We start from the raw sequence: 288,358 nt of genomic DNA, 5'->3' as shown, positions 1-288,358 counted from the left end.
CCACATGCCGCGGATAGGCTGGGCCCCGTGAGCCATGGCCGCGGAGCCTGCGCGTCCGGAGCCTGTGCTCCGCGACGGGAGAGGCCGCGGCGGTGAGACGCCCGCGTACCGCAAAAAAAAAAAAAAAAAACCAGAGAGAACTAAAGTCCACATAGGTTTGACGACTTGCCCAAGATCACAGAGGCAGGTTGTTGTCAGCAAGAAAGAGGCAGGTGGTGGATGCTTGCAGTATCTGCTACACCAGAACCCCCTGCCAGCATGCTCAGTGTCCCTGACAGCCTGAGTCTGTGGGGACCCCGGGGGCTCTGGGGTGGGCAAGCCCTCTGGGCAGTCCTTCTAGCTGTGAGCAGTAGCCTCTGAGCTCCTCGGAGAGTGGCCCTAGCAGCGTGGGTGTGGGGAGGCAGTGGCAGGAATGGGAATGAGAAAAATGAGTGCCATCTATCACAGGAAGTCCCCTGCCTAAAATGCTCCACCGGTTGGCTGGCTACATCAGTAGCTGCTGCAAATCAGCCAGGCACAAGGTGGAGAAGGGGCCGGAGGAGCTGCAGGGGGGTTTATGTTGCAGGTGCCCTGGGACCCTGGCATCCAACTAAGGCGATAGAGAGCGCGGGTGCAGGGAGGCGGCCGGGCTGAAGGGGCAGCCCCAGGCTGGGTCGCAAATCTGTCTTCACCCATGCTGGAATCTGTCCTTCTGCACCGATGTGCCCTTCCAGCTGTGTATCTGAGACAGCTGCGTGAGGCTTGCGCTAAGGACACGTGAATGTGCTGTTAACTAGACCGGCAGCATTATCTTGAAATAGTTAGTATGGAAAAGTTTGATGGGTTTGAAATCCTTTGCCTTATCACAAGAAATTTCCATAAGAGCTGTTAAAGTCTTTAAAGATAATTTTAACTGCTGTAAAACTTTGAAGGGTGGTAAAAACACTTTTCAATTTTTTATCTGCTGGTTGGGCAAAATTTCTCACTGATGGTGATTACTAAGAACTCGAATAAATCATTATTCAAAAATCTTCATTAGCAATTATTTATCGCCATTGCGAGCATATAAAAAACGTTTGAAAGAGTTATGTTCGTGCTATATTTACCATCCTCACTGCAGAGCAGTGCCACCCAATCAGACAGCCACATGGGGCCATCGAGCACTTGAACTGTGGCTGGTTCAAACGGAGATGTGCTGTAAGTGAAAATACACAACAGATTTCGAAGACCTAGTAAGAAAACAAGAATGTAAAAGGTCTCATTAATAATTTTTATATTGATGACATGTTGAAATCATAATATTGTGGCTATATTAAGTTAAACTATGTTATATAAAAGTTTTAAAAGTTATGTTCATGGAACAAGCTCAAATTTCTCATTAAAATTTGAAAATATTTTATTTGGAAAATCTTATACAAATGCAGTATTTAATATGTTCTCTAATTACTTTATATTTTATTTTTATAATTCTTTAATATAAAGAAAACATAATTACTTTTTCTATCAAGCCCCGTACAGATGTCCTCAAATCCCTTCCAGTTTACTTGAGCATGCCATAAAAATGTGAATGCTTCTTGTGAGTGTGATGACATGAAATAATTTAAGAGAAGGTATTTTTGAGCATCTTTCAGGTTGGAAAAGGCATTTTTGAGCATCTCACCATACCCGGAGCCATGCTGGATTCTTACACAGAGCTGTACATATGGTATGTTGTATAATATACACAGGGACAATTATTCACAGGAAGTCTTTGTTGTTCCACTAAGGAAAGAACATCTGCAAGAAGCCCCCAGCAACTTGCTCTGTTGGCCGCAGAATTCATGGGCATCTTATCGAGGCCTGGACCAGCCACAGAGCAGCAGGCCAGAAGGCCTCAGTCTGAACACAGTGCCAAGGAGAGGTGAGGCCCTTTGCTTTTTTGAGCTTTATGTTTAAGTAGAGCCTCTGGACTGGTTCCATATTGCATGTTTCCAGGACACGAGGCTTCCTCTCTTTCCTTCTGTAAACTCCAGAAGCCCTGGCTCAGCTGCCGAGCATCTGTGGGCGGGTTTCCTATAATCCACATGCTTGAGGCCAGGCGTGTCCAGAAGTCAGAGGCCAGGCTACCTGGGTGATTGTAAACTTGTTTAATTTTTGCATGTGTGGCTTTGGCAAACTGTTTAGTCCTCATTACGGGCCAGCTGAATGCCAGGGCTGACTTTCTGTGTCCAGCCTCGCCCCCTTGGGTGGAATCCTGCCCTCTCCATAGAGGGCCTCCGCAGTGCAGGACATCCCGTGTGCCCCCACTTGTGTTAAGTGGAGATGATGGCATTTTCTCAGCTCCTCTGAGGTGAAGTCCAGGACAGTCCATTTAGAAAATCATCAGGAGGACCTCCCTGGTGGCGCAGTGGTTAAGAATCCGCCTGCCAATGCAGGGGACACGAGTTCAAGCTCTGGTCTGGGAAGATCCCACACGCCGTGGAGCAACTAAGCCCATGTGCCACAACTAGTGAGCCCGCATGCTGCAACTAGTGAAGCCCGTGTGCCTAGAGCCCGTGCTCTGTAACAAGAGAAGCCACTGCAATGAGAAGCCCGCACGCGGCAACAAAGACCCAAACACAGCCAAAAATAAATAAATTAATTAATTATTTTAAAAGAGAAAAAATCATCAGGGAGCTCTGAAGGTGCTGGAAATCAGTGTTAGATCCCAGACGTTAGGGTCACTTCCCGTAAATGCAGAGAAGCAATATGGCATCTGTTCAGATGAATATTTCTTTCTCAAATTCTGTGTGGCTTTGGGGCTGTTCTGTGATATAACTGTCATAACTTCTCCATCTTTGCCCCAAAACACCTATGTACTTGTGCCTAAAGCAATTGATATACAAGCGTAGGTGGTACATATTACCATAAAAACTATGCATATGTGTGGAGGGGAAGTACTTAGCTATAAGAAATGTTGTACTGAGATGACAGGGGTCAAGGGTGTTATTTATTAAGTTATTTAAATATTAAATAAACATTTAAATTTTAAAAAACTGTCCAATTTAAAGGGGAAAACTAATAAAGTCCTTTGAAGAAAGCCTGTTAAAAGCATTTCGACCATTTAAATGTCCAACAATAGGGGAGTGATTAAGTAAATCACAGTAATAATGAGTAACCACTTACTGTACACTTTACTCTGTATTACGTACTAACCTAAGTGTTTTATATGCATAATTTCATTTTGTTTAAGTGCTCAAAATAACCCAACAGAAGAGGACTATAGTCATCACTATTTTCATTTTCTAGATGAGAAAACTGGGGCATAGAGACATTAAGCCACTCACCAAAGACCACACAGCTAGTCAGTAGCAGGGGTGGGATCTGAACCCAAGACTGTTAGGTCCTACCACCAACTGTCGACCACTAGGTTACCAGACAACCCACTATCACACAACCATGGTAAGTTTTCATAGCCATGCACATTACAGGTGGGACTATAATGGTTAGAACCTTCTAAAAAGATGGCAATTTTGAAGCATCTATCCCAATGTTAAGGTGCACATACCATTTGTCATACAGTTCCACTTCCATCCAAGAGAAAATGCACATACATAAAGACACAAGTGGTTGGAAACATTGTAAATGTCCATTAACAGGAGAATGGCAAAATAAGTTTTGGCACATCTATAGATGAACTATGTGGCATCTTTCTTAAAATGAAGTGGATTCCTATGGAATAAGGAATATGTCTTCAAGACATAAAAAAGCTAGTTGTAGGACCATTTTTAAAGAGCTGTTTTGTATGAGTATAAAGAAAGGTCTGCAAGGATAAAAACTAAACTGTTAAAAGTGGTTTACCTCTGAGGCATGACAGGAGAAGTAGGAGTGGAGGGAACATCTTACTTTTTCCTTTATATATTTCTAAATTTTTAAATTATTTACAGTGAGTGTATATTACTTTTGTAATTAAAAAATAATACAGAAAATTTTTAATGTTCTCAACCAATTTTTAATGATATGGGAAAATGTTGTTAACAAGTAAAAAAAATTAGAGCATGAAATTATTTATACTGTATGAGCTCAGCTACAGAAAAATGCATTTAAAATCCAGGAAGGAAATATATCAAAATGTTAATAGGGACTGCATCTGGGTGGCAGGATTAGAGGTGGGGTTTTTTTTTTCTTCTTCTTCTTCTTCTTTTTTTTTTTTTTTTTTCTTTACTTTTCTATACTTTCTAAATGTGCCTTATTATTTTTGTAGAAAAAAAATTAAGCAGATCTGCCAAAGGTGTACGGCAGGTTGTAAAACACAAACAGCTGCTACCCATGCTGGGTGGCATGACGACCTAAGATTCCCAGCCACCTAAGGAAAACTTCCTAACTGCAAGGGGACAGATGAGGAGAAAAGATGGTTTTTCTCCATCTTGCTTTTCTGATTAAATTGCAAGAGGGGAAAGGAGGGGGAGATACTAAAAGAAGGTAGAGTGTCCCAGCAAAAAGAGTGAGACTTGGAAATGGGGCCAGAATGAGGTTGTGAAGATGAGAGCACTGGGTCCCCAAGGGAAGGTTTCCGATCCCGGAGGTCAGTGATGGCTTTTGCCGGGAATGGGGGGGATCACTGTGCCTTTAATAGTTTCTGCATTCAACAGCTGAGTGGTGGGAAGGCAGGCACCACACCAGCTGAAGGGGCTTGTGCTGTTCCCAGAGACTGCCTGGGATGCTGCTGTGACACTGTGCAGAGGTGGGGGTGATGGCTGCAGGGGAAAAGCAGCTCCGTTATTTGACCCATGAGACCCAGTGGGTCCAACATTTCTGAAGTACAGCTCTGAGACTGGGATACCTCCTGCAGCCCAGCAGTCATCACGGCAAGCTCTAACATTCCGGGGAAGAGTACATCTCTCTTTTTTTTTAAAAAAAAAATTATTTTATTTATTTATTTTTGGCCGTGTTGGGTCTTCATTGTGGTGCACAGGCTTCTCATTGCAGTGGCTTCTCTTGTTACAGAGCACAGGCTCTAGGTGCGTGGGCTTCAGTAGTTGTGGCATGCAGGCTCAGTAGTTGTGGCTCGTGGGCTCTAGAGCACAGGCTCAGTAGTTGTGGCACATGGGCTTAGTTGCTCCGTGGCATGTGGGATCTTCCTGGACTAGGGCTCAAACCCGTGTCCCCTGCATTGGCAGGCGGATTCTTAACCCCTGGGCCACCAGGGAAGTCCCAAGAGTACATCTCTTTCTACAAGTAATCATTCTCATTTTGGTAAAGAGCTCATGGCTTATGTGCCCATTCTAGGGCTGTTTATCATTGGATGTCTTTCTTGCTCTTCTGCTCTGCTCCATAAATCAGAAGGGCTGCTCCCCGAAGGCTGTGTTTCCAGGACTCCTGTGTCAGCTGAATTCTGGCTTTTAGCGGATGGGAGACACTGTTGCTATCGGGAGATGGGAAGACAGGAAGTAGGGAGGAGTCAACGTATTTCTCCTCCTCCCTCTGCCTCAGGTGATGTCTCGGCAGCAGATGAGTTTCTTCCATGACACCAGCTGGGTAATCTTGGGCTCCAGTTACCCCACTTCCTCTCTGTTCCCCCTCAGCGTAGGGGCAGAGGCGACTTCTGTTGTTACCTCTGGCTTGTTTGAATTCACACCCCTTGTTTGGCTTCGCAATGCTTCTATCACACATGTAGTCTATTCCCTGCCATTAACTTCTCCCTCCTGAAAGTACTTTAAAGTGGTTTCTGTGGTCCTGCTTAGATCCTGAACTAATACCTTCTTGGTCTAGGTTTGTCCCCATAAAGAGAATCCCAAGACGGGAATATTGAACAAGACGTATTATGTGCCAACGGCTTACCCTCCCTCTTACCGTGTCCCCTGGGGAGTGCCCAGTGCTTCTTAGCTTTTACTTTACATACCTATAACCTGGGGATCTTATTCAAATGTAGATTTGAATTCAGTAGGTGTGAGGTAGGACCCGAGAATCTGTATTTCTAACAGGCTCCCAAGTGATGCCAACACTGCTGGTGCAGACCTGCCTGAGTAGCAAGGCACAGAGGCATCGAGAACTATATTAGGGAGGGAAACACCAGTGTCCTTTCGTAGCTCAGTGTCTGGCATCCTCTGTGGCACTACCACCAAGAGGCCTAACACTTACTGAACCTCTGTGTCTCTAAGAGGCAGCACAATTCCACATACGAATGTGCTGTTCTGACCTATTTATTGAGTAGGGGACAGAAGGTGGAAGCCAGCTACCTGGTGGCAGGTGTTCAGGTAGCTGCTAGCAACCGACTCCTTCACTGAAACCTTTCCCTCCCCACCACGGCCTCTCCGGCTCCAGCTAAATCATCTGTGTGGTGACTCCACAACTGAAAAAACAGCCCATGTCCCACACTCGATCAACCTGCTCAGCGTTGCCATCATCCTATGTCACGATGTTGTTACTCTTACTAACATTCCAAACTATAAATAAGGAAAATAAGACCAAAAAATGCTGAAAACTGAGCTGACAATTCAAGTTGCATAAATTAATTATACAGGGGAGACAAAGAGGGGGACCTGCTGGTGCCTGAGTGTCCCTGGGTGGAAAGCTGCCTGCTCATTCCTCCAGGGCCTGGATAAGGTGGTGGGTCATGGGGCAGGAGAGCCCCCCCCCCATTTCTGGCCTCTTCCCAGCCCAGGCAGCACCCACCCCCTACCCCAGCCCCAGCGAGACTGCCACATGCACAGTGTCAGGAGAGTCAACTGCACACGAAGCAGTTTTCACGCCCAGACATGCTGGAGGCAAATGTGTTCTTCCCAGAGCCTCAGTAGAGTCGAGCAGGAGCTGAGGAGAGAAAAGGAAAATAGAGGAAGTGAGGTCAAGGTCATGTCCCGATCAAGGCCTGGGCCTGGCCTCTCCCTGAACCCAGACCTGGCCTTTGGACCTTAGGGGAGGGGTGGGGGGAGGCAGGAACCAGAGGGAGGTGGGAGAGCAGAGGCTGAGAGGCCGAGTGCAGGAGGATGAATTCTTGTGAGTGGAAGAGAGCGGGCTGCCCTCCCGGCCTTTTCTCTTCCCTCTTTGCTGTGTTTTAAAATGAGCGCAGGATCTTGTTTTTATTCAGGTATGGTGAAGCCAATAGACCAGGAGACGACTGCCACTGACAAAAGTTTGTTACCCACAGTTCCCAAGAGGAGGGGTTGCCACGCCATGCAGGGGCTCACAGCGGGGCCCAGGGCTGTCAGGAGTGAGGGGAAAGCCTGGGCCAGAGCCTTCACGGTGGTTTCTGTGGGTGAGGCAGGGCAGGTGAGCTGGGCAGGCTTAGGATGGGATGGCTGGGATAATTTGGGTGGGCTCTGGCTATAGGGGTATGATAAAGGAAGAAGCATGGCGGGGATATCAAAGATGTGCTCACAGGCACGCTGTTCGCTATTTCTAGAAAATAGCTAACCTTGGGAGGGGCAGTTCCCACCCCCAAGGTGTCAAAACATCATAAAATACAGAACATAAAAAGCAGAATGAAAGAACATGCCAGAGCATCTGTGAGTCTTTGCGGGGGCTGTAACCTCTCTGAGTTCCCCGCCCAGTGGGGTAGGGCACGAGAGCCAAAGTGGGGACGTGAAAGTCGGATGTGTCCAGGTTCCATCAACCACCCCATTCAGCCTGCAGTGGGGGAAACTTGTGCTTTTCCCCTTTTCTACCGGATACAGTAGGGGGTGGACTAGAGCTCTGGCATCAGACAGACCTGACCTGAATTTCACCTGGTCCTCAGGTACTGCTGTGTGACTGTGGGGAAATTACTTCACCCCTCTCTGCCCGAGAGAATCGTCTTACAGAAGCTTCTCTACTTGGGCTTCTGGCTCTCTGTGTTCCACCACTCCTGCCTCAGAGAGCCCTCTGGCAACAAAACGCAGATATCCTGGCTCCTCCCAGACCTTCTTGCGGCCAGTGCCTGGGCGACACTCAGTACATGGTAAAGAGATAGCCAGACCAGAAGTGACTGTGTCAGGGAGAGGTTCCAGGGAGGCGGGGGGAGACGCCCGGGCAATGCCGGCTCACTCCAGGCGGGCGGGGGCCCGGCCAGGCTGGGTGAGCCTCATCGCTTAGGCCGGAAGTGGGCTCCGAGGTCCCGGGACACAGAGCATGAGAAGCTCTCCCTGGTGCCACTCGCAGGGTGCCAGCACCCCTCGGCTGGGTCCACAGACTCACTGGAGCCTCAGTAGTGAAGTCAGGTGTTCAGTGAACACAGGACAAAGACCCATTTGCAGCTCTGTTAGGCCCAGGATGAGAAATAAATCCACATCCTCAGAGGAAAATGGAAATATCACATCCTTTTCAAGTTCCTGGTAGCACCTGTATAAACTGTGGAGAATGGACCATTTACTTATTTATTTCTTTAAGAATGGACATTTTTATTTATTTATTTATTTATTTGCGGTACGCGGGCCTCTCACTGTTGTGGCCTCTCTCGTTGTGGAGCACAGGCTCCGGACACGCAGGCTCAGCGGCCACGGCTCACGGGCCCAGCCGCTCCGCGGCATGTGGGATCCTCCCGGACTGGGGCACGAACCCGCGTCCCCTGCATCGGCAGGCAGACTCTCAACCACTGTGCCACCAGGGAAGCCCAAGAATGGACATTTTTAAAAGTAAGCTGATTTTTCCTGGTCATCTTTTCTCAACAAATTCCATGAAGGCTGAAAATTTAGAGTTCATCTCCTCTAATACTCCTTAATCCTGCCTACTCCCAACACAAAGGTATCTTTGTATAATTTCTGATGAGAGAGAGTTTCACTGAGGTGATTTCACAGAATTCTGGAGCCGACGTGCTCTCGGCCCCCGTCTCCCAGCTGTGATGGAGCAAGCTCAGACTTGGGGCCCCAGGGCACCCCTGCTTTCTGAAATGCCTGACTCATCCTACCCCACTTCACTTGAAGAAAGTGAAGTGAAATTATACCCTCCCACACTCCTTTAAAAATGTATACTCTAAATTCCAGTTGTCGTAGTAACATCTTCACGCTGCCCTAGTGTCTTTTATATATTTCAGCACCGATGGACCATCAGTTACCATGAGAACAGGAGTGGTTTCCAACACAGCAAATCTTGTGGTGCTTATCTTTGTGTCTTATAAAAAACAAAACCCTCATCCACAGGGACAGCCTCAGCAGAGCTCAGGTAGTTTACCGATGGAAGGACGCCATCCTCAGTCAGTGGATCCTAGAAACCACTAGAGGTTCACTTTATTTGTTCTCTGAATTGTATTTTGAAGAAAAGGTGTGTATGGGTTTTTTTTTAAAGATTCAGCTGCTCTATTAATTATCATTCTTAAGTGAGTAGATTGGTTTTAAATGTATATTCCTCCCCTCAGCCTTGAAGACAAATTTATCACTCCCACCCCACAATTGTAATCATTCCCTGAGCCATGCTTCGCTCTACTCCCCCAAGCCCAACCCGGCAACCCACTGGTGACCAGGCAGTGCCAACTGGTCAAGTGTTCCCTGCTATTTCAGACCCAAGGTCTGTGCATTCATCTTTTCTTTCATAGCTGAATGTTTGGAAAATGTAAGCCCTTTGAGTTCAAGGACATAACACATGACTCTTCAGAACTCTCTGCACAGTCCTATCTGTTAATTGATTTGACTTTAACCTTTCTATTCTGATGTACAGAATTAAGTTTCAGCTGAGAATTTTAAGTCATTTCAGAGGATTTGTGTGTGGGTACAAACTTGAAGGGAGGAAGAAACCAACCCCACAGTCTGAATAGCAGGCTGTGTCAATGACACATTCTTTAATTAGTCCTATCGATATAACTAACTTGTATCCTGTGCTTACCACACGCTAGGCACATGGTAAAACACGTGACACGTATTATCTCATTTAATCCTCATAATACCCTATGATGTAAATTCTGTTTTTAATCTTTCATTTAACGAATGAGAAAACAGAGCCACAGATATTAGACAGCTTGACCCAAGTCACACACTAACTACCCAGTGGAGCTGGGATTTGATTACAAGCATCTTGCTCCACAACCCATGCACTCGATCACCAAGCCAAGTAAATCTACGTTCTACAAAGACATCCTCAATCCAAGGCCAGCTGTACATCTGTGCAAACTCAGCAGCACAGAGACCCTATTGTAACTGATCATTCCCTGCGTTCCGTCTTTCTGTGTTACCACTTTGCCACTCCTGCCTGGGCAGAAGCAAACCAGGCTCCACTACAAGTGTGAGAATCATTGCCCCGTGAATCAATTCCTGGTCTTCTGGGAAACAAGGTGGCCCCTAAAAAACCAAGTCTCCATAAAAGGGTTTCAATTTTTGACCCAATACTCCCACCCATGGGAATTTATTCTAAGAAAATTATTCAAAACAAATCTATAGGGACTTCCCCGGTGGTCCAGTGATTAAGACTCCACGCTCCCAATGCAGGGGACATGGGTTCGATCCATGGTTGGGGAACTAAGATCCTGCATGCTGTACGGTACATCCAAAAAGAAAAAAAAAGAAGAAGAAGAAGAAGAAAAATAAGCCATTCATTTTGACCAGAAGCTGAAACCAGAAGGAGAAATTAAGCTGATCCACCAAACAAAGCAAAGCTGGGCAAAGACTTTCTTCTTCCCACCACTGCTTCCATAGTAACCCCTTCCCCTCTTTTCATTGTCTCTCAAGGTCAACAAGTAGCTACACCTTCACCTTCCATATCTTCCTTCCATGATTGGACAGTGGTTTCCATCTGTGCCCATGTGGTGGTCGTGTATACACACACACACACACACACACACACACACACACATGGCCTGGCTGTACTGTAGCAACAGAGCAACAGGCTGCTGTCGTCGCCTTGGTGGGTTCTTGGAGGTTGACTTCAGCGGTGTGGATGGAGCTCAGAAGAACAGAAGCCTACAGACTGCTGGAGAGTTCAACATGAAGGGCACAGGGAGACTGAGAAGATACCAAATGGCTCTGGGCAGCTCAACTCCCACAGCCAAAGGGTGGACCCAGATGGATAGACGGTGCTGTTTATAGCTCTCCTGCTGACCTATCTGTGGCAAGTACAATGGTGACTGTTGCCCCAGAAGCCAGGGACCAGGAGGCCCAAGAAGACGAGGTCTGAGGGACCCCCATGGGGGCAGCAGCCCTCAGTCTGCACTCTCCTTGTGCTGAGACTGCCTCGAGCCTGACCTCTCATTCACAGCCTCTCTGCCTCATTTATCATTAATGCACTTTACATCCTAAGCAGGGAGAGAAAACACAAGGTTGAAATATCTGGGGAAGGCTGTTCACGGAGCAACAGATGCAGGTGCAGATGAGCAGGCAGGAAGTGCAGACTCCAAACCAGGGAAGGCAAGAGGGGAGAGTTTTCTGAGGGAGGTGGTGGAGGTAGATGCAGGGTAAAGGGGAGGGTGGTCCCGTGGCAGGTAATGTGGTTCAGGGCCTGGAGAGCGAGCTGTGCAGGAGGACGCAGAGAGCACCGTTCTCTCCATATCACAAGGAAAAGATGAGAAGTAAGGCTGCTCGTAGAGTGAGTGAGCTGGGTGAGGGGTGGTCCTGGAGGGGGGGGTTATACCTGCTCCCACCATGGCCAGCTGGAAAGAGAAAGTCTTTTTTGTCTGCCCTGCATACGCCCTCCCCTCACACCTCTACCACAGATCTACAACAAAAAGGGAAAATCCTTGATTTTTGTGGGTTTTATTGTGGTAAAAATATGTAACAGTTATCATTTTAACCATTTCCAAGTCTACATTTCAGTGGCATTAAGTACATTCACGGAACTTCCCTGGTGGTCCAGTGGTTAGGACTCCAAGCTTCCACTTCACGGGACACCGGTTCGATCCCTGGTCAGGGAAATAAGATCCCACAAGCCGGCGCAGATAAATAGATTGATTAATTAATTAATTAATTAATTCACAATGTTGAACAACCACCACCACTATCCATTAGAACTTCTTCATCAACTCAAACAGAAACTCCACACCCCTTAAACAACAGCTTCCCATTCTGCCCTCCCCTCAGCCCCTGGTAACCCCTATTCTACATGCTATCTCTATAAATTTACCCATTCTAGATAACTCATGTAAGTGAATTATACAATATTTGTCCTTTTGTGCCTGGCTTCTTTCACTTAGCAGAATGTCTTCAACATCCATCCACATCGCAGCATGTGTCAGAATCTCATTCCTTTTCCAGGCTAATAATCCATTGTATGTATAGACCACATTTTGTTGAGCCATTCCTCTGTTGATGGACATTTGGGTTGTTTCCATCTTCTGGCTATTGTGAATAATGTTGCTCTGAACACGGGTGTACAAGTATCTGTCTGGCTCCCTGCTTTCAATTCTTTAGGGTGTATACCTAGAAATGGAATTGCTGGATCATATGGTTATTCTATGTTTAACTTTTTGAGGAACTGCCAAATTTTTCCACAGTGACTACACCATGCCTTGAGCTATTTAAATGAAAAATGAATCTATTCCAAAAGCCTCATGTCCACTTGGCCTGGAAGCATGGTCTAACGTCCAGGTTCCGGAAGGCCACAGCCTCACTGGGATGTGAAATGTGGGTGCCCCATCTTAACGACAGGGTCAATGGAGAACTGGTGGCATCCAGGAGAGGGTGACCAAGAGGGGTCATGTCAAGTAAAAGTGGTTGATGGGAATTCCCTGGCGGTCCGGTGGTTAGGACTCCTCACTTTCACTGCTGAGGGCTCGGGTTCAGTCCCTGGTCGGGGAACTAAGATCCCCCAAGCCGCACAGCTCGGCCAAAAAAAAAAAAAAAAAAAGTAAAAGTGATTGAAGGGACTGGGTGTTTGGTCTGGAGAAGAACAGGTGCTCCTCTCCACAAGGAGCTGTCTCCAGGCGTGTGAAAGGCTGTGACATGGCAGAGTGGACAGGCCTTTCTGTAGCCATGGAGGGAGAAGCGGGCTGGGAGAAACCCACCAGGAGACCAACTTTGGCTGAACACTGCTCTGAGGGCCGGAGCTCACCGTGGCAGCAGTGCCCGCACCCTGGGCAGTGGTGGCAGGTGGGAGAGGGGATTCCTGGGATGGGTCATCACTAAGCCTCCATGAACTTGGGAGGCCAGAGAAGAAGACAGCACAGAGCAGTAGCTCACACTTCCTGGGCTTCTTTCATTGTGGTTGTTCTGCCTTTGAACAAATGGGAAGGTTGAGCTGGGAGGATTTTTTGCAGTTGAAAAAATCTCACACTTTCCTTTTTACACAGGAAATCAGGAAGCACACAGTCTCGAAACAAATGTAATTGCTGGATTATGGACTTTGCTTTGATAAATTTAAACAATCAAAATAAACTACTGGGGCTTCCCTGGTGGCGCAGTGGTTGAGAGTCTGCCTGCCAATGCAGGGGACACGGGTTCGAGCCCTGGTCTGGGAAAATCCCACATGCCGCGGAGCAACTAAGCCCGCGCACCACAGCTACTGAGCCTGTGCGTCTGGAGCCTGTGCTCCGCAACAAGAGAAGGCCGCGACAGTGAGAGGCCCGCGCACCGCGATGAAGAGTGGCCCCCGCTCACTGCAACTAGAGAAAGCCCTCGTACAGAAACGAAGACCCAACACAGCCAAAAATAAATAAATTCATTAAAAAATATATATATATCTTAAAAAAATAAATAAACTACTGAAGAAGAGTCATCTTATTTGAATGGTTTCTCTAGGAGCTGGAAGTGCAGAAGAAAATGGTATCAGAGATAAGAGTTTTGAGACTGAAAGCTGCTTACTCGGGTATCCTTATGGCTTTGGACACCTCTACGGGTGGCTCAATAAATAAAACCTGAACACACAGATGCAGCATCTTGAGGATGCATTTCTTTTCTTTTCTTTTTCTTTTTTTTTTTTTTTTTTTGCGGTACGCGGGCCTCTCACTGTTGTGGCCTCTCGCGTTGCGGAGCACAGGCTCTGGACGCGCAGGCTCAGCAGCCATGGCTCACGGGACCAGCCGCTCCGCGGCATGTGAGATCTTCCCAGGCCGGGGCGCGAACCCGTGTTCCCTGCATCGGCAGGCTGACTCTCAACTACTGCGCCACCAGGGAAGCCCTTAACTGTCTTTTTAAAGAGCAGTGACTAACACGGGATTTGTGTGTGGTAAGAAATGTCAGATGGGAAGAAAATCAATCCCTAGTTGGCCCTGACCCGCAAGACAAAACACGGACGCAGCCCCCAAACCCAGCAGCGGTGGCTCTACCTGCAAGAGGACCCAGCCGCCAGGAGCCTCGGGCCACTGCAGTGACCCTGCTGCAAGCAGGCGGCGTCTCGGGCTGTCGCGGCTCAGGGACACACGCTGCATCCTCCCACCACCAGGGGGCGATGAGGAGACGAGGGCTACAGCCTGTCGGGCGGGGCGCAGACCGGGATTCTGATACCAGCAGACTTTGGTTTGTGCGCCACGGAAGCCCCCGTCCCTCCCTTCTACATTTACTCTCATCTCCTATTTGGTATACCTCCTGAGACCAAGAGGACCCCTTGTCCAACAGATCATGGTCCGTGTTCCCATTCCCCATCCTCTCTGACATCTCTGCAGCGTGCAGCCCCACAGACTCCCTTTCTTCCAGGTTTCCTCTCCCTTCTCGTTCTCCGACTCCATCTGTAACAGTTCCTTTTCTTCCTTCTGCTGCTAAATCAAAGGAGGCGGTCCGCAAGGTTCCCAACTCGCTGCTCCTTTCTTACCTCCGCACTATCCTGACAAGCTCTCGGTCCCAACCACGTGCTTGCACTGAAATTGCAAACGTCTAAAGCTACACCTCTGGCCAGCCGCTCTCTTCTGAGCCCTGGTCCCCAAATCCCGAGTGCCTGCAGGGCATCTCCCTGAGTTTTCCACGCCACCTCACGTCCCCAGGGAGAAGGTCTGATTCACCTAGCTCATGCTTTACAGCCAGGTGACCAACCCTGGTGCAATCACGGAGGGTGAGAGGTAGTGGGTGGGAAGGGGGCGAAAGAGGTAGAGAGTACAGCCAACGTGGGGAGGCAAGGGGAGAACCAACATACAAACAGAGACCACAGGAAGAGAAGTAAAACAGATATAGAAGTACAGGCAGAGCTAGGAGGAGAGGCAGGAGCGACAGTGTCAAAGAAGCCCAGACACAAGAGTCTTGAGAAGAAGGGAATGGACGCAAACAGGCTTTGGCAATTACCAAATTCCATCCACTCAAAGGCACTTCCCCACCCCCACCCCCACATTTGAACACAATGTGTCATACAACTGGCGGCATTTCATTGTTAATTGGTGGTGAGTCTCCCACCTCACCCCACCCCGCCCCCGCCTCGTTCTTAGTTGTACAGAAAATGATAGTATGGTTTGCAATCCTTGGAATTTTAGAATTAATGGAACAATGACATTTGTCAAGCAATTTAGCTGGAGCAGTGGAGGCAGAAGTCTGAATGTAATGGGTTGAAAAGAGGACATTCCACAAAACAGCTGGGTCTAGGGAATTCCCTGGTGGTGCAGTGGTTGAGAGTCCACCTGCCAAGGCAGGGGACACCAGTTCGAGCCCTGGTCCAGGAAGATCCCACATGCCGCAGAGCAACTAAGCCCGTGCGCCACAACTACTAAGCCCGTGTGCCACAACTACTGAGCCTACGCTCTAGAGCCCACAAGCCACAACTACTGAAGCCCACGTGCCTAGAGCCCGTGCTCCACATCAAGAGAAGCCACCACAATGAGAAGCCCGCACACCGCAACCATGAGTAGCCCCTGCTCACCGCAACTAGAGAAAGCCCACGCCAGCAACGAAGACCCAACGCAGCCAAAAAAAAAAAAGGGGACGTCGAGAAGTTCCGTGGCCTAGTGGTTAGGATTCCGGGCTTTCACTGTCATGGCCTGGGTTCAGTCCCTGGTTGAACTGAGATTCTGCAAGCGGAGCGGAGCGGCCAAAAAAAAAAAAAAAAGTCAACGTCATAAAAGACCCCACCCCCACCCCCGCGAAAGGGAGGAAACTGTTTTAGATTAACAGAGACTACAGAGACAGGATAGCTAAACACAATATGTGATCCTTGATTAGATCACCGATCAAAAACTCATCCAGCTAACTGGGATAATTAGGAAAAAACGAAGATGCACTGTATTGATGTCAATTTCTTGACCATGAAAATCCTATTGTTGTTATAAATGAGAATGTCCTTGTTCTCAGGAGCTAAACTATTTAGTAATGAAGGATAATGATGTATGCAACTTACTTTAAAATAGTTCAGGAAAGAAAAGTGTATGTATATATGTATGTATATATACACTTTTACATATTTTAACATTTTGCCACATATGCTAGGCATGTAAAATACACATAGATGCATATATACTACATATACATTATATGTATATGCAGCTTTATGTAGAGATCCACAACTTAACAGTTTGCCACATTTACTTACTCTGATTATCTGTATATAAGAAATATATATGTAGATATACATATGTTTACATGTATGTATATATTGGTATTATATATATAATATATACACTTATTATATGTGTATACACACACACACGACAAAATGTTAGTTCCTAAATCTAGGTCATTCGTTCTCAACTGGGGATGACTTTGCCTCCCAGATTTGACGATGTCTGGAGACGTTTGTGTCTGTCTCAGTTGCAGGGGTGCTACCAGCATCTGGTAGGTAGAGACCAGGGATGCTGCTAAACATCCCACAATGCACAGGACAGGCTCCCACAACAACGAATTATCCAGCAGCCCAAAATGTGAATAGTGCCATGGTTGAGAACCCTGGTCTAGGTAAAGGGCCTGGGTGTCATTGCACTTTCTTTCAACCTTTTGGTACGCTTGCAATTTAAAAAAATACAAAGTTGATTTAAAAAAAAAAAAAGCGAGAGAGGAAGAATATGTGACAGAAAGGTAAGGAAGTGAAGAAAAAAGTGTAAGCAGATTCTTTCCAGGATCTTGTCTATAAAGGGATGGATTACAGCTGGAGGGAAAGAAAGAAGGCACTCCTGTCCACCACACTGCCAGTCCCGCCATGAAGAGTCACCCTACATGTCCTGCTTATAGCACCTGACCAGCAGACCTGCACCATCCTCAGGCACAGAGGTCAGACCAGTGGGAGACTCCAACCCCTGACAGCTCATCCACTGGCTACTACCACAGAGCCTGGTCTATGGTAAGACGAGGTGGGTCTCTGATTCTCTCACCTGTAAAGACCCCGAAAATGAGGCCCTTAGGAAGCTAACGCTTGGAGGAAGCACAGAAAGAGGCCACGGGGTAGAGCTGGAGTCACAGGGCTCACGACAAGCTGAGGTTGTAGAAAAACAGAAACCTAGGGTAAGCAGAACTTAAGAAGTTGAGAAAAGACGTGTGCAGCACGGGGTGGGGGGCGTGGGGACAGAGGTCAGCAGCTGGTAGAATCACTACAGCGGCACAGGAGTGAGGATCACCGCCAGCTGCTGAGCTCCCTGACTCCGACCTGAATCCTGGCCCCCGAGGGTCCCACTGGACCCGCAGGTTCTCATCTCCCGTCTCCCTGGTCTCTGTGCTCTTGTTCAGTTCCTGTGACCTGTCATGCTCCCCCCCTGCCTTTGCAGAGGCTCTGCCTCCTGTCTAATTTAGTCCTAGTTAACGCCTTCCTAGGACAGATCCAGGTTTTGTGGCACCCTCTTTAAGAAAAAACAACAGCCAGAAAAAAGATCAGTAGGGCTTCACCAGCTCTCCCTGACACCACCTCTTCCAGTCTCAACTCTAGCATCACTTCCTTGGTTACATCTACTTGCTCTCTCTCCCTCCTCCACTAGGTCAAATCCCTCCATATGTAATTCTGTGCTGTCCAACCCAATGGCCACTGATTACATGAGGCTATTTAAATTTAAATGAATTACAAGTAAATCAAATAAAATATCCAGCTCTTCAGTCTGCACTGGCCATATTTCCCATGCTCAAGAGCCACAGGTGTGGGTGGCCATAGTGTTGGACAGAACGAATATAGAACATTCCCATCGTTGCAGAGAATTCTGTCAAACAGTGCTGGTCCACGTTGTCATAGCACTAACCAGTGACCATTCACCCCCGTCCACCGCAAGGCTGAGCCCCATCACACGTCTGTTGGCCTGACTGCTGTCACTCCAGGGCCTGGCACATAGCAGGTCCTCCATAAACATTCATTAAATGATTTGATGACTGTGCCATTCTTACTGTTACAGGCATCTCCTTTCAAACCCTGTTTCCAGACTATGGTGAGCCCCCATCTCTGCTTTATAAGGTGGGGGAGCCCTTCCTTTTCTAGGCTGAGGGAAAGGAACTGGCAGAGAGGGAGAGCATGAAAGTACAGGAGAAAGACCTGTCCTAAAACAAAAATACACACTCTCGGGCTTCCCTGGTGGCGCAGTGGTTGAGAGTCCGCCTGTTGATGCAGGGGACGCGGGTTCGTGCCCCAGTCCGGGAAGATCCCACATGCCGCAGAGCGGCTGGGCCCCTGAGCCATGGCTGCTGGGCCTGCGCGTCCGGAGCCTGTGCTCTGCAACGGGAGAGGCCCGCATACCGCAAAAAAAAAAAAAAAAAAAAAAAAAAAAAAACACACTCTCCCACATATGGAGATATATTCATATCACCACGTAAGAAAAAGCCCAAGAATATACCAAATATGCCAAAATGTTGGTAGAGCTTATCTCCAGGTGGGTTAATTGGGGTGAATCTAATTACCTTCTTTGTGATGTTTGTTTTTCCAGAGTGTTCCCTGCGTACGTTATTAAAGGGATAATTAAGTAAACTCTACACCCAAAAATGGAAGGGAAGGGATTCAGAAGCCTAGTGGAAGTAAGTCCAAACATGCAGTCTTCCCCGAGGACTATGTGAGGGTGGACAGAAGGTTGAAGGGAACTATTCAGCCCTGAGAGCCTCTGATTCCCCATGAAGGGGAAGAGGAGGTGAAGGATGAGGCTGGATAAGTGGCTGGGACTAGAGCTGTGGTCTCCCTTCTAGCCCCGAGTCTAGTGCCTGCCAGATGGGGCTGCTGAAAATATGTTGTTGAAGGATGAAACCAAGAATAAAAAGAGAATGCAGAAAAGGCCACTGTCCTGGGCACCTGTTCTGGCAACTGGTACCCACCCTCACCTCCTTATCTCCCAGGCTTTTTGGACCTTTGCTAGCTAACTGTCATCAACTTGTTAAAATGAGATATAATTCACATACCATAGAATTCACTATTTTAAAGTGTACAATTCAGTGGTTTTTAGTATATTCACAATGTTGTGCAACTGTCACCACTGTCAATTCCAGAACACTTTCATCACCCCAGAGAGGAACCCCTACCCATTAGCATCACTTCCTATTTCCCTGTCCCCCTAGCAATCATTTATCTACTTTCTGACTATGGATTTGCCTATTTAGGACAGTTCACATGGAAAGAATTACACAAGATGTGGCCTTTTGTGTCTGGCATATCTCACTTAACACAAGGATTTCAAGGTTCATCCATGTTGAAGCAGGTATCAGAATGTCATTCCTTTTATTTTTTAAAATACTTATTTATTTGGTTGCACTGGGTCTTAGTTGCGGCTCCCTGGCTCCTTAGTCGCAGCACGCAGGCTCCTTAGTTGTACCATGCGAACTCTTAGCTGTGGCATGCGTGTGGGATCTAGTTCCCTGACTGGGGATCAAACCCGGGCGCCCTGCATTGGGAGCGTGGAGTCTTAACCACTGTGCCACCACAGAAGTCCGTCATTCCTTTTAATGGCCAAGTAACATTCCACTGTATGGACAGACCACATTTTGTCTAGCCATTGTTAATGGACATTTGGGTTGTTTTTACTTTGGGGCTATGAATGTTTATATACGAGTTTTTGTGTGAATGTATATTTTCAATTCTCTTAGGCATATACCTAGGAGTGGAATTGCTGGGTATATGGTTTATAGTAACTCTACTTATAACATTTTAAGGAACTGCCTGTTTTCTACAGCAGCTGCACCATTTTACATTTCCATCAGAAACGGACAAGGGTCACATTTTCTCCACATCCTCACCTACACTTGTTATTGTCCTTCTTTTTAATTGTCATCAATTTTGCAAGGGGCACTGTCATTCTAAAAAATGCCCTCTCTCGGGAATTCCCTGGCAGGCCAGAGATTAGGATTCTGGGCTTTGACTGCACAGAGGGCCCAGGTTCAATCCCTGGCTGGGGAGCTAAGATTCCTGCAGGCTGCGTGGCTCTTGGTCCTCTCTCCACAGGCATTGCCAAATCCTCCTTCCTGCTCTGGGGACATTGTGCTTGTCCCTGTATTCACTGTTCATGGGGCGCTGCCTCCTCCCCCCACACTTGAGCAGAGCCTTCCTCACAGCAAGGATGCTTCCGCCACAGACCACGTGTGGCCTGTGTGTGGGCTTTCCCATCACAGCTCCTTTCACACGCTCCCCTTTGAATCCTCATCCACAGGAAGGATCAGGATCCTGGCCGACTTGAGTTTGGTGAAATAAAAATAGCAGCGTTCAAGGACCTATTTTATCATCAGAGGCGCTCCAGGTGTCCTAGAAGGGCAGTCCCACCCTCCTCTTAATCACCTTCATCAACTGTACGATGCTTTATCGAAGCTGAAATAGAAATGTAGCTGCTGTCACAGTGGAACCTGGGCATCAGCCCCCTTCACCAGGCTGGGAGCACCTGAAGGGCAGGAACTCTGTCTTATCCTCCTAATGCCAAGCATAGGAGATACTCAATAAATTGTTAAAATGAGATAATTTTGTTGAAGAAAGTTTTAAATGGAATATTTCACCAAAAAAATTGAATTTCTCTCGAAGTAAAATGTGCCACCACAACTTTTATATGGCTTGCGTGTGACAGTTCATGTCATATACACTCACTATACCACCACCATAGTTATTTAATTCAAACTTCCTAACAGCTTCTCAGAACCCCAGCGTTGCAATGAGGACAATACTAAATAGCCTTTAGCCACTCTGCTAAAACCTGGGTGGAGACCCCGACTGCGCAGCGCCCCATCCAATCAGGTCAGTACTTCTTCTATTCCAATGCTTACAGTCCTTTCTGCTCATCATTTAACCATCTCAAAAGAAGAAGGCATTGCCACCTCCAGATGATCTCCTAAGCCTGTAGAAGTCTGCTGACTGGCATGTCTGTCCTCCCCTCAGCGATGTTATCCTGCTGTGGACAAGATCAGAAGGCAGCAATGCACATGCCACTTCCCCAACGTTCCCATAAACACAACTGCTCAGACACGAGCTCCTGAACCCAGCCAGGTGAGGCAGAGGAGGGCCTTAGACATCCTACACGTTCAGAGATTCATCAAGTCTTTCAGCATCTGGTGTGTCAAGTCTTTCAGCATCTGGTGCGGCAGCATGAACTAGAGCAGTATCTCCAAGGGTCTGGTCCAGCAGCAGCGCAACGTGGGAGTTTACCGGAAACACAAATTCTTGAACCCTGCTCTTCCTACTGGGCAGGGCCCAGCAATCTGCGCTTTCAGGAGTCCTCATGTGACCACGGTGCACACCCAGGTTTGAGAAGGACTGGACTAGAGTTGGTGTGTCCACAAACAGAAACTGCTCGGATCCAGCCCAGCAATCTCAGCAGAGTGGGAAGGTGGCCCTGTTTCCCAGGTCTGTAGACAGAACAGAAAAGATCCCTTCAGGTTAAGAGGAGGACCAAGTTTCACCTGAGCTGAGCCAGGGCTCCTCTGGCAACCAGCCAAGGGCTCACATTCACTCCGCACAGATGGTACAGCTAGACAAGTGTCATCCCCAGCAAACTCATGTGGGTTCTGAGCACCTCACTTCTCTGGCACAAAGATTCACGGGATTGCCTTTTTTCTCTGATATTTATAAAATCCTGAGTCCTGGGTTATAGACTTCCTTAGCAAGCTTCATGAACGTTTGAGATCCTCACAAGGCAGCCTGTGACATTGTTATAAGTAATTCAAACAAACTAGATCGTCTCTGGACTGGTGCTGCCTAGAGGAATCAGCTTCAAGCTCAGAATTGTGAATGGAGACAACAGCGCAGGTGTCAGCACCAGGGGAGGTGGCAAGATGTGCCAGGAAGACAGAGCAGGAGGCAGGGATGGGAGGCTATGTGATTTAGAGATGGTGCTTACACTTAAAAATGCCTTTCCTTCCAAGTTTCACATTTGGGGCTGAGCAGAACCAACTGCAGTTTTCTCTTTTAAGTGTCCCCACACCGGCTGGGGACATCCCAGAATATCATCAGCAGAATGCCCAAGGCAGGCTTCCCTGGTGGCACAGTGGTTAAGAACCTGCCTGCCAATGCAGGGGACACAGGTTCAAGCCCTGGTCTGGGAGGATCCCACAGGCCGCGGAGCAACTAAGCCTGTGTGCCACAACTACTGAGGCCGCGTGCCACAACTACTGAAGCCTGTGCGCCTGGAGCCCATGCTCCACAACAAGAGAAGCCACCACAATGAGAAGCCCGCACACAGCAATGAAGAGTAGCCCCCGCTCGCCGCAACTAGAGAAAGCCCGCGCGTAGCAACGAAGACCCAATGCAGCCAAAAATAAATAAAATAAAATAAATAAATTTATTAAAAAAATAAAAAGAATGCCCAAGGCACATTTCTAGCACCAAATCCAAAACTCAGAGTCAGCCAAGTTTAAAAGAAAGTCTGCAGAAGGTGGGAAGATGTAAGTGTGTAGAAAAAGACAAAGAAGAGTCGGGTGAAAGAGAAAGGAGAGAGGGACCAGTGCTGACTGGTCCCCTTCTCCCTGTGCTCCAACCACTGACGCTATCAGCTCATTTGAGCCGCTGTTCCTGCACACTAGCAGGTTCAGAGCAGGACTGACAACCCTGGTCTCTACCACTGTCTGTGGCTAATTCGAATCAGACAAGAGTCAGACCTCTGAGAAGAAAATTATAGAAACAAAATATTTATTATTTTTCCAGAAAAAGATGACGAAAGGAAACTGTGCCCAAAAGAGGGACACATAAGCAAATTCTGTGCTTTTTGCCATGTCTTCTCTAAATAACAGACCCCCTTTGGTAAAAGAAAACAACTCATGCAAGCTAGAACTGCCTTTGGAGAGCGAGGTTTAATTCTGACCCAGACTTATAATAATTTTTTAAAGTCCTATCAATTCCATCACCGTGTGGGAATTACTTGGATTTTTTTTTCCCCTCTTCTAAAAAACCAAAGGGGCTCACCATACCCGGGTTTAGCTGAGGAAGTAAAATGCATTTAGCATTAACTACCACTGAAAAGCACACTTAGCTTGCATCTCAAATTGTCTTCAGTAAAGTCTGTTTTGCTTGCAACAGTGGTATTATCCTGATTTCTCTTCCCCAAGTTCTGTCCTCTGTAGTAGAGAGAAGCTGGGAAACGGTCTGGCTTAAGTCTTGTTTTTCCCCTTCTTTGACTTGGTAGCGCCTGGCCAGCGGAAGCCGCGCAGATGCAGGCAGCCAGCGACGTTGTGGGCAATGTAGTAGAGGTTCAGCATCGCGGCGGGGCTGAGGATGTCCACTTCCGGTTTCTTCTGCTTTTTCCCACGGGGCTGGCTTCGGCCTTTTCTTTTCCCTTTACCTGGCTTTCAAAGACAGGTATATATACGGGGCGGAAATTAGCTTTTATAACATTGACATTATATAATTTTCAACATTTCCTACCGAACTTAAGAAAAAAAATTCCTAAAAGGAAAAAAACTGTGACAACAACAAAAACTTGAAGTGGGAAGAGAAGTCATATGCAGTCTGATTCAACAAATGCCTTTTAAGACCCCCAGTTTAAAAGAGATCCAACCTGATTCAAGCGCCCAGAGACTGGGAGAGCAAGGCGGAGAAACTGAGGTATGACTCAACACCTAGATATTGTGGGCTGTGTCATTCAACGAGAGGGTGAACTATAACGAGGTGACCCAGGGCGAGGAGAGAAGGCGAAGGGACAGAGAGCTCCGAGGGGAATGAGTGTATGGGGAAGGGAAGGCTGGTGCCAAGGGTAATTCTCATGGATCATGGCTCCCCAACTCTCACACACCTCCCCAGAGAAGACACTCTTTTAGCAGAGAAGCAGCATTCTCCTGTTTCCTTTCTTTCAAAAACAAAACAAAACAAAAACTAACCACCCCCTGCCGCCAAGAACACTAAAAAAAAAAAGACCCAACCTAATGCAACTAATGTGTGGACCCTGCATTTTGATTAGAACAAACAAGCAATGAAAAGACATTTTTTTAGGCAATTGAGGACATTTGACAATATCGAGTAATTGTTAATTCCATTAGGTCTGACAATGGCATTGGGTCATGGAAGAAAATGTTCCCACATTTCAGAGATGCACACTAAAATCTGTAGGCATGAAATGAAAGAAGGCCTGAGATTTGCTTTAAAATACTGCACCTTCCTCATCCCCCTCCCCCCCCAAATAAAGTATAGATGAAGCAAATGTGGCAAAATGCTTATAATTTCTGAATCTGAGATATGGCTATATAGGGATTCATTTTAGTATTCTATTTTTGTGCATGTTTGGAAATTTTCCTAATAAAAATTAAATTAAAACAGATAATTAGGATCAAATACATCTTTTGGCATTTGTTATGCCATAGTCTCTACCTCATTAAACAGTCACGAGGATTAAGTGAGGCACGAACATAAGGCACTTACCCCGTGTCTGACACAAAGAAAGCACTCAGTGAAGGATGTTGCCATCACCTTTATCACTGCTAATCCTCAGAGCTGTGTTTCAAGGGAGGGAGGTATCATTTCCGTCTTAAAAATGGAAATGCAGAGGCTCTGCAAGGTCCCAGTGCAAACCAGCATCCACCAGGCTCAGGGGTTGTGCTCTGGCCACAAGCACACTGCCAGGTTAATGCCCTCCCGGCAAAGGAATGGCTACCATCCTAACCGGGGAATAAACTATCTCCAAGGTTTTGCTAGAGCTGCACAAAGCTGAATGGAATTCTCTATGTCCTATGACCCACCCATACAGAAAATAAATGATGGGAATGCATTATTGAAAAAGTGTCTCTTCTAGGCAAGGGAGAGGAGGAGTGTATAAGTTATCAAGAATGCCTGCAAGGGCTAAATGTTTGTGTAAAATAGATGTCCTGTTCATAGCATCTCACTTAAAAAATGTCCCAAGTTAAACAAAGAGAAACATAGCCAATGTGTTAAAAACACTAAAATACATTTTGTGAAATGAAATGGAGGACATTCCTAGATTCAAAACCCAGAAATGAAGATGAGATATATCTTGCAACACAGTGGCCCAGCTTCTGTGAGGAAATCCAAATGAAGAGAAACAATATGGAGTCCCATATGATAACTGCATCTCCTGATAAAGCATCACCTTGGGGTGTGGGATGTGCACTGCCATAAGCTCTTAAAGATTTTGAGTCTTGGCTTCCTTTCTGATTTTATACTTTTTTGCATGTCAAACACGCTTGACCTGGAATAACTGCCCCCAATAATGTGTGTGTTTTAATCTCTAAAACGGTTTGAGAACTAAGATCCACACCAAAGTTTGACATTTTTATTCAAAGTTCTCTTCTTTTTGTAGATGATTCTAAAATTCATATGGAAATGCAAAGAACTCTGAAAAAGAACAAATTTGAAGGACTAATACTACCTTATTTCTAGAGTTATTATAAAGCTTCAGGATGCAGACAGTATGGTATTGGTATTAAGATTAATAGAATAAAGTGTCCAGAAATAGATCAACACATACACAAACAATTGATTCAACTGATTTTCAACAGAAGCGCCAAAGCAATTCAGCAGAACAAGGATAATCTTTTCAATAAATGGTGCTGGAACAATGAATAACCATTTGCAAAAAAATGAACTTCGATCCGTATTTGCACCATATGCAAAAATTAACTCAAATGGCTCATAGAACTAAATATAAAACCCAAAACGATAAAACTTATAGAAGAAAATATAGAAAAAAACCTTTGTGACCTTGGGTTAGGCAAAGATTTCCTGGGTATGATATCCAAATTGATGTCTGTGAAAGAACAAATTGAATTCAACATCAAAATTAAAACTTGTGCTCTTCAAAAGATATAGTTAGAAGAATGGTAGACAAAGCCACAGATTGGGAGAAAATATCTGCAAATCATAAGTCTTGAATGTGGGTGATGGCTTAATGAGTGTATGCCTATGCCAAGCTGAAACTGTACATTTTAAATATGCACAATCTATTGTACATCAATTATACCTCAATAAGTCTGTTAGGAAATTTTTGTAAGGGAGTGAAAGTTTTCAGTTTCTGAGCTGGTTGGTTGGTTGAACACAACTCCATAGCTCTTGACTATTCCTGGGCGCAGAACACAGAGCTCCTGACTTAAAACTCTCCAAACTCCTTAATGAAGACCATTCCTTCTTTCTAGTTCCCAAACTCCCCAAGCTCTTCCCTGATCCCTCCTCTTCCTGCAGATCTTCACAGAGAGCATAATTTGTTTCTTACCTTTGTGCTAGCCTCTGCTCAAAAACCACCTCTTCAGAAAAACCTTCCAGACATCATGCCTCTATTCTATCTATAATTAGGGTGACCATAGAATTTATTGCCCAAAACAAGGCACTTCAACAAACATTAACTGGCACTGTCCCAGACAAAGGGGGAGGAGGTACAGATGGTCTCTTAAAAACCCTCCCAGGGCTTCCCTGGTGGCGCAGTGGTTAAGAATCCGCCTGCCAATGCAGGGACACGGGTTCAAGCCCTGGTCTGGGAAGATCCCACATGCCACAGAGCAACCAAGCCCGTGCGCCACAACTACTGAAGCCTGTGCGCCTAGAGCCCGTGCTCCACAACAAGAGAAGCCACCGCAATGAGAAGCCCGCGCACCGCAACGAAGAGTAGCCCCCGCTCACCGCAACTAGAGAAAGCCCACGCGCAGCAACAAAGACCCAACGCAGCCAAAAATAAATAAATAAAATAAATTTAAAACAAAACAAAAAAACCCTTCCCAGCAGTGTCACTTTCTATCTCCTTACCCTAAGCATTCACTATTTAATAATATTTTTTTGTTTGTGTATTTATTGTATGTTTCCCTAACCAGAGGTTTTGTCTATGAGTTCATTGAACTTTCAGGACCTAGAACAATGTCTGGCATATTGTAGGGATGAATAAAATATGCTGAGTGAATAAAATGCAACTCAGGGAAAGCAAATGTAGATTTCTCCTTCTCTGGATTTTAAGATGCCTCCTTCATTCATTTAACAAATTTTTAACAAATACTTCCTGTGCATGAGGTCTCATGTTAGATGGAGAGAAAAGCAGATCTGGGCTCCCGCCCTCAAGAAACTTACAGTCCAGTGAGGGGGAAAATCACAAACACATTTAGTCACCAACTATGCTGTGAAGGAAGCCCAGGGTACATGGCATTATGATGACATGGGATGGGCAGGGAGTGACCCTCGTCTGGGACATGAAGGAAGAAGGATTCCTGAAGAATGGCCTGTGGGCTGAGGGGTAGGGAATTCCCAGGCAGAGCAAACAACCTTTCAAGTCAAAAGGACCAAAAAAAAAAAAAAGGTCAATGTGACTGGCCTGTAAGCAACAACCATGGGGGCAGTGAGAGGAGTTGAGGCTGGAAAAGTAGGCAGCGTACAGCTGTGGCCTGTAGGCCTCGCAAGCTAAGGTTTGACCTTTATCCAAGGAGCAGTGAGAAGCCATCAGCTTAAATGGCTTTACTTATTAAACCATTCTGCTTCAGTTTCCTGGCCTCTGAAAGAAAATGGCAGTGTCAACCATGTGAAGTAACCAGGGAATAGCTCTCAATTTAAATCAAGAGCTATTTATTTAGTGCTTTTACATGCAACACACTGGGAAGAAACACAGGTTTACCAAACACATTTCTATACTACAGTCTAATGGGGGTGAGGATTAAGACTTTCCAAGAAACAGGCAAAGCACAGTAAGTGAGGTGCAGGAGGCTACGGATGCTTAGGAAGCAACAGGGGAGCAGGAGGTACTTCAGAGGTGGGTCCGTCTTTAAGTAGATTGATCATTCGAGGTGGGGAAGCTGCAGAAGACTTCCAGAAGAATGTAGGTCTATGTGGGATGTGGTTTTGTTTTTGTTTTTTAAAGCAGAGAAGATAATATGGTAGATAAAGCTCAAGTGGTTGAGGCCCCCTTACCAAGGGCTCCCAGCGCCAAGCTCAAGCAGAGCAGTGCCTAGTTCAGCAGACAGTGGAAGTCCCTGAGGACCTGGTCACAGCCATTATGGGTTGATCAAACTGGCAGGGAAGAACAGGGGAGATGGACAGCCCCTGAACAGTGATAGGGGGCTACTGCCAGAACCAGGTAGGTGGTAGTAAGGAGGGCCTGACCAACAGTGGCAGGCAGGTCACAAGAGACTGGTGAGGACTCGGGAACAGGAATGCTTTCGAGTTTGCGGCCAGGAGGATGAACGTGCCATTGGGAAATGCAGAGATGGTAGTGGTTAAAAGAGCTGGATTTTGAACACAGTTTGAAAAGGCTCTCTGATGGAGAGATCCAGCAGGAAGTTGGAAATGAAGGTTTGGCGTCAGTGGGGTTTGGTTTAAGATGTAGCTCTGTCAGCCAACGAACTTGGGGTTCAGATGGAAGTAAGGATGTTGCAAGATTTCCTGGGCAGAAACCCAAGAACTCCCTGCACAAAAGGTCTCCTTCCAAAGCCTTTCCTCAAACTGAGGTTGGAAGGAAGAATCACTCTCTACAGCGGGCACTCTGAGTCCCACCAAGGCTTATTTTCTAATTCCGTAATCCACCGAGAGGAATCCCACCTGGGACCCTAGCGGGGGCAGCAGAAGCTAGATGCCTGGCAAGTCGCCGTTGGCACATACTGGCGCCCTGGGCATTTATTTTCTGGGTGTGAAAATTGCTCAACAGAACCAAGGGACTGCAACCAACCAACCAACCAACTTTCTCTCTCTCTCTCCCTCTCTCTCTCTCTCTCTCTCTCTCTCTCTCTCTCACACACACACACACACACACAAAGGGCTCAGCCTGATTCTGCGGTTGCCATCCCTTTGGGTGGGCGCAGACCACCTAGCAAACCCCTCTCCCACCTCATCTTGACCCAAAGCGTTCAGATCACTGGACTGGACACCACCACCAACGCGAGGAGATAAAGGCACCAATCTTTTGGCGCGGGCAAATCTTAGTAAAGCGTGCCTCTACGAGGCAAACGGTATTAAACTAATTTAACAAGAGCCTGGGAACCTCTTACACTTAAATAAGACGTGTATTACCATGGTAATGCTTTCTCAGTTGAGCAGGTGAGTGTGGCATAGATTCCTAATCCTGAAAGAGACCCCAGTTCTCCGCGTCGCTTGCGGTCGGCGCCCCCGCGCCCATTCCTGCGGCTCACCGGACTGCCACCTCCGCTCTCGCCCCCGAACGGCCGCAGACCCGGGACCTTGCCACGCTTCTCAGGAGCCCGCTCCCGCGGCGCGGCGCCAGGAGGCCGAGGCGCTCAGGGGAGCCCGGCGGGGTGAGGCGGCAGTCAGCCACTCGGCCGCCGCCACTACACGCTGGGACACCCACCGCAACGAGTTGCGGGCTGCGCGTCTCTGACGAGCGCACCTCGCAGGCTGAGGCGCCGGGCTCGCGGGTCCCGGCGGGCAGTGAGCAACACGCCGCGCGGCGCGCGCCGCGGGGGCGGGGCCGCTCAGTGTTTACCTGTTGCCAGGACACCGGGGCCTGGCGCCCAGCCGTTGGACTGAGCCCGGCCCGCCCAGCCCGCCCGCAATCGCCTTTGTGAGAGCGGCCGCCGTCCCCTGCTGGCCGCGCCGCCCTGGCTGGGCCATTTCACCTCGCACGACTGCGGCTAAGGTTGCGAACGCCCGGAACCCGGGCTCCGCGCGGGGGAGGCTGGCTTTGGGCGACCGAGGAGGGCGCAGGCGAGCTCCCGGCCAAAGCCGGCCGGGCGGGCGATGCTACGCGTGTACCGTACTGACCTTGGAGTGGGCGGACTCGGCTGTGCGTGAGAGCTAGGTCACTCACTGGCTGACGTTGGAGAAGTTATCGAAGACTCCATGACCGTTTTTGGAAAATGAGATAAAGCCTTTGAGGATTGAAATGAAAATAACATGGGGAAATGTTTGTAAAAGAGCCTGTAATAATACAAACATTACAAAATGTTTTGTTTTGTTTTGTTTTGCGGTACGCGGGCCTCTCACTGTTGTGGCGTCTCCCGTTGCGGAACACAGGCTCCAAACGCGCAGGCTCAGTGGCCATGGCTCACGGGCCCAGCCGCTCCGCCGCATACTGGGATCTTCCCGGCCCAGGGCACGAACCCGTATCCCCTGCTTCGGCAGGGGATATCCTCTCAACCACTGCGCCACCAGGGAAACCCTACAAAATATTTTTTAAAGGCGCCTGAAAAAAGTTCTCATACCCGTCGTGGGATTACGCAAGGATACAGTAGATTCAGTTATGCTTCCAACCTTGAGTTCATCCTGACATCCTCCTCCCCTCAGGAGAATATACAGTTTAGGAGCTGGACCCTCATTCATTTTAATGACTCATTTCTTTTTATTCAAGTTATTAGGCATCTATCATGTGCCTGACACTCAGTTTTGGGCCCTGGGAATTCAGCCCCGAACACAGAAAAGTTTTTTTTGGTGGGGATGTCAAATGGGGGACGTGGCAGACATTAAAGATGATAGGTGCAACAGGATGTATTACATTGGGTGTATTAAATTGATACGATGATAGCTGACTACTCTTTTAAACTGGTGAATGGGGAAGGTCTCTCTGAGGTTTAACTGAGATTTGGGTGATAAGGAGGAGTCAGCTATGCCAAGGTCAGGGGACAGGACATTGCAGGCCCAGGGCAGGAGGAGGAGACTGGACCCAGAAGCAGGGATGGGGTCCTGAAAGGCTCTGCAACCAAGGGTAAGGTGTTTTTTTGTTTTCCTTCTTTTGATTGATGACCTCACTTCCAAAGGGGAGTATTTATGTACCAGGTTCTCATGCATTTGCTTTCTCTAATCATCAACAAAGCAAACCCAAGTTCCAATGACTTTTGTCTGGTAGTTTTTTTGAATACATAGGCCCTTGATATGGCAAATTCTCCTGCCTTCTGCCTGTGCTTTCTCCTCTGCTGGCGCCTTACTCCCTGGGTAGGGGTGGCTCACACTCCCTGTGTACACTTCTTTGGGTCATCACAACTCTCTCAGGTTAACCCCTATCGGGCTCACTCCCAAATCTGTTCTAGTCCTGCTTTTCCTGAGTTCCAGATTGGAGGTCTGAAAAAAAAGACAGAAAGCACAAGAAAGCACGATTTGTCAGTGGACAGGTGAAACATAAAATGAACGGTCTAGTGACAATTGGTACAACTTCAATGGCAGCACCATCTTCCATTGACCAAATGGGTCTTCAGCCTTTGCACTGGAGAAAGCCCTAGCATTGACCTGAAGGGAGGTGAGGAGGGCTGCTGGGGGGTGGGGCTGAAAGGCTGACTTCCTTATAACAAAGAACGCAGGTTACTGTTAGAATCAAAGGAAAATGTCATTGACAACATAAGCATTTTTCTTAAACACCAGTCCACTTAAGAATCTCTTTATGTTTAGCACTTAAGATCCGTTTATTCTACAAGAACCGAAAAAATCTTCCTGTATAAATTGGAAGATGATGTTAAATTTAGATAACTATTCAAACTCACATTGGAAAAGTACTAGTTAATTTTATGTTTATGAGTACACATCCTTATGTCTTCTTTATAAATAGTAACATTAACTGTGCTGTTCTTTAAAAATAAATTACCAGAATTAAAGTGCACATTCTTAGAATATTCAAACTTAGAATATTCTATCACTATCTTTGTTAGAAGTTACATTTAAAAATTCCTATTTATTCCTCTCTACTCTGGTGGTCGCTCTTCCTCCCTCCCTTCCTCCTTCCCTTCCTTCTCTTTTTCTTTTTATCTCATTAAGTTCAACAGTATAGCACTGTTCACTTCACCCAGTATAGCCCTCATTTTGAAGAGGAGGTTACAGAAAAAATAAAATGTTCTTTGTAGATAATCTCTGGTCAGTTACTAGGGTCCCAGCAGTGAGAACCTTGGGGTACAGTAAGACCAGGCGGGGCAGACTCAGGAAACTATCTAGAGCAGGGGTTGGCAAACTCAGTAAATATTTTAGGCTTTTCAGTTCTCATGTCCTCTTTTTTCCAACTACTCAACTCTGCTGATGTAGAATGAAAGCATTTTATAGACAACATGTAAACAAATGAGTGTGGCTGTATGTATCGCAATAAAACTATTATGGAAACTAAAATTTGAATTTCATAGAATTTTCATGTGTCATAAAGTATTTTTTGTCTATGGATTTTTCCCCTCAACCATTTAAGAATGTGATAAAAAACCATTCTTAGCTCACAGGCTGTATAAAAATGTTGGTGGGCCAGTTTTGGCCCATGGGCTATAGTTTGCTGATCCCTGAGCTAGAGAATTTAAATGCTATTTATTATTCTTGCTGGGGGATTCTTTAATAGGGAGGGGAATGAGGTGGAAATAACCAGCAATTTTTGAACACTCATGTTTAACAAGCATTATTCTAAGCACTATTATATTGACACATTTAATCCTTACAACTCTAGAAAGTAGGTAGTGTTATTATCCCCATTTATGGATGGGGAATCTGAGACATAGAGAGATGAAATAACTAGTCAGTTATCACACAGCTAATGGAGGCAGAGCCTGGGTATAATAACTCACCAAGTTGGGTCCAGCACTGTCAATCTGAGCCCTTATGCTGCACGGCCTTTCTGGGTAAAACATCTCACATCTTCCAGCAAAGACATATTTTCACAGGCATCCACATGGAGAATCTTTGTCCTGACAGCTCCATTAAGCATTTGAACAAAAAGTTACAGAATGTTCAAAGTAGTGTTTCCATTTGGAGGCAAGGGGACAGATGGCGCTATCTTATTTAGTAAGAAAGTCACAGTCACCAAAGGTGTTTGAGCAGAGGTGGGATGACTTTTGTACTCTTGCAGTTCCTTTGAAAGACTTTATTTTCTTTTCTATAAAAGTAAAAATTTTAAATTCTTCCTTTTTGAAATTTAAATCTGGCTAATTACTGAAGGAGCAAATAGGCTGAACATCTCCCCATAGCCCACTCAGGCCCAATCTCATTCCATTTACAGGATCTGGGGGTGTCTGAATGGCCAGAAAAACTGCTTGTAGGAAATTACATTTCAGATTGCTTTGGCCTATTGCTATGAGAACTGAGTGCATCTCCCTTCACCTCATCCACCACCACAACATACACACATGCAGACGCACACACACACACCCTATTCTTCCCATCTATACCCTTTCGTATAACATTTCTTCCTAGCTAGAAAATGTCTGAAAGCAGTGTTAGGGAAGAATTATCTGATTTAATTATTTGATATATTAAATTTATAGTCATAGAAGAGAACATTGATATAAAAAATAGATCTCCAGGATAAATGATAAGAGCAAGAATAGAACAGTACATTGTGCTTCTAATTGTAAAAAAAAAATGTCGATGAGGAGGAGATGGGTATTATCATGGGGATTTTCTGAAAGAATAAAAAATAGAAAAAAATATTGGCAGTGATTACTTCTGGGGAATGAGACAAGAGATCTGGGTTGGGAGATTACATTTTTCTTTGTGTACTTTGAAAATCATTTGAATTTTTTGCATGTATCTTAACAAAAATACCAATACATAAATGTATTCTTCAGTTTTACACATGTTCCCTCATGTCATATCCTCTACCCAAGCCTAAAACTCTTTCTTTACTTGAATCTCCTTTGACTACATCAATAGCTGCAAGTATTTTCTGGATAAAAATAACTTCCCTGGGTCTTGCCTTAAACCTCTAATACTGATAAGAGTAAATGAATCAATATTGCTATTTGTTAGTGTCTGATGAGTTTTAGTGGGTTGAATGGTGGCCCTCCAAAAGGTATGTCCATGTCCTCATCCCTGAAACCTGTGAATATGGCAAAAGATAAAGATATTTAGATTGCTTCCCTGTTGGCGCAGTGGTTGGGAATCTGCCTGCCAATGCAGGGGACACAGGTTCGAGCCCTGGTCCGGGAAGATCCCACATGCCGTGGAGCAACTGAGCTCACATGCCACAGCCGCTGAGCCTGCACTCTGGAGCCCACGAGCCACAACTACTGAGCCCACGAGCCACAACTACTGAGCCCACGCACCACAACTACTGAAGCCCACGGTCCTAGAGCCCGTGCTCCGCAACGGGAGAGGCCACAGCAGTGAGAAGCCCTTGCATCGCCATGAAGAGTAGCCCCCGCTCACCGCAACTAGAGAAAGCCCGTGCGCAACAAAGACCCTATGCAGCCAAAAAAAATAAATTAATTAGAAAAAAAAGTTAAGGATATTTAGGTGGTTACAGAGCTCATCAATTATAGCATCCAATGAGATCAAAGTCGTGAGTTTGATTGTTGTATGAACAAGTGTCATTTTTGTTCCAAAAGCACAGGTGAATTTTTTTGGTGGGGGGGCAGTGCTGCACAGCTTGTGGTGTCTTAGTTCCCCAACCAGGGATTGAACCCAGGCCCTGGCAGTGAAAGCACCGAGTCCTAACCACTGGATAGCCACGGAATTTCCCCACAGGTGCATTCTTAATCTCAGCTAGTTTTATTGTAAATATGGGTCATCTCAAGAAGGACTAGAGGAATGAATTCTAACTTACCACTACTTGGGGGAAAAACAGAAACCATCAAAACACTTGTCTTTATATAACAATGATTAATAATTGTTAGGTGGAAGAGCTGGGGATCTATGGGCAAGAAAGGTCAAGAAAGCCACACTGCAAGTATCAGCATAAAGCACTGAAATGAGTGTTTTCAAATATTCACTGGAAAGCTGTTGATATTCTCAAGAAGAATCTCTAGGGAGTTCCCTGGTGGCATAATGGTTAGGGTTCCGGGTTTTCACTGCCCTGGCCTGGTTCAGTCCCTGATGGGGGAACTGAGATCCTGCAAGCTGTGCAGTGTGGCCAAAAAAAAAAAAAAAAAAGGAATCTCTCAGATAGTCCCACCACCAATCTCAAGAGCTCCCTGGGAAGCTGCTCTGACTCACTGTCTACCCATATGCAACTTGCCTCCCTATAGGTAGTATGCTTCTCTGGACCAATGTTAGGCTCACCTACGTGAACTGCTTTTTGCCAGTGGACTATGAGCAATCTAACTTGTGCCACATCCAAGCAGGAGCTTTATTTATTTATTTATTATTCTGTGAGTAGTGTTTGTTCAGTTGGAATTTCTTCTTTTTTAAAAAAATATTTATTTATTGGCTGCGTCAGGTCTTAGTTGCGGTGCACGGGCTCCAGAGTGTGTGGGCTCTGTAGTTGCAGCACGCCGGCTTAGTTGCCCCGCAGATTGTGGAATCTTAGTTCCCCAACCAGGGATCGAACCCAAGTCCCCTGCATTACAAGATGGATTCTTAACCACTGGACCACCAGGGAAGTCCCCAAGCAGGAGCTTTAAATGTGTTTTCGTGGTACGGTTTGCTCTTTTGCTCCTGCCCTTCACTATGAGAACAGTATGTCCCAGGTAAGGGCTATTCCATCAGCCTAGTGCCAGAATGAGACAACATACAGAGCAGAGCTAATCTAGCAAGTCAATTGAGTTGAGTAGAGCTGCAGCTGCTTGCCAGAACCAAGAACAAGAGAAAAAGGTTTGTCATAAGCCACTGAGATTTTGCAGTTGTTTATATCAGCCTAGCCCCAGGGAATACTAATGCAAGATTTTATATATTCATCTCTCTAATTATACCCTTCCTTTCTAGATCTAATGTCTTGATTCTCTTGTGTTGAAGAAGTTAAAGACCAAATTTCTAACTCCAGTACAATTCTTTTTATTAAAGTACTTCAGTAGAGAAACAGTGTTATCAACAATCAACACAAACTTTACTGAAATATTCACAAATAAAAATCTTCTACTTTATAAATCACTCAAATAATGTTCTTCTGTGTTGTAACAGTAATCACCATTGGAGGTTGGTTACTCTGATTTATTCCTAACCACACACATGTATTCTCAAATTGGGAGATTCAAATCAGTTACTGTAACATATGGGGCTGGCTATCAGTACCTGAATGCTAGTCCCAGAAAGTCAGTAGAAAAATGATGTAATTTGAAACTAATCATTTATCTTTGGTGCCTCAGTTTTTCCGTCTGCACTGAGAATTTCCCTTAGAGGAGATTTATTAAAAAATATGAAATGTTAAAGTTTAGCATACATCTATGCCTTGGAAAGAATTCACGTGCTTTTTTTTTTTTTTTTTTTTTTTTTTTGGTACACGGGCCTCTCACTGTTGTGGCCTCTTCTGTTGCAGAGCACAGGCTCCGGACGCGCAGGCTCAGCGGCCATGGCTTACGGGCCCAGCCGCTCTGCGGCATGTGGGATCTTCCCGGACCAGGGCATGAACCTGTGTCCCCTGCATCAGCAGGCGGACTCTCAACCACTGCGCCACCAGGGAAGCCCACGTGCATATTTTTAAGAGGATAACTTATCTGCTCTTGATTAAATTAAATACTATATACTATTTATTCAAAATAAATAGACTGATAATTGTTCTTTTCTTGAAAGTTGTCTTTTCACTTAAATCACATTAAAATCATAGGTTAATAGGGTTCAATAGTGTTCAGTAATGATATACTCAGTAAATTACTTTAATTGCAATGAGGACTGCTGTCCTACTCAGACAAAATTTACAGACTATTTTAAGTTTCATCCATTACATACTTACATTCTTCATGACCTCACCATAAAAACAGAAATCCTGCTACCCGTAAAGCACAAAGGGGTGAAATTCAAGCTATAATCAGAATTTTGGTATAGTTCCTTTGGAAATCATTAGCAATCTATCCTGACTTCAAAAGAGACTGTGGTTGACAAAGGATGGAGTAAATAAGCTGATTTTGACTAGACATCCTGGCACAATTAAAGTGGCCTGGTGCTATCATAAAAAACATTCAGTAGTGTCCATGTTGCAGGGTGGGGGCATTTAAAGTAAAAAAGCTTGAAAGTATAGATGCCATAATTCTGAGGACGGAAGAGAAATAAGATGATCCTGATTGAATCAGAAACTTTTCTAAAAACCGTGTTTCGGTTGGGAAGACTGTGATTCTGCTGTAAAAGGGAGAAGTTTAAAGAGGTTGGTACAACAACCCTTACATTTTCAAAGAAATGTGTAATACTTCTAGGTAGAAACAGTATTGCTAAATACCCACATGACACTTTGAAACTGTTAGCAGTAAAAAGGGAAAAAAAATCATTTATCAACATAGGAGACAAAGAAAAATGGTAACCTGTGATGCTCTCGCTGTTCTATTCAATTAAAAAAATAAATCGATCACAAGCACAAATGGACATGCCATCTCAATAAATAAAACCTTCTGTAGATAACTTGTCATTTAAAAATGAATTAGATGAAAAGAATAATTTTCTGCAATATACTCAAGTCATTTTAAGACTGAAATAGTTTCAGAAAAACATGAAACATCCTTAGAGGAGGCCTGACTGTTTTGTACTGGTTGTGGCAGAGCACTCCATGCCCTATACAGAGTACACAAGGAAATACTTTTCACACTGAACATAGATCTCTTAATAAAGAAAAACACTACACAATATACCTTTCTATAACATGCAGTATTTAGGTAATAGTAAATCATCATCCTTCACAAAGAAGATGCAGTTGCTCTAAAAATCATCTCAGAGCTAATGATTTTAGAAAGAGGTGAGCGTCAGAATTTTAAATTTAAAATACAGACTTAATTTCAAAGTTGGGTTTGCCAAACCTCTGGTAATCCAGGGTGAGCAAGAAGGAAATGTTCTCCCTATTTTATGACCTGCACTTCCCATTACCTATGATGAATGCCATGAGTCAAATGCCATAGTAAACTTATTCTCACTTTTGGGGCCAGCAAAGGCTAGCGTGGTTCTAGGCAAGACGAAAGCAGGGAGCAGTCCCACAAAAGAGCCTGTCCAGGACTGATCCAGCAGGAGATTTCAAGGGCAACTGGGCACCCAAATGACCCCAGGGCAATTAGATAATTTTTTATCACTCAGGCTCCCAGCCTTGTATTATATCTCCAGGCCTAACTGCTCCCATAATAGTCCTGAACTACACTGGATGCCCTAAGGCTGGGTCACTGCTACCCTGGACAAGCACTCCTAGAGCTGGAAACAAAGGCTGAGTGGGCAGGGTAGGCAGAGCACCATTTATTGGAGCCAACCCCCATCTATCAGATGCCTGTTGACAAGAGCTCAGTCAGTGATTCTGGAGCAGCTCCTCCCAACAGATGGGCTGTGAAAAAACCTCTCTCTCCAGCCAGAGCTCATATGAGTAGTGGAAATCCTCAGGCAGATCCAACCTCTGCCCCAGCACACTCTGCAGGCAGTTATCCACAGGTGAAAACTCAGAGTCCTGGGGTCTGTCATACCGGCGGCTGTTAAAAGCCTCAATGTTGGCCCTCAAGGTGCATTCTTCTGCTTGGAAGTCCCACGGCCTGGCATCGATGTCTGTGTTGGGAAGATTAGAAAGAAAAAGATGTATACACCTCAGGACACTGTTCCTCTTAGCACAGAGCATGGTCTATGGGATACCAACAATGCAACTGCTCAGAATTTCCTTTTTTGTAAAAAGCAATGTACAAAGTAAGTATATAACACGCTGCCAGTCAGGTTTAAAAAATATACACATGCCCACATACATATGCTTATATATGCAGAGACTATCTTTGGAAGAGTCTAGAAACTGGTTAACAGTGATTACCGCTGAGAAGGAAATGAGGGCCCTGAGGGAGGTAGACTTCTTTTTATTGTATTTCCTTTCCATTATTTCACTTTCTTGCTAGTTATATGTATTATATTTTCCAAAACAGCAACTTGGTTCCCTTTATTGAACTTTCCTTAGGAATAGGAGTTTCCCACTTGAACAAAATCACAGTTTTCAAGGAATGGTAAGAGGCAGGAAGGGGCACAACAAGGAGAACCAGAATGAACCAGTTACTGAAGACTTTCCTGATTCCATGGAACCTCCTCCAGCACACAAAAAATCTATATGCAGCTTATGTTAAGATTATGAGGTGGGGCTTCCCTGGTGGTGCAGTGGTTAAGAATCCGCCTGTCAATGCAGGGGACACGGGGTCGAGCCCTGGCCCGGGAAGATCCCACATGCAGAGCAACTAAGCTCGTGCACCACAACTACTGAGCCCACGTGCCACAACTACTGAGCCCACGCGCCTAGAGCCCATGCTCTGCAACAAGAGAAGCCACCACAATGAGAAGCCCACACACCGCAACGAAGAGGAGCCCTCGCTAGCCACAACTAGAGCAAGCCCGCGCACAGCAACAAAGACCCAACGCAGCCAAAAAAAAAAAAAAAAGAAGCAAGCAGACAAATCCAGAAGGTGGATATTCTGCAGAACAACTGGCCTAGTTCTTCAATTATGTCAGTGTTATGGGCGGGGGAAAAGAACCCTGCTAGATTCAAAACAAGTAAAAGGATATAACAATCAGATGAAATTTGTGGTCCTGGGTTGGATTATGACTTGGAAAAGAATAGCTTTAAAGAATATTTTGGGGCAACTGGGAAATTCTGAACATGGACTTGATTATTAGATAAAATGAAAATGTACTGATATAGAAAGGTAGAAATAATGTTAACTAAAAAGAGAAAATTATACACAACACTGTAAAGCAACTATACTCCAATTAAAATTAATAAAAAAAAGAGAAGATTACAAAATAGCATACACAATTTGCTTTCACTTAAATAAAATGTAGGGCTTCCCTGGTGGCGTAGTGGTTAAGAATCTGCCTGCCAATGCAGGAGACACAGGTTCGAGTCCTGGTCTGGGAAGATCCAACATGCCACAGAGCAACTAAGCCCGTGTGCCACAACTACTGAGCCTGTGCTCTAGAGCCTGTGAACCACAACTACTGAGCCCACATGCCACAACTACTGAAGCTCACGCGCCTATAGCCCGTGGTCCACAACAAGAGAAGCCACCACAATGAGAAGCCCACACACCACAACGAAGAGTAGCCCCCGCTTGCCACAACTAGAGGAAGCCCATGCGCAGCATGAAGACCCAATGCAACCAAAAATAATAATAATAATAAATAAATAAATAAATAAAATGTATGTGTATATGTAGAGGAAAAAATCTGTATGAACATACAATAAGATTTTGGTGGCAATCTTTGGACGGTTCAAATATGGCATAAATATGGTAATATTGTAAAGTGTTTGCTTCCTTGTATTTTCTAACTGCTTTGTAATAATAAAAGGTTATTTTATTTTTAAAAATCTCTCAGAGAGACTGTCATACACAGTGAAATAAGTTAGAAAGAGAAAAACAAATACCGTATACTAACACATATATATGGAATCTAAAAAAAGAAAATAAATGGTTCTGAAGAACCTAGGGGCAGGACAGGAATAAATACGCAGATGTAGAGAATGGACTTGAGGACATGGGGAGGGGGAAGGGTAAGCTGGGACGAAGTGAGAGAGTGGCATGGACATATATACACTACCAAATGTAAAATAGTTAGTGGTAAGCAACCACATAGCACAGGGAGATCAGCTCTGTGCTTTGTGTCCACCTAGAGGGGTGGGATAGGGAGGGTGGGAGGGAGATGCAAGAGGGAGGGGATATGGGGATGTATACATATAGCTGATTCACTTTGTTATACAGCAGAAACGAACACACCATTGTAAAGCAATTATACTCCAATAAAGATGTTAAAAAAAAAAATCTCTCAGAGAAACCTGTCACTTAAAGGAATGTTTTGAAAAGGGGTAATTATCCCTCAATTGACTTGTTCTATAAAATGGATTTTCATAGTTTACATGGGACAGGGTACGTGCTGGAATTTGAGGCAGCGCCTTAACGTTTGTTGTAATAGCACCTGACTATAATCATATATTTTCTCATCTAAAATATGTAACAATTCATACCAAAAGAGTAGAGACGCCTGTTTAGTTTTGTTTCAATCCTGGGCAACTCCCAGAGGTCAAAAGCTCTGAGAATACTCACCATTCCCATAAGCCCAGTCATCATTCATGCGGTGGCGTACTTTCTGATAAATGGCTGACATGGTTTTCATGTTGCTTTTCCTCCACTGGCGCCCGAGGTACTTGGTCTGTATTTTTAGCAGCTTCAGCACATAAAGTTGCAGCATGGCCTGTTTGACCTTGAGGGCCCGCTTTAAGATTGGAGCAGATTTAAACACTACCAGCATCTGCCCATTTAAAGAGGGATAAGAATGAAGAAAGATATGGATCTAAAGTTTCTTTGGAATTTCCAACTCACAGAAAAATTAAGCCAAACCTGGCTAACCTCAGACTACCCTGGGGAGCTTTGGAAAATCTATGGTCCAAGCTCCACTTAGACTTAGTCTTTAAGAACAGAGGAAGCACTCCATTTATATTTCACAATTCAAAATTTCTAATATTCAAAGTGCAAAAAAATTTTGTCAGCCACACATCCCCTTTCCACTGTTACCAGTTTTCTGTGTATCCTCTGGAGATAATTCTATGTATGTGTATGTTACTTTTATTAACAAAAATGATAGCAACTACATACCCTTTCACCTTGTTCCATACCTTGATTTTTTTTGAATTTTATTTATTTATTTTTATTTTTTATACAGCAGGTCCTTGATTTTTATTTAACAATATATTTGAAAATTATTCCACAGAAGTACAGAACCATCGCATTCTTTTTAATGATTGTATTAATATTCTATTATAAGGATGTACATAAATAATTTAACCAGTTGGTATTAATGAGCATTTACGTTTTTTCCAATCTTTCATGATTACAAAAACTGCTGCAGTGAATAATCTTAGACTTGTATCATTTGAGATGCGTGACTATAATCCAAAATACAATGCTAACTTCCCTACCAGAGCTGCCCTGAGGGAGGGTCCATATTCAGCTCCCTGAAAAGAAATGGACCGGTAAATAATTATCATAGAATAAGTAACCAGAATTAGGAGGTGCTAAGTCTTATGGAGCGTTCAGTGTCTATCTATAAAGCTCGCAAAGCGAGAAGTCCATATTTACTAAAGATAAAAAAAACCCAATTAGGTGGACACCATGATCTGAAGCTCCACTCACCATGGTTCTGGAATGCTTCCATTTGGTCAGTTTATTGAGCAGCCTCAGAAGGTTGATGCAGGAAAAGAGGTTCCTCCAGCAGAACTGGTTGTTGTCTCCAGCTTCCTGTAATAAGGCATGCTCATCATTATCTCAACACCTATAAGGCATTCCTTCCCACAGAAGTATGGAAGTCACTGTTGGTCAGTTTAGGTGAGGCCTTCCATATGAAATGCTACCTCCTTTCCATCCCGCTCTTCACACAGTCAGGCATGCAATATTCTTCAACTGAAAACACACAGCTGCCAATCCTGGAAGACTCTGTACCTAGAGCAAGTACTGGCTAGAAAGATGGTACATGAACATAGAAACTTCATTTAAGCAAGCTTTCTTGTGTAGCTTTCTGCTTTAACATCAGAAAAGAGATGATAGAATTTTGCCCCCATATACTCTACACTTAAGTAAGCTATGTTTATAATTGCTAAGAGTTATTCTGGTAGATTTCAAACTATTGGGTTGGCCAAAAATTTCGTCCGGGTTTTGTAAGTTACAGAAAAACCCGAACGAACTTTTTGGCCAATCCTATATATTGTATGGATCTGATATTCATTACAATTAATTCTTGAAAAAATCAACCTCCACCCTCCTTTATCAAACCATATTGCAGTAAACTGCTTCATTCTCTAGCATGGAAGGAAAAACGGCAGATGGCTTATTGGAACCAGGTGTTTCTCTTGAATGTTTCTTGATAGCTTGTGAGCACCCAACCAGAGATAACAGATGGATGTCAGATCAGAAACAGGTAACTACTCATAGAAACATCTTTCAGGGACAAAAATAAGAGTCTGGGCTTTGGGGCTTGCACCTATATACTGGTGTCAGAAGCTATATAAATCAATTAACACACTTGGTGGTCAAACTAACATCTTGGAAATTTCTCACGTCTACAATGTGAGAGAATGTAGGAGTGGGAGATGTGTAGAAGTGAACTGCTTACTGGTGAGTGGAAGATTACCCCCTCCTCTCCCAAATTAATTTGAAGCAAGCAAGGCAGACATACATCAACTGTGGAATGAACAGCCAAGACTTTTGAGAATATTAGGCTCTCCTAAGAAAGAAATAAGACTGAGGATCAAAAAGGTGCAGGGAAACTTTTCAGAAATATTGTTTAGAAATAATGTTCTCCTGCGAATTCCCTGGTGGCCCAGCACTTAGGACTCACCACTTTCACTGCAGGGGCCCAAGTTCGATCCCTGGTCAGGGAACTAAGATTTCACAAGCCGTGCGGCACGGCCAAAAATAATAATGTTCTTCTTCCTCTAGCAAATGTTCAATATTGTGTTTAGAACTAGTCACAGGAAAGCTGTTTTTTCTTTTTTTTTTTTTTTTGCGGTACGCGGGCCTCTCACTGCTGCGGCCTCTCCCGTTGCAGAGCACAGGCTCCGGACACGCAGGCCCAGCAGCCAAGGCCCACGGGCCCAGTCGCTCCGCGGCATGCGGGACCCTCCCGGACCGGGGCACAAACCCCCGTCCCCTGCATCGGCAGGCAGACCCCCAACCACTGCGCCACCAGGGAAGCCCGCTTTCTGTTTTGTTCTAAGAGAGACTTCCATGGGAGCCTCCACTCTAGTGCAAAACAGATCAGGTTTTATAGATGTTACATTTTGTGTGGCTAACAGAGGAGACAGACTCCTAAATGCTTATGTTTTAAAAAGAAGCAGGGGAAACAAAAACATAAGAGAGAAGTAAGTATATTTCAGCTGTGAGCTTTCTTCATCCTGACTTCTAATACGGTAGCTGCATAAAAAGACTTGCATCCCTTGTGGAATATGGGAGTAGTGGCATGGTCTTGGAGAAGCGGCACTGGAGTAGGCACCAGGACACACGGGTTATGGCTTCAGCCCTGGCTGTATCACCTTAGGCAAGTAATTTCCCTGTTTCCTGTAAGAGGCTGAACTAAGATAACCTTTAAGATCCTTTTATCTCTGACCATTCAATAATTCTGTGGCTTACTTTCTCCAGTTGGCTTAAAAGTTAAAGTTTTGAGGGAGAGAATGCTGATTGTGGCTGCCTTTTTCTCAGAGCTGAGTCTCAAGAGTCCCAAGAGCTGCCCCAGTCCCCTTCTGAAGGTAGTCTCACCTGCCCAGGGCCCTTCCCTCTGATAATGCTTCCCTGATGTCCATAACTAGCCCCACTTCTTGCATCACCAGATGCTGCCTGGAGTGGGCACTGAAAGCACACACGCTGGTCAGTGGCTCTCCCTGGAGAGCTGAGTCCAGGCTTGTTGTCTTCTTTGCTGGAGCCCTGCTCAAACCTTCTCCCTTCTTCCAACCCAACAAATAATCTTTTTCCCAGAAAAAGGTCCATGGGTGCCCTTTCAGAATTGCCTGTCTTGAGAGTTTTTTCTTTTTATGTTCATTTAAAGCAGGTTTGGGCTTCCCCGGTGGCGCAGTGGTTAAGAATCTGCCTGCCAGTGCAGGGGATATGGGTTCGAGCCCTGGTCCGGGAAGATCCCACATGCCGCGGAGCAACTAAGCCCGTGCGCCACAGCTACTGAGCCTGTGCTCTAGAGCCCGCGTTCCAAAACTATTGAAGCCCGTGCACCTAGAGCCCATGCTCCACAATAAGAGAAGCCACCGCAATGAGAAGCCCGCACATCACAATGAAGAGTAGCGCCTGCTCACAGTAACTAAAGAAAGCCCGTGTGCAGCAACGAAGACCCAAAGCAACCAAAACCAAATAAATAAATTTATAAAATTAACTAACTAAATAAGCAGGTTACCTTCTTCCTTCCTCTTTTTTTTTTTTTTTTTTCAGGACTCAGCATATTAATTAAGATGCAAACTTCTTCATGGGGATATATTTTGTGAACAGCAGCACTTGGCTGTATTCTCTTGTTCCTGGTACTTAGCAGTATCCAAAGCAAGACCTTTACTCACTTTCAACCAGCTAAAATTAAAAAAGAATTGCCCTGGGGCTTCCCTGGTGGCGCAGTGGTTGAGAGTCCGCCTGCCAATGCAGGGGACGCGGGTTCGTGCCCCGGTCCGGGAAGATCCCACATGCCGCGGAGCGGCTGCGCCTGTGAGCCATGGCCGCTGAGCCTGCGCGTCCGGAGCCTGTGCTCCGCGACGGGAGAGGCCACAGCGGTGAGAGGCCCGTGTACCGCAAAAAAAAAAAAAAAAAAAAAAAAGAATTGCCCATGTTCCACTCTCACAAATAAATATTTGTTTGCATACACATTTGGTCTGAAGATTCAGTTTAGCAACCACATCCTACCCTTTCAGAGCATTTCTAAGGCCCTACAAGGGTTCTACTCTCAAAGATCCATCCATAGCTCAGCTGAGTGAGCCAAGCCAAATAAAAACCCACGCTCTAGACTTCCCTGGTGGTCCAGTGGTAAAGAATCCGCCTTCCAATGCAGGGGACGCGGGTTCGATCTCTGGTCGGGGAACTAAGACCCCAGATGCTGCAGGGCAACTAAGCCCGTGCACCACAACTACTGAGCTCTGGCGCCTCAATTAGAGAGCCTGTGTGCCACAAACTACAGAGCCCATGTGCTCTGGAGCCTGCGTGCCACAACTAGAGAAGAGAAAACCCACACGCCACAACTAGAGAGAAGCCCGTGCTCCGCAACGAAGAACCCACGTGCCACAACGAAGGATTCCGCATGCCTCAACGAAGATCCCGCATGCCGCAGCTAATACCCGACACAACCAGATAAATAAATAAAGTTAAAATGTTAAAGAAAAAGAAAATATATTAAAAAAAACAGGCTTAAGACAATTAAGTGGATAATTAACTCAGACGACTGTGGGAAGGAAGAACAGAGTGTTTCTTCCTTTTGTACTGAGGAAATCAGATTGGTTAGAATCTGAGCACTGGAAGAGACTTAGCTGTTCTAGTCCAATGCTGTTATCCATAGAAGCAAAACCTGAGGCCCAGAAAGAGGAAGGTGGTCTGGCCAAGGTCACATGGTAAGTGCCCCAACCAGGGCTTGAACATAGATTTCCAGTATTTACTGAATTCTAACACTTTGTCTTTATTTACTGTTCATCTTCTGATTAAGTTACTGCTAGGTTAAGGACCCAGATCTAGGTATCATAAGAGTTATGATTCTCAAAAGTGATGTGAGGACATATGGAGGAAGGAGAAAAGAAAATTTCAGAGTCATTTGGGGAGCTTTAGCAAACTACTTGTGCCCTGGGAGGGACCTGGGCATGTGAGTTTAAAAAATCACCCCATTACAGAAAGGGTGACAACCAGGAAAATCGATAAAATGCAAAAAAAACATTTATCCATGGTTCTTCCTCTGTATAAATACCTCATGGAAAATGGATATATACCTTATGATATGTTCACATTTTGTCTAGGATAGAGAAACAATAATGCTAATGGTGATATTGCTTTTAAATAGTGATGGTGAATGTCAAAACAAAGACTTTTATTTAAGGAGGTCACAAATCACTGGTTAAATAATGCCTAAAAGGAATGCTAGAGACCTTAATACCTGAACAAAAAGAAAACAAAAATAAAAACAATAACAAAAATCTTCTGGAATATCTGTAAATATCTGGATTAGGAAGTTATAAAAACTAATAAAGATAGATGAAAGGATCAGGTATATAAATTTAAGTGATATGAACATATTTTTATAGGTATTTCTGAATATAAATCATACCCAAATTTGAAGAATTTTGCAATGAACTACCTTTTAAGAATTAACTTAATAATTTCACTTGCCTAGATCTGAAAGGAAATGACAAATATTTCTTTGCAAATGGCTAGGCCATGCAAATTCTTACCCTCTGCTTTGGACAACACTTCACCACTCCACCTGCTTCCATATCAGTAGAGGGTAAGACTGGGCAAGATACTAAGAAACTTCTAGGTCTGATACTCAATGACTCCAAAATATAATGTGTATTTAGTTAGAAATTATAAATGCATTGTTGTAATAACATGATATATGTTATAAATTACATATAAAGTAAAAAAGGATATTAATACATACAAAAGGTCTAATATATCCCACCCCTAAAGCATCATGTTGCACACCCTATTTTTCATACCATTGCTCTAAACAACCATCCAGATGCTGAGCATCCTACAGTACTTGAGCCCATACCCACTGCCTTCTCCAGCAACCTCCTTCTAAAGACCATACCTAACTTCCACACAATCATACATTCACCATCCTTCTCTTATGTTTGGAATTTAATTTTTTCCTAGTTTAGTGGATTGAATTTGAATACAGACTTTTGGAGATCTAGAAATTGTAAGGCTTCCTGCACCAGGTAGGTGAGGAAACTCTTCAGTACATGAGTAAAGATGGCCTATTGTAGAGCTAGATATTTTGACAAGATGAGAAGACCATAGAAATTAATGTGCCATTAACTTTGCCTTTATTTCATGTCCATTATATGTGTAGTTGGAATTCCAAATGAAGTTGAACTCAGTTCAAATACAGAAAACTGAGAAAATATGAATCAAGACTACCTTAGCCAAGTAATTCCACTTCTAGGAATCTATCTTAAGGAAATAATCAGAGATGAGGGCAAAGATTCATGAGTAAGGATGTTCATTTTGGATTTATACAAAGAACATTGAAATAAATGCCCAACAATAGTAGAAAAAAATCATTTTTTTAAAATTAAGTAGTGTAATATTATATGTAGCTATTAAAAATCATGTTCTAAGAATGTTTAATAAAATCATATTGTGAACATTTAAATTTTACTATGTGAATTGAAACATATGTAAAGTCCTTATTTTATTAAATAATATGTGTGTGTATATATGAGTGAATATATAAATATATATGGTTAACTGTAACAAAATATTAACAGTGGTTTATTTTCTTTCCCGTATGTTTCTGTATTTCCCCAATTTTCTGCAATAGTATATATCAATTTTAAAGTCAGAAAAAAAAATTGAAATGTTACTTAAAGAAAATCCTATACACTTAAAATGCCAGTACATTTTCTGTGCTTACAATTAATTCACTGAGCCTGAAAAAGACATAAATCTTACTCATATAAACACTACTCCTTTCTGAGTGCAGAAGCCATCAGTTTAGATAAACAAACCACTATACTGAGGATCTATGTGGAGTAAACTTGCTAGTTAAGTCCACGACTGAGCTCAGGGAAATACTTCTAAGTTCAAGTAAAAAATAAAAAAATCTGTGGTTACCAAATGAAACCACCAGGCGCCACTGTTGCTTCACAAAAAAGACAGGAATCCCTAGCATGAATCTGTTTTTCATTAAGAATAGATACATGCTTTTTTTTTAAAAAAAAAAATTCATTTATTTATTTATTTTTGGCTGTGCTGGATCTTCTTTTCTGTGCGTGGGCTTTCTCTAGTTGCGGCGAGCGGGGGCCACTCTTCATCGCGGTGCGCGGGCCTCTCACTGCCGCGGCCTCTCTTGTTGCGGAGCACAAGCTCCAGACGCGCAGGCTCAGTAGTTGTGGCTCACGGGCCCAGCCGCTCCACAGCATGTGGGAATCTTCCCGGACCGGGGCACGAACCCTGTCCCCTGCATTGGCAGGCAGACGCTCAACCACTGCGCCACCAGGGAAACCCAAGAATAGCTACATGCTTTTACCTACTCTTAGATAACAATAAAGTCTTCTCAGAGGCATAACAAGTATTTCAATAATTTTCTGTTCATATCCCAAAAAGTTAATCAGAAGAGATAAGAAAGTTTAGTTCCCATCAATTCCTACTTATGGGATTGAGAAAAGAGAACACATTGTATCAAGAAATTGATTCAGGTCATAAAAGCTGACTTTATGTTTGTTTGTTTTTGCGGTATGCGGGCCTCTCACTGTTGTGGCCTCTCCCGTTGCGGAGCACAGGCTCCGGACGTGCAGGCTCAGCGGCCATGGCTCACAGGCCTAGCTTCTCCGCGGCATGTGGGATCTTCCCCGACCAGGGGACTAACCCGTGTCCCCTGCATCGGCAGGCGGACGCTCAACCATTGCGCCACCAGGGAAGTCCGACTTTATGTTTTGAAGTACCCTACTAACAGTAGAGCTTTAATGCTATCCCTGTACCACTGTTTCTGTGAGAAAGTGCATTCCTCATTCCAACTCTGAATGACAGGGCTGCATGTCTCCACCCTGGCTCTGCTACTTTCAACTATAAAGTTTTGGCAGCTATTTAACTTCTCCATCTATAAAACACTAATACCAACCTCATACAGTTGTTTTAAAGATTGAGGAACATCATAAACAGGGTTAGACAACTTATTACCTCTCTCTGCAGAGGTAAGAAGCTCCCAGCTTCCTTGGCTGCTGAGACCACATCTAAGTAAGAGAGGGAATCTCTGCCCCGGTGCTTAAAAAGGTGCTAGACTTAGTGTCTCAGGACATGGGTCCTTCTCTAATTCAGGGTCTGTCATGAGGAGTGGACCTGACGAGTCACTTCATCCACTGGGCCCTCAGGTTTCTCATCTTTGAGATAGGGGGTTTGGCCAAACGGCTCTCAGGTCCCCTCCAGCCAAGAATCCTATGGTTCTGTAAAACTTGTGCCACAGAAGGTACCATTCTACTTTTGCACAATAAACTTCTCTGATGTGACATCCTGCAGGTATTAAAGTTGGGGGACAAGGGGTTGGGGCACACACAGGTGCCATCATCCGATCATTTATTAAGGTCCTTCCGTGTACTGAACATGGTGCTCGACTCTGAGGATATAAAATGAAGATGATACTACCTCTTCCTTTAGGGAGTTTTCAGTCAAATGGAGAAACAGATACATATAAACAATTACAGTGCAACAGGGTGAAGGTATGGGCTGAGGTATATCTAAAGAGCTGTAGAGATGAGATAGACACTTGATTTCAACATGCTGTTCATCAGTCAGTTTCATGGGATTCAGAATAACTGAGGGACTTCTATGATTTACCTAGAACTGTTTCCAGCATGAGGAACTTTCTGGGTCATCCTTCTGTGGCCATATTGAATTTTGCCTCAGAGAGACCTAGGTAAGGTATTTTCTGAAGTACACACCCCTGGGTATTTTCTGTAGCACAGCAGAAAGAAGACAGATAATTGATTTAGGCTAGACCAGAAGAGATTCTCCTGCCATTTATCACAGATGTTCACACTCAATTTCAGTCCCATTATCTTTCTAAATTTCCTCTTCTCAGTGTTTTTCACTGACCCTTTTCTCTACAAAATGCTATGCTTAGCTTTTCCAAATCTTTCTCAACTGGGTCAGCAGCTCTAAACCCCTACTACCTCTGTGCTCTTGCCAATATGCCTCTACTGATCTGAGACTCCCAAACCAGGGCATTAGGGGGCTAGAGAAGAAAAGGAAGAGCAAATGCCAACCTGTGCCACCTGGTAATTTCAAAGGGTATCAAATCCCCACTTGCTTACCAGACTCTCCGTAGTAAGCTCTGGCAAATCCTGGATGGTACAGCATGGGTAATCCAGGACCGAGATACTGCAAGATGCAGAGATAAGGACAGGCTTTAAGTAAATGGCAATGGCAGCAAATGGCTATATCTGAAAGGGCAGGAGGTATTTCTCTTCAGCAGGCTGCATCTATTTCCAAAACTGCTTAGTGATTTCAGCTGAAACTGAGGGTTCTGGTGCCAGGCAACTCCAGATCCAGTCTCCTCTCCTCATAGCCATGAGAGGAACCAACAGAATTCTTTCAGGCTGGCCCCTATCTGGCAGAGGCAAGAGAAAGCAGAAGGAGAGCCTCTGTATAGCCACCTTTCTCCTCCCTTCTTTAAAGGAATACATAAGCTTGTGTGCATTTGTGTTTCTGCATTTAAGTGTATGCTTGTGTGTATGCGTGTACATAAAATTGTGCTCCCAGAGATGCTGCCCAAACTCATCCCAATAATAACAACCTGTGGAAGTGAGAATGAAATGAAGACCTCTCCTCTGTCTCTTACCAGATGTTCCTGAAACTCAGGAGCTCTGGGGAATGATCACAGAAGCCACTCCTAGAGGAAGCTTGAGACAGAGGCAGCTTCCTGCAGCAGGGCCAATCTAGTAGCTCAAGAACGGTAATAGCATCTGCCCCCAAAACAGACAGTGGGGAACTGCAAGGGAGCTAGAGGCTCTGCGGTGAGCCCAGGGAAGCAGGCATGAGTCAGCAGGGGAAATAAGGCACCACATGATGACAAGGACACGGTCACTCGAAATGACGGCTCTCTTTCTTTCCTTTTCTCCCTTCTTCACTGGTACAATGCAGAATTTAGACTAGCTAATCTCTAATGCTCCTTCTGGTTCCAACACTCCATAGGTTTTAAACACCAATCCATCCGAACTAGAGTAGTTGGAAATGGGTAAAGGATGTTGGCAAAGCATAGGCTATAAAGAGGAATATGGGGTTCCTTCAACCTGTCTCTACATTTCAAAGTCAAAACTTCTATCCAAGCAAAACACAACAATTTATTTGACTAGAAATGTTGACCTTTGTTCAAGAAACCCACAAAGGTAACCTAAGGGAAACAAGGTAGGAGAGGGGAGGGCAGTGGACCTACCTACTGGATTCTCCCAGGGCTCTGCACTACTCCATTAGGATAAACATTCTTGGCTGGCTCATCTACTTATCTACCCACCTCCCACTGACAAAGCCCCATGGCAAAGTAGGTACTGGCAACCAGGAAATGAGGGTGGGAAATCAAGGATGGATTTGTTCCAATCTCATTGTACTGAATTCTAGCCTAAGGGGGCATAAAATAAAGTTACAAGTTTCTAGGATATCTAGATTGTAAGAGCCATGAGGAAACTGCAATAATGAGCTGTAGGTGCTCAAGTTCTCAAGATCATGCAACAGTAAAGCTTACAGGTAACGCATGAGAGGACCACTGTATCCAGGCCAAGCTTAGCAAACGGTGTAGTCTGGCACTACCACTCTTCCAACTCCAAATTGAACCTGATGGACACCTATTGGATTGTCTGCCCCTGCTTCTAGGCCCATGGTACAGGGGGCATTTAGTTCGTGAACCCCACTCCCCAGTCACAGTTGATTGATCCAAGGGTGGGCCTCTAACCCTGGGAATGTGGAACAGGGATTGAGAGCCAATTCAATCTCTGAAGTGGCACAGGAATATGTTTAGTTCATGTGGGCATATTTCACTAAGTGGCCTAGGAAGCAGACAAAACTATTTGTCAATGAGAGAGGAAAAACTGGAGTGGAGGTACAGAGGCTTGGTGGCCATAGATGGAGGTGGAGAGCTTCCTGGGCTCCTTATGCTACAGACCAACCCTGAGGTCCAGAGCTGCATCTCTGTCCTAGGTTCCTCGAGATGATATACTGCCCATTTTCTCCTAACAAATTCCCATTCTGTGTGAGCCAGGTCCAGCTCTTTTTGGTTCCTTATCACTAAGAGGGTTGACTGATACACACAGGTACCTTCATGAAGCTGTGACCCTTACCCAGCCCGACCTACACTTTCATTTTCCCCGGTAACCCAACTAGTATGTCTTAAGTGTCTTTTTTTTCTGGCCGTGCCACGCGGCTTGTGGGATCTTAGTTCCCTGACCAGGGATCAAACCCGGGCCCTCGGAGTGAAAGTGCGGAGTCCTAACCACTGGCCAGGGAATTCCCATAAGTGCCATTTTTAAGGGGGGTGGTGCCCAAGTCTCTCTGCAGTTAGGAAAAACCCATTCTCCAAGGATTCCTCCAAACTGGAAAAGTAAAGCACTCTCATCTATGTTTATCTTAACTAATGCTTATAAAAGCTCTATGATATAGTCAGAGTAGGTATTATTCTCATTTTAAAGATGAAAATACTGTGTCTCAGAGAAACAAAGTGTCTTACACTTGAGATGACACAACTAGCAAGTGGCAGATCCAGGTCAGGAATCCAGGTCCCGTGACTTCAGGTTCTGTTTGTGTGTTTTAAACTACATATAAGTAGGCTGCCTCTCCAGGGTGGAGTTTCTGGCCGTGCTGACAGACTGGTGGGGCAATATCTCCTAGCCCCTCTCCAGTCACCTCAAGTGTCAGGTCAGCCTTCTACTTTACGAACTTTGCCTCTGGTAAAGCACTTCTGGTCAACTCTACTGATTATCATCCTTCTAGTTTTTGTGTAAGTAGCAAACTGAGGAACAAGGATCTACTCTGTTAACCCCCCAAGTCCCCACTTGGCTGGAGCAATCCATAGCAACTGTGATCAGAAAGCAATTTATGCTTTAACCCCGCCTCTGCTGCTTACTTAAGGGGTCTCACTAGCATGTTATCCTTAAGTAAGTCAATTAACCTCTCTGAATTTGTTTCCTAATTGGTGAAATGGGAATAAAACTTATTGTGATATGTCTTAGCACTACTGAGGAGATTAAATGAAATAATGGATGTGAATCTCCTGTATTTTTTTAAACTACAAATTGATCTAAGTAAGGTTCTATTATTTATCTTTAGTTACAAATTCTGTATAACACTTTACAAAGTAGTGTGATTGATCCAACTTATGATTTATACTAAAATTAGGGCTGACTAGACAAGTAGGATGCGTCACAAAAAATATTTTCTGGATCCTTCTGCCATAGGGCTGAAATTTCATTGTTGCAGTTTCATTTCTTTGAGTCATGGCATTTTCAGTTTTCAAAACTATTAAAATACAAATATCTTTGTGAAGAGGCCAAACCATACACCCCACCAGTAGCACTTCAAGGAAATTAAATTTGACAGTGACAGCTCTAAGATAGAAAGGACCAGGGACACCAGGAGAACAGAAACTCGGCTCTGAGACGACGTAACTTCTCAACCATCCCAAATATCCCTTTGAAATAAACCTGTCCCGAGTTCTTACCTGTTTTTGGCAGTGATGTAGGACAAGATATTTTGATTGAAGAACTTCAGGATCAATGGAATGCAGTTGGCAAATACCAAATGTTGTGATACATATTCAAACTAAATTAAAAGATCAAAGCAGAAAGGATGCTTATTTGGGGGAGAATAGAAGGTCTGTATGAAAAAAAAAAAAGAGGCAAGTACAATTCTAATATCCATTCCTAAGAATATCCACTGTCCACTTGTGTTATCAGTCTTCCTGTCTGGGAAGTGGGAAGAACCATCTTCAGCCAGCCCATCCTACAGAGAAGGGGACAATCTGCAGTGTGTGTATGTTGCAAGCACCTGACCAAAAGCACAAAACATAAACAAGCCAGAGAGAAAATCCCACTCCAGATAAATAGAAAGAATTGCTGTGAGATTTGTTCCTAAGCTCTACAGGAAAGGAAGGCTCCCTGAGGGAGTTGTCTTCCATACCAAAGCCCTGGCTCATAGGGTTTCAACTGTGATTGATATAGCAGGAACAGGTGCAGCCCAGCAACTGCTGGCATCACTCAGTCAGGATGGATACGGCACACAGTAACCAAATGAACCACTGGAATGTGGGCTCCAGCGTGAGTCTGGTTCACTATATTAGCCCCCATACTTAGAATATCAGTATTTTAATGAATGAATCAACAAGAGTCCTTCAGTCAACAGATACTACACTGAGAATAAGTCCAAGATCTTTTTGATGGGCTGAACACCAGAACATAGGGCTACATTTTGCTCTCTTGCATCTGGATGGGGTTTGCACCCAGGAAGACCTATTGGGGCAGTGTCATGGAGTTGTGTCACCTGGATTTTGCCCATGATACACAGAGGAACATCAGACACAGTTTGTCTCCAGATCCAGAACCTAGACTGCTGGGAAGTGTAGAAACTGGGTTGAAAAAGCAGAAAATTGTAGTGTTTTAAATCCCTTAGCTCTTCCTGATCACCGAGAAATAGCCATGGCAGCAAGCTAAGCTGCCCTTTGCTCAGGTGTGTGGTTAGCAGTGGGGAGTCAGGTTGTGTTGCCCATTTCTCTCTTCTGCCTTAAAACTTTCTCCCTGGCAGCTGACCCAGGGTATTTTCCAAAGCCTCAGATGGAGAAGCCAATGCATACCTACTATCAAGTGATGGAAAACATTTTTCAGTTTGAGACATGTCTGTAGCCTTGTCAAGATGCACTGACCAGGGCAAGACCCATCAAGCCACCCACCTGCCTGGCTGTTGATCCACATATTGCCCACCAAAAGCAGCAGACAGAAGCACACATACACAGTTCTCTTTCTACTAGGAGCACTATTTCTCATCCATCCCTACTTCTTCCAGCGCTGCTGCTGCTCAGCAAACACTGGCAGAAGAAGTGTGAGTACTCAGGGCACCTAACACACCCAAAGATGTCTCTGAATGTATGAAAGTGGAGAAATATCCTGGTTGTACAGTCAAACCTGCCATGGACACATACCCTGGAGGGGCTTCCCTGCACTCTGAGGTCCTGCTCTTCTACCAGCAAGCTTGGTCCTTAGGAGGAAAATGAGGCAGAGGCCCTGTGCAGGAATGAGAAGGCTCCCTCTCCTCTCCATGTCTCACCACAGAGAACATCCATTCACTGCCCCCATGTTCTCTTATATCTTGGCAACACCCATAGCACCAAGTCCAAACTTTTTAGCATGGCAAACAGTGCTTTCATAGGGAAGCAGGTTCTTAACCTTTTTTAGCCTCAGTGGAATAAAATAAGACCCAACTTGTAGGGTTGAGAGAATTAAATGAGATCTTACATGAACTTAACAGAGTGCTGGCCACATTGTAAGTACTCAAAACTGTGTGCTAGCATATGTATTATGATCTGCTCCCTGCCATCCCCTCCAGCTTCATGTATCACCAGACGTCCCCACTCCCTCCACTCCAGGCAGAACTCCAGCAACATTTAATTAGTTTCCAAGGTACTCTGCTCTCTCCCTTCTGGACTTTCACAAATTACCTTTTCTGCTTGAAATGCTTCCTGCTACCTTTCCCTGACAACTCCCGTATCCTGGCTAACATCTGTTTCTTTAGGACTCAGGTTAGAAGTCACATCTTCTCCACCTCAGGTTGCATTAGTGTTTCCATAGCAGCCAATGCTTACCTGTATAACAGCACTTATCACGCCATAATTGGCTATTTATACATCTGTATCCTTTACAAAACTTCAAAGCCCTTAACAGCCAGAAGTGTGTCTTATATAGAATTACATCTCAAATGTTAGAGAAGTGCTTCATGGGACTTCCCCGGTGGCGCAGTGGTTAAAAATCTGCCTGCCATTGCAGGGGACACGGGTTTAAGTTCTGGTCCGGAAAGATCCCTCATGCCGCAGAGGAACTAAGCCCATGAGCCACAACTATTGAGCCTGCGAGCCACAAGTACTGAAGCCCGCGCACCTAGAGCCCATGCTCTGCAACAGGAGAAGCCCACGCACAGCAACGAAGAGTAGCCCCCGCTCACCACAACTAGAGAAAGCCTGTGAGCAGCAACGAATACCCAACGCAGCCAAAAATAAAAAAAGTAAATAAATTAAAAAAAAAAAGTGCTTCACATATAGAAAAGTATGCTCAGCACTCCCCCACTTCCCCTTTTTGTGGCATGCTTGAATCCTGTGGTCCATTGCTTCAAAGCTGGCAGGGCATATTCCCAAGAAGCTAGGGATTCCTATGCACAACCGCTGGATAATGTTCAAAGGACACAGACATTTGCAACTTTCTAGGACAATTCCCCACTTCCCACCCCAAGCTTGTGCAACAGGTATCTGGATTCCGTGAGACAAAGGAAAGGCTGAAAGATGCTTAGCTGGACCTCAAAGGCCCTTTCGTTCCTCCTTTGGGAGACAGGACCTGGAGGACACCTGAGATGTGGAGAAGTGCTCTAAGCTGCTCACCTGGTAGATATGATTCAGTTTGAAGTGTTTGAGGAGTAGCAGGAGCAGGGCAGAGATACTCTTTACGATGATCTCCTTGTGCCTGTTCACATCAATGCCCAACTTCATGCTCTGGAGAACAGTGATGCTACAACGGGGAAAGGAAGAGTCAGTGCAGAGGGTGACCTTAGAGCAAGGCCTACGAGGACCCAGGTATTTGGGTCAGATGCAATAAACACAAGAGAGCCAGAACTTCAGAAACCTGAACTGTGCTAGGGAAACCTCCAGAGTTCCCACTTATGAGTCAGGAGAAAAGCTCCTCTGATCTCTTTGTTTCTCTCTCCTTTGGCAAGCTCATCCCTTAGCAATGTCCACCCCCATACATGTGCAGCCAGTAACTGGCACTGATGTTACCCTCCAGACTCTCAATTCTGAGCTGAAAAGAGCAGAGCTGAGAGCACTACAGTGGAAAGGGGCTACTGGTGGCAGAGAGGAGATCTCTTTGGAGACAATCCCTGTAAGTGTTAACAAGGTGAGGTGGGGACTAAAGAGACCCTGCAGACAAGGTAGCTAATATTTAGCAGCTGCCCCAGTTGAAGCACTCACGGCATCTCCTCAGGCAGGACATCTGCCAGGATGTTGATAGAGTCTGTCTTAGCCTTGGATGTAGGGGCTGCAGCCAGTAGAATCTTAAGTAGAGCAATCTGGGAAGTAGAAAATGAGGAAATCCCCCCCATTCAACAAGGTTATTCTTCCACAGTTCAACAGCCCTAAGAGAAATGTTTTAAAGCCTTTCTCTAAGTTCTTCCCTCAATAACCAAATCTGCCCAGCCTCCAGAAGAGCAAACAGGTGCCCTGTCCTGACAGGCTTGCCTGTGAGGCTAAGGAGCCAGAAGGGAGCTTATGGGCTGTTCTGCTTCAAGACTGCTCTTTCCAAAGAGGATTGAAGGAACAGAGTGAGAGGGGCAATGCCTAGAAATTAGGTGGGAGGTATAAGCAAGATCTCCCTCCCCAACCGTTTTCCTTCCTCTACCTCAGACCATCAGCGTCCTCACCATCATAGCCTGAGGCCAACTAGGACACCAGAGGCCACGGCAGACCTCAGGGGGACTAAGGCACTTACTTAGGAGGAGGGCCCCCTATGCATCCTGCAGGGACCCACCTCATTCTCCACTCCTCGCAAAGAAGTACTTGGGAATATAGCCAAGTCCTTCTTCCTCTGGGAGGAGCCCTGAGGAAAGCTCAGAGAATGCCTTGCCTGAAGGGTGAAGGCTCAGGAAGCAAGCTCAAATGACAGATGGCTCAGCTTAAGAGGGCTCTCAGCTCTCTATTCCTCACAGCTGAGAAGGGAAACTCTGGCCCAGCCATCTCCTTACCATGTACTGGGGGAGGCTATACAGCATGCCCTGGTAGAGGATTTCACACGGCGTCTCTGGTACTACCTCTTCCCCCTATGGCAAGAAACATACAGTTTGCCCAGGCCATTTTCCAGTTGACCAAAACCTATGTTTCCTTGGTTGTGGAGGGTGGGAGGAAAAGATCTGGGAGTCAGATCAGGATTCCTACCCTAGCTGTGTTAATGATTCATTGTAGGACCTTGGGTAAGTTACTTTCCCTCTCTGAGACCTAATTTCCTCTTCCTAGGATCAGTGGGCTGGTCTGGATGACCTCTGAGGGCTCTTCCAGCCCTGAGAATCTATGATTTTGGTTGTCCTGTCATCTGGAATCAATCCAGAATTCTCTCTATGTCACTCTTGCTAGGTCAGGAGTCAGAACTCCCAGCAACGCAGTGGTTAAGAATCCACCTGCCAATGCAGGGGACACGGGTTCGAGCCCTGGACTGGGAAGATCCCACATGCCATGGAGCAGCTATGCCCATGCACCACAACTACTGAGCCTGTGCTCTAGAGCCTGTGTGCCACAACTACTGAGCCTGTACGCCTAGAGCCCGTGCTCTGCAACAAGAAGCCACCGCAATGAGAAGCCTGTGCACCGCAACGAAGAGTAGCCCCCGCTCACCGCAACTAGAGAAAGCCCACGGGCAGCAATGAAAAGTGCAGCCAAAAATAAATAAATAAATAAATTTATTTTTTAAAAAAAAGAACTCCCACCAAAGAGTTGGCTCAGACTACTGCTTTGCTGGATATACTTGGGCTTAGCTCAGGCCACAGGTACGCCTGGGACACTGGAACTGACACCCCACACAGAGGCACTTCCTATGGTGTCAATCTGAGGCCATCTGAGAGCTCTGGGCTGCTCCAAAGTCAGAAAGGAGAGGTAGGTGACTCAACAGAGAGGGTTAATAAAGGCCTGGAGAGGCAGGAAGGGGTATTAGCAGGGAAAATTTTAGGTGGAAACTATTTTCTTCCCTTCTCCACTACCCTCTACAACATCCCTTCCTCCTTTCTGACCAGGCTCCTCATGCACAGCTCTGTCCTTGTGATGACCCCACTTAAGCCCTTTATCAGAGTAGCCCTTTATCAAGAGGCATTCAGGCCACTGTCATCTTTGGCCAGTGCAGTCCTTCCTCCCCACCCAGGTCGCTCTATTACAGGACAAGGGTCACTGCCATGAGACCCTGAAGCAAGGAGGAGTAACCAGGCCCCTTCTATTCTGCTGCTTAAATGGATAATAATCCTGGCAATCCTGCATGTTTGCCTTGCTGTTCTCTAAAAGGCCTATTTCATACGTTCTCCCCTCTCTTCAAACCAATCCCCTCATCCCACAGCCCCTCAACAGTTGCTGTTGGATGTAGGGGCTTCACGGACAAAACAGAAGCAATCAGACAGGCACAGCCTCATTTTCTCAACACCAAATCTATCAGAGTCTCTACCTTCCTTCTTGACATGAAGGATGAACCACCCGTGCTCCTACCAAAGGCTACCCTCCGCTGGTGCTCACACCCTTTTGCTTTATCGAATGCATCAGTTCTATAATTATCTCCTTTCTCCTGGATCAACCCTTTTAGGACTCCACACTCCAGTATCTCCTAGCTATAACATTCCCTTGACCCACATCCTCCTTGCGCTACCACCCCATTTCTACCTTCCTTTTCACAACAGAACTTCTATGTGGTTTGTCTATGTTGACTAAGTCTACCTCCTTTCTTTACATTCCCTTTTCAATACACTCCAACTAGGCTTCTGGCCCCACCACTTCACTTGAGGTTGCTCTTATCAAGGTCACCAGTTATCTCTATGTTGCCAAAGTCAATGGGCACCTAAGGTCTTATCAAGCACCATTTATTAGCAACATTTAACATAGCTGATCACCCCCTTCTTCTTGAAAGACTTTTTTTTTTTTTAATAAATTTATTTTATTTATTTATTTATTTTTGGCTGTGTTGGGTCTTCGTTGCTGCACACGGGCTTTCTCTAGTTGCGGTGAACGGGGGCTACTCTTCGTTGCGGTGCACAGGCTTCTCATTGCGGAGGCTTCTCTTGTTGCAGAGCACGGGCTCTAAGCACGCGGGCTTCAGTAGTTGTGGCTTACGGGCTCTAGAGAGCAGGCTCAGTAGTTGCGGCACACGGGCTTAGTTGCTCCACAGCATGTGGGATCTTCCTGGACCAGGGATCTAACGTGATCCCTGCATTGGCAGGCGGATTCTCAACCACTGCGCCACCAGGGAAGCCTTGAAAGACTTTCTTTGCTTAGCTTTTATGGCATCACAATCTCCTGGATTTCCTCCCACCTCATTGAGGGTTTTTCTTTTTTTTGGCTCCTTTCCTGAATCATCCCATCCTTGACATATTGGTGTGCCCCAGGGCTTTGTCCTGGGTTCCATTCTCTCTCTATCTTTAATCCCTCCTCAGGTTATCTCAGCCAGTTCGATGGCTTTTAACACTGTCCATGAGTCAACAGTTCCCAAATTTATTTCCCTAAGTCAGTCCTCTCTCTAGAACTCTAGACCCATATACCTAATTGCTTGGCTGCTCTGCATGGGTGTCTAATGGACATCTAAATCTTAGTACAACCAAAATAGAACCCTTGATAAGACAGAACTCCTAGGAATTCCCTGGCAGTCCAGTGGTTAGGACTCCATGCTATCACTGCTGTGGGACCGGGGTTCAGTCCCTGGTTGGGGAACTAAGATACTGCAAGCCGCACAGCACAGTGCCCCCAACCACAAAAAAGAAAAGAAATGAAAGAAAAAGAAAAACAGGGGGAAAAAAACACATTAAAAAAACCCAAAAAACAGGGCTTCCCTGGTGGTGCAGTGGTTAAGAATCTGCCTGACGAGCCCTGGTCTGGGAAGATCCCACATGCCGCGGAGCAGCTAAGCCCATGCGCCACAACTACTGAGCCCGCACTCTGCAACAAGAGAAGCTGCCGCAATGAGAAGCCCGCGCACCGCAATGAAGAGTAGCCCCCCGCTTGCCGCAGCTAGAGAAAGCCTGCGCGCAGCAATGAAGACCCAACACAGCCAGAAATAAAAATAAAAAGACAAAAACAAAAAAACAGAACCCTCATCTTGACAAATGGTACTTATTCTTGATTCCCCTTTATGTCTCTCTATCCACAGCCAATTGAACTGCAACTCCTGTCAGCTGTACCTCCAAAATATAAACCAAATTCATCCACTTCTCCCTATCTCCACACTTCCTACCACCATCTAAAACACCATCATCTCTCACCTTGACTATTTTAAGAGCTTCCCAACCTCCCTGCTTCCACTCTTTCCTCATCCAGCCTTTACAAAGTAGCCAATGGTTTTTATTATAAAAAGACAGATCATGTCACTTCACTCCCCGGTTTAAAATCTCCAAAGGCTTCCCTTTGTCCCTTGAATCAACTTCAAGCTCCCTATCTTCGCTTAAATGTCCTGTGTAAAGTGGCCCCAGGCCACCTCTCTGACCCCATCTCAGACAACCTTCCCCCTCCCCACCGTGCTCCAGCCACACTAGCCTTCATCCACTACCTCTAACATTCTGAGCTTGCTCTTACCTTCTTAATAAGTCTGTTCGCTCTGCTTCGAATGCTCTTTCCCCTGATGTTCTTATGGCCAGCTCCTTCTTATACCTCAGATATTAGGTAATTATCACCTTCTCAGAGGTCTACATACCCTGATTGCCCAATCTAAAATAGTCTACTACATGATATGTCACCCTATTTAAATTTTCTTAACCATATCTACCATTCTCTGAAAGTCTTCTCGTTTCCTTAATTACTTATCGTTTTTCTCCAACTTTAATGTATCGTGAAAGTAGAGACCTTGCTTTGCCTAGCATACAGTAAGAGTCATGCATACAGTAACAGCATGCACGCGAGTTATGCGACAGCACTGCAGACAGATTTCCTCCTGTGCGGGATTCCCCTTGACTCACCAAAGACATGGGGCACTTCTCTAGCTCTTCCTCATTCTTGATCTGAACATCTGCGATGGAGATGTACTTGTGCTGGGAAACATAAGACATCAACAAGGGGCTGAGGGCCTCGATCACATGTGTACCAGTGATCATTTTCCCAATGACAAGGAAATGTCCTGTTTATGGGTCTGTCAGCCCAAATACACTACGCACCCTTTGAAGGCAGGAGCCTTATTTACCTTTGCATCATGAACAGCAGCAAAGTGCTTCAATACAGTGTTTATTCCATATTTCCATGTTTGAAGGGCAGCAAATACCTTAGCATTTACCTTCAACCAAAGTGCAAGGGGAGGGACTTCCCTGGCGGTCCAGTGGTTAAGTCTCCGTGCTCCCAACGCAGGGGGCACGGGTTCGATCCCTGGTTGGGGAACTAAGATCCTGCATGTCGCATGGCGCAGCCTTTCAAAAAAAACCAAAAAATCGTGCGAGGGGAAGCCAAGAATAGGCCCTTGCCCCTGGACCACTGCCCTGAGAGTTTTGCTGCATGTGCCTGTATGTGTGTCTGTGTGTGTACAGAGTGATGATGATGGGGTGGGGTGGGGATCAAGGTCTGTGCAAGGAATGACTACTCTTACTCGTGCACACACACACTTTGGATACAGAGCAGACTGCTACTCAATCCTGGGCCTGTGGAAGTTAGTGAGCCTCTAAGGAGAGAGAAGGAAAGGGAAGGAAGCAATAAGTGGGAAGAGAGAGAAGGGTTGGAGGAGGGAAAAGGAATGAGAGGAAGAAAGGAGAACTTGTTCATCTATCTAAACATAGGACACTGAGTAGGTACGGAGAGACCTGATTTTTTACCTCTTTGGCCAAAATGCCTGCGGAGGAAGTACAGAATAACAGGTTCAGAATGTGTCTGGTGGAAAAGCACCACCCAGGACCCAGGACCCTAGTCATCCAACTTGCCTTGATGGCTCCCTATCCCTGAAGACTGAGAGCCCACCCTGGTCACCTGCTTGAGGGTCTTCACACTCTCATGGATGGGCCTGGGTAATCCAACCAAGGTATCTGTGTCCCTGTGAAATGCAAGACACACCAGATCATAAGGGTCAAAAGTAGAGAGAATTACCAATACCCCCTGGAGTCATGTGAACCATGCCACTTTCACCATCTGGTACCCTGGATCTTTCTCTGCAAGCTACCAGGTCCCCCATCGTTGCTTCAGGACACAAAAAGAATAATGGTACAGGGAAATGTCCCTGAAAATCAGGATTTCTGTATAGTCTTTTGGGGACTCACTTTGTCTGGGAGCAGGTTCCTACTTAAAAGGGCATGTTGCCCAACACTTTTGACAGTGAAACGGTAGTAACAATGGTTTCTCAGGTTTTGTAGCGACGAGTGAGGATTCAAGAGGGTGGGGGAATGGGGAAAGATCTGTTCCAACCATGTCGCTTCTTCACGGAATTCTGGCCCATTACAGAAGGGCTTGCAGGGACCATCTAATAACACTGACAAGGAGATTGATGTTCAAGAGGGAAATGACTTGTTGCTCAAGGTCCTACACCTGGATGAGAACATAAAAGTTCTAGGAAACTGGAAGGAAAAAACTCCATGGCAAGAACCCAAAGCAGTCACTGGGAGCTGCCCATGGCTCTGGGTTGTATAATCACGACCAGGCAACATCTCTCACTCTAGGCCACCCGCTCCCGTGGCCCTCTAAAAACCACTCTATAGCCAGTTCTGACCATCCAGTCACTTACTGCCCCAGAGTGAATCCGATGAACTTGTTCCTGCTCATCTCCAAGAAGTGTTCAATGTCCTTCTGTCTGAGAGGACGGTGGAGAGACAAATCCCAGAGAAGGGAAGAAAAGCAAACCTTGAGAGAAGGACCCTTACTGGGCTCCTACTCCTCCAGTTGGAGAACTGGAACAGTAAGGGAAGACAGCAGGGAACTTCAAACCCAGGAGTTCCGACTCCCAGACCAGCTTATTGAGCCTTGAATACATAGACCACTCCACCCTGGGCCTCCAGTGACTGAAACCCCGAAGCTCAGGGTGCTTGGTGTTATCAAACCTACCTGACCTTTGGGGTCCACGGTAGGCCCTTGGGAAAGGCCACCCGCTCAGCAGAGAGGGGTGCCTGTGAGGGTGGAGGTGGTACTAGAGGGTCCTGCTCTAGCAAGTCTAACTCTCCATCCAAGGTACGCTCTCCATCGCCAGCAGACTCCTCTTCCTCCTCTGTGGCTGGTTCCTCAGTCTTAAAGAGATCTCTTTCGTTGTAGATGTCCAAGCTGTCCTGCTTAGTAAGGAGTTGCTGGGGGGTTGGAGGGGAGTAGGTGGAAAGAGAGAGGGAAGGTGTGCAGAGATCTCACCCTGGGCATCCTTGTCTAAGACCACCCCAACCCACAGGCTGCTAGACTTCAGGGAACATGGAAGTAAGAACCCATCTCTAGTGAGACCTTTTCCTTCCCATCTCAACCCTACTGTGCCCACCAGGCCCAATTCCAGGACAAGCAGCTCTCACACAACCATGCCAATGGCTGGGAAACAGAGCATTGATAATCCCAAAGTCACAGTTACTTAGCTTTCAGAAAGCACTGATGCCTTTTTTTTTTTGCCAGCACTTTCCTTCCTAATTATGCTCTACTTAGGTGAACATTCAATTAGTTTGCCTTCTGTGAGCATACACCAGCTGGCTGACTGAGGAAGAGGAGGACAGAAGCTTGCTGCTAGGCAGAGGGAAGCAAGTCTGGAATTTTAAATCTTGTCACAGAAAGAAAAAAAGATTGGACAGAAATAGGCCAAAAAGTTAACAGTGATTGCCTCTGGTTGTTAAGATTGTGGGTGACTTTTTTTCCTCCCTTCTTCACATTTTTATATTTGTTCTAAATTTTCTATAATGAGTAAGCATTACTTTATAAAACAAAAAAATAAAGGTTAAAAAAAATCACATTGCAGATAATGTAGACTAGATTACTGAGTGTGACTGTCTGAGCCTGTCACCTGTAGTCGGTGAACTCAAGTAGATCAGGCAGGTAAGTTCATGGGAGCATGGTCAGCTCTCAGCGCAACTTGTCATTGTGACCTTTCTAGGGATGCAGACTATAGAACCCTAACCAGTCATCTTGTAAGTGTAAGTCTCTGGTTCCAAGGCCAGATAAGAGCATGGCTGGCTCAGAGTAAATCTTACTGCGAAGACAATGATAAAGTGCCTCAACCAGGTACCTATGCCCAGGATTATACCCCAACTGTTGTTCAGGGTGCTAGGGAACTCCAGGCACTGAGGTCTAGGCCAATGATCCTTAGCGAGACATGGGTCTATGATGTGATATCACAATGTTACATCTTGACAGCCCAGGACCCTGTCAGGGCTCAGGAATAGAGGCTGAAGTATAGACACCAAGATTTCAGGTTGGTCTCAGGGCCAGTCAGGGGCAGGAGAGCTGGGTCATTTACTGCTCTTTCCTACCATATCCAGAGCTGCTTAGAATCTTGATTTTTGGCCAGCTAGTGTCACAACACTACTGTCTGCTTTAGTCCATACCCTTCGAGAACCACGGCGGCCTCGCAGTTTGGAGGGTGGTGGTGCCAGCTGAGACTCCCCCAGGTCGAGAGTGTAAGAGGGCGGGGAGGCAGCACGCATGCTCTTCACCACCTGGATACTGTCCTCAGCCAGTGGAGGCAGGCCCAATTCTTCCCGCTTCTGTACTTTGAGAGCCTGCAGCTGCTCAAATCCACCGAGGGTAAACTAAGGGTTAAACGGGAAAGGGGCACAGAAGAGAGGAAGGGAGGGAAGTCAGAGGGAGCAAGGTCAGAGAAGCATGGATGGAGAGGAAGAGCCACAACCTCCAGTCCCCTCAGACCCCCTCCTTAATTAGGAAGTAATAAAACAGGAGGAGGCAAAAAATGTGGTCACCATCCCCAGTCTCAGAGGTGGTTACTAACCCTCAGAGCTCAGGGGTCAGGATAAAGCATTATTTACCGACCCAGGGCTGGAAACATCACCAGAAATAAGGAAAAGGACCACTGGGGGCCTCCACTGAAAAAAACAGGAAAATGTACCCCCTTTTAAGGAGCAGATCTAGATACTATAACCCCCCAGAATCACTCAAGGCCTGCCCTGGAGGGTATGTAGTTCAGCCAGTTGGGGGAAGGATAGGGTTGAATAATTAGTAACAAAACTGCAACCATACACTTATGAGGACTTCATTTTTTAAAAGCAAATCCTCTATTTATCTGGATGGAGAGCAGGCACTAAACCCCACATTTTACAGCTAGAGAAACTGAGACACAGAGAATTGCCTGAGGTTTCTCAGTATCAGCAGAGGCCAGATCTCCCAACTCTCAGCCAGGGTTCTTTCCATGAAACGTTAGCTCTATCAGGGGAAGGTGCAATGACACCCCAACTCAAAAAGTGGCATCTCCCATCAGTCCAACAGAAATAGGTAACCTACTCTGAAACAGAACATCTGATTTCTCTAGGACAGCCTTATTGTCCCTCCACTGGCTAACAGCTTCCCTATTCTTCTGCCTAGCTCCAGCCCCCTGGAATCAGACTAGAAGAAACTGAGGTGGCAGAGGGCACTGCTGATCTGATGAGATGGGAGAGGGGTGAATCAGCCACTCACCATGACTACTTTCCAGAGCAGAAGCAGGACCTTCTTTATGGGGAAGTGGGGAGCCAGGCCGCTGCAGAACTTGGTGACCATAGAGAAAAGCAGAAGGGCAAAAGGCTCCTCATTATGCATGGAGAAGCCTGGGGGTTGTGGAGAGAGGCAAGTGAGAAAGTGAGGATGAAGCAGCTGAGACCTAGTCCCTGTAACCCTGTTTCTGGACGCTGAGGAAGGCACTCACCTTCCCGCAAAGAATCTGAGTACTTGGTCCTTAGAAGGAGGCTTAGAGAGCTCCCAGAGTGAACCCCCCGAGGGCAGGATAAGGGAGGTCATGGAGTTAAAATGGCATAGTTCCCAAAGCTTGGGGGTAGATATCAAACTAGAAGTAACAGTAATAAAGATAATCAACGGTAATAAAGATGCTTCCTGGCTGAGGAACTCAATGCATTTTGTAGATCACAACTCACTTTCCCACATCAACAAATATAGTATATATTTTAAAATCCCAAAGGCCTTCATATCTTATCCCTGACTGATGACAATACCAACTCATATTTTCAAGGTAAGTCAACTCATTTTTTTCATGTGGGATTTGTGATCGAATGGGAGAGGGATGACTATTCCCATTTATAACCAAGGAAACCAAAACCAAGATATAGAGAAGACATATGACTGGGCCTAGCTCATAGACACAGGGGCAATCAAGCCAGACCCTCAAGCCCACCACAAAGTATCTCTGTCCTAAAAGAAGGGATGTTAGCTCTAAAAAAAAAAAAAAAAAAGAAGACGAAGAAGAAGAAGAACTGTCTGTCTCTCCTAGGCAGATGCTATGCCTCCCCTCTGCCACAAGCACCTCGAGTGCCACTTCTTACTCAGTTCAGTGCGGAAGGTCTCCCGGGCTGTCCTCCACCCGTAGGAGTCTGTCTCTCGCTCCAGGCGGATATTTTCCACCATTAGGTACATGACACTCAGCAGCACCCTGAGGTTACAGAAGGGTCACAAGAGGTTCCCAAGGCAGTTTCCAACCTAAAGTCTGAGACCTCAGGGATGGTCTCTGTGGTGGCCCAACCCAGTGGAATTAGGAACTTCTAGTGTCCTGGGTGCGTCTGAAATTTGGGCAAAGGTAACCCATTGCTAACGATCCCCTGCTCCAATCCCATGGGCAGGCCCACTCACCGGAGCTCTGTGCTATCAGCAATGGAGATGGCTGGTTTCCGAAGAGCACTGCTACAGGCCTGGCTGTTGCTGCCACAGGGATGAGGGAGGAAACAGGAACCCGTAAGGCCTCTTTACTCCGTGTTGCACACTTATCATATGCACAAACATGAGTACCTGCCATTCCCTGGCTATGTAGCTAAAGAAATTGGTCTAAGGTAGAGAAGCCCATAGAATTCTCCTGCCACCTAGACAAACCCTTATCTGTGGTGAAGACAGGCAAGGGCAGGGTCTATGATATTTGCTCCTCTTAAAATCTCCACTGTTTCTAGTACTGTGCTGGACACAAAACAGATGCTAAGCAACACTTGGTGAATAATAAACAGAATTTGTCCCACTAAAACTCCTGGGTGATAGGCATGAGACAATATGAGGGGTCACTATAGTGGTAGCAGCAGATAAGGCCACCTCTAGAGCTGTAACCATGAGGGAAAGAACTGGGCACAGCAACAGGAATTGGTCCCATCCATCTTGGGTCATGTTCTCAGGTAGAACAGCTTCCTTCATGGAGTCCACAGTTAGGCTAAGAAGGTATTTGGATACAAAAGCAATACAGGATCGGCCCCTGAGGCCCAGGATTGAAGCTGTAAGTGGGGCAGAGCCTGCTGATGAGCCCAACCTTAGGGAGCAGGACAGACTATCAGAGACCATGGCTGGATGGAGGGGGACTGTCAGTGAGCTTTGGAGGAGGTGTGAATAGACCCAGCTTTCACAGAGGGCTCTACAGTGAGGGAACCAGCATAGGAGATGAGGCACCCTTCAAGGAACGGGGTCGCCAGCCCTCCCCTAAGGCTTCTCACTCGATTTCCATGTGGAGTAGCTCCAGGAAGGCCGAGAAGGTCCCCATCTGATAGAGCAGGAAGCAGTTGTACCTGGACCAGTGGAGTACATCGACTTCTGAATCACATTCCCCAAAAGTGCCTAAAGGACCAGACAGTGCCGCAGGGGTTGAGGAGGAGGGGGTTATTCCAGTTCTTTCCACCCTGCCCCATGATCTGAAGACTATCTCCCAACACTCTGTCCAACAAGTAGGTTAACAAAGGACAAGTGCCCCCCAGAACTTCCTGGAATGAGGCAGGGGAGAGGAGAAGCAGTCTCCAGGGTTAGGTCCAATGTGCTCATCACTGGTTTGTCTTAAGTTTGAGTTCCCTGAGAAGCAGATCCAGAGATAAGGATTCAAGTGCAAGTAGTTTATTTGGGAGTTGACCCCAGGAACCATCGGTAGAGAAGTGGAGAAGTGAGATAGGGAAGAGAAGGCAGCCAAGAGCTCAATCCCAAGTGGGGAGAAGCTCTGGAAAACATAAAACAAACAACTCAGAATCATCCCACCCAAGAGGGGTGAGGTGGTCAAGCTGCTCATCCACTAGCCTCTGGCAGTCACTGAGGAATGCTGCTGGACTAGGGGAGAACATTAATTCCCTAGCACTTCCTGGCTGCCCTATGTGGGCTGCACAGAAAGCCCTCAGGCAAAAAGATGAAGGTACTGGCAGCTGGAACTTGGCCAGAGTGCCAGACCCAAGAGATAGGCTTGGGCACTGCCTTGTTTACTGCAGTCGTCCCTTCACCAGATGTCCACTCTCTTTCCTCTCCATTTATGATTTTTCTTTTACAGTTTTTTTAGCTCCCATCTAGTTGGTTCTGCCAACAGTCTTCTTATTTCTGACCTCAGGGCTTTCTTTTACTACTCCAGCTAGGCTCATTTTTCTTTCCAACACCTGGCTAATAGGTCTCTTCTGGGAAGCTTTCCTCAGTTAATCTCATTGAGTTCTGATTCTCCAAATTACTCACAGCATCCACTCCTCCTGCTATGTTGGCTTGGACCTTCTAAATGCCAATGAGAAACAATGCAGCGGGTCCACGTGTAAATTGGTGGCACCCTCCCTGCCTCCTCTCAGTGTCAGAACCAGGCCACAGCTGGTAAAAGAAACCTCCATGCTCAGCTGGTGGTACACTGTCAGCTTTGGCCACAGTGACCCTCTTGCTAGTCTCCACATAGGATTACAGCCCAGGCTAAGGAAAAAAAGAACCCTATAAGAAATCCTGGCATGTCTGGAAAGAGAAAGGCCAATTCCAAGGGATCCAGAACAGTACCTACCATCATCTCCTCATCTTTCGCATAAGCACAAGGTTACTTCTAGCACATGACAAGATCTGTCCTCAAGAGACAGGAACCTTCCCAGTGTGGCCTGCCTCATCCTAGTCCTGCTAACACCATCTCTCTCTCTCTAGTGTCCACCCCTCTCAAGTTGGCAAAGCTGGCCACTCACCTTGGGCCAGGTAGAGAACAGCTCGGGCCACCTTCAGTCGCCGTTCCCTACTGACCACCTCCAGCCGGTCCAGAAGTCCCATCACATAGGCCTTCTGGGCATCTTCCTCCAACTCCAGCCACTCCTTACCCTGCACTGGGAACAGAAGGCCATACAGATCTAGTGTCAGCTGTTGCCTCACCTTCCTGGAAAGGCTCCTGATGATAGCATATGTACTTCTGATCTCAGCCCCCCAATAAATTCTTCTCTTCGAAAGCTTTCCTTGTTTAGCTGAGAAAGAATAAGGGATGGGAAAAGTAAAAAACCCAAATGTTCTGGCCCACTCCAGAGCCTCATCTTCCTCCACATCCCCTCCATTTCCGCTTCCCCCTCCCCAGCCTATACAGTTCTATCTCTCTGCCTTTCCTCAAGGAGTTCCCTCTATCTCCCTATGTATCCAATTCCTATTCATCCTTATAGGTTCAATACAAAATCACCTCTTTCCCACTAATGCTCCAGCCAGAAGCTCTGTCCCCCATGATACGTTTTACTTCTCTAATGACACTTTCCATTTTCCTCTTGGCCTCAGCTAGTTTTGTGACGTACACATCTCCCCTCTGTTATCTGACTATAATTTCTTTAAAGATACTGTAAATTCACCTTCACCCCTGCCTCCTGCATCTCTGGCACAAAATGGGTACTCACCACACATTTGCTGAGTTGAACACTGAATTGCCACTGACCAAGTAAGGAAATGGAGGTCTGAGTGGATCACAGGGTGGGCACATGAAATTATTACCAGATGCTATGAGGAGTGAGGCAGAATTGGAGACAGGGATTGAAAACTAAGGTCGAAGACTAGGCTGGGCACAGGGTTACCAGGCAGCAGGGAACCAGTCCAGCCCCACCTCCCCATTCCTCTGTTCTCTGGGCCCTTGACATCAGGGAAAGGGACCCAGTTCAGGCTTCTCTTGCTTCCACTCCGTGACCTCTGCACTTGAGATATAGAAAACTCTGTGTCCCATATGCAAAAAGGAATAGAGAAGTTATATGGCTATGGAGAGGATGAAGAAGGATCATACTTTATTTTAGGCTTTTTCTAGATCAGCCTTGAATATCATGGAGAGAAAAAGCAGATCTCTATGAATAAGGATCTGGGATCACCTTGGGTCTTGAAGTCTTCTTCAAAGCACCTCCTGTTAGTGGTGAATTCCGGGTGTTCAGTGTAGCTATACAATTCTGTGGCAGGAAAGATAGGACAGAGTCACAAACATTCAGCAGATCCTTATAGAAGGGGCCTGGGGTGGAGAAGGTGGTATGAAAGAGCTAAAGCTTCCAACACATTCCTGTGTCCAATTCAATCCAGAGTCAGCTTCCTCCTTTTCAGAGCAGTTAAAAATAGCCACTTGTGTCCCTGGGTGATTAAACCATCAAACCTGTCCTCCTCCTGCCAGCTGGCTGCTACAGCAGAGAAGGCAGGCTCCAACATTTGGTGAGGGCCAGGAGGAGGGCTGGAACAGAGAGGGCTGAATGTCATCACTGCTGGTTCTTAGGGCTGCAACCCCTTCTGCTTGTCAACCCAGACTGGGACTAATCCTGTCTCTAGGGAAAAAGGGGGCAACACAACTCCTGAAGTTTAGAGGCAAGATCCTTGTGCTATTCAAGGAGCCAGTTCATTCTCTCCCTGCTGAGTTTCCTCGAAGGGTACAGAAGTTTACGTTCCTGCCCATGGCCACCCGGGCAGAGGCAGAATCAAACCATATAGAAGCAGCTTTGATTGCCAAAGGGCGGCCTGTGCCCAGGAAAATCTAAGTTTGCTGACAGCAGCCTCTCAATACAAAATGCAGACAGCTTATGAGAAATAAAAATGCCCTTTCCTACACACACACACACACACACACACACACACACACACACACACACACCCCAGAACATTATACAAGTACGCTCACCTTACAGAGAACGAAGAAGTGAAGTCATTAAGCCAATAGGTGCTTCCTCAAAACTCTGCTCCCTAACTAAGACCCTTGCTGGAAATTTAACTAGGTCACAGATAATTCACAAAGCAAGAGAAATTCACTTATATTCCAGCCAGCTGTCTAATGGTCAAGAAATACCTTGTCTGGGAGCCAGGGCTTTTGAGTCCTGAGTTCCAGAATCCTGGAGTGACCAGAAACAAATCCCAGTTCTGTTTGTTAAATTCTTCAGTCATTAGTGAGTAGTGTAGATATATATATTTTAAGAGTAGGGCACAAACCCAGTTAAAACAGGGAGCAAGGCTCTTAGGTACTGAACTTTGCTTTTGTCTTATTTTTAAAGTTTAGATCATGAACTTTCATATACTACAGGTAAATACAGAGTACATAAAAGACACTGCGTTTATCTTCTACTCAGATTAAACAAATGTTAACATTTGTCATATTTGCTTCAGACAGCTAAAGTCCCTTCTTCCTTCCCAGTCTTATTTTCCTCTCTAGAGATAATCACTATGATGAAACTGGTATGTATGCTTCACATGCCTATTTTTATACTTTTAGTACATATCTATGTGCCTGTAAACAACACATGATATTGTTCTATTTTTCAAGTTTTTATCTAAGCAGTATCATATTGTATAAATTATTTTTTCTTAGAAGCATTTTTTATTATGTCTTTCAATAGCTTACATGAAAAGCAGTGTGATGAACACATCCATTCACTTAACTGACACGGTTCTCAATCAAGTGTGCAACTAGACTTCCTAGAAACATCTTTTAGACTTGTGTGTTTAAGCAGTTTTTTTGATGCCTGTAAAAATTATTTTGTCACCGTTTCTTCTCCCCTTTAATATGTTTTTAATATTTATTGACATTGAAGCATATTGATATAGATCAATTATTTTAATGACTATACAGTAGCCTAACATATTGATATACTGCAGTTTCTCCATTCCCCTACTAAGTTGTTTTCAATTTTTCACAGTGGCGACAATAAACATCTTTGTAAGTGTTTTCTTGGGCCCAAGAATTTCTTTAAAGTGTACATCTAGAATCGTTGGGTCATAATATGTGTGAATTTGACTTTGCTAGATATAACTAAACTGCTTTCCAATTCTATACTCTGTTCCCTCATGCCAAGCCATGTATAAAAAGTACTCATTTCTCTGTACCCTCACCAACCCCAGGCTTTTAAATTTTGCATCTGATGATTGTTGAATAATATCTCACCATTTTAATTTGGTTTTCCCCATTTCCTAACATAATTGAATATCTTTTCATATATTTACTGACCACATGGTTTTCTGTTCTGTGAATTCCTATTCATATTCTTTGACCATTTATCTATAGTCTCTATTGGGATGTTCATTTCTTTCTCTCTCTATGTGTGTGTGTATTCATATTTTGGATTCTAACCCTTGGTTAGTTATTAAACTTAGCTCTCTATTTCTGTCACTCATCACAAAATTTATTCCTTATGTTTATTCACAAGAACTTCTTTAAAAGCGTTTGTCTCTTTTCTCTGAAAAAGCCTGTCTTAAAGTGTCACTTTCATGTGACAGAATATTTACCTTTCACATAATTTCCACCCAAAGCTCATTTATTAATAATTGGCATTTGTAGCACATGTAACATGGAGGCCCTTAATGCAAGGAGATCACGTTTAGCCAAGCTAAAAATCCAGAGAGAAGCAGTCCAGCACTGAAAGAAGAATGGGATCACTCAACCCCAGCTCAGAAACATCCAAGCAGAGCTCCACGGTGATGGATATAGATGACATGTTCAGCTTTGCTCAGCTGGCCAGTTGTCTACACAGTTTTTCTTCAGACATTGCTGAGACTTTAATAAGGGGCAAGTATTAGGGGAAGGGGGTGAGATGGAGGTAGAAAAGAAAAGGAGAGAGAGATGGAATGGGAAAGCAATGGAGTGGGTGGCAGAAAGGGGCACCCAAAAGATATGGGTGACTATGGGAAGAGAAAGAAAGGAGAAATGGGGAGAAGGTGGAGAGAAAACAGATTTGAGAGTGCACCAAAAGAGAATTAAAGAAGGGTGAGCAGAAAACAGGGATAGAATGAAAGAATGGAGAATGCCATACATAGCCAAGGAAGCATTCACAGAAAGAAATGTGAAAGCAAACAAAGAGATACTGACCACTGGAAGGTGTAGAGAAGTGGGAATGTGGAGAACAGTCTGTGCTCTATAGCCACTTGCTGAGAACAGACAAGCTGCCAGGGGAGAGCACAGGCATCTTCCCTCTCCTCCTGGCCAACCTTCCACTCTTTACAGACCCATCTATCTCATACCTGACAACTCTGCTGCGTGCCCATCTGTGTCTCCATACTCAAATTCCAGGGTAGGGCAGTCCACAGAGCCCTGTAATGGAGAAATCTTCGTGGTAACTTGGGAAAAAGGCTGACAAAAGGAGATCACACCCTCATTTCATTTTCCACCTCTCTTGGAGGCCAAAGTTAGAGGAAGAAGGCAACTAGGAGGGTTCCATCTGGGCCTTTCATCCAAGAAGTACCCTCCTCCAAGCCAAAATTAGAGGCTCAGTGTGGGGCTGGGCTGAAGATTCCTATATAGAATCAGAAACTCTGGGCAAAGGACCAGGATCATGAACAGATATGAAAGCTACAATCTGTGCCCATATCTGATCTACATAAACACAGACCTGAAGAACATCTAGCTGATCTCTAGAAAAACAAGACGGATGAAAACAAAAGAAGTAAACTGGATTCTGACTTCAGCTCTGTCATTAACCCATTGTATGATTTTGTATGATTTCATTCTGTGGATCATAGTTCCTCATATATAAAAAGACGTCCTTAGTTCCAATATTCCACAATTTTAGGACTGTCAAATAAGGTAGCATTTCTACTTCAAATTGTACTAAAGGGTAGATTTCCTATGATGTTGTATGTAAAAATTTATAATACCCTTTTAAAAGTATTTTTAATATAATCCTACACCCGAACCTCTTTAAGCATTTTGGGATAGATTTTTCCTACCAATATATTAATAAATATGAATTTAAAAAAATTTGAATCCCAGGTCTTGTCACATACTATGTGATCTTGAACAAGTTACTTAACCTCTTTGTGCCTCAATGTAGTATAAAAAATGTATTTGGTCTTTGCCCCATCACCCACCTTCCTGGCACAGAGCTCTTAAAACCTTTGGAATTTCCTGAGTAGTAGGAGTGCCTGTTATTCATAAGGAGCTCCTGTCAACCATACTTGAGGTTATGCTAATGAGGTGACTTAGAGTGAGAATTTCAAAAAAGGAGCTCCAGGGAGGGGAGGAGGCTGAAGACTGAGTTCAATCAAGTGGCCAGTGGTTTGACCAACCATGACTAGGTAACGAAACTCCATATAAAAACCCTGGGGCTTCCCTGGTGGTGCAGTGGTTGAGAGTTTGCCTGCCGATGCAGGGCATACGGGTTCGTGCCCTGGTCCGGAAAGATCCCACATGCCGCGGAGCGGCTGGGCCCGTGAGCCATGGCCGCTGAGCCTGCATGTCCACAGCCTGTGCTCCGCAACAGGAGAGGCCACAGCAGTGAGAGGCCCGCGTACCGCAAAAAAACACAAACAAAAAAACTCTGAAACAATGTGATTTGGGCACACCAATGTGCTAGGAGGGTAATGCCGCAGAGAGGGCATGGAAATTCTGCACCACTCCACCTCCATACCTTGTCCTATGCCTCTCTTCATTTTGTTCCTGAGTTGTATTCTTTATAATAAAATTGTAGTCATAAATATAGCACTTTTCTTAGCTCTGCGAGTTGTTCTAGCAATCTATCGAACCTGAGGGGGACAGTCATGGTAACCCCTGAATCTATAGTTGGCCAGGCAGAAGTGCAGGTAGTCTGGGGATTCCACTGTGGCTGACATCTGAAGTGGGGGCAGTCTTGTAGGACTGAGCCCTTAACTTGTGGGGTCTGTGCTAACTACGGGTAGTGTCAGAACTGAATTGGTATCAGGGAATTGTTGAAAAATGACGTACTCAGTTTTCTCATCTGTAAAATGAGGATAATTCATAGGGTCATTGTAAGGACTAAATGAGATAATAGAGGAAAAGCACTTAGCACACAATCCAGCACCTGGTAGCACTATGTGGACGGTTACTCCAAGAATTTTACTTACTCTACTTATGATTTTAATATTATATTATAAAGGAATTTTTCTCATACTATAATTTTTTTAAAGATAAAGGTTCACTTTTTAAAAAATGAATATTTATTTATTTAGGCTGCGCTGGGTCTTAGCTGTGGCACGCAGGATCTTCGTTGCCACATGCAGGATCTTTGTTGCAGTTTCCTGGATCATTAGTTGCGGCATGCAGAATCTTTAGTTGTGGCATGCATGTGGGATCTAGTTCCCTGACCAGGGACCCCTGCATTGGGAGTATGGAGTCTTAGCCACTGGACCACCAGGGAAGTCCCTGTCTCATAGTATTATAACTGTCACTTTAAACAGCTAAGAGAAGAGTTCTCTGATGGCCTAGTGTTAGGATTCTGGGCTTTCACTGCCACGGCCTGGGTTCAGTCCCTGGTGGGGGAAATGAGATCCTACAAACTGCACAGCACAACCAAAAAAAAAAAAAAAATTTATTAAAAATAAATAAATAAATAAACAGCTAAGTGGACAGATATCTATTGGCTTACTTAACCAATTCCCTATTGTTGAACATATGTTTTTAATTTTTCTTTACTATATACATGAAGCTGTAATACTCATAAATTTTTTTCATATTTAGGATCTTCTCTGACAGATTTTTATAACGGGAATGAATGCATCAAACCTTATGACAATTTATATGGCTCTTTGTACATGACAAGTTGTTTTCCAAAACCACTTTATGAATTTACACTGCCAAAAAGGTGATTCATGTTTAAATCCACTATAGCAAAGATTTCTAAACTTCTGGATTACAGGGACCAGTAAGAAAAAAAAAAAGGTGGATGGTGGAGAATGACATAAGGTTGTTGATGTTTTATTTTCTAAGTAGAAACTTTAAAAATCTCTTAAATATATATATAATTTTAAAAAATCATTTAATACCCCCAAAATGCAAAAGACAAAATATCAGAATAAGAGCCATTAAAAGCAGTGAAGCTTTTTTTGACTGTAAGTCGAAGTATAAGTAAACTTTACGTCATGTCCCAACACACACAAAACTGGAACAGAAGTTTAACAAAATAATATTTACCACTACTATATGTGATAAACCAGTACTTCCAATTAGTCTATTTCTTTAAAAAAAAGTTGGTCTCAACTCACAGGTTACTCCCTACAGTTTGAAAAACATTGTTTTAAATTACATACATCCTTTAAATGTAACGTATTGAACTACATTTTATGAAAAACTCACTTCAATGCCTTGAATTTTCCTCATTTTGCTACAAACCAGTTAAACTTTGTCAAGGACTTTGGGAACGACCTGAAGCAAGAAATCTGGCTGTAAGAGGTCTGAGGTGAGTCTTTTGGTTAGGTTAAGAATCTTTTTATTAAGCAAACAATCATTCTCTAGCTTCCTTTTAAGGTTAGGATATCCATACACTAAGCCATTGGAAGAGGGTAGGTCAATGGTGCCCCTATAAACACAGTGATGTACGAGGCTCTGTTGACTTGTGCCAACAGTAATTCTCTTCCAGTAATTCCTGAAGCCCTAGAGAGGAAAGAAAATCATCTTCCCCAGGACTGTTTTCCACAGGAATGCAAAAGGAGGGAGGGAAGGAAAAGCAGATAGTCATCTATCTGAGAGTCAAGCAGAGAGTCTGGCACCTGGGTGTTGTGATAGGGGACGTATTGACAGGTAAAAGCAGCTCTCCTGCTGCAGTGGAAGGTGAAGGAAAGCTAATGTTTCCGGCCAACCTTTGGGCAGGCAATAAGCTCAGATGGTGAGGATCACTGTAGTTGTTCATTTCCACATGAAAAGTGCAGCTGCAGACAATCAGGCAGTAAACTGGGTAAACTGTGGTGCAGGTGGAAAGCTCTGAGTCTCTGGATACTGAACTCACTGGCAAGAGTAAAACTATCAGAGCCTTTTCCTGAAGGAAGACTTGATAGGTAGGGAAAAGGCCTCCTGGTTCAAGAGGAGTTTTAATTCACCCATAGAACATATCATTCCGAAATTATTTTATTCACTCCCACACTGTCTCTGCACCCCGACTGTGGAGAGACCGCTGTATCCCTAGCACCTAAAGCAGTGCTGGGCATATAGAAAGAACTCAACAACTGTTGAATTAATAAAAGACTCATCCCCCTGCCCCACCCCCCAAAAACCATCTGAACAAGAACGATGTCTCTATGGGGGAAGGAGAAACAGGGTGCCCTAAAAGGCCAGATTCGTACTGAGGCAGGGAGGGTGATGATATGGTGCATAAAACCCTGATCCAGTATGGCAGGAGGGCTGAGCTCTGCCTCTGAAAGGTGGTGTGATTTGGGGCCAGTCTTTTCACCTCCTCCACTTCTCTCTTTTATAAAATGGGATGGATTCCCGCTTGTCTGTATCAAAATGGAAAGCATACATGAAATCCCTTTGAAACGGAAATACAATTCAAATGGTAAACCGTGGACTGGGATGCCTAAGATCTGGCTTCTACTACCAGTTCTGTCCCTTGATGATGATGATAATATAGTACTAAGAGCTACTGTGCGCTAACCAACTACATGCACCGTGCCTGCACTGAATTAAACATTTCATATTCAATTATCTCATTTTGACTTTATCGCAACCTTCTGAGGCAGGTAGTATTAACCTCATTTTACAGAGGAAGAAACTGGAGCTCAGAGGCTGGCAATCTGCCAAAAGTCACACCAAGAGTAAATGGTAGGGCTGGGATTCAAAACCTCAAAACCTGCTCTGACTGAACCCAAAGCCTGGTACCCCTGGCCACTGTGCCAGATGAATGACCTTCGGCAAGCTACTTTTGTCTCCCACTTCCGTCAAAGCAAGGGCTAAAACCCGGTGACCTCTATAGACCCTTCTACACCTGACATTTTGTGGTCTGATTCCCCGCTCAGATCCGGTTCTGCTCTTGGCTAGCTGATGGAAGCTGGCTGGATGAGGGGGTTGGAGTGAATGTTAATTCACTCCTTTCATCCTCCTAGTTAGGGTTTCTTTTAAGAAGAGGGAACATTCATACTCCTCTCTGTGGGTCTGTATCGTAGCGGGGGGGGTCCATCCACTCGCTCCGGTACTGCCCCGCCTGACTCCTGTATCATTAACCCTTACAGGGTGGGGGCCTGATGTCCGTGGAAAGTGCTCCCTCAAGGGCTGGCCAGCACACGGGGGGAAGGGGAAGGGCCCAAGTCACGCGGCTGCTCTGCTCGGCTCGGGACGCCTCGGGGTGGGAGGGCGGCTGCCCCCACGCCGGCCCCTTTTCACTGCGGCCGGGCTCCGGCCTCCCACCCCTCAGGCCACTCACTTCACCTCTCCGCGCCTGTTCCTCCTCCGTAAATCGGCTTTACGAATTACCACTCCGGGGGGCTACAGCGATTAAGCGAGATAAATATGTGAAAGTATCCGGGACTCTGGCTATCAGGCTCTATCTTCGCGCCCCCCGAGGGAGGCCAGAGGGCTAGAAAGCCCCAGACCCGCGGCAGGAGACGGACGGAGAGGGTCAGGGGCTGCAGAGCCCGGAGTTCAGGCTGCGGCACGGGGCGCGCAGGGGTCTCCCGGCGGCGGAGGGGCACGCGACCGAAACACCTCAGCCAACGCTTCTTGCCCCGGGCGTCTCCCGGCCCCAACTGAAAGCTCTCCGGGCTCCTCACCTCCGACTCCCGCCGCTGGCTTCTGAACGTTTCCCGGCCTTTAGGCGCCGCTGGCTTCCCTTTGCCGCCGCCGTTGCCGTTGCCATAGCCATTGGCAGGCGGGTTCCCGGACCCGGGTGCCGCGGGGTCCTCCATGCGGCTCTCCTCAGCAGCTCCCCTCTGCCGCTCTGCGCTCTCTGCCACGGGTTACCCCACAGCCGCCGCGCGCCGGGAGCCAGGCCCCGCCCCCTCCCCAGCTATTGGTTGAGACCTTTCTCCGCAGCCCCACCCTGCAGCGCGATTGGCTGTTCGACCTCTCTGAGCGGGACTTGGAGGGGGCTCATTCAAGGGATTTTTTTTCCCATTCCCGCGGCGTCGCTGGTAGCCTGACACTCCGCTGTCGGCTCTTAGCTCCACCTCCCACGTCCTGGGCCTTGAGCTCTAGGTGGTCAGCTCTGCTGCTCACTAGGTGTCCCTCGGCCCTCACCCCCTCCCAAATAGCGACCGTTTTGGGGAGCTCCAGTCTCCGCCTGCTGCTCCACTGCAGTCTTCGTTTCCCCAGTATCACAGAACTCTGCCCCCAAGTCCTGGCTCCTGAATACTTTCCAAATCCCGCTTCAGTCGAAGGGGCCACCCGCCAGGGACACCGCAGGAAACGAGCGACTCTCCCTCTCTGGAAGCTGAGATTTCAGAGGCGAACTCATTCCACTCGGAGTGAGGGCTTGACTGGGAGACTGGGGGTTGAGGGGTGGAGTGGGGCGTTTTTACTTCACTGAAATTGCTGGTGCCTTTCCGGGCTGGCCATCTGCCTTTCTCTGCTGAAGGGGTGCATCTTCCTCATGGTGTGAGCTAGGGAGTAAAAGTTGATTGGAGTACAAATCCCCAGAGCCACCTGTGCCCCAGTCCTTTCCTTCATTCTAAGATCCTTCCTAAGGGCTCAGTGTTACCTGGGGCAAATGAGGCTGTGTGGTTTGCCCACTTTGGAACTTACGTAAAAAGCGTCTTACAGTAAATATGTGTGCAGTCTGGGATAGTAATAGAAGCCCCAAACAAGTTGGGGGGGGATTGTTGAACTGCCACTTTGTTCCAGGCATTGCACTAGACTCTTTCCAGATATATCTCTCCTACAGGTTGTTTTCACTAATCCAATATTACTGACAAGGAAACCGGGACTCTCAGAGACTAATTACTCCTTGTTTGCAGTTCCCAAGGTATCATATTCTAATATCTTGTTTCAGTGTCTCTCACTGGAGGAAACTCTGCTCTTCTCTTGGCTAACTTCTATTCTTCCTTAAAAATTCTATTTAGTCATCACCTCCTTCTCCAGAAAGCCTTTCTTTTGACCCTCATCAACCTACTCAGGCTGTGCTGGTGTCAGCCAAGTCTGCCTGGATCCACAATCCTTATATTTTCTACTATATCCTCAAAGTAAGGGGCCCAAAGGAATTATCCCCCCTTCTTGTATCATACCTCTCCCTCACACTTTCCTCTGCTAATTAGTAGGCGACAGATCAAGGCAGAGTTGAGAGTGAGCACTCCTTGGAGATTTCTGAGTTCCTTTCTCTCCCTGGTCTCCAACATCTCCTTACTGTACCCACCCACAATTTTCCCTTTCCTCTCCCATTCCCACCACCCACCCACCTCAACCTGGATATAAGCTCTCTGAGAGCAGCTTTTGTTCATCTGTGTATTGCTCATTTCTGTGTGTTTAACACAGGGTTTCTTCTGTACTATCGACTGAAAAATGTCTTGTCGTGGGGAGCTGTTTTGTGCACTGTAGAATGTTTAGCAGAATCCCTGGCCTCTCTTCACGAGATGCCAGCAGTACCCTCCCCCTAACTGTGACAACCAAAAATGTTTCCAGATATTGCAAAATAACCCTGGGTGGGGTTGCGGGGGGCAAAATCTTCTGTGGTTGAGACCCACTGGTTTAAACAGAATTGAATTGATATGAATTTCTAAGAAAGTCTCTGGCTCAAGGCCTAAACTATTTGATTTTGGAATTTTTTTCGGAGTATAATTTTGTTAAACTCTTAAAGATTCATACTCTGCTTTAAAATTCACAACCCACACCTAGCTCATCACTGCTTCAGTGTGGTAAACCTGCCACAGCACAGCCCATTGGGGCTTCTTAATAACATAATTTTCTACCTTCCCTCTTCCCAGTATATCTCCTCCTAAGCAGTCAGAGCTCTAGGATTGACAAGCCCAGAACTTCATATTGTTTTGTGAGCCTAGTCAATCATCAGGATCCCCAACAATGGTGACATACAGGAGTGGCTACTTTTGAGGTTTTGTTCTTTTTCCAACCTATCCCTAGGGCCAAGGGAGCAGAGTAATCTTCAGTTGGGAGTAGAATCGAGGACAACAGCTCTCAAGTCCCCTCTGGCCTTTATGTAAAGCCATTTGCTGAGCCTAGAGCTCCATCTGGCTTCACTTTGGGAGATGGGGTTTAAAAAAGCAGTGCTATGGAGATTGCAAAGAATCAACATGGGGAGAGACCGCAATCCAGTATCTTTTCCACACTGCAGTAGAATGGGAGCCAGTAAAGATCAGACATCTATCTAATCATTAGAGGCCCAGACTTTCAGAGCTTATCATAAGGAGGAAGATATCTGGAAACAGCTACTGGAAGAAGTAACAAGAAACCACAGATTAACTGAAAACTTCGAAACTCTGGGCCATGTAATTGGCACACACTCAATTTCTTTTAGCTTATTTGTCAACAAAGAAGTGACAGCCATCAACACCACTGACTACAGAGGTACCCATAAATATACCTTGGAGCTAATTAGGGACTGGTCCACATCTTGCAGAGATGGCTCCAGTGTGGAATTATTTTTAAACCTACACTACCACTTTCCCTTGTCCCCAAACTCAGGTATTCTGAAGCTGCTGGCAGAGGGCTAGAGGTATAAATAGGTATAGTTACAAGAACCAAACATACCCCTTTCCCCATATAAGCACTCCACTTTAATCCAGAGGTTGGATATGTGATTATATAGATAACACCTGGCATTGAAAAAGCTTAAAAATAAGATTGCAGGAAGTCTTAAAATACCTAGTTTTTGAGGGTATCGGGCAGCCAGGATAAAATAGTACAATAGAAAAAGGATAAGAATACCCTCTTTGCCCTATAAAGAGCACATGTGGGTGTAATGAGGCAATTCAGGCTGTAGGGCCCTAGGCTGAGACAAGGAATCGATATTTATGTAGTACCTAGTGTTTGCTGGGTCTGTAAGCAGTATTTTAAAAATTAAATCAGGTCATTAAATCTTTACTCTAGGAGATAAGCATTATCCATTTCACAGGCAAGAAAACTGAGGCTCTGAATGGTTATATAATTTGGCCGAGTCACACAACTTGTAAATGGTAGAGCTGGTCAAGTCAGCCTGACTCCAAGCTCTTTCCACAACATCACGAGATTGAGAAACTGCACAGCAGTGGGCAGCCTGGGATTACCCTGTGAATCTGAAATTAAGACCGAGGCACTCAAGTTTCCATCCTTCACAAAAGAGGAGTCAAACCTTGCTGTAGGGCTTCCCTGGTGGCTCAGTGGTTGGGAGTCCGCCTGCCGATGCAGGGGACACGGGTTCGTGCCCCAGTCTGGGAGGATCCCACATGCTGCGGAGCGGCTGGGCCCGTGAGCCATGGCCGCTGAGCCTGTGCGTCCGGAGCCTGTGCTCTGCAACGGGAGAGGCCACAGCAGTGAGAGGCCCGCATACCGCAAAAAAAACCCAACAAAACAACCTTGCTGTAGTGGAGCAAATCCTGCCAGCTGGTTTACAGGCTCCATGCTAGCTGCTGCATTCTCCTTTGAGAATGGGCCACCTTTGAACCATTACCAATTACCCAGGCTATTCCAGCCCTGTGGCCCTTAGTTTAGACAAACAGAAGTCAAAGTGGCATGAGATTCTGATAGGGAAGAAAACATCTTGCATACAGGATATAGAACTTGTTTAGGTTGTCAACTAAAGAAAGTGGATATCTTTAGTAGCTATTTCTCAAAAATGGCTACTCTACTGGTAGTTGAGAAAGAACAGGCAGTTGGACTCATCTTCTGGTTATGATTTACTCAGGCAAAACCTGACTTAGAGACAATTCTCTGCTAGATTCATTTCTTTCTTCTCTTTGGTTGGATGTCATAGTCAGGCCCTGTAGTCAGGGTCTTTTGGTCCCAAACCACAGGAGGCTGGCTTTCTGTGCTCTCCAGCTTATGGCAGCACACAGAGGGCTTGGGGGACCAAGAACCAAGCTTTAGTTCCTCTGCCTTAAGCCTATACTTCCCAACTCCCCCAGAGCGGTCGCTTTACGAAAGCAGGTTCTTTATACACAGAACGGGGTGTGCAGTGGGGGAAGGGTGATATTTATGAGTGGAATGACCCACCATGGAACAAGGGACTCAAGGCTAAGGACACTTAAACATGCCTATTGGTAAGTGCTTCAGCTTTTCACATCCTTGCGCTACAGCAGGCTCTCTAGCCTGTTGCCCAGAAGCCTCTCTCATCTCTAAATTCCTAGTTCACTGAAGCAAGGAATACTCTCAGTACAAGAATCCATTTTAAGAATATTTTATTTATCTTTTGAGATTACATATTCATTATTGCTGATCTAATACAATCACTTAGACATAAAGATTTCCAAGAGCCTCTCAGATATGGCAATCTTTAGAGGTTTTATTTCCTTTCAGTAAGATGACAATGAGAACTAGATAATTTTACATATATATGTATGTATATATAGTTTAGAACTTGTCCACATATAATTTGCTGGTGTTGCCTATTTTTTCCTGTAATTTTCCTTTATTAAAAAAGCTTAATGCAACAATGCATTTTGATTTCTTTTTTAAAACCATGACAAAGTTAATTTTGAGAAAACCACAGGAGCAGCAATTTCAGATCTGTTCAGAGAAAAGCCAAGCAGCAAAAAAGCTTTGCAGGAGTATGTGGCCATGGGGAGCCGTGCTCATATGGGAGGGGAGGATGAGGAGGTAGGAGGGCAGAGGAAAGGTAGACCAGATACTTTTTTTTTTAATGAGAAAAAGAAAACAGTATTTCCATTAAGAAGGCAAAAAACCTTGAAAACTAGCACAAATTCACTGCAGAGAAAATGGTAAGATTCCCCACAGGCCAGGGTCACATATAAAGAGCTAATTAGTCTTCTTTCCCATGCTTCCAGATACCTAGGATGCATCTGAGGTGAGAGCTCGAGGGAAGAAGATGCATTTGTTCTGATTACACGGGCAGAAAGAATAACGGCCAAATTCCAACACCAAGGTAGAACCCAAATACTCAGGAGGCCTGGACCTCCTTTTCCTTAATGGTTATGACACAGAGTCCCCAGAAAGAGATGAAGAGTGGTCACCTGAAACTCAGAGGCAAATACCTCACCATGGGTAGCAACATGGGCAACCTAACCTAGCAGCCCAGTGTGGCTCTTTTTCATTTGGAATGGGTCTCTTCACATTTTCAAGGCAGAGTATGTCCTGTCAGGATCAGCACATAGTAATCTCCACAGGCAGCCAGGCTTTGCTGAGAAACAGCAGGTTATGACTTTGGCTTAAGAACATAATAAGCTAGAGTCCAGATATCTGCCTAATGGAATCTTCTCTGGATATAAGATGAGACACAAATTTCATCTTCTGTTAAAGGGATCCAATTAATTAAAACAAAAGCCAGAATAGGGTGGGCAAAAGGAAGAATTGAATGGCCTAGTGGGATTTTCAGCATTTATGATCTTCTCCATGAAAGAAAATAGCCACGCATGTGGCATTTTTCCAGTACTTGCTAAGACATACGGCCTCTGAGGAACTAGATTCTATGGGCTGAGACTGTGTACTATTTAGTGAGGCAAACAACCATTTACCTAAGATCCACCTCCCTACCTCCAAAGGGAAGGTCACTTCCAGACTAGCTCTGTGGGTATATGTGAAGACCAGGAGAAGTTGGAGAAGGTAGAAATCGGAGAGCAGAATTAGGGTGGGAAGGTTATGGTGATCGTGGGTGATCTGGTGTTTCCTTGGGTCACCTTGGTCTTGAGACTTTGAGGCAGACCAGGATAGGGGAAAAATGGAAAAACAAAACTGAGAGTGTTAAACAGGGTTCGCAGGGGGAAAAAGGACTCATTTCATTCAAGATTCCTAGGACCACTCCAGACTTTAACTCTTAGAACCAATCTGGTCCCAATGGAACCCTTAAGACCAACAGGTCAGTCTCTAAAAGGAATCCAACTCTTAGGTGGGACACAAAATTTCAGGCTGCTCACATTACAAATTTTTTGTAATGTTGGAGTTACTCAAGAAACTACCTCTGGAATACAGAATCCCAAGATGGCCAGAACATAAAAAGATATCCCAGCAGAGAAGAAAGACCACAGACCAAATTGCAGAGACGTTAGATCTCAGTTTCATATTCAATGGCAATGGCCAAAGGGATGAATGTCTGACGACGTTCAAACTAGCTTTGATCATCTGGATTCAGTTTACGGTGTCATCTCTGTATAGCTTAGCCAGTTAAGCTGCAAAGCCCTTCCCAGGAGACAAATAAATATATTCTGCTTCTTTAGGGTGTTGAGCTGTGGGTCTGAAAGATCTGTCGCATTTCTGAAGCCCTGCTCTCCCAAATCCCTTGGAAAGTAAGCCTTTTCCTGCTCAGTTTCAGAAGGAGTTTTAGGCAATAGGAGGAAGTTTCAGGAAGCAGTGTTTCACAACAAGCCTCCTTTTCTGAGACAGTGCCAATCTGTAGGGAGCTTCCTGGGAAATTATCCAGTTAAATGACAAGGAAGTAAAATTATGGGCCCCAGTGGGGCTGGCCCTCACTTCCTGAGCAGAGGTTAGTTGGGTTAGAAAGAGGGCAAAACAAATGTCTGATAAACATCAGAGCTGTTGAGGAAATAATAGAGGCACATTCCTCTTGGAACCTGAAATTGTTAAAATGGACATAAATATTCAAGGAGAAGAAAGGAGTCCTGGGTAAGGAAGGAGACTCCCAGGAAACAGAGGCACAGCTGAGTTCTTTGTGTAGCTTGCCAAAGCCACAACACTCCTTCCTTCCTTCCATTTTATAAAGAAGGCAGTGATAGTGATGGTCAAGGATGGGAACCCAGGCCATGTTAATTCAGTGGCTTCCAAAAGGCCTCACCTGGGGAAGGGCCAAAGCTGAGAAAGGCAGCTGCTAAAAATTTATTCCAGAAAACCTCAGAGAAGGAGGAGTCTGGAATCCATGGACTAACTCCTGAGCCTGGACAAGAGAACAATGCCCAGCGCTGAGGATTCCGAGTCAGTGGGGAATGACTCAAAAGATCCACTGGGAACCCCATTTCTTTCCTTCCTCAGCCTGTCCTCTGCGGCTCTCGCAGCCCTCAGGACAGCAACCACACTCTGGGCCAAGGCGATATTTATTATTTAGGTTAATAAATAAATAACCTAACATATAGGGTGAGCACGGCAGGCAGCTGATTGGAGAAGCAGCTTGCTGGGTTCTTTCCTGTATAGGAGTGGAGAAAAGACTTGGAGTTCTATTCCTTAAAACTTCTTCTGGCTTGAGTTACAGGAACTTAATACCTGCAGGAAAGAAGAAAGATGAGACTGTGATGTTATCAGCTTGTGGGGATGCTGGGACATGAAGAGCCGGCCTAAAGGTATAACGGGGAGGCAGGGACTTTTCTGCAGTGTATGGTGAGGGTAGATAAATGTGGTGCTTTTTCACATCATGAAGAAGGCCAGTTTTTCTCCATACAGGGGTAAACATCATATCAAGAAGATGAAGTGGCAAATTCAGGGGAGTGGGTTTATTTTCTTGAGTTCATGTAAATATGGTGATGGATGAAAAGACCAATTCCAGTGCAGGAAGCTCATCACTACTCAGGCTTCCCTATTTTATGGGGAGTTCAAGGCACCTGTAGTAATTGGGCTTGAAGGGCCCATTCTTGTTGAGCCCCAGATACTTGGCCTGTTCATCTGTCAGCTCGGTCAGGTGGGCATCAAAGGTGGGCAGGTGTAGGCTGGCCACATACTCATCTGGAACAAAAGATCACAAAAGACCTGGTATAAGCATTCTTGCCTCTTGTCTGGCTGTTCTCTCCAGCCTTAAAAAGTTGGAAGACACCTTCTAATTCTCGGAGGTGAATGAAAAATGCTTAACTTTTGCTCACTGGACCTCAATTCTAAGGAATGGTTGCTTGAGCTTAAGCCCAGTGCTTTCCAAAGTCATAACATTTCTTCCTTACAAGCTGTTTCAGCCTTGAACCTTTCCTTCTCCCCAGAAAAGTGAGAAATGAAAGAAGCAATAGGCCTTAGAGTCTAAAAGAAAGGATGGGACAGTGGGTGGACTCAAAAACAGGAAGCTCCAACTTTAGTTCTGCCTTGTACTTTATACTTTAGGTCACTCAGAAAAACTAACACTTGGGGAGCTCCGAAAGGAGTGACTGAGAAGGACACTACACGCTTAGTTCTTATGGGTTTCTATGTACATTCTCTTACCTGAATACATATTGCTTATTCAGAATTTTGAGTCATTTCCTATGTATTTGTTTGGTCTCCCTAACTTCATTATACATTCAGTTATGGACTGTTCTACTTTTTTATATTCTTCCAAGGTGTCTATTAAAGGGATAATATGTCAACTTCTCACAGTTGCTGTGCATCTAATGCTGAAGCAAAACAAAACCAGAAGCTGATTTATTCCCTGATCTTTGGCTTGGGAGTTTATAAACATACAGTATCAGTTCAGGTGTCTGAAGCAGGTTCGTTAAAAATTTAAGACAGTTTAATGTTTCTCCTATACGAAACGGCCACATAACTAAACTCTCAACAGAAGCTATTAAGAGTCTTTCCTTTGGCCTGAAGCAACAGGGTCAGAGTTAGAAGGTGTAGTATGAAAGTCTTCTTGGTCTGAGAAAAGTTTGGTAGGAGCTACTTAGCAGCCTAGAACTGGAGTAAGTCAGATGGCACAAGGTAGGAGATGATTCCTCTTTCTTGTGGGGGGAAGAGTTCTTTTTTTCCTTTGAGATTTTTTTCTTGTGTAATAGATACTTTGGGAAAATCCTTAAAATTCACAGGCAGGTAAACTAAATCACAGCAAAATGTCCTTACTTCATTAGGACAACCTATTTGGAAAACGTGATAAATCAACTGTGGATGAAATCTAAGAATCCTAGCTCCTACTTTACAAGATGAAGATATCTTTTTTCTATCCCTAAGAAATATAATGCCCCCAAACTTCCCTTAGCCTCTGACTCTGAACTACTTGGTAAGGACTGGGATAGAAGAACTCTTGCTTACCCATTTTCTTGGGCAACAGGTAGACATCCTGCTTATAGCGACCCTCAGGAGCATTGTAGAGTTCTATCAAGGCAAGAGCCTAGAAAAGCAGAGAAATGGATGCTGACATGCCATTCACAGCAATCTACCCCATATCAAGTGAAACCCTGATGGGCTAATGACTCTTTCCAGCCCACTGCTTCCCCACTCTGGAGGCCTTACCTGAGTAGTTGCGGTGATCGAGAGCACAAATGTAGGCACTGTGGAGCAGCTTAGGTTTAGCAGACGGCCCTAGAAAGCAAAGGTTAACACACAAATGGGTTGGTTAGATGAAGTCTCTGGCTTTGAGGAGTGAGGGAAGAACACGACAGCCATTTTCCAAACACTTCCCAACTAACATGCTGGACAAAAGGCAGGTGTTCAGTCAGTGGAAATGAACTGATTGACATCTGAGTGAAATGTTAAGAAATTCTGATGAAGATAATAAGATAAAAGATCTCTGCGTTTATGTAAAAAGGAATAGAGATAGTCACATGATACTGAGGCTTATGCCAAAGGAGGGTATATTTCCCTTGAATTTTCTGCTTTCTACAACAGAATATCTTCCTTCTGAGGCATCGATATTCCTTCGAAAAACTGTCCTAAACAATGATCTGGTCAAATCCAAGGGCAACCTCTCCAGGTCGTGATGGGAGATATTTTTTGACTTAGGAAGCTGTGATGGTTTCTGTGCTTTTTCCTCAACCTGGTTCTCCTGAATTCAAGGGCAGTCATGTATTTCCAGTGGGTTATTCAGAGAGTTAGAATGACTAGAACCTTCCCCCCAATGCCATTCTTTCCTACTTTATTTCCTAGGAAGCTTGACCACGTTTTCTGCTCAACCGTTGTAGCCAAAAACAACTATGGTGCTAGCTTTTGTCACCAAATTACTAGATGGGACCTAGAAATAAGTCACCAGACAGTGGGCTGACTTTAAAGCAATTAGTGAATATTTAACAACCTGCCGATCCCCTCTCTGTACACACTCCTGTACATACTTTATAGATGCCCTAAAGTATTTGAGAAGGTGAGATAAGGTGAGAAAACGTGAAGAGAATAGGAAGAAGACTCAAAAATAAATTTAAAGGCCTCTAGATGAAGACAGTATATGTTTTCATTTTCAGTTTCTTTAATTAAAAAAAAGACTGAAAATCAAAACTCAAGGGAAGTATTATTGTCCCCCTTGTAATCTTGGTATCTTTCCCTGAAGAAGAGAAAGTGTTAAGGTAAAAACAGGGGGCATTGTTACAGCTGTCAGAAATCTAGGATAGGAAAGAGAAGCTGTCAAGAAAGGAAAAGTGGCCAAACATTGACATGGGAGTCTAAGTGGCCTGAAAGTCAAGAGTAAGGCTGAGCTAGAAGAAGCCAGGAAAGGGAAATATCAACCATACAACCAATACATAGCTGGGTATCTACTACACGTCTGGCTCAGTTTAGGGGAATGGACACTCAGAAACAGGGAATCTATTAGCAAAGACATGACCTTCTCAGAGTTTGCCTAAGATTATCTTAGTTACAGTCAGAAATATCTACTTTGTGCTTCCTGATTAAACCATCCCACAAATGACATTATCTCTTTATAAGCATCACTCAAAGTGGCAATGGTTCTATCCATTAATTCCTTCCACAGTAATAAGCCATTGTCTGACTCAACCTGTAGAGTGACAGAGAGACAGGATAATTGGTGAAAAGTGGGGAACCAAAATAGTTTCTTAATTGCTGAATGAAAAGACCTTTCACAATTAGATGTAAAATCCATTGGTAAAGTAGTTAAGCTTATTCTTAAGAGGAGTTGAAAGTATGAGAGAATATGAAGGGGAGGAGACATGGGTACTGCAGTCTCTCCTGTCAGGGGTGAACTTCTCCCGCCTCAGGTCTTACCTCTGCCAGCAACACTATCCTCTTGCCATCAGGCCATATTACATGGTCAACTTGGGATCTCACTCGCTCCCAGGTCAGTTCTGGTGTCCGAAGACTCGCCTGGAACACAACACAGCAAGCACACCATCAGCCATGCCAAGTCCCACTTTCTGGATGGAAAGACGTGGAAGGGAGCCATTTCAGATAGCAAGTTGAAAGAAGCAACCAACATGCCAGATGGAGAATACCTGTCCTGGGTTGGTTAGGACTGTTCCATTTCAGGGAATTTAATCTTAGGCCCAGCCAGGGAGAGATCACTCAGGATGTCATTCCACAACATATACTGTGCGCCCACTCTCTGCTGAGCACAGTAAAAGGTGCTATGGGAAATACAAAAGAAACCAAAGACATGGTTTCTGCCTTCAAAAAGCTCATACTTTAGTTCGGGACACAAAACAATACATATGTGAGGGGATAAAAGCCTTTAATACTTATGAAGCAACATGCAAACAAGTGCAAATTAATACAGTGCAAACTGAATACATAAGTGCTGAAGAGACACAGAAAACAGGAGGGTCAGAGCTGAGTGAGATTAGTTAGAGAAGAATGAATGTCCTACACATAGCATGCCGGGGCCCAAGGTTCTGCTCTCATGTCCCAACATCCCAGGTTCCACCTTCTCAATGATGGTGGTTCACCCTAAAGTTACAGAAGCTTTGTGACCTAAGTGCAAATGTGAGGTAGCCTTTAGAGCAATGCTTAATGGTAGAGTAAAGCTCCCAATGGCTCACCCTCCTTCCATTTCTGTATATTGTATATTCCGAGAAGAGAAGAAATGTTAAGTTTATTAACAGCAGTAATCAAATAACAGTCACAGGGTTTAGACTTAAGGCAACAACTTCCTTCTTCCAAGAGGCAATGCCTAAAATAGAAAGGGAGTCTGTACTCTAAGACTACCCATTGGCTCAAGTTGGTAAAATTGAGAAGTTCTGCCAAATAGTAGTTATCAGACAAATAAAGAGAAACACTTCCGTTATATGACAATCATTTACTGGAGTACATACTGTATGCTAGGCATTATAGCAAAGAACACTATTATAGATAAGACTGTGGACTCCTCTACTAGACTGTGAGCTGTTTATTGACAGGGACTGTATCTTCTTTTCTTTACTAATCTAGTGGGAAAGAAAGACATATAATTATAATTAGATTCAGTATATTCAGGACTTTATTAATGGTCTGGACCATTTCTTTATTAGGTAGATGGGAAATATAAAATCTCTTCCGATGTCAAGTTTCATAAATTAGTTCAACCTTTCTAGAGGGCAATTTGGCAGTAGCTAACAAAATTTCATATGTACCTAATCTTTGACCAATCAAATTCACTTTTAGGGCTCTATCCTATAGAAATACTTGTTCAAGTTCAGAAATATAAGTGCCCACGAATGTTTAACCCAACATTATTTATAATAGCAAAAAATGTAAATCAACATGGGAATGGCTAAGTAAATCAGGATAATTCCATACAATGGAATATAATGTAATTCTCAAAAAAAAGAAATTAGTAGATCTGTATTTGTTAACATGAAAACCATACATTATTAAGTGAAAAAATCAAGTTGCAGAAATAATATGCTGTAACCTCAATTTTGTAAATTTTTTGCTTCTTACTTTATACGTATTTATGTTGCTTGAATTTTAAATTGAGGAAGTACTACTTTAAAATTAAGATTTTAAAAAGAAATTTTATAAATAAATACTATAAATAGAGTTAAAAAGAATTTAAGCAAATAGGCCATTTGGGGACTTTAAGGATATACAGAGTAAATCCCTCAGCCTTTAGAAATATCACCATGGAGGACAATAACCATGTAGAGCCAAGAGATACTCTTTGGTAATACTAGTAATTTTTTTATTGAGATAATGGGACTTTAAGTATTTCAAGTTCTTAATGTTTCATACTCCCAATCTTCCATTGGACAAGCAATCTTGATGACTGGAACTAAAGAGCTGACACAATGATAACAAGAGTCTCTTGTCTTAGGAAATATTCCCTGGGAAAAAAGATGTGGTGGAATCAAGGAAAGGGAACTTCTTAGGAACATCATAAAAATGATCAGTGCTTAGTAGAGGCAATTTATTAGAGCACTGGGATGGCTATGATGCAAGCAAAAGACCTGAGGGTTTAAAATGGGGTTTGAAGAGCAACTTGGTTAAGTTATCCCCAGCACTGCCCATGCAGTTCCAATAAACTATTAAAGTCTATTTGGCATTTACACTCCTTGAGAGAAGTGTTTCCTATGGCTAGAACAGTTTTACAAGAATTTCTCTTAAAGACATCCAATGTCTTTTCTGTGGATTTATAATCACTAAGCAATCTACCAGGAAAAAGGTCCCCTATGCCCACTCCCTTCCCAAACTAGGTGTACGTCCCACTGTAAAGCCAAGAACAGCTGTGGTTCTAGTCCTGCAAAGCACGGAGTCAGTAGCAAGTCTCAGGCTGTAATTCTCTGGCTGGCAAAAACTTTTTTTTTAAAATTTATTTACTTTATTTATTTATTACTTTTGGCTGCATTGGGTCTTTGTTGCTGCACTCAGGCTTCCTCTAGCTGTGGCGAGCGGGGTCTACTCTTCGTTGCGGTGCGCGGGCTTCTCAATGCAGTGGCTTCTCTTGTTGTGGAGCACGGGCTCTAGGCGCGCAGGCTCAGTAGTTGTGGCGCACAGGCTTAGCCACTCCGCGGCATGTGGGATCTTCCCGGACCCGGGCTCGAACCCATGTCCCCTGCATTGGCAGGTGGATTCTTAACCACTGCGCCACCAGTGTAGCCCAGGCTGGCAAAAACTTTTAAAGCATGTGCACATAATGGTTTAACCACCTGAACTGTGAAGCTTACAGTCACACAGGCTGTCTATGTGATATATACGGGTAAGCAGGTTTCTTTTCAAGAGAAAGGAAGTATGTGACAGAAAGACTTGGACAAAAGGCAGCTAAGAGCACATCCCTATCACAGGTCCCCTAAGTATTCATGGTATTATTTTTCAGAAAAAAATGCAGTTTTCTAAATGACCAATTCTTTCCATGAGCAATTGCTTCCTTAAAATGCAGCAGTCAACATCTCAAGGTTAGGTAAACTGTAAATTCCTCCACAAAAAAAGATCCTTACATTTTTGATCACTAAAAACTCGGGATAAAAATTTACCAAGTCATTTTCCTTCCCAGTTTTGCTGAGTTAACTTACAGTGATTCATCTCTTTTTATCACACTCTGCATCCAATCCATGTAGCAAAGCCCACTGGTCCTACCTTCACAATATATCACTTCTTATCACCTCCATTGTTTATCCATCTAATCCAAGCTACCTCCTTCTATTGCTGGAAATACTGAAAGAGTTTGCTATCGTCCCTATCACCACTCAAGCTCCAGAAGTGTTTTCTTCATACAACAGCCAAGGTTATTTTTTAAAACATATGTCAGATTTCATCAGTCACCCACTCAAAACCTTCCAATGGCTTCACCTGTATGCAGAATAAAATCTAAAGTCCATACCATGGCCTACGAAGCTGTACATAACCCACTACCTCCTTGCTGCCTCTTATCCTCATCCCCTTGCCCATTCTGTTCCTGCCACAATGGCACCTTTTCTGTTCCTCAAACACATCAAGCATGTTTCTACCTCATGGTCTTGACTCACCATTCTCTCTGAATAGAATGGTCATTCAAGTTTTTGTTCAAATGTTATCTCCTCAAAGACACCTTCTTTGATCACCCTAATTAAATAGCAACCTCAATGTCCTCATCTTTCTGTTTTACTTCAGTATTAGGCACTAACTGAAAATAACTGTCTATTTTTTTTTTTGGCTGTGTTGGGTCTTCGTTGCTGCGCGCGGGCTTTCTCTAGTTGCAGCGAGTGGGGGCTACTCTTCATTGCGGTGTGCGGGCTTCTCATTGTGGTGGCTTCTCTTGTTGCAGGGCACGGGCTCTAGGCGCATGGGCTTCAGCAGTTGTGGCGCAAGGGCTCAGTAGTTGTGGCTCGCGGGCTCTAGAGTGCAGGCTCAGTAGTTGTGGCACACGGGCTTAGTTGCTCCGTGGCATGTGGGATCCTCCCAGACCAGGGCTTGAACCCATGTCCCCTGCATTGGCAGGCAGATTTTTTTTTTTTTTTTTTTTGCGGTACACGGGCCTCTCACTGCTGTGGCTCTCCCATTGCAGAGCACAGGCTCCGGACGCGCAGGCTCAGCGGCCATGGCTCACACGCCCAGCCGCTCCGCAGGCATGTGGGATCTTCCCGGACCGGGGCCGAACCCGCGTCCCCTGCATCGGCAGGCAGACTCTCAACCACTGCACCACGAGGGAAGCCCTGGCAGGCAGATTCTTAACAACTGTGTCACCAGGGAAGTCCATAACTGTCTATTTAGTAATTGTTTCCCACAGTAGAATATAAGCTCCAGGAAAGCAGGCATATTGTTCACTGTTATTTCTTCAGCCAATTAGTACTTAGCACAGAGCAGAGTGAGTACTCAACACAAATTTGCTAAGTAGTGAATGAACATTCTGGAATCAATGTTTAGTTGAGTTTGCTATTTCCTTAAATTTCACTTTGCATGCTCTGTGACACTACATTGAAAGTTGCATAATTAAACTTTTCCAAAGTCATTCTGAACATCTCCCTTTCTGGATCACTTAGTTTAGTCATATACTTTCTGCTAAGAAGAGTACGAAGACAGTTGAAAGATGGCTCTTGGTTAGTGGCAGTGGCAGATACTGGGGCTACCTAGCAATACCTGCAAAAGGTCTAGTCTCAATGCAGCAGCCAGGGTGACACTTCTAAAATAAAAAATCATCCTTTTAAAACAGAAGGCATAAATCCTACAGCGGCTCCATATTCCTCTCAGAACACAATCAGGAGCTCTTACAATGGCCTCTGAGGTCTTATAAGATGTGGCTAATTACCTCTCTGACCTCATTTTCCACTCTTCCCTGCCCCATGCTTTTTTTTTTTTTTTTTTTTTTTGCAGTACGCGGGCCTCTCACTGCTGTGGCCTCTCCCATTGCGGAGCACAGGCTCCGGACGCGCAGGCTCAGCGGCCATGGCTCACGGGCCTAGCCGCCCCGCGGCATGAACCCGTGTCCCCTGCATTGGCAGGCGGACTCTCAACCACTGCGCCACCAGGGAAGGCCGCCCCATGCTCTTCTGCTCTAGTCATACTGGCCTCATTGTTGATCCTCAAACAGACTAGGCAACTCGCGCATTGGGGCATTAGCTCTGGCTGTTCCCTCATCGTGAAATGTCCTTCACCTAAAAGTCAACATGGTTAATTCCTTCAGATATGCTCAACCATCACCTTATTAATGAGGCTTATACCTTGATCCCTCTATCTAAAATTACAACCCAGCACTCTTGATTTCCCCTTACCATGCTCTGCTTTTTCTTTTTTCTACGGTGCTTTCACCTTCTAACATACTATAAATTTTACTTATTATGTCTATTGTCCTTTTTCTCATAAAATATAAGTTCCATGAGGGTAGGAATCTTTGCCTGTTTTGTGCACTGATCCCAAGCATATAGAGCAGGACCTGGCATATAGCAATCACACAATAAATATTTATGATTGAAGGTAAAGAGTCTCCTGGCCTTTATCCTGAGAGATTACTTATATCTGGGCTGCCTTTGGAGAAGAGATTACCACCACAATTTGAAAGTAATCTAAAAAGCATGAGGAGATCATAGTATAACATACAGAAAAACAGGGAATTCCCTGGTAGTCCAGTGTTAGGACTCGGCGATTTCACTGCCTGAGCCTGAGCCCAGGTTCAATCCCTGGTCAGGTCAGGGAACTAAGATCCTGCAAACTGTGAAGCACGGCCAAAAAACAAAACAAAAAACCAAACTAAAAAACTAAAAAAAAAACAAAAACATACAGAAAAACAAAAACAAAAAAACTGGACTTGAAGTCAAAAAACCTGAATTTTGTGCTTCAATTTCATTTTTGAACCAACGGCTATGACTGAACAATGTACTTAAGCTTTTATTTTCCCAACTGAAAATCAGGAATAAGAATACTGCCTTGTGGGGTGGTCAAGAGGATGAAATGAGATAAAGTAAAAATATAAAAATTACATGACTGCATTGAAATTATCTTTATTTTAGAGCTTCTTGAGGGTTTAGAATGGAAATTCCTTCCCTGTTCGCTTACTCAGAAGATTTCACTTCAGCGCTCAGAGCATAACCACTTCCCTTTAAGATTTTTCCATCTGGGGGCTCTACAAGCAGATCAATCCAGAAAAGGACAATCATAGGCTAGATAGTTTTAGAAATATTGATACCTTTGACCATTTAGTAAACGGGCAGTATGGCACAAAAGTGAAACTTAACCAAAAAACCAAACCAAACAAAAAAAAACAAAAAACCCCTCAAAACAGCAACAACAAAAAATCCCTCAAAAACACGAACTAAATAAATTACTCATTATAAGCAAAATATCATGGTAAGACAGAGTAATGGAGCCATGCCACTCCAAAACCTCAAGGGTAGAAACAGGCTTTGGTAGGTTGTTTTCCCAGCTATTTTTAATAACAGAAGAATAGAGCACAGAGTTAAAAAGAGAAACCATTTAAAATAGATATCCCACAGGCTCTCAGTATATCAACTGATCCTTACCTGGCAATGCTGAAGCTCAATCAGAGCAGCCCTCAGTGGAGATGAAAGCATGCTTTGCTTGAGCCATTTACTCAGAGAGAAATACAGTTGTGTCAGAAAAATGCCATAAAAACTTAAAACCAGAGTGAAAGTCACACTGAGAGATACTTTGGTAAGTCTGAAAAGAAATAAATAACACTTCTATTAACTATTACTTGGGCACCTTAGTAGGATCAAATGTTCTGTTGGATCAGAAAATTTTAGGTGACTATAATAAAACTAGAGAACCACAGCTATAGGTTTTCCAGGTTTGAGGAACACATGCTACTGAATTGATTGTGACATCTATAGATCCAATACTACAGTTTGGAAAATATGTTAAGGGGAGACCTAGCCCCATAAAAGAGGGAGAGAAAAGGGAAACCACCATATTTGACAGACACAGTCAATCTTAAGCAGTGCTCTCATCCCAGCCCATAGATTTCCCTCCCTTGACTTGTTTCCCTGGACCAACGTACTAATCTCACCTTTATGGCAAAATCAAATCTCTCCAAAATACTGACTAGCATACTGACTCACATTTATTGTATCCTTTTTGTAGTTTTGAGTTTACCCAGCTCTTAATCCTAATCATAAAGATAAAATGGCTTACAGTACAAGTAGGTATCAAGCTTAGGTGGAAAAAAACCAATCATTTGAAATGATTAAGTTGAGATAAAGAAGCTTTGCAGAATCCATACGCACAAGCCATAAGGCTAGTGAGTGAACAGACTATGAACAGCTCTACCAGTACAGTCATGTTTACGATGGCTGGTGACCCTGCTCTTTCTTCTTCTAGTTTATGTTTCTTGGGAAGGAGAGAGAAAAAAAAAAACAAAACCCAATGATGAGTCACTTGAACTTACCACGTCAATCTCCGTGTTGGAATGTCCCATGTTACAAACGATGCAGCTATTCTTCATACGGTCTAAGTGCTCTCTGGTTACCACATTCTTGTTACCTTAAAAACAGAAGAGATAGCCACATGAAAAGGAATGAAGTTGGACCTCTTCCTCACACCACATGTAAACTTAACTTAAAATGGATCAGAGACCTAAATATGAGAGCTAAAACTATAAAACTCATAGCAAAGCATAGGAATAAATCTTTGTGACCTGGGTTAGGCAATGGTTTCTTAGATAACACCTAAAGCACAAGCAACCAAAGAAAAAATAAACTGGACTACACTGAAATTAAAAACTTTTGTGCTTCAAATGATACCACTAAGAAAGTGAACAGACAACCTACACAATGGGACAAAATAACTGTAAATCATAAATCTGATAAAAATTCTTACAACTCAATAATAAAATTTATAAAGAACTCTTACAAATCAATAATAAAAAGACAGCTCATTTTAAAAATGAGTAAAGGATCTGAATAGACATTCTTAAAAGAAGATGTACAAAAGATGTGCCAACACACATGAAAAGATGCTCAACGTCATTAGGGAAAGGCAAATCAAAACCACAGTGACACACTATTTCACACATACTAGGATAGCTATAATCCAAAAATCAGACAATAACAAGTGTTGACAAGGATGTGGAGAAACTGCAATTCTCATACATTGTTGGCAGGATTGTAAAATAATGTAGTTACTTTGGAAAAGTTTGGCATTTTCTCAAAATGTTAAAAGTAGTTATCATATGATCCAGCAATTCCACTTATAGGTATATACCCAAGAGAACTGAAGACATGTCCACAGAAAAACTTGTACACAATGTTCATAGCAGCATTATTCATAATAGCCAAAAAGTAAAAACAACCCAAGTGTCTATCAACTGATGAATGGATATCACTGAAATGTGATATAACCTTAAAATGGAATATTATTCAGCAATCAAAAGGAATGAAATACTGATACACACTACAACATACATGAACCCTGAAAATATTATGCTAGGTAAAAAAAGTCACAAAAGACCACATATTGTATGATTCTGTTTATATGAAATATCTGAAATAGGCAAATCTATAGAGACAGAGAATTTAATGGTAGCCTAGGGCTGCAGAAAACTGAAGGGTAGAAAAAAGAGTGAGTGCTAATGGTATAAGATTTATTTTGGGGATGATGAAAATGTTCTGGAATTTGATAACGGGATGTTGTACAACTTTAGTAAAAATCACTGAACTGTATGCTTTATTTTATAAAGATTTTTTTTGATGTGGACCATTTTTAAAGTCTTTATTGAATTTGTTACAATATTGCTTCTGTTTTATCCTCTTTTTTTTGGCCCCAAGGCATGTGGGATCTTAGCTTCCCCAACCAGGGATCGAACCCGTCCCTTCTGCATTGGAAAGTGAAGTGTTAACCACTGGACCACCAGGGAAGTCCCTGAACTGTATACTTTTTTATTTTTTTGAATTTTATTTTATTTTTTTATACAGCAGGTTCTTATTAGTTATCTATATATATTAGTGTATATATGTCAATCCCAATCTCCCAATTCATTACACCACCACCATCCCCCCACCCCCCACCACATTCCTCCCTTGGTGTCCATACGTTTGTTCTCTACATCTGTGTCTCTGTTTCTGCCTTGCAAACTGGTTCATCTGTACCATTTTTCTAGGTTCCACATACATGCATTAATATACGATATTTGTTTTTCTCTTTCTGACTTACTTCACTCTGTATGACACTCTCTAGATCCATCCACGTCTCAATAAATGACTCAATTTCATTCCTTATTATGGCTGAGTAATATTCCATTGTATATATGTACCACAACTTTTTTATCCATTCGTCTGTCGATAGCTATTTACGTTGTTTCCATGACCTGGCTATTGTAAATAGTGCTGCAATGAACATTGGGGTGCATGTGCCTTTTTAAATTATAGTTTTCTCTGGGTATATGCCCAGGAGTGGGATTGCTGGGTCATATGGTAATTCTATTTTTAGTTTTTTAAGGAACCTCCATACTGTTCTCCATAGTGGCTGTATCAATTTACATTCCCACCCACAGTGCAAGAGGGTTCCCTTTTCTCCACACGCTCTCCAGCATTTGTTGTTTGTAGATTTTCTGATGATGCCCATTCTAACTGGTGTGAGGTGATACCTCACTGTAGTTTTGATTTGCATTTCTCTAATAATTAGTGATGTTGAGCAGCTTTTCGTGTGCTTCTTGGCTATCTGTATGTCTTCTTTGGAGAAATGTCTATTTAGGTCTTCTGCCCATTTTTTGATTGGGTTTTTTGTGTGTGTGTGTTATGTGGGCCTCTCACTGTTGTGGCCTTTCCTGTTGCGGAGCACAGGCTCCGGACGCGCAGGCTCAGCGGCCATAGCTCACAGGCCTAGCCACTCAGCGGCATGTGGGATCTTCCCGGACCGGGGCACGAACCCGTGTCCCCTGCATCGGCAGGCGGACTCTCAACCACTGCGCCACTAGGGAAGCCCAGGGTTGTTTGTTTTTTTAATATTGAGCTGCATAAGCTGTTTATATATTTTGAAGATTAATCCTTTGTCTGTTGAATCGTTTGCAAATATCTTCTCCCATTCTCAGGGTTGTCTTTTTGTCTTGTTTTAGTTTCCTTTGCTTTGCAAAAGATTTTAAGTTTCATTAGGTCCCATTTGCTTATTTTTGATTTTATTTCCATTACTCTAGGAGGTGGATCAAAAAAGATCTTGCTGTGACTTATGTCAAAGGGTGTTCTTCCTATGTTTTCCTCTAAGAGTTTTATAGTGTCCAGTCTTACATTTAGGTCTCTGATCCATTTTGAGCTTATTTTTGTGTATGGTGTTGGGAGTGTTCTAATTTCATTCTTTTACATGTAGCTGTCCAGTTTTCCCAACACCACTTATTGAAGAGACTGTCTTTTCTTCCATTGTATATCCTTGCCTCCTTTGTCAAAGATTAGTTGACCATAGGTGCATGGGTTTATCTCTGGGCTTTCTATCCTGTTCCGTTGATCTATATTTCTGTTTTTCTATTTTCTGTTTTTACCATATTGTCTTGATTACTGTAGCTTTGTAGTATAGTCTGAAGTCAGGGAGTCTGATTCCTCCAGCTCCATTTCTTTCCCTCAAGACTGCTTTGGCTATTCGGGGTCTTTTGTGTCTCCATACAAATTTTAAGATTTTTTGTTCTGGTTCTGTAAAAAATGCCACTGGTAATTTGATAGGGATTGCATTGAATCTGTAGATTGCTTTGGGTAGTGTGGTCATTTACACAATTTTGATTCTACCAATCCAAGAACATGGTATATCTCTCCATCTGTTTGTGTCATCTTTGATTTCTTTCATGAGTGTCTTATAGTTTTCTGAGTGCAGGTCTTTTACCTCCTTAGGTAGGTTTATTCCTAGGTATTTTATTCTTTTTGTTGCAGTGGTGAATGGGATTGCTTCCTTAATTTGTCTTTCTGATCTTTCGTCGTTAGTGTATAGGAATGCAAGAGATTTCTGTGCATTAATTTTGTATCCTGCAACTTTACCAAATTCATTGATTAGCTCTAGTAGATTTCTGGTGGCATCTTTAGGATTCTCTATGTATAGTATCATGTCATCTGCAAACAGTGACAGTTTTACTTCTTCTTTTCCAATTTGTATTCCTTTCATTTCTTTTTCTTCTCTGATTGCCATGGCTAGGACTTCCAAAACTATGTTGAATAATAGTGGTGAGAGTGGACATCCTCGTCTTGTTCCTGATCTTAGAGAAAATGCTTTCAGTTTTTCACCATTGAGAATGTTGTTTGCTGTGGGTTTGTCGTATATGGCCTTTATTATGTTGAGGCAGGTTCCCTCTATGCCCACTTTCCGGAGAATTTTTATCATAAATGGGTGTTGAATTTTGTCAAAAGCTTTTTCTGCATCTATTGAAATGATCATATGGTTTTTATTCTTCAGTTTGTTAATATGGTGTATCACATTGATTGATTTGCATATATTGAAGAACCCTTGCATCCCTGGGATAAATTCCACTTGATCATGGTGTATGACCCTTTTAATGTGTTGTTGGATTCTGTTTGCTAGTATTTTGTTGAGGATTTTTGCATCTATATTCATCAGTGATATTGGTCTGTAATTTTCTTTTTTTGTGGTATCTTTGTCTGGTTTTGGTATCAGGGTGACGGTGGCCTCATAGAATGAGTTTGGGAGTATTCCTTCCTCCGCAATTTTTGGAAGAGTTTGAGAAGGATGGGTGTTAGCTCTTCTCTAAATGTTTGATAGAATTCACCTGTGAAGCCATCTGGTCCTGGACTTTTGTTTGTTGGAAGATTTTTAATCACAGTTTCAATTTCATTACTTGTGATTGGTCTGTTCATATTTTCTATTTCTTCCTGGTTCAGTCTTGGAAGGTTATACCTTTCTAAGAATTTGTCCATTTCTTCCAAGTTGTCCATTTTATTGGCATAGAGTTGCTTGTAGTAGTCTCTTAGGATGCTTTGTATTTCTGAGGTGTCTGTTGTAACTTCTTTTTCATTTCTAATTTTATTGATTTGAGTCCTCTCCCTCTTTTTCTTGATGAGTCTGGCTAATGGTTTATCAATTTTGTTTATCTTCTCAAAGAACCAGCTTTTAGTTTTATTGATCTTTGCTATTGTTTTCTTTGATTCTATTTCATTTATTTCTGCTCTGATCTTTATGATTTCTTCTACTAACTTTGGGTTTTGTTTCTTCTTCTTTCCCTAGTTCCTTTAGGTGTAACTTACATTGTTTATTTGAGATTTTTCTTGTTTCTTGAGGTAGGCTTGTATTGTTATAAATTTCCCTCTTAGAACTGCTTTTGCTGCATCCCATAGGTTTTGGATTGTCATGTTTTCATTGTCATTTGTCTCTAGGTATTTTTTGATTTCCTCTTTGATTTCTTAAGTGATCTCTTGGTTATTTAGTAACATATTGTTTAGCCTCCATGTGTTTGTGTTCTTTACATTTTTTCCCCTGTAACTGATTTCTAATCTCATAGTGTTGTGGTCAGAAAAGATGCTTGAAATGATTTCAATTTTCTTAAGTTTACTGAGGCTTGATTTGTGACCCAGGATGTGATCTATTCTGGAGAATGTTCCATGCACACTTGAGAAGAAAGTGTAATCTGCTGTTTTCGGATGGAATGTCCTATAAATATCAATTAAATCTAGCTGGTCTATTGTGTTATTTAAAGCTTGTGTTTCCTTATTAATTTTCTGTTTGGATGATCTGTCCATTGGTGTAAGTGAGGTGTTAAAGTCCCCCATTATTATTGTGTTACTGTCGATTTCCTCTTTTAAAGCTGTTAGCAGTTGCCTTATGTACTGAGGTGCTCCTATGTTGGGTGCATATATAATTGTTATATCTTCTTCTTGGATTGATCCCTTGATCATTATGTTGTGTCCTTCCCTGTCTCTTGTAACAGTCTTTATTTTAAAAGTCTATTTTATCTGATAAGAGCATTGCTACTCCAGCTTTCTTTCTTTTTTTTTTTTTTTGGTACACGGGCCTCTGACTGTTGTGTCCTCTCCCATTGTGGAGCACAGGCTCTGGACGCACAGGCTCAGCGGCCATGGCTCACGGGCCCAGCTGCTCTGAGGCCTGTGGGATCCTCCCGCACTGGGGCACGAACCTGTGTCCCCTGCAACGGCAGGCAGACTCTCAACCACTGCGCCATCAGGGAAGCCCCCAGCTTTCTTTTGATTTCCATTTGCAAGGAATATCTTTTTCCAATCCCTCACTTTCAGTCTGTATGTGTCCCTAGGTCTGAAGTGGGTCTCTTGTAGACAGCATATATATGGGTCTTGTTTTTGTATCCATTCAGCAAGCCTGTGTCTTTTGGTTGAAGCATTTAATCCATTCACGTTTAAGGTAATTATTGATTTGCATGTTCCTATTACTGTTTTCTAAATTGTTATGGATTTGTTTTTGTAGGCCCTTTTCTTCTCTTGTGTTTCCCACTTAGAGAAGTTCCTTCAGCATTCGTTGTAGAGCTGGTTTGGTGGTGCTGAATTCTCTTAGCTTTTGCCTGTCTGTAAAGCTTTTGATTTCTATGTTGAATCTGAATGAGATCCTTGCTGGGTAGAGTAATCTTGGTTGTAGATTCTTCCCTTTCATCACTTTAAATATATCATGCCACTCCCTTCTGGCTTGTAGAGTTTCTGCTGAGAGATCGCTGTTAACCTTATGGGAGTTCCCTTGTATGTTATTTTTCGTTTTTCCCTTTCAATAATTTTTCTTTGTCTTTAATTTTTGTCAATTTGAGTACTATGTGTCTCGGCATGTTTCTCCTTGGGTTTATCCTGCCTGGGACTCTCTGTGCTTCCTGGACTTGGGTGGCTATTTCCTTTCCCATGTTAGGGAAGTTTTCGACTATAATCTCTTCAAATATTTTCTTGGGTCCTTTCTCTCTTCTCCTTCTGGAACCCCTATAATGCGAATGTTGTTGTGTTTAATGTTGTCCCAAAGGTCTCTTAGGCTGTCTTCATTTCTTTTCATTCTTTTTTCTTTATTCTCTTCCATGGCAGTGAATTCCACCATTCTGTCTTCCAGGTCACTTATCTGTTCTTCTGCCTCAGTTATTCTGCTATTGATTCCTTCTAGTGTATTTTTCATTTCAGTTATTGTATTGTTCATCTCTGTTTGTTTGTTCTTTAATTCTGCTAGGTGTTTGTTCTTTAATTCTTCTAGGTCTTTGTTAAACATTTCTTGCATCTTCTCGATCTTTGCCTCCATTCTTTTTCTGAGGTCATCTTCACTGGATCATCTGGATCTTCTTCATCATCTTCATTATCATTATTCTGAATTCTTTTTCCGGAAGGTTGCCTATCTCCATTTCATTTAGTTGTTTTTCTGGGGTTTTATCTTGTTCCTTCATCTGGTAGAAAGTCCTCTGCCTTTTCATTTTGTCTGTCTTTCTGTGAATGTGGTTTTCCTTCCACAGGCTGCAGAACTGTATGAACTGTATACTTTAAAAGAGTGACTTTTACAGTATGTAAATTACATCTCAATAAAAAATTAGATTGTCTTGGTTGTATAACCTTGTGAATTTGCTAGAAAACATTGAATTATACACTTAAAATGGGTAAAATGTATATGGTAAGTGAATTATATCTCAGTAAAGGTACTTACAAAAAAAGAGATCGAAGGATTGATGTGAAAAAGAACAGTTTCTTTTTTCTTTTTTTAAAAATAAATTTATTTATTTATTTTTGGCTGTGTTGGGTCTTCGTTGCTGTGGGCAGGCTTTCTCTAGTTGCGGCAAGCAGGGGCTACTCCTCGTTGTGGCGTGCGGGCTTCTCATTGCGGTGGCTTCTTTTGTTGCAGAGCACAGGCTCTAGGGCACACAGGCTTCAGTAGCTGTGGCACACGGGCTCAACAGTTGTGGCTCGTGGGCCCTAGAGCGCAGGCTCAGTAGTTGTGGCGCACGGGGTTAGTTGCTCCATGGCATGTGGGATCTTCCCGGACCAGGGATCGAACCCACGTCCCTTGCATTGGCAGGCAGATTCTTAACCACTGTGCCACCAGGGAAGCCCTAAGAACAATTTCTTATGGTTCTTCTTTGTCCCCAGCTCTCCCTGAGACTACAAATAATAGTTTTATTCTTAAATATTCTGATTTTCCTCCTTTAAAATAGAATTATAAAATAAACCCAATATTCCAATGGCTTATGGTTCTAACATAAAGATAAAATATCTCAGTCCAAGGAAGGTAGACATATCTGCATATTCCTCTCTAAAACTCAAAATCTACATCTTTGGGAATTAACACAACTACCTTTTCCACTTTCTCTAACTAGGAAGAATTTTGCTCTAGGCTTGCTTTAATTACAGAGACTAGAGAGAAATACACATCACTTTTGGAAGTAAAATTTTCAAAACTGTACAAATTTAAGATCTAGCTTCCCAAATAAAACTCACTGGTAGCCATCTCCTAGGTAGCTGAGGATGAATGGAGATATGGAACAGTTAAAAAGACTAGAGAGAAACTTTCCTCTAGGGATGACCTAATGGTATACTTTTGGTCAGAGTTCTAAAGAGGTAGGAAGAATGTGAAAGATTGGTTTTGTGGACTACTATCTCTGGCTTTTAGAGTTTGGTTTTGTTCAGAACATTTCTAGTCATTTTTCACTTGTTCCATGAAAGTGTTCCCAAGTGCCACCCCATTTTATATGTCATAATCATACCTGTACAGGTAATAACAATATCCACTTGTCGGATGACCTCATTTAATTTCACCAGTCGAAATCCATCCATACTGTAGAAATAAAGCATGATCAATTAACCTAAAAAAGCAGCTGGGGAGCCTTCTGCTACACAACCTCAAAAGCTATTACCCAAGTTGCTTTGGTACCTACATCACTTTTTGGTACAGCTGGACTATTCTTAGTGAAAAATTCAAACTCTTTCCTTAGTTCATACAGGACAGAAATAAAAGGTTCTTTCTATCACTGGGACCTAATTCTTCCTGATAATAGGGAGGCAGGGTTAACCATGAAACCCCAATCAAGTTTCTAGAAAGTGCCATTTTACCTGAACCTACTACCCCATTGAAATTGCTCTCCCCAAGATAATCAGTGATCTCCTGAATGCCAAAAACAATTTTTTTCTTAGACTCTAATATTACTTGATATCCTCTGCTACATTAAACATTATTTGCATTCTTAAGGCTCTATACTCTTGGAGTCCATGATACTGTTTTCTCACTTTTTGATTGCTCCTTCTCGATCTCACTCAATCTTTAAATGTTGGTACTCTGTAGGGTATTCTTTTCTCTATTCTTTCGGCACTTATCCATTCCTTTCCCTTGGCTACAAATGATGCCTCACAGGTGGCTGATTTGCACATTAACATCCAAAGCTTCAGAGCCATAGATCAAATTATCTACTGGATAGCTCCTCCTCATGTCCCACAAGGACCTCAAACTTATTGTGCTTGAAAATAGACTCATTATCTTACCCACACCACCGATTCTGTTTCTCTTCTTCTATATTTTCTATCTTAATCAACAGCATTACTGTTCACCCAGCTCTACGAGTCAAATAAACTAGAATGTCCTAGCCTACTGCCTCTCCCTAATTAAAATTGTCACCACATCTGGTTGAGTCTTTTTCCTTAATTCCTTAAAATCTTAATTCTTAATCTATCCCCTCTTTTCTATACGTGCAGGCCTGATGTTCAGGTCTTATTATTTCTTGCTGTAGTAGCCCCTGGCCCCATCTCATCGCCTCTAGGTTTATGTCTCTCTAATTCATTTTGCAGAGTGATTTCCTGAAATGCCATCTGGCTCATGTCACTTCCTTGCTTAAAATACTTTGGTGACATTGTCTGGTATCAGGATAAGACCCAAATACTTATGTTGATATATGATTATACTGACATATGATTCCTACTCAGGTATTACCACTCCCCCAAATTTATCCTATCGGGCAGCTCCATTAAAACACTTCCAGCTTCTTTAATATAAACATGCCGTGCTCTCTCCTTCCTAGGTGACCTTGCATATGTTGCCTGTACCTGGAACATACTTCCAAACTAAGAAGTCACTTAAATAAGTTTTAAGACTCAGCTCCATTGACACCTCTTTCTACCCTCACCGCCCTGCTCTTTAGTTAGATATTCCTCCTTTGTGCTCCTACAGAAGCATGTGCTGTTTATCTCTATCACAGCACTTACTACACTGCACAGAGGTTATTTGTCTGTGTGCTTCTAAAAGCAGGGACCTTGTCTCATTCATCTACTCATCTTTCATCCTCAGCACAGAGCACAGTACCTAACACAGAATAAGTGATCAGTTCATGTCTATAAGATAGTTTCAGTCAGTACCTCAGTCAATATTAAAACACATTCAGGTTTCTCTAATGAACCCTGAAAAAGTGCTAGAATGGTGATAGTTCCCTTCGTGTGCTGGAGCCCTGACTCAGGCAAAGCCAACAACTCTGTTGGGGAAAACTGTGTGTTGATGGCTACGGTGTGTGGGGAGTGGTAGGACAGAGGAAAATGGTTATGGAAACATCTTTATGCCATGCCTCATCTATGCTGGGTGCCTTCCTCTGGAGGGTTAATGGTAAAGATTGGATGGGTTATTCAAGGCTACAGGCATGGGGACTTTGCAGTAGTTTTCAGGGACAGTGGTATTTTATCCTGCTGAGGGTGGCAAGAGACAATTTTAATAATAGCTACCACTTAGTGAGGCATTTATTATGTGACAGCACCTCTATACTTTACATAATTATATATTTATTATATAATGTATAATAATTATATCATTATTTTCTGAACTTTCACAATTGAAGTAGATAAGATTACCCACATTTTTAGATGGGAAAGGAACTATTTTTTTTTTAAACTTCTAATTTTGGAATCATTTCATACTTAGGAATAGTACAAACAACTCCTATATACCCTTCAGTAAGAGTTAGTAGAGTTTATCCTTCATTTAGATTTGTCTAATATTTCCTCCTGATTACATTAGGTTATGCATTTTGGGGAGGAATGTGGCAGAAGCGCTCTTTTCATTGCATCACTTCAGAAAGGATCTGATGCCAGCCTATTTCTTTTTTGATCATTGTTTTCAAAGGGAGAAGGATGGCATGTGAAGCTGATAAGGGGCTACTTGCTCTCTGGTTCAAGGCGTCCCCTGTTACTATTTCCACAGGAGTTCTAAACTGTAGCTTCTGCCAGCCTCTGCTCTCTCAGAGCAGAGCTCCTAGATCTTTGAAAGACAGGTGCTTACAGTTAATAGCAGCCTCTCAGGATCTGGGCAGCTTCTCAGGATCTAGGCCCCTCTAAGATGAAATGTGGCATTAACTAGGCCATTCTTTGGAGGCAGTTAGAAGATAATACGTTAGACAGTGGTGAGAGGAAAAAGCAAATCTCCTTTTGCATGCTTACCAGGCTTGAAGAGCACAGATGGGGTCAATCTCAGTTACATACACAATGGAGCCCATAGCTTTTAAGGCAGCACAGCACCCCTTCCCCACCTGATGAGAGCAGAAAGTACACATAATAAGGAAAGTCACAAAGAAAACAGTTTCTCAAAGCTTCTGGTAAAGTGTACCCCCGTTTCCGCCACCAAAAGGAATTTCACTGAATAGATTTACGCTTACGGAAAAATCAGAAAAAAAAATAAAATGAATGCAGTTCATAAACAAACTCCTAAACCCTGCTTAGCACATGCATGTGCATAAGAACACCCACACTCACGATTTATAATCAAAACACAAGCTAAAAGAACATCACAAACAGTGCAGTGGAACAGTCAGAAAATCAACTTAAAGAAAAAATAGCAAAAATGCAATGGGAAAAAGAAAGATTGTACTTTAACCAGAGGGCCTCTGAAGTTACTTTTGTCCCACTTAAAGTGGTAAATGAATGTACTTTTATGTCCATACAAGTGAAAAATTCTAGTATATTTCAGCAAAATACATTTTAAACACCTAATAATTGAAAGGTTAAACCTTACCTCTCCATAGCCACAGACTACCACCTGCTTCCCACCAAACATCATGTCTGTTGTTCTTTTAAGTCTATGGGGGAAAAAAAAATTAAATCAGAAAAATCTCTTGTTTCTTGCTTGAGATTAGATTGAACCCCTTTGTTTTCATGTTTGGGTTTTGTTTTTTTTTTGGTTTGGCGTTTTGTTTTTTTTTTTTTAAATGTTGAAAGCAAGCCTGGTTTCTATCCTAGAGAAACTACTTAATGACTAGAAAGAAAAGTTCAATAAAATATGTATTTTCTTTTCCTTTTTTTTTTTTTTTGCGGTACGCGGGCCTCTCACTGTTGTGGCCTCTCCCGTTGCGGAGCACAGGCTCCAGACGCGCGGGCTCAGCGGCCATGGCTCACGGGCCCAGCTGCTCCGTGGCATGTGGGATCTTCCCGGACCGGGACACAAACCCGTGTCCCCTGCGCCACCAGGGAAGGCCAAAATATGTATTTTCTTATCCATGCTATCCAATCAATTCCATCTCTATGTGAGGCCTTTTTTCTTTCTGTTCCCCTTGTTTTGGGAGTGGTACAGAAGGGAAGAAGCTATAGACCACAAAGTAACTTTTAAATATAAATGTAATTTTTATTTAGGAGGTGACAAAGCTCTGGTTTAATGTGAACGTTGTAGCTTATTGAATTAGACACATAAAATATAATGCTGATAAATGAGTCCTACACTTAGTAGTATCAAAATCGCCAATAGGTGGGCTTCCTTGGTGGCGCTAGTGGTTGAGAGTCCGCCTGCCGATGCAGGGGACTCGGGTTCATGCCCTGGTCTGGGAAGATCCCACATGCCGTGGAGCAGCTGGGCCCATGAGCCATGGCCGCTGAGCCTGCGCGTCTGGAGCCTGTGCTCCGCAACGGGAGAGGCCACAACAGTGAGAGGCCCGTGTACCACACACAAAAAAAATCACCAATAGGTCCCACATTAATTCACCAGGGAGGGTAATGGGCAACAAGGTGGAGAAGAGCCTTGAAACACACCAACACTGACTACATGAGGTAGTGAGTTTTCTGGGCTGAGTCCTGCTCAGACATGTTCTACCTCTTTGTCTCTGACTCTCTATGAAGCTAGAATAAAGGTCCTTACTGTTTTCAGGGTCTCTTGGAAGAAGTTGTAGGAGCAGTTTCTGGTTTCTCTGTAGGGTCAGTTGGTCTCCCTTCTCTAGGAAGCCCTGGCTAGGCAGAAGAAACTTCAACTAAAACCTGCCATTCTGAGACAGATGGTTCCGACAAATATTTGTAGGTCTTTCTACTCATCTGTTAACCTCTCCTGTTGAAAAGTCTATAAATGCCCCAAAGGCAAAGTAGAAATCCTATCTTTTTAATGATTTGACGACTCCACTCACTAGGAACTGGTATAACTCATGAACTCCAATGAAACTCAATAAATATCAATTAAGTGCAGAGGCAGTTTCTGTTGAGTGAAGAGGGTAAGTCTGGCTGGGCTACCACCATACTCAAAAGCCATGGCTTAGAATGGTCCTTGACTGGCTCAGCACAGCAAGGAAATCAATAATCATATTTCTGAGCCTCCTTTGCTTTGACTACCCACAAGCCTTTCTGACTCTCTTCCCAAAGGAAGATGACTCTCTCTTTGTGACTACAAATGACTGTGTGGTGGAAGGGAAACTTCATCAACACCACTACTCTGCAAATGATAGGCTGACAGACCAGGGTGGATTCCAGTTAGGCAGTGATTTCCTTGTGATCTGAGGGACCCAGATCTGCCTCAAGGTTCAAGGATAAAGGATAGAAAAGACCTCCATCAAGAAAGGACTTTTGGGGATGTGAGGGTAAGCTGTCTGGCGGTGTATAAGAGTCATGCCAAGCCTCTGACTTCTCTCTAATTCTTCTAGCCCCAGAACTCTCTAGAAGAGTTCCTGAAATACGGTCTGTTTTATGATCTAAAAATCCTATCTGGGATATCCTTTTTCTTCCTACCAAGTCTTCCTTCCTCAGTCTCCATAAGGCTGCACCTGCCTTGCTTTTTGGCATTGCAGATCAATTACAGAAGTGTCCTCTAGGACTGAGTGGGGCCATTCCCTCATAGCTTATGGTGCAGTGTGCAACCAGCTCAGAGCTACAGAAGCTCAATCCCTAATCCTTTCCTCATATGGACTCTCTATTTTGCAGCCTTCCCTGGAGCATACTTTGCCGCTTCTTTAACTTCTCCTACTCTCAACTCCTCTGAGTCTACGGCCATACCACCCTGAATGCACCCAGTCACATCTCAATTCCTCTGAGAGGAGCAACTGCCCATGACCCAGTTGGAAAGTTTTTCACCATCTGAAGATGCCAACAAGCTCTTACTACTACTCAGGTTTCCAGTAGATGGGTGATGTTTTCCTATTTCTTTATTAACTTTAACTCCAGCTCCACTGCTTCCATCTTACTTTCACTTTCATACATTTCTGATGTTAAAGTATCTTTCTTATCCACAGGGTAAACACTGCTTAGGAGGGACTCTGTCCATGTTTATGAGCTAGTAGAGGTACCTTCATGCATCTTTTACTAAATATAGGCAGATTTTAGGCTCATAGATTTGGGAGTTGAAAAATCTATGAGAAACAGTTGTGGATGAGTAAATATTTTTATGAGTATATATCCAAATCATTATTATCAGGTGCAAAGCTGTGCATCACAGTAACAGTTATATGTGGACAGAACTAGGGACAGTCTGTAAACAGACTGATAGAGTAAGGATTCACTCAAATGTCCAATCTATCTGATAATACTACTGAATCTATAGGAGTAATAATTAAAAATAGTTTGAATTTGCATTGAACACCCCCCTCCAGCCCACACACACAAAAAAAGATTTCAAAGTAAAAGTCTTCTTATAAGATCTAACTCAATCCTAAACTTACTATATAGGGTTCTAGAAAGAAGGGCAAGGGAACTAACATTGATCCCCAGGATTCATACCTTATCTCATTTAATCCTCACAATAACTCTATGAGATAGGTCTTACTGTCACCATTTTACAGATGAGGAAATAGGCACAGAGAGGTTAAATAACTAGTCTGAGGTCTTAGAGTTAATAAATGATAGAGCCAATTGTTAAACCAAAGTCCTTCTTGCTCCAGTGCCTGTGGTGTTGCAAATTGCCTGGGGTTCAGACTAGTAATGTGGCCCACAGGCCCTTTCTTCACTTTTCCATGAACTAATACATGACGGAAGCCATTTGGCTTGGCAATATTCTAAACCAACTTAATGGTTTCACATAGGGAATTACTGAGTCTTCCCAGCAAGAATGAAGGAATTTCAGGACACAAGTGTAGAAACAGAAACTGGGCACTGGAAGAACACAATTTTTGGTGTATTATATCTAAGTAGATTTTGTCAGACTTGCAGTCCTTACAGATTTGAAAAACTACAAATGCCACTGGGAAATAACCCTGTGCTCACCACAACTTTCCAGATGGCCAGAGAATTGTATGATAGTTGGTGCTTAAGAACTGACAACATAACCTGGAAGAGAAATACCAGGAACCTTTTCCTAAACCATCAAAGATATTTACCTATTTATAATGACTTTAGTTACTGACTCCCAGGCCTGATAGGGTGACTGTAAAAACTGCCACCAGTAGATAGGGGCTGGTCTGACTTTTTAAGTAAAATAGATTTGCTTGAAATAGTGACAGCAATGATAGCTCTGGGTCATAAAATATTGAGTGTGATGTAAGTGACAGCAATGGTAGCTTTGGGTTACAAAATATTGAGTATGATGTAGCAATAGATCCAGAGGTCCTACACAAATCATTTCTAGAAATAAACAAAACCAAAAAATTTAGAACCTCAATTCAACAACTCAAGTTCATCCCAAAGATAACAAAACATTACCCATCAAGAATTGATTCACGGCAACAGTAGAGGTTGTCAAATTTCTGTTTGGTGACTGAGTCATTGACATTCATGGCTGGAACACATAGCTTCCCAGCTTTGGATAGCTGGTACAGCCTGAGGATGAAGGAAATCAAGAAGAACATAAAACAATGAGATATTGCAATCGACCATCAGTTTCATATCAAATTTCACAAATAAGTTAATTGAGTAGGCATGAGAGCCTGAGACACAACTAATTTCATCCTATAAGGTGTATACAGAGAAATAAAGAATACCTTTCCAGAATCTGTATACAGCTTAGAAATAAAGCTATTAATCAAAAGGCACGTGGGGAAAATCTTTGACCCACCACTAAATTTTAAGCATTAAAATGTAAAATTTTTAATTGCTTATTAGTTTTATTTCCCTTTTTAATTATAAAAAGAGAAATTTTAAGTACTATTTTAATCCCACTACTCTAATGCAACAATTTTAACTTTCAAATAGTTTAACTTTCCAATAGTCTCAATTTTATAACTTCAGTACATATACCTATAAATATGTATATCTGTATATAGGGGTTTTATTTAAACTGAGTCAACTAAAAATTAGAACCAGGTGTTTTATTCAAAATTCATCCCTTTCTAAAAGTTTGAAAATATGGGACAATCCATAGTTTTATACATTCAAAAAGATCACAGTATATTGAAGCAGTGATGGTGGCTTATTCAAAATTTACTTCCCTAAAACTTTCATACTTTCAGTTCTTTCTGGGTAAATAACAGGAAACAGAAATGGTTACAATTTTACTCAGGGAATTAATGCTCATTTGAGAAACAGAACCCTAAATCCTTGTTCGCTGTGTAAGAACATAAGCTCTATGAGGGCCCAGGCTTTTGTCTGTTTTCCCCACTGCTAGATCCCTAGCATGGTTCTTAGAGTAGTTCCTGGTCCACTGTAGAAGTTCAATAAATAGATGTTGAATAAATGAATTCGTCCAAAGAGGACAAGCAGTCATTGTATTACAATGACTAGAAAACATGAGGACCACACTTATTCCCTTAGCTACTCCCCCCTCACTATTTTAAGTTTCCTATTTGTGTTGTTAATTTAAAAAACAAGTGTGCAGGGCTTCCCTGGTGGCGCAGTGGTTGAGAGTCCGCCTGCCGGTGCAGGGGACACGGGTTCATGCCCTAGTCCAGGAAGATCCCACATGCCGCAGAGCGGCTGGGCCCGTGAGCCATAGCTGCTGAGCCTGCGCGTCCAGAGCCTGTGCTCCTCAACGGGAGAGGCCACACAGTGAGAGGCCCGCGTACCACAAATAAAAAAGACAAAAAACAAGTGTGCAGACTCAGATCTCAACATTTCAGATCAGGTTTCAATTTTTAACATAATGTATTCTATAAGTATGTGATTATAAGAATATATATCCAGGGGCTTCCCTGGTGGTGCAGGGGTTAAGAATCTGCCTGCCAATGCAGGGGACACAGGTTCGAGCCCTGGTCTGAGAAGATCCCACATGCTGCAGAGCAACTAAGCCTGTGCGCCACAACTACTGAGCCCGCGTGCCACAACTACTGAAGCCCAAGCGCCTAGAGCCCATGTTCCACAACAAGAGAAGCCACCACAATGAGAAGCCCGTGCACTGCAATGAAAGAGAAGCACCTGCTCGCCACAACTAAAGAAAGCCTGCGTACAGCAACAGAGATCCAACGCAGCCAAAAGTAAATAAATAAAAATTTGTAAAAAAAAAAAAAAAAAAAAAAGAATATATGTCCAGGCTGCATAAAACTAGGCATACCCATGTCAAATCTTACCTGTGGACTCCAGTAACACTCTCTTCCACTATGCCCTTGATTTTCTTAAACATGTTGGGATACTTCTTATAAATCCAGTGAGTAAGATCCCCTCCATCATCCAAGATCTGCAATAATAAGCATCAATAATGTCATATTTCAAATTTCCCAAATGGTTATGCAAAATAACTTAAGAGTCAGTATAATGACCAACAGTCATTACACTGAAGAAAAAAACAAGTGAGGGACTTCCCTGGTGGCGCACTGGTTAAGAATCCGCCTGCCAATGCAGGGGACATGGGTCCGAGGCCTGGTCCGGGAAGATCCCACATGCCAGAGAAGAGCTAAGCCCGTGCGCCACAACTACTGAGCCTGCGCTCCAGAGCCCGTGAGCCACAACTACTGAGCCCACATGCCACAGCTACTGAAGCCTGCATGCCTAGAGCCCGTGCTCCGCAACAAGAGAAGCCACCACAATGAGAAGCCCGCGCACCGCAATGAAGAGTAGCCTCCACTCGCCGCAACTAGAGAAAGACCGCGCACAGCAACGAAGATCCAATGCAGTCAAAAACAAACAAACAAAAAAACAGTGAAATGAAAGGCCAACTGTAATTCTCACAGCCAAGTGACCTTCCCAAATGACATACCCGCTAGGATCAAAATATACAGCAGCGCAATGAGGATTTTCTTATGGACTAATAGCTTAAGTGATTACCTAGACCATTAGCTCTTGGCTGTACTGTTGGTAGTCAGAAAGCCTAAACTTGATATTAGCATATTTATATTGGTTGAATTCAGGACTTTAAATATCATCAGTAAAAGCTTAGTTTAAATAAAGCCAGATAATTAGTCTCCCTCCCAGAACAATGGCTTACAAATGTGTATTCGTTAATCCTTTACTTCTCCCAAAGTACAGGCACTCTCCTATCCAAAATGATCTGGCAGCACTGTAGGGTTTTGCCTAGCACAACCTCACACTCTCTATCAACCAAAGTAAAAATAACTAGGGAACTGTGCAGCATGTAGGTGTGCAAGCATGCCTCTGAACAGCTCATCACTGTTTCAGGTTGGGATTAAAGATAAACACAATGCTGTGCCCACTGGAGCTTTCATCAGCAGAGGAAAGTTTCTGAATTATAAATAAGCTAAAGAAAGACCAGCTTAGAATACTATTAGGCAGTAGGCTGTGGCATTTCAGCCCTTCACCTAACTGTTAGAAACGCTTGGCAGGACTTTCCAAGTTGTTACACCCACCCTCCTGGAAAGACCCACAGGACTAAGCTGCCCTCCACTGGCAAGCACCCATTTTGCAGTCCCATCAATTATCAACTCTACTACAAGTGCCAAAGATGCCATCCTGGACCCCTGGGTACACAAAATCTCCAACCTCATGCCTACCACCTGATCTTTTTTGCTTCTGCTCTTGTTTTTGTTTTTGTTTTGGCCATACCGCTCGGCTTGTGGGATCTTAGTTCCCTGACCAGGGATTGAAACCGGGCCCTTGGCAGTGAGAGCACCGAGTCCTAACTGCTGGACCGCCAGGGAATTCCCACTTCTGCTCTTGTTGTTGATCTATTTTCTCTGATTCCACTAAACCTTATTTGAGAGCAGGGATCCAAGGCAGGACTCTTATTAAAACTCTTACACTTGCTCCATACCATAAGATAGTGCTCCATTTTCTCCCAGTAGAAACCTTCAGAACAGATTCCCTAAGAAATGGAAAGGCTCCTCTGAGTTTCTCTCTCCCTTTTTTTTTTTTTTTTTTTTTTTGCTGTATGCGGGCCTCTCACTGTTGTGGCCTCTCCTGTTGCGGAGCACAGGCTCCGGATGTGCAGGCTCAGCGGCCATGGCTCACGGGCGCAGCCGCTCCGCCACATGTGGGATCTTCCCGGACCGGGGCACGAACCCGTGTCCCCCACATCGGCAGGTGGACTCTCAACCACTGCGCCACCAGGGAAGCCCTCTCTCTCCCTTTTTACATGTATGAAATCCCTCATGGAGTTTTTGCTTGCAGCCTCTGATCCCTAGCCACACAAAAGATCAGAGACAAAAAAGATTGTGTCTTAGTCTCAGTATTCTCGTCCACCTTTCCCTTTTAACACAGGTATCGAATACAGGCAGGTAGTTGCTATCCCTAATATTTATTTAATGAATGTAGCCCAAAATTCTCACCCTGTTGTCCTACTGCAGAAAATTATTGTCACCTGGGAATCTTCCTGAAGTTGGCAAGCAAGTAAAAGCACTTGACAGGATCTTGACAGGATCCAAAAAGATATGGATCCTGTTTTCTGGGGTCAGTTTTTCTTACCCTTGTCTTACTCTCTTCGTCAATCTTTCCAGCAGTGTGTGCTGGCTCTACAGTCTATAAAAGCTCGCCATGTACAATCCCCTGTCCTCCCTATGTTCATGACTATAAAATTAATGTTTTATTTCCAGTAGAGCCCCCCTGGCATATCTTCTTTAGCACCTGTCAGTCACACTCCCTTCTGTCACCGTTAAACTCCGCTGGAATGAGCTGACTCATCTTATAGTCGACTCCTCCCTCCCTTTCAGGATATGAAGGTTTTAACCCAGCTTCCTCAAACCAACACTTGGTGCAATGTGGCCTGGATCAGAATCCAGAAAGACAGGCTGCTTCTCTCTGCTGTGTCCCAGATAAAGCCTGCTCTGCAGTCTTTAGCAGTAAGCAATAGTTGGACTAGAGCTTCAAGGATTCTTGTTTCAGTTGATTCCCTAATTTCTCCTCTCACCCATATGCAGAAAGGTTTGCAAAGCAGGAGTGCATCATACTTTGTGAAGCTTTTTGCTTCCCCTTGTGAATCTAATATGCTCTCAGCCTTCAAGCACTTGATCTTTTAAAAAATGAAACAAAAATAAAAACTAAGCAGAAATTAAAAACCCCAAACTTTGCGTATTCATCTTTCTTCAGGTGAGAAATGAATAAAGAGAAGAAATTTGAACTTGGAATCCCTTCAGGTTTACTATAAATTTAGCACGTGATTCTAGAAAGAAAGCTAAGTACCATAGGAGCTGTGTGTGCGTGTGTGTGCTTTAATCATTGATGTTGTCGGGCGGGGTGGGTGGGGGGTGGGGGGGTGGTAAGCAGTGGTAGGGGATGGTAACTCATTAATCTTACTTTTTAACCAGTCATGTGTGAACCCTGAGCAGTATTTTAATGTTGCTGATGAATATGAGTGCTTCTGAGATCAGCACTGACAATGAAAAGCACTTTGAGGCTATAAGGAGGTTGAATATTCTTGGGATGCCCTAAGCATAAGCATCTAGCTCTGCCGGAAGCCCAGGTACATCAGACGGAAAAGGAAGCATTTGCCTTCCTTCCTGCTGGGAAACCCTCTCCCAGACCACACTCTCCCTCTCTATACCTCCAGGCCCCAACAGAATTGTGTTGGCAGAGATCTAACCCACCATGTTTGGCTGCCAGCCCTCCACATTCACACATCTATCAATGCACCACCAGAAGTCATCTTCTGACTCTCCTTTCCAGGCAAACACAGGAAATCCTGAGAAAAAAGAACAAAGAGAAACCATTAAAGCCTGAAAAAAGGGCTGACCCTAAATTTTGGCAAGGAGATGCTGGTTTTCCCCAATTCCAAGCTCTCTCGTTCTGCTATACTTCTTGGGTTGACTTTCTTCACTGATTACTATTGTCTTCAGTCCTTTTATACTCGTCTTTGTCTTTGGTGGTCATTTCACTCTTGTTAGACCAAAGAGGACAAACAAAAGGGCCAAGAGTATGACGAATGCTAAAAGTATGACTAAAGGCAAAAAAGAAGAAACCAGAAATATGTACTTCTTCATCCAGTCCAACTGGAATTCTCATCATTTCCCAACTACATTTTGATCTTTCTTGTTTCTATACTTTAGTCATCCCATCCTCTGCATCAGGAAAACTCTTACACTCTTCTCCCTCTGTTCAAATGTTGTTACACTTCATTACCCAGTTAAGTATCATGCTCCTTAAGGAAGCCTTATAACTCAGCTGAAAGTGATCTCACATGGAATCTGAACTTTTATAAGCCCCTTGTTGGTATACTAAATGTGGATTTATGATCTGTTGTGGCATTATCATATATGCCCTTGTATTATCATTATTTATATATGTGTCTTTTCTCCTTAACCACAATATAAGATTCTGAGGGCAAAGACACTCTCATTTGTCCTTAAAGTAGGTCAATAAGCATTTGTTGAAAAAAAAAAGAGAAATGAATGTATATGTACAATTAATTGGACTATATGTTTATATATGTGTGCTTTCTATACATACTTTATACATTAATAAAAATTTTACAAATGAATGACTGTAAGTGAAAGAACAAATAAAATGCTCAAAGTGCTTGCAAAAAGAGAGGTATGCATGCACTATAGAGGTTTCCCAGAATTTCTCAATAGCTCTGAAGCAAGTGTTTGGTATCCTGATCTGTGTTGGGCTATCAGAGAGTGAAGGCAAGAAACTGGCAAAGTCCAAACTTCTCTATTTCTTTTGTCCTTCAAGTGTCAGTGGCTGTTGTTATCAAATATTAATCTGCCAGGTCAAGTCCTGTTTACCGCTGAAGCAGAGCACCAAACATTAACTGCTGAAAACCAGTCGGACCACAAAATTATGCCTGAAGCATTTTCTTTTCTAATCCATATGACCTTAGACAGTGAATAAGGTTCACTGGTGCTCTGAAAGGCAAAGCATTAACTAATAATGGAATATTAGACATAAGAAGATATTTGTGACTGTAAAGCAACACAGTTACCTCGATCATATTTAACAAGAGAAGCCTAGAAGGAGGGCAAACTCATCAAGAATAGGGACCCACCAAGACATGTAAGCAACCTAAGTGTCCATCAACAGATGAATGGATAAAGAAGATGTGGTGTATACATACAATGGAATATTACTCAGCCACAAAAAAGAATGAAATAATGCCATTTGCAGCAACATGGATGGACCTAGAGATTATCATACTAAGTGAATTAAGTCAGAGAAAGGCAAATATTACATGATATCACTTATATGCGGAATCTAAAAAAATAGTATAAATGAACTTATTTATGAAACAGAAAGACTCACAGACACAGAAAACAAACTTATGGTTACCAAAGGGGAAGGGGGAGATTAACAGATACACACTACCATATATAAAATAGGTAAACAACAAGGATTTACTGTATAGCATAGGGAACTACATTCAATATCTTATGATAATCTATAGTGGAAAAGAATTGAAAAAAAGATAGATAGATATATATAGATAGATATATAGATATAGATACACATATACAGTGAATCACTTTATTGTATACCTGAAACAAGCACAACATTGTACATCAACTATACTTCAACTAAAAAAAAAAGAATATTTCTTTCAAGACAACTTTAAATGTCAACTTTCCTTACAGATATTTATTGAAACAATGGAACTTTTTGGAAACTTTAGTCAAAGACAAAGAGAACACACAAAAGATCTTACCATTTTCTGCTAGAGCAGCAGCCACTTCATTGAGAGTGGAATAGATATTGCAGGCAGCCCATCGGCACTGTGCCCCCAGAGCGCCCAGAGTTTCCATAAGCACCTATATTAAAGAGAAAGCAGGAGATGAGCAAGCATGGGCCAAACAATTGGTCAAGGAGATTAAGTTTATATATTTGACAATGAGAAAGTACATTAGGAATAACCAACGCCCATGATTTTCAAACTGTGCTTTACAGAAACTTCAATACTTGGAGAAGAGGGCAAGGGTTGGGGGTAGGCATGGGGAAGGCTCCAGCTGAGCTGTATGCTTTTACTCATTTAACATATTGGGCCTCCCTGTAAGATTTAATTAAACCAAGGCTTTCAGTGCCAAACATCTTTTTAAAAACCACAAATTTATAGCTCTGCTTCTCCTTAGGATGTAGAAAGCTGCAAGAGAAGCTTCCACCTCAACAAGAAAAAGCTGGATAATCTACAAAACCATAACTTTTCTTGAGTACATCAAAGAGCTGAGGTCATAATGCAACCAAGGAACTCCAAAGAGCAACAAAGCCCTTTAAGGAGAGAGGGAACACTGTTTCACCCTTGTCAGAGCACAGAAGGAAGAGGTGGCTGCCATACATCACGGTAAGAAAAAATTAGCTAAAATTTTAATGAATTAGTAAAGGCTGAGTGTGGGAAAGTATGTCAGTTTGGAACTTCTTGTAGCCCCAGGCACAAGGAGAGTTCATACTCACATGCAAGCTCTTTTCTAGGGGCTTCCAACCAGGGTTCACAAGAAAGATTGCGGGCAGGGAGCTGATTGGCTGTGCTCAAAGATAAGCATGAAACCTCGGCACATCTCCACACTCTTCTCTCATAGGAAGCAAAAGCCTTAAACTGTAGCAAGAGGAGCAGGAATTATGCCTGCCACCAGGGACCAGGCAAAGAGCTATTGCTTCTGGGGAAGGGTGGAAGCAAAAACTCCCTGCTCCTGGGGGAGTAGCAGAAAATCCTCTTGGGCCCAGGACCCTACATTGATACAAAGTAAAAATCTGCTACCTCTCCAGGAGGGACAGGAAAATATCTCTGCTCAAGACCTACCACCAATACAAGGCAAAATTTGGCTGCTACAGAGAGGAGTGGCAGGAACACTGAAAAAGTCCTACCGTCACAGAGGCCTGCCTAACACCGAGGCTGGACCAGAAAATCTAAGAACCCCACTTGCCCTCACCTTGAGCCTAGCTCCAGGAAACAAGGAGTAGCAGTCGTGTGCTGCAGCGGGGACATGCACTTGAAGACAGAGCCCCCCTGTGGCAAGCATGTGCAGAAGCGGCTGAAAGCCCAAAGGTGAAGTGCAAACACTGAGGAGTACGAGAGCCCTCCAGCCTGGGGGAATTTGTAGCCTTTGGTATGGAACAACAGAATTGAAATCCAGCCCAATTCATGACAATAATGGAAAATAATATACTACCATTCAATGTAAAATTGCAAGGCATGCCAAAAAAAGTGAAAAAAAACCCCAACCCATTGTCAGGAAAGTATTCAAGAGAACCAGACTCTGAGATGAGACAGATGTTTGATCAGACAGGAACTTTCAATTAACTATGATTAATATATTTATGCTTTTACTCATTTAACATGAGTAAAAGGCTGGCAAGGGGTGTAGTGAAAAAGATGGACAACATCCATGAACAGGTAGGGAATTTCAGCATAGAGATGGAAACTATAAAAACAAGTCAAATAGAAATGTCAGAATTTTTTTTTTTTTTTTTTTTTTAAGGATCAGATTTAAGAATTCTTTCATTAGGCTTATCACCAGACTGGGCATATCTAGGGATAGAGTCAGTGAACTTGAAGATAGATCAATAGAAATCACCAAACTGAAATACAGAAAGAAAAGAGAGTGGGGGAAAAAAGCAGAAGAGAGCATCTAAGATCTATGGGATACTATCAATGGCCTAATTTACAGAAGGAGAGAACAGGGCAAAAGATATATATGAAGAGTTAATGGGCAATTATTTTTGAAAATTAATGAAAGAGGATCCAGGAACAATGATATCCCAATAGCAAAGAGTACACTAGTGTACAGATCCACTGAAAGGAAAAGGAACCAGGGCTCCTTGGAGAAATGGCTGATTCCAGGGATAGGACAGGGAAGGTACAAAATGAGCTGAGATCATCTTGTACCAGAAGCAAGGAAGTGCTCAAAGAATGAAAGGGATATGTCAAGAGACAAGGTACAGAAGCAAGACTTCAGGGGTTCCTCTTGGCCAAAATTGGAACAATTTTTATCATAATAAATAATGATAGTAATGGATTATAACCCATTAAATAAAATAGGAAACAATGACTCCACACAAATAAAAATACATAAATGAATGAATAATTGGAAGGTTTGATGAAGAATGGGATATTTACACAGTTTCGTATTACTACCTCACAAAATACTTATTAATTACAAAGGGGGAAAAATAACTTTTACCCTAGAAAAGTCTGGCAAACACCACCTCCATCAAGGGATCAAAATGAACATCAGTTATGGGACAAATCGAAAACAAGTGCCATCTGATAGGATTAAATGAAAAAAGCACAGCATCATTTTCTACGTACTAAGGACATACTACAGAATAATTTGTCTATAATCTTCAAAGTGTCAAGGTCATGAAAGTCAAGGAAAGACTGATGAACTATCCAGCACTGCGGGAGACTAAAGAGATAACAATTAAATGAGACCCATAACTATGGACAGGATCCTTTGGTTATAAAAAAGTATTATTGGGACAATTAGTGAAGCTCAAATGGGACCTGAGGATTAGATGGCAATAATGAATCAATGTTAATTTCCTAATTTTGAATGGTTGTACTGGCTGGACAGGAGAATGTTCTTGTTTGTAGAAAATATACACTAAGGTATTTGTGGGAGCATCATAAGGCTGGCAACTTACTCTTCAATGGTTCAGAAAAAAAAGTTATCTGTACTGTATTTGTAACTTTTCTATAAATCTGTGTATATTTCAAATTTTTTTAAATTATTAAAATAAATTTAATCCACTGATTTGATCCTGACTTGCTTTCACTTCAGTTTGTAAGATGGAGATAGGCTTCTTTATAAGAAGGTAGTATAGGGACTTCCCTGGTGGTCCAATGGTTAAGACTGCATTCCCAATGGAGGGGGCCCAGGTTCAATCTCCGGTCAGGGAACTAGATCCCACATGCCACCACTAAAAAGATCCCACATGCCACAACTAAAAAGATCCCACATGCCGCAACTAAAGATCCCGCCCACTGCAACGAAGATCCCGCGTACCGCAACTAAGACCCAATGCAGCCAAATAAATAAATGAATAAATATTAAAAAAAGAAAAGAAGGTAATGTACCACCCTACTGCTTCGATTAAGAGCTCTTTTAACATAGATAAATCTTTGGTGACAAAGTTTGTTTTAAAATTTCCTGACAGCGCTTAACTTTGGGTACTGATAATTTTCATTTTAAAAAATTTGTATTTTCTAATATTTATATACAAAATAAAAATTCTAATGAAAAATATGCTCTAATTAAAAAAAAATACGTGCAAACAACTCCACTAGGCTAACTCTCTCACATAATTCATCAAAGGCCACAGCAGAACTACTCTTATATCTTAATTTCTTTTTTTTACTTTTTTTTTTTTTTTTTTGCTGTACGCGGGCCTCTCACTGTTGTGGCCTCTCCTGTTACGGAACACAGGCTCCGGACGCGCAGCCTCAGTGGCCATGGCTCACGGGCCCAGCCGCTCCGCGGCATGTGGGACCTTCCCAGACCGGGGCACGAACCCGTGTCCCCTGCATCGGCAGGCGGACTCTCAACCACTGCGCCACCAGGGAAGCCCTATATCTTAATTTCTTTACCTTTCAATATCCAATCCAATTTTTTTCTATCCTGTTTTAATTTTCACCTTAAAGAATTTCTGAATTTCTATAACTAGGATTCCTCAACGTGCCAAAGAAGAGAATGATACTGAGACTTACCTACAAAGCAATATAAATTAACTAGAAAAGTGACTGGGACCAAGAATATAAGAACTATTTAAAGAACTATGAGTCAAGACTGCTGGCTATTAGGGCTCAAGCAGAAGTGAAGGCAGGTAGAAGTGGGAGAAGGACAGAGCTCAGAAGCTGGTTTAACTTGACTTTAAATCATTACTGTTTAGAGAGAGTAGCTAAGGAATCTGGTTGGAAGGAACTATGGAAACACACCTAAAAAATATAAATATTTAGATCCAAGTCTATTAGAAACATGGACAGGAAACTGTTAACTATGAGCTATTTCTGGAGCATGGGATTATAGCAGACTGTCTTTCTACATTATAGATTGTGGTAATGCTTGAATATTGTAAAATGAACATGAATTACTTTTGTAATCAGAAAAATAAAATAGAGATTAAAAAAACAAAGCAAAATTCCTTTGTAATTATTTTTTTAAAGGAAACAGAAAAGTGTGGGGAGGGAACAATAAAATAATATTAAAATTGGTAAACTAATTTTGATTACTCCATTCAGGAAAAAAAAGAAAGTAACCTTGAAGAGTGGTAATGTTTATGAGCCAGGGGGTAAAAAAGAAACTAGATGTAATTTAGCAACATGAGACAGTACAGAAGCACTAACTATTTTAAGCCACCACACTGAAGTCTCATGTCCCTGACTGGGGAAGTCCAAAAAAGGTTCCAAGAGTGTTTCTGCCTTGATTCATTAGTCTATAGCTCCAAAAAGTGATAGCTTTTCAATTTATTATACTAATTTTGGGGTACCAAGGTATCCTTTTCCTCAGAGAACACATAACCCAGAAAAGTCTCACAGGGAAGATGCTAACAGTAGCTGTGTCTTGAGGAATCTCTGCTATTCTGAATAAGGAATGTGGCCACATAGTGTTGTGCTTACAAGACAATCTTTTGGAAGAGATCTAGTCATACAAATGACCTGGATCTTATAAATCCCATAAAAGAGTCCAGACAATTTCTTAATACACTGATTTCCTGTAGTGGTCTCATTACAGTTGGCAACTTAATATGTATCACATCTTTGATGATGACAACTCTAAGTCAGTGGTTCTCAGCAGAGGAACTTTGGAAAACTGTGGGGGCATTTTGGTTGTCACGGTAATTGGTAGGGGGAGTGTTACTAGCATTTAGTGGGTAGGGCCAGGGATCTTGACATTTCAAAAGTGTAGGACAGTCTCCTAGAACAAAAAAACCATGCCATATCTGGTATAATTTTCAAGCGTTCCAATGAAAAGTTCACATGAGTGAGAAATCTATTTATAATTACCTGAGTTTAGAACTTTATTCCACTTTACATATCAACAAAGGTATTGTTGTAGTTTTAATACAAAACAATAATAGTTTTTCCAAGAATGCAACAAGTGTATAAACCAAGAGAAAACTCATATTTTTGATATTGTTGTTATTCAGAAATTTACAAAAAGTTGTTTATAATTTCAGAAAATTATTTAATTTGGCAACATTTCTCTGATGCTATGGAACCAGTAACACATTTTATGTATATACATTTGTAGCACTCACATTCAAATAATGCTATAAGTAAGGACAAATATCTGACTATTCAACTCTACTTGTACCCAAGCACTTACATATTGAAATACACATTATTTTATTATAAATTGCTTTCCTTTTATTCTTCCTTCATATTTCAGTAAGATTTTACATTTATTTTTTAAAAATTATATGTACCTAGCTATGCTATATCTGAATTTCATTTTAATAAAATACTGGGCCATTGCAAAACATATTTTTTAATCAAAAGGGGTCAGTGAATCTGACAAGGGTGAAAATTACGGATCTAAACCAATCATGGAAACCCCAGTTCCTTTGCCAGGACTGGTGGGGCATAAGCATGTGATCCAGTTCTGCTCAGTGTCATGACAGAGTACCCTGGAGGACTTCTGGGAAAGGTTTCCTTGCTCTTGGGAGAAATGGTCCTTCTTCCTCTTCATGTCAGTCTGGGATGGCTTAAACAGCTGTAACCATCTTGCTATCAGCCCGAGGATGAAGTAAGCACAGAGAGGAGGCAGCTCCAAGAAAATCACAGATAGATGAAACTGAGCCCTGAGAGCCTTCAACTGAAGTCCACCTTACCTCTGGACTTCTAGCTACGTAATGTCATGAATTCCCTTATGTACAGTCCAGGTTGAATCAGGTTTTCTCTTATTTGCAGCTGAAAGCAGCCTAACACAGAGGTGCTGTGTAGAAATGACACAGGAAGGGAAGATAAGGGGAAGCAGTGGAGAAGACGAGAAAGAATAAGCTTGGGAATCAGATATATTGAAGTTTAAATCTCGATTCTGTGGTTTACTAGCTGTATAACCTTGGACAAATTACTTAAACTCCCTGAGCTTCAGCTTCCTCATTTATAAAATGGAAACAGGAATATGTGCTTTTACATGGCCATTATGAAGGCTAATGAGCGCTTGTTAAGCTCTGAACTAGTGTGCCAGCCCTCAATAGCTGGTGGCTGTTATTAACTATTGTTATGTAGAGAAAGGAAAAGGACTCACAGCAGTCTGAGCAGTGATGTGTGTGCAACCCACAATTTTGGCTCCGGCCAAAGGTTTCTCTCCTTGAGCTCTCTTCCTCAAAGCCATCAGTGCCGGCATTTCTGAAAAGGCCCAATACACATGTAGCAATTTTAGAGAGGAGGGATGAGAGGTAAAGAATAACAGAAAAATGTACTCTCTTAAGATAAGATCCTTCCCCAAACAGGTTCTCTGTTAGATTAAGTTTCTCAAGGGATCAAAACATTAAACTTCATTTTTCTGTTATAAGAGACTTCCAGAGGTAAATGGTCCAATGTTTAATTCCCTATATCCCAGTCCCCCTTATCTAGTCTCTCTCCCCCTCTTCCTTGTTCCTTCTAGACCCTCTAGAGTTTACTCCCTCCCCACAGTGTTTCCTGAGCCCATATTTCTTTTGTTATAAGTATTCTTCAAAATCACACCGAAATTTCACAAACTACTAGAGCCCAGGATGTAAAAATGAATTAACATGGCAGCTTGAGAGGAAAAGGTGTTTATTTTCCTTACCTTGTTCAGCAATTTCAATTTCTCTTCGTCCAAACTCCGCCTGTTTGATGTTCTTGACACAGAAGTCACTGCTTCCCTTAGAGTTCTTTTGCTGCTTGTCCCTGGGAGATGTCTCATCATCAGAGCTATCTGTATATGAAGCAGCTGGAATGACAGGATAAAATACCTTTAGGGGAAAAAATGGATTCCTCTAAAACTCCAAACCGTGGAGTGAACTGAGGCTTTTCTAGTAATCCAGCACCTTGTAAATTTACACATTTGGTAAGCAAGCACCTAAGTGGCACCAAGGAGCTGTCTCAACCACCACCCATGGAAAGTGCTATCCGCAGGCCAGAAAGAGGAAGCTGAGAGACGTTGCCGAAGACATCCCCCCTGGGTAGCATTAACTTGGAATCTAAGGCTAACTTTATCTTCAGAACATGCAGAAGTCCTTGAAAATGAAAAAAGAGAGAGGTTATACCACTGTAGCAATAGGTTCAAGTTCTTAATGCATGATCATGGTGATTAACCTATGGGTTTCTGGGATCCTAGCTACCCTTCTCTGCTTGCTGCTCAAACACCTGATGTAATTTGTGTTTCAGTACAGTAACTGAACAGATAAGACCTAGAAAACAAGGAACCCATGGGAAAGTAATTAAGAACCACACAAAAAGTGTTTGTCTGACAAAACAGAGCTTTCTTTTTTAAGACTGGCTCTGATGAGGCTGAACTATGCCTGCAGACCCAATTAGACATTGACAATGAAGTATTCAGTGTGCTCTCCCTTCTTGCTGGCCTCAGTGGGTCCTGCATTAGGCATTTTAGATTCCCAGAGAAGCAGATAAACCCTCTTTCAGTATAATTAAATGCTCTGATGACTAATCCATTTAGCAACATACACTAGAGGGTGGAAGGTCTACGACTTTTGATTGTGGCTAATAGGCAGCTACGGCTGCTGCCATTCCCATGTTTGACTGAGGTCTTTTTAGTCTTCATATAATTCTGTAGTTGCTAATCATTTGCTGGATGATTTCTTTGATTTATGTTTAAGTTCCTGAGGATAGTTTCTTCCTAAGCAGTCCTCAAGGTTTTGGGGGGAGGAAGGTTGGGGACATAAAGCACTGTCTATAAAGCATTATATATTTCTCAATGAGATAAGAAGTACTTCCATCATTTTTAAGGGGAGAAAGCTACAAAAGCTCAGAGCTCCTAGGGTCTCCTGATCTACTTATATCCAGAGAATTAAGGCATTTCTGGGATTTCTTAGCAAAGGGTCTATCTCTGGGAGGGCTGTAAAAGGCAAGTCTGACCTTGCCCAGTTAATCAAGCATGGTGCTACAGAATGTTTGGGCAGCAGGGGCCCGAGTGTCTCTCTTGGAGCTGGAAAACTGCCCTAGAGCAAAGTCCTAACACGAGGCAACAAGAAAGAACATGAGCACCCGGGGAGGTGGGGGAATTAATAAATCCCCAAAGGGACTTTTGTTCTTGAAAGGAGATAATCTGTACAAAAAGTCTATGGTTCTCCCTCCTAGGGTGAGTGAGGGCTCAAAGTACCTTTGGCAACAGAGCCCAGAAACAGTTTCCTGGGCAGTCACCTGTTTCACCAATCAATACTCAGAAATGGCTTATGAGTCGGAGGCTTAGGGGAACCATGCTTCTATCACCTGGGAGAAGAAAGATAACAGCCATCCTAATCCTGATCCAAATTTATAGAAAAGTTGCTTTTGAAGAAAGTCTTCACATTCAGAGTATCCTGAAATTTCAAATCCTTTTCCAGAGCCATGATGATTTTTATGCTCCCTAATGGCCATTTAAATACAGTGGTTAAGTGTTCTGGAGTCAGAGAGATTTTGGTTGAAGTCTCAGTCTCTGCTTCTGGGTATAAAGCAGAGGTGATACCAGAACATTTTTCATAGGTTGTTAATTCATTCATGTATTCAGTCATTCACACATTCAGTTGTTCAGTCAATGAATTTTATTGTGCATCTACTATGTACCAGGCACAGTCTAAGTGCTGGGCATACAGGACGGATATCGATTGTCTTTGCCTTCATGGGATTTTCAGTCTAGTAGGTGAGTCAGACATGAAATAACTAATTACAGAATTAATTATTTAGAGTTTTTCTTTCTATATGGTTGTAATATGTGCTATGAAGCAGACTATATAATATGCAGACATGATTTGTCAGAATCAAGTTGTTGAGAAGATTAAATAAAATAATGTACATAAAGTGCTTAGTGCAATGCTGGCATAAAGTAATTAAGCACTCAGTAAATGATACCTGGTATTATTACTGTTTTTTGTACATATTTTTAATTCAATACCAAATATAACATCTTTAAGGGTTCTTACTTAGCTCTAGGATTTTGAATGGGAAAGGAATGACATACATACAATATTATTTAGCAGTTTCTTTTTTTCTCTACCTCTGTCATCTATTAATCTACCCAAGCAGCAGGTGGTTGGCTGGCAGAGATGAAAAAGGTTGAGACTGGAGTTCTAACTCTACCCAGAATAGCTCTCCTCTCCCTATGCCTCTTCAGCTTTTAAGGACGGGTCAGGGGAAAAAAGCCAACCAAACAACAAAACCCCCTAAAATTCTCCTTAAGAGAAGTACTCAAATTTTTGGTTTTCTTCCAACTCAAAGAAAAAAATTATACTACTTCCCCTTTCTAAAGGGAAAGAACTGTATTTTCTTTTCTTAACAGTAGCCAACTGGTTATAGTTAGTTCAACCAATCTTTTTCTTTGAGCCAAAATGGATTTGTTTTCAAAGAGCCCTTTATACAGACTTGTTATCAAGTGAGATCCAAAAGTATCAGTTGTCTAGACTGTACTAATATGTGAATGCAAAATGGCTGACACACTTAGACCAAGAGAATGCTATTGTTGCAAACACAGTGGAAAGATTATTCCTGAACTAACATAACATTTTTTTTAAATCCATAACTCATTTCTGCCACTATATTTAAAGTAGCATATTCATGAAAATAGTTGAGATTGAATTAAAAATTCTTCCTAGGAAAATTTAGAGAAACCCAACATATATATATATATATATATATATATATATATATATACACACACACACACATGCTTGAACAGTTTCTGAAGTGTTTGTAATTGTCAGCACATTATGAAGCCCAGAGTCATAATTTAGTTAAAAATGAACAACCGATAATCAAGACAATCACCTACTGAAGTACAGGTCTGAGACCTTAGCTCTAGCTTCACCTCTAATTGGTTAAGTGACCAATTTTCAATTTATCCAACCATAAAATAGGGAGTATAATAGATCCTCTCTCTCCCCATGCTCTCCCTTTCCCCTAACTCCCACCAGAAAAATCTTATGAATAAATGAGATAATCACAAAAAAAGGGTTCAATTTCTAGGTAGAAAAGTAATACAAAGTACAAAATAACTCTTTCATGGGATGTTCTCTTGTTTCATGGTATCTCAGAATCAAAACATAATTTGGTGAATCACTAATCCACAATCTACCCCATGGAACTGTCATACATATGTTCTATGGCTCAAGCCTGATTAAGCCTTACCTCCTAGAAGCTGTGATATTGTGGCTAATTGCTAGGAGAAGAAGCAGTCAGACTTCTGGCTGAATTAGTCCTATCAGACTATTTTAAGTCAGGCAATTCCTCTTGGACCCAATCTATTCATTTGGTAATAGAATAACAGTAATGACCTGTGTGTCAATGTGCAGCAGATTTCATTGATAACACTCTAGAAATATGTGAAAAGCTATGTTAGCAACCAAAATATAGACAAACAAAACTTTGTTATTTGGAAAAATCTGAAAATACTTCAAGCTTTAGAAGAACCAATTATGAACTAAGGAACTTTGGTCTTCTTTCCTTATCCTTAACCAATTAACTCACTGCAAAGACAGCTTTTTCAGAAATATATCACTGAGAATGATCTGACTTTGAAGAAAAGTCTCTTCTATTCATTTGTTTTTAAGGGTTTTGTGCTTAGAGAAAGAGTTTTTAGAAGTTTGTTTTTTATAAAATAATTTCAAGGATTGACGTAGCCCCTTTCAGTCTGGGTTCCATTAGAATTAAGCCCTAATGTCTTGGAGCATCCACTGAATATATGAATTAACGTCTCTCCTCTGCATCTAGCAGGGTACTAGTTATGATCCATCCTTTGAAGAACCATCCTTTTCTGTGTTCTGTGATTCCCAGAAGGAGCCTGGTTGAAAAGGCCAGAAGAGGTTCCTAAATAAAAGCACGGCAAAACTTAGTATTAGGATCATTAGGAAGGGAGAGTACGCCACAGCCTAGGTAAGACTCTAAGTATCTTCAGCAAAACAAGCACTTTGGACAGGAAGGTATCTTTTTTTGAAATGTCATAAACCTTCTAACTCTTCACATACAGAAAGTGTATCAGAGGTATATACTCCTTTACAGGGGTGTAAAGTCGTATAAGAATGTCTCTGGACACCTTCCCCAATATGTATTTATTGAGCACCTCTTATGTGTCAAACACAGTTCTAAGTGGTGGGAATAGAGCAATACCAAAGAGATAAAAATCTCTGCTCTCATGGATCTCATATTCAAGTAAGGGAAGAAAGACAACAATAAATTATATGTTATATGATAATAAGTGCTATGGAGAAAAATAAAGGAGGAAAATTTGATAGGTGTGGGGTGTCTGTACAATTTTAAAAGAGGATAGGTCTCAGTGAGAAGGTGATCTTTGGTTAAGAACCTAAGGAGGCAAGATACCCAGTGAGGGTATCCTAGAGCATTCCAGGCAGAGGAAATAGCAAGTGCAAAGGCCTTAAGGCAGGAGAATGCGTGGCATGTTTCAAAATAACAGTTAGTAGGATAGCACGACTGGAGTGAACAAAATAGCCAGGGGAGGAGGAAAGTTTGGGAAATTAGAGATGTGATTAGAAATATAATGTGAGGGTGGATGGTATAGGGTCTTGTAGGCCATTGTGAGAACTTTAGATCCTACTCAGAGCGAGACTGGGAAGCCACTGGAGGGTTTGGGGCTAAGAAGTGATACGATCTGACTTATTTTAAAAAATGAATCTGGCTGCAGCATTGAGAATAGACTGAAGACGGGCAAGGTTGGAACTCAGCAATTCAGTTTTTAAGACATGGGAGAGCTGAGATGCCTATAAAACATCGAAGTGAAAGGACTGAGCAGGTAGTTGAATATCTGGGGCTAGGGTACAGAGGAAAGATTTGGGCTAGAGATAAAATTTGAGAATCAAACACCAATATATGGTATTTAAAACTAGGAGACTGAATGAGTTCCCTTGGGAAGAGATAAACACAGAAGGGAAGAAGTCCAAGGATCAGTCTTTGGGGCTCTAACAATATTAATTTCTATAGTCAATTAAAATATAACATATGCTGAAAATGGGTTCCAAGTTCTTACTGACATGCATTTGCATATCTTCTCATATTTAGAAAGCTGTAATTTTGTTATTCCTGGCTTTTCATTTGATGAGTATGGAGCTTTTTCTGTGTTACCTCATATAACTTTCCCATTGCCTCTGTTATGAGCATTTCAGACTGTCAGAGTTTTCCAGGATCCCACAACAAATCACACACTGATCAAAGCCTAGAAACTAGGTCTCTCCTAACTCCCAGTCCAAGAATATAGGCAGTAGGCATCTCCATTCACAGTCTGTTTTGTTTTATGTTTTTTTTTGCGGTACGCGGGCCTCTCACTGTTGTGGCCTCTCCCGTTGCGGAGCACAGGCTCTGGACGCGCAGGCTCAGCGACCATGGCTCACGGGCCTAGCCGCTCCGGGGCACGTGGGATCTTCCCAGACCGGGGCACGAACCCGTGTCCCCTGCATCGGCAGGCGGACTCTCAACCACTGCGCCACTAGGGAAGCCCCCACAGTCTGTTTAAAAGGGTTTGACAATTCATGTGGAAACAAGAGAAGGTAACAGCGTGTGTGACACAGCTGCAAACATAATCTTAGGTTTCATTTGAAAAGCATTGAGTTTATGGAAATAACACCTACTATAGGTTATTTTGGACCACACCAAGAACATTATATTCACAGGCATAATATTTTTAAAAGGACACAATCTGGAATATATCCAGATAAGGTTAACCAGGACAGTAGGATGCCCTCCAAATCAGGCAGCCAAATATGGTGATTTTTATTTCTAAATAAAATCTTTAAATTTTAGGGATTGTATAAGAGCTTATTGGGAGCTAAATTACTAAATCAAGCAAGGATCACCCTATGATCTAAAATGCTCCCAAAGAGGCCAGATGGCCATTTGTCAGGAATGCTATCAAGGCAATTCCAGCATCCAATGGGAAGCTGAATAATTGATCTTTAAGTTATTTTCTAAGTCCAGGATGTTTCGACTCCACACTCCCAAACTCAGTACCCTTAAATGGATATATAAGGTTGATAATTTTTTTTACTATAGAAATGGCAATTTCACATAGTTCAACCTAAAAGGTCCAATCTATGCAGGGTGGTGACATCAGTCAATATCACTCACCAATGAGCTATACCAGGCAACTACGTGTTCAAAGGCGACAAACCCACTCTTCTGGGTAAATAGAGATTTTGTAAGTACCCTCCCTGCATAGGGGACTTCTGTGGGAAGGCAGGCATTGGTTTTCTCCACAGGAACATAGTTGGAAATGTGGGTCCAGTGTGTAGGGAAGAGATTGAGCTGAAGTTAAATTTTAGTACTATTATCATTTAGTTATCAATCTTTAGATAACATGCACAAACTCAAGAGTCTAAAATGTACACACTCTTTTACAATTCACATTTGCACAACTATTATACTTTCCAGAGTTACAGTAACTGGTTCATCAATTTTCAACAGTTATTGAAAATTATTTAATTTAATTATTTATTATTCTGCTGGTTATTTTAGCAGAATAAGTACAAAATTCGGTATCTTTAGACAAAAATCCCTAGGGATTTACATTATGTGATTGTGAGGGAAATGTAAAACAAGAAATGTAAAAACTGTAAATAACAATCTACCCAATCTAAAAGTTAGTGTCTCAAACAAGCTTTCTTCAACTTTACATAACAAACACTACTTTCCTATTTGTGTGAAAAACAAAATTTCAGGTCAAGATGAAAATTTTCTAATGAATGTTCTATTTATAATGTGAAGAGGTAACTAGGATAAACACTCAGCTTCCTACCACATTCCTATATAAGAGCAAAATAAAATAGCTCCATATTAGATCAGACATATACTGGGCACTGTTGAACAAATGGTCAATAGCTAGTGGGAAGCAGCTGCATAGCACAGGGAGATCAGCTCAGTGCTTTGTGGCCACCTAGAGGGGTGGAATAGGGAGGGTGGGAGGGAGACGCAAGAGGGAGGGGATATGGGGATATACGTATGCATATAGCTGATTCACTTTGTTATACAGCAGAAACTAACACAACATTGTAAAGCAATTATACTCCAATAAAGATGTTAAAAAAACAAAACAAAACAAACAAACAAAAAACAAATGGTCAGTGCTGACAAAAGGTCTCACATGTTAATATTCATCTGGCATTAAATGATAACTCAAGCCCAGGGCCCATATATTGGAATTAATGCCACTGCCAGGAAGGAAGGAGTAACAGACAATACAATGTCACAGCTTAGAAGAGAAGGCAAAGGGCTCACTTGAACTAGCTACAATGATTTCACTGTTTCTCGGGGCAATTAAGGTTTCCCAGATGGATGTATGGGGAACCTCTCTTTTATTTTCCATTCAAAGAATGGAAAAAACACAAGTCTTCACACATGCTGCTCAGTGAAGGTCATCAGTGAGCAACATACTCTCACCCTCTGAATAAGTCAGAGCTCAATTTCTTTAATCACCCTCTTCTGCCTTTATTGGAAGAGGAAGCCTCTATTAAGCTCCACTCTGAATCCCCAACAGGAATCCAAAGATTCCATCCAGAATTTTGGTCCAAATTTCCACTGAGAATCAAAGTGTTTATACCAAAACATAGGTTTGATCATGTTTAATTAGCCTGGGATAGACAGGAGGGTCCGTTGATCATACTTAAGTAGCCTCCACAAGTGGGTCCATAGCCGTTCAGTCCTCACCTGAGCTATAGCTGTCAGTAGATGACTGAGAAATGGAGCGAGACAGAGAGCGACGTCCAATTTTGGTGGGACGTTTGTTGAATTCTTGCTTCTGGTCAGCAAACTGGATCTGCTAAGAAAAAGAACTCTAGTTACACAAAGGAAAATAACCTCCATTTTGAGACAGCAATTCAAGGCTTGCATTATAGGATCTTACCTTCCCTCATAGCTGATCTGATTGCACTAACCCACATTTGGAATGTTAAGACTCTTTGGAGAGAATGATTTTTCATTCTTTACCTACTCTGTTTCTATGAAATTTAAATCCTGGAACCACTCTCTGACTATATACCTCTTGCAATCAAAGGGAGAAGGGGATGTACCGGTTAAAATAGAAAGTCAAGTCATATTCAGAAATCCTTCCTATAGTTTAACTGAAAATTAAAGCTGGAAAGAATCTTTGAGACTATCTATTCCAATCTTCATATATCTAAGATGAGAAACTGCAAGATACAGAAAGGTAAAGTGACCTGCCTTCAGGTTTTAAGATTCTCAGGAAATAGTATGGTACAATAGAAAAAAAAAAAAAAGCTTTCTATTCATACAGAGCTTTCTGGAACTGCATTTAAACCCTGGTTATGCCACTCATTAGCTATATGCTGTTCATCAAGATGTTTTTGTGACCCTCCTCTTCTGGTAAATACGACAAAGATGAAAGAACTTACTTCAAAAGTTTTAGAGGGTTATATGAAACAATGTATGCAAACCGTGAAACACAGCAGGTGATTCAATTAATACCTGGATCCCCAACTCCCACCCCCTACAAATTCACTGTTCTTGTAACTCTTGCAGGTAGTCACTCTAGCTTTTTAAAGGCTTTCTAAAATGCATTAATTAGCTTTTCAGTACTAATAAGTATAGTAAAAATTAATCTATTATTTAAAAAAATTTTTTTTTAATTTTGGCCACGCCCTGCAGCTTGCAGGATCTTAGTTGCCCAACCAGAGAATGAACCCGGGCCACCGGAGTGAAAGCACAGCGTCTTAACCACTGGACCACCAGGGAATTCCCTAATTTATAATTTTTAATGTTTGGTATCACAAAATACTAAAAGCCACAAGGTTGATAATTTGTTAACTATAACAGATGTAGGAGTGGATAACTGGACTGAATATGTATAAACCTCAATATTCTTGGAGGTTGCATTTTGGACAATATCTGATCATGATCTTTTTGCAATTTTATCTCTTTTTCCTACTGTTCAAAGTTCAGCTGATACTTTATAACACTTCACATCAAAGCTCATATCATTATTCAACAAATATCTTTCTTTATTTTTCCCTAATTGAATGTTTGCATAATTGCTTAGATGTGGATCCATTTGGCATGGAGGCAGGAAAAATCAAAGATCTGACAACTGATTCTGCCTTTCATGATAAAAAGATGGTTCCTTGACGGGCAGAACACAGATACGGCATACCAGAATGAAAGCAGCAACTGTCGGCCACATTTCCTGCAGTTAGAGGTAACTACTGAGTCATTTGAGTATTCAGACAAGGGGACCAATGCCAAATCAAATTAGCTTAGCATGCCTTTTAGGGGAATTTGTAGCATTTTCACAGCTATAACAACAAATATAGCCTGTGTAGTGCTTTAGAGTTTGCAAATTGTTTGCAGCAATAAGAAAATTCTTTGGATTAGAAGCATTTCCCAAAATGAAAAATGGCAAAATTAATTATTTTACTGAAGTAGCAATTTATTCCAAAAAGATAAAGTGCCCTTTTATGCACTTCCATGGGATGAACTTCCATGTACTTCTCTTATCACAGTGAATACAACTATCTACCTGTATCCTGTACAAACTAGGCTCCATAAAGGCAGGAGCCATGTATCTTATTCACCTTTATATCCTCAGGCGAAAACGCCTGACACATAATAGGCAGCCATGTGCCGAAACGATGAATCTTACTCTATCTTCAGAGTCTGTACTTGATTGAATATTAAGTAAATATGGTAACCATAAGCCAAGTCTACAGTTAAAAGAATTTTTAAGGGCAAAAAAAAAAAAAAAGTGGGGAAGGGGAAGAAGGTGGGTGAGAAGATGGGGAGGGGAGTAGCAGTCAAGCTCAAAACCCTGGCTTCCATTTCACCAAGCTTGTTCAAGACAATAATATGTCTTCATTCTTTTTTAGAGGCCCATCTAGGAAGAGGAGTAGTCATTGACTTTCCAAAGCCCACAATGAGTCACTAATGTCAGTAGTGCCTACTTTTAAAAAAGAGTAACAGACAAACCCTGCCTTAGATTATGTACCACCCCCTCGCACTCACACACCACTAGAGGGGACCAGTCACTCTACCTCTCTAGATTTGTAGGATGGGGTGGGTGGGCACACACCCGTTTACCCCAACAATACCAAACCATGTAGCCATCTAGCTGCGCCATCATTTCAAACCAGTTACCTTAAACTGAGCTCTCTTCTCTATAAAGTCCCCTCCATTTACAGTACTTCCTCCTACCCAAGTCAAGTTCAGGATATCTTTTTTTTTTTCTGGCTGTGCTGTGCAGTTTGTGGGATCTCAGTTCCCAGACCAGGGATCAAACCCATACCCCCTGCAGTGGAAGCGCAGAGCCCTAACCACTGTCCCGTCAGGGAATTCCCGAGTTTAGGCTATCTTTTGGCACTAAAGACTAGGCTATGTAGGCTTTCTGCACTCAGAGACATAGGGTTCTAAATCTTGTTTACTTGTCAGACACTGAACTCAAGTTTCTTTAAGACAGAAGAATATTAAAAAGAGACTAATCACTTATATAGAGTAAGTTATACAATTGCCCCAAGAAATAAATATTTATCTTTTACTGACAACCCATCCCTGGTGCCCACCTCCCCTTAATAGTTACGTGCCATTACATTTTTCACTCCTACTTGTAAAACAGTCATCTTCCCACCCCGGTTGGGATACTCAGGTAGATTCTACCTCTAACTTTCCTACCTTATCTGAAATCGGAGGGTCCTTTAAGGGAACCCTCCTTATCCATTTGAGAGAAAATTGCCTAATTCCAACAGGCATCAAGGCGAGGAAGGGAAAGAGACTTAGGAGAGGAGCAGCTCACGTTACGCCAGAAGAAGGGACGAAAGCAGGAAAGGAGGGTAAAAGCAGCTGGCCTTTTACAACAGTGGCTATAGCGGCAGCAAGACTGGTAAATAAGAGCTTAGCCTCACCTGGGCTTTAATCCCAGAGTTGCCATTGACAATGTATTTCTTCTTGTTGCTCAGCATAGTGACATCACCAGCCCTACTGCCACCTCTCCAGTCCAGGGGCCCTTGTGTCTAGGCCTTTAAACTTTCCTCATCAGCAATTCTGTTGGCTCTGGTTCCAGCTAGCTTTTCTTTTCGTTGTTTTGGTGGTGGTGCCTTCCCTGGAAACCCTGAAGCACTCCAACGACCCCTCCAGCAGCAGAGCCCAATTTAATAAGGCATTTCTGTTAGTGGCTCATCAGCCATTCCTAATTCTGGTGGCTGTTTTGCTTTTATTATTATTATTTTTTCCCTAAACACCTAATTACACGGATCCTCTGACCTCTAAACCTTAACAAGTCCCTTGACAAGGCCCAACTTGCATGTGCATAACAATAGCTTATTTATATAACCGGTGCACTTTTTTACCTGCTATAATTAACTTGCTAATTAGCTTCCTTTTTAACCATACCTCCTCCTTTTCCATGTCAGATGACTTTAGTTAACCTAGTCTCATTAGAAAAAAATTAACTACAGAGCCAGTAAAACAATGAGGGAATTTATAAAGATGGTAAGAAAAAAAAAAAGGAGCCAAGTGCTCAGGCAGCCCCTAACCTACACTCTGTGTCCTTGGGTTAGTCAAACTGGGAACACAGGTTTCAGCTCTGTCACCAAGAAAATCAACTTTCTCTGACCACTGCTTTACTCTTAATTGTTCATCTTTTTATGCAGGTTTTGACATTCGGTTTCTAGTTCCATCTCAAGATTGTTGCTGATTAGGTGTTGAGTGATCTGCTTGCTTTTTTCAAAAACTGTGTTTTGTGGAAGGTGTGACTGGCATAGGGAGTCTTCTATTTCCTCAGGGCCCCCAGAATCATAATGACCTTGTTGCATATCAAGTAGAGTCAAATGAAAGGGCAAAGAATCACATTATTTATTTGTTGGTTTCTGAAAGGGACCCAGTGAATAGGAAAGCTACATTCAACTATATGTTACAGAGACTGGGGTGGGAATGTGATGTGAATTCTTCCTTTAGAATGAGTGCTTGTCCATAACATAATGGCACATGTGATGACCAGTAATGTCTTAGCATCACTGAAATGAGGGATCACATGTCTGCTACTCCATGAGAAAGTGAGCTCCTCCAGGTCAAGCATCACGTTTACTCATCCTTTTATTCTTCCTGCCAAGTACAACATTTGGCACAGGGAGAAAGGTACTAAATATATATATGAATAAATGAAAGATTTGTTTTTATGTGTACAGCTTTTCTCCCTTAATGGAGGCATAGACTCTGATTGATTCTTTGATTTATGTATCAGAAACTTACTGGGTTCCTACAGTGTCAGGAGTTAAAAATGTAAAAAAACCATATAGTTCCTGCTCTCAAATAGTTCATGGAATAGTCAGTCACAGGTACAGAAAGATATACAAGCCTGTACTTATAATAGAAGTGTGTTCAAGATTCAGTGGCAGCATATAACATGGTGGCATAAAGTCAGCAGGGTATGTTAGGCAAGTTTTCCTAGAAGAGGAGTTTAATCTGATACTCGACTCAGGAGAATGAATTTTCAAGATGAGTGAAGTAGGGTGGCCCTTCTAGGTACATAGAGCAATATTCACAGAGCAAAAGGAACACGGAACTGCCAGGAGCCCAGTATGACAAAGAACTAAGTACATGTATACAGGAAGTTAGAAGTAGCAGGGCATGAAGCTGAAGAAAAAACAGGAGCTAGTTTGTAGAGACTTTTATGCCACGATAAATCTGATAACTTTACAATTCATAAAAATATTCCACAGAAGATATAAAACAAAATCTTGCACAGAGGTGACTGCCTATTAATCATGGAAAGGTGCTACGGGCTAATGCATGATAAGAGTGACCAGTGTAGAGAAAGGAGCTGGAGAGACATATTCTCCTGGGAAGGCTGATGGAACAGATGAGAAGGGTAGGAGAACAAACTACTGGCTGTATATCTAATAGACAATTATGTGTCGTGCATTTCCCCAGAGACCATTTCAATTTATTTGTTTATCCGCTTGTTATTTTCAGTAATTTACTATCATTGCTCATCTCCAGGATGTGGGAGTTTGACCCTAGAGAGAACAGGTAATTTATTTTTGAATTTGAATAGAAGATGAAAGGGGGTTAGTGATGTTAACATTTGCATGCCGACAGATGTGTCAGCAAATGGCAAAGAGGTTCATTATTGGAATGTGACCCTTGAAAGTGTCATATTGACAATGCCACAGAAAATCACTGCTGCATGGACCAGGAATCAGGCAATCAAATTAGGTTAGTTAGGGGCTTCTCTGGTGGCGCAGTGGTTGAGAGTCCGCCTGCCGATGCAGGGGACACGGGTTCGTGCCCTGGTCCAGGAAGATCCCACATACCGCGGAGCGGTTAGGCCTGTGAGCCATGGCCGCTGAGCCTGCGCGTCCGGAGCCTGTGCTCCGCAACGGGAGAGGCCACAACAGTGAGAGGCCCGCGTACAGCAAAAAAAAAAAAAAATTAGGTTAGTTAGATCCCAGCAGAAGTCAAAGATCCTTTCACATCTATTTTAATTCGTTCTCTCTACCTTATTTCCTCTGGTCTTCATAATAGATTGTTACATATTGATCTCGCCATTAGAAAACAAGCCCTCTGAACCAGCCCTCAGTTGTGAATCATTTCTGTATTTCCCCCCAATGTCATCCATATAGATGGTGTTAAGATAATAGCTTTGGAAATTATTTGGATTTGTTCATGTTCTTTGTAGCTATACCATTTTAAATTCCCTAACTATAAAATCCCAGATATGATTTTTTTAAAAAAAAAATGAGTACTTGTTGAGCACAAGAAAGAACATAAAATGGTAGATTCTTTTTTTTAGGATAATCTTCATTTTGAGAGAAAAGGTCCCTGGGAGAATAGAATAAGGGGAGGAGAACTAATATTTATTAAGAGCCTACTACGCACTGTGTATATGTTACTTCTGTTAATCAGTATAAGAATCTTAAAAATTTGGCATAATTATCCCCATTTGACAAATTAGGAAAGTACAAATGACTGTATTGAGAGAACAAATGATTTGCCTGAGGTCTCACAGCAAGTAAGTGGGACTAGAATGTGAGCCTGTGTTTACGCCAGAGTCGAAGCTCTTTCCACTACACCAAACCTTATGATATTGATCAGAAGACCAAAAACTCCCCTGGGTGTACCAGCCCCACCTGATTCCTCTTTTTTTTATTAGTCATCAATTTTATACACATCAGTGTATACATGTCATTCCTCTTAATTTATCCTAAATTTATTTAATTTAAAATTGCTCCTTAAATTTACTTTCTTATTGGATTGGGTTTCAGAAAGGACATCATTGCAGATAATTTGGGGGCTCTGATCAAACCACAAGTCTGTAATGGCTAAATCATATACGAATTTGAAATCTAACAGCACTTTAATTGGCAACTTTGCCCAATGCCACTACCAAAAGTTGAAACGGAAATTAATTGAACTCAAATATCGATATTCACCATCATCCATGACAATCTTGATCTCTTATTCACAATTTCATGAAATGAGACAGACCAATATCTTTTTGCTTGCTTTATGAGTCTCTAAACTTCTGCTCTTCCTAACCAAGGTTATTCACCCTAGAACACTCTCAGCTGGTTCCTCATTTTCTTCACTCAGGTGAAAAGGAACTCCTTGGTCTAATGGCTTAAGTCACTAGGCCTGAGCAGAGGGAGCTGCAGCTCTATACCAAATACAGCCAGAAGGCAATTTAGGATACTATGACTGACAGGAAAAGCCTTACCACTTAACAAGTTTATCTATCAAAGTAGTTCTCAAAGTTTAGGTTCATCAAAATCACCCAGTGAGCTTATAAAAATGCATTGCAAGGCCCCACCCCAGGGTTTCTGATTTAGTAAATCTGGGTGGGGACCAAAATTTTGCATTTCTAACAAGTTTCCAGGTGCTGCTGCTGCTGCTGCTGCTGCTGGTCTGGGGACCACAGTTTGAGAACCACTGATCTAACACTCTCTGCAAGCATGAATCAATTCGCCCTAACTCTCTTAACTCTCTCCATAACCAACCATTTTATCCTATCTATGGCTATGACCATGGAGACATATTCATAGGCAGAAAAGAAAAGGTTATTTCAAAGGTCAGAGAATGGAATGAGGTGATCCTTTCTTTATACACGACACAGGATATAAAGAGAACTGGGTCTAATTCTGATTTCTACAGTTTAAGGCTAAGAATAGACAGTTAACACATTAAGAAAAATAGGACTCATGGGGAGGATAGAAGATCTATTTACCCTACAGAAGAGCACGCCAAGAAAAAACAAATTAATTCCTTTTCAAGTACAGAAAGTAGTACTACAAAGGATGGTGATCAGAGGTTCTTTTTTGTATCTCCATTTCTTAACATTTCTAGTACTTAACATCTGTAATCCTCATTTGTAAAATAGGAACAATAATACCTACTTTGTCTATCTCAAATGTGTGCTGAGAAAATACAATAATGTATGTGAGAAGGTTTTAGAGGCAACATAATGATACACAAATATAAAATATTAACATTTCTATTTTTTTAGGTCAAAAGTTCTTCACCTAGGGTCCATGCTCTGAAACAGAATGCAAAATGTTGTGTATGTGTATATTTTCCTAGGGAGAGGGTCCATAGTTTTCATCAGTTTCTCAAATGGGTCTTTGCTTTAAGTGTCAATCCTGACCCAGAGTTATAGTGAAGCTACCTCTACGGCCATTTACCAGATACCTTAAATGTTTTTGTCTCACTTCCAACTAGATATGGTTCAAGCATTCTTAGAGACATCTCTCCCTTCCAAGCCAAATCAGCTGCTGGAACAAATTCTTCACCTATAAAAGGGATTACTTCTAGCCGAAAGAAAATCGGGTAACCAGCTGGTTGGGTACTCAAGAAAGTGAATTAGATTTCCTACGGAAAAGTACCCAGTACTACAAAGAGCTTGAGTGGGAGGAGGAAATATTAAGATGTAGAAACTTAAGAAAAGGTTACTGCTGATCTCCATGCACATAAGAGGAGGTATTTTCACCTACCACTAGGGACTAAAGATTTCTCAGGGGAAGTGAGAATATATTAATAAAGACAGTCTTTAAAAGGATGAGTTCCCCAACCTTTTAGCAGTAAAACTGCCTGAACAAAGCTAAGAAAATCTTTCACATGAAAATAGCTGGGGAGCAGAGGCTCTAGCAGAAGTTTTCCAGTGAATGATGGAATGTTAACTTGAAGCTCTACCTTGTCAATTCTCAAGACGGGTTCTTCAAACTTCGTCCTGGCTTATTTCCCTGCTGGGAGTCAGTGATGTGAGTACTGTCAACTGCTGTCTGTGGTCTTGAGTCCTATTCTCTGAGGGGTATGCCATCCCTTTTTGCTACTGATCATTAACAAGAAGGGAGGTATTATAATGCACCTTCTCTGCTAAATTTTCCCCCTGAAAGAAGGTTTGAGAGCCTTGTCATACTTCCTTTGGGGGCAAGGATAGTCTCAGTGGAAAATTCATTACATTAATATGTAAACTGGAACATGAGTTATTTGTTAAAGCTGTCTTAAATGGAAATTTTGACCCACTATTGGGAACTGGCTCCAGGGTTTCCTCTTGGGGATTAAAAGGCACTCTAACACTTTACAGGTAAAGTCTGGAAATCTATAGGCAACACACTAGAGGGTGCTCAGTGGCTCACTGCGGTGGCTAAATGGATACTGGTGGCAGCCTAAGAAAGCACTTTCAGACCAGGTCAGAACTTAACAACTATGCGGTATCTGAAAGAAAGCCTCAAGAGGTTAATCTTTGGCAAGGGAAAGATAACCGATGAAAAAACTGAGTTATTGAGGCCAGCCCCTCCCTACTTTTTCTCATTGTTCTTAAAAAAATCTACTGATCAAAGGTATTTTGCTGGTTTTTGAGAGAGAAGGGCCAGGAGATCGCTAAGTAAAAGAGGTGCCATAAGACAGAGCAGATCTGTGCTTTATTAAAGAACGTTTCTTAAAAGCTGGGAAGTCTTAGGTGGTATCGCTTGAGCAATAGTCACACTAACTCCTTTAGGACAGTTATCTTGTTCACTTAAATAAAAAGAAGGTGAGTAGGTAAAAGTCCAGTAGGAGCTCCTCTTGAGAGGATGTGCTCAGCAGATAAGACAGCGTCGAGATGTATTACTTATGAGAATAAGAGTTACTATCACACTTCTGTTGACTGAATCGACACACCAGTGTTCTGCGGAATTCTTCTGTAATATTCCTTTATAGAAGTACCAAAGGTTAATACCTTAATGTGAGCCCTCACCTAAGAAAACCAGAATTCCTGCTTCCCCTTCTTGTTATTAGTGAGTGCTGGAGGTTCAAAAACAAACTTAGAAATCCAACTAGAATTATTATCTGAATTTTTTCCATTAGTTCTAAAACACTGCATTATTTGAAATAAGCTTGTGGATGGGTAGGATTTCTTTTGATCAAATGTCTTAAAACTGAGCACAAGGTTCTGGAACAACATTAAGAACAACAAGAGGAATAACCGCAACAAAAATAATATTTGTTATGGGAGTTGAAACATGGGCTAGTCAGTTGGGCCTTTTTTAGGTCTACTATATATCAGTCTCATTACTGATGGTTATTTCTCTAAGCCCATAATTCCATAAACACTGAAAAGAACTTGGATTATGTTGTATACAGTCTAACCAGTCTTCAACGGGGAAAAATATATACATTTAATATATATATTATATGTGTGTGTGTGTGTGTGTGTGTGTATATAAAAACATAAGCAGTATATAGACTATAAGAAATCAGGCTAAACCTGGAAGAAAGCAGACAGGAACATAAGGATGGTTGCTGTTTTTAAATCAAAAGTTAAAATTGGATCTAAAACATTAGGTTTTATGTGCTAGTTCTTATCAACAAATTAAGTCCTTATTATAATTATATTAAAAATATCAGGCAGAAAATATATTTTGAAAAATAGTACCAAGGGAGCTATATAGGGACTTCCCTGGTGGTCCAGTGGTTAAGACTCCACTCTTCCACTGCAGGGGGCACGGATTCGATCCCTAGTTGAGGAACTAAGATCCCACGTGCCATGCGGCATGGCCAAAACTTTTTTTTAATTAATTAATTAATTTAAAAAGAGAGCTATATATTTCCTGCCTTTTAGAAACACACATATAAAGAATATTTGGGGAACTGTTTTGGCTGGTGGGAGAAAAATGGGCAGATAGGGGATAAATGTCTTCAGTCTTCTCAGGCTTGAGAGAGAGCACCATTTCTACAAGTTGTTTTTCTTCCCCTCACTATTCTTTTTCTTTACCCTCATGAGAAGTAAACTAAGCATTAGTTTGCAAATAGAATGCAAAGCAATCACAGTATAACACAATCCACGCAGTGCACCAGCAGCAGTGGGGAAGCTCACCCCAGCCCAGACAACCAGGCAATAAGCTGACTCTGGCCAGGCAGCTCTCAGACCTTCCCAGCTCACTCATAATTTTAAAAAATATTTTTTTTTAAGAAAAAAGAAAGGAAAGCTGCAAGGTTGACCCAGGACATAGGAATTAATCAGAAATTAGAATAATAACTGTTTTCCCCACCACAGATCTTGGTAGGGACTTTTCACAGCGATCCCTATCACCTGTCAGAAATGGCTGCCTCATTATCAAGAAACAGAAGGAAAAGCAAAGTGACCAAAGAACTCACCATCCACTCAGGCACGTGAAAAGCTGAGGTGCCCTCATTACCGTCCCCATTCTCCATAGTGCAGGCTTGAGTAATCTATGTCCTGAAGCAAAAGGGAAAGTGGTTTGGAAATGCCAGGGTTTTCTGAGTGCCCAAAAGCAGAGCCAAACCTAGTGATTCAGAAGTTCACAATATCTAGCAGAAGCTGCATCCCCTTTCACAGAGGCTTCCTATTAAAATCAAGATCATTAGTCAACTGTCTGATAAATCCCCTACTGGCCAGCTGCAGATCTTCTGATTCAAAATCAGAGCCGATACAAGGCTCTACACCCAGGCACTACACCCAGGCACCCAGGCACCCAAGGTTCCTACAGGACACTCACTGTTTAATGCTACCCAGACAGTATCCCCACCTCCCCCGTGGGGACTTTCTGCAGCAACAGTCAGGCTTCCTCTTTTTCCAACCCCACCCCCCCCATAAGGCACTTGTTAACTTTCTCCCGCCCCTGAGCACGCATCACTGGAGGTACTGATACCAAGATCAATAAGGATTGAGGTCAAGGAGGCACACCCATTTCTTGAGAGTTGCTTGATTTGGATCTGCACAGTAAACAGGCGTTTCCCTGCGATCAAGAGTTTCTTATGGCTTTCAAGTTTAAACAGTTATGCGGAAGCTCCCCATCTGCTCACACCAGGCATCTGGCACCAAACTCAGGCATATCTCAAGTTAAATTCTTATTGCACAGGAGATTTGGATGGAGCCGGGGAAGATCTCTTGCAAAATCAGAACTTAGAAGCTCTGAAGAAAGTTCTAGGACCACAACTCCCTCTGCTGGCTCCCTGTGCTATGTACATGAAAGTCTAAGGGTCTTCAGCTACCAAAAGATAGGCGCCCACTGTAAATTACCTGCTTCCCTGAGGCTAGTCAGGAGCTACCACAACGTAGGTAGGTTTGGGGGAGCCAGGGTTTCCAATCAAGACTAGTGCTGTCTATTTTATACATAGTAGTTTGTGCCTCCTAATCCCCTACCCCACTTTCCCTTTCCCCACTGGTAGCCACTAGTTTGTTCTCTACGTCTGTGAGTCTACAAGGATATACTGTACAGCACAGGGAATATAGCCAATATTTTAAAATAACTTTCAATTGAGTATAATCTATAAAAATATTGAATCACTGTGTTGTACACCTGAGACTAATATAATATTGCAAATCAACTAACTTCAATTATTTTTTTTTCGTCGTGCTGCATGGCTTGTGGGGTCTTAGTTCCCCGACCAGGGCCCCCAGCTGTGAGAACCAGAGTCCTAACCACTGGACCACAAGAGAATTCCCTATACTTCAATTTTTTAAAAAAAGACTAATGCTGCCTCGAAGTCCCTATCCAATGCTGTTTTTTACTCACAGGTCCGGTTTCAGAAAGAAACAGGATGCCAACACAGTAGTCTAATACACTATCACCTTAAGGGACCTCAGAAGCTGCTTCCTCCTTATGTCCCCATACCAGCTCCCTTCTCCTTATACACTTCAGAAGTTTGGAAATAAGACAAAACTAGAAAAAAGGTGACCCAATCTATTTACCTTCTTAATTAATTCCTAGAGTATATTATCCAATAAGAGTACCATAGATTTCAGGCACAAACGAAGCCCAACAAGATATGCCTGCTCTGGTCCCCTTCAAAACCAGGGCCTCCTTACAGTGTTAATTTCCATTGCAGAGGATAATTTCTCTGGAGCTGATAGTCATAATATTGTGATTGTGATTATAGGTTCATTGCCCTTTTGGGCTTTCGTCGGTTAAAGGAATGGTCCTTTGGATATGGAATGGAGGAGAGGAAGGTAACTTCTCGGGGAAGAGGTGTTATTGCAAGATGCCAGAAAGGGCAGAATTCAAATGACTGACCTGGAGGTCCGGACTGGAGAGAAAGGCAATTGAAAACAGAAGAGGACTGTTGGACCAGATGAATGCAGAGGTGTCAAAGGATTAGAGATCGCAGGGCAGGTAGAGATCAGATGCAATAAGAAAAGAGAACAGCAGGGGTGGAAGTAAAGGAAGCTGTGGTCATAGAGGAGCTACGGAGTGAAGCAATTTGAGTGACAGCAAGATACAGAAGGTCGATGAAATGCAGGAGAGATTTCAGGTCAGGGTTTCAATTTTGATAAAGCCCTCTGTAATCAGATTGTCAATTTCGATAAAGCTTCAGCTCTCAGCAACCTCCAGTTATTGTCCTCTGTCTGGTCTTCCTTTTAATCCAAACTTCTTTTTTTTTTTTTTTTTTTTTTTTTTTTTGCGATACGCGGGCCTCTCACTGTTGTGGCCTCTCCCGTTGCAGAGCACAGGCTCCGGACGCGCAGGCTCAGCGGCCATGGCTCACGGGCCCAGCCGCTCCGCGGCATGTGGGATCTTCCCGGATCGGGGCACGAACCCGTGTCCCCTGCATCGGCAGGCGGACTCTCAACCATTGTGCCACCAGGGAAGCCCAATCCAAACTTCTTAATAAAATGAGAAGTTAACATTTGTTGCCTAAATTTCCAATGATGTATTTCATTTGACATTTTTTTTCTTTTGGCCACGCTGCGGCTTGCAGAATCTTAGTTCCCCAACTAGGCACTGAACCCTGGCTGCGGCAGTGAAAGTGGTGAGTCCTAACCACTGGACGGCCAGGGAATTTCATCTGCGCTTTAAATGCAACATATCTAAAATCAAAATGATTGCTCCATCTTTCCTTTCCCCACACTCTTCAAACAATAGTTTCTTCTCCTTACTTTTGTACCACTGTTCCCTCAGTCATCCAAATATAAAAACCTCAGTCATCTTTGATTTCTCCCTTTTCCCTAGTTTCTAGAACAATCAGTTGCCAATTATTTTTGAGTCCTCCGACTCAAGCATCCGACTCCAAGCATCTCATCTCTCCATCCCTGTCCATTTTCATTGCCTCCTAAAAACCCTCTATAAATCCTTTCCAATAGGATCTTCCACTACTTATCCCTATATATTCTGTATCCCCAGGTAAGCTGTATTACCTGTTATTTCCTGAATGTGAAGACTGTACAGCAGAGCATCTAAGAGCTCTGGTTTTGGAGTTAAACAGACCTGGGTTCGTATCCTGGCTGCCATGTAATTAACCTTTCCAACCATCCAGTTTTATAATCTGTACAGTGGAAATAATAATAGTCATCTCACAGGATTGATGCAAGGATTTTAAAAGTTTGCATACACTGAGTACTTAATAAATGGTAGCTCTTACTTGTGTCATTGTTATGCCGTCTCCTTTCCCACCTCAATGCCTTTGCTCATGCCATTTTCTCAGATTGAAATGCATTCATTCTGCCTTCACTTCCATCATCTTCACATATTCAGACACTTCAAGGAATTCCCTGAAGGTCCAATGGTTAGGACTCTGTGCTTCCACTGCAGGGGGCACAGGTTCAATCCCTGGTTGGGGAACTAAGATCCCACATGCCACACACCATGGCCAAAAAAACAAAAAAACACCCCAAAGACGAAAAACAAATTCTTCGAGGTTCGGCTCAAATGATTGTTCTGCCATGGAATCTAACCTAAAAAACAAAGGAATCTCCCTTTTCTCTAATACTGTTCCTTGGTCACATCACTATTTTCACCTTTCCTCATATTACAGTTACTGGTATATGTGCTGTCCCTCATTAGTTCAGGCTCTTCGGGGGCTTAACCAGCTTTGATTTGCCTATAGTGTCCGGCCTATGGTAAGGGCTTAAGAAATTGTCAAATTTTGTATGCTGTACATATATCTTATAGTACTCTGGGGCAACTTGCATAACCAATGTGTTAAATACATTTATGTCCACTTTGTAGGATTTGGAACACTATTTTATACCTTTAGGGGCTTAGTTATACACTACTGACCAAAGCTATGACTTATTTGTGGTGAGTCCTTAGTAGGGTTTTAATCCTTAATTATAATATTATCTCTGAAAGAATATACAATCTGCTTTCCATTGCTTGATCTGCATCAACTGTAATCTATTATGATCTGCATCATAATGAAGCTTTTAGAAACAAATCAAGGCCAAAGGACTATTTCACTGCTAGAGTAGAGCCCAACCCTTAAAATATGTCAGTGATCAGCAAAGTACTAGGTTCTTGGTACTCCTGTTGATGTTTTCTGCATAATCTGTTATTAAATAAATGGGGAGAGGGAGGGATAAATTAGAGGTTTGGGATTAGCAGATACAAACTACTATATATAAAATAGATAAACAAGGTCCTGCTGTATAGCACAGGGAACTATATTCAATATCCTGTAATAAACCATAATGTAAAAGAATATGAAAAAGAATATGTATATGTGTGTGTAACTGAATCACTTTTCTGTACACCAGAAACTAACACAACATTGTAAATCAACTATACTTCAGTAAATAAATAAATAAATGGAAGGTGACTGCCCTCATGGTATTGCTAAAACATGGAAGAAGATAACTTTTAAAGAAGACAGGGTTGGGAATAAAAGAATAAGCACAAGTAAAATATATCACTTTAGCTAAACTAAATGTCATTTTAGTTGTGACTTTTTTAAGAATAGGTTTTAACTAAAATATCCTTCATTTGAAAACTGAAGCCTTATTATACCTTTCTGTAATGACTCTGAAACAAAAATAAAACAGTAGCTATTACAATTGAGAACTGAAGGTCTGTTAACTGAGTGGGACTGCACAAGGCACAGGGTATAGGTGTAGGTACTAGTTATAAAGTTGTTTTCATTCTAATTTAATTTTACCATAATGTGCCTTAGAAGATACACCTATATCAGGAGCAGGAGTGAGACCGCTGCGTATGATTATCTATAATAATCACCCTGAACATTTAGGAGTTTGCAACTTCAAAAGGATACACAAACTGCACCTGCTCCTGCAGCCTTCAAGCTTTACAAAAATTGATCAAGTATGTGAATAGCTCAAAAGAATCTCATTTTCACTCCAAGAAGAAGATGGACTTGAAGTTCTATGTGCCAGTGGTGTTCCTACCAGTGGTGATTTGATACTAGTATCATCATTAAATTAATGAGGGCAAGCCAGATGACTTGCTGGAGTGAATATATGCTTGGGGCTGGAGGGGAAAGGACAAGAAGTTAATATTTCCAGGGGCCAAAGTCAAAAAGAACAAGAAGTAATTACAATGTGATGAAGAAGTAACTACAATGGCAGAAAAGTTTTAAACAGGAGGCAATAAATCTGGAGTCTAGAGAGTCATAAGGCACAGGGCAAAGAATACAAGAATGTGACCCTGTCCTCTATTCCTGGCTTGGCCCTAATGGTTTTATTAGACTTTAGCAAGTCACCTAAGTACTCCCTTCTTCAGTTTCCTTATTATAAAATAAGGGGGAGGTGAGTAAGAGGGCACTGTGGAAGGTTAGAACTGGTTCCTTCCAGTTCTGACATTCGGTATTTCTAATCCATCTGGTTTCTCTGAGGCCATAAGAGAAAGCAATAACTACTCCTTAGTCACCTAAGTTACAGCTTATTGTAGAGGCTAAGGTTTCTAACCAGCAGAGTTCAGAGTTCCATCTGGTCAATTATGAGGTTGGCTGAAATTGCTAGACTTTAAATCTCCTTTGCCCCTTCAAACTTGAAATGCCCACGCTACCTGAGCAACCGGAGTTAAGTCCTACTACCGCCCCCCGCCCACCAACTTAAATGTTAGGCATCCTATCTCTCAGTTCCTCAGTGATCTTAAGACTCACATCCCACAGGTATTTTATATTCCACATGGAGGCATCATCATTACTGGTAAAGACTACAGGCTTTAAGAGTTGGATAGGCTTGGGTTTAAGACTAGCTCCATTACTTACTAGCTGTGTATCTTTTGGTAATCTATATAACTTTTTTGAGCCTTTGCTTCCTCATCTGTAAAACAGGATAATAAAACCCTGCTCAGATTAATGTTATAAAGATTAAAAAATACATATAATACATAGAAAGCACTTAGCACAGTGCCAGGGAACTATTTTGTCCAAAACTAGACATAGCAGAGTAGTACCAGATGGGTTTGAATCTTGATTCATCACTTACCAACTGTGTAACCTTAGACAAATTATTTATCCTCCTTGTGCCTCAGTTTTCTCATCTTTAAAATGGGGACATTAAGAATATCTACCTTATGGGATTGCTGAGAAGATAAAATAAATTAACATATATAAAGCACTTAGAACAGCGCCTGCAACTTATCAGTGCTATTTAACATTTACTATCATTATTAATAAATATAACATGTACATCCTCCAACACACCCAAATTCATCTTTTCTTCTTATACATGGTGAATTCATTCAATTGAACCACAAATATTTATTGGGTGCCTATCATGTGCCAGGCAGCATAGAAAGACAGTCCCTGCATTCATTGTGCAGGAGAGAGAGAGGCAATTCAATAATTACTAAAAATAAAGTGTGAAAAATGATAAGGTAAGTACAGGCTGCTATGGGAGTATATGGCAAGGGTACCAATCATGTGTACTGGGAGTGTCACATCAGAGAAGCTCCATTTAAGCTGAAAGGTAATGGATAAGTGGGGGGTACCTGGTGTGCATTTGGTGGGGAGGGGGAATGAGAAGAGTATTCCAAATAGGAGGAAGAATATGTTCTCCGCATTATCTCTTGCAATCTGTCCTATCGTCTTCACACCAGCTGTCTAAAGCCTGACCATCATCCTATCCATCTAAATCAGTGCTTCTTAAACTTGAATGTGTCTACAAATTATTTGGAGATCTTGTTAACATTCTGATTCTGATTTAGTAAGTCTGGAATAGGTCCCAAGATTCTACATTTTTAACAGCTCTCAGATGATGGCAATACTGCTGAGACTACACTTTGACAGGGCCTAGGTAACTCCATCCCTGTAATAACCTACTTCAGTTCATTAAATTAACTTATTTATATGTGATTATCATCTGCACAATTATTTTACACATCACTTCCTTGTTCATAATGCCTCAATAGCTCCCCATTGTCTTCGAAATAAAATCCAAACTCCTCAGCATGACACACAAGACCCTTCATGATAGCCTCCGTGTATCTCCTGAGCCTCACTCAGCTCTCTGAATTCCCCCAGATCCCCACTCTGAACACATATACTCTAACTTCCTTCAGGACATATTTCCAGCTCCAGGTCTAGGTTAAGAATCAATTCTAGGGAATTCCCTGGCAGTCCAGGGGTTAGGACTCTGTGCTCTCACTGCTGAGGGCCGGCGACCTAAGATCCCACAAGCCGCATGGGGAGGCGAAAAAAAACATCAATTCTATGATTTACTGAATAATAACCCAGACTGATCTGTATTATAGCACATATCAGTGCCGATAGTATAACTGAACATTTATCTGTTTACACAGCAGAACTGCAAGAAATTTGAGGGCAGATATTATGTCTCATTCCTGTATTCCAAGCACATAGCAAAGAACCAATGAATATGTACTGAATTTTTAAAAAATGACTTAATCAAAGAACAGCTAGCTCAGAGTAAAGCCCCAAATGAATACAATATACCACAGGCACCTGAAGGGTAAAAGGAAAGAAAAGGGACTCAGGTATGAGTAAGTACTGACAAAACCATAAAAAGAAACTGCATCATAACAAAACTATGCCTAGTATCCCTAAATGTACCTCCTTGCCACTGACTAATCCAGTCACTGTTACAATTAAGCAATACAGAGACTACAGTACACTAAAGCAGGCACCAAGCCACCTTTTCCACTCCCTGTTAAGTCCTCTAGAATCTGGGAGTGGAATGTGGACTTGAATCCTCAATCTCCCTGACACAGCTAATAGAGCTCCACTTAGGTCAGAGTTCAATTTGCTGCATAGTTAGCACCTCTAGCTAAAACTGTCCTCAAAAAGCAATCAAGCTTAAACTTGAAAGCTTCTTCTTAAACATGAAAACAACTAGAGTAAGAGCGGACAAGGATTTGCATTCAGGGCCCTCAATTTTATCACAGAGTGGGAAGTAGGGGAAGGGTAGGAAGGATGCAGGATGAAATAATGAAGCATAATGCCATTAAATAAATGTGGAATGTAGACTTCTCTACATTCCTGCGTTGAAGGAATCCACCTTCAACGCAGGGGACGTGGGTTCGATCCCTGGTCAAGGAACTAAGATCCCACACGCCGCGGGGCAACTGAGCTCGTGTGCCTCAACGAGAGAGCCCAGGTGCCACAAACTACAGAGCCCACATACCCTGGAGCCTGTGTGCCACAACTAGAGAGAGAAAACCCACATGCCACAACTAGAGAGAAGCCCATGCGCCACACCGCAACTACAGAGAAACCCGAGCAGACTGCACGCTGTAACAAAAAAGATCCCGCCTGCCTCAACAAAGATCCCGTGTGCTGCAGCCAGAACAAAATAAATAAGAAAGACAAATAAATAAAATAAATAAATAGGGCTTCCCTGGTGGCGCAGTGGTTGAGTCCGCCTGCCAATGCAGGGGACACAGGTTTGAGCCCTGGTCCGGGAAGATCCCACGTGCCGCGGAGCAACTGGGCGCGTCACCACAACTACTGAGCCTGCGCTCTACAGCCCGTGAGCCACAACTACTGCAGCCCGTGCACCTAGAGCCCATGCTCCGCAATGAGAAGCCAACGCAATGAGAAGCGCCACAAGTAGAGAAACTCCGTGTCCAGCCACAAAGACCCAACACAGCAAAAAATAAAGTAAATAAATTTATCAAAATAAATAAATAAATCCACTGAAAATCTACATTTGGAAAATTAAAAAAAAAAAAACAGACAACTAGCAGCCACTGAAAGTTTCTAAGTAGGGCAGTAATATCTCTGCAGAATGATACGATAAAAATATGCTAAAGTAAGATGCATTCAAGGGAGAATGTGGCTGAAAGAAATGAGGGCAACTTTAAGGTCAACTTGAAGATGGTTAAAGTCTGTATTTCCAGATTGCTATTACATGAATGAAAAAGAAAGGAAACATTTGAGAAATTACATAAAGGAAGAACTAGCAAGATCTAGACAAAGATCTGAATCCAGAGTTGAAGGAGAGAGATGTTCCTATAATATATATGTATATGAGAAGCCATGTTCAACATAGTACATTCAAATTCTACGCACTCAGCAACTTACATCATTACCGCTTTTATGTTTGTGATAATAACCATTATGATTATTTTTCCCTACCTGACAATTTACTGCCAAAAAGTTCTAATTGCTTTCCAAAATTCTTTCATCTTTTCACTTTTTCCCATGAAAGCCAAATAGGGAATATTCTGATGAGTTTCAAAGCAAAATCAATCAAGCATAATTATGATTAGGAAACAGATCTTTTTACATCCAAGGTCAGGATATAATATATTTAAGAGATTCCTTATAAGAAGGAAGAATTGTCCTAGAATCTGAACATTAAAGAAAACCTACTATGTGGATTGCCCCCCACATCCTCCATATAACAAATAAATTACTGTCTAGCAGCCAGTTTTTGAAAGTTGTGTTGATGACTGAGCTAATGTCTGTAAGATACTTTAATGTCATTGAAGTAAAGAATATAAAAAATACAGTAGATTCTCACTATTCACGGTAGTTATATTCGAATAAAGTCACGACAAACACTGAATTAGCCAACACTGAAGCATTGGTCCTATGGGAAATACAGGGCTAGGCTCCTATGAGTCTCTGATCACATTTTTGTCAAATGATCAACAGATAACCTTGTTTTATATGTTTCTGTTTAAAGACACCTTACTTAACATATGTTGTTGATTCATTAACACTGAACTCACAGCCAACAGCACTATAACTCATGGCTGCATGAAGCTTATCTAATGCACATTTTTCTCTATAAAACACATCACAGCCTTTTTTGTGCTTAGGAACACTAGACAGCACTTTAGCACTACATTTGGGGGACATTTTAAACAGTGAAATCACCAAGAAAAAGCACAAAAATAAGTGGCACTAAGTAGATCATGTAAAGCAGGGGTCCCCAACCCCTGGGCCACAGACTGGTACTGGTCCGTGACCTGTTAGGAGTCGGGCTGCACAGCAGGAGGTGAGCGGCGGGCAAGCCAGCGAAGCTCCATCTGTATTTACAGCCTCTCCTCATCGCCCGCCTTACCACCTGAGCTCCGCCTGTCAGCATTATGGTGAGTTGTGTAATTATTTCATTATATATTATAATGTAATAATAATAGAAATAAAGTGCACAATAAATGTAATGCGCCTGAGTTATACTGAAACCCTCCCCCTGCCTCCCTGGTCCATGGAAAAATTGTCTTCCACGAAACTGGTCCCTGGTGCCAAAAAGGCCGGGGACCACTGATGTAAATCAGGCCAAGTGTTTGAGACCAGGCTTATTTTGCAAACAAATTAGTCTTAATTTGGTTATATTTGGTAGAAATGAGGGTAATTTTAGAGAGAAAAAGATGTTTCAATGAATGTTAAATCCCAGTTTTGATAATGGAGGTCTGTATTTACTAAGACTCAGATAGTTCCTTGCTGTTATATTAATGTAAACTTTAACTGAATTATTAAAGGACACTTTCTAAGTTTGTTACTGCAGCTTATCTCAGTAATCTATCTTTGGATGAAGATCAGATGCCCCAAGACCTGCAATCAGGGGATTATGCATACTGGAAAAGACATAATTTAAAGGACTATCTCCAACCTGGACGGAAGGACCCTTATCAGGTACTCTTAACTAGCTCATGCACAGTGAAACTGAAAGGAATTGACTCTTGGATTAATTTCCACTCACAAAGGGCCCTGCTCGGTCCCTGCACTGGACTGGCCTATAGAGAGGACAGCTGACCTCAAAAATCACCTTAAAACAATGTTCAAACAGAGGAGAAAGTACACTCATACCAGGGCTAGAAGACGACATCAGGAGTAGACAGCTTGCCCAAGATTCTCGACCTGACTCGTATGATCATTTATAATGTCTTCTTGACTTCTTGGATCTCTGCATATGAATCAAATGTTTTTCTATCATAGGCATGATCCTATACTAGTTTTAAAAATCAATCCAGGGGCTTCCCTGGTGGCGCAGTAGTTGGGAGTCCGCCTGCCGATGCAGGGGACACGGGTTCGTGCCCCGGTCTGTTAGGATCCCACGTGCTGAGGAGCGGCTGGGCCCGTGAGCCATGGCCGCTGAGCCTGCAAGTTCGGAGCCTGTGCTCCACGACGGGAGAGGCCACAGCAGTGAGAGGCCCGCATACCGCAAAAAAAAAATTGAAAAAAAAAAATCAATCCAATTGTTGATTTTGTGGCCAATTACCTGTGTCTAGTACTTCTGGGTTACCGGGATGGATTTCTCCACTCCAAGGCTCTAATTGGTTGGCTCTTAGGAAATTTGTTTATTTATTTTGTTTCTTTTTAAAAATTAATTAATTAATTAATTTAATTTTTGGCTGCGTTGGATCTTCATTGCTGCGTGCGGGCTTTCTCTAGTTGCGGTGAGCGGGAGCTACTCTTCGTTGTAGTGCACGGGCTTCTCATTGCAGGGGCTTCTCTTGTTGCAGAACACAGGCTCTAGGTACGCAGGCTTCAGTAGATGTGGCATGCCGGCTCAGTAGTTGTGGCTCATGGGCTCTAGACTTCAGGCTCAATAGTTGTGGCACACAGGCTTAGTTGCTCTGCTGCATGTGGGATCTTCCTGGACCAGGGATCGAACCTGTGTCCCCTGTATTGGCAGGCGGATTCTTAACCACTGCGCCACCAGGGAAATCCCAGGAAATTTATTTTAAAAGAAAAATTATAGTCATGTTCAGGCCACTATTGATATTACTAGATGGAATCCCCTCACCCGGCCAATTAATAATGGCTGCTCTGACCCTGGCCATAAATATGAATTTTCCTCTATTACTCAAGTTCAGAGCAACAAGCAAAATTTCAGCCAAGGAATAAAACCTCCCACAATTATGGGATGGATTTATGTAGTTAACACCAAACTATGGTAATTTAAATTTAAATGCCCCTCTATGTTGAGAACAATTAAATCATATTAAGGATAATCAGGCTAGCAACATTAGGAAATTAAGCTGGGTGCCTTATGGACAGTGCCAACATATAATTTCCCTTAAAGATAAGGATTGGTACAGAACACACTAAGTCAGACAACCTGGACATACTGGGCCACACCTAATGGAAGTTCTTGGCTTCTTACTTATGACTTTACTAATACTCCTAGCTATTTTAGTTGTATTTTGCCTGTTTTACAAAATTGTTGTTTCTTACATTACCAGTGTGTGACTGAGCCTCTGAGAAAATGATGATATATAGTTCCATGTACGATGAATGATTTTAATAGTGTAGCTCTAGATATGGGAAGAAGCAACAAGAGGGAATATTTTCCTGAACCACAAGAGACTAGTAAGACAGGTGGTCCACAGACTTTTTGTTACTCACAAGGCCTAGTCCAGTAATAGCACATTGAGTGGTCTATCAGCAAAATCTTCGCCAGACCTGGGAATGAGCATTCCTAGTACTGTGGGACAAAATGGTCATGAAATGCCCCAAAACCATGGTCGAATTTATGACCATGAAGGGGCCCTGCAGACAGGAAACTGGCACTTGCCATCTACCTCTACAAAGATTAAATCATGTGCTGCTACAGCTGCTGACTTTCAGCACCCTCTGAAAGGAGTTCAGGGTGGAGATAAGGAATGAGGCACTCTGTGCTCTGGGAAAAACTGACAGAACAGGCCTTCAGATAGATTCTTTCAGGAGAAGATTTTATGAGCTCAGATTCTTGCATTTTCCCATATCTAGAAAAGCAGTGAAATCATTAACAGTGACATCTGCTTTAACATTGAGGAGGGAAATGCATTTGAAAGTCAAAATGGAGTAATGATGGTAAAACTAGGTGACCATTTCGGATGTGATTTCAGATGCATTCATTCCTGTATTGCTGCAAACTTGAATTTTCTGAGCTATGTCAGACTCCATGAGGATTTAAAAATTTCCCTATATTCTTCAATGAGATTTTGGCTAAAGACTTGAGAGGATTACACTTGGATCAAGGTTGAATAGAGGCCTTTCCAGCCAAAATGGAAAAAGCATCAGAAGTGACAAAAACCCTTCTTAAGGACATCATTAAGAAAACTCTCGCCAAGCTATGAAAGAAAAAAACTCATCTAAAATGGGACAAGGTCTTTCCAGTTGCTCTCCTCTGTATACTGGTGGCCCCTAGAAGCGGGCTAGGATTGAGCCCTTATGAAATTATACAGAGGAGACCACTCTTAGCTCCTAAGAGTAAAAAGAGGAACATTTCTAACACAGGAGGTAAAAATTAAACAGTATGTTCAACAGACTGGACAATTCTGAACTGCTACGTGTGAGTTTGTGTTCCACAGGTCTCCCCCTCACCTGGAAGCTACCTGACCTCCATTCAAAGCAGGAGACCAGGTGCTGCTGAAAGTGTGAAAAAGAGCAATGACCTGAGCAACAGCTTGAAGAAAAATGGAAGGGATCCTATGAGGTTCTTCTTACTACTCACGCCTCTCTAAAACTGGATGGAGTATAACCGTGGGTACATCATACCAGAGTAAGAAGATTACCAGAAACTGACCAACCAAGCCTGCCTACAGCCAGCAAGTGTCCTCCCGAAAAGCAGACATCTCACCCTTTGGGAAACTTTAAGTATTTGTTCCAACAAGTGGAATGAAAGTTCTGTTTTCTTCTTTCTCATACCTTCTACCTATAGATTCATATGCTGATTCTTTCGATAATTCTAACTGCTAGATATGTGGTCAGCTTCCTATTTCTGGGTCTTCAGGATTGCCTTGATGGGTTTTCCCCATACAGGGAATGGTTTGAAAACAGCTGGCTAAAACAAGTCTCTCTGAAGTTCTGGTTCTAGACTGGGCTTCAGACTTATGCTCCTGAATTCCTAAAGAAATGAGATCTATTCTTTCTACTAAAGTTCTAGTTATCACTCCTCTTATCTCTAACTGGTTTTGCTGCACCAAAATGGTAGAACAAGGGATTGAGATCTTAATCATGTAAAACTCGAATCCAGGACTTGGAACTCAAATATTTCTAATTCGTTATCTATTCCCCCAAATTTAGGCAGGACTATGCCCTATCTCAGCAGGAAGTAGTTAGCATGTTTATTGCCCCATTCCCTAAAAGATTTTGGGAAAGATAAAACCGAAGTGGGGATTAAAACTGAGTCCCCTTAAAACCGAGCCTCTGCTGAGTTTATGATTAACATCCCTATCCAAAATGATTATTCCTTCCTTGTCCAACACCTGTTCTCCTCAAGATTGGGGAGTTTCAAAGAAAAGGGGAGATTGATACAGAGCAGGGCTCTGTGGGGCTCCTGGGCACAAAGTCTTTCTGTGTCCCCCATTTCTTTGATCACAGGAAATAGCCTTCATTTAGCCTCCATGACCTTCCCCAACTTCCAACTGGCAGATTCAAGCAGGTGTTAATTAGGGAAGGGAGGGGGATGCAAGACAATGGAGAAACAAAGAGTCAAGAGAAACAATAGTGCAGCCTGGGGGCAAGGTCCTGGTTCCCCATCAATGGATACACACGAAGATATTTTTGAGCTGTTTTGCAGATACTGAAACCCCCTCCAGGTGGGAGAAGTTGATGATCAACGATTAATGATGGTATGCTGTCCACAAACACCTAGACCCCAGACCAGTTGGAACCTGAAGGCTGATGATGCTGACTCCTACTTACCTCACCACCAATCCATCAGAAGAATGCAAGCCCATTACTGCCTTGATCCTTATCACCTACCCATGACCGCTAGTCCTGTCTATAAGACCTCTCCCTATTTCCCAGGGAGAGGGGCACAGTTCTTAGAGCATTAGCCTGCGCTGTTTCTTCTTTGTCTGGCAAAGAATAAAGCTACTTTCTTTCTCTTCCAAAACTCTGTCTCTGTATCTCACTTTGGCATCGGTGTACAGAGAGCCAATATTTTGGCATCAAACTCTTCCAGAAAAACCACAAATTAAAAACTGAATAAAACAGAAAGACAAACCTTTAGGATTAGAGGTAGAGTCTACTCAGGAGTTATAAATTTTGTTGAAATAATTAGTAGACAGTAATGGGGCCTGCTGTTCTAAAAATAATAAGACTCTCCTTTAATTCTAATTCAGATAGGTACCTGACAAGGAGAGAAAGAAAAAAATCTACATGACCTTCATGGTGGAAATCCCAAACCTATCAGGAAACAGGGCAGCCGGTGCAATCTGAAAGCCCAGAGATCCAGTGATTGAGACCTGATTCTGAGCTGTTCTGCTTTTTTTTTCTCTCTTTTTCTGTCAAGAAAATAGAAGCATAGGCATTCATAAAGAGATCCTCGCTAAGGGATTTATGCAACAAAGTAATCTTAGGAGAAAACTGGTTCTAAATTCTGATAGTCAACAACTCTACTCAACTACTTATCTACTTGTCCCACAGTTCAGTGTAGAATCCAGGGAACTTAGTCTCTTTATAGGAAAATGTACTCTGACCCACCCATTCAATGAGGCCCTTTAATTCAAGAAACGGAAACCTACCTCTCTGACTAACCAGTGCAACAGAGGGCCATTTTCTTAAGGTAGTCATCAAAATTATCAAGGATATTCTGATTGTGGGATAACAAGACCATGTTAGCTCTCAAGAGTGATTTGAAGGTCATCATTGTGCTACCCAACACAGGGCAAAAAGAGAGCATGACATTTTTCCAGGTGCAACCTAACTTTGGGAGAACTAGATTCTCTATGGTAAAAATTTTTACTTTTGTCAAAATACTTGGGAAATCTCTAAACTGACTACTGTTTAGAACTCCCAGATCATCTATTATGGTGACTAACATATCCCTAGTACTTACAATGAGACTTGCTTCAAACGTATTACTTACTGAGAGAGTGAAATGAAGTAATACACAGCACATACACCCAAGGAGGAATGTCTAGGGATGGTGGTACTCTGTTTATAAAATCCTGGGTATCAAGTTAAAACACAGACAGACAAAGAATAAAGTTCTTCCTAGATTCAAAAAAGTCAGCTCAAGAGCTCACTCTTAAGGAAAGAAAGGGAAAGCAGAAGAACTATAGCTGAACACAAATAAATACAGAATGTGTGTGCAAACTAAATTCAATTAGCAATTACCATTCTAAGGTAACCTGAAGAAAATGACAAAGAACACAATCAAGATTGTAAGTGCGGGGCTTCCCTGGTGGCGCAGTGGTTGAGAGTCCGCCTGCCGATGCAGGGGACACGGGTTCGTGCCCCGGTCCGGGAAGATCCCACATGCCACGGAGCAGCTAGGCCCGTGAGCCATGGCCGCTGAGCCTGCGCGTCCAGAGCCTGTGCTCCGCGATGGGAGAGGCCACAACAGTGAGAGGCCCGCGTACCGCAAAAAAAAAAAAAAAAAAAAAGATTGTAAGTGTGTAAGTGCGTGGAGTTGTATAAAACATTTTATACACAACCCAAGTTCATCCTTTAGGTCTCAGCTCAAATGTCACCTCTTCAAGGCCTTCCCTGATCATCCTATCTGGCCCTGCTCCCATCACTCTGAACCACTACCTTATTTTATTTTCTTCAGTTATCACTATCTGAAATTACTTTTTTTTTCCCCTCCCCATTCTGGAATTTAAGCTTTAAGAGGGCAGGGACCTTATCTGTATTGTTCACCTAGCATAATATCTGATACATACAGGTATTCAATATATATTTATTGAAAATATACGGCCTCTACCTTGGAAGGCCTAAAGTTCAGTAGCAAGAGAGATTACAATAACAACCAAAGAGCTGCAGGAACACAGCTCAACACCTATGAGATCTGTGAAGGCTTCACTGAGGAAATAATATTAGATTTGGGACTTGAAGAAATAATAAGTTATACCTAACTCTGTAAGTCTCCAAACTGTCATGGTGCTTTACGGCTTCATGTTTTTAATAGCAACAACAAGAAAAAAGATACTAGTTATAAAGAGAAAACTGACAGCAGAGTATTTTCTGGTGGAAGGAAACAGAAAATAGCAAAATGGCTTAGATCACGTGTCTTAATTTTTTTAGGGCCATGCGACCCTCCTTAGAAAATATGATGAAAGTCACATACCCTCTCTCTAGAATCTACAGTGTTTGGTGTCTGCTTACACAAAATTTGGTATACAATTTCAAAGAGTTCACAGATCTATTCAGATTGACAATCTGAATAGGCCTAGGTGAAGACAATAAATCCTCCAAACAGTAATTATGGAATTGGAGGGAAAAAAACAAGAACAAAGGCTATCATTTATTGTATATACATTTACTATATGCCAAGCAGCACCGCAAGAGATTACATACATGACTCATTTAATCCTCAGGACAGTCCTAAAGATAGGTTTTTTAAATCTAGGTTTTATTTTTTGATTTGTTCATTTGTTTTTCACTAGGTAACAAAGGTTCATGGCACAAACTTCAAGAGACATAAAGATTATATTGTGAAGAGTAAGTCTCTCTTTCTGTCCCTTTCCTTCAGCACTAGATTATCCACGCTAGAGGGAAATTCTCCTACTTGCGCATTCTTCTAGAGCCATCTTTTGCATATAAGCAAATAGGTTAAGTAACTGACTCAAGATTACACTTATTACACTTATAAGAGGCAGAGCTAAGACGTAAATCTAGGTACATATATGTTTGTGTGAGTATTTTTTATTAATTAATTAATTTATTTATTTTGGCTGCATTGGGTCTCCGTTGCTGCACGCGGGCTTATCTCTAGCTGCGGCGAGTGGGGTTTACTCTTCTTGCGCTGCACAGGCTTCTCATTGCAGTGGCTTCTCTTGTTGCAGAGCACTGGCTCTAGGCACGTGGGCTTCAGTAGTTGTGGCACGCAGGCTCAGTAGTGTGGCTCGCGGGCTCTAGAGCGCAGGCTCAGCAGTTCTGGCACACGGGCTTAGTTGCTCCGTGGCATGTGGGATCTTCCCAGACCAGGGCTCGAACCTATGTCCCCTGCATTGGCAGGTGGATTCTTAACCACTGCGTCACCAGGGAAGTCCCTGTGTGTGAGTATTTTTGTTTCTTTTTCTACACAAATAGTAACATGTCAGGAATTCCTTGGCAGTGCAGCAGTTAGGAAGCCCTGCTTCCATTGCAGGGGGTGTGGGTTCAATCCCTGGTCAAGGAACTAAGATCCCGCATGCTGCGCAGTGCGGCCCAAAACAACAACAACAAAAGTAGCATGTCATACATAAACATTCCCCTGCCAACATTACCTTAAAGATTGTTCCATATCAGTATTTATAGAGCTGCCTCACTTTTTTAAACTCCTGAACATTATTCTATTCTATAGGTGTACCAATATTTATTTACCAGTCCCCTACCAATGGACATTTAGATCATTTCCTACCTTTTGCTATTTGCATATCACCATGATAATACTATAATGAATATTCATCTTTATATGATATTTCATACATGTGTGAGAACATCTATAGGATAAATGTCTGGAAGTATTAGTTATTATTCTCTTTTTTGGAAAAAAAATGACTTTTGCCACTCACCCCACCCCAAAATCTGGATGCAATAAGAAAGGAGGGGAGTGTATCTACCAGTCAGAAACTAGCCAACTACTTCACCTTAGTTTTTCAGGCTTACTTGTATACATGGGTATAACTCAACACCCCTTTTCCATCTTTTCAGAAATTGTTTTGGAATCCATAGGGGAGGGAGGCCCTGGTACTCAAAGTAGATTAATGTATAGTATTTATTTGAAAAGCTCTGAAGTATAAAATGGTACTTGGATGTAAAAGTAAACAGGGTAAAAAATACAACTGAGGGACTTCCCTGGTGGTGCAGTGGTTAAGAATCTGCCTGCCAACACAGGGGACACGGGTTTGAGCCCTGGTCCAGGAAGATCCCACATGTCGCGGAGCCACAACTACTGAGTCTGCGCGCCGCAACTACTGAAGCTCACACACCTAGAGCCCAGGCTCTGCAACAGGAGAAGCCACGGCAATGAGAAGCCCGTGCACCGCAACGAAGAGTAGCCCCAGCTCGCCGCAACTAGAGAAAGCCCACGCGCAGCAAAAGACCCAACACAGCCAAAATAAATAAATAAAAATTAAAAAAAACAACTGAAAGAAGATTCAAATATTCCTTATTTAGTGAAATAAACTTCTTTTAATTATTGGTGTTGGATGTTTTCCATCATCATTTCTCCCCTGGCAATATAAAAATCCAGACATTTATATCTATACACTCATTAGGCTATAATTAAATCTTTCCAAGGAGTGTAATTGTTCACTATCATTGTAAAAAAACTTGACGGAGTGGTGAAAGTTGAGGAAGGGAAGCAAAACCTTCCCATTAAGCAGCAGCAAATAACTGAAAATAAAGACCAATGAATCCTACAGTATTTACTAAGTGATTTCAAGTTTAGACCAGTAGTCCTGAGTTATTTACCATGTCTCCATGCAATTTCTTATTACAGCTAGTTTTTTAAAAAATAGACTTTATTTTCTAGAGCAATTTAAGTTCACAGCAAAATTGAATATATAGATAGTTCTTATGTATCCCCCCCCCTCTAACACACACGGCCTCCTCCACTATCAACATCTAGTCCCAGAGTGGTACGTTTGTTATGATGGATGAACCTATGTTGACACATCATTATCACCTGAAGTCCAAACTTTACATTAGGGTTCATTCTTGGGGCTGTGTATTCTATAGATTTGATAGATGTATAATGACATGTATCTACCACCATTATACTATCATACAGAATACTTTCACTGGTCTAAAAATCTTCTATGCTCTGCCTATTCATCTCCCCAACCCTCCACTCCTGGCAACCACTGATCTTTTTACTGTCTCCATAGTTTTTCCTTTTACAGAACGTCATATAGTTAGAATCATACAGTATGTAGCCTTTTCAGATTGGTTTCTTTCACTTGGTAATATTCATTTAAGGTTCTTCTGTGTCTTTTCATGGCTCGATGACTCATTTCTTCTTAGTGCTGAATAATATTCCACTGTCTAGATGTACCATAATTTATCCATTCACTTACTGAAGGACATCCTGGTTGCTTCCAAGTTTTGGCAATTATGAGTAAAGCTGCTATAAACATCAGTGTGTGGACATAAGTTTTCAGCTCATTTGGATAAATAACAAGGAGGACAACTGCTGGATTGTATGGTAAGAGTATGTTTAGTTTTGTAATAAGTTGCCAAATTATCTTCCAAACTGGCTGTTCCATTTTGTATTTCCACCAGCAATGAATGAGAGTTCCTGTTGCTCTATATCCTTACTGACATCCGGTGTTGTCAGTGTTCTTGATTTTGGCCATTCTAATTGGTGTAGAGTGGGATCTCATTGTTTTAATTTGCATTTCCCTGATGCCAATGATATGAGACATCTTTTTATATGCTTATTTGCTATCTGTATATCTTCTTTGGTGAGGTTTTGTTAAGGTTTTTTGCCCATTTTTTAATTGGGTTGTTTGTTTTCTTATCGTTGAGTCTAAGAGGTCTTTGTGTATTTTGAGTCACAGTCCTTTATCAGATAGGTCTTTTGCAAATAGTTTCTCCCAGTCTGTGGCTTGTCTTCTTATTTTCTTGATGCAGTTATTTTTAATAGACCAGAAAATTATAACTCAGAAACTTGATCAACGCATACAGTAGGAAGTGGCAAAGCCAGGACCTAAACTCTGCTATTACCACCATTCCATGTTGTATTTGCTAGGACTCACTTGGAAAAGGAGACAGAAGACTGAAGGAAAAAACAAAGCAAAACACCAACCACCACCACAACCATTCTGGTTCTGAAAAAAGGAAACCACACACCCTCCCCTTCTCTTACCTCACAAATTCCCCCTGATAATCTCTCCCATCACCACGTTTCAGTTATCCTCTATGTGCTAATAACTCCTAAATCTCTACTGAAAGCCCAAATCTCTCAGATCTGTATATCCAAATGCCTTTTGGACATCTCCACTTATACACCCCATGGGTTCCTCAAACAGCCTGTCCAAAACTGAATTCATCATTTAACCGAAACTGTTCCTCTTCCTCCCAAATTCTCTATCCCAATAAATGGACCTCCATTTCAGAAACCCCAAAGTCACCCTAAGACCACTTCCTCTTAACCTGCCATTTCATTTGCAGAAGTAGCCCCAATTCATAAAATTCTGTCCTTTGTCCAATGACATCATTTTCTCACAATTCATCAACCCTTTTTTTAGTTTCACTTCCCTTCTTGTCTAGCCTAGATTCCCTAGCCCATCTTGAAAGTGACTCATAAATAACTTAATTCCCTCTCTCCCTTCATTATTTTTGCCAGGCAAAAACCTCAGTCCTGATGACCCCTACTAATCTATCTACTTCATGTTTGGCCCCAAGCTGCTAATTTTTGCAAGAGAAAAACCACGTGACCAAGCTGACTAGTTTCACTTTAAATTCACCTTCCCCAAACTCAAATGAGCATCAATAGCACCTCAGTCATCTTACGAAGTTTCTTTAGTGGTAAGTACTCCCTCTGTCCCCTCCCAGGAAGAATAGTTCATGTTAGTCCCCTCAAACTTCTACCCTCACTTTCAAGTGACAGCCTTACCTTATATAGATAAAGAGAATAAAAAGAAGAGGAGGGGGCTTCCCTGGTGGCGCAGTGGTTGAGAGTCCGACTGCCGATGCAGGGGACACGGGTTCGTGCCCCGGTCCGGGAAGATCCCACATGCCGCGGAGCGGCTGGGCCCGTGAGCCATGGCCGCTAAGCCAGCGCGTCCGGAGCCTGTGCTCCGCAACGAGAGAGGCCACTACAGTGAGAGGCCCGCGTACCGCAAAAAAAAAAAAAAAAAAAAAAAAAAAAAAATAAGGGGAGGAAAATATCTGATACAAACTTACATTCCCATCACGAGGCCTAGCTCATTTGCCCCAGCTTCACCTTCTTCCCCACTTTTACTGAAATAAGGGTCTCACCTTGTGCTCTACAGTCCATTCCATCTCAAGTTCTTGAGGACTTGACTCTTTCCACATGATCTGGCCCTTACTTATCTTTCCAACCCCATCTCTCATCATTTAGCCTCTGCCTAAAAATACTCCACTAAAAACCAACCTTCTTTTCCAAATTAGGGCCTTTGTACATGCTCCCTATGCCTTCTTTCCTTCATAATTTGCAATTTTTTGGTTAACTCAGTTGTTTGTCTATTTCTCCCGTGCAGTTGGCTCACCACAACCACCACGATGGCCCTAGACAACCACTGATCTGTTTCCTGTCACTATAGAGAGATTTGCCTTTTATAGAATGTTATATAAATGAAATCATAAATATATATACTCTTTTGTGTCTAGGTTATTTCACTTAGCATAATATTTTTGAGATTCGTCCACATTGTTCCATGTGTAGTTCATTCTCTTTTATTGCTAAGTAGTACTCCTTTACATGGATGTACTTTAGTTTATCCATTTACTTGTTGATGGATATTTGGTGTTTTTCCAGTTTGGGGCCATTATGAATTAAACTGCTATCAACATCAGTGTACTAGTCTTTGTGTGAACATAGGATTTCATTTTCTTGGGTAAAGACAAAGGTAGGGGTAGAACTGCTGAGTCATTTGGTAAGTATATATTAAATTCATGACAAACTGGAAAACTGTTATTCACCAGTAATGTATGAGCATCACAACAGATCCACATCCATATCAATACTAGGTATTGTCAGTCTTTTGAATTTTAGCCATTCTAGTAGCGTATATAGTATCTCACTATGGTTTTAATTTGCATTTCTCTAATGACTCATCATGTTGAGCAACTTACGTGCTTACTGGCATTTGTTTAGCATCTATTGAGGCATGTCTGTTCAAATCATTTGTCCATTTAAAAGACTAAATTGTGTATCTTATTATTGAGTTTTAAGAGTTCTTTATGTATTCTAGATACCAGTCCTTTGTCTGGTATATGTATTGTGAATATTTTCTCCCATTCTGTGGCTATGCTTTTTATTTACTTAACTATGTACTTTAAAAGAAATAGAAAGAAATAAGAAATTTTTGCTTGCCCCAAGGTCATGAAGATTTTTTCCTTTGTTTTCTTCTACAGTCTATGATCCATTTTGAGTTAAGTGTTACATATGGAATGAAATAAAGGTAAAAGGTCACTTTTCTCCCAAACGGATATCTAATTGTTCAAGTACCATTTGATTAAAAAAAGATCCTTTCCCCACTGATTTCCTCTGGCTTCTTTGTCAAAACTCAATTCATTGTCTACATGTGTATCTATTTCTGGACTCTCTATTCTGTTGCACTGTCCTACATGTACCTATCCTTTTTCCTTTGGTGTCAGTACCTTCTGTGGAGTAAGAAAAGGTAATAACTGGAGTCCAAAAAATTCCAATTCTTTCCCATCTCTCCAAGTCCTCCTTCTCTTTTTCTTCTTTAAGCACTTAGCACAAAATAGTCTTCAAAGTCAAAATGGCTAGCACAGAAGGTACTATAATCGTCCATGTAGGTCAAATATAGACTGACCTCAGGATAACGATTTTATTCATACAAAATGTAGAACAAATAAGAAAAATATGGAAGTTTTAATTCCAAATTCACTATGAGCAGTCCACTAAAAACAAACAATATCCTAGTGCCCTCTAGTGGGGAAAAACTGCAGGGATATAACAAACAGAGAAATGGGCTAATAAAACACCATTCAGAGGAATACTGAATACCGACAAATGTGATTAATATTTTCATTTATTCTCCTCATTCTATTTATAACGAAAGTATATTTTTGGTAAAAAGGAAAATGTTTTGCTACCTTAAGCTATTTTAATCCAATGTGCATGCAGTGAAATAGAAAATTGGTTAGAAAAAACAAAACAGGTGTTTGAAATTTGTATTCCCACAGTGTACTTCCCTATACAAAGGAAATGGGGACCAGAGGTCAGAGAAAAAGAAAAAGGATTTTACATAACTGATTGAGCAAGGATGTAAATTAAGCGGTTTCAACACATGTAGTTTAAACACACTGTCAAGGGCTTCTCTGGTGGCTCAGTGGTTGAGAGTCTGCCTGCCGATGTAGGAGACGCGGGTTCGTGCCCCGGTCTGGGGAGATGCCACATGCCGCAGAGCGGCTAGGCCCGTGAGCCATAGCCACTGAGCCTGCGCGTCCGGAGCCTGTGCTCCGCAATGGGAGAGACCACAACAGTGAGGGGTAGGGGTAGGGGTACCTACCCCTGCGGCCCCTGTACCGCAAAAAAAAACCCAAAAAAAATCCACTGTCAAGATATATATGTTAATATATACTTGTATACAATGCAAGACATAATAATGTATAGTATTAGGCACACATACAACATATTTTCTGGAATGGAGCACAAGAAGTTTATACATTTATATATTTTAAATATATATAAAAAACACTTTTTAAAATGTAGGTCAATCGTTTTGAAACAGTGAAATGGAATTCTACATACTTACTCATGAGCCCCCCAAATAGGTGGCAAGAGATACTTTCTTGAAAATAGTTCCAACAGTTGGTTATAATTAATTAACTCTTAAGTCCCACAGCGTACATAGCTACATTAACCTCCAACGTTCTCAAACATGCAGAAGTAGAGAAATAATAAATTAAAAGTACTTTTCAGGCTTCCCTGGTGGCGTGGTGGTTAAGAATCTGCCTGCCAATGCAGGGGACATGGGTTCAATCCCTGGTCCTGGAAGATCTCACATGCCGCGGAGCAACTAAGCCCATGCGCCACAACTACTGAGCCCGTGCTCTAGAGCCCGTGAGCCATAACTACTAAGCCCGCATGCCACAACTACTGAAGCCCGCGCACCTAGAACCCGTGCTCCGCAACAAGAGAAGCCACCACAGTAAGAAGCCCGCATGCCTCAACAAAGAGTAGCCCCTGCTCGCCGCGCAATTAGAGAAAGCCCGCGCGCAGCAATGAAGACCCAACGCAGCCAAAAATAAAATAAATAAAATTTAAACCTCTAAATTCTGGCAGTAATTTATTATGCAACAATACTAACTATAATAGATGTTACACAGTAGTAGACAAGCTCTCCCCTTTATATTATTTGAAGTCAATATAGAATCTTGATATTCTGCTTCACTTCTTTTTTTTCTACTTTTTTTTTCCTTGCCTTAGAATTTCAGAGATATTTTTGTTAAAATTCCAAACCACTCATTTCATAGGTGTAGAAACTTATGTCCAGAGAAGTGAAATAAACAGAACAAATTACAGATCAAACAAGTAGTAGTATATAGATCAAAATCCATGCTTCTTGATTCTCAATGTAGTGTTTTTTGTCCGTAACCAAAACCTCTTTGTATCTTCTCCTTCCTTTTTTATTCCACTCTTTCTTTGTGGCAGAAGGGCAGCCAAAATAATATCAATCAACCAGCTTTATCTGCTTCCCTCCAAAGAGCCCAGACCTATTTCCAATTCAAGGATTTAAAGCGCATTTCCCAGTCCTGCTTGTCTCTACTGCCGCTGAGCCTCCAGCAATGCATGGTGCCAGCCTCCTGGGCCAGTTGGTAAGTGTGTATAGATTATCACCAACAGAATGCAAATTTGCTACTAAGTGTACCTGGGTAACAGGGGAACAATGACAGGAGGGCATTATCTGAGTAATAAGACTTACAGAACTTTCAGCAAGACAGCAAGAATCCCAACCTCACCTGGACTGAAAACTGCTATCTTTTGGCAACTGTAAAATGTAAAAGTTACCTGCAAGTCTAACAACTTCCTAACAAAGGTTTAACTAGCAGTTAGACAGGCTGGTTTATCAGATAGGGTCAAGAAGGAACCAAGAAAAGAAAATTAAAAAACAGAAAATAAACCAAATGGCACCAGAAAAAGAGATGGTAATAAAGAAAGAAAAACAAAGTAGGGTGAGGGTGCATAAAGGGAGCAAAACTATGAAGTTATACAGATATCTTTCCCTAGCCCAGATCAGAACTACAGCAGGATTTGTAGTTTTTCATTTATATTCAACTGATTTCTATGTATTAATTTCTGTAGCCTGGTCCCAAAGTAGGATTGCTAATAAAAGGGACTTAAAGTTACTAAAATTCCAGCTTAAAACTATATGAAACCACTCAAATGTCCATCAACAGAGTTTTGATATATCTGTTAAAAAAAAAAAAAGAGGAAGCTTTTTTGTGAACCTTCATATGAAGGTTCATATTATGTGAACCTTGGTGTAAGAAAGGGGGATAAGGATAAATATATGTATTACTTGTATTTGCATAAGGAAACAATAAGAAATGATGACTAGGCCATGAAAAAAAAGTTTTTGGCTATCAATACATGTAAGTTCATTATCAACCTTACTGCCCAGTTAGAGACTTAAGGTCATTATAATGACACTTCTTATTTAACTTTTGCTCTCTTCTAGCTTAAGAATGAACTGGACCATCTGGATGAGAATGTTTAATTTTAGTGCTGGTTGGCACAATAGGGTCTGATGCTGATCGGTTTCCAAAGTCTCCTCAGATCAGATAAAACATGATTTTTTCTCCATATCTGGATTAAATGAGTAACTGCAATGTGCTTTCTTTCTCTTCCCTCAATAATGTATCACCCTATGTTTACCTCCATTAACCCCTAATCAACATTTACAATTTAAATTAATATCTTACTATCTGATTCTAAGTACTTACCTAGTTTCTGTGCCAAATGTTTTAGGCTTCAGCTGTTCTTGTCCCTCCAGTTGTAATAGTAAATGCTTATAAGTTATTGATTGACCATCTAGCTACATGTATCTTTGCATAGTGCCTCCAGTGCACATTTAATTAGACACTCTGGAACTACTTTTTTATGCCAATCCCCAAAGTGTAACCCTATATAACCAAAAATCCTTAACTTTATGTCATGCCATAAACCTTTTCCTAGGTTTTCCAGTCCTGAAAGACAGCTTAGAATCTATGAACTCGTTTCCAACATGCAAACAGAGAAAAAGTTATTAGCAACATCTCTCAGCTGCTGGGAAAAAAGGGCCAAAACAAATAGCTATAGGTAACATATTCTAATCTCAAAGAGACAAGAATCAAGACCAAGATTGTAAACACAATATTCTCCTCCCTCAATTTCTACCCTTTCTTCTAGTCCTTCCCTATTACCTTCACCACCCTTTCCTTCCCTTCCTCTAGGGAGTGAGGCTCAGGCAGCAGCTGGTTTACTCATAGCTAGCTTTATTTGATTTACATGGCAACAGAAACACACAAAAAGTCAGGCCCAAAGGACAGCTATTTGTTTTCGATTGGTTTAAATTCTTTTCACCCAGGTAAAAAGACCCTCAAACTAACAAAAAAGAATTGGGAGAAAAGATAGGTGAAGGAGGACTTTCTAGTGAAAAGCTAAGAGATGGGCCTGGGGAATTGCTAACTGTGTAAATTTCTAAGTACTGTGCTTTTGGTTTCTGAATCCTGTTACTAGTGGCCATGGTCCCAGATCTAGAGAACAAACTGAGCTATGGTTACAATGTTATTATTTAAAGACCTTTCATCTGTTCACATCTTTGGATCTCAGAATAACACTGCCATTTCAACCTTCCAGCTTGTATAAACTAGTGCCAAGAGGAAATTACAGGCAACATCAAGAGTGGATACACCCAAACTCAGAAACATATCTCTCTTCACAAACGGAAGGAAAAGGGAATGATTATTTTTTTTAATCCACCCCACCTCATAATAGGTGGATTATTTTTTTAATCCACCTATGAAATGAATATCTTTTTAAAAACTTCAATTATAAAAATCACTCATGTTCACTGTGGAAAACAACAAAAGAAGAGGCAAAAATCAATCATAGTCCCAGCACTCAATTATTATCATTGCTGACATTTTAGAATGTATCCTTCTGGTAAATTTTTATAGGCAAAAAATGAGATCATGTTATAACCTTTTTTCATGTAATATATTATTACTTATTTCATGTCTATAAAATGATTAAATACTGTAACTGAGAGCATGGGTTTTGAAGTCAGACAAACAACTGGGTCCCGGCTCTCCTACTTACTGTGCGATTTTAGATAAGTTATTTAACCTCTCTCAATGCCTGAGTTTCCTAATATATAAAATGGAAACAAACTGCTTACCTCACAGGCTTATTCTAAGTATTAAATAATAATAGATAAGAGATAGAATAAATTTAGTACATAGTAAGCACTCAACAACATAATATACGTTGCATATATTTTGTATTTCTACAACATTTTATTAAAGTAGCTAGTCTTCCATGGAATAAATGTGTCCTAGTTTATTAAAAAACCCGTATTGTCAAAATAAAGTTGTTTCTAAATTTATAATATTATAAATATCAATAACAATGCAACAAACACTAAATCTAAATTTTTACATGTCTGTGATTTTTTTCTTTAAATTCCTAGAAGTAAAATTATAAGTCAAAGGGAATAACATGTTCTCTATTGCCAAAGTGCCCTCCAGAGAAGTTGTACCAGTTTATAATCCCATCTGCATATATAAAAATGTCATCTCACTCCTCCATCCACATAGAGATTTTAAAATATTTTTAAAATATCACACATATCTTTTTATAATCTATGTTTTAGAATTAAAAATACAGGATTCTGCCAGAAAATTCCATCATTTCAGAACCATTGGAGATGAAAGTTTCCCTTCCTCCCGTTCTTTCCCTATTTGGAGGTCAATTTTTATGTAGTCAAATGTATTGCTTTTGTGAATTCTGGGTTTTATGTCAGTTAGAAAATAATCACTGATGGCTTCCTTCAGTACTTTTATAATCTCACTTTTATTTATGTATGCTTAAAATGTAGAAGTTACTCATGAATATGTTTATTAAAAATTCAAATAATACATAAAGAATGAAAAGTGAAATTCACCCTTCATTCTTTCCCAGCAGTGACTGTGATTATTAAAGTTCATCCTTCCAGACTTTTACCTATGAATTTACAAACAGATAAATTCACAGTTTATTTTTGTTTGATACAAATATGGTCATATATCATCATACTACAAAAAGCAGCTTGCTGACTTTTTTTTTAAGTTACCAGAGTATCCTGGATGTCTTTCCATGACTGAATATGTAGATCTACTGATACATCATTCTTTTTTAAAATAATTTATTTATTTGTTTTTAGTTTTAGCTGCGTTGGGTCTTCATTGATGTGCACGGGCTTTCTCTAGTTGCATCGAGCAGGGGCTACTCTTCGTTGTGGTGTGCGGGCTTCTCACTGCGGTGGCTTCTCTTGCAGAACACGGGCTCTAGGCGCACGGGCTCAGTAGTCGTGGCTTGCGGGCTCTAGAGCGCAGGCTTACTAGCTGTGGCGCACGGCCTTAGTTGCTCCATGGCACGTGGGATCCTCCCCGGCCAGGGCTCGAACCCGTGTCCCCTGCATTGGCAGGCGGATTCTTAACCACTGCGCCACCAGGGAAGCCCCGGTACATCATTCTTTTTAAACACTGGGTAATATTCCATTGAATGAGTGTACTATCATCAATGATTGTATCATTGATGATATAATGATTAAGTATCACTTAATCATTCCTCTGTTACTCTGCTGTTTCCAACTTTTCACTATTACAAACAATGCTGCAGTAAAAAAATTCTTGTACCAGTGCCCTTGTGGATTATGTGGGTACTTCTCTAGGATAAATACTAAAAACTGGAATTAGTGAGTCAGAGTATTTCTAATTTTAATAGCTACTACCAAAGTGTCTTCCAAAGAGGGTGCAGAAAATTTTCTTCTATCATCTGTGTATGAATGTACCCATTTCTAAATACCCTTGCCAAGACTGAATATTACTAATCTTTTAAAATTTTCCAATATCATGGTCTGAGAGACAGAAATGGTCTCTCAGTTTAATTTGTATTTCTCTAATTACTAGTGAAGATGGGCATCTTTTCATATTTTTAATAGCCATTTGTAATTTCTCATCTGTGTAATTCTAGTTTATATCTTTTGCCCATCTTTCTATTGGATGGTGTGTCTATTTCTTATTGATCTGTAGAAATATTGTATATAACAGGGATATTCATTTTTATCATATATATTATAAACATCCCCTCCCAGTCTATAGCTTAATTTTCAGCATTGTTTATAGCATCCTTTTTTGTATAAACGTTTTTTACCTGGATATGGAGTCTTATTTAAGAACTGCTTTCCTATCCCCAAGAGACTGAACATCCAAGGGAAAAAATGTTTATAACTCATTGATCCTACATAATATATCTGTATGTACTCAGAACTATCCTCATTGAATTTCCCTGTTTGCTTTGCCCCTTCCCCAATTTACTAGCATTATAACAAATGCTGTTCCTTTTTGTCTAAAATGATACAGAACAACAATAAAAGTGGGTAAAGACGTGTAAGATACCTTACACATCTTAATTAGATCTTCACAAAAAAAACATACAAGTGGGGGTCATCCCACCCATTTTACCAATGAAGAAACTGAAGACAAATAGATTAAGGGCTCTCCAAAGGCTACTCAGCCTAACAAAGGCTAAATTTAGGATTTTAACCCAGATCTATAGATTCCAAAGCCCCATTCTCTTTTCAACAAACCAAAATTGCCTTCATTCCTGCCATACTTCAATACATGTCCACATACATGATTATCATAATCTCTATGCTATTATCTAAGAAATCAATAGAAAAACATTAATAGTAGATCCAGGGCTAATTCCTGCAAGGTGTTCTCACTGGGTTGACAATGAGCCTTTGGTCATCACTGAAACCCAATCCTCTGGCCTAGGTTTTCCAAAGGGTATTCCAGGCAGATATCTTATTTTTTAAAAAGTCCATATTCAGGGCTTCCCTGGTGGCGCAGTGGTTGAGAGTCCACCTGCCGATGCAGCGGACTCGGGTTCGTGCCCTGGTCCGGGAAGATTCCACATGCCGCGAAGCAGCTGGGCGCGCGAGCCATGGCCGCTGAGCCTGCGCGTCCGGAGCCTGTGCTCTGCGGCGGGAGAGGCCACAACGGTGAGAGGCCCGCGTACCGCAAAAAAAAAAAAAAAAAAAAAAAAGTCCATATTCAAATCAGTTTGAGAGACACTATAAGAAGCACAACAAAAGACCATCTCCATGTATTAAAAAAAAGGATAAGTTAAAGGAGAAAAATGAACTAAGCAAAATATGAGGATAAATATTCAAGATGAACTATTAACTAGGGATGTCACAAAATAGAAGAAAAATAGGTATACAGCAGTACAAGAAACGTTAAAGCAAGTCCTTCAGGCACAAAGAAAATGAAAAGATGGATCTACACAAAAAAATGAAGAACACCAAAAATGCTAACTATGTGGATAAATGCAAGATTTTTTTTCTTATTATTTAGATCTCTAAACGTTTATAGTCTGCACACCCTTGCCAATACTTTTTCTCTCCTGTTTTCTTGATGACAGCCATTCTAACAGATATGAGGTGATATCTCATTGTGGTTTTGATTTGCAGTTCCCTGATGCTAGTGATGTTGAACATCTTTTCATACCTGTTGGCCATTTGGATGTTTTCCTTGGAAAAATGTCTATTTAGTTCCTCTGCTCATTTTAAAATGAATTATTTGGTTTTCCTTGTTGTTACTGAGCTGTATGAGTTCTTTATATATATTGGCTATTAACCCCTTATCCAATATATGGTTTGCAAATATTTTCTCCCATTCTGTAAGTTACTTTTTCATCTTGTTTCTTTTGCTGTTAGAAGCTTTTAAGTTTGATGCAGTCCCACTCCAGTTTTGCTTTCACTGTTTGTGCTTTGATGTCATATTCAAAAAATCATTGCCAAGATCAATGTTGAGGAGTTCCTTCTCTGTGTTTTCTTCTAGGAGTTTTATGATATCAGGTCTTATGTTTAAGTCTTTGATCCATTTTGAGTTAATTTCTGTGAGTGGTGTAAGATAAGAGTATAATTTCTTTTTTCTTCATGTCTTTATACAGTTTTCCCAGTACCATCTGTTGAAGAGACTATCCTTTCCCCATTGGTGTTCTTGGCTCCCTTACTGAGTATTTTTTTGACTGTATATGAGAGGGTTTATTCTGGGCTCTCTATTATGCCTCATTGGTCTATGTGTCTATTTTTATAGCAATATTATTCAGTTTTAATTACTATAGCTTTGTACTATAGTTTGGAATCAGGAAGAGTAATGCCTCTGGCTCTGTTCTTCTTTCTCATGACTGCTTTGGCTATTCAGGGTCTTTTGTGGTTCTATACAAATTTTAGGATTTTTTTTTTCTGTGAAAAATGCCATTGGAATTTTGATAGAGATTGTGTTAAATCTATAGATGGCTTAGAGTAGTATGGACATTTTAACAATATTAATTCTTTCTGACCCATGACTATTGGATGTCTTTCCATTTGTTTGTGTCTTCCTCAATTTCTTTCAACAAAGTCTTGTACACTATTGGTAGGAATATAAATTGGTTTAGCCACTATGGAAAACAAGATGGAGGTTCCTCAAAAAATTAAAAATAGAGCTATATATGATACAGTAATTCCTCTTCTGAGTATATACCAAAGGAAATGAAAACAGGATATCAGAGAGATGTATGCAATCCCACATTTACTGCAGCATTATTCACAACAGCCAAGATATGGAAACAACTTAAGTGCCCATCAACAGATGAATGGATAACAAAGATGTGATATATATGTATATACAATAGAATATTTTTCAGCAATGAAGAAGGAAATCCTGCCATTTGTGACAACATGAATGGACCTTAAGGACATTATGCTAAGTGAGACAAAGACAAATACTGTGCAATATAACTTATATGTGGAATCTAAAAAAGCTAAACTCATTAAATCAGAGAGTAAATGGTGGTTACTAGAGGCTGGGAGGTGGGGGAATATGAGAGAGGCTGTTTAAGGGTCTAAGCTTGCAACTAGTAGATAAATAAGACTTGGAGACCTCACGTACAGCACAGTGATTATAAACAATAATATTGTATTATAAACATCACACTTGCTAAGAGCCTAGATCTTAATTATTTCCACCACAAAAAATAAAAGATAATTATGTGACATGATAGAGGAGCTAATATGAGAATGGTAATCATACTGCAATACATAAATGTATCAAATCAACATGTTGTATATCTTAAACCTATATAATGTCATATGTCAAATACATTTCAATTAAAAAAATGAATGTAAGATGCTTCTATAAAAATAGTTTACAACAAACAAATAAATAAAATAAAATCAAAAGGTACTGTTGAGTTATATGCAAAAATAAAGTGGATGACAGCAATAATACAAAGGATGGGTGGGGAGATATAGAAGTATACTATTATAAGATTAATACTACATATGAAGTGCCATAATATCACATAAATGTAGTCTCTGGTAAATTAAAGATGTGCCTAAAACAACCACTGAAGAAAAGAAAAGAAAGAATTTTTTGGCTAATAAGCCAATTGGGGGATAAAACTAAATGATTAAAATATATTTAATTAGTACAAAAGAAATAGGAGAAGGGGAGCAAAGGGTAGATGGGAAAAATAGAAAACATATAGCAACATGGCGGATTTACACTCAACCATATTAATAGTCACATCAGGGACTTCCCTGGTGGCACAGTGGTTAAGAATCCGCCTGCTAATGTGGGGGACACAGGTTTGATCCCTAGTCCAGGAAGACCCCACATGCCGCGGAGCAACTGAGCCTGCGTGCCACAACTACTGAGCCTGCGCTCTAGAGTCCACGAGCCACAACTACTGAGCCCACATGCCACAGCTACTGAAGTCCATGTGCCTAGAGCCTGTGCTCCACAACAAGAGAAGCCACTGCCATAAGAAGCCTGTGCACCACAACAAAGAGTAGCCCCCGCTTGCTGCAACTAGAGAAAGCCCATGTGCAGCAACGAAGATCCAATGCAGCCAAAAAAAAAAATAAAAAAATAAAAAAACAACAACAAAAATCACATCAAATGTCAATGGTCTAAACACCCTAATTAAAAGGCAGAGATTGTCAGATTGGATAAAAGCAAGACCCACCTATGTGCTGCCTACAAGAAATACACTTAAATAAACATAAAGATACAAACACAGTAAAAGAAAAAGAGTGGAAAATATATATGCTAATACTAACTAAAAGAAAGCTGAAATGACTACCTTTATACACATTCTCAGGTTATTTCAAATCTGATTGTCTGATGATGAGACACTCAATATTCACCAGCTTCCATCTCATTAATCATACCTAATTCATTTCTGAGGATTAAAGGCCTGAGATATTAAAAATTATATGCCCCATTTAAGCAGATTTTCTGCACACTTTACTCAGGCAAAAATGTTGAATGCATTTTCCCCTACGTAAATTATGTCTTTTGTTTATGATTTACCAACATTTAAAGCTAGTATATAAATGGATGCCTCTCAGTCTCGCACGCTAGTGGTGCATAATTCCTGAAAACAGCAAACTTAAGCAATAAAGATATCCATGCACTGTGTCCCCCACTCTTCTTCAGGCAATTATTCTTGGGGGAAAAAATCCCAGAGTTGCAAATTCCTTTTATAAGCCTATGTATTTTAACCTGTTTTCATTAAATACAGAAACTAGAACACCCCTCCCTCAGTAAATTTAACCAAATGATTGTTTCAAAATACTCTCTGTTTTGTGACTTTTTTAAAAAGTGTGCATATTTTAAAAATTGAAATATGGTTTCTTTTTTTAAAAGGTTGAAATGGCTGGGAATTCCCTGGTGGTTGAGTGGTTAGGGCTCCGCACTTCCACTGCAGGGGGCACGGGTTCGATCCTTGGTCAGGGAACCAAGATCCCACAAGGTGTGTGGCTTGGCAAAACAAACAAACAATCAAAAACTAAAAAAAAAAGGGTTGAAATGACTATGTTAATATCATGTAAAGTATATTTCAGAGCACAGAATATTACCAGGAACAAAGGATATCATTTCTTAATCAGAAAGGGGTCAGTTCATCAAGAGGACATAATCTTAAGTGATTCTATATCTGATAAATAAGCTTCAAAATAAATGAGACAAACGCTGATAGAACTGCCAAGAGAAATAGATAAATCCACAATTCTAGCCAGAGATTTCAATACCCCTCTCTTAATTGATAGAACAGCCGACCAGAAAGGATTATAGAAGACTTAAACAACACTGTCAACCAACTTGACCTAACTGACATTTATCAAACACTCAACCCAAGAAGAGCAGAAAATACATTCTTTTCAAGTGCACATAGAACATTTAACAAGATAAAATATATTCTGGGCCAAAACACAAGTCTAAACAAATTTAAAAGAATTCAAGTCAACAATGTACATTCTCTGACCACAATGAAATTGAACTAGAAAATAGTAACAGAAAGATATCTCGAAAATCCCCCAAACATTTGGAAATTAAAAGAAAAAAAAAGGGCTTCCCTGGTGGCGCAGTGGTTGAGAGTCTGCCTGCCGATGCAGGGGACATGGGTTCGTGCCCCGGTCCGGGAAGATCCCACATGCCGCGGAGCGGCATGGGCGCTGAGCCTGTGCGTTCGGAGCCTGTGCTCCGCAATGGGAGAGGCCACAGCAGTGAGAGGCCCACGTACCACAAAAAAAAAAAAAAAAAAGGAAATTAGAACATATTTTAAGCTGACTAAAAACATAGCATATCAAAATTTGTAGGATACAGCTAAATAGCACTTAGAAATATATAACACTAAACACTTCTACTACAAAAAAAGAAAGGTCTTAAGTGAAAAACCTCAGCTTCCACCTTAAGAAACTGGAAAAAGAAGAGCTAATAAAACCCAAAGTAAACAGAAGAAAGGAATAATAAAGATCAGAACAGAAATCAATAAAATACAAACTAGAAACTAAGTAATAGAGAAAATCTTTGAAACCAAAAGCTAGTACTTTGAGATGAATGAAGCAGATAAACCTTTCGTCAGATTGATGAGGGAAAAAAAAGAGAGAAGATCCAAATTAACAATATTGGGAATGAGAGAGGTGACATCATTATAATTCTATAGATATAAAAAGGAATACAAGAAAATATTATGAGTAACTTTTTCTAACGGAGTCAACAACTTTCTTGAAAGACACAAAGCTCACTCAAGAAGAAATGAATAAATCTGAATAGCCCTGTATCTATTAGAAAAATTGAATTTGTGGTTAAAAACCTTCCCCCTCAAACACAAAAAACACGCTCAGATGGCTTAACTGGTAAATTCCACCAAATATTTAAAGAAGAAATGATACAATTTCTACACAAACTCTACAAAGACATAGTAAGAGAAGATACCCAGAGACTAATTTTTCTAACACAGATCCAAATGTTCTTAACAAATTTTTAGAAAATTGATTCCAACAATATATAAATAGAATAATACATCACAACAAAGTGGAGTTTACCCCATAATGGAAGGTTGGTTTGCAATATGAAAATCAATTGATGTAATTTACCATATTAATAAACTAAAAAAGAAAAACTATATGATCATCTCAATAGGTGCAGAAAAGCATTACATACAAGTCTTTATATGTACATATGCTTCCATTTTTCTTGGGTGGGTTTCTAAGGGTATAATAAGCTGGAATGTCATTCTGCCCCATATAGAATTACCCTAGCAGGCAACTTTTGCTTGGGGACTCCACATCTGCTGAGATTTCCTCAACTGTGCTGTGGTCTGAAGTTTTTCCCACCCAATCCTTCCTTCACAGCTGTTCGACCTGTATCACATTCTGAGGGCTCTCCCTGCCTCTCCTGGCTCCCTTCCCTCTATAGTTCACAGGTGCTTCCTCCAATAAATCTTGCACCTCTAAGGCTGTCTTGACATCTGCATCTTGGAAGATCCACACTGACATAGGCAATATAAGATAATTTAATTGAGGAAAGAATCAGCTACCTGTTTAAATTGGTCCTGACTCCACATTCTTCATACCCAACATTATGTTTAAAGCTGCAACATGAATGGTTTCTCTTAATAAGCAGTTAGAAGCCATGGAGCCCAGACACGAGGGAAGAGAAACAAGTTTTTTTAATCTCAGCGTACTGCGGGCTCTTTTAGTTATTTCCCTTGAACACTCAAATGCATTTGCCTCAGGAAACAAAGATGTCTCTAAGTGAATCACCATACTTGTCCTGTCTTGAACTGAGAAATAACTCAGAGATCTGGTCAGCACTGAAGGTAATTGCACCACCCTCTCGCATTTAAAATGTCCTGAACAACAAATATGTTATCAGCCCAAGGTTTCTTTGTCCCCATCCCTAGGAAAATCTCAAATCTCACCCCAAGAATAGATGTTATGCCATTTTGTAACAGGCAACGCTCATTTAGATAGGATTTCATCTGCATTTTTTCTAAAGTTTACCTTTGGCTTACTTCTACCATCATTCTGTTCCAAAGGGATAGTCTTATGAAATTTGCCAAAGTTTCTAAATTATTGAAACAAACTGAGAATGCATAAAGCCTATAATAATCAGTGGTTTTACTTTAGAACCTCAAGAATCATATGGCCTTATTGTGTATAGTGCTCGACGTACAGGGCATGGCTAATAAATGCTAAACCAATCCTCCATAACCTGCCTTCTAGGACAAAAACTCTCTTTAATCATAAGACCAAAAGATTCCACAGCAGTGTTTCAAGGGAAAGAGCTTCTTAAATCTTACATTTTGGCCTTACCGCTTCATACTATAAAAAGTTCTGAGGGATGAAGGTGACACCATTACCCCAAAACTACATCAGGACATTACTTTTAGAAAGGTATAAATTCTCCTGCTCTTAGTTTCACCTTCTTACTAAGTTTCCTAGTCTAGGCTAAATAATTCCTCTCTTGCTCTAATGTTAATAATCTTCAGATATTTGGGAGTGTCTCTCTCCTGGATCTCGTAGTTGCCAGATTTCAGTCAACCCTGCATGCATAAAATCTTTAAATGATCTTCATAAATTCATTTATTTATCCCTTTCAGCACTACAGTTGCTCTCAGAACTCACCACCTTCTGCTTCTATTATGCTGACACTGTGCTAAATGTAATACTCCCAGTGGGCTCTTGCCAACTCCCTACGCTGTGGCACAATTCTTCTTTGTTCACTGCCTAGAATAGCACTAGCTTTCCTTTGACTGCCAGATCACATTTCAAGCCCAAACCAAGTTTGTTATCTGCCATTACTGTCAAGTCTCTCTTGCCCTCTGGGGTTTCTTTCTTTTTTTTCCCTGTCAGATCACTTGTATCTCCTCTTCAGCCTCTGAAACAAGAGCAGAATTGTGCCCTAATGCTAATTTCCCAGACAAATGAATATTGTTCATATTTTGGCCTATTAGTACTAGAAATTGCTTATCGATAATGTTCATAACTGAGATTTTCCCCCTGTTGGATTCCTACTTAAGATTTTTCTTTGTTAAATCTTCACTCAAACCCATATCCTCCTTCTAGCAACTATTTTAGTTAAAACAAAATAGGTTGTATACTCTCCATAGTTCATTTAATTCAATAAACTTTTACTAAGCACCTACTAGATGCAAGTGTTGTGGATAAAGATGAATATACCACTTTTGCCCTCAAACAGTTCACAATCTTGTTTTAAAGAAAGACACATATGTATATATTTATAATACAGTGTAATAACACAAATAATGGAAGATTATACAAACTATACAAAGATCAGGAAAGGTGATAACTTTAAGAAAGAATAGGAATCCATCAACCCTGCAGGAAGGAGAGGACATTCCAGTCAGACAGAAACTCCAAAACAAAGGCAAAGAATGTTGAATAGTGTGGAATGCTTGGGAAACAAGTAGCATGGTGTTATATTGGAGCATAAAGGGCAGGCAAGGGGAAAATGGCAGGAGATAAAAGTAGGGAATTAGAAAAGAACCAAGGTAGTAGACCCTGAAGTGCCTTGAAGCTCAAGCTAAGGAGTTTGGACTTAATCATGTAAGCAATGAGCAGAGGTTAAAGAAATATAAAAAAGGAAGACACGTGACCAATGTTCTAGAAGAATCACTGAACACAAGTGCAGAGAAGAAAATGGAAGGAGGGGGTACAGAGGCAAGAAAATCTGTCAGGTGTCAGCTGCAATAGTCCAGGTGAGATGTAAGCGCTTTTAATTGGAAAATTTCCAGAAGGAAAAAAAATCAAGATGGTTATCAGCTTAACGTTTACTGAGCATCAACAATGTGGAAGGTGCTATATTATAAGATTCCTGTATTTTATCCCATTTAATGGTTACCATAACCCTGTCAGGTAGATACTAGCGTCTTTTTTTTTTTAATTTATTTTTGGCTGCGTTGGGTCTTCGGTGCTGCGCGCGGGCTTTCTTTAGTTGCGGCAAGCGGGGGCTACTCTTCGTTGCGGTGCGAGGGCTTCTCATTGTGGTGGCTTCTCTTGTTGCGAAGCATGGGCTCTAGGAACGCAGGCTTCAGTAGTTGCGGCACGCAGGCTCAGTAGTTGTGGCTCACCGGCTCTAGAGAGCAGGCTTAGTAGTCGTGGCACACGGGCTTAGTTGCTCCCCGGCATGTAGGGATCTTCCCAGACTGGGGCTTGAACCTATGTCCCCTGCATTGGCAGGCAGATTCTTAACCACTGCGCCACCAGGGAAGTCCCGATTTTAGCATCTTAATCTAACTCATGAAGGACCTGAGACTCAGAGAAAACAAAGTTCAAAAATGCAACAAATAAACCTACCACCAAAAAGAGTCAAATTTAGTAAAATGTCTGCTCCCTTCGGCTGGTAAACCTTTCAGTACATATAACTTCTACACTTTTGGAATCTAAAATTTAAATACCACATTTCATCAAATCTAAGATGCTATCAATTGGAAGAGTCACCATAATTTCACATACCAATTAAACTGACATCTCAACTTCAGAGATATTAAGGTGAAAAAAAAATACTCCTAAAATCAATAACTATGGTATCTTAATTCTGATGGCAACTGCTAGTCCTTTTATCAGTCTCTCACTCTGTGTTTTCCATTATATCTCTTTGACCTCAACTACACCTCTGGAAACTTGACCATTTTATACTATCCCAATCTGTTAGCTCTTGCCTTTTAGCAAAAACTGAGATTAGAATTTAGAGACGCGAATTTAGAGAGGCAGCAATTCTATAACGTCATAGCACAGACAGAACAGAGAAGGCAAACTACAGGAGTAATTCAGGAATTTGGGGACTGATAGAGGATAAGAGTCAAGGGGGCTGAAGGTATTTACAGGTGACTAACTGAAACGATAAACCATTTGTAACTATCAGTATTTATAATTCAGTGCTTTAAAATACTTATATCCCCAAATGTAGCAGACTGAGAACCACTACATGACCATAGAACATCACTGAAATTGTCTGTAATGATCCACACTAGCCTGCCCATATCATGTGGCCCCTGTGCCCCAGCACCAATACCACATGCCCCTTATCACAGCAAATTATTATTCATTAAAATAATGGTTTATTTTTTTGAAATCACTTTAGAATAATTTCATTATCTGAATGTTTCTGGCTTTTAAACTCACATGAAGAATCTTCTCCTAGGGACTTCCCTGGCGGTCCAGCAGTTAAGACTGCGCTTCCACTGCAGGGGGCTCAGGTTCCATCCCTAGTTGGGGAACTAAGATCCCGCATGCCACTCAGCCAAAAAAAAGAAATCTTCTCCTATATATTCAATTATGTGCTAAAACATCCTTTAGAAAAGTCATTCTGGTGTTTCGGATTTAAATTATCTAAACTATAGAAATACAATAAAGCCAGAACAGATCAGATCCCAAACGTGTGGATAAAGAATCATCTTCTATATATACCAAGTTGTGTACTTCTACACTATATGGTTGGTGATAATGGTGAACAGGTACAACACCCTCTTGACAAGTCATAAGAGCATGAAAATATTCCTAAAAGTTGGGAAATTCTCATCTGGACTATCACCTCCATGGAATATGAAAACTTATTAGTGGATTTTTTTAATGTGTCTGAATATAAAGCAGCAGTCACCAAACTATGGCCCACAGAAAAAATTTGGCACACTGCCTATATTTGTATAGGTCTTTTTTTTTTTTTTCCTGTACCCGGGCCTCTTACTGTTGCGGCCTCCCCCGTTGCGGAACACAGGCTCCGGACGCGCAGGCTCAGCGGCCATGGCTCACGGGCCTAGCCGCTCCGCGGCATGTGGGATCTTCCCGAACTGGGGCACGAACCCTTGTCCCCTGCATCGGCAGGTGGACTCTCAACCACTGCGCCACCAGGGAAGCCCTAAATTTTAAATTTTTAATTAATTAATTAATTTGTGGCTGTGTTGGGTCTTCGTTGCTGTGCATGGGCTTTCTCTAGTTGCGGCAAGCAGGGGCTACTTTTTGTTGCAGTGCATGGGCTTCTAATTGCGGTGGCCTTTCCCGCTGCGGAGCACGGGCTCCAGGCACGCAGGCTCAGCAGTTGTGGCGCACGGGCTCAGCTGCTCCACGGCATGTGGGATCCTCCTGGACGAGGGATCGAACCCGTCTCCCCTGCATTGACAGGCAGATTCCTATCCACTGCACTACCTTTGTATAGGTCTTTAAGAATGATTTCTACATTTTAAAAATCTTAAATTAATATATCATGGCACATGGAAATTACATGAAATTTAAACTTTAGATTTCAGAAATAAAGTTTTATTCGAACATAGCCACATTCGTTTACACGTTGTATATGGCTACTCTTGTGCTACAACAGCAGAGCTGAGTAGTTGCAACAAGAATGTGTGGCCTGAGAAGCCTAAAATACTTACTGTCTGACACCTTACAAAGTTTTCTGACCCATAACCCCCCCAAAAGTCTTATTTTATTGTATAATTCGGTGATGACAGTGAGTTATTTCCAAATGGGCATAAGAGCTTGAACCAACAGCAATTTGGAAAATGATGACCTTAGTCGATTAGAGTTAACAAAGCTTAACTAGTTTAATAAGTAAATGAGTCCTAATTAAATCGGTAGAATGGCAGGTATCAAACATACTATTGCATATGTGCCACTTAAAAGAATTTATCTCTTTGGTTTAGTTCTTATAAGCCCTTACCCTGCTTTTCTTCAATTATCCCCCAAGCAACCTTTTGTAAGAACTCTCCGAATCTCCCCTAGGAGTTTTAGGGAAAGCCACATAAAGGTATAGTATTTTGTCACTGCAACCCTACCTAGCTGTTATATTTCCATGTTTCAGGAAAACAAAACAAACCAAAAAAGCGTATCCTCATGAAATGTCAGCTAAATTATGACCAGTAGATGGAGACAGTTTCTCACCAAACTAGAGAAGCAAATTTTTTTTTTTTTTTTGAGAAGCAAATTTTGATTTCAAGTTGTAGTGGAAATTTAAACTATCTTTAGATCCTTACCTTGAAATATTTAGTTAACTAGATGGGACAAAGTGATTTTTTCCTAGTTCAGCACTAAAACCAGACTAACTCATATTTCTTAAATCAGATTTCATTAAGGGATCAGAAATAGAAAGGCTGGTTGTTGAACACTCCATTCCCTATAGAATATGAACATACTTTATCGACCAGAATCCAAAATCTTTTTCTCTAGCTAATAAAAAAGGAATATTTTCCGATCATTTACTCTCAGCGAGGTTAGCATCTTCCCTCTCAAATCAAACCTCAGGCCCTCTTTTGTACTACTCTCAAGCTGCTTCTTTACATAAATTGGGAATAACTTGCTATTCAGCAGGTAGTAATTTGATAAACAGCTCCAAATCAGCTTATCAAATACTATTTACCTTCACTAACAAAAAATACCCTTCTCAAAGATTTTTCTCATTTTATAGACAAGAAAAAAAAGTTTATTTTATATACTGCAAATTGTGTATACACACCTGTGTAAAACCACAGGAACAGAATTGTGGTTCTAATTATTGGGTCACTAGTCCAGAGTTACAAGGCAATTTTTCTAGCAGTAGACAGGAGTAAGGAAGCTGGTTCTATTAGGCATCAAGCAAAAGCATTGTAATCTCAGGCACTCAGTACCTAGTATCAGCTCTAAACCACCTAGTATCAGAAGGTTCTAAAATTTTCATTTTACCTTTCAGGTTATGTGGAATATAGGTATAAGCACCTTAACCTTTCCATTTTAATAAACCCCAGGCATTTACTCTCTATCAATTTCATGGATCACCCTAGGAAGCCAAAATATTTAAATCTAATAAAAGTCAACATGGCACCAGAAAATTTTATCTTTCTTCCCTGGATGTTTCTGATCTTTTGATCAAGTACCTAAACTGGAAGGAAGGTCTGTGGTTGATGGTATATTAAGGGGTCCAACGGTTCTTCACTGGCTCCTTTATGTAGCCTCTCCTCTACTCCTCCTATTAGTTCCTTGATTACCTTCAACCAAATATCTGTTTTGAGAAACCTTAAGATTCCCCCAAAATAAGAATCTTGTACTAACCACATTTCCAAGTCTCCAGTCAGTTTCTTTAAGTAACTGGAGGTAAAGGTGGGAGCAACAGAGCCAAGAGGCTGGCATAAGGTACTAAGATTCCAGGGTCTAAAATTACCTATATATTTATCCAATATATATAGCAAATAAAGACAACAGTTCAAATGCAGAGAACCTTTAGAAAAACTGACTAATCTATTTTCATCCTGACTTTGGCCAAATTACCTAAATCAATGCCTTTAACTTCATGTATGTTCATATAAACCCCCAGCAATACCAGCAACTGCTGGGAGAATAAAGGATTGAACAACCTTCCAGGGATGCCTGTCGTTTCTCTGGCCATTCACTGCCTTCACCTTAAGACAATAAATAAGCATAATTCTGTAATTGTTTTTACTAAACATTCATACATTTACTTACTGTGTGCCTACTATTTGTTGATTGTTGTGTTTTAATTTTCTTCTCTATATAATGGAAAAGTTCATGAGTCAGCTCACTAACAAAGGTCTGGAGAAATACCAAATAATGCCTAGATGGGGACTCAATTCTATAGTCCATACAATTGGTCCCCCTACTGCCTATTTTTCTGCTTTCAGAATCTAGGCTTCTTTTCAATATGCTATTGAGGACCATTCCCTGAGCTTAAACTAGTTGCAGTTTACTGTTCTCAACCTAGGGACATAGACCAACTCATATGTAACATTTTTAAAGCTGCTGCTCTGTGGTGGACATCCCTCATAAAACCTTTATCACAATAAATTTAGTTAAATCCTTTAAAACCAGATTGTTCTAGCTTCACAGAAAAAGTCTGGCTGCTCAGCTTCAATTCCCTAGAGAGAAGGGAGAGGCTCTACTCTATTATGAAACCAGCTTGCCTAATAAAATTCCCTTTCAGAGAAAGAGGTCAAGGAGAATAACTGCTGTGCTATTTTTCAATTCTTCCTTCCAAGAAATTACTGTGATTGACAGATGCTATTTCTTTGAGTTCCAGTGGCCTACTGCCAAGATCAACTAATTGTTCCTTAGTTAAAAGAATGATACCAATCCACCAAGCTACACAACTCTCCATAACCATAATACATAATACTTTACATTTGTAAAAGTTTTATAATTTTCAAAGCTTACACATACATACTCTCTCTCTCTCTCTCTCTCTCTCTCTCTCTCTCTCTCTCATTCTCTCTCAACACCCCACTGGGGATGTAGAACAGGTATTAGCCTCATTTTAAACACTGGGAAAATGTAACAAAGGCAATATATCACTTGTCCAGTGTTAGGTGCTGGATCTAAATGTTGGATCTAATATGTTGTTTTCCTATAGTCCTGCAATTCCTACACATTACATATCTCTGCTATCTCTTTAGTATGTCTACTAATCTTATTATCTGCCCCAACTTATTGAAGCATTTACTAACAGAAGACAGCATGTTCAGTCATGTTAGTGTAGTACAGATTCGTGTGGTGTAGTATAAAAAGTGGTCTTTGGAGACTGAGATGGGTTCAGAGTATTGCCACTTAAGATATATGACTTAGGGTAAATTGATAACTAGCCTTAATTTCTTTATCTGTAAAATTGGCATACCATCTACCTCACAAAACTCTAAGTGAAATTAAATGAGTTAACACATGTTAAGCACCTGATACATAAAAGGAACTCAAATGTTAATTCCCTTCACTGGAACAGTCCTAAACAGATCACCAGCCCTTGAGAGAGTCTAACTTATCTGATTTCAGCAACCTCTAAAAATTAAGGGATGAGGATTAGGGAGATTGGAACATTAACACTTTCTTGGCACTTCCCTCAGACATGGGGTTTTTTGGCTGTCAGTCTAATGAGCAGCTTTTAGAGATGCAGTTAAACCAATTAAGAAAAAAATAGAAAAAGGCAAATGTGTCCAAATAAACAACATTTATCATGGGTACACAAAGTAATTGTTCTACCAAGTAAACATATATTTGGATGGCAGCTAGAAAACACCATTCAGCCTCCCAATAAAGAGCTGAATTAATGTTACATTTCCTACAAAATAACTGGTTGATCCATACACAAAGAAATAATATGAACATTAATCTAAATAATCCTTCTCCACTACGACCAAATAAGCCAAATGGGATGAAGCACTTTTCACAACCAATAAATGAATAATCACATTGACTATGAAATAAGTTCCTAAAAGTGAACTGACAGTCTCTCAAATGAATTTCTTAGTTTAGAACAAATCACATCTGAGTCTTATTCTCAATACAACACATAAATTCATAATAAACCATCTCTTCCCCTGAATTTACTATATTTTGATAGTTAAAAATAACTCCAATAAATATTTCAAAGTCTTCAACATGTTAAGCCCCTCACATATAAGAATCCATATTTGTTGTTGCTGTTTTTATTGTTTTTGTTTGAAAAAAGTTGGATGTGTGTTGGGTTCCCTCAGATAAATTTTATTCTGTGGTCATAATCACTTCGTGGTTTCTACTAGAACTTATTCAAGGCCATACTCAGACACTGATATTAGTTGAAGGGGTATAAATATATTTGCAAATAACTTTTATGTGCTGCAAAAATATTTCTTTTCTCTCAGATATAGGAAATCAGTAACATATGACTTATTAAAATAAATTTAGCATTGTTATTCTTGGTTTCCTTTTCTAAAACTTCCTTTTCCTCAACCATTAAAACTGAGCTTCTGGGCTTCCCTGGTGGCGCAGTGGTTGAGAGTCCACCTGCCGATGCAGGGGACCTGGGTTCATGCCCCAGTCCGGGAGGATCCCACATGCCGCAGAGCGGCTGGGCCTGTGAGCCATGGCCACTGAGCCTGCGTGTCCGGAGCCTGTGCTCTGCAACGGGAGAGGCCACAATAGTGAGAGGCCCGCGTACCGCAAAAACAAAAAAACAAAAAAACAAAAAACAACAACTGAGCTTCCCAAACAAAAGTTTCAAAGATAGAAAGAAAAGAACGCTACTAGATGTCTCTGCTGTATCAATTTGAAGAAAGGTGGTTAAGCAATATGCTTCAAAGGTAATGTTTCTCCAACACGTTAGATCAGATGGACTCAATAAAAATACACAGAACATTCCATCCAAAAGCAGCAGAATACACAATCTTTTCTCAAGTACACAAGGTACATTCTACAGGACAGATCACATGCTAAGCCACAAAGCAAGTCTTAGCAAATTTAAGAAGACTGAAATCACATCAAGATCTTTCTGACAACACTATGAGACTAGGAATCAACTGCAAGAAAACAAACTGCAAAAGACACAGATACCTGGAGACTAAACAATATGCTACTAAACAACCAATGGGGGACTTCCCTGGTGGCACAGTGGATAAGAATCTGCCTGCCAATGCAGGGGACATGAGTTCGATCCCTGGTCCGGGAAGATCCCACATGCCATGGAACAACTAAGCCTGTGTGCCACAACTACTGAGCCTGTGCTCTAGAGCCCGCGAGCCACAACTACTGAGCCCGTGTGCCACGACAACTGAAGCCCACGTGTCTACGGCCCATGCTATGCAACAAGAGAAGCCACTGCAATGAGAAGCCTGCACACTGCAACAAAGGGTAGCCCCTGCTCGCCGCAACTAGAGAAAGCCCATGCACAGCAACAAAGACCTGATGCAGCCAAAAGTGAAAAACAAACAAAGAAACAAAAACAACCAATGGGTCACTGGAGAAATCAAAGAAGAAATCAAAAAAACAAAACAAAACTGGAGGCAAATGAAAACAATTGAAAATCTATAAGATACAGAAAAATAAGTTCTAAGAGGGAAGTATATAGCAAGAGAAGCCTACCTTAGGAAACAAGAAAAATCTCAAATAAACAACTTTAACCTTTCACCTAAAACAACTAGAATAAGAAAAATAGGGAGTTCCCTGGTGGCCTAGTGGTTAGGATTCCAGGCTTTCACTGACATGGCCCCGGGTTCAATCCCTAATCAGAGAAACAGATCCTGTAAGTCGCACAGCCAAAAAAAGAAAGAAGGAACAATGAACAAAAACCATAGTTAGTAGAAGGAAAGAAATCAAAAAGCTCAGAGCAGAAATAAATGAAATAGAGGCTAAAAAAAAACCAATAGATAAGACAGGAATAAAGACACAGACCTACAAGAGAATGGACTTGAGGATATGGGGAGGGGGAAGGGTAAGCTGTGACAAAGTGAGAGAGTGGCATGGACATATATACACTACCAAACGTAAAATAGATAGCTAGTGGGAAGCAGCCGCATAGCACAGGGAGATCAGCTAGGTGCTTTGTGACCACCTAGAGGGGTGGGATAGGGAGGGTGGGAGGGAGGGAGACGCAAGAGGGAAGAGATATGGGAACATGTGTATATGTATAACTGATTCACTTTGTTATAAAGCAGAAACTAACACACCATTGTAAAGCAATTATACTCCAATAAAGATGTAAAAAAAAAAAGCCAATAGAAAAGATCAGTGAAACTAAGAGCTGGTTCTTTGAAAAGATAAACAAATTGATAAAACTTTAGTCAGACTCACCGGGAAAAAAAAGAAAGCCCAAATAAATCAGAAATGAAAAAGAAGTTACAACCAACACTACAGAAATACAAAAGGGATTACTATGAACAATTATACACCAATAAAATGGACAACCTAGAGGAAATGGACAAATTTCTAGAAATGTACACTCTCCCAAGACTAAATCAAGGAAGAAACAGAAAACATGAAAAGACTAATTACCACTAATGACACTGAATCAGTAATTTAAAAAAACCTCACAAAAAACAAAAGTCCAGGACCAGACAGTTTCACAGGTAAGTTCTACCAAACATTTAGAGAAGAGTTAACACTATCCTTCTCAAATTATTCCCAAAAACTGTAGAGGAAGGAATGCTTCTGAACTCATTCTACAAGACCAGCATACCCTGATACCAAAACCAGACAAAGATATCACAAAAAAAGAAAATTACAGGCCAATATCACTGATGAGCATAGATGCGAAAATCCTCAACAAAATATTAGCAAAACAAATTCAACAATACTTTAAAAGGATCATACACCATGAAAAAAAAAAGGTAATGTTTCTCAATCTAGAAGTCAAGCTGTAAAGCTGTGGGGACTTCCCTGGTGTTCCAGTGTTTAAGAACCTGCTTTCCAATGCAGGGGACGCACATTCAATCCCTGGTCGGGGAACTAGGATCCCACATGCCTTTGGGAATCTAAGCCCACGTGCTGCAACTACGGAGCACACACGCCACAACTAGAAAGCCTGTGCACCGCAACTACTGAGCCTGCATGCCACAACTAGAGAGAGAAGCCCATGTGCTGCAACAAAGAGCCCACACACCACAACGAAAGATCCTGCATGCCGCAACAAAGATCCCATGTGCCACAACTAAGACCTGATGCAGCCAAAAAATAAAATAAAATAAATAAATATTTTAAGAAGTTGTAAAGCTGTGATCCAGATAACTTATTTGTAATAATACTTAATACTTTTATAAATAAATTAAGTTCAAAGTTTTCTCGATTAATGCCACTTTCCTTCTCATATTACATTCAATTTTATTGAGTGGGAGAGAAAGAAGTGACATACAGCCAGTCAGGAATTTTGCACAACCAGTGGACTCAATTATACATGTTACAGCCTTAGTTGTGACAATTACAGATTATTATAGTGCCTGTGAGTTATTTTCTTTTTCTCATGCATAAATGCATAGTAATGATGGAAGCAAGGAGAGATGAAGAAACTAGGACAACTGCCTCTTCAGGGCTCAAGTAGCATGCTATGAACACATTAGTAACCACACAAAACAAAATCACTTGTCCTAATCAAAGGGAAAGTGATGGCAAACAAATGTTACAAGTACTGTTCCTCCTAAAAATGTTTAAGATTTCCAAATTCTATGAATCTAATTGTTTTATAATAAAATAGAGGATAATAAGAATGTGTTCATACTTATTTGCTTTAATACCATCTATGAAATGATGACCTAGGGAAAAAAATTAAGATTGACTTTTCTAGGAATAAAGTTTCATTAAAAAAAAAAACTGGCTTAGCCATAATTATTTATCATTAAAACATGACAGATTTTGTGACACTAAATGAATAATTTTACCATGAGCACCCTCTCATCCTGCAAAAGTCTGTGGTTAGGTCACTAAAGGTAATTTAACAGCACAGGCTCTGGAGAAAGAGTACATGATTTGAATCCTGGCTCTAACATTCACTAGTTGTGTAACCTTGGGCAAGTTACTTAATCTCTGTGCTTCTATTACTTCATCTATAAAATAGGAGGATGATAATAATCCTACCTACTTAATAAGGTTGTGGTAATAAATTATACATATTCCACATAAAAGCGCTCAGAACAGTGCCTACCATATGGTGGGTACTTAAAGCTAGTTTTGCATTACTGTCCTGAAAATTTTTTTTTAGGGTTTTGTAAAATAAATGGATAAACTCTGGGGAATGTATGCTTGATGATGATGTAAATGTTCTTTGGCATTTATATTAAGGGAGAAAAAAACGGGTTGCGGGTGGGAGAAGATGCTTTTAGATGTTATTTATCTTATAGCAAAGAAGTAAAAACAAAGATTCTGATTTATTCCTTTGAACAAAAATACAATGAAAAGACTCACTGGAAATAATGGGGTAAACAACTTCATGCCTTCTAACAAATAGCAATTAAATAACACTTACTTTTTAAAAACTCCTTTTTCTTTCACATTCATTAGAATATTTTTCACTGTTGTATTATCTTTTCTCAGATCAAGCAGGGAAGCCATACTTGACACTGTTCCTCTGTCATGTCTCTAAGATGAACTCATATTTTAAAATGCTGCTCAGAACATTCATTCATTCATTCATTTAACAAACATTTATTGAAAGCCATGTGCTAGGCACCCGGGACACAAAGATGAATAAGACATGTCCTCATCTTCAAGCTTAGTCTATTAGAAGAACAAACATGTAAAATTACTAGGTAAGGAATAATGTACAATGATAACAGCAATGGATTGAAGCATATTAAAAAATGTTTAAATCTAGGCATTCATAATGATACCAAAAACAAAGGAAAACAAAAAACCCTAAACGGTCACCACTGGCGAATGCTAGTGAACCAATTCATTATTCTGAAAATTGATGAATCGAAAGAAAGAATCAAGCATTCATCCTGATTTTCTTATATGAACTATACCACTGGGTAATCACATAGTAGATAAGGGAGAGTTTCTCTTTATAGAAGTATTCCATCTAATAAATGAAGAATAACAGATTAAAATATCACTATTTTGCAGCTCTTAATGATTTAATGGATCTAAGCAAAGATCATTAATAGCTACTGACATCACAAAAAGAGTGTCAGTACCTCCTGATAGAAGTACTTACCACTCTTGAAGAAGTCTGAGCAAACTTCTAAATTTAAGTACCAATTTAAAGGAAATGCAGAAGGGAAAGGAACATGCTAAAAGGCACCACAGAGATATTATCAGCAAAATTCAGACTCAAGGAAACTCTACAAGACAAATGACTCAGTTTTTACATGAAAAAATTATGAAAGAATAAAAGAGAAAGAAAGAGATGGACAGTCTTAAAAGATAAATCAACCAACTGTACTGTACAAATTTATTTGCATCCCAATTCAAACACACTAGAAAAAATATATATGCATGTATGACACAATTGGGGAAACGCAAACATTCACTGGGTTTTGATGCTATTAAATCATTACTGTTAAATTTTTAAGTGTAAGAATGGAATTATGGTTATTTATTCAAAGCCCTTATCTTTTAGAGATGTATATGGATATGTTTGTAGATGATATTATAAAATGTCTAGAATTTGCATCCAATAATCTAAGGAGGAGGCTGGAGTGAGTAGGGGTAGTACTAAGTGGGTGATGGCGTACATATTTGACATTGTCTACTATAAAAAACATTAAAAAGAAACAGTAAAGATCAAAATAACACAAGAAAGAGAGAGGCTGACTGTATGTAAAGCACTTAGGCTGTACATCACAATACTACTTATAATTATCATAACTCTTAAGGATTGGATTAGATGACCTCTCAGGTACTTTTCAATTCTGAAAAGTCTAAAATGTTATGACTAGATTATTTTTAAAGGTCATTTTTTTTTTTCTTTTTTGCGGCAAGTGGACCTCTCACTGTTGTGGCCTCTCCCGTTGCGGAGCACAGGCTCCGGACGCGCAGGCAGACTCTCAACCACTGCGCCACCAGGGAAGCCCCTTTTAAGGTCATTTTTATCTCTCAAATTCTTTGGTTCTTCCCCAGGGATACGGCTCAATTTTCTTCTCCCACTGGTTAACAATATCACACAAAAACACTGAACAACAATACTTTTAAAAAGCACATGAACTGTAACTGACTCCCAGTTCAATGCTTGGAGGTTTTGGCTATCCCACCCACCTCAGCTCTGGAGTCTGGCTGTTATACTGCTTAAATGCTAGGTTAAACAGCCAGTACTGGTTAAACACATGGAAAATTTTGCTTTACCCAATGGTGATAACTCCTATGCTTCTTTTATCTTACACATAAACAGTTTGGGAAGAGTGGTCCAGAACCCCATGGAGATAGTGAGGCACTTTCAGGAGGTGCCTGAGATCAAGAGTATTTTTGTGGTAATACTAAGATGATATTTTCCTTTTTTACTCTCATCTTGTAAGTGTACAGCGGCGGGGTTTTCCAGAGGATACATGATGTGTGGAAATACACCAGACCAAATGCAAAAGCAGATATAAAATTCAAGCTGTTTTTTAATGAAGTCAGATATCGAAGAGATTTGCAAAAATATAAAACAATGTCTTTTTTCCCACTAAATGTTTTCTTGTTTTGGAAAATATATTCTTTTTTTTTTCAGCCGTGCCACATGGCACCAGGGATTAACCCCCTGCAGTAGAAGCGTGGAGTCTTAACCACTGGACTGCCAGGGAAGTCTTCTTCATGAAAATGTTATTTATGTTAACATGTAATGGGCTGATTATTTTTCAAATAAAATATATAAATATTTTTTTAATTTCTCAGTTTTAAATAAATAGTAACATGATGTATTTATTATTGTTATATTAAATAAATAAATAAATTTAAATTCTCAGCTTCAATTCCTAATATAGTAAATCGTGATGGATATAACCCTTTTACACAAAAGCTCTTTGGGATCCTCACATTTTAAGAGTACCATATGACCCAGCAATCCCACTACTGGACATATACCCTGAGAAAACCATAATTCAAAAAGAGACATGTACCACAATGTTCATTGCAGCACTATTTACAATAGCCAGGACATGGAAGCACCCTAAGTGCCCATCGACAGATGAATGGATAAAGAAGATGTGGCACATATACACAATGGAATATTACTCAGCCATAAGAAACAAAATTGAGTTATTTGTAGTGAGGGGGATGGACCTAGAGTCTGTCATACAAAATGAAGTAAGTCAGAAAGAGAAAAACAAATACTGTATGCTAACACATATATATGGAATCTAAAAAAAAAAAAAAAGGTTCTGAAGAACCTAGGGTCAGGACAGGAATAAAGACGAAGATGTAGAGAATGGACTTGAGGACACGGGGGCGGGGAAGGGTAAGCTGGGACGAAGTGAGAGAGTAGCACTGACACATACACACTACCAAATGTAAAATAGCTAGCTAGTGGGAAGCAGCCGCATGGCACAGGGAGATCAGCTCCATGCTTTGTGACCACCTAGAGGGGTGGGATAAGGAGGGTGGGAGGGGGATGCAAGAGGGAGGGGATATGGGGATATATGTATACATATAACTGATTCACTTTGTTATACAGCAGAAACTAATACAACATTGTAAAGCAATTATACTCCAATAAAGATGTTTAAAAAAAACAGAGTATAAAGGGCTCCTGAGACTAAAAAGTTTGAGAACTACTGCACTAGAATACATAGAACTCTAATTATGTCTGTCACTACATCACCTTACATTCCATTTTATGCTGCATAGCCTCAGTTCTCTCATTTCCACCCTACAAAGGACACTGCTCTAAAACTAGTTGGTTTGATATACCTAAAATTTAAGATTTATGGGGGGGAGGTGTCCTGGTTTAAAGAGAGAGAGGATTACTGCTCACAATTATAAAAAGATATGAAGAATCCTAAGAATCACTTGGATTCTACAAGGTCAGGAAGAACATTTCCCTTTGGAGGGAGATTAGAACTTAGTCCAAGAACCTAAACTCTTTCTTTTGTAGCCTTTTTTCCTTTTCATTAAGACTTGCCAAAGTTAGAGTCCTCAATCCCAGTTCCCTGACACCATGGGAAGACTTTGGCAAAACAATGCTTACTGCTCAGGGTAGGAAAGCTGGTCATCTCAGGACACAGAGAGCTGTTCATTTCCTTGCCTTGTGGATTCTCCATTAGGAGCTCTATGCGCTGATCTCTGCCCAATTCTTCTAACAAAAGCCTGAAGTTTAATTCAGTTTAACAAAACTGGGTGAGCTCTTGAAGAAATGACTCAAGGAAACCACAGATGGGAAAGAAAGAAAAGAATGCAGCCTTAAACATAGCTGATGTTAGCTGTAAATACAAACAGACATACAATACATGCATGAGGAAGGCTATATACATAAATATATCAGGGAGGACACAGATAGGAGAGAAAGAAAAGACGGTAGCCCTAAACAGCTGATGCTGGCTATAAATACATACTTACAAACATACGTATAAATGCAAATACCTAGAGTTGGCTGTCCCATCCTCTCAGTAACCCTTGAGCAGTACTGGACTCCTCGAAATCATGTCTTCTAATCTTTTATACTCCAAGGCATTTTAACTGGATTTCACCTTTATAAAAATATTGTGGAAGAAATCTGAAATTTGTCCACTTTCCTTGAGCTATAACTCTCTGAATTGATATAATAAAAACTGCACTACTCCAATTTGAAGAAGAAAAAAAAAAAAAAACACTCCAGAAACTAATGATTTGAATTTTCTTTTCTTTTTTCTTTTTTTTTCGGTCGTGCTGCACAGCTTATGGGATCTTAGTTCCCCAACCAGGGAACGAACCCAGGCCCTCGTCAGTGAAAGCATGGAGTCCTAACCATTGGATCACCAGGGAACTCCCTGAAATTTCTATTTCATGATATACTTTCCTGCTATGAAAAAAATTTTTTTCATTCCCACTCCTTTTCAATTAATTAACCATTGCATATTGAAGACAGAGGGGGGGAAAAAAAAAAGCAAGAGTTAAAGTGATAACCTAGAATCCTATCCTCATCCTCAGAGAAGTGAGAATCACACTGCTACAGAACAAGTCTCCATACAAATATTCCAAGCTTTTTCTATCCCAACTAGAGGTTGAATTTTCCTATTCCTCACTTTTGTCAGATGACCCTACTTCCTCTCTGAGAAGACTGGTAAGCTCTCTCATCTTAACTTCAGATTCACTCTCTACTCAAAATCAACCCCAACCCCTTATTTTTCTTTCCTTTATTACGTCCACATACAGAATTCATGTCCTTATCAATTTCCTTAAAACTATTCAACTAGAACACAGTCTTCCTACCGCAGGAAATCTTGAAAATAAATTATTTATAATAAAATAGTATTCAAATTAAATAATTCATTAACTAGGCTAGAGGACAGTGCTTCTTTTTTCTTTTTTTTAATGACTCCATGTGGAAAGGTGGTTTTAATATTTGGATCTCTGTTTTGTTTTTTAAAGCCTCAGGATGTCTCTTTGTTCTATTTGTGGGAGGTTTCTTCCCTGAGGTCACAAGATCAAATTAGACCAGATTAGTAGACTGGTTTTAAAGTAAAAAATGACCACCTGATGCTATTTGGAAGCTAATATGAAACAAGATAGTGATATGAATTCAGGTCTCAGGGCCTGTAGTACAAGAAGTATTGCTCTATTCATAAAATCACAGAACATAATAAATATTTTTGTTTTAAAGATAACCAGTGAATGCTACTAGAATCAAAGCAAAAGGAATTAACTAAAAAACGCCTGAAATATAAAACTTTAGTCTCCCAAAATGTTTGAGAAGAAGGTGAAGTTTAACCCAAGTCTGGAAAATTCTAATCGATACCTTACCTTTGACAAATATACCTGCTTGGTTTATGTATTTATCACAGAACATTTTAAGTACACTAAAAAGTATAGAAAATAGGGGACTTCTATTTCCAGCCAATATGGGGTAACATGTAAAGGATTTACGTACCTGCCTCAAAAAACAAAAGAACAGACAAAATATATGAAACAACGGTTTTGAAGACACTGCTCATCAGACTATGAATGAAGGACAGTGATGCCCAAGAGACAGGAAACAAGCGAGGTGAGTTCTATGAATACCTCAACTTACTGCCTTGAGACTGTTTTCAGGGCATAGGTCAGGGAGCAGGAACCCAGATAGAGCCCAGCAGACTTAGTTGAGGAGATGGAGCTGAGACTTGGCAGGACAGAGTGCTAGAGAAGAGAGGGCTGTACAGAGAGAACACTCTGGAGACAGGTGTTCAGTATACCCTCAAGAATTCAACAGAGGGGCTTCCCTTGTAGCGCAGTGGTTGAGAGTCCGCCTGCCCATGCAGGGGACACGGGTTCGTGCCCCGGTCCGGGAACATTCCACATGCCGCGGAGCGGCTAGGCCCGTGAGCCATGGCCGCTGAGCCTGTGCGTCCGGAGCCTGTGCTCCACAACGGGAGAGGCCACAACAGTGAGAGGCCTGCGTACCGCAAAAAAAAAAAAAAAAAAAGAATTCAGCAGAGTACGGATCAGTGAATGCATGTAAGGAACCATTCAAAGGAGTTAGAGGGAACACTAACTGGCACTCAAACAGAATAGGAATAATGCCTGTTCCTACGAACCAGAATGGAAAACCCCATAATTTACAGAGCACTGGGTAGAGTATTCAGAAGGGTCTTGGAGAAATAATTACCCTAGATGGAAAACTGCTCTGGCTCCACCTAACAAATCTTAAACGCAAGACCAGGAAGGGTCAAACTGTATCAATAACTTAACTGTGATACAAAACAAAGAAAAAGAAAAAGACTCAGTATCCAACAAGGTAAAACTCTGGAAAAATGTCTGGAATCTAAGCAAGTTTACCAGACATGTAAAGAATCAGGAAGATATGACCCATAAAAGAAGAAAAATCAGTCAGCTGAAACCAACACAGAATTGACACAAATGTTAGAATTAGCAGACAAGGGGATTAAAATAGCTATTATACGTGTATTCTATATTCAAAAAACTACGTAGAAATATGTAGAATATTTCTTTAAGGAGAAAGACTATACCAGATGAAAATCTCAATCTGCACAAAGGAATGAAGGGTACCAGAAAGAATAACTACATGAGTACTTATATAAGGTTTTTTCTTATTATTTAAACTCTTTCTGAGATAGCTTACTGTTGATATGAAATGGCATGGGGTTCATAATAAAAGGAGAAAATGTATGACAAAAATAGCACAAAGGCTGAAAGGAAAGAAAGGGGAGTATTTCTTCTATTGTCTAAGAACTATTGTAAACTTTTTTTTTAGTTTATTGTAAACTTTTTATACTGTAGGTGAGGTGGTATAACATCATTTAAAGGCAAACTGTGATAAGTTGAAGATGTATACTACAAGCCAGATTTAAAGCAGCCATTAAAACAAAACAAAACAAAAAGTAGCCAACAAAGGAATAAAAGAGAATGATAAAAAATAATTAATTAATCCAAGATAAGACAGAAAGAAAAAATTGGAACTAGAACAGATGGGACAAACAGAAAACAAATAGCAAGATGGTAGGTTTAAATCTAACCATATCAAAAATCACTTTAAATATAAATGGGTCAAAAAAGTCAACTGAAAAACAGATTGTCAAATGAATTAACAAAGCAAATCTCAACTATATGCTATATACACTTATTAGAATGGCTAAAAATAAAGACTTGTGATACCAAATGTTGACAAGGATGTGGAGGAATTCAAAATCTCCTATACTGCTAGTAAGATTGAAGAATGGCAAAACCACTTTGCAAAACAGTTTGGCAGTTTCTTAAACATACACTTATATGATCCAACTATTACACTCCTAGATATTTAACAAAGAGGAATGAAAGCACAGGTCTACAAACACTTCTACAGAAATGTTCATAGAAGCATTATTTATAATAGCCCCAAGCTGGAAATAACCTAAATGTCTGTCAATAGGTGAAAAACAAAGTGTGGTCTAGCCATAAAATGGAATACTACTAAGCAATGAAAAGGAATGAGCCTTTGACCACTAACAATATGAATGAATCTCAACATAATGATGCTTAGTAAATGAAGCATAATGTCCCCCACCCTCAAAAAAGAGCATATACTGAATGATTGCATTTATATAAACTTCTAGAAAATGCAAACTCATCTATTGTAACATAAAACAGATCAGTGCCAGTGACTGAGGTTAGGTGGTGGGAAGGGGCAGAAGACTTTAGGGGTGATGGATATATTCTTTATCTTAATTGTGATGACAGTTTCATGGTTGATTACCTACGTCAAAATTTTTCAAATTGTACACTTTAAGTATATGCAGTTTATTGTATGTCAATTATACTCTTATCAAACTTAAAAAAATTCCATCTGTGCCTCTTTTCTATTGGGCAGATTTTTATTTATAATTTAATATGTTTAATGATTATAGGTTTATTCAGGTTTTTATTCCTTCCTGAGTCAGTTTTGGTAAGTTAGTTTTATTTCTAATTTCTATTATTATTTCTTCTTTGACCTATGAGTTACTTAGAGCATGCTTTTAAATTTCCAAATAAAATTATTTTGATCATCGTTTGGTTTAATTTCAATCTTAACTGAAATGAATAACATAGTCTGCATAACACCATTCAGTGGTTTTGTTGAAACTTGCTTTATGAATTCAGTATGCATTCAATTTTTAAAAAACTACTTAAAAAGAAAGTATATTCTCATGTATTACGTGCGGGGCTCTGTACAGGCCCACCAAATCAAACTTGTTAGTTGTTTGTTCAATTCCTCTCAAATTTTTTGTTTGTTTGACCATCAATTATTGAAAAAGATATTAAAATTTCCTGCTTTGTAGATTTATCTTTTTCTTATAATTGTATCTATATATTTTCTTCCTGTATTCTCTCTATATATTTTGTAGTCTATCTGTATTCTGTCTATATATACTTTGAGGCCATAGTATCAAATGCATACTGATTTGGAATTATTATAGCTTCCTGGTTAATTATTCCATTTATATATTTTGTCATGATTTTTAACTATAATAATAATTTTTACCTTTAAGTTAATTTTGCCTACTATTACCCTGCTATACCAGCTTTCTTTTAGAATATGTTTTTCCATACCTTTACTTTCAATCTCTCTGATTCCTTATGTTTTATTAGGTATGCCTTTTATAAACTGCATAGAGCTAGATTATTTTCTATTCAATCTGACAATGTTCCAATTATCTATTACTGCATTAAAAAAAAACTACCCCCAAACAGTGATAAACAATGATCATTTATTATTCTCATGATTCTGTGGGCCAGAAATTCTAGTAGGGCACAGCTGAGACAGCGTGTCTCTGATCCGCAACGTCTGGGACCTCAGATGGGATGGATGACTTGAATGGATGAAGATGGTTGGGATGTCTTAAGAGGAGCTATTTGTCTGGGACCTCAGTTCTTCTCTCCAGGTGATGTTAGCTAGGGACGGACTGTCCAACATGGTTCCTTCACACTCACATAGCTGACAGTTAGTTGATACTGGCTGTTTGCTGGTAGTTCACTGGGGCTATCAACCAGGGCCTACATGTGTCCTCTCCACTTGGCTTGGGCTTCTCACAGCATGATGGCTGGGTTCTGAGAGCAAGTATTCCAAGAGGCATACATAGGCAGAAGCTTCAGGACTTCTTATGACCTAGCCTCAGAAGTCCCATTCAATTGGCCAAGCAAGCCACTAAAGACAGCCCAGATTCAAGGGGAGGAGAGAAATAGACTCCACCTCTGAATGGCAAGAAGGGAAGAAATCGACAATGGCCACTTTGGAGACAAAGCTACCATAAACCACCCTCTGGCCCCAAAAAGTCCCTCCCACATGCAAAATACACTCACCCTCTCCTAAGACCTCCAAAAGTCTCATCTGATTATGGCATCAGCTTGATGTCCAGAATCTTGATATCTAATTCAGGTCCAGGTGTGATTGAGGTTCCTCAGATGCAGTTCCTCAGGTACAGCTACTGGAGTATAATTCCTCTTGATCTGAATAAAGAGACAAATTATCTGCTCCCACACACTCAACATACAAATGTACAATAGTGAGACTGACTCAGGATAACCACAATAGACACTCTCATTCAAAATATGAAAAAAAGGGGGAAGCAACAGGAGACACATAGCAGGTTTTTTCCACAGCAATTCTGTAATTTAATCAGACAAATATCACCAGTGTCTTGGTTACAGCTCAGCCCTACTCCCTGAGAGTGATTCTTCAAAACTCTTGGCTCCACCCTGAGTTATCCTTCCTTTTACATAAAAGTTGGTTAATAGTTGCAGAGGAGTAGCCTTCTCAGCCTGTTTCCTGCTTGTATATGGTTGGGAAGTCCAAAGGCCTATTTTTACTTTTAATTGTCTCTGTTCCTTTTGCTCCATGCTGAAGCTGCTGCAATTAGTACACACAATTTATTAAAAATCTTGCAGATTTCCTATGAATCTTATAGGAAGTTCACTCCAGTAGACAGAGCCATACCCACTTCCTCTCTTTCAATTCCTGTGTAAGCTACTGTAAGAAAACACCCTTAAAATCCTTAGAAGCCCTATTGTTTAACTAAGAGGGTCTAGGAGGTATTCCCTTAAGATCTTTAGACATCTTTTTATCTAGCTGAAAGGTTCTATGAGGCACTGCCTTAAATCTTTCCAAAGTCTTGGGCTTCCCTGGTGGCGCAGTGGTTGGGAGTCCGCCTGCTGATGCAGGGGACACAGGTTCGTGCCCCGGTCCGGGAAGATCCCACATGCCGCGGAGTGGCTGGGCCCGTGAGCCATGGCCGCTGAGCCTGCGCGTCCGGAGCCTGTGCTCCGCAACGGGAGAGGCCACGGCAGTGAGAGGCCCGCGTACCAAAAAAAAAAAAAAAAAAAAAAAAAAAAAAATCTTTCCAAAGTCTTAACAAAGGGATTTACAGTTGCATTCTTGAGATCTTTACTTTGAGGTCATGTTTCATTGGCAGCATGTTGAATTTTATCTTTGCTCTGAAGCCATTTCTTTAGAAGTTATTGGCTACCTGGAGCAACTAGGGATGAGAAAAAGTTTTATTTCCTAACATAACAGATCCTGGGTTAGAAATATTTCCCCTCTAAGTTCTGCTTAAAAACTGACTAGTTCATTTCTTAGCTCATTCATCTCTGTATGTTTACCTTATCATAGGCAGATAGAAGTAGCTAAGTAACACTTTTCAGCATTCTGCCTAGAAAACTCTTTAGATAAAGTGAATTCATTAGATACATTTTCCGTCTTCCATGTTGCCACATGTGACAGTGTTAACAAACCTTGTACCACCATCACCACCTAACAAAGGTTCCCTTTTATCCAGCCTCCTGTAATACTTTTCTGTGTTTCAAGCCTTCACTAACAGTCTCCTCAAAGTCCCTCCAGCTTCTACCCACTGCCAAGTCCCAAAGCCAATCCATATTTTCGGTTACAGCAGCACCTCACATCCAGGTACCAAATTCTATTTCAATTATCTATTGCTATAAACAAACTACCCCAAAGCTTACTGGCATAAAACTACAACTATTTTATTATGCTCATAATTCTGGAGGTCAGGAATTCAGACAAGGTACAGTAGGGATGGTTTGTATCTGCTCCACATCTGAGGCCTCAGGTACGGTGGCTCTAATGGCTGATGATGGCTAGATTGGGTCCGTATGCCTGGCGTCTGGGTTTTTCTCCATATGATGTCTGCTGGGACTGGAATGTCCAAGATGATTCCTTCACTCACTCACATGGATGGCAGCTGATGCTGGCTGTTGGCTGGGAGCTCAGCTGGGCCTTTCCATCTGGCTTGGGCTTTTCACACATGACAGCTAGGTCCCCAGATTGAGTGTTCCATGGGAGAACATTCCAGAAAAGAATGTTCAAAAAGGCTAGATGGAAGCTGCAAAACTTCTCATGACCTAGCCTTGGAAGTCCCAGAATGTCACTTCTGGTACATTCTATTGATCATACAAGTCACTAAAGCCAGCCCAGATTCAAGATGAATGGAAGAATAAACTCCACCGGTATGTGGGAGGATGGCACACATGTCAGCCATCTTGTAAACATGATATAACAGTCTTAACTGGTAAGTGTAATTCATTTACTTTAGTATGATTACTGATGCATTTGGATTTATTTCTACCATCTTTTACTGTGTTTTTTATTTATCCTATCTTTTCTACTATATTTATCACATTTTTGATCCCTGCTTTCTTTTACATTTACATTCTTCACTCTCTTATATCAATAAAAAGCAGCTCCTTTAAGGTCATGCCATTCAACTGTATCATCTCTTCCCTTCCTAGTTACTGCCATCTACTAAATTCCTCTCTCTCATTCTAGTCATCCTAAATTCCACCACTCACCTGGGTTTATTAGATAACAGGTAAGTGGAAGTTGTTGGGTGGGAATTCTGGAAAAGAGGTGGTTTTTTTTTTGCTTTTGTCCTACCTCCTTCTTTCTGGTTATAATTTAGAAAACATGCCTTGAGCTCCAACAGTCATCTTGAACCATAAAAGTGTCCCTAAGGATGGAAGCAGCATACTAAGAATGATGGAACAAAATGAGTTGGGGCCCTAAGAGTCTGGGTCCCTAATCTTTGGGGAGCTACCACACCAACCTTATAATGCTTATCTCTGTAATTCTTTATAAATTAAATATAGTACATACATTCTGAGGGTTACAGTTGAGTAGAATTAATAAATCATGTATATAACTTACTCAGAATGTATAAATGCTGCAAAAGATTTGAAACAATGATGATTTTATATGAACAAAGATAGCATATTTTATGAGAAAACAAACCCATGTGCATATAAGCCGTTGTTATTGGGGGTTAGTGTCATACGAAGCTGAATCTAATTCTAAGTAGCATAGTTTTTCCAGTGCACATTGCCCAGGGTTCTCTTAATAAAGGAATAGAAACTGGACATTGAGTAGACAACTTAGAAGTTCTGCAACACTGGGTGATTTCAATAATGCATGGGTGGCCCATTAAGACCTTGGCCTTCAAGTTCCTTTATGTTATCTCTAATGATGTTCTCTTCCATTTTACCTCAGTTAACCGCTGCCAAGGTCACACCCCAAATCTTATCAACACTATAAATTGTTCCACCTCCAAAACAGCTAATTTGTATATCCTGCTCTCAGACTTCTCCTTTTAGCTCACTTATTTAATTACTCTTACTATGACCTCACATTGACTTTAGCTCACTGATCCTTCCTGATCCTTCTACTTTCAATCTTTTGGCCATCTCCTTTATGCCCTTTCCTTCTTATTCATAATTCTTTATCCTTACATTCCATGAATCATCATTTTAATAATACTCCTTACATCCTCTGGGCTCCATACCAGTATGCCCAATTTGTCTACTAGTAATCTCCATTTAGATGTCCCACAGACACCTCAAAGTCAACATGTCTAAAATTATCTTCTCCCACCACCTGTTTTACCTCCTAGGTTGGTGAATAGCACCACCATCTACCCAAATGTGTCCTAACTGGCCATAACTCTCTTCCCTCTCTTTCACTCCTCCCCACAATAATCAGGGCTTGATCCTACCTCTGGAGTAACTCTGAAAAAATTCATCTTTCCAATCCCAATTCCAGGCCTCTAGTTTGTGCTTCCATACCTGAAATGGATTACTTACCATTCTTTTTTGCATAAGGTACTGTTCTTCCTGCTTCTACTCTGATGCATTCTCCCCATTCTCCATACTGCATACAAAGTAATCTAAAATGCAAATCCAATCATGGCACTCTCCTATTAGCTCAGAGATACAAAGGAAAGTTTCAGGAGCCATGGCAGCACAAGGGAGTGCAGAGACTAAAGTTGCCAGGACATTTTCTGGTCTCTTATCTCTCTGCACTCTACTAGCTTCATTCCCTCAGGTTACTTTAAGTCATTGGGAACGTGCCCACCAGCAGCTCCAGGGTAATCCCAGAAAGTAAAGAAATACAATTTGATATATGCAAATAGATTCCATTTTTATTCAAAATATTCACTGCCCCTCCCTGGTGGAGGATTAGACACTCCTGTCCAGTTGATGTCAGGCTTGGGCATGTGACTTGCTTTAGCCAATGAAATGTGAGGAAATGATACATTCCACTTCTGAACAGAAGCTTTCAGAGCAATGGTATGGTTCTACCAAGTCTCATTTTCCTCTACCACAAGGGCAGCGTCTCAGATAAGAGCTACATCTCTAGCCTTGGTCCTGGAACAGAGCCACATGACAGATATGGAGCATGAGCAAAAAATAATCTCTTGTTATTATAAGCCATTGAAATTGGGGATTTATTTGTTACCACAACATAATCTAGCCTAAACTGATTTATACAGTATATGATAGGAAGGACTCTGGCCTGGTTTTGATGACATGCTCTGCTTAAAACCCTTCAAGGACACTCATGTGCCTACTGGAGTCCAAATTCCAGCATACAGTAGTTATAAAGGCCCTTGCTGATATGGTCCTACTTGTCTCTCCAGCCTCATTTCCTGGGACTCCCCTTTATATTCCATATTCTAACTATACTGGCCTATTTTAAGATTTCTCAATACATAATGTTGGCCTTTAACTTCATGTATTTGTACATGCTGGTCTTCATAAAAAGAATGTTATTCTTCCTATCCCACCCCAATCAACCCAAAATGTCTATACTTCCTTCAAGAATTCACTTAAACAGAATTTCCTCTGTGGAGGCTCATATAAACCTGCCTCCATTAAACACAATTGGTTGATCTTTCCTGCACCACAGGATTTTGAACATCCTCTAGAAGCCCTTACCTTGTTATTCTGTAAAAATTTACATTTATCTTTCCAACTTTTCTTTAAAGAAAAGACCTTGTCTTATTCATCTTTGGAGTCTAAGAATCTAATGCAGTGCTTTAGAGGATGAAATATAAGTTTATGAAAAGTGCTAACACACAAGTCTTTTTCCAGCAAAGTTGGATACAAAAAGATGAGACAGGTCCTTCTACCATGTTAAAAGATAATACAAAAAATCTAAACTATTCCACTCTTATTTTGCTTCCATTTTCTTTATCAAGAATAATCCTCCATATTGGAAAGAGCGGAACACATATGGTTAAGAGGAAACTGAAGCCTGAGATAGAAGAAAAGATAATAAAAGAGCATCTAGGGCTTCCCTGGTGGCACAGTGGTTGAGAGTCCGCCTGCCGATGCAGGGGACGTGGGTTCGTGCCCCGTTCCGGGATGATCCCACATGCCACGGAGCGGCTGGGCCCGTGAGCCATGGCCGCTGAGCCTGCGCTTCCAGAGCCTGTGCTCTGCAACGGGAGAGGCCACAACAGTGAGAGGCCCGCGTACCGCAAAAAGAAAAAAAAAAAAAAAAAAGAGCACCTAGTAGATTCTTAGTGTTCAAATCTCTATGACCAGATAAATTATAGCCTAAGACGTTGAGATCTCCATGATATCTCATGTAAAATACAAGAGACACTAAAAGACTAGAAAGAAGAAAATTCTATTGCAATTTTCTCAATTTCAAATGATAAACAAAAGACCAGATTCTAAAAACTACAGATTAAGAATTTAACAAGGTTTCTCACACCATATACAAAAATAAACTCAAAATGGATTAAAGATTTAAATATAAGACTTGAGGGACTTCCCTGGCGGTCCAGTGGTTAAGACTCTGCACTTCCAATGCAGGGGGTGCGGGTTCGATCCCTGGTCAGGGAACTAAGATCCCACATGCCATGCAGTGCAGCCAAAAAAATAAAATAAATATGACTTGAAACCATAAAACTTCTAGAAGAATACATAGGCAGTACACTCTTTGACATTGGTCTTAGCAATACTTTTTCGGATGTCTCTTCAGGCCAGGGAAACAAAAGCAAAAATAAACAAATGGTACTATATCAAACTAAAAAATTTTTGCACAGCAAAGGAAACTATCAGCAAAACAAAAAGACCGCTTACTGAATGGGAGAAGATATTTGCAAGCAAAATATCTGATAAGGGGTTAATATCTGAAATACATAAAGAACTCATGCAAGTCAATATCAAAAAACAAACAAACAACCCAATTAAAAAATGGGCAGAGGGATTTCCCTGGTGGCGCAGTGGTTAAGAATCCACCTGCCAGTGCAGGGGGACACAGGTTTGAGCCCTGGTCCAGGAAGATCCCACATGCCTTGGAGCAACTAAGCCTGTGCAGACAACTACTGAGCCTGCGATCTAGAGCCCACGAGCCACAACTACTGAGCCCACATACCACAACTACTGAAGCCCATGTGCCTAGAGTCCGTGCTCCGCAACAAGAGAAGCCACCACAAAGAGAAGCCCGTGCACTGCAACGAAGAGTAGACCAAGCTCACCACAACTAGAGAAAGCCGGCGCCCACCAACGAAAACCCAACGTAGCCAAAAAATAGAGAAAGAAAGAAATTTTAAAAAAAGGTCAGAGGACCTGAATGACTTTTTTTTTTTTTTTTTTTGCAGTACGCAGGCCTCTCACTGTTGTGGCCTCTCCCGTTGCAGAGCACAGGCTCTGGACGCGCAGGCTCAGTGGCCATGGCTCACGGACCTAGCCGCTCCGTGGCATGTGGGATCCTCCCGGACCAGGGCACGAACCCATGTCCCCTGCATGGACAGGTGGACTCTCAACCACTGCGCCACCAGGGAAGCCCCCTGAATGACATTTTTACAAAGAAGACATACAGACAGCTAACAGGCACATGAAAAGATGCTCAACATCACTAATCAGCAGGAAAATGCAAATCTAAACCACAATGAGATACCATCTTATACCTGTCAGAAGGCCAATATCAAAGACAATAAATAACAAGTGTTGGTGAGGATATAGAGAAAACAGAACCCTCATGCACTGTTGGTGGGAATGTAAATTGGTGCAACCACTATGGAAAACAGTATGGAGGCTCCTCAAACATTTACAAATAAAACTACCATATGATCCAGCAATTCCATTGCTGGGTATTTATCCAAGGAAAGCAAAACACTATTTCAAAAACATATATGCACCCTATGTTCACTGCAACATTATTTACAATAGCCAAGATATGAGAGCAACCTAAGTGTCCAACAGATGAATGGATAAAGAAGATGTGGTATATACATACAATGGAATATTTCTTATCCATAAAAAAGAATGAAATCTTCCCATTTGCGACAACATAGATGGACCTAGAAAGTATTATGCTAAGTGAAATAAGTCAGAGAAAGACAAATATTGTATAATTTCACTTATATGTGAAGTCTAAAAAAACAAAACAAACACACATAACTAAACAGGAACAGTCATACATACATAAAACAGATGGTTGCCAGAGGGCAGGAGGGGTGGGGAAAGGAGAGAAATAGGTGAGGCAGATTAAGAGACAGAAACTTTCAGTAACAAAATAAATGAGTCACGGGTATGAAATGTACAGTGTGGGGAATATAGTCATAATTATGTTATATCTTTGTATGATGATGACAGAGCAGACGGTAACTAAACTTGGCATGGCGATCATTTTGAAATGTATAAAAATATGAAGTCACCATGTTGTGTACCAAAAAATAACATAGTGTTGTGGGTCAATTATACTTCAAATACATACAAACAAACAAACTCATAGAAGAAGAGATCAGATTTGTACTTACCAGAGGAAAGGAGTGGAGAGAGGGGGAACTGGAAGAAGGCAGGAAAAAGGTACAAACTTCCAGTTACAAGATAAACAAGTACTAGGGATGTACAACTTGATAAAAATAATTAACATTGCCAAACATTATATATGAAAGTTGTCAAGAGATAAATCCTAAGAGTTCTCATCACAAGGAAAAAAAAATTTTTTTCTATTTCTTTAATTTTGTATCCATATGAGTGCTGGATGTCCACTAAACTTATTGTGATAATCATTTCATAAGGTATGTAAGCCAAATCATTATGCTGTACACCTTAAACTTATACAGTGCTGTATGTCAATTATATCCAAATAAAACTGGAAGAAAAAAAAAAAAGAGTTTAACAAGGATTCCCAGCAATATTATATGTCAGCCTATGGCAAAATAGGGAAGGGGTAAGTACAGCACCAGAAGCCAGAATGGGTTCAATAAGAAAAAAATCATGCTAACCTAATTTAAAAACTACTAGACCGAGAGATCAGAGAAATAACATAGAGTAGGTCAAATACATCTCGTTGAAATCAAAACAAAGTTACTTATGTTCATCAGGTGACAGATTGAGAATAGGTTGATTATAAATCAATGGCTTGATATCAATCTGAATGGAAGGCTCTCATGTTGTCTCAGGGCTCTGTATTTGGCCTTACTTTAGTCAATGTTTATAGACACCTGGGAGATTTAAACAGTAGCTTATAAATTTTCCTAGTGATATAAACCTGGGAAGATTAGATGATACCACGAAAGTCATAATCAAAAATCAAAAATATCTGAACAGATAGAAACAATGGGGTGAAAATGCAAAATGAAATTTATCAAGGATAAATGTAAATGCATTTATCTAAACAAAAGTATGCTACTAGTAAGAAATCAATTTTAACATTAGTTGATAATTAGTTGAGAGTTTATTTGACGGTAAGCTCAAGACGAATCTTCAGTGTGAAAGTGTCAGCTTATAAACCTTACACAAATTCAGTTAATAAAATAACAGTATAGTGACCTGAACAGAGAAGAAAATCACTACAGGTCAGGCAACTTCCTGAGAATTATAATTTAGAATATGACCTCTTACAAGTGATAACTGACCACATATAATAGATTCAGAAGAGGATAACCAGGATGGGGGGTAATGGGGCTAGCAAACTAAATCATATGAAGAAAAGAACTAAGAGAATCAGGAATGATTTTCACAGAGATGAGATCTGAGGTAGGAAAAGTAAATCAGAACTGTTTCTGGGGGACTTCCCTGGTGGTCGAGTGGTTAAGAATCGTCCTTCCAATGCAGGGGATGCAGGTTCGATTCCTGGTTGGGGAACTAAGATCCCACATGCCATGGAGCAACTAAGCCTGCGTGCTACAACTCCTGAGTGCATGCATTGCAACTACTGAGCCCGCACGCCACAACTACTGAGCCCATGCACCACAACTAGAAAGAAGCCCATGTGCGGCAACAAAAGATTCCGCATGCCGCAACGAAGATCCCGCGTGTTGCAACTAAGACCCAATGCAGCCAAATTACTTAATTAATTATTTTTTCAAAAATGAACTGTTTCTAAGTTCTTTGAAAGACTGCTATTTTGAATAGCAGGAATTATGTTTTATACATTTTGTACTTATTCCCCACGCACACAGTTCCAAACTTTGCATATAATAAATGCTCAGATATTTGAAGTTCAAAAATCAACTCACCTGTTGATGGCTAAACCAACAAAGACAGTTGTTGTTACACAGGAGTATCTGATGTGATCTCAACGACAGCTCAACAAAAGGATAAGGCTAGAGGAAAAAAACTTAAAAACCAAAGTACAAAGCCTTAACTGAAGCAAACTGCATAGGATATCTGAGGCACATTACCCTGAAAGTTAGAACTTCTGTCTTCTATTACATGATATTCTTGACCACACCACTAGTTATATTTCAGTTCCTCTTGTAAATACTTCCCTACAATAGTCATTTTTTCACTCTTCCTTTACAGAGAGAAAATTGAGGCTGACAGAAGCTATTTGCTTGGCACCAAACCACATGACAAGGGTTAAACTTGAATCAGAACTCTAAGCTTTTTACCCACAACCTCCTTGTTAAAACCACTGGACTCATTAGGTGTGTAGTAAACAAGTACAGTACTTAACTTAGCAACTCAACCCCGATTTGGTAATACTTTGGTTTCACTTTTATTACTCCCTCCAGTCGTCTAATCTCTAAATCCACAGAGTAAGCCTGCATTAAAACTATAAAAGGTATAGAAATTTTTATTTCTTAAAGCTTAAATGCTAAAACAAAAAACTGAGATTTGAAACCAAAGATTTGTCTCTTTCATGCTGCTTAAGGAGTAGCCATGGCACCATCGGTTCTACCATAAGCAAATCTTGGCCAACAGGGTATGCTAGGCACACACCACACTGTTTTTCTAGAAACCTAAGTGGCTTCCTTTGTGCACCGAAGCGCTGTAGCACAACAGTTAGTGCCAGAAGACAGTGTGAAAATCTTTAACTTTAGTAGAGGAAAAAGAGGTGTTCATGTATATGAAGAAGATAAGCACATGAGAGATCCATTTTGTTTTATATACATATTAAAACATGGTGTTAACTTCTCAAAAAACTAAAAGAAGGCTGGAGTGGCACAAGACTTGGTCGTGTCCAAGGAGTTATACCAGGTTATTAAAATAGCGAACTGCTAGTCATTTCTAGTAGTAAAATCTCTAAAGGAGTGCCCTTACAAGTGCCCAGGCTTTCTACTTCCTTCCCAAGGAGACTCATTTACATTATAATGGTTGCCAAGGTTACCTTAATTCCATCACAGCTCCTTTCTCCAATTGCTAATCTGGAGCTCCGGCCTGGGTGGTACACTGGATGGTACACATTAACCAAAAAACCTCAATTGAGGCCAACTCAAAACTCAGGCTACTCAAAAGTTCATAACCCACAAAAGGAGAGTTCTAATGACAAAAACTGCCGAAAGGTAGGGCTCTTTGTTTCCTGTACTTATTCTACCCAAGATCTTACTGTTACCTCAGGGAACTCTCTAGGAGTCAATATTTTTACCTGCCCTAACCAGAGATTCTTGTAGGAAAAGCAAGACAAATAACATAAATTTAATAAAGAGTAATGGATCAATAAAGTGATTACTTTATTACCAGTATTTTTCCCCTTACTTTAATCAAATAAAGGCCATTATCCAAAAAGACATTTGAAAAGTCTCTCATATGACTCATCACTAACTATTATCTTCTAATATAGTGCTGGCTATACAAGTAGTACCTAAACCAGACATAAATAATGAGGCTAGTATATTCTGTATTAAAGCAACAACCAAACAGAACATATAGCAACAGAAAAAGCGAAGAAAGAGGTGAAGACCAAAAAAAAGAGCAAGATTTCAGAACCACGAACTCAAAATATTCACTTTAAGTACAGTTAAATTAACAAAAAAAATATGGTCCAATGATAATTTGTTATGAGAAATATTACTCCCACAGAGAGCAACAATGAAAGACACAGGGATAGTGGTCTGTAGATATCCTCCTAGTCAGCCATCAGGTGCTTCAAAGTTCACCCACAAGAGAAATGAAGTTCCACATTTACATATTTTTATTGTTTATTCTTTTATCCCCATTCTCATCATCCCCTCGACTTAGGCAATCACTGCAATGTACTTAATATGTTCAGATGTTTTCTTACAAACTGCATAATGTGTTTTACTTATGTACCTTTTTAAAATTTATATAAATGCTATTGTTACATATCTCAGTCTGTTTCTTTCTGTTTTTAATCAGCATTATGTTTTTAAGGTCCATCATGTTGGGCTTCCCTGGTGGCGCAGTGGTTAAGAATCCCCCTGCCAGTGCAGGGGATGCGGGTTCGAGCCCTGGTCTGGGAAGATCCCACATGCCATGGAGCAACTGGGCCCTTGTGCCACAACTACTGAGCCTGCGCTCAAGAGCCCGCAAGCCACAACTACTAAGCACGCGTGCCACAACTACTGAAGCCCGCACGCCACAACTACTGAAGCCTGCACACCTACAGCCCGTGCTCCACAACAAGAGAAGCCACTGCAATGAGAAGCCCATGCACCACAACAAAGAGTAGCCCCCGCTCGCCGCAACTAGAGAAAGCCCGCATGCAGCAACGAAGACCCAATGCAGCCAAAAATAAATTAAATAAATTTATTTTAAAAAAAAGATCCATCATGTTGTCACGTGCACATCTAGTTCACTGCTTCAGACTGCTAGATAGTACCCTGTGGTATAAATCTATCACAATTTACTCAACATTGGGAAAAGAGTATGGACAACAAGATTGTTTTCCATGGGCACAAATAACAATGTAATGAACAACCAACCACTCATGGACCTGTGTAAGAATTTTTTTCGGCTATATACCTAGGAAAAGAACTGCTGGATCACAGGGTACGCAAAATGCATAATCTGATTAAGTACTACCTTCCAAAATGGTTAGACCAGTCTAACCATTCCACCAACAAGGAACTAGGGTAACTGAGCAGCCACTAACCAGGCACTGGACTAGGCACTCCAGATCCTTTTTCTCCTATAAACCTCATCCTCTTCAGCTAGTCTTTGCTCCTTTGCTTTTCCTATCAGCTGTCACCACATCAAAACTATGAAGGTAAGGATTTCCTCCCTTACTCCTCCCTGACCATCAAGTTCTCTATTCTATTCCAACGATGCCTTGGGCTCCCAAGGCCTCCACTAACCATGAAGCTTATGAAAACAAAATCAAACAGCAAATGTTATTTTAACAAGGTTTAATTCTCAAAAAGTCATTAACTGAGGTTTACCCATTATACAGAACACTAAGAAATTCCTTTTGTATACATTTCAGAGTCATTCCTATTTTTCTCTGAGGATTCTTTCTATAGTCCATCTTCTTTCTCCTTTTTGGGAAGCCTTGGAGGAATAGCTCCATTTATTTGGAATTCTTCATCCATAGAATAAGGGAAGCTGGATTGCAATCAGTGTTTTCAATCTATTCTCTGGAACTCTGAGGACTCAAGAGGATCATGTCAAGACAAAAGCGGGTTACCTACGCCTCTTCAATTAGAACAGCAATATAAAAATTTTTTTAATTTATAAATTTTGTTTTCTATAATTTTTGTTTTCTGTAAAACAAAATTTATAGATTAAAAAATGTATAGATTAGGGTTTCCCTGGTGGCGCAGTGGTTGAGAGTCCACCGATGCAGGGGACATGGGTTCGTGCCCCAGTCCAGGAAGATTCCACATGCCGCGGAGCAGCTGGGCCCGTGAGCCATGGCCGCTGAGCCTGCACGTCCGGAGCCTGTGCTCCACAACAGGACAGGCCACAACAGTGAGAGGCCCGCGTACCACAAAAAAAAAAAAAAAAAAAATGTATAGATTAAAAGGTTCAGCCTGGAAAATTGGTTCAATAAGAAAAGATTTATTCACACATAACTAGTTGGGAGTATTAACTTGTATAGCCTCTATTGCATTTGGCAATACTCACAAAATAAAAAACATATACATACCTTTTGAATCAGAAATTTCACATGTAAGAATTTATTCTATAGACATTCACATATGTGTTCAACACCTATATACAAATACATTCATTATAGCTTTGTTTGTAAAGGCAAAATATATTGAAAACAGCTCTTGAAGGACACATAAAAAGCTAAACATTCTGGTTGCGTCTAAAAAGGCCAATCAAGTGGCTAGAGGACAAGAGCTTTATTTGTGCAATATAATCTTTTTATATCTTTTGAATTTTATACCATTACATATATAATCTATTAAAATTTTTAATTTATCACTTTAAAAACCTACATTATCTTCTAAAGTTTCTTCTAGCCCTCACATTCTGATTTTAACGTACTGACTTCCAATCAAATAGTAGTTCTTTCAAGTGTTCAGAAAAAGAAAGCCGCTGAAGGGTAACAAGAAGCCAGCTTTCATTCGGCCGTGTGGTGTGTCTATACAGGGTGATAGTATTAAAGTTAGTCTTGGCACTGCCACCTCCTTTAGGATGAACTGTCTTCTAACTGGATCTCACCTTAGTTTTTATCCATATCAACTTCCCTTGTGTTCATCAAGCGAGGTCTATCAAATGAATTGCCTCGTCACTAAGAACTGCTAGAAAGAAAGAATATATCCTCCAGACAAATAACAGATAACAGTGTCAATGAAGCTCAAAATGTATTTACTCTTTTTTTTTGGCCTCGAGGCTTACAGGATCTTAGTTCCCTGACCAGGGATTGAACCCAAGCCCTTGGGCAGTGAAGGCGCTGTCCTAACCACTGGAGCACCAGGAAATCCACCCAAAGTGTATTTACTTTTAATTACTTTTGAACCTCCCTGTTCAATAGACAGTCATTAGCCATATGGGGCTAGTGAACACTTGAAATGTGGCTAGTCCAAATTCAAATGTGCTGTCCATACATAATACACACCAGATTTCAGACTTAGTACTAAAAAAAAGTAAAATATCTCAATTTTTATACGGATTACATGTTGAAATTGTAACATTTTGTATTTATAGGATTAAATACAATATATTATTGAAAATTACTTGTTTCTTTTTACTTTTTTTAATGTGGCTAGCAGAAAATTTAATTCTACTCTACTTTCTGATTAATTCAGAAATCCTACAACACTTCGGATTAATTCACTTGCTCACAATCCACAAAAAAAAGTATTCCAGGGCTTCCCTGGTGGCGCAGTGGTTGGGAGTCCGCCTGCCGATGCAGGGGACGCGGGTTCGTGCCCCGGCCCGGGAGGATCCCACGTGCCACGGAGCGGCTGGGCCTGTGAGCCACGGCCGCTGAGCCTGCGCGTCCGGAGCCTGTGCTCCGCAACGGGAGAGGCCACAGCAGTGAGAGGCCCGCGTACTGCAAAAAAAAAAAAAAAAAAGTATTCAAAAATGTCACCATTTTAGTTAAACTTCTGAGCCCTTTTCCTTTTCCACTCCTCAGCCTGTCACCTAGCCTCAGAGAAAATAGAAGAGTAGTTATAATGTTGCCTTTAGGTTTATTTATAAAATTGTATCTTCTTTGAAATAAAGTTTGCAGATAACATTGTTTTGGCAGATCAAACAAAAAGTGACCCACAATTTAATGAAAACTGACGGTTTTACAGCAGTATGTATGGTACAACAAAGAGACCCAGATGGAAAATTAAGATACCTGGGCTCTAGTTTCAATAAAATTGCTCTTTCTTTTAAAAATATTAACAATGTACCAATCCACTACAAAATAATCCAATGTAAAATATCTAGTTTTTAATCATAGCGTTTAGAAAAAATAGTAGTTTCCCTAAAATTAACATGTTATATTAAGAAGTCAGTTTATTTTAAACTCTCAGTATCAAGTAAAATTATGGATTTAACTGGATTAAAAGGTATAAAGAGCTATATAAAGGTAAAATTGTTACTGTAGGATAATAATGTAATTTTGCCAATACTTATTCTTCTTCCTGTCCATTTAATAGTGCTTTGTACCCAAGGTTCTCTCATTATCCATCTTTGTCCTCCCTACAATCCTTCTAAATATAGCTACCATTATGATAAGGACCTTTATAACAACTTCCAAAGCTATATCTTGACTCCCACCCATGTCCACTCTGAACTCAGTTCTTGCTATCTACAAGACATTTTCATTTAGATGTTACAAACACAAGGTAAATATTTCAAACAAAAGGCAAAAAGCTGAACTTAAGCTCTTATTCTGTATTGCTTTAACCAAGCACTCACATGTTAGTCAAATAAGCATTTGGTTAAAGTATTATAGAATAAAAACTCAAGTTCACTTTTTTACATTGTGTTTGAATTGACTAAATCATAATATTAAGCAGAAAAGATACGACTATAAACTAAGTTTGTTTCCTGTTTTTCTAATTCTGACTTTTTTTTTTTTTTTTTTTTTTTTTACGCGGGCCTCTCACCGTTGTGGCCTCTCCCGCTGCGGAGCACAGGCTCCGGACGCGCAGGCCCAGCGGCCATGGCTCACGGGCCCAGCCGCTCCACAGCACGTGGGATCTTCCTGGACCGGGGCACGAACCCGTGTCCCCTGCATCAGCAGATGGACTCCCAACCACTGCGCCACCAGGGAAGCCCTCTAATTCTGACTTTTTAACCCTTTGAAAATTCATGAAACATAAAGACCTAAACAAGCATGTTTTGAAACACATTCTAATCTCTGCTCAAGAATATTTCTTTATTATCTTATAACTCTGGAATTATATTTTCAGATATAGAAACTGAGATTCTGCCCTGGCAAAACGCAGTGTTTGTTTTTTGCATTTATAGCTGTCTGCTCCAGAGCCTTGAACAAGCACTAAGTAGAGTGCTTAATGGCATTTAACAAACATTAATTTTATTTTATTTTATTCGGGCTTCCCATTAGTAAACTATAATTGCTGACCACAGTGCTATTATAAGAACTAATTCGTATTTGTAAGTGCTCTAAAGAGAGTATTCTTTGATACTCTGCTACATCTTGGCAAGGACCCAAACTTCCTAGGGTGCCCTTCCTTTTCTTCCCAAGACTGGGACAGAGGCTTCAGGAGTCTAACTGTGAGTCCCAAAATATCCATCACATTTGCTTCCTTTAAGCCAACAGCCCTCCTGCTAAGTCTCTCAGTCTTCAAGTGGAAATACATATCTACCATGATCTCTGTTAAGGAACAGTTTTGGAGAAAGAGAGTAGATAAAACTAAGACCTACAAAGTAGGTTTTAATTCAAAGGAGTCTTAACTGGTTTAACATGATGCTCTTGAATAAAACCAGTGTTGCTTTAGAATTGTCAAGTATCATCATGTCAATATATACCACACACTGTTTTGTTCTCTCTCTAGCCAGAGAGACTGAAAATCCTTGGACTCTTCCCAAAGGCTTAATTGTCACTGCCATTTGACAGAGAATCTAACCAAGAATATTACATACAAAAGCTGAAAAGTTAATACTGAAGTTTTCATGTGTGTGACTGCATCAGGGGTTAAATTCATTCAAGGGACACAGGTAATAAACTGGTAAGTATGTTATAAATCAGTAGTCCATGACTGGGGCTCAGCTCTATAATCACAAACATTTATTAAGCACCTATTATATGTTAATATTAAATTGTGAAAAAATCCACCAATAGCAAGACAAATACAAATGAACAAAAAGTGGATCAGCTAACCAAACAGAAGAGATTAAAAGATACTACTACTCCATGGTAAGGAAAAAAAATCTCAATGATTTCTTTTTTTTTTTAAATAAATTTATTTATTTTTGGCTGCATTGGGTCTTTGTTGCTGCGTGCGGGCTTTCTCTAGCTGTGGCGAGCGGGGTTACTCTTCGTTGTGGTACGAGGGCTTCTCGCTGCGGTGGCTTCTCTTGTTGCAGAGTCTGGACTCCAGGCTCCAGGGCATATGGGCTGTGGCATGCAGGCTCAGTAGTGTGGCTCGTGGACTCTAGAGCGCAGGCTCAGTAGTTGTGGCGCACGGGCTTAGCTGCTCCCTGGCATGTGGGAACTTCCCAGATCAGGGCTCGAACCCATGCCCCCTGCATTGGCAGGCCGATTCTTAACCACTATGCCACCAGGGAAGCCCTCAGTGATTTCTGAGATAGGCAAAAGATCCTAAAGACCATAAAATGCATAAGCCACTATGATAACTCAGAAGACAGTGGCAGAAAAAGAATTTAGGATTAGCTGGGTTAATTAATAGGTATATTCAAACTGGAAATAATTATTTTTGGGTATTATCATTATCAAGCTATGTGAGTTATCATCATTACTGATGGGATTCAGAACATGTTACCTCAAAATATGGCACCTTGGCATATTGAATATTTAAGGCCTTGCTAACTTTCCCCTAGTTTACTGCTCTTAGCTCATACCCTTTTGTCTTATCACGTTTTCCTACGACTTTCCATTCTTCATCAAAACTAGTATTAAAACATTCAAGTTTAACCATGTCAACTACCAACTGGCACTTGCCATCTACCTCTACAAGGATTTAAATCATGTGCTGCTGCAGCTGCTGACTTTCAGGGTGGAGAAAAAGAGTTCAGGGTGGAGAGCATAAATGAGGTACTCTGCTCTGGGAAAAACTAGCAGAACAGGTCTTCAGATAGTTAGGTATTTTCAGGAGCCGATTTTATGAGCCCAATTCTTGTATCTCCTCGTATCTAGAAAAACACGAAAATCCTTCATGGTGACATCTACTCCTCGTGACTAGCAGTAACCTTCACGAGACTAGCAGAAACCTTCTGCAAAAAATGTGTGCTTGATTGCATGTACTCCCCCTGCACCAAAATCACATATACACTGACATTCCCCCCTACCTCTTTGGAGCAGTTTCTCAGAGTTGAGAGGCTGTCTCCTGGGCTATAGTCCTCATTTTACCCCATATAAAACTTAACTCACAACTCTCAAGTTATGTATTTGTTTTTAAGTCAGCAACCATTTCTTTGGGTTTTCATTTCCTAATGAAGGCTCTCATCTCATGTAAAGCATATTAGGGACTTCCCTGGTGGTCCAGTGGTTAAGACTCCATGCTTCCTTTGCACTGGGCACAGGTTTGATCCCTGGTCAGGGAACTAAGATCCTGCATGCCACAGGGCATGGTCAAAAAAACAAAACAAAAAACATGTTAAATAACTTCATATGCTTTTCTCTTGTTAATCTGTCTTTAATCAGTGCAATTTATGCAGCCACAGCCAAAGAGCCAAGGAGGGTAGTAGAAATAAAAACTTTTCCTCTCCTACAGTTTTGGCGATCATGAAGGGACGGCCAGGACACTCCACTCACCACAGAGGATATAGCTAAAAACCTGGGACAACTGACAAAAGCCAGTGAAAGGTAAGAATTCTTGCAGTTGAGAGAACGTAAACTCCTCCTTGTCAGATTAGCAGGAGGAAAACATTTCTAAGAATTAATTCTTCAGACTGTGACTCTTGTGAATTAGGTTTTGCATACCCATTGGTTATTGATCCCAGAAACAGTCATTGTTTTCCTGTATCTCTGTCTTTTGTGTCCTTTGTCATAAGGAGGTTCTTTATACCACCTGCAAATGTAACAGGTCTTTACTTTCTTAGGCTATCTTTGGGAGTAACTCTGGATCTTGGGGGGGTTGGGGAGAAGGGGTCTGCATCTTTTGCACCCTCTTTGGGGATGCCTCTTAAATCCATAGTTAAGATATAAAAAGGCTTATTGGCTTTAAATCACATTGAAATAGGTATACTATTAACAATTTGGATTTTTATATCTAAAAGGATTTTTTAAAGAGCATTCATCCTAAACAAATGCCCGTTTGGTACCTATGGGAAGATCAGATTTAAAAAAAAAAAAAAAAGAAGAAGAAGAAAATACACAAGAGAATGCCTTGGCTTGTCTGAAGGGAGATAAAAAAATTCCCTTAACAAGATTAGGAGGGAGCTTCCCTGGTGGCGCAGTGGTTGAGAGTCCGCCTGCCGATTCAGGGGACACGGGTTCATGGCCCGGTCCGGGAGGATCCCACATGCCGCAGAGCATCTGGGCCCGTGAGCCACGGCCTCTGGGCCTGCGCGTCCGGAGCCTGTGCTCCGCAACGGGAGAGGCCACAGCAGTGAGAGGCCCGCATACCGCAAAAAAAAAAAAAAAATTAGGAGGAAAGGTTAACATAAATCTTAACATAATCCTGGTCTTAACATAAATCTCAAGACCAGGCTTGAGATTTATGTTAACACTGATAGCCAGGAAACAGTTTTGGCAAAGGCCTAGAAAATGTATAGGCCTTGCCATGCTAAGCCCCCTGCAAATATATTTTGGACTCCCACTGCAAAGAATTCATTGAACTTTTTTAAAAAAGAAAGAAACAAATAATGATTACCCCAGAATTCTGACAATAAGCAAATATGCCCCTGAAATCCTTCTTAGAGAAAATTTACTTGTTTTCACAGAATCCCTTACCCAAAATTTAGTCCACAGCCTCCACAAGATTATTTATCATGGACGAAGGAAAATCCTAAAAGTCTTCTCCACGAATATTTATTTAAAAAAAAAAAGCCTTAGCAATCATTAAGCAGGTAACCTAACTTGTTCCATCTTCCAGAAACATACTTGGATTAGAAAAAATAATAAAGTAAAGATAAAAATCAACTCTTAAATAAGTGAGTGAATTGTGTGTTTATGTATTTATATACTTAACTCATGGCTAAGCTTTAGAATGAAAGTTATAAGGTCTCTGTTTACATCTGTCTGTAAGTTTTTATATGTTTACATGTGTGTAATGTATACATATTTTTCTACCTCCAGATGGTATTACCAATTTATAAAATCCAAAGGAGTTCTATTCAAACTGGCCTAGAGATTCCAAAACTCTCAAAAATATAGAAAGTAATCCAAATGCTCTTTTCAAATTAATGTGATCTGAGATAATTTTTGGTTAAAAAAAATGCTAATTTAAAATTTGGGGTTTAATAAAAACATGTATATTTTCAGAGTTGTCAGTATTAAAATACAGATAGATACACAATTTTTCCTACCTAGGAAAAAGCTTACTAGTCAAGAAGCTAATCCTATCCCTACTAGATGTTTAGGGTTATAAAACTATAAATCCAACCTAAAAGCAAAATGTACAATAAAAGTGAATTTTTAAAAATTAATTAATTTATTTATTTTGGCTGTGCCGGGTCTTAGTTGAGGCATGCGGGATATTTGTTGAGGCAGGCATGCGGGATCTAGTTCCCTGTCTAGGGATTGGACCCAGGTGCCCTGCATTGGGAGCGTGGAGTCTTACCCACTGGACCACCAGGGAAGTCCCAAAGTGAATTTCTTGATGTATGTCAAGCATGGCAGAAATAAAAAAGCTATGTTTTACTTTTCAGATTCCTTGCTTTTGTTTTGTTTTGTTTTGTTTTGTTTTATGGCCACGTCATGAGGCTTGTGGGGTTTTAGTTCCCTGACCAGGGATTGAACCCAGGTCCTCAGCAGTGAGAGCGTGTAGTCCTAACCGCTGGACCGCCAGGGAATTCCCCTTGCTTCTGTGATTTTCTTTTGATATTTGCCTGATTCAAGAAGAAAAAAATAACTTACAATGATGGCTAGCTTTCTTTAACATCTCATGAAATTATGTTTAAAAAATTCATAATTTTTAAATTATTGTTAAAATAAGTAAGGATAATTGTTAAAAACAAGTACATAGGACTTCCCTGGTGGCGCAGTGGTTAAGAATCCACCTGCCAATGCAGGGGACATGGGTTCGATCCCTGGTCCGGGAAGATCCCATATGCCACGGAGCAACTAAGCCCGTGCACCACAACCACTGAGCCTGTGCTCTAGAACTTGCGAGCCACAACTACTGAGCCCAAGTGCCACAACTACTGAAGCCCGTGCTCCTACAGCCTGTTCTCCGAAGCAACAGAAGCCACTGCAATGAGAAGCCCGCGCACCACAACGAAGAGTAGCCCCGGCTCGTCGCAAACTAGAGAAAGCCCGCGCGCAGCAATGAAGACCCAAGGCAGCCATAAATAAATAAATAAATTTATTTTAAAAAAATAAAATAAAAACGAGTAAATTAAATAAATCTAAGTGGGATAAAAATTTATAAAGGAACCTTTTAACACTAAATATGTTTTATAACATGTTTACTTAAAAGCAGTTTCCAAAATCTTTTTGGTAACTTGAAACCTTAAAGCTATATATACTAAGTTAAATGACAGATATTCATTGAATATTTAGGACTAGCTCCAAATAAGGTAAAATGCTGAAATATTAATTGCTAAATACAAGTTAATCTACTTCTGGCTTAATTTTTACAGAAAGATTAAAAAAATTTGGTTCTGTTAGTAAGCCTGTCCTTTATCACACTGAAAAACTATACTATGAGGAAACAGAATACACCTATAAAAAATAGGTGAGATATGGTATATTAATAAAATTTGCTAATCTGCTACAGAATGCTGGTATGTGACAGTCAATTCATTATCTACTTCCTAGTTTTCTCAGTAAAAGAAAGGTTACTAATGCTTAAAAATTATAATGAATATATGTAAATGAAACTACTAGGAATAATGAGTTAAAAAAACTCTATGCAAAATATGCAAGAAAAGTAAGATGTGTTTTTAATTTTTTTTAAATTTTATTTATTTTGGGCTGCGTGCGGGCCTTCTCTAGCTACGGTGCGCAGGCTTCTCATTGCGGTGGCTTCTCCCGCTGTGGAGCACGGGCTCCAGGGCACGCGGGCTTCAGTAGTTATGACTCGCGGGCTCTAGAGTATAGGCTCAGCAGTTGTGGTGCACAGGCTCTGTTACTCCATGGCATGTGGGATCTTCCCCAACCAGGGATCGAACCCGGGTCCTCTGCATTGGCAGGCAGATTCTTAACCACTGCACCACCAGGTAAGTCCAAGACGTGTTTTTGATAAGGAAAAGTATGAAGTATGAAGGATGTGTTTTTGCTAGGGGAAAAGAGTTTTGTCTTAAACTAGAATGACTGGTTGTTCCAGAATAAGAAAAATGAACTAAAAAACTAAATGAACATTTTAAAATGTGTAGAAAGTTTGTGGAAAAGGAATTTTATGTGTGCTGAAACTGCTAAGATTGAAAGGACTTATTTACAAGTTAAAAATAAAAGATGATCCTTAATATCAAAAGTATACTAATGCAAAACTAGAATGACAAAGTTTTAGTGGATTACTGTCTGCTCTTATTAAGAAACTGTAAGGTTTTTCTTTACCTTTAAGTAATCTGCCTAAGAAACAAAGATTTTATATCTTATCAAGATATGTCCTGTATTTCATGTTATCTTTATCAGGTCTTTGATTACTCAAAAAAAAGTCTTCACAGTACTGAATGAGCTAAAATTTTTTCTTTTTTTTTCTTTTACAGCTATATTACTTCCTATATTTGCCTTTAAAATCCTTTATTATCACTTTGGTTAAATGGATAACTAAGTATTGTATCATACTGACCTCGGATCCTATATAATCAAATATTCAAACCTTTTGAGATTTTTGACAAAGTTCCTAAAATAAAATTCTAAATGAAGTCTTTTTAATCTCAAACTAGAGTCCCGAAGGCTCCTGGAAAATCAAAGGATTTGTTCCTTTACCTTGTAAAAAGAAATGTTAAAAACTAAAAAAAATTTCATTTATTTGATACATTATGTTGCATGGAAAATGCTGTCAAATAAAAAGGGATGCTTAAGCTTACCTAGGTTATATTTTTTATGGGTAAATGTTAATAATATAGGTATTCCAGAAATTGCATGAAGTTCATAGAAATCTGTCAATATCTTCATTGTCTTATTATTATGCCAAAATGTTGTATGCCATAGAAATATCCAGATTTCCTTATCAAATGAACTTTCATTAAATCTTTAACCTCAATGATTTTAAATTTTTTGTTATGCACAGAGAGTTTTACTCAGATTCTTCTCTGAAAATGTTTGAAACTGCTAATCCAAGATCAAGCAAAACACAAATTAATCACATGGGACTGAACGAACTGATAAAGAAGGATTTTGACTTTTTATGGCCTTGTTTGAAATTTTGCTGGCTCTTTAATGTTCTACTTTCCAGATATAAGGAACTCCTTTCCCTTTTCTCTTAAACTATCTATAACTTACAGCAATCTAATAGATTATACCTTGGTAAACTAAAATGTAACATTTATATTTTCTCCTACCTGATTCCTCCGAATTTGGAACACTTTTAAGTGTTCTTATTTTCATGGCAATATAGTTATTTTAATAAGTTAAATAAGAATCTGTTCTCCTTGTAACAGGACACAAGATGCATAATATCAGATACGATTAGACAGCTTCATGAAACTAAGGCTGACTTTATGGTGCCAATGCTTACAAAGCCTTCTTGGAAAACCCAGGCTGGAACCTGGCACACAGATTTCTCAGGCTCACAGGTAAGTAAGGAAGGTCACTTCCTGCCAGGCCCATGTGAATGACAAATGTTGCCTGCCAAATCAGTAAACAAAGGATGTTGCAGCCATCAAGCCACAACAGCCACCCCCCCACACCCAACAGTGAGCCCTGAGGGAACTCAGGATGGAGACAATACCCCCTTACCAAGCCCTCAGCCATTATCGCCACCCCCAATGGTGCACCCAGAAAGGACTCAGGAAGGGAAAGAACAAGATACTGGCCCTAGGTAGCTAAGGTGCATATCAAAGGAATGATTTCAGTGAGCTCAGACTCTTGCATCTTCCCATACACAGAAAAATGCTAAATTCATTAACTGGGGATAACTGGTTTCATTTAATTAATGGTAATCTTTTGATGTTCTGCTACCTGGTCTTTGTTGCAAAAACCCCTCCGTATCCTGGCTCCTCCCTTACCTCTTCTTCAGAGCAGTCCCTCAGAGCTGAGAGACTGTCTTCTGGGCTTGAAGTCCTCATAAAGTCTCCTGAATAAAACATAATTCTCAACTTTTAGGTCATACATTTTTTTTCCAGTCAACATCCAAGAACCAACCAACCACCAGCTAACATCATACTTAATAGTAAAAGACTAAATACTTTTCCTTTAAGATTGGGAACAAGGCAAAGATGTCAGCTCTCACCATTTCTACTAGAGGCTCTAGGAAGTGCAATTGGCAAGAATAAGAAATTAAAGGCATACACACTGGAAAAGAAGTAAATAATCCTGTATGTAGAAAATTTAAAGAATCTCCAAAAACCGACTAGAGTAATAAGCAAGTTTAGCAAGGCTGCAGGATACAAGATTGACATACGAATATCAATTCCACTAGTAGGTATATATCCAAATTTCAGATGGATATATACCAAATTGAAAACAGGGATTCAAATAGATCTTTAAATACCCATGTTCATAGCAGTATTAATCATAATAGCCAAAAAGGAGAAAGAGCACAAATGTCCATCAACGGAGAAAAGATAAACAAAATATGGTATATAGATAAAATGGAATGTTGTTCAGCATTAAAAAGGAATGAAGGTAATTCCCTGACAGTCCAATGGTTAGGACTCCGCGCTTTCACTGCCGAGGGCATGGGTTCAATCCCTGGTTGGGGAACTAAGATCCTGCAAGCCGCGTGGTGCAGCCAAATAAATAAATAAAATTAAAAAAAGAATGACAATGTTAAAAAAAAAAGGAATGGGGGCTTCCCTGGTGGCGCAGTGGTTGAGAGTCCACCTGCCGATGCAGGGAACACGGGTTCGTGCCCCGGTCTGGGAGGATCCCACACGCCGCGGAGCGGCTGGACCTGTGAGCCATGGCCGCTGAGCCTGCGCGTCCCGAGCCCGTGCTGTGCAACGGAAGAGGCCACAACAGTGAGAGGCCCGCGTAAAGCAAAAAAAAAAAAAAGGAATGAAATTCTGATATATGATACAACATGGATGGATCTGAAAAACATTACACCAAGTGAAATAAGCTAGATACTAAAGGATAAATACTGTATTACTCCACTTATATGAAGTACCCAAAGGAAAATTCATAGAGACAGGGGCTAGGAAGAGGAGGGAAAGGGGAGTTATTTAAGGGTATAGAGTTTTTCTTGGGGATGATGAAGTCTGGGGTATAGATAGTAGGGACAGTTATAGAACATTGTGAATGTACTTAATGCCAATGAATTGGACACTTTAAAATCGTTAAAATGAGGGAATTCCCTGGTGGTTCACTGGTTAGGACTTGGCACTTTCACTGCCGTGGCCCCGGGTTCAATCCCTGCTCAGGGAACTACAATTGCGAGAGCTGAGCGTTGCGTGTCCAAAAGTAAATAAATAAATATTTAAAAATAAATTGGTTAAAATGATAAATGTGTATATTTTACCACAGTAAAAAAAAAAAGTCAATTGTATTTCTATATACTAGTAATAAACAGTCTGAAATAAAATAAAATGATTTCACTCATAATAGCATCTAAAAAAAATACTTATAAATAAATTTAACAAAAGAAGTGCTAAGCCTGTACACTGTAAAGTACAAAACGTTCCTAAGAGCAATTAGTGAATAGCTAAAAAAAATAGAGAGATGTTTCACGTTTATGGGTTGGAAGGCTCAATATCACTACGATGAGAATTCTCCCAAAAATGACTTATAGATTCAACACAATCCCTATCGAAATCCTGGCAAGCTTTTTCATAGAAAATGACAAGCTTATCCTAAAACTTATATGAAAATTTAAAGGACCTACAAAAGCCAAAATAATTTTGAAAAAGAAGAACAAAATAGGAGCATTTATACTACCCAATTCCAGTACTCACTATAAAGCTACAGTAATCAAGAAAGTATAGTATTGGCATCAAGATAAACAAGCAAATCATTGGAACAGAATATAGAGTCCAGAAATAGACCCACATATCTACAAACAACTAATTTTCAACAATGGTGTCAAGACAGTTCAACAGGGAAAGCACAGTCTTTTCAACAAATGGAACTGGGACAACTGTATATCCATATGAAGGAAAAAAGATTAGGCCCATATCTCACCCCATACAATAAAATCAACCCAGAACGGATCACAGACCTAAATATAAAATCTAAAACTATAAAACCATTAGAAGAAAACAAAATATTTTTGTGACCTTGAGTTACTGATTTCTTAGACATAACACCAAAAGCACATTTCTTAAAAAAGGATTAAATTGGACTCCATCAAAATTAAAAACATTAGCTCTTCAAAATAAATCATTAGGAAAATGAAAAGACAAGCCACAGACTAGGAGAAAATATTTACAAATCTTGTACCTGATAAAGGACTTGTATTCAGAATATAGAAAGAATTCTTGCAACTTAATAATAAGAAAACAACCCAATTTAAAAATGGGCAAACGATCTGAATAGATTTCATCAAAGTAGATATACAAATGGTTAAGGACATGAAAGATGCTCAATGTCACTAGCCATGGAGAAATGCAAACTCAAACCATAACGAGATAGCACTACATAACCACTAAAATGGCTATAATCAAAAAGACTGATAATGCCAAGTGTTAGAAAGGATGTAGAACAACAAGGTCATACTGTAGAGCACAGGGAACTATATTCAACATTCTGTGACAAATCATAATGGAAAGGAATATGAAAAAGAATATACATATATATGTATAACTGAGTCACTTTGCTGTACAGAAGAAATTAACCCAACATTGTAAATCAACTATACTTCAATAAAATTAAAAAAAAAAAAAAAGGATGTAGAGAAACCAAAACACATACATTGCTGGTAGGAACGTAACATCATACAAACACTTCGGAAAAGTTACCATTTTCTTAAAAAGTTAAACTTAACACATCAATTCTACTCTTAGATAGCTGCCTAAGAGAAATTAAAATATATGTCCACACAGACTTCTCCATGATTGTTCACAGCAGCATTATTCAAAACAGCCAAAACTTGGAAACAATCCAAACATCCATCAATGAGTAAAATGATAAATAAAATGTGGTATAGCCATACAATGGAATGCCATTCAGTAATAAAAAGGTAAACTACTGATATATAATTGAACCTCAAAAACTTTATGCTAAATGAAAAAGCTAGATACAAAAGACCATATACTGTATGATTCATTTACATGAAATTTCCAGTAGAGGCAAATCTATGGACAAAGAAAGCAAATGAATGATTACCTGGGGTGGAGAGTGGGAGCAAGGATTGACTGCAAATGAGTAAAAGGGATTTTGGGGGGAAAGAAAACTGCTCTTAAACTAGACTGTGATGGCAACTTTTTAAGACATTTCATACCCATTAGGGTAGCTATTATAATAACTAAATAAGTAAATAAATAAATGATATTGAGGATGTTAAAAAATTAGAACCTTTGTACATTGCTGGTAGGAGTGTAAAATGGTGTAGCTGCTATGGAAAACAGTATGGCAGTTCCTCAAAAAATTAGAAATAGAATTAAGACATGATCCAGCAATTCTACTTCTAGGTATATACCCAAAGAATTGAATACAAGGACTCATAAAGGTATTTGTACACCAATGTTTATAACAGCATCATTCACAACAGCCAAAAGGTAGAAGCAACCCAGCGTTCATCAATGAATGAATGGTTAAACAAAATGTGGTATATACATACACTGGAATATTATTCAACCTTAAAAAAGAATAAAATTATGACACAAGCTTCAACGTGGATGAACCTTGAAGACATTACGCTAAGTGAATTAGCCAGACACAAAAGGGCAAATACTATATGATTCCACTTATATAAGGTACCTAGAATAGTCAAATTCATAAAGACAAAGTGGAATGGTGGTTGCTACAGACTGGCAGGAAAGGAGAACGGGGAGTTATTCTTTAATGAGCATAATGAAGTTTCAGTTTGGGAAGATGAAAAAAGTCCTGGAAGTGAGCGGTGGTGAGTTTCACAACAATGTGAATACACTTAATGCTGCCGAAGTATATAACTTTAAAATGATTAAAGTGGTAAATTTTATGTTTTACACATCTTTTGCCATAGTGAAAAAAAAAAACCTCTACAGATATATTTATTAATAGTCACTGAACTGAATATACAATGGGTGAATTTTACCCTATGTAAATTTTGCCTCAATAAAGCTGTTAAAAATATTAAAGAATACATTAGGAGGAACTTATCCAAGCAAACATCAAGAGTTATTATAAAGTTATAGTAATTAAAAAAAAGTGTGGTACTGGTAAAGAGATCAACAAAGAGACCACCCAGAACAGAATGGATACAGAGCATATACAGAAAGTGGCAACATATATCAATGGGGAAAGGATAGACTTAGTCAACAAACAGGGCTGAGACAATTGGTTATCCATACGGAAAAATAAAATAAAATAGATCACTATCTCACACCATAAACAAAAATAAATTCCAGACAGATTAAGGACTAAATTGTGAAAAAACAAAATTAAACATGTTAGAAGACTATATAGAAGAGTATATGACCTCAAGATAGGGAAAAGTTTCTAAAACAAGACTCAAAAAGGACAAACTACACCGAGGGGAAAAAAAAACTGATTGACTTTACATTAAAAAATGTAACTTCTATATGAAAGTCATAAGTTAAAAAAAAAGCAAGACAGACTGGAAGATATTTGCAACACACACATCTGATAAAGGATTAGAATGAATATATTTAAAGAACTTTTACAGGGACTTCCCTGGTGGTCCAATGGCTGAGACTCCGTGCTCCCAATGCAGGGGGCCTGGGTTCGATCCCTGGTCAGGGAACTACATCCCACGTGCCGCAACAATGAGTTTGCATGCCACAACAAAGATCCCGCATACGGCAACTAAGACTCGGTGCAGCCAAATAAATAAATAAATATTTTTAAAATAAATAAATAATTTTTACAAATCAATAATAAAAGCCAGTGAGATCCCAAAAGAAAAATGGGAAAGGATATGAATACAGACCACAATTTACAAAGAAGGAAATCCAAATGGACTACAAACATATTAAAAGATGCTCAATCTCACTTTATCCAAGGAAATACAAATTAAAACAGCAGAGATACCATTTCACAACTACCAGACCTTGGTAGTTCAATTGAACAAAAGTTCAATGCCTGACAATTGCACATATTAGTAAGGATTCAGAAAATAGGAATTAATAAAACCAATTTAGAAAGCAATTTGGGAGTATCTGGTAAAGTTGACATACCTTAAGCAATTTTGCTTATAGGGATATATCCTAGAGAAACGCTCAAAAGGAACTGTGCATAAGGAAACACGATTAAGGATGTTCACTCCAGAAAAAAAAAAGAGGAAACATTAGAGGGGAATGGGTAAAAAGTGGTATATTCATACAATGAAGTACTACACAGTAGTTAAAATTAATCAACAGAAAATCTACACGTTTCAGACTGGTTAAAACTCAAAGTTGAGTGAAAAAAGTAGGTTGCAGAATAATATCTGCTCTATAAAACCACTTATATTAAGTTTATAAACATGCAAAATAATGCTAATTATTGTATATCATTTACTGATATACAATTGATACTGGTAAACAATATGTAGCAAAAGTATTAAAACATGAAGGGGAATTATAAACAGTAAAGTTTGAAGAGCAGTTACCTCTGTGCTGGGAGAAAGAGAAGGAAAGAAAGGAAGGAAATAAACAGAGAAGGGGTACAAAGAGTTTTCCATTTTATCTACAATGTTTTATATCTTAAAAAACATCTACAGGGCTTCTCTGGTGGCACAGTAAAGAATCCACCTGCCAATAAAGGGGACACGGGTTCAAGCCCTGGTCCGGGAAGATCCCACATGCCGTGGAGCAACTAAGCCTGTGTGCCACACTACTGAGCCTGCACTCTAGAACCTGCAAGCCACAACTACTGAAGCTTGTGCTCCTAGAGTCCATGCTCCTCAACAAGAGAAGCCACCGCAATGAGAAGCCCGCGCACCGCAACGAAGAGTAGCCCCCGCTCACCGCAACTAGAGAAAGCCCGCGCGAAGTAACGAAGACCCAACGCAGCCAAAAATAAAATAAATAATTTTTTTAAAAAAAAAACCATCTACAGAAAATTTTGCAAAATGCTAACATATGTTAAATTGGGCAGTGACTACAATTTTCTCTGTACTCTTCCATATGCTTGGGAAAAACAATTTTTTTAACAGGCTTTTGGTCAAATGAATACATATACACGTACCAGGGAGCAAGAGAAAAATATTTATCTCCTTTTAGAACCTACATTTATAAAACTATTCTACTAATGTCTCTCTGGTGCCTTACTCTCTCAGTGTGATAGAAACTTTTAAGTATTTAGGCACAAACATGCTGTACAGTCGAGTCTCTTTTTCCCTAACAAGATACTTCTCTCCAAGATGCTACCCAAGCCAAATCCCTGGGTACGTGGATACCAATGATCTATCAACCAACACAGTGTGCAACCCCCGGCCCACATCCATATAGTTTTTAAATCCTTTAACTTACAACTAAATTATTCCCCTGAGTCACTCTTAAGCTTCATCACAGATCTTTATGCAAACCTAACACCCCCAAATTACATCTCTTTCTAGTTTTAACATAATTTTCCCTCTCCTCTCTACATTCTTCAATCCCACAGAGGACTCAGTGTGAGTCTTCTACATAGGTACAGTGTTTCTAGATCTTCCAATTCTGGGCAGAATTATGTGACTCAGATAGCATCCAGGGGCACTGAGCATGGAACTCTGCTTAACCAGCAATCTAGCATACAAGCTCCTGAAAGAAAAAGAATAACTTTCCATCCAAGCATGATGAGTACATCAAGCTGAAAATGATGCCCAGGAACAAGCAGTTCCAGAAATAGGAATTCAAATAAAACTTTATAGCATTCACTGTTCTGCAGACCTGGTGGCAGCCCATCTATTTTTGCTTCATTTTCTGGCTCAGATAAAAGTACCTTAGAGAGTATACTCATCCCTTCTCCTCAAAATAACTATGGAGAACACTACTCAAGTCCTATGAAAATCTGAGTTTTACACATTACCTGTTGGGTGGGTGTGTGTGTGTGTGTGTGTGTGTGTGTGTGTGTGTGTGTGTGTGTGTGTGTGTCTGTATAGGACCGGGCCTCAGGGTGATGTGAGTCTGGGTGGGGTGTCTCTGTGGGTATAAGTCCAGGACTCTGTGGAGACGCTCCCTGTGGGTGTGTGTGTGTCTGTGTCTGGCAGGAGGAGCGGGGGGCAGTGTCTGAGTGGAGGGGTCTTGAGGGGTTCTGTGTATGTGGGGGAATCTCTGTTTATGTATGTCTTTGTATATCTGTGCCCGTCTATGCTTCTGTCTCTGTGTGTATTAAATATTTCATTACAAGTCTTAAAATGGTTTATTATAAATTTCTACCCTTCCACAAAACCCTAAAATGATTTTCTTGCCTCTCTACTCTGAGATTTCATAAAAGAGAAACATTAAATAAGCCAACTGCTAAGCCAACATTATTCAACAATGAGTAAAAATTTAAGGTTCTGGTGGGTATGCACTAGTACAGAACCAATTGCCTGAGACTGTGCATTTCTAACAAGATCAAAGGTGATGCCAATGCTTCTGATCATAGACTGGTTTGTGTAGCAAGGACCTAAAAGATTCCAAACTTAAGAACTGTCTTTATGATTAGACTTCTCATGTAGACTTTCTGAAGTCTCCTGACAGACATGTATTTCAGATTAGCTTGTAAGTTCTGTTCTGACCATAAATTAGAAGATATCATTTTGTTTTAAATGAGTCTCTTGTGAGTCTGGTTTGAATGAACCAGTCCTAAGAGGTGAATGAACTCTAAATGTACTAAAAATGTGAATTTCTGGATTTGTAAAGCTGGAACATAGAAACCTCACAAAGTTTCTGCTACACTGTGAAGCTTCCTGGGTGGACAACCAACTCATTTTCCTAAGGTGATATACCTCCATTTCAATGCTGACCTCCACAAACTGCAACAATTCCTGCTTCCAGCAGTGCTCATACTAGACTAGATTGTACTTGTTTATTTTCCTATCCACATTCCCTACCCTCTTCTTGAGGGCAAGAATGTTATTTTGATTTAATAACCCTACCACTTAGCAGTGTTCAGCACACAACACATAAGTGGTTTTTGCACAAAAGAAGCTCAGAATGTACTGGGGGAGATTATTAAACAAGCATCCGGAAGGATAATCTTTTCTCTCTCACAGAAACAACAGACATGAATGTGGTAAAAATTCCTTAAAAAAACTGTTAAGAAGCACAAGTTAAAGAGGAAAAAAAAAGAGAACAAACCCAAGCAAGTACAATATTAAATTTTATTTGGGGCCAAATAGAGCTATCTAACATTCCAAATAGTCCCTATCTTATATTACAAACAAAAATAAATTCCAGATGGACTGAAGACCAAAAGATAATAAACACAACCATGAAAACAGCTGAAGAAAATTTAAAAGAACTTGTTTATAAACCTGGGGTAGGAAAGGCCATTCTGAGACACAAAATGTTTAAGTCATAAAAGAAAAAAATGGCCAATCTGACTACATAAAAACTTTTAATATAAACAAACTTACAAGTCAACAAGAAATAGAGTAGAAAAAATATTTGTAACATATTCACAAAGAATTAATACCCAGGGACTTCCCTGGGGGTCCAGTGGTTAAGACTCCGTGCTTCCACTGTAGGGGGCATGGGTTCGATCCCTGGCTGGGGACTAAGATCCCGCGTGCTGTGTGGCGCGGCCAACAACAACAACGAAAGAATTAATATCCAGAAAGTATAAAGAATTCCTACAAGCCAACATGAAAAAGGCAAGTCAATAGGAGGGCAGAGATCTTCATGTATTTTGCTGAACACCCAGCACTTGGCACATAGTAATCCCTCAATAAATATTTGTTAATGAATAAATATGAACAGATAATTACAAGAAAAGGAATATAAATTACCAATCTATTCATGAAAATATTCTCAGCCTCACTATAAGCAGAAAAAATACTACTAAAAACAATAGTAAATGCCTTTAAAAAAAGGCATCTTTACACCTTTATGTCTTTTTTTCTTATAAAAGATGTAAAAATATCCAGTATTGGTGAAGGTGTAGTAAAAGGGTTATCTTGTATATAGTTAGTGGATGTATAAAATGGTACTACATTTTTGAAGGCAACATGATATTATGTATTAAGCTTAAAATGTGAATATCTTTCAACTCCAAAATTCTACTTTTAGGTATCTATCCTAGAGGAACACTTATACATGTACACAAAAGGAATGCATACAGATAGCTACTATAGCATATAAAAATTAAGTTAAATGTGCATCAACAGAATAGTTTAATAAACAACAATGGTATAGACTTTGGAAATCAACTCAGCAGTCAAAAAGTATGCGACACATATATATGTAATGATATATAAAAAGCTCCAAGACATTCTGTTAAGTGGAAAAAGCAACCTGCAAAACAATGTGTGTGTGTATATATATATATATATATATATATATATATATAATGTGCTTTTATTTATGTACAAGTTATTATAAAGCTACCAGTTTCTCTATGTACAATATGAATGTAAAGTTGAAAAAGATAAGTTGATAGCAGAGGTCTCTGGGGAGGGGAACAAGACTGGCTGAGGGCCAAGGAAGGAGTTTCCTTCATTAGATTGAATTATTTCACAAGAATACATTCAAGCATTACTTGTGTAATTAAAAACAACTTTTTTTTAAAAAAGGGAAAAAATAATGTAAATACCATTTTACTGATATGAAGAAAACAAGAACATATTTTGAGGATTAGACAGGAGACAAAAATTCCATTTTTGACATTAGTTCTGAAGTCCAACTGCAAGTAGGGAGTTGTACACACACAAGATTGGCATTCAGAAGAGGGGTCCTGGCTAAAGAAATAATCTGGGGAGTTGTTGGTATGTAGATGATACTTAAAGGCACAGGAATGTTGTCGATGACTTAGGAAGAAAACACAATGGAAAGAGCAGAGCGCCCAGGATCAAGGAGAAAGAACCCATAAAGAAGACTGAGAAGGAGCAGCTGGGGAAATAAGAGGAAAACTAGTAAAGAGGAGGGTAATGGAAGCCAAGAGAGGAGAGTGTTGGTAAGAAATTGGTGTCAAATGCTCCCAAGAGGTCTGATATGATGAGGGATGAAAAAGCAGATAGCCATGTGAGAATCTGATGGACATTATTAGCTTCAGCAAGAGGGCGTCGTGTGGGTCAGAGTATTAGAATAGGAGTGGGTTAAAGAGTGTGGGAAGACAAAAGGTGTATATAGCATACACTGAAAACTCCTTTAAGAAACTTAGCTGCATTAGGGAGTAGAAAGATAGGACAGTAGCAGAAAGGAGACATGGAGGTTAGAGGACAGGGTTTTCAAAATGGGAGAGATTAGAGCAAGGAAATCTGTAGAAAAGGCTCTAATAGAAAGAGGAAATAACCAAAGGATGAAGTTATTTAAGAAGACTGGAGGGACTTCCCTGGTGGCACAGTGGATAAGAATTCACCTGCCAATGCAGGGGACATGGGTTCTATTCCTGGTCTGGGAAGATCCCACATGCCGCGGAGCAACTAAGCCCTCGTGCCACAACTACTTAGCCCGCATGCCTAGAGCCCGTGCTCCACAACAAGAGAAGCCACCGCAAGGAGAAGCCCTCGCACCACAACGAAGAGTAGCCCCTGCTCACCACAACTAGAGAAAGCCCACAAGCAGCAACAAAGACCCAACGCAGCCAAAAATAAATAACATTAAATCTTAAAAAAAAAAAAGAAGACTGGAGAATGTGATTAGAACACTTGTGGAGGGACTGGCCTTTGACAGAATGAAGGACACATCTTCCCCTATCATAACATGAGGGAAAGAGAAAAAGATGAACCCCAGATGGAGGTAGGTTTGTAGATTTGGGAGGTAAAAAGATGAAGGAATTCCCTTTTGGTGGTTTCTGTTTTTATAACAAGTATAAGGCATATCACTAGTTTAAAAAGAACACATGTGAAATTAGAAGTAAAAACATACAGTATGAAATAATCATTTGCAGTGAGTGTGAAAGTAACCTTACTAGAAAATGTATAACATTACGAGGCAGCGATGATCAAGCATATGAGGTTGACGACTATGAATTTATAGTGACATTGATCTACCTGGTTTTCTGATTTTCTCTAGCAACTCTCAGCTCCACAGATGCAGGCAACTAAAAAGGCAGATGGTTAGGTTCAACCAGTGCATCACTCAGAGTTCCATAAACAGCAGAAGTCAACTCTGGCTGAGTTGGACAGAAAAAGAATTTACAGAAAGGACATGAGGTAGCTTTCAGGGCTACACAGTTAAAAACACCACCACAGAATGGGCTTGGAAAAGATGTCATGTTTGCTTATGCCAAGTAGGAGATGCTGCAGGTTGGGCTGCACCATTATAGTTCAGGGTACCAAGCAGGAGATGCTGCAGCTTGGGCTGTACCATTGTAGTTCAGGATACCAAGCAGGAGATGCTGCAGCTTGGGCTGCACCATTATAGTTCAGGATAACGGGTGCCAGATGCCAGTGTTGCCACTGTAACTTGATCTTGCTGCTAGAGGCTGATGCTACAAGAAGATTTACTGATAATGAAGGGGCAAGTTGCAGAGAACACAGTGGAAAGGTTTGGGAAGATTGGACTGGCTGAGAGAATGAGGAGAGTGTTAAGGGAATGAGTATTAGGAAGACAATGGTTAACTAGGCGTCAGGTAGTGACTGAGGTAAACAGGGATGTGAGGCCTCCCCTTGGAAGAGGGTAGATCCTGGGATCCAAAAGGTTGCAGAATAGTCTCAGCAGCCTAGGTGCAATAACTTAAGCAAATTTCACATGGGCGTTTAATCAGAAAAGTAAGGGGTTGGCAGTGTGGCAAAGCCTCTCACTATTGCTGTGGGCAGTGTTTCATCTCACTGATCCCAAAGGCATCAAAGATTGGCAAAGCCTTAGGCAAGTTAATTACTCTCTTTGGGCCTATATTTTCTAATCTATAAAATAAAGATGATAATATTCGTCTGATAAAGTTGCTATGAGGATTAAATGAGATGAGATAGATAGAGGCCTAGAAGAGAGTAAGTATTCAGTAAATGGTAGCCATAAATGAAGTTATAACTGAAGCTGAGAAAAGAGTTTCCAAGAAAAGGTAGTCAACAATATCAAATCAAATCTTTTAGAATGATCAGAAGGGTTCACATTGGAGCACTGCAGGAGATAAATCTGTAGGGAAGATGAAGCCAGTTTAAGTCTCAGCTTGCTTAACTTTCAATGACAGCTTTGCAGTATTCAGAAAGGCTTTAAGGAAAAGCCTGACTTACAGAAACTCAACTAGCAGCTCTAGAACCTCTATACCCTTCCTTAATATAAGTTCTGAGATAAAGAAGACTGGAGGGACTTCCCTGGTGGCACAGTGGATAAGAATCAGGTGCCCCAAACCAGTCCATTTCTATTGAAAGACCCTTAAAAAAAAAAAAAAGAATAGGAAATCACCAGCTATTAATGCAGTGTCCAAGAGGGAAAATGGCTAACTGAATTGCTGCACAATATAGATGGGGAAGAGGGAACTGAAAATCATACACATCATATGGCTTAAGTTATTTAATTTAATCAAAGTAGTTTTACTTGGAACCATTACAGAAGAAATTTCACTCCACTGCTTTCTCCTCTGCTCAGCTCTCACCAAATCTCGGGCCATAGGTCATTCAGACTATAAAAAGCTTCTCCAAATTCCACAGAAACCTGATCAATCTAACTAAACCTCTTATTGGAGGAGTGGAATTTCAGCTCCTCTAATTGTGCATACCACCTGAACACGATGGCAGGCGGGTGGATCCGGGCAGCTGCCAAGATTTACTCTTCTCCCATCCACCTCAGTTGTACCTCTCTGAATTATTTAAACAAGGACTACCAAGAAAGAATGAAGTCAGAATGAAGATCCCAACAAATCTCTTCCTTTTTTTTTTTCTTTTACTGTGGGGGAGAAGAACACTTTCAAGGAAATGATATAATAAAGAAACTCACTCTCCCTTTTCATGAACTATCCATTTCTTCTATTAACTGGACACTAAGGACCAAAGTCGTCTTCCTCAGGACATTAAATACACAACTGCAACTTCAGCTCTGAGCAACCTCCTAAAACAGCTCTTAATGTTCAATCTTTCCCAGGAAGAAGAGAATTCAGAAATTATACAAAATAAGGGCTACCTTCTCAGAAAATTCATAAATGTTCACATAAATAAATGGTAAGACCATTAAATAAGCTCAATAAATTAAAAACTGCCTGTGAAATAACAGAAACATCCACAAAAATATACAGATTAACTAAGACTTGAAAGGTTTAAGCTAAACTTTGAACAGAGAAATACTTCAATTGAAAAGCAATGGAGGGACCTCCCTGGTGGTCCAGTGGGTAAGACTCTGCATTCTCAATTCAGGGAGCCCAGGTTTGATCCCTGGTCAGGGAACTAGATCCCACATGACACAACTAAAGATCCCACATGCCACAGTGAAGAGCCTGCGTGCTGTAACTAAGACCCAGCACAGCCAAATAAATAAATATTTAAATTTTTTTAAAAAAAGAAAGAAAAGCAATGGAGGGACTTCCCTGGCGGTCCAGTGGTTAAGACTCCACACTTCCAATGTAAGGGGTGCAGGTTCGATCCCTGGTCAGAGAACTAAGATCCCACATGCCGCTGGGCCAAAAAAAAGAAGAAAGAAAAGCAATGGAGTTTGTGCATGAGAGTCAAACAGATTAGAGTTCCGTTAGCTCACATCACAGTTACTAAACGTGTAACCTTGAGACAAATTCCTTAATCTCTCCAACCCTCGGTTTCCTCAATAAAACAAGGATAACACTACCTATTTCTGAGAGCTCTTAAAAGGCTTAAATAAAATAGTATATGTAAAGCTCTAATACAATGCCTGGGACACAGCAGGAATACATAACAATATGCTTCCCCTTCTAATTTTCAAAATGTTTAACTAGAGATTGATTCATAAAAGAAGGTGGGTCTTTTCTTTCTTTTTTTTTTTTTTCTTTCTTTCTTAGCGGTATGCGGGCCTTTCACTGTTGTGGCCTCTCCCGTTGCGGAGCACAGGCTCCGGACGCGCAGGCTCAGCGGCCATGGCTCACAGGCGCAGCCGCTCCGCGGCATATGGGATCTTCCCGGACCGGGGCACGAACCCGTGTCCCCTGCATCGGCAGTCGGACTCTCAACCACTGCGCCACCAGGGAAGCCCGAGAAGGTGGGTCTTAAAGAACAAGGAAAACTGTTAGCTGGACAGGTACTCCTGATTTATTTATAACTTTAAAAATAAGAATATATCTCTCAAATTATCACTAAATTACTAATGTGAAAATGGATCATTGATTTTGAAATGCTTTTTTATATACATATAAGATCCTCTTCTCCCTCTCTCATAATTCTACAATTCTCTGAGATTCTACATTTGTACAATTTTTTCCCATCCTCTTCCTAAAGCCCTGACTCAGACCCTCCTTACTTTGGATTTAGGATGACCTAAGTCTTAAACCAGAAAGACATAAGTTAGAGTTCACTGAGTATTCTGACAGCTTTCTGGGAGAAAGCCAGAACCCAGCAACTAAGAAGTTAGAATCAGTGTGGCATAATAAAAAGGACACGGGCTTCGGAAACAGACCAAGATTTAAAACAGGGGTTTTAAGTCCTACCTTTGCCACTTTCTAGATGTATAACCTTGGTCAAGGCACTTTACCGTCTCTGGACCTCATTTCCTTATCTGTGAAATGGAGATAATGTCACTTATATCTCATTGTGTAGCTGTCAGGATTAGAAAAATGCCAATAATATATAAAGGGCCAATTAATGGTAATTGTTATTACGGTCAATCTGCCAAGTGCCTTACTGAACATTTTGCAAGGCTATACTTTCCTAACTGGCAAAAGGAGTAATACTGCTCCCCCATTCCCATGACTATATCCAAAAGGTTCCATTTTAGTAGTCCATAATTAACCAAATAAAGAACTTAAAGAATTCAGGGCAAGAAAGCACTAGCATGGCTCAACTCATTCTCTGCTGACAGCAACAAAGCCAGCGCAAGGTGGATTCATTTGCCAAAAAAAAAAAGGAATCTGCTTGAACATGGTCATTACTGATATTGACGTAAGCACAAACTAGTTGTGGTTCTTAGGCTCACAGCCTTATTGTCAGAAAGTTTTTACTTTTCTGAAATAAATCCTCTCCTGCCTTGTCTTCCCTGCTGTGCTGTGACATTCCTATTACCCCATTTTCAAGAACACAGGGAAGAAATCCTCTCAACTATTGCAACTGCATTCACTGTGGACTTTATCTTCCTATTTCACAAATCACTTCTTACAGAGATTCTTGGTTTGTTGAGTTCATTTATGAAGAAAAACATTATATACAAATATATGATAGCCACGGTGACAAGATCTGGTCCCCAGGGCACCACAAATTACAGGATGGAGGTAGATGCCAAGGATAAGATGGGACTGAGTAACCTGCACACCATATGTTCATTCTTATTAAATGCTGCACTTGGAAAGTCTGGCTCTTATGAAAAGCTTATTTCCCTTGTGTGACTGAACAGAATAACAGTACTAAGAAAACTGATGACATACACCAACGGAGTAAGGGAAACCATCAATGGAAATATGCTTAAGATAAACAAGCTTGTATGTGACAGTTACAAAATAAAGCAACGATCACCAATTACATAGCCAAAGGTAGCTATTTCAATCCTAAGTACCTCCAGTCCCTCCCTACACTAAAATAAAAGCAGAAGGGAGTCAAGGTCAGAATGATTATTTAAATAAATTAAAAATCAAGAAAGGCTTAACAAATCAAAATATCACACCGCAGTCCCTTGGGGAGGTGACTTTCAACTTGAAGAAAGAAGGTCAGTCTCATGCACTTGTTTTAATTTAGCTAATTCGATGTCAAGAAAGTTAAAGATTCTGCCCCCCAAAAGTAGCTCAGCAATGCCTGTAGTTGTGTCATACAGCTGCATCCTCGCTCGGAGCTTCGCCTGCTTAACTTCCAGTACAGAAGTTGTTTTTTGGTTGCAATTAACATTGTAAGGCAAGCTCAGCCCTGTCTTCCATAGCCTTGAGGCTGCTGAGTAAATCTAGAATCATGGGACCTACATTTTGATGCTGGAAAAACAGGAAGAATGTGGTTCAGCAACAAGGAAAATGGTCAAGAAACACATCTAGAATTAGGAAAAACAGACTGATGCTGGCCTGTGATTTTCTCACTGCCTTATATAGAATATATTGAATAGTATGCACCATTTAAAGGAAGCCATAGTGGTGCACTTAAGCCATGATGGAAGGAAGAAAAAAATAAAATCAATTCTTAATGATTGCTGTAACTTCTCAAGCCCTCACTATATGTGCCAAATTCAATGCTAAGCCCTCTACAAATATTTCTAATCCTCAATCGTATTAGTAACCTCACTTTATAAAGGAGAAAACTAAGATTTAGAGAATTTGGAAATTACCCAAAAGCTAGTTAGTGGGGGTACTAGGATTCAAACCCAGGTCTGCTTGACTGTAAATCCCATGTTCTAAAGGCAATTTGAGCCCGCGGGCCACACAAAAAGACAGCACATGCTGCAACGAAGATCCCACGTGCCACAACTAAGACCCGATGCAGCCAAATAAATAAAAATAAATATTTAAAAAAAAAAGGCAATTTGTTGGGGAGTTCCCTGGCAGTCCAGTGGTTAGGACTCCACGCTTTCACTGCTGTGGCCCCAGGTTCAATTCCTGGTCAAGGAACTAAGATCCCGCAAGCTTCATGACAAGGCCAAAAAAATAAATAAAGGCAATTTGTTAAACACTCTTACCCTCAAGAGACCTAATCAAAATACAGATTTTACACAAAAAGACCCTTAATCAGTGGATTTGGCCAAAGTTATAAAGCACCTCAACTAGTTACAAATACATTTCGGATTTCCAGACTCAAATCTAGGTAGTACCAGCACTGGTGCCTGTGCTGCCTCTCTTTCCTCCTATAATTCCTCCCAGAGAAGTTTCATAATGCAAATGAGAAAGACACTGTCCTAAAGCATCATTAAACAAATTCCTTCAGTCTTGCCTCTGATGTTATCACCTATATTTGGCTAATTAAAATGGAAGGGTTCTCTGCTTCATACCTTAATAATGAGGCTATTACAACCAAAGTTAGGCTGGATACAAGGTTCCAACTCAGCTGAATCCTGCACAGTGAAACCAATGCAGACTTCACATCACTTCCTTGCTGTTCTGATAAAGCAATTAAAAATAATTCACAAGGGGACTTCCCTGGTGGCCAGTGGTTAAGAATTCGCCTGCCAATGCAGGGGACACGGGTTCGAGCCCTGGTCCGGGAAGATCCCACATGCCCAGGAGCAACTAAGCCCGTGCACCACAACTACTGAGCCTGCGCTCTAGAGCCCACGAGCCACAACTACTGAAGCCCGTGCTCCGCAACAAAAGAAGCCACCGCAATGAGAAGCCCGCGCACCGCAATGAAGAGTAGCCCCCGCTCGCCGCAACTAGAGAAAGCCCGCGTACAGCGACAAAGACCCAACACAGCCAAAAATAAATAAATAGATTTTTAAAAATCATTCACAAAGTAAAAAAACCTATAAATGACTGTGTTCACATTCTACCTCGGAAATTAAAATGATAATCCCTTTTCATACGATCCACATCTCTGTATTTGCAATATTTGCCCTTTTTCTTCCGTACTGATTTGCTTTATGAGAGGACAGACACACCACAGATAGCCATTGTAAGGGTAATACTGGGAATATCAAACATTTAGGCACACCTACTCCTTGGTGTTCTGAGGCTACGGCCTCTTCAAAACTATATCTGAAAGAAGCTGACAGCTGAGACAGAAAACCCCACAGTGATCGCCTTTCCCAAAAGTAGAAGCATTTCTTCCTAACACTTTCAGATCATAATAAAAGAACCAATAAAACAATCATTATCTTCATACACAGTCTAATAATCTTGGTGACCAACTACTGAGCAGAGAGGACAAACCTCTGAAGAGAAAACAGTGAAGAGAATCTCTCCATTACCCTTCTACATTCAGAGAAGATGTAAGGATATTGCAGTATCTGGAATGAAAGGCACGGCATCAATACTGCTCGATGGAAGCGCTTAGCCACAGAAAGGCAGAAAATCATCATCTGTACAGAAACCAGACAACTGAGGATCTCAGTGCGAGGTAACTACTCCTTATAGAAAAGATCTCCAAATAGAAAAGCTCTTTCCATCCTTATTGCTGGATGAACTCTCATAAGCAGTAAGCTTTTTCTACACCATCGGGGTCTTCTCCCCGATAGTCTGGAAAATACACACGGGAGTATGTTGGGAGTACAGAGAGGGGTAATACTATTCCAAGGAGCAGGGGACAGCGCTACCTCCATGTTATTCCCAGCTACTAAGTACAGACGTACCAACGGGAGTCTTCGCTCCCCAGCACTGGGGCCCGGGTGGGAACATCTCTGAGAGAGCGGGTTTACGGGGAAAAGGGATCTCTCTGCTCCTACGATCAGAAGGGAGGGCCTTGAGGGTGGTGCCGCAGCGCCGAGAGGATCTGCGGTTCCCCCTCCCACCCTCGCTCTCCGAAAGAGGCAGCCCGGCCCCAATACCTTCTTGACCGTGCGCGGCGCCTCGGTGACGGTGCCGTCGGGGCTGACCAGGGCCTCGCCGCCGTCGCGGTGCCTCTGATGCTGGTGATGAGGGTCGCTCCGCTTCATGGCCGACGCCTGAGGCACTTTCCCAGCGGCTGGGCTGAGAGCCGCAGCGGGCCCCGATCCCGGGCCAGGGGCCGGGGGCCGCTCCGCCACGGGAGCTGGAGCTTCAGGGTCCCCGCCGCCCGCTGGGGGGGCCATGGCGCTCACGGCCGCCGTGCTCAGTCCCAGCTGCGGCTCCGCCTCGGAGGGGCTCAGGTCCTTCAGCTCCACCTCAGGCACCTTCGCGGCAGCCGCTGCTGACACGACCTGCACCGACATCACCGCCTCCACTGCAACCGCCGGCTCAGACTCCAGCTCCTGCTCGGCCCCGCCTCCCGCCTCCCTTCCCCATCCCTCCCCCATTCCCCCACTCCTCCCCTCCATCGCCTCCGCTCCCACCCCCTTCCTCTGCCCGCCCGCCAGCCAGCCCCCGCCTCTCCCCCACCGCCCCGTCCCGCCCCGCCCCGCCCCGACCTGGCTCGCTCGCGCGCGTGGAGCCACGGAACCTGTAGTGCGCTTGCTCTGGGCCGCACGAGGCGAAAAGACAGTGGGACCTCAGCCCCCGACCACCACTGCGCGCCGCCAAGGGCTGGGCGCACGATGCCCCCTGGGAGTTGTAGTCCCAATCCCTCTTCCTCCAGCAAGCGGGATTCTGTAGTAGAGATGGAGCTCTAGTGCCGGTGACTAACGGGAAGAAGTGACAACGGGTGACACGACATGAGGAAGAGAAAGTCTCCAGAGGAGTTGCGGCTTCCGGGGAAACCCTAGAAACGCTAGAAACCCTACGGTTGGGAAGGTGGGGGAGGAATGACTTTCTACCCTACCCTAAATTGCCTCCGAGTGTGCAAGTCTAAGATCACGTGAGCAGGCATTTAAAGGAAAAGAGGTGTCACGTGGGGAGAGCGCCGACTTACGGCTTAAAGTGACTTGATTTTTCTGCATCAATGAAATCGGGACCCTAACAGCTTTCCGAACTTTAATGGCTCTGTTTTTAGAAGGAATAAATTAGGACCTTGCCTACTGTGGTGATTTCTAGAACATTCTGAGCTTGGAATTTAACATCAGTCCAAAAAAAGAAGTTAGGTATCACTAGGTCAAAATTTCAAGGCTAGAGAATTACACGTTGGGGACTTCCCTGGTGGCACAGTGGTTAAGAATCCGCCTGCCAGTGTAAGGGACATGGTGTTCGACCCCTGGTCTGGGAAGATACCACATGCTGTGGAGCGACTAAGCCCGTGGGCCACAACTACTGAGCCTGCGCTCTAGAGCCGGAGAGCCACAACTACTGAAGCCTGAGCACCTAGAGCCCCTGCTCGCCCCAACTAGAGAAAGCCCGTGCACAGCAATGAAGACCCAATGCAGCCTAAATAAATTGAATTAAATTTTTTAAAAATTACATGTTGCCTTAAACAAGGCCAATTCTTTTGCCCTGTTAATTAATTCCCTCTTTTTTATTATTATTATTTTTTTGCCCCTCCACACAGCTTGCGGCGTCTTAGTTCCCCGATCAGGGACTGAACCCTTGGCAGTGAAAGCACGGAGTCCTAACCACCGGACGTCAAGGGAATTCCTGCCCTGTTAATTCTAATAGATGTCCAACTCAAGTTCGTGTGCCAGTGGCACAATGAAGTCAAGTAAACCAAAATGTCAAAGTTTGGAGCAGAGAAAAGTTTATTGCAGGGTGCCAAGCGGAACAAGCAGCTAGTGCTCAAAAAGCCCGACCTCCCTGATAGACAAAATTTAGGGCTGCAGGATGTGTGACTTAATTCTGATTGGTCGGTGGTGAAGTAACAGGGTGATGTCTCCGGAATCTCAACCTTCTGGTTCCAACCAGTCTAGGGTACCCATGCTTGTAGTCACTATCCTCCATATGGGTAGGGGTCTTAGTTTCTGTAGAACTCAAAGATACCTATCAGATTGTTATCTATATCCCTTCAGGAGGAACTGGAACTATGTCCTGTGACTCTATTGTCCTATTAATGCTTGAGCCTGCTCTTTGGAATTTGGGGAGGACCTAGGAGATTAAAGCCTTTTTTTTTTTTCTTTACTACAAACAAGAAACAGGCGACACGGAGGAGCACCCGAGAGGGCATGCAGACTCTTGCTCGGTTTCAGGGAGATAATATGAAATTCAGGTTAAGTGTATCAGCAGAGAGGAATATTAACTAAAATATGAATAGTGATTTCTTTAAGTGATGGGATTTGGGATGAGTTTTTTTTTTTTTTTACTTTGTACTTTTCTGTATTATTTTAAAATTTTTAACTTATTTTAAAAGGTGTAAACCTGCAGACATGTATGGCAGTTTTATTTTTAATTATGAAAAGTTATCTGATACTAATGTCCAACAACAGAGGAATGGTTACAACCTTTAAAATTAAGTTGGCCAAGACCTTTTTTAAATGATGAAGGGAAATAAATGCTTACGATAAAATAATAAGCTAAAAAGCAGGAAACAGAATTGCACATTCTATTAGATTTTAACTATGTAAATAATACTTGAAAAAAGCAATACATTAAAATACAATTGACTCTGGGTGACAGATTATGCGGTAGGTCATTTCTTCTCCGTTCTCAGAGAAACTGAGGCAAAGGGGATCTTACAGTTTATGGTTGTTCAGAGACTAAGTGATTGCCCTGACAACCCCAGAAGGCCACTGGACATCTAGTCTTTGGATCAACTATTTTTCCCCTGGCAAGAAGGAGAGGGAGAAATCACCTGCCTTGATCTCCTTCCCTGTGCTACTGCTATCTTGGAAATCTGTTCCTTTGTGGAGTTGTCCTACACTGAATGGAATCTTTTGTATCCTGGCCTTCAAAAACTTGTGCCTAACACCGTGAGTTGGAAGGCATCTGAGCACTTCCAGTTCCACAAAGCCCACAAGTCCACCAGACGCAGGGGCTTCTTAAGCTTTCTCTTCACACTCTGTCTGTCAGAATTTCCTTCCTATTATAAAGAACCAGCTTAGAGCTTCATCCTCCAGCTGTCAGAGAAGAGATTAGCAGCTCTATAACTGATTTCTTTCTTCCCCCTAATGCACAAGGGAGCTGTGGTACAGCCACCTGGCCTGTGTTGAAGCTCATAGGCAGCAGCTGCCTACCTGGACGGCCACTAGACTTGATTACTGAGGGGATGAACTAATTCTTCAATGGGATGTGGTTACAAAACATAAGGAGTTGGAGCACTGGAAAGAAACTGATATTCATCGTTTATTTATCCAGGCACCATCCACAGTTTGAGGCCAAACATCAGAGCACATTCCTCACCCATTCTCAACTCTATCCTACACACCTGCTGCTTCCGCCGTCTTTGTTACTGAGGGACACAAGGCACAGTTGAAGATGGAAATACCGTAATGGAAACAGGATAATTAAGCACAAGTTTATGAACTATTTAGTTTATGAAATATTTAGACTACAGGTCCTCTTCCCTCACCTGGCTCATTCAGCTTCCAGACCCTGGCAGGCAGAAATGTATCTTCCATGCAGGAGACTGGAAGAACTTCTCTAAGATAATCTGACCAGTCCAAGAGAGAAAACTTGAAGATATAACATTGAGAGTTCCCCAAGGAAATAGGCCAGCCAGATCACCCTCGGTGAAGACCACACCCATGTTCGCAGAGTTTCCAGAGAACTACTCAGTGCTACATTCTTAAGTATGAGTAGATAAAGTCACAAGTTATACAAGAAAACCTTTAATATGGAAGACAGAGATCAACATAAGCAAGCAGAAAAAAACAACTGGGAGGAAACAGAGGCTATGCGTCAAGAAGAAATCAAGACACCCCCCCCAAAAAAATCATCAATATCCTGAGACTTAAAGATATTTTATTTGTGAAAGAACATGCTGTTTCAAGAAGTGAATATTCAGGGCTTCCCTGGTGGCGCAGTGGTTGAGAGTCCACCTGCTGATGCAGGGGACACGGGTTTGTGCCCCGGGCCGGGAAGATCCCACATGCTGCGGAGCAGCTGGGCCCATGAGCCATGGCCACTGAGCCTGCACGTCCAGAGCCTGTGCTCCGCAACGGGAGAGGCCACAACAGTGAGAGGCTCACGCACCGCAAAAAAAAAAAAAAAAAAAAAGAAGTGAACATTCAGAAAACAAACATGAGACCTTTAAAATGAAAGCATACTAGCAGAAATTTTTAAAAACTCAATAAATAAAAAGAAGAAGAAATTGGGAATTCCCTGGTTGTCCAGTGGTTAGGGCTCTACGCTCTCACTGCCAAGAGCCTGGGTTCAATCCCTGGTCAGGGAACTAAGATCCCACAAGCCACATGGCACTGCCAAAAAAAAAAAGGAGGAAGAAATTAAAAATAGGAAAGATGCAGTTTATCTTTGTTCAGATTGTTGAGTAATGGTGGCTTATTTCATGGTTTTTTTTTTAATTGAAGTATAGTGGATTTACAATTTTGTGTTAGTCGTGGTTTTTATATTTGTGTCCAGTGCACGTCTTAACATGATAGGTACAATGCATTGGGTAGCCGCAGTTTTCTGGAAAAGCTGATCTCTTAGGAATTGTTTTTCAGATATTCAATATACGTTTTTTCTCTAATTAAAAAAAAAAAAAAAAGGGCTTCCCTGGTGGCGCAGTGGTTAAGAATCCGCCTGCCAATGCAGGGGACACGATCCCTGGTCTGGGAAGATCCCATATGTCGCGGAGCAACTAAGCCCGTGCGCCACAACTACTGAGCCTGCACTCTACAGCCCGCGAGCCACAACTACTGAAGCCCATGCACCACAACTACTGAAGCCTGCATGCCTAGAGCCCGTGGCTCCGCAACAAGAGAAGCCACCACAATGAGAAGCCCACGCACAACAACGAAGAGTAGCCCCCGCTCACCGCAACTAGAGAAAACCCGCACGCAGCAACAAAGACCCAATGCAGCCAAAACTAAAATAAATTTTAAAAAATATATACCATTCATAAAAAAAAAAAAAGAAAGAAAGAAAAGAAAATGACTTAGAGGGTCAGTCCAAGAAGACCAACACCCAAATAACAGGAGTGCCAGAAAAGTGACAAGGAAAATTGGGGGTGTGGGAGGGGGGAATTCAAATAAATAACTCAAAAATTTTCCCAAAACTGAAAAAGGAGAATTTCCATAATGAAAGGGGCCACTAGGTGCCAGCCCAATAGATGAAAATAAACCTACATTAATACACATCACTATTAAATTTCAAAACTCTGGGGACAAAGAGATAATCCTTCAAATGTCTGGAGTGGATCAAGGAACATTTTTACAACAGTTCAAGAGTCAGAAAGATACTGAACTTCTTAAAATGAACTTCTGGAAGCCAGAAGATAATGCCTTCAAATACTACAGACCCTCTGTTTGCCTTCTCCAGAGAATGAACTGAGAAGCAGCCAAAGTTGGGAAGGGCAGTCATCTCACTGTTCAGAGTTAGGTAGGGGGTCAGAAACCAATCCTCCTGCTTTCATTTCTATCTTCTAAAGTACCTGCTGCCTCCAATTCAGAGCCTTTTAGGGGTGCTGCAATATAAGTTTTCCCTAGTGCTGGCTAAAACTTTATTTTAGCTTTTTCAGGACTGCCAAATTGCCACTCATTTGCTTTCCAGCTTTCAAAACTGTCACTGTTGACTCCTCCCCCCTCCATCTCTTTTTCCCTCTTGTAGGCAGAGTGAAAAAGAGCTAAATCCATATTCTGTATATTGGGAGGTCAAATGATAACACCTAAAATGAACATTCAAGAGGTGGCATTATCATGTTATTCAGACATATGGAAGTAAATATCACAAGGATCATCTAAAATAAAGTGGTTGGCTCCCAGGAACAGGAAATTATGGGGTACTGAGATAGCTGCTTTAATCAACAAGACCTGTAGAACTATTTGACTTTTCAAACTATATCATGCATAATTGAGATGAAAATTAAAACTTTAAGAGCAGGGACTTCCCGGGTGGCACAGTGGTTAAGAATCCGCCTGTCAATGCTGGGGACACAGGTTCAATCCCTGGTCCAGGAAGATCCCACATGCCACGGAGCAACTAAGCCCGTGCGCCACAACTACTGAAGCCCGTGCTCCTAGAGCCCATGCTCCACAACAAAAGAAGCCACCACAATGAGAAGCCTGCGCACCGCAATGAAGAGTAGCCCCCGCTCGCCGCAACTAGAGAAAGCCCACACGCAACAACGAAGGCCCAATGCAGCCAAAAATAAATAAAATAAAATAACTTAAAAAAAAGACTTTAAGAGTAGGCCAAACTATATTGTACAGAGCAGGGAATTATATACATTATTTTGTAATAACTTTTAATGGGGTATAATCTATAAAAATACTGAATCACTGTGCTGTACACCGGAAACTAATATATTGTAAATCAACTATACTTCAATAAAAAATATAATTAAAAAATTAAAAAAATAAAAGCAGACAAAAGCAATACATAGTTTATGGATGCATAGCTTCATTTGCACATATGAAAATATAAAAATGGACTGGAAGGAAACCCACTAAATTCAGACAGTTGTTTTTCTGTGGAGGAAGGGGAAAGTGGGAGGAAAAATGGGAGAGGAGTGTTGGTCAAAGGGGACTTTATAGCTAAATCTGTTACACTATATTTCTTTTTTAAAAGTAGGCTGGAAGCAAATATGATAAAATGGTTTTTTAAAAGTTATTTCTGAGTAGTGGGAATGTGGGTGTTTATTATTAGGTTGTTCTTTGTGCTTCTCTATCTTTTCAATTTCTTAGATTAAAAAATGACTCACACAAGCAGAGGAAGGGTTGGGGCAGTGGACATACTACTTAAAAGAATGCACCACCTAGAGGGGTGGGATAGGGAGGGTGGGACGGAGGGAGACGCAAGAGGGAAGAGACATGGGAATATATGTATATGTATAACTGATTCTTTGTTATAAAGCAGAAACTAACACACCATTGTAAAGCAATTATACTCCAATAAATATGTAAAAAAAAAAGGCTATGCTTCATTTTCCTTCACTAAAGATACTGCTCAAAAGCAGTGTTTATGCAGACCTCTCAGACAAAAGAGAACATGTTAAAAAAAAAAAAAAAAGAATCTGGTACCAAAAGGGGCAGGCCTCACAAGCTGGGAAGATGGATGACTGAGTTTGAGTGTAAGGGGGGCCCAATGGAGCAGCTGAGGGCAGAGCCTGCTGGAGGGCTGAAAGCACGGAGACCTCAGGGCAGCAGCACAGCCACAGGGAGTCCCCCAAACCAAGCTCCTCTTGGACCCTGAGGAGTTTCTTCCAGGGGTCTAATTCAGGAGTTTTGGTAGGAAAGTGGCCACTATTGCTCAGTCCCAAGATCTGGCGCTCCTATAAAAATACTGCAATGCACAACTGGTTTGTGGGAGTGTCCACAGTCACGGATTTCCAACAGCTGCCTGTCTGCATTCACAAAAGGTGGGCTCACAGTGCCCTCTAGTGGTCACAGAATCTATCAGCCTCCACAGTCAAACTGAAGGGTAACATTTCTCAGCTTTTCAAAGCCCAGAATAAACTCCCCCAATACCCCATTCCCCATCCTTTATATAAGTAATACTACTAAAGAAAGAAGAGATGGAGGGAATTTACATGGAGATAAAAAGAAGAAAGAAAATTAACATTTCCCCTTGTTTCAGAAAAGATTAGACAACACTGATCATTTTTGTTGTTTTGCATACTGCTGTTGATAAAGGTTTAAAAATAGCTCTACTACTGAAGACATACAGATGGCCAACAGGCAAAAGAAAAGATGCTCAACATCGCTAATTATTAGAGAAATGAAAATAAAAACTACTATAAAGTATCACCTCACCCCAGTCAGAATGGCCATCATCAAAAAGTCCACAAATAGGGAATTCCTTGGAGGTCCAGTGGTTAGGACTCCACGCTTTCACTGCCAGAGCCTGGGTTGGATCCCTGGTTGGGGAACTAAGATCATGCAAGCTGTGTGGCACTGCCCCTCCCCAAATGTTTATAAACAATAAATGCTGGAGAGGGTGTGGAGAAAAGGGAACCCTCCTACACTGTTGGGGGGAATGTAAATTGGTGCAGCCACTATGGAGAACAGTATGGAGGTTCCTTAAAAAACAAAAAATAGAATTACCATATGATCCAGCAATCCCACTCCTGGGCATATATCTGTAAGAGATGAAAATTCTAATTCAAAAAGATACATGCACCCCAATATTCATAGCAGCACTATTTACAGTAGCCAGACATGGAAACAATCTAAATGTCCATCGACAGATGAATGGATAAAGAGGACGTGGTACATATATATACACACACACTATGGACTATTACTCAGCCATCAAAAAAGAATGAAATAATGCCATTTGCAGCTACATGGAAGGACCTAGAGATTATCATACTAAGTGAAGTAAGACAGAAAGACAAATATCAAAAGATATCACTTATATGTGGAATCTAAAAAAATGATACAAATGAGCTTATTTACAAAACAGAAATAGACTCACAGACAAACAAACTTATGATTACCAAAGGGGAAAGGCAGGGGAGGGATATATTAGGAGTTTGGGATTAACAGATACACACTACCATATACAGAATAAACAACAAGGACCTACTGTATAGCACAGGGAACTATATTCAATATCTTGTAATAACCTATAATGGACAAGAATCTGAAAAAGAAATATATATATACAACTGAATCACTTAGCTGTACACCTGAAACTAACACAACATTGTAAATCAACTATACTTCAATTTTAAAAGAAAAAAATTAGCTGTACTACTGTTGAGAGGAGCAGTGATGTCAAGAACGAACAAGATGAGCAAGCACAAGGGGATACGGGGTGGCCAGAGGGAACACAGCAGGGGAAACCTGGACAGGAGGAAAAACCAGAGGTCAGAACTGAGAGTAGAAAGAGTCTGGATTGCAGAGTCAGGAAGGCCCTGGACCCAGAGTCTGTCACTTACTAGCTATGAGGTTGTGGGCAAGTCAAGTCATTTTGCTTCACTGAGCTTGTTGCTACAGAAAACTAGTTCCTCTCATCCTTCTAAATTAAACAAGAGGCAGTAGACTGCATTGGCCAAGAGCCAGGTCACTCTGGAGCCAGATGGCTCTGATGGAATCCCAGCATTATCACTTACTCTGTAGCCTCAGGCAAACTATTTTTTTTTATAGGATTTTAAAAAAATATTTATTTTTATTTTATTTATTTTTGGCTGCATTGGGTCTTCGTTGCTGCACGCGGGCTTTCTCTAGTTGCGGCGAGTGGGGGCTACTCTGCACTGCGGTGCGCAGGCTTCTCATTGCAGTGGCTTCTCTTGCTGCGGAGCAGAGGCTCTAGGCGCACGGGCTTCAGTAGCTGTGGCACATGGGCTCAGTAGTTGTGGCTCACGGGCTCTAGAGCACAGGCTCAGTAGTTGTGGTGCACAGGCTTAGTTGCTCCACGGCATGTGGGATCTTCCCGGACCAGGGCTCGAACCTGTGTCCCCTGCATTGGCAGCCGGATTCTTAACCGCTGTGCCACCAGGGAAGTCCCTTGGGCAAACTATTGAACCATTCTGTGCCTCAGTATCTTGGGGGTGTTAACAGTGCCTCTTAGGTCTGTTGCACTGAGGTATATACTTAGGTATATGTATACACCTTATGCACTTCATACACTTAGGTATATGAAGGGCTTAGAAGAGAGCTAGCATGCATTGAGTGAGAATTAGCCATTATTAGCAGTATTATTATTACCATTATACACATGTAAAGTACCTAGAAGATGATCAGTGTTAGTTCCCTTTCCTCTTCCCCTGGAATTTGGCTCTGGGCAAATTGCTTGTGTCCCCATCACTTGAGCTACGCCCCCAAACAAGCATGGTTAATATTCCACAATACCCTCTGAGTTGTCTGTGGGTACCATCCCCTTTCCTACACAGATCTCCTTTCCACAGGATCCTGAGCCTAGTTTCCAGTTTTCTACTGACATCTTTTTGGAGGAAGTGAGGCTAGCAGCCTTCTCTCAGGGAAGCCGGATTCCTCTGACTGCCCAAAGGAGGAATCTGTGGATCCAAACGCACCTGGTCCCACAGACATCCCTTGCTGAGGCAAGAGGTCCCCAGAGGGGGGCCCAGGATTGCCACGAGGAGCCATGCCCATCGACACTCCCCAGCAGGGGGACACTTGCTTCCATTCATCACTCCAGGGACAAGCTGCATGTTCTTTGCTCATTCGTCTTATGATCAATGCCCAGTGAGGCAGCTATGGCCAGAGCTTTTGTCCTTATATAGAACCAACTGGCCAGGAAGGACAGCCAGCACATTAAGCTGACATCAGCCTGACATCTGTCAGCTGTGACCTCATTAGCACCAAGCTCTTGGCCTTTCAGAATAGCTTTCAGAGGAAGTGGAAGACAAATTAGATCAGCACCAGGTAAACAGGTCAAGACGGGGCCTATGGAAAGAAGCACATCAAGAGTTTATACAAAAACCTTTTATTTACTGTTTATATTTTGTCTCCCTATCCCTACCCCCTGATCTGGAACCCAGCCAGCTGCTAAGGCTTCCTGCTGTCTGGTTCTCGAAACTGGGGCCTCGGATGGGGGTTATGGGAGGTGGGAACTTCTTCACCCACTGGTTGTGGAAGTTGAAGGAAGCTTTTCTGCCTGGCTGAAGTGTCAGCAGCTTCCCAGGGGAGCCCCTCAAGTCAGAGGATCCATCCCCCACTGGACAGATACAGGAAAAGATAACATGCATCTCTTGGAGGCCCAGAGGCTCCCCGTCACTCACTGCTTCTATGCCACGCCAGGCTCCATAGCTGAACCGATCTCTCACCTGGAGATGGAGCCCAGCAGCAAAGGGGTGGGGTTTGGGGGCAGGACAGACAATGCTACGATGCTGGCTCCTAATCAACAAACAGGAAACGGGAAGAGGTTGGCCTGGTTGAACTGAAATGGGAAAGGGGAAGAAGGGTGCAGGAAAACCCAGGGTGGCTTAGTGGCCTGGAGTGGAGCCAGCTGGACACTTTTATAAAGAAAGGTTACAGGCCCTTTGGGAGTAAGCACTCCCAGCCCCGCAACCACCCTGAAGAGGGGGAAAGGAGCTCTGTCCTCCCATGGACAAAGGGCTAACGACACAAGCAACACTTTTGGTCTGAGAGTGCCAGGGAAGGGCACCCAGTGGCACCGAAAAGGGCAGCCTGCCTTGCTGGTCACCACAGCCCACTCTGAGTACCATCACCCCTGCCTGCACCTTTACTGCCCACCACGAGCTCTGCATACCCCATGACCCCCACTGGAGACTGACGCTGCCAGCCAGGTGGGGCAGAAACAAGGACCCTGAGCTCCAGGGCCCCGCCCCGGGTAAGGCCTGTCCGTGGAGATGTCAGGGCTCCTTCCCACAGTCCTGCTGCCATGAGCCAGACATACTGAACTCTCCCGGGAGGGCACTGGGCCCTCAGGTTCTCGGGAAGAGGAGACCCTGGAGAAGCACTCTCAGGCAGGAAGAAGAGCCTCTGAACGGTATTTGTTCCTCCTTCTTGTCCCAGGTCCTGCTCTCCAGGCTCAGAAGTCCGAGTCTGCGTCCATGAGTTCTGCCTCCATCAGGTTGGTGCGGGAGTGAATGGGCCCCAGTCCCTGCCGTCGGCCCTGCGCCCAGGCCATGGGGGCTGCGGCACTGGGCTCTGGGCAGAAGGGGTTGGAGACCAGGGTCCAGGCTCCCTGTCGGTAGGTTTCCCCGGCTCCCCAGGCACCCGCGGCCACCAGGCACTTCTGCCGGGGCAGCTGGGGCAGTCGAGGGACGGCACTGGAGGCAGGGGCAGGGCCCGGGGCGGGGTGGTGGAGCTCAGGGGGCGACACCAGCGGGCACACCTCCTTCTTCCTCTTCCTCCGCTTCTTCCTCCGGCCCAGGCGCTTCTCCAGCTCTGGGGAGATCTCTGCCTCAACTAGCCACAGGTTGGCTTTTTCCTCCGGGGGTACTGACAGTGGGAGAGAGAACGTGAGCCTGGGACCCTTACTCTGTCCACATCATGCCTTCTCTCCTCGGGACCCTACTCTTTTAGCTCAGGAACCCACACTTTAGATCCTCCAAGGCTTTTCCCCCCCTCCCCTGCTGGCAGCCCCTGGTACTCCAGTCCCAGGAACCTCCAGCCTCTACGTCCCCCACCTACAGAAGCCGGAACCCCATACCTGGAGTTGCCACAGGGGTGACAGACACATCCTGGGGCAGTATGGCTCCTCTCCGGGCCACCATCTTGGTGACATGCTGGGCCCAGGCAGAGGACACATCGGCCGAGGGCTCATTGAGGTCAAAGGCCAAACCCGCTGTGGGGATGGAAGGAAAGGATAAGGTACCATGACTGCCCAGGCCCCCACAATGACCGCTCCTCCCTTATTTAGCATCATTCACCATCCCCCAACCCATGGCTCCCACTCGACTTAGCACAGAAAGCCCACCCTAGTGAACACAGCAATCTCTACCCATTCCCAGTCTGAAGAGAGGGGCCTCACAAGAGGCCAGAAATCCAGTCCCTGGAACCTGACTTCCCGTAGCCCAAGGAGAACAGCTGGAGAAGACGGTTGAAGGCGAGGGAGATGAGTCCTTTGGAACCAAAGCACCAGCAAGCAAGATCCAGGGGCAGGAACAGAGAGGGGAGGGTGGCCTGGGATGGGGGCAGGGTGGGGACTGGAGGAGAACCAGTGTGTGAGAGAGAGGAGGGAGCCATTCCTCACAGCCTTCCAAGCAGTCCATGAAGCCACACCAGCCTAGAAGGAAAGTGGGAATGGGGTGGAGGCTCACCCACAGGCCCGTCGTGGGAGACAGTGTGCATGCTGAAGGAGAGCTCCTGGCCTGGGTTCTGCAGCAGCTCGCGCCGCTTGGAGAAGGCCTTGGCGATCATCTTGCTCTTCTTGATCCGTTTGGGCTCATCGTCACTCTGCCCCGTCAACCTGAGGGCAGAAAGGGTGGGGGAAGCGGCATGGAGGGGCAGCTGCTTCCCCTCAAATCTTGCAAAAAACCAGCGGATCAGTTCCATCCAGGAAAGGAGCCTCCAGACGGCCTCAAGGACCCTGAGGGGTAGAGGCCTTCTGTGCCAAAAAGGGGGCCTAGAACGCAGGGCTCCTGCGCTCCGTTCTCAAATCACTCCACTCTTAGAAGACACCAGCAGCTGGCTCAGCCCTTGGCCCATCCTCCCATGGACAGGAGGTGTCACCAGGGGGCAGTGGTGAGCCGCAGAAAAGGCAGCTTTCGGCTGCTCAGGGCAGGCCCTTAGAAATCACACCTGCTCAAGGCTGTGCTGGGACACCTGAGACCAGACAAAGCCTAACAAATGCCGAGGCTGAGAGAACAAGGCAGCAGGGTCAGGACAGGCTGCTGCTGACCCCACCTGCACCAGGTGCGCCTCCAAATGAGCAGCGTGGCCTTGGTCCAGACCCAGGTGCTCATGGCAATGCCGGTTCCAAACATGGCAAATAGGTTGATCTTCTCCACCAGGAGGCTAGGGCGATTCTTGATCTCACAGTCGGGGATGGGTTTCTTGGTGGGCAGCCCGATGGTCACATTGGCCTGGCACCTGTGGTGAGGGGTAGGACACAGTTGAGGCCTTCTAAGTCTCCTGGGTGGGTGCCCAGACGATCAATCCAAACACTTTAGAAAGAGGGAAGCCCACAGCCCTGATGTGCAATCCTGGGTGATCATTAGAGTCACCTGGGAGCTTTTAATGACTCCTGATGTCTGGGCCACACCCCAGACAATTAAATCAAATCTCTGGGGGAGGGACATAGGCATCGGTGTGGTGTAAAGCTTCCCACACTGGAAGCTGGAGCCTTTAAGGAAGAGTCGGAAGCAGTCAGATTTTAATGAGCATTTTAACTGCTATTCTTGGTATCGGTAGGTACTGCACTTCTTTAAGCAGCTGAGATGTGTTACCTTCTCAGATTCATCCTCATTGTAACACAAAAAAGCACAGGCAAAACCAGAAAACATTAATGGGTTGTTAACCTACGGTAGAGAGGTAACTACTTCTGTGCGGGGATTTGCAAGAAGCTCTGTGAAGAGTCTATGACAAATAGCAAGCGACTTCTGTGGCCAATGCAAGAGCCAGCTGGAGAAGCCAAAACACACGATGGCTTAACAGTTACAAACATACCAGCCAGAGAGCCTTGGGGGTGAAAGGGAAGGGTGGAGCTGGGCAGGGACCCAGAGGGCTGTCTGCCATGTTTGCAAATTACAGAACAACTATCAGCTTAAGCGCCCAGAGCAAGATGGGCAGTTTCTCTTGTCATCTGAGGCAGGGACCTGGCAGACCCCTGCTGGACAGCAGAGGAGGGTCTCCAGCTCCCACCACTGCTGCCCCCAAGCCTCCAGCCCCCCACTCACAGCACGTAGTCCCGGAAGCTGCGCTCCCACTCAGCCTGGTTGAAGAAGTCGTAGAAGTGGCAGCTGAAGGTGATGAGCACAAAGCCAAAGGCCAGGAAGCCAAAAATGCCTGCAGAGGGACAGGGGTGGGACAGGGCGTCACCAATCCCAGGTATGGAAGCAGCAGTGGGGAAGAGGGTGTTCGCCCACTTGGGCCTGAGAGACAGCTGAGTCTGGGGTGAATTTGTGCTGGGCTCAGTTTAAGAGCTGTTTTCTCTACAAACTTATGGTTACCAAAGGGGAAAGCGGGGGAGGGATAAATTAGGAGTTTGGGATTAGCAGAAAGAAACTACTATACATAAAATACATTAAACAACGTGGTCCTAGTGTATAGCACAGGGAACTATAATCAATATCCTGTGATAGGGGCTTCCCTAGTGGCGCAGTGGTTGAGAATCCGCCTGCCAATGCAGGGGACACGGGTTCGATCCCTGGTCCGGGAAGATCCCACACGCTGCAGACCAACTAAGCCCATGCACCACAAGTACTGAGCCTGCGCTCTAGAGCCTGCAAGCCACAACTACTTAGCCCAAGTGCCGCAACTACTGAAGCCTAGAGTCCGTGCTCCACAATAAGAGAAGCCACCGCGATGAGAAGCCCGCGCACCGCAACAAAGACCCAACGCAGCCAAAAATAAAAAAATTAATTAAATAAATAAGAAATTTAAAAAAAAAGATTACATGAAAACTTAAAAAAAAAAATCCTGTGATAAACCATAATGGAAAAGAATATATCTATATCTATATCTGAATCACTTTGCTGTACACCAGAAATTAATACAACATTGTAATTCAAGTATACTCCAATAAAAAAATTTTAAAAAGAACTGTTTTCTCCAAAATAAGACAAGATTTTGGAGGTGCTTAAGGCCACTCTGGGTGGGTCCCAGCAGGAGGGAAGTAGACATGAGGAAGCAGTCTAGACATGAACTTGAATTCTTCCAACTGAGAAAGAAGCTACCTTCTCCTTATTTATTTATTTTTTTTGCTACCTTCTCTTTTCAGCTGCTACCACCACTACCATCAGCACCAACACACACACACACACACACACACACACACACACACACACACACACACGGCCTTATCTTGCCTCCCTGGCTGCTAACTTGCCCCACAATGTACTTCAGCCTCCGAGACTCTTCCCCAGAGGGTGTAGTGTTGGGATGGCACTCACCCAGGCGCAGCATGGTCTCGTTGATCTTGCTGGCTGCCTTCTCGCTCAGCAGCCCAGGGTGGTTGCTCTTGATGGAGAACAGGGTCATGACTCCTGAACAGAAGGGAGATGGCACACGTTAGTGGAGGCCAGGCCACTCTCCTGGGAGGAATAGGTGCATGGCAGGGGAGGGCCCCATGGTCCTAGAGTCCCACGTCTGATGACTTCTGGGCTGATTTAAAGCTTGGGGAACTGGAGACACTGGAGCACAGCTGGTGGCAGATGCGCCACGGGCTGGAAAGACTTGGGCAGGGCACAGACGGTCAGTGGAGACGAAAGATGCCTCAGTCCTGGTCCGGCCTCCCCAAGTAAGGCAGCAGGTCAAAGCTATTATGATGGAAAAGGCCTAAGAAGAGACTCCAGGACAGTGCTGTCCAAGAGAAATATAACGTGAACCACATTCACAATCTCAAATTTCCTAGAAGCCACCTTCAAAAAGTAAAGGGACACAGATGAAGCTAACTTCAATATATTTTATAAACAGTAAATCATTGTTTATGACATTATCATTTCAACATGTAATCCATATAACAAATTGTTCATGAGATAGTTTACTCCTGTATGTGCTGAGTCTTTGAAGTGCAGTGTGTATTTCATACTTAGGACACATCTCAGTCTGGATTAGTTTCAACACACGTGGCTAGTGGCTCACACTAGCCACACAGGATCACACAGATACAAAATATAAATCAGAGGCTCAGCCACTGCCAAAGAGAGGGAAACGAGGTGGGCTGAACAGAAGACTGATGGCGCTGGGGGAGGAAACTGAAGTTTACAAAGAACACTCAACGAAAATGAGCTAAGATACGGAGGCTTCGTGTGGAGGTGGCAGACTGAGACAGGGAAGTGAGGAAACAGAGAATCTGTGCATGTTGTGAAAACTCTGTGTGTGTGTGTGTGTGTGTGTGTGTGCGTGCGCACTCGCACTACGAGCAGAAAGGAGAAATGAAGCTCCAAAGACCAAGCATGTGTATAAATTCAGGGCGCACGCACATGACTGAAGGCTCCCAGTTGGCCCATGCAGACAGGGTGGTTACTCAGGGTGTTCACCACACAAGGGTATCTGGCCAGGGCTGACCAGCGGCTGGAATCCAGCCCAAGCTCCACTCAACAAGCCATGAGCCCCGGCACGAAGCTGGAGTAAGGGGAGCATTTTTCTGACCCACACAAAGGTGCTGCCTGCACCACGGCCTGCGCATGGGCACCTTCCCCTTTGCACCGAGGTCCTGCATGAGGCGGCTGAGGTCCCACCTCGAAGGCAGCGGAGCTGGCAGCTCCCGGCTCCTACTTACACAGAGCAGATGCTCAGCACATTTCGCTGCCCGACCAGTCCTGACTCGGCCCTCACTCACCTCGGATGAGGAAGTAACCTCCCACAATGAGCACCAGGCCGATTGGGGCCAGCACGAAGCCAGCACGGTATCGGTAGTTCTTATAGCCCACAAAACAGATGCCGCTCACAGAGTCCCCATCCACCTAGAGCAGGAAGGGGTGGGGGGACAGAGTCAGTCACTGTCTCCCTCACCCAAGTCCGCCCCACTCAGATCCCCACCCCCTACCAGTCACTATACCTGGGCCACGGCGAGGATTGCCACAGTGAGGACAAAGGGGAGCGACCAGGTGAGGAGGTGGAAGTAGGAGGTCTTGCCCGAGAGAGGCTGGTAGGTGGTCCCCAGGGCTTTGAAGGAGGTGTGCCAGGCATAGGTGAGGACCACAAACCAGACGACGCCGGCCATCAGGGCATAGTACACGATGACGAAGATGATGACGCAGGACAGGGTCTCGTTGGAGCTGCACAGACATGTGGAGCGTCATTTGGGGCCGTCGTTCTGTACTCCCTCTACGAAGTCTCTCCACCCTGTCCCCAGTCCCCTGGCTTCTAAGGTCTGGAGGACTTCCCTAGCAGTCAGGGCTTGGAGACCGGGCTCAGGTCAGAAGTGAAGAGGATACAGAAGATGCCCCTTTGAACAGATGCAAACAGTCCAGGCTCTAATGCTGGAGACCTTGGGTGCAACAAGGCAAAGCTGAATCCCATGCTGAACTCTCCGTTTCAAGACCTACCTGCCCCTTTTGTGGAAAACGCACATCAGCCTCTTCCCCTCACCCTCGCCTCTGGGTCCGCAAGACACCTACGTGGGCTCCCCAAGCCTCATGGTGCCATCAGCGCGGCAGACGATCTCCCGGCGGGCGCCGTCCATGAACTGGGCCAGCCAGCCAATGCTGCCCACGAAGAAACACGCGTTGACGTAGAAGAGAATGACAGCAGGGTAACGATTGGAATTCCGCCAGTCAGCCACAAATGTGGCCTAGAAGAGAGAAGTGGGGCCCATTCTGTGAGGTCAGGGTTATTCTGCTGCCCTCATCTGAACCCCCGGACCCCTCTTATCGCCACCCTTCCCCGAGGACCCCTGCCAAGTCCTCCGCCCCGCTCTCCCAGAGCCCAGCCTCTCTCAGTGACAATCGGCTCCCTTCGTACTTTATAGGCTGCCTGAGGGTCCTTGGCCTGCCGTCCCCCTGACCCTCCACCCACGGGCCTGCCTCCCGCTGACCAGGGTGAAGAGAGTGCAGAGGCCCGTGACAGCCCCGAAGGCCGCGATGTAGCTGTGCATGTCCTGGTGCTCGGCCTCGGTGAAGAGCGGGTTCTGGCACTGGATCCCACAGCCCTCCACGTCCTCGTACCAGCTCTTGGGGTTGTCAGTCCGAACCAAGGGAGCCTCACATTGGCCCGAACTGTTGAACTTGATGTTCTGCACCTCATTCTGGCAATGAGAGAAGAGGAGAAAGCGCATAGGGGAGCGGTAGGCTCAGGTGACCTTTGGTTTAATAAGAGGCGTGAAGGTAGCGTGGCAGAGAGGCCAAGAGCACAGGCTCCGCAGACAACCTTCCAGCATTTGAATCCTAGCCTTGCCCCTCGTGACTGCACAGCCTGGGGCAAATTATTTGACCTCTCTGCTAGCTCAGTTTCCTGATCTATAGGATAGCAATACTTCATGGTGTGGTCTAAGGGTTAAGTGAATAAATAAATGTAAGATGTTTACAATAGTATGTGGAAGGTAATAAATAATAATAATTAGTATTACTACCATCATCATCATCATTATTAATGTGCTGTCCTTCATCACCCAGAACTAGATCACACCCCGTCTTGGTGTCTCTTAGCTGTTTTACACGTGCAAGCCTTGACTCCCTAAATACACAGTAAACTTCCTGAGCACAGGTTTGTCATTCACGACTCCTGTAACTCCCCATCACCTAACAGAGCGGGTGCTCAAAAATCTTTTTATAAATAGATCATCCCTAATAGACTGGTTCAGCTCGGCGAGCTTCAGTTTGGGCCTGTGGCTCACTGACGCCATGGCTGTAGACTTGGGATCTCCCAGAAGAGAAGGCGCTGAGCTCCTCTGCCCCTGCTGGGCCCTGTCCCGTGCCTGGTCCTGCCCAGCCCAGACCCTGCCCCACAGAGCACTTACCGGGCAGCCCTCGGGGAAGTGGTCGGGGGTGCAGCGCAGAAAGTCGGGCCAGCCCCGCTCCCTCTCCACGATGGCACAGGGGCCACGGGTGGCCTGGCAGAGGGTGCGGCTGGGCAGTTCCACCCGGTTGTTCTCACACTTTGGCATGTACACAGCACACAGCAGGGGCTGGATCACTGCCCAGCAGCGGGGGGCGTTCCGGAGGCCTGGGGGTAGCGACAGCGTGGACACATTGCAGTGAAGACCCCTCAGCACTCTGACCCACAGACAGACATAGCTGCACCGCTGTTCCCCGGGTCTAAGGCATCTCTCTTTGCCACGCTGCAGGCCATGACTGCTCAGGACGGCCAGGCACGGCGTTTCTCAGCAGGGCATTTAGGCTTGACCGTGCTTTGCGCTGCAGGAGTGTCCCAGGTACCGCAGGACATCTGGCATCCCTAGACCCTGCCCACTAAATGCCAAGAGAACCCCTAAGTCCTGGTGACAGCCAGAAAATGCTCCTCACCCCTCCCACTCCAGGGTGGGGATTGGAAGAGGCCTGAAGAGGGACGTCTGGGACACTGGTGATGTTCTATTTCTTGATCTGGTTCTGGTTTCATGGGTGATTTACTTTGTGAAAATTAAACTCTGCACTTTTCTCTGTGTATATTACAATTCAATTAAAGTTCTTAAGAAACAGCCCCCATTTCCAAATGCCCCGCTAACGGAGTGTTAGCACCTCTGGCTGAGAATCCCAGGTCAATTTACCTTTTACTTTTTCAGGGACATTGTTAAAACCTTCTACATTCCACAGGGAAGGAGTGTTGTGGGACCCACCCTCACAGGGCCCGTGGACCAGGACCAGGAAGTGCTTCCCCTTGCCCAGACCCCAGGACCCTTGTTCCTCTTACCAAGCTGAGGTGAGACAGAGAACAGGTTGGAGCTTAAGAAGAGGTAGTCAGGGGAGCCAGGTACTCCGAAGCCAGAGGAGGAAACAGGAAATCAGATGGAGAGAAACAGAGGAGGCTGTGTCCAGTGCACGGGGAGGAAAGATGTTGTCAGCCAGAAAGAAACAGGTGGAGGTCTCCCAGCACCCCTACCCCAGTCCAGGCCTCTACCCTGCTCTCCCTGTGGCTGGGCTCACTCAGCATTCTACCCCCTTCGCCCCTCCTGAATCACCCCTGCTTCAGGAACACCTATTTCCCAAACAAGAAGTTGTATTAGGAGAAGCTTCTGAGGATGTGAGAGCCAACGTGGGTGACTGCCCAGGCTGGGGGTGGTGTGAGCAGGTAACTGCTCTTTTGGGAGGAAGGTAATATAGCAGAGGGATAAGGAGCATGGACACTGCAATTAGCCTGCCTGGGTCCAATTCGTGGCTCTATCATTTCCTGGCTGTGTGATCTTAGACAAATTACTCTATCTCTAGCCTCAGTTTCCTCATCTGTGAAATGGAGATAATATTGAATAGACTTACCTTGTGGAACTGTGGTGTAGCGTGAGATAATGCATCAAATGTGCTTAGCCCAGACCTGTCACGTACTAAGCACTCAGGAGACATTAGCTGTTACTATTAGTAATCTGAGGCCTCTGACCGTTCACAGCTCTCACTAGACAAAACCTATTCCAAGGGTGCAGAGCAAGTTCCTGTCACTTAAGAAGCAATGTCCTTGGGCAACGGTTCTGAGACCTGACTCAAATCCGAATCACCTGGGGGACCTTTATCACTCTAGATGGAGAACTCAGTCTCAAAGATTTTGGCTGACACGGTGTGGGTGGAGGACACAGCAGTGGTTGCCAGGGGCTAGGGTAGGAGAGGGCTCTGCCTACTAAGGGGCAACACGAGGGAACCTTTGGGGGTGATGGGACTGTTCTCTATCTTGTATGTAGTGGCTGCATCCAGAATTCTATGCGTTTGTCTAAACTCATAGAACTGTGACAAGAAAGAAAAAGTGAATTTTACTGGATGTTTAAGCAATATATTTTAAATGCAGATGGGCTCCCTCGAGTAATAGGTATTTTAGAGGAACAACAGGCAGATGCTTAATAAAAATATTGTGAGGACTTCCCTGATGGTCCAGTGGTTAAGAGTCCGCCTTCTGGGACTTCCCTGATGGTCCAGTGGTTAAGAATCTGCCTGCCAATGCAGGGGACACGGTTCCACCCCTGGTCCTGGAAGATCCCACATGCCATGGGGCCACTAAGCCTGTGCGCCACAACTACTCAGCCTGCGCTCTAGAGCCTGTGAGCCACAACTACTGAGCCCACGTACCACAACTGCTGAAGCCCACATGCCTAGAGCCCGTCCTCCACAACAAGAGAAGCCACTGCAATGAGAATCCCACGCACCGCAACAAAGAGTAGCCCCCGCTTGCTGCAACTAGAGAAAGTCCACGTGCAGCAGTGAAGACCCAGCACAGCCAAAAATAAATAAACAAATAAATAAATAAATTTATTTTTTTAAAAAAAGAATCCGCCTTCCAATGCAGAGGACACAGGTTTGATCCCTGGTCGGGGAACTAAGATCCCACATGCTGCGGGGCAACTAAGCCCGAGCGCCTCAACTACAGATCCCGCGTGCTGCAAACTACAGAGCCCACGTGCTCTGGAGCCCGTGAGCCAAAACTAAAGAGAAGCCTGCGCGCCGCAATGAAGATCCCGCGTGCTGCAACTAAGATCCAACACGGCCAAAAATAAAATAAAATAAATTAATTAAAAAATAAATATTTTTTTAAAATATTGTGGAATATGGGCTGGCCTTAGTGACTTGCTCGACCAATAAAATGTGGTGGAAGTGACGTTCTCAGACTCTCAAGCCTGGATAATAATAAGAAGCCATTTGGCTTTTGCCTGGGTCTCTCTTGGAACACTTGTTCTTGGATCCCAGTTGCCATGAAATAAGACCAACTATCCCGAGGCTGTCCTGCTGGAGAGGCCTGGTGGAGAGACCACATAGAGAGGCCCTGGGACCAAAAGAAGAAAGAGAAAGAAATGCTGGGTTTTTCAAGTTCCCAGCTTTTCCAGTTACCCCAGTGAAAGCCAAGCCATCCCTGCTGAGTGCTGTCCAGACTGCAGATTCATGGGCAAAAGGAATGTTCTTGTTTTAAGCCACCAAGATTTGAAGTGGTCTGTAATATAGCAATAAATAACCAGAACACACATACACACTCACACACAAACAACATTGCGTTATTTTTCTGGAATTTGTGATAATTATCTGCTTTTTGAACGTGTAATTTGTTTTTCTTTTTATCTCATTTTAAATATTGTTTTGTAGTTTAAAAATAAATCACCCAAGGAAAAAATAGATTATTCAATAAATATTAAAAGACAACTGAGTAGGCATCGAGGGAAAAAATAAGTTGAATCCTTACCCCATTTCTTTTTTTTTTTTTTTTTTTTTTGCGGTACGCCGGCCTCTCACCAATGTGGCCTCTCCCGCCGCAGAGCACAGGCTCCGGACGCGCAGGCTCAGCAGCCACGGCTCACGGGCACAGCTGCTCCGCGGCATGTGGGACCCCCCAGACCGGGGCATGAACCCGTGTCCCCTGCATCGGCAGGCGGACTCTCAACCATTGCGCCACCAGGGAAGCCCCTTACCCCATTTCTTACATAAAAATACATTCCAGATGAATCAAAAATAACTACATTATTTTAAGAAATCAGAGTACTAGAAGAAAAAGTGGAAAATGTTGTTTTAAATCTTTGAGTGGAGAATGCATTTTGAAGTATGACACAAAACTCAGAAGTTTTGAAATAAAAGATTTAAAGAAAAGACTTCAGAAAAATAGAAAAATTCAGTAGGGTAAAAAACGAACAAGATCATAAGAAAAGCAACACACTGAGAAAATATATTTCCAATACGTATCACAGGTAAAGAATTACTTTCCTTGCATGCATAAAGCTCTTCCAAATCAATAAGAAATTCATAATCCTATAGAAAAATGGGCAAATGACAAACAACAGAAGATACAAATGGCCTTTAAAAACATAAAGAGATGTTCAGTCTCACTCATTAAATGTGAAATAAAACTACGATGACATATAACTTTTTAACCTTTAGAAGGATAAAGATCAAAACATTTGAAAATGCTGTACTGGCAAGAGTCGGGGGAAACTGGCACTTTTGTATATTTTTAGTAGGACTAAAAATTAGTTAACATTTGTGGAGACTATTTGACATTAGCTGTAAAATGTTATACTAGCAATTCCACTTCACACGTTCACAAAAATCGTATATAAGATTATTCATTGCAGTACTGTTTATAATAACAAGAGTAGAAACGTCCTTAATATTTATCCATCAATAGTAGACCCACTAAATAAAATATCACACATCAATATTAAATAGCACACTATCCAGGGTTGAATTATTTGCAATGAAATGGAACAATCTCCAATATGTCTTGTTTAATGGGTGCAGCTGAGTGGAGAACAGCCTGGAGAGCTGTACTGGTTATGGGAGGAAAAAAGAATAAGGACACATCTACATTTGTACATATGTTAGATATCAATAAAAGAATACACACAAGGGCTTCCCTGGTGGCGCAGTGGTTGAGAGTCCGCCTGCCGATTCAGGGGATACGGGTTCGTGCCCCGGTCCGGGAAGATCCCACATGCTGCGGAGCAGCTGGGCCCGTGAGCCATGGCCGCTGAGCCTGCGCGTCTGGAGCCTGTGCTCCGCAACAGGAGAGGCCACAACAGTGAGAGGTCCGCGTACCACAAAAAAAAAAAAAAAAAAAAAAAAGAATACACACAAACCAGTGTTGGTGGTTGCCTGTGGGAAGGGAAATGGGTAGCTGGAAACAGAAGTGGAAGGATTTAACTTTTGCTACTTTAGAATTTTGTACTATGTTCGTATACTACCTATTTTATTAAAGTAATTAAACTTAAAAAATAAATATGCAAGTTACTGGGATGCAGGAAGCTCCGCAGTGAAGAAAAGGGAATGAAACTGGAAACAAGAAGAAAGGGGACATCAGCTTTATCTGTTTCGTTTTCTTTCTTTTTCTATTTCTGTCTTTTTTTTTTTTTTTTTGGCTGCAAGTCTTAACCACTGGACCGCCAGGGATTTCCCTTGTTTTATTTCTTTAATAAAATATGAAACAAAAAGAAAAAATACAGACACAGGTGTTATATTAGTCTCTGCATTTTTCTACATTTATACACTTTAAAAATAACATTTGCCACAATTTTTTTTTTTTTTTTTTTTTTTTTTCGGTACGCGGGCCTCTCACTGCTGTGGCCTCTCCCGTTGCGGAGCACAGGCTCCGGACGCGCAGGCTCAGCGGCCATGGCTCACGGGCACAGCCGCTCTGTGGCATGTGGGATCTTCCCGGACCGGGGCACGAACCCGTGTCCCCTGCATCGGCAAGCGGACTCTCAACCACGGCGCCACCAGGGAAGCCCCACAATTTAAACTTTAAAAACGAATTTTTTTATGTGTGATTCAGATGATCAGTCAAGTTGAAAACTGTTGTTCCAAGAATGGTTTAGCATTAGAAAATTTCATCAGGACCTCCCTGGTGGCGCAGTGGTTAAGAATCCACCTGCTAATGCAGGGGACATGGGTTCGAGCCCTGTTCCAGGAAGATCCCACATGCCACGGAGCAACTAGGCCCGTGCGCCGCAACTACTGAGCCGGCACTCTAGAGCCCGTGAGCCACAACTACTGAACCCACGTGCCACAACTACTGAAGCCCATGCGCCTAGAGCCCGTGCTCCACAAGTGAAGCCACCACAATGAGAAGCCTCACACACCCCAATGAAGAGTAGCCTCCGCTCACTGCAACTAGAGAGAGCCCGCGCGTAGTAACAAAGACCCAACACAGCCAAAAATAAATAAATAAATTTTTAAAAAAGAGAAAATTTCATCAATGCAATTTACCATGTTAACAGATTAATGAAGAAAAAAATCATATGATCATCTCAATAGATACAGAAAAAGTAGTTGATAAAATTCAGTGTCCATCCATGATAAAAATAATAATTGGCAAATTAGGAATAGAAGAGAATTTCCTTAATCTGATAAAAATATTTATAACTACGAGACCTACACCAAACATCATCTTTAATGGTGAAAGGTAGAAAAGCTTTCTCTTTAGAATGAAGAAAATGTCAAGGATGAAAGATGCTACTATTTTTAAAAATATATTTTTTTATGTGGACCTTTTTTTTAAGTCTTTATTGAATTTGTTACAATATTGCTTCTGTTTTATGTTTTTGGTTTTTTGGCCACGAGGCATGTGGGATCTTAGCTCTCCAACCAGGGATCAAACTCGCATCCCCTGCACTGGAAGGTGAAGTCTTAACCACTGGGACCTCCAAGGAGGTCCCAGTGCTGCTACTATTACCACTTCTTTTTTTTTTTTTAAATGGCCATATTATTTTATTTTTGGCTGTGTTGGGTCTTTGTTGCTGCACGCGGGGTTTCTCTAGTTGCGGCGAGCAGGGGCTACTCTTCATTGTGGTACATAGGCTTCTCACTGCGGTGGCTTCTCTTGTTGTGGAGCATGGGTTCTAGGTGCACGGGCTCAGCAGACACTTCCAGGACATTGTTAACTACAAGTGGTAGAGCTTCCCTGATGGTCCAGTGGGTAAGAATCCACACTCCCAATGCAGGGGGCCTGGGTTCGAGCCCTGGTCAGGGAACTAGATCCCACATGCATGCCACAATTAAGAGATCCCGTGTGCCGTAATTAAGAGATCCTGCGTGACGCAACTAAGACCTGGCGCAGCCTAAATAAATGAACAAATATTTTAAAAAAATGTTTAAGAACAGCAAAATAGATAAATAAATTGTGATGTATTCTACAATGGAATACTATTCAGCAATGAAAAATAAGCTGCAACAACATGGATGAATTTTACAAAATAATGTAGAGCAAAAGAAATGACATAAAAGAATACACACAGCATGATTCCACTTGTATGAAGTTCAAAAACATGCAAAACTGAAATACACTGTTTAGGGATTCCAAAACTAGATGGTAAAACTATGGAGGAAAGAGGAAACAATTATCAAAAACATCAGGGCATTGGTTACTTCTAGAAGAGGAGGGAGGGGGATGTGATTGGAAAAAACAAAGAGGGAGCTCCTGGGGGGGCCCCACCATCACTTGACTCAGGTGTCACTTTATAATTATTTGTTATTTAGTACCTCTGTGTCTTATTCGCCTTCTGTATACATGCTACATTTCACAATTAAAAACTTAACAATCTGATGCAAAAATGAAAACTTGGGCCCATGGGTATTTCTCTGTATTTTTATACTTTCTAAAAATGTATACTTTTAGAATGATTCTGATCATCAGCCAGGTTTGAGAACAGCTCTAAGGAAATTCTTCCTGATCTGCCCCTGCAAACAACCTACCATCACCAACAACAGACCTCCTCTCAGTCTCTCATCTAAGTGTCTGGGAGGCAAATGAGAAACTCCTCCCAGCTTCTCCAGCTCTTTCCCACTGGCTGCCCCCGGCTGGATGACAGGGCCGCACACCCCTGTGCGCACACACAGCACAGCATTTGTCAAAGAGGCTACGTGCTGGCTCTCAGGGACCTGTTTCTCTTGCCAGCCGCAGGTCTCTCTGCTTTCTTGCCCCATTTACCAAACCAACCAGATTTGGCTGAAGGTGGACCATGGCCTGGATAGTATGTTTGTCTGGGCAGCTTGGAATGCCTGAGAGGAGACATTTCAAGCTATCCTGGGGAAAGATGCTGAGTGCCCGAAGAAGCCCAAGTCGAGAGAGTGGAAAGATATAGGAGAGACAGACCTGAGTTCTATATAAACCTAGAAATTGGCCCAACCTCAGCTGCAGACTTCCTCACTTGATGGCATCCTTCCAAAGGCTCAGCAATCTAGGCTGAGGAAGCTCATAGTGGGTACCTCTCTTCAGCAACTCTTATTCCAGATCTGCTGGGAACCTCCACATAGACCTTCCAATGAAGGCCTCTAATTCACATGGCCCATACTTTCTTCCTAAACCTCCTCCTTCTCTAGCATTCTCCAGCTTAGCGAAAGGGAATGATACCACCTTCCATCCAAGCCTAAAACCTGGGTCCTCCAGCTCTCTCATCAGCAAGTCCCATCGGTTCTACCTCTGAAGCTCCGGGATCTGACCACTTCCTCCAAGCTGTTACTCCAGTCCTGACTGCCATCATCTCTCAGCTGGACTACTTCAACCATCTGCTAAACAAGCAAACAGGCTCCAGGATTTCCCTTCTCCTGTGGCTTCTTCACACAGTAGTCAAGGAGATCGGTCTAAAATGCAAACATGATTACATCTCTCTCTTGCTTAAAAGCCTTCAGTGGCTCCATACTATCTTCTGGAAAACAACCAAATTTCCTAATATGGGGTATGAATCCCTTTATTTTCTAATTCTCTAGGTCTTATCTCTTATAATCCTATCCCTCAAATGCTTTGATCCAGCTCTGCTGAAATTTTTATACTTCCTTAAAAGTACCAAGCCCTCTCACCTCTACACCCTTGTGCATGCTATCCCCTCCTCCTATCCTTCCCACCCAAATCTTCCTTGGCCCCAGTAATTCCTACTTATTTCTCAGGTTGTGGGTTATATGTCAGTTCCTCTGGGGGTCTTCCCTTGCGCCCCAGAGTCCTTTGTGTTCATTCAGCATCCCACCTGGTCACAATACCTCTCAGAGGTGTTGCTAAAGCCTGTTTAATTATCTGTCTTCGGATCCTGTCTGAATTCTTTGTCTATTTTTTTTTTCGGTATTCTTTGCCTTTATCTGCCCCAGAACCTGATCCAGAATGACATATAGCAAGCACCCGACACCTAACTGAACGTGGACAGCTGTGTACTCAGAACTCTGAGACTTTTAAAAAAGTAAAGAAGTCTCTACTTTCAAAAGTTTACAGATGAAGACAACCTAAATCATCTTCACCCACAAAAACACCTCCAAGGGCCAGATGACACTGACCACGTCCAAAGCCAAATCAAGACCACCAGCTCAGGCCAGGAAAAATCACTAGCCAGAACCCCCCAGCAGAAGGCTTGTCTGTGATTCTCACACTCGGCTCCAGTTCACTACCCACCCACTGACCCAGCTGGCACCAACTCCTGCTTCTGGCCCTACTTCATATAAAACATCCAGCAGAAAGACCAGACGCAGAAAAAGAACACCCAGAACACATATGGGAATGGGACTGAGCTGAGGGATGAAGGGTGGCAGCAGAGAAGAGCTCAGAATGAACTAAGGACCAGGGTTCAGGGCCGGCACCCCTGCAGGACCCTGCCCCACCAGAGCCACAGCTAGTGAGGTTCGAACCCACACAGCCAGCGGATGGTTCTGACTCCTCAACTTTCCTGCCAAAACCACTTCTGCCTGCTCAGCAGCTGATCTCAGGAGTATGGGCTGGAGAGAGGTTCATACCCTTTCTGCCTGATTTGATGGAAACTACAGAAGGGCAGCATCACACATGCACTTAATTTAGGAGAATTCGACCATGGGCCCCTGCAAAATAAATAAATAAAAAGAGAGAGACAGAATGAACACATATTCTCTCATAGTGTGAACAACTCAGAACTGGGTGAGATTCTAGTGCCGAGACTTTTTTTTTTTTTTTAACAGGAATATTTATTTATTGGTTGCATTGGGTCTTCGTTGCTGCACGCAGGGTTTCTCTAGTTGCAGCGAGCAGGGGCTACTCTTCGCTGCAGTGCGCAGGCTTCTCATTTGAGGTGTCTTCTCTTGTGGCGGAGTACGGGCTCTAGGTGTGCGGGCTTCAGTAGTGGTGGCACGTAGGCTCAGCAGTTGTGGTTCACGGGCTCTAGAGCACAGGCTCAGTAGTTGTGGCTCACAGGCTTAGCTGCTCTGCGGCATGTGGGATCTTCCCAGACCAGGGCTCGAACCCGTGTCCCGTGCATTGGCAGGCGGATTTCTTAACCACTGCGCCACCAGGGAAGTCCTAGTGCTGAGACATTTAGATTTTCCATACAGCTGGCTCCTAAACTCAAAGAAACCTTGTTTATACCTTTCTTTTGTGTATTTTTAAAAATCCTTTCCCTCTTCTGCTCTTTTGCATTTATGTAATTTTAAAAAGTAAAATTATATTTTCTATGTATGCCCCTTCTTATATATTGTACATTACTATATGTTGCACATTCATACAAACATATTACCATAAAAGAGTATGTATGCAAAATCACATAGACCTTATGTTGTGGCCATTTATGGATTTTTCAAAGCTACTGTTGATTACACATGGTTTCTGCCTACATGTTGACTTTAGAACCTGATACCCACAAAGGATGTGGCTCCACCATGGGTACCATCCTCCAGGTTCTTCCTCTGGCATCTGTACCAAGCCAGGAATGACATGACTTTGTCCAACATCCGGCAAAGACTCTGAGAACTCTAGTGGCCAACCTGACAATGACAGGCAGCCTACAAACACTCCCCTATCAGGATCCTTACCCATCCCTGGGGCAGAACTGAGATGTGGGGCATCCAAGGCCTATCAAAAGACTGAGGGTTGCCAGGTCTGCTCCTGCCTTTTGATTTTATTTCCTGTTTCTTCAAGGACAATTTTGGAGTCACCCTAGCTACAAGCAAGGGGTGGCAAGGCCAGTTCCCTCCCCTTCTCTTTAGGTTCCCAGCCCAGAAGAGTGACAGGTGGGGAGCTAATCCACTCCACACTGCTAAAGAAGGACCTGCTTGGGTTCAGTCTGCATTTTTTCAGGCTGGGTCATAATCTCACCATGAGGTGAGGGTTCTGGGACCTCAGACCACCATGAAAGTATCCAGGGGGCTCTAGACATCCCACACTTAAGTGTCCTTCCTCAGCCCAGACCAGCCTGAGGGTCCAAACTTCCAAGGAACCCACAAATGATCATTAGAATAGTCTCATTCCTTCACAACCTCAGACAAGGAACCGAGTCCCCATTTTTCAGATGAGGAAACTGAAATCTCCTGTCAAAGCAAGACACGATCACTGGACTTCTGTCTCCCAAAACAAGATTTCTGGAACTTTCTGGTTACCTTTTAATTACTTATCACCAGGGGTTTCTTACCCTTCACAAATTTCACTCAGTTCTTTCCCCCACCCTCTCCCTCAATGCCTAAATCTTCTACCCCCATCTTCCCTTTTTCCTGCCAATTCGATTTCCCAGTTTCTTCTCCAAGGTCTAAACACCTCCTTGAATTCCCGAGGACCCCGCTTCCATAGTGGCACCTACGTGGAGCATCTCCTTTTCTTAAAAAAAAAAAAAAGTCCTTTACTGTGGCTCAGAGCCACCATCCCCCTCGCTCTTGGGCCCCTCATTCCCCCTTTTCCTTTGCAAACCCACCCTGCTCAGGCCTTTGTGATCCGCTTCCTCAACTTCCTCGCCCTCCCGCCTCATCACCGACGGTCCCATCCTGCATACAGCCTGCCCCCAAAGTTTCAGAATCCGTTCTTGCAACTCTCCCGGGCGCTGCTCCCGCCCTCTCAAAAGCTCAGTCTCGAGCCTATTCTTTCCGAGAATCCCCGCATCCCATCACCACAGCCCCCGCTCCGGCTCCCGCGCGCTTACCCGACCAGAGCACCAGCTTGCCGTGCGCTTCCTCCTGGGAGTCCGAGTCCCCGGCCAGCAGAGTGGAGGTGGCCCCGTAGGGCAGCGCCGAGCCCAGACACACGTTGTAGCGCAGTGGCTCGCAGGGGGCGGCCCGGCCGCAGTGGCTCAGCAGCGGCGGAGGGCCGGTCACGGCCGCGCTCCTTCTCGCGCTCCCGCCCGCGCTCCGCGGCCCAGGCCGGGTCGCGTTCCCGCTCAAGGCCGCCCCCCGGCCCGGGTCCCCCAGCAGCAGCAGCAGCAACAGCCCCAGGAGCAGGAGCGCCGGCCCCCGTGCGAGGCGGTCAGCGGCCATGGCCAAACCCCCCAACTCAGCAGAAGCCCTGGAGCCCCCGCCCGCTCTCCGGAGCCCCCAGGCCACACGCGCAACCCTTGGGGCCTCGGGGGCAGCTCAGGCGACCAGTGTGCCCCGCGAGTCCGGTGCCGGGCCCCCCCGGACGCTCTGCGCGCCGCGGGCCCTAGGCGCCCAACTTCGCAAACTTTGGAACCCGGGGCCCATGTTGGGCGGTGGAGGCTCGGGCCGGGATGCACAACTCTCTACCCCTTCCCCTGGCAATCCTAGTTATCTTCAGCTGCGGGAGCCCCCTGGGCCCCCAATCTCTAGCCCCATTCCTTCTCCCACCATTAAAACCACCTCCCGGCCCCGCGATGGAGGCCAGGCGCGGGCCGGGAGTGCTGGACTAGGTTCCCGGCTCCACCCTCGCGCCAGCCTACGGCCCAGACGCCCACTTGGCTGCACTGTGCCGCAGCCCCGGGACTCTCCCCGCCAACTACCCGGCTCCTTTGTTGCTCTAGCTCGCTCGGCTCTCTGGAATGCACGGGCCTCGCCGGGCCAAGCCCGGCCCCCCCTTCTTCTACGGCTGGGGGAGGGACTGGCCGAGGGAGGGAAGAGGAGGAGCTCGAGCTTCAGCGTCCCGGGCGCCCGGAGAGGCCCGGACCAGGGGCTCTGGTGACCCCGCCACTGCCTCGGGTCAAGAGATGGGTGGAAATCGTGGCCAGTAGTTGCCACAAGACTCAGCAGGCACCTTGATTGGCCTGAGGATCGTTCAGCCCGGCCGCCTGCAGGGAGAGGACTCCTCCGGTTTACGGTGGGAGAGACAGGGGGTGCCTGAAGCCTCTGTTACTTCCCGCCCTGCTCCCCAACCCGCCAGGCTTTTCTGCTTTGCGTTAGATCTTTCATCTTGTCCTAGGGCCCCATGGAGAAGACCAGGGTTTGGGTTTCCCACTCGTCCGAGTCCTTCCAGCTCAGGACCTGTGTGAGAGTCTACCTCAGAGTCACTCAGGGCAGCTGCCCCCCACTGCTGTCACCTCGGGGAGCAGGTGTCTGGAAGCCAAAAGTGCCAACATCAAGCCTTTATTGCTACAAATGTGTGAAGCTCTGAACTGCGGTTGCCAACAGCTGGCCTGGTGTGTCTTTAGTTATGTCCAAAGGAGGCCAGTCCCTCTTTGATGGCCCTTTGCTGCTCAGTCTGGCCAAGGAAGTTTATGCTGCTCTCCTTCCCTACTCTGCTGATTTTGCCTTTTCTCACTCCTTTGCTTGTCATGCTTTCAGTCACGGAATTTGATTTCACCCTGCAGCGGTTTCCACCTCTTAGTAACCAGGGGTCCAGCCGGAGAGTGGACTTGTGTTGAGCAACTTTTCCATGTTGTTGATGGGGCAGCACACCAGGGTGGTTTTTCCTTTCTTACCACTGCCCCTACCCCTTTAGCCTAGCCCAAGTGAACTAGTTCTCTTAGGTTTGGCCATTTTAGAGCAAATTAGCTATTGCACTTCAGCTACCATCCTCAAGTGTTACATAAGTCCTAGAGACAGAGAGAGGGAGGGGGAGAGAGAGAGGATTTAATTCAATTTAGCAAGTCTTTTTCTGAAATCCTGGGATGTATGTAGCACTGTGATAGGCATGACATACTTGTAGAACTTGAGAACTTGGATTTTTACTGTGGAGTCAAGGCTTGCCCTCAAGAAACAGTAATATACTACGACAAAGCAGCAAAGTCTCCTCCTCTAGGGCAAGGACCTTATTCTATTCTCTGTATCCACAAAGCATCCAGTGCAGTCAGGCATGCAATATTAACCACTCGATAAATAAGCTACCAAAATGAGGTGTACAGTGAGTGTACTATAGGAATTTATAGCAGGAAAAGGTCAGTGTGGGTAGCAGTGGAGGAGGTGGGATTTGAATCCAGCCCTGAAAAGTGAGTAGGAAGAGTTAGAAAAGTAGAGAGAAGCCCAGCTGGCATTACAAATGGAGGAAACTATGACTATAGCTCAGAGCATGACCAGCCTGGCAATCAGGACATAGTAGGGGGTAAGCAGGGAAACTGACTGGTAAGAAACCGTAAATGACATACAGAGGAATTAAGGTTTCTTCTACTGGCAATAGGAAACAGTGAAAAATTTTGATCAGAGGAGTGATATGTTTAAGAACATTAATCAGTCAATGTGAGGATGGTACGAAGGGCAAGAGTCTGGAGACAAGGGACCATTTTGAGGTAAGTCGCTGGTGATTTGTGGAAGAAGTGGGAATAGTCTATGTCATCAGGGTGTAATATTCCTACTGGAAAAATAATTTAAAACATTATGACCTACCTCAGTTATTTTTTTTTTCTGTGATATAAATGAAATGGCTGTTATGTCTAAAGTTTGAGCCACAGAGAAGGTTGCCTGATACCACACCATTGCTTTGCTTTAGGAACTTTCTCCACTGGTTTTCTATCTGGTTGTTACTGTGGCAGCTTTGAAGCCTTGGGATTTTCTCCGTAGTCCATGCATTAGGGAGAAACCTATGTATATGCTCAGGCAGCCCCTTACCTTTCTGCCTAAAAATGTTAGCAATTCTTCAAGTATGAATGCTGTACCATCCCTTTGGGATTTCTTGGGAAGCAGAAGAATCTTTTGTGGAAGAATCACATCACTGTAATGTAGAACCTTTATTCTAGAGATTGAGAAGACCCTACAGTGTTGTCTTCCATCCAGAATGTTCTTCCCTTCAGGAGGAGGGAGAAGATGTGCTAATTTCTCAACTCCTTGAGACCCACTCTCCAGGAAGTGGAGTTTCAGGATCCTGTCAGACAGCAGGTTCAGGAGAGGATGGAGAATGTTCAGTGGAGACTGGGGAAGAGAGGATTCCTTGGTGGTTCCTGAATGGCATTCAAGGTCCTGGAGAAAGCCCAACCATCCCCTCCTTCAGGCATACCGAGACCGCCGGTGTCTTTTAGAGACTCCTCTGAGTGATCTGACACACTCCTGTTCTCCAACCTCATGGGAGCAGGGCGAGAACTGCTGCTCTCCTGAGCCTGAGCCACCCCTGCCCAGTTCCTCCAGAGTCTTAACCCTGTACACATGTCATAACACAGTCCTTTTGTCAGGTTCAAGAGAAGCTATCCTGTGTGACAATGTATTACAGTACTTGATTTGCTACAAGTAGCTTCTTGATTTCTGAGTCATTCTCACCAAATATTTTGGCGTTTTGAGGTCACACATTCAATGTTGACTATTTGTTATTTGCCTCTGGGCCCTCCACTTGAAAAGAATGAACATGAAAGTATCTATGGGCTATCCCTGGGTATCCTTGAGACCTTAGTTGCTTCCTTATGGTTCAGTTGTCACACTGGCCAGAATTTGGAGCATAATTATTGCAGTGCTCCAGTTCTTTCTTTTTTCCCATGTTTCTTATTTTACAATGAAGAGCATCAGTCAGAAGTAAAGGACAAACTGAGAAAGGAGCTAGATAAGCTACATCCTCAGAGAAGGAGTACAATTGATTTGGAGTTAGAGACCTGACTAGCCAAGGACCTCTGAACAACTTAGTCTAAGTCCCTATTTCTTTCTTTATAAAAATAAGATATTATCAGTTGTATTTCAATACATCAGAAATGAATGTTCTGAAAAGGAAATTAAAATGACAATTCCATTTACAAAGTATCTAAAAGAATTAAATATTTAAGAATAAATCTAACCTAGGAGGTGAAAGACTTGTACACTGAAAACTACAAAAGGTTGCTGAAAGAAATTAAAGAAGACCTAAATAAATGGAAAGACATTCTGTGCTCATGGATACGAAGACTTAGCAATGTTAAGATGTTAATACTACCGAAAACAATCTATAGATTTAACACAATCCCCATGAAAATTCCAACAGCCTTTTTTCACAGAAATGGAAAAGTGGACTGATCCTGAAATACATATAGAATTACAAGGGGCCCTGAATGGCCAAAACAATCTTGAAAAAAAGATTAATAAAATTAGAGGACTTAAACTTCACAATTTTAAAACTTACTACAAAGCTGCAGCAATTAAAACATTATGATAGGGCTTCCCTGGTGGTGCAGTGGTTAAGAATCCGCCTGCCAACGCAGGTGACATAGGTTCAAGCCCTGGTCCGGGAAGATCACACACACTGCGAAGCAACTAAGCCCGTGTGCCACACTACTGAGACTGCACTCTAAAGCCCACGCACCGCAACTACTGAAGCCCGTGAGCCACAACTACTGAAGCCCGTGAGCCACGACTACTGAGCCCACGAGCTACAACTACTGAAGCCCACGTGCCTAGAGCCCATGCTCCACAACAAGAGAAGCCACCGCAATGAGAAGCCCAGGCACCACAACGAAGAGTAGCCCCCGCTCACCGCAACTAGAGAAAGCCCACGTGCAGCAACGAAGACCCAACGCAGCCAAAAATAAACAAATAAATAAAAATTTATTAAAAACAACAACAACAAAAAAAACCCACTATGATACTGGCAGAAGGAGAGACATATAGGCCAATAGAATAGAATAGAGAGCTTAAAAATAAACCCTTACATATATGGCCAATTGATTTTCTAGAAGGGTACCAAAACTATTCAGTGGGAAAACGACAGTCTTTTTAAAAGAAATGTTGGGAAAACTAGATATTTACATGCAAAAGAAGGAAGTTGTACCCTTACCTTACACAATAAACAAAGATTAATTAAAAATGGATTAAAGACCTAAATTTAAGAGCTAAAAACTATAAAAATCTTAGAAGAAAACTGGGGGAAATCTGCATGACACTGTATTTGGCAATGATTTTAAGGATAGGACACCCGAATTATAGGCAATAAAAGAAAACATGGATAAATGGCACTTCATCAAAATTAAGGACTTCGGTGCATTAAAGATACAATTATTAAAGCAAAAAGACAACCAACAGAATGGGAGAAAATACTTGCAAATCATATATCTGATAAGGGATTAATATCCAGAATATATAAAGAACTCCTAAAACTCAACAACAGCAAAACAAAACAACCCAGTTAAAAAGGGCCAGGGCTTCCCTGGTGGTGCAGTGGTTGGGAGCCCGCCTGCCGATGCAGGGGACACGGGTTCGTGCCCCTGTCCGGGAAGATCCCACATGCCGCGGAGCGGCCGGGCCCGTGAGCCATGGCCGCTGAGCCTGCGCGTCCGGAGCCTGTGCTCTGCAACGGGAGAGGCCACAACAGTGAGAGGCCCGCGTACCGCAAAAAAAAAAAAGGGCCAAAGACTTGAACAGACATTTCTCCAAAGAAGACATACAAATGGCCAATAAGCACATGAAAAGATGCTCAACACCATTAGTCATTAGGGAAAGGCAAATCAAAACAACAATGAGGTACCACTCCACAACTATTAGGATGGCTATTAAAAACACACACACACACACACAGAAAAGATAACAAGTGTTGGCAAGGACATAGAAAAATTAAAATCCTTGTGCACTGATGGTGGGAATGTAAAACGATGCAACTGCTGTGGTAAAATTTTGTAGTTTCTAAAGGTTAAACATAGAACTGCCATATACCCCAGCAATTCCACTCCTAGGTATATGTCCAAGAGAACTGACAGCAGGAAGTCAAACATATACTTGTATACCAATGGTCATAGCAGCACTATTCACGATAGCCAAAAGGCAGAAACAACCTAAGCGTCCATCGATAGATGAATGGATAAATAAAATATGGTATATGCAGTTGACCCTTGAACAACACAGGACTGAACTGTGGGGGTCCACTTACGAGCAGATTCTTTTCAATAAATGCTACAGTATTACATGATCCAAGGTTGGTTGTATCTGCAGGTGCAGAACCATGGATATGGAGGGCCAACCAGGGACTCTGAGGATTTTGGTATCTGAGGCAGGTCCTGGAACCAATTCCCTGTGGATACTAAGGGACGACCGTACATACAGTGGAATATTAATTAGCCATAAAAATGAATGAAATTTTGATACATGTTATAACATGTATGGACCTTGAAAACATTATTTTCAATGAAATAAGCCAGACAGGGGGCTTCCCTGGTGGTGCAGTGGTTAAGAATCCACCTGCCAATGCAGGGGACATGGGTTCGAGCCCTGGTCTGGGAAGATCCCACATGGCACCGAGCAACTAAGTCCATGTGCCACAACTAGTGAGCCTGCACTCTAGAGCCTGCAAACCACAACTACTGAGCCCGTGTACTACAGTTATTGAAGCCCGCGTGCCTAGGGTCCATGCTCCACAACAAGAGAAGCCCATGAACTGCAACGAAGAGTAGCCCCCGTTCGCTGCAACTAGAGAAAGCCCATGCGCAGCAACGAAGACACAACGCAGCCAAAAATAAATAAATAAATAAATAAAATTTTTAAAAAAGAAAGAAGCCAGACATAAAAGGACAAAGATTGAATGATTCCACTTATATGAGCTACCTAGAATAGGCAAATTCATAGTGACAGAAAAGAGAATATTGTTTACTAGGGGTTAGAGGGGCGGGAGGAAAGGGGAGTTACTGTTTAATGGGTACAGTTTTTGTTGGGGATGATGAAAAAGTCTTGGGTTGAGATAGTGGTGATGATTATACAACATTGTAAGTATATTTAATGCCACTGAATTGTAAACTTACAAATGGTTAAAATGATAACTATTAGGTTATATATACTTCACCATAACTTTTTTAAAAGGAAAAAGTAAGCATATTACTACTTAGCTATAAGGAATCTAATGAAGATTAATATGATGTAATAGTGAAAAGCTTGGTCCTTAAGTACTTAATAACTTTTGGTTTCACTTTCCTTTTTTCATCTCCAACATCCAACCTATGGTGCCATTTCAGTGATTCCTGTAAGTCCAACTGGTAGCCAACAGTGTAGAAATGGGGCTGGTTTGGGAAAGGGTAATCTTGCCCCATTTCAGTCTGTGACTGCACACTGTGATTTCAGGTTTTAGGTTTTTTCTGGGTGGTGACAGTTCTGCTTTTATTTATTTATTTATTTATTTTATTTATTTGCGGCACGCGGGCCTCCCACCGCCGCGGCCTCTCCTGTTGCAGAGCACAGGCTCCGGACGCGCAGACCCAGTGGCCATGGCTCATGGGCCCAGCCGATCCTCCCGGACCGGGGCACGAACCCGCGCCCCCTGAATCGGCAGGCGGACCCCCAACCACTGCGCCACCAGGGAAGCCCAGTTCTGCTTTTATACTAAAGAATATAGTTTTTCAGAATCACAGACATAGAGAACAGACTGGTAGTTGCAAGGGGGAGGGGGTGGGATGGAGTGGGAGGTTGGGGTTAGCAGATGTAAGCTTTTGTACATAGAATGGATAAACAAGGTCCTACTGTATAGCACAGAGAACTATATTCAATATCCTATGATAAACCATAAGGGAAAAGAATATTTAAAAAGAATGTATATATGTATAACTGAATCACTTTGCTGTACAGCAGAAATTAACACAACATTGTAAATCAACTATACTTGAATTTTAAAAAAAAGAAAGAAAAACAAACCAAAAAATAATGTAATTTTCCTCTTCTCAATAAATGGCACCACCATTTACCCAGCTGCACCCAGGCCAAGAACCTTTGACTCATCCTTGACTCTTCTCTTTTTCTAACATCCCACACCCAATCCATCAGCATATCCTGTCAGCTACACCTTCAAAATATGTCTAGACTCCAACTACTCTTCATCACCTCCACAGCTGCCAGCCAGGTTGGAGCTCCCATCATCTATCTCCTGGGCCACTCCAAGAGCTTCCTAACAGAGCCCTCTCTTTCCCCATACCCTTCTACAGCCGATTCTCCAGTCAGGTGCCAGGGTGATCCTTCTAAAACGTTAAGTCAGATCATATCATTCCTGTGCTCAGAACCCTCTAATGGCATCTCATCACACTCAGGGTAAATTCCAAGATCTCATCGTGACTTCACCGAGGCCCTGTCGACCCCGGGCAACCTCCTGGATCTCATTTGCTGCTACTCTTTTTCTAGTTCACTCCATCTCAAACATGCTGTTCTTTTTGCTGGTCCTTACACACACCAAGCAAACGCCTGCCTCAGGACCTTTGCACTCTTGTTTGCTCTCATGTTCTCACTTCATTTGAGTCTCTATTCAACTAACTCTCCTCAAGAAGGCATTCCTGGGGTTTCCCTCATGGCGCAGTGGCTGCGAATCTGCCTGCCAATGCAGGGGACACGGGTTCGAGCTGTGGTCTGGGAAGATCCCACATGCCGCGGAGCAACTAGGCCCGTGAGCCACAGCTACTGAGCCTGTGCGTCTGGAGTCTGTGCTCCGCAACGAGAGGCCGCGACAGTGAGAGGCCCGCGCACCGCGATGAAGAGTGGCCCCCACTCTC

The 288,358-nt window shown here is 42.1% G+C and overlaps 4 protein-coding genes and 1 long non-coding RNA gene across 15 annotated transcripts; 1 reads left to right on the top strand and 4 right to left on the bottom strand.

Annotated features, from left to right (window-relative positions):
• Positions 1 to 20,564: 20,564 nt before the first annotated feature.
• Positions 20,565 to 29,441, bottom strand: SMKR1 (small lysine rich protein 1). 3 transcript variants are annotated; one of them, XR_012334066.1, is made up of 3 exons: positions 29,035 to 29,441; positions 23,019 to 23,389; positions 20,565 to 21,461 (listed from the first exon to the last, which is right to left on the bottom strand). XR_012334066.1 is itself a non-coding variant. In XM_033863256.2 (2 exons), exons 1-2 carry the CDS (start codon positions 29,035 to 29,037, stop codon positions 23,199 to 23,201), a joined length of 198 nt encoding a protein of 65 aa, XP_033719147.1. In that variant the 5' UTR covers positions 29,038 to 29,441; the 3' UTR covers positions 21,473 to 23,198. The 3 variants fall into 3 exon arrangements, 2 of the variants coding, with proteins under 2 accessions (XP_033719147.1, XP_073666030.1); XM_033863256.2 differs by lacking the exon at positions 20,565 to 21,461 and having other exon boundaries at positions 21,473 to 23,393; XM_073809929.1 differs by lacking the exon at positions 20,565 to 21,461 and having other exon boundaries at positions 21,473 to 23,389.
• A 6,189-nt stretch (positions 29,442 to 35,630) lies between these two features.
• STRIP2 (striatin interacting protein 2) lies at positions 35,631 to 79,901 on the bottom strand. Of its 6 annotated transcripts, XM_073809925.1 has the most exons (23): positions 79,714 to 79,898; positions 74,242 to 74,311; positions 71,127 to 71,201; positions 69,984 to 70,118; positions 68,517 to 68,637; positions 67,678 to 67,746; positions 67,374 to 67,480; positions 66,517 to 66,644; positions 65,433 to 65,636; positions 63,967 to 64,202; positions 63,650 to 63,715; positions 62,902 to 62,965; positions 62,751 to 62,767; positions 62,222 to 62,351; positions 61,911 to 61,982; positions 57,963 to 58,037; positions 57,193 to 57,290; positions 56,608 to 56,734; positions 53,689 to 53,789; positions 50,294 to 50,360; positions 41,928 to 42,032; positions 40,842 to 41,046; positions 35,631 to 38,316 (listed from the first exon to the last, which is right to left on the bottom strand). In XM_073809925.1, exons 1-23 carry the CDS (start codon positions 79,846 to 79,848, stop codon positions 38,066 to 38,068), a joined length of 2,658 nt encoding a protein of 885 aa, XP_073666026.1. In that variant the 5' UTR covers positions 79,849 to 79,898; the 3' UTR covers positions 35,631 to 38,065. The 6 variants fall into 6 exon arrangements, with proteins under 6 accessions (XP_073666026.1, XP_073666027.1, XP_004328775.2 ...); XM_073809926.1 differs by lacking the exon at positions 74,242 to 74,311 and having other exon boundaries at positions 79,714 to 79,815; XM_004328727.4 differs by lacking the exons at positions 62,222 to 62,351; positions 62,751 to 62,767 and having other exon boundaries at positions 79,714 to 79,897.
• A 4,346-nt stretch (positions 79,902 to 84,247) lies between these two features.
• AHCYL2 (adenosylhomocysteinase like 2) lies at positions 84,248 to 249,511 on the bottom strand. Of its 4 annotated transcripts, XM_073809924.1 has the most exons (18): positions 249,100 to 249,238; positions 206,338 to 206,484; positions 147,065 to 147,146; positions 136,139 to 136,250; positions 128,085 to 128,228; positions 121,025 to 121,127; positions 118,971 to 119,065; positions 115,566 to 115,672; positions 113,767 to 113,883; positions 109,898 to 109,961; positions 109,327 to 109,415; positions 106,620 to 106,690; positions 98,394 to 98,488; positions 90,872 to 90,970; positions 89,174 to 89,242; positions 88,973 to 89,051; positions 87,589 to 87,709; positions 84,248 to 87,253 (listed from the first exon to the last, which is right to left on the bottom strand). In XM_073809924.1, the coding sequence occupies exons 2-18, from the start codon at positions 206,363 to 206,365 to the stop codon at positions 87,247 to 87,249; spliced, it is 1,482 nt and encodes a 493-aa protein (XP_073666025.1). In that variant the 5' UTR covers positions 206,366 to 206,484; positions 249,100 to 249,238; the 3' UTR covers positions 84,248 to 87,246. The 4 variants fall into 4 exon arrangements, with proteins under 4 accessions (XP_073666025.1, XP_019779751.1, XP_019779756.1 ...); XM_019924192.2 differs by lacking the exons at positions 147,065 to 147,146; positions 206,338 to 206,484 and adding an exon at positions 127,560 to 127,660 and having other exon boundaries at positions 249,100 to 249,508; XM_019924197.2 differs by lacking the exons at positions 147,065 to 147,146; positions 206,338 to 206,484 and adding an exon at positions 127,560 to 127,660 and having other exon boundaries at positions 136,139 to 136,247; positions 249,100 to 249,508.
• On the top strand, positions 121,593 to 141,451 carry LOC141279570 (uncharacterized). The gene is made up of 3 exons (XR_012334065.1): positions 121,593 to 121,654; positions 137,487 to 137,642; positions 141,407 to 141,451. It is a non-coding gene; the product is annotated as an uncharacterized lncRNA (long non-coding RNA).
• A 10,070-nt stretch (positions 249,512 to 259,581) lies between the features above and the next one.
• On the bottom strand, positions 259,582 to 280,575 carry SMO (smoothened, frizzled class receptor). The gene is made up of 12 exons (XM_033863250.2): positions 279,713 to 280,575; positions 268,202 to 268,407; positions 267,281 to 267,490; positions 266,865 to 267,037; positions 266,303 to 266,522; positions 266,084 to 266,207; positions 264,693 to 264,785; positions 263,478 to 263,586; positions 262,486 to 262,671; positions 261,900 to 262,048; positions 261,290 to 261,424; positions 259,582 to 261,078 (listed from the first exon to the last, which is right to left on the bottom strand). The coding sequence occupies exons 1-12, from the start codon at positions 280,041 to 280,043 to the stop codon at positions 260,666 to 260,668; spliced, it is 2,349 nt and encodes a 782-aa protein (XP_033719141.1). The 5' UTR covers positions 280,044 to 280,575; the 3' UTR covers positions 259,582 to 260,665.
• Positions 280,576 to 288,358: the final 7,783 nt, after the last annotated feature.

This window comes from Tursiops truncatus, chromosome 9 (genome assembly GCF_011762595.2).
Source record: "Tursiops truncatus isolate mTurTru1 chromosome 9, mTurTru1.mat.Y, whole genome shotgun sequence".
NCBI classification, from domain to species: Eukaryota; Metazoa; Chordata; class Mammalia; order Artiodactyla; family Delphinidae; genus Tursiops; species Tursiops truncatus.
This window is presented reverse-complemented; position numbering and strand designations above follow the sequence as displayed.

Coding starts and splice junctions, on each gene's coding strand:
- AHCYL2 (XM_019924192.2), bottom strand. CDS start 249,462: ATGTCGGTGCAGGTCGTGTCAGCAGCGGCTGCCGCGAAGGTGCCTGAG. Junction 121,128..127,559: donor ACATCACTGCTCAGACTGCT/GTGAGTCCTTTT, acceptor TCTTTAATATAG/GTGCTTATGGAAACTCTGGG. Junction 109,962..113,766: donor CGTGAATCAATTCTTGATGG/GTAATGTTTTGT, acceptor TTTCCCCCATAG/ACTTAAAAGAACAACAGACA.
- STRIP2 (XM_073809925.1), bottom strand. CDS start 79,848: ATGGAGGACCCCGCGGCACCCGGGTCCGGGAACCCGCCTGCCAATGGC. Junction 65,637..66,516: donor TGCTCTGGAAAGTAGTCATG/GTGAGTGGCTGA, acceptor TTTAACCCTTAG/TTTACCCTCGGTGGATTTGA. Junction 50,361..53,688: donor TACATCACTGCCAAAAACAG/GTAAGAACTCGG, acceptor TGCATCTTGCAG/TATCTCGGTCCTGGATTACC.
- SMKR1 (XM_073809929.1), bottom strand. CDS start 29,074: ATGCCACACTCACCTGCTCAACTGAGAAAGCATTACCATG. Junction 23,390..29,034: donor ACTGAGAAAGCATTACCATG/GTAATACACGTC, acceptor TTTGAAAGCCAG/GTAAAGGGAAAAGAAAAGGC.
- SMO (XM_033863250.2), bottom strand. CDS start 280,043: ATGGCCGCTGACCGCCTCGCACGGGGGCCGGCGCTCCTGCTCCTGGGG. Junction 267,038..267,280: donor TCTGCACTCTCTTCACCCTG/GTCAGCGGGAGG, acceptor TCTCTCTTCTAG/GCCACATTTGTGGCTGACTG. Junction 262,672..263,477: donor AGCTTCCGGGACTACGTGCT/GTGAGTGGGGGG, acceptor CCCTCACCACAG/GTGCCAGGCCAATGTGACCA.